This window comes from Haliotis rufescens, unplaced genomic scaffold, assembly GCF_023055435.1.
Source record: "Haliotis rufescens isolate VD_foot unplaced genomic scaffold, xgHalRufe1.0.p SCAF_24, whole genome shotgun sequence".
Taxonomy (NCBI): domain Eukaryota; kingdom Metazoa; phylum Mollusca; class Gastropoda; order Lepetellida; family Haliotidae; genus Haliotis; species Haliotis rufescens.
The window spans coordinates 5,162,747-5,451,104 of NW_025963935.1; the positions used below are offsets into that span (position 1 = coordinate 5,162,747).

The 288,358-nt window shown below is 43.4% G+C and overlaps 8 protein-coding genes and 1 long non-coding RNA gene across 24 annotated transcripts in view; 4 read left to right on the forward strand and 5 right to left on the reverse strand.

The window, feature by feature from the left end:
• Nucleotides 1-3,029: 3,029 nt before the first annotated feature.
• Nucleotides 3,030-7,706, reverse strand: LOC125383543. The gene is made up of 3 exons (XR_007222788.1): nucleotides 7,105-7,706; nucleotides 3,947-4,025; nucleotides 3,030-3,069 (listed from the first exon to the last, which is right to left on the reverse strand). It is a non-coding gene; the product is annotated as an uncharacterized LOC125383543 (long non-coding RNA).
• Nucleotides 7,707-14,329: 6,623 nt separating this feature from the next.
• Nucleotides 14,330-26,468, reverse strand: LOC124126707 (ankyrin repeat domain-containing protein 50-like). The gene is made up of 3 exons (XM_048401895.1): nucleotides 26,127-26,468; nucleotides 21,722-21,806; nucleotides 14,330-15,706 (listed from the first exon to the last, which is right to left on the reverse strand). The coding sequence occupies exons 1-3, from the start codon at nucleotides 26,388-26,390 to the stop codon at nucleotides 14,502-14,504; spliced, it is 1,554 nt and encodes a 517-aa protein (XP_048257852.1). The 5' UTR covers nucleotides 26,391-26,468; the 3' UTR covers nucleotides 14,330-14,501.
• Nucleotides 26,469-38,344: 11,876 nt separating this feature from the next.
• LOC124127557 lies at nucleotides 38,345-61,584 on the forward strand. The gene is made up of 6 exons (XM_048402062.1): nucleotides 38,345-38,424; nucleotides 52,589-52,666; nucleotides 57,015-57,311; nucleotides 58,223-58,522; nucleotides 59,385-59,684; nucleotides 60,892-61,584. The coding sequence occupies exons 1-6, from the start codon at nucleotides 38,406-38,408 to the stop codon at nucleotides 61,113-61,115; spliced, it is 1,218 nt and encodes a 405-aa protein (XP_048258019.1). The 5' UTR covers nucleotides 38,345-38,405; the 3' UTR covers nucleotides 61,116-61,584.
• Nucleotides 61,585-66,620: 5,036 nt separating this feature from the next.
• On the forward strand, nucleotides 66,621-118,811 carry LOC124127560. Of its 6 annotated transcripts, none has more exons than XM_048402058.1 (6): nucleotides 66,626-66,972; nucleotides 109,303-109,380; nucleotides 111,120-111,416; nucleotides 112,789-113,088; nucleotides 114,023-114,322; nucleotides 118,048-118,811. In XM_048402058.1, the coding sequence occupies exons 1-6, from the start codon at nucleotides 66,954-66,956 to the stop codon at nucleotides 118,317-118,319; spliced, it is 1,266 nt and encodes a 421-aa protein (XP_048258015.1). In that variant the 5' UTR covers nucleotides 66,626-66,953; the 3' UTR covers nucleotides 118,320-118,811. The 6 variants fall into 6 exon arrangements, with proteins under 6 accessions (XP_048258017.1, XP_048258015.1, XP_048258016.1 ...); XM_048402059.1 differs by lacking the exons at nucleotides 109,303-109,380; nucleotides 111,120-111,416; nucleotides 112,789-113,088; nucleotides 114,023-114,322; nucleotides 118,048-118,811 and adding exons at nucleotides 70,146-70,223; nucleotides 72,063-72,365; nucleotides 73,752-74,051; nucleotides 74,622-74,921; nucleotides 78,287-80,558 and having other exon boundaries at nucleotides 66,640-66,972; XM_048402056.1 differs by lacking the exons at nucleotides 66,626-66,972; nucleotides 109,303-109,380; nucleotides 111,120-111,416 and adding exons at nucleotides 86,006-86,119; nucleotides 88,208-88,285; nucleotides 92,105-92,401.
• Nucleotides 93,516-98,785, forward strand: LOC125383571. The gene is made up of 3 exons (XM_048402063.1): nucleotides 93,516-93,808; nucleotides 94,369-94,668; nucleotides 98,054-98,785. The coding sequence occupies exons 1-3, from the start codon at nucleotides 93,754-93,756 to the stop codon at nucleotides 98,314-98,316; spliced, it is 618 nt and encodes a 205-aa protein (XP_048258020.1). The 5' UTR covers nucleotides 93,516-93,753; the 3' UTR covers nucleotides 98,317-98,785.
• A 61,403-nt stretch (nucleotides 118,812-180,214) lies between the features above and the next one.
• LOC124122850 (multiple epidermal growth factor-like domains protein 10) lies at nucleotides 180,215-185,879 on the forward strand. 3 transcript variants are annotated; one of them, XM_048402064.1, is made up of 5 exons: nucleotides 180,215-180,418; nucleotides 180,836-180,897; nucleotides 182,161-182,213; nucleotides 182,652-183,590; nucleotides 184,965-185,879. In XM_048402064.1, the coding sequence occupies exons 3-5, from the start codon at nucleotides 182,180-182,182 to the stop codon at nucleotides 185,006-185,008; spliced, it is 1,017 nt and encodes a 338-aa protein (XP_048258021.1). In that variant the 5' UTR covers nucleotides 180,215-180,418; nucleotides 180,836-180,897; nucleotides 182,161-182,179; the 3' UTR covers nucleotides 185,009-185,879. The 3 variants fall into 3 exon arrangements, with proteins under 3 accessions (XP_048258021.1, XP_048258023.1, XP_048258022.1); XM_048402066.1 differs by having other exon boundaries at nucleotides 182,655-183,590; XM_048402065.1 differs by having other exon boundaries at nucleotides 180,215-180,404.
• Nucleotides 185,880-190,337: 4,458 nt separating this feature from the next.
• Nucleotides 190,338-209,995, reverse strand: LOC124122846 (A-agglutinin anchorage subunit-like). 9 transcript variants are annotated; one of them, XM_048402070.1, is made up of 15 exons: nucleotides 209,730-209,995; nucleotides 203,344-203,501; nucleotides 197,719-197,748; nucleotides 197,238-197,308; nucleotides 196,484-196,786; nucleotides 195,755-195,793; nucleotides 195,452-195,490; nucleotides 195,107-195,145; nucleotides 194,210-194,512; nucleotides 192,933-193,235; nucleotides 192,440-192,739; nucleotides 192,115-192,150; nucleotides 191,645-191,680; nucleotides 191,131-191,166; nucleotides 190,339-190,868 (listed from the first exon to the last, which is right to left on the reverse strand). In XM_048402070.1, the coding sequence occupies exons 4-15, from the start codon at nucleotides 197,296-197,298 to the stop codon at nucleotides 190,570-190,572; spliced, it is 1,794 nt and encodes a 597-aa protein (XP_048258027.1). In that variant the 5' UTR covers nucleotides 197,299-197,308; nucleotides 197,719-197,748; nucleotides 203,344-203,501; nucleotides 209,730-209,995; the 3' UTR covers nucleotides 190,339-190,569. The 9 variants fall into 9 exon arrangements, with proteins under 9 accessions (XP_046341945.2, XP_046341949.2, XP_046341950.2 ...); XM_046485989.2 differs by lacking the exons at nucleotides 203,344-203,501; nucleotides 209,730-209,995 and adding an exon at nucleotides 198,075-198,238 and having other exon boundaries at nucleotides 190,338-190,868; XM_048402069.1 differs by lacking the exon at nucleotides 203,344-203,501.
• LOC125383528 (fibroin heavy chain-like) lies at nucleotides 207,030-208,454 on the reverse strand. The gene has a single exon (XM_048401861.1). The coding sequence runs from the start codon at nucleotides 208,452-208,454 to the stop codon at nucleotides 207,030-207,032; it is 1,425 nt and encodes a 474-aa protein (XP_048257818.1).
• Nucleotides 209,996-252,866: 42,871 nt separating the features above from the next.
• The window catches only part of LOC124122841 (histone H4 transcription factor-like), a 108,229-nt gene continuing 72,737 nt past the window's right edge, over nucleotides 252,867-288,358 (reverse strand). Inside the window, exons 6-10 of the mRNA XM_046485984.2 lie at nucleotides 270,590-270,667; nucleotides 267,807-267,927; nucleotides 265,344-265,482; nucleotides 257,488-257,612; nucleotides 252,867-256,548 (exon numbers count right to left, since the gene is read on the reverse strand). Coding sequence (XP_046341940.2) covers nucleotides 255,396-256,548; nucleotides 257,488-257,612; nucleotides 265,344-265,482; nucleotides 267,807-267,927; nucleotides 270,590-270,667 — 1,616 coding nt within the window. The 3' untranslated portion in view covers nucleotides 252,867-255,395. The remainder of the gene's footprint in view (nucleotides 256,549-257,487; nucleotides 257,613-265,343; nucleotides 265,483-267,806; nucleotides 267,928-270,589; nucleotides 270,668-288,358) is intronic.

The window sequence follows — 288,358 nt, forward strand, 5'->3', positions numbered from 1 at the left end:
TTGCACCCACTGCTTCACCTTGCACCCATTGCCTCACCTTGCACGCTCTGCCTCACCTTGCACCCACTGACCCACCTTGCACCCATTGCCTCACCTTGCATCCTCTGACCCACCTTACACCCACTGCCTCACCTTTCACCCTCTGCCTCACCTTCCACCCTCTGCCTCACCTTGCACCCACTGCCTCACCTTGCACCCACTGACTCACCTTGCACCCTCTGCCCTACCTTGCACCCTCTGCCTCACTTTGCACTCTCTACCTCACCTTGCACCCACTGACTCACCTTGCACCCTCTGCTCCACCTTGCACCCGCTACCTCACCTTGCACCCACTGACTAACCTTGCACCCTCTGCCCCACCTTGCACCCACTACCTAACGTTGCACCTACTGACTCACCTTGCACCCTCTGCCTCACCTTGCACCCACTGCCTCACCTTGCACCCACTGACTCACCTTGCACCCTCTGCCCTACCTTGCACCCTCTGCCTCACTTTCCACCCACTGCCTCACCTTGCACCCTCTGCCCTACCTTGCACCCTCTGCCTCACTTTCCACCCACTGCCCCATCTTGGACCCTCTACCTCACGTTGCACCCACTGACTCACGTTGCACCCACTGACTCACCTTGCACCCTCTGCCTCACTTTCCACCCACTGACTCACCTTGCACCCTCTGCCTCACCTTGCACCCACTGCCTCACATTGCACCGACTGCCTCACATTGCACCCACTGCCTCACCTTGCACCCACTGACTCACCTTCCACCCACTGACTCACCTTGCACCCTCTGCCCCACCTTGCACCCACTACCTCACGTTGCACCCACTACCTCACGTTGCACCCACTGACTCACCTTGCACCCTCTGCCTCACCTAGCAGCCACTGACTCACCTTGCACCCAGTGCCTCACATTGCACCCACTGACTCACCTTGCACCCACTGCCTCACCTTGCACCCACTGCCTCACCTTGCACCCACTGCCTCAACTTGCACACACTGACTCACCTTGCACCCTCTGCCCCACCTTGCACCCACTACCTCACGTTGCAACCTCTTCCTCACCTTGCACCCTCTACCTCACCTTGCACCCACTGCCCCACCTTGCACCCACTGCCCCACCTTGCACCCACTGTCCCACCTTGCACCCACTGCCTCACCTTGCACCCACTGTCCCACCTTGCACCCACTGCCTCGCCCTGCACCCACTGCTTCACCTTGCACCCACTGCTTCACCTTGCACCCACTGCCCCACCTTGCACCCACTGACTCACCTTGCACCCACTGCCCCACCTTGCACCCACTGCCTCGCCCTGCACCCACTGCCTCGCCCTGCACCCACTGCCCCACCTTGCACCCTCTGATTCACCTTCCACCCACTGCCTCACCTTGCACCCACTGCCTCACCTTGCACCCACTGCCTCGCCTTGCACCCACTGCCTCACCTTGCACCCACTGTCCCACCTTGCATCCACTGCCCCACCTTGCACCCACTGCCCCACCTTGCACCCACTGCTTCACCTTGCACCCACTGCCACACCTTGCACCCACTGCCTCACCTTGCACCCATTGCCCCACCTTACAACCACTGCCCCACCTTCCACCCACTGCCTCACCTTGCACCCACTGCCTCACCTTGCACCCGCTGCCCCACCTTGCACCCACTGCCCCACCTTGCACCCTCTGCCCCACCTTGCACCCGCTGCCTCACCTTGCACCCGCTGCCTCACCTTGCACCCTTTGCCTCACCTTCCACACTCTGCCACACCTTGCACCCACTGCCTCACCTTGCACCCATTGCCCCACCTTACAACCACTGCCCCACCTTCCACCCACTGCCTCACCTTGCACTTACTGCCCCAGCTTGCACCCACTGTCCCACCTTGCACCCGCTGCCTCACCTTGCACCCACTGCCTCACCTTGCACCAACTGCCTCACCTTGCACCCACTGCCCCACCTTGCACCCACTGCCCCACCTTGCACAGTGGATATATATGTTCTATTTCCTGCTAACCTCACACCAAGGTGCATTTCTGATCTTTGTGTTCTACTTCCTGCTAACCTCACACCCAGGTACAACCCTGATCTATATGTTCTACTTCCTGCCAACCCCTCACCCAGGTGCAACCTTGATCTATGTGTTCTACTTCCTGCTAACCCCTCACCCAGGTGCAGCCCTGATCTGTGTGTTCTACTTCCTGCTGACCTCACACCTAGGTGCAACCCTGATCTGTGTGTTCTACTTCCTGCTAGCCTCTCACCCAGATGCAACCCTGATCTGTGTGTTCTACTTCCTGCTAACCTATCACCAAGGTGCAACCCAGATCTATATGTTCTACTTCCTGCTAACCTATCACCAAGGTGCAACCCAGATCTATATGTTCTACTTCCTGCTAACCTCTCACCCAGGTGCAACCCAGATCTATATGTTCTACTTCCTGCTAACCTCTCACCCAGGTGCAACCCTGATCTGTGTGTTCTACTTCCTGCTTAACGGACATCCGATTGCAACCCTGATCCATAAGCTGTTCCCCCTGCTTTGCTAACACCCAGGGGAAATCTGATCTATGTGTTTTGCTATGTTGATGTTGCATGTTAAAAAAGACACACCAAAACTCTGAGGCAGAAGCTACATCAAGCTGTATCGACTACACCATCAGCAAACACACTCCAAATCAACATTCATTCAAATCGATCAGGAGTTCCTGCCCTTCCTTTAGTTCGACAACCTCGCGTGAAGCGGTTACATTTGCCGTTGATTTACACTTTCTCCACCATACACAGCCCAGGCGTGAAATGTATCGGAAACGTTATGTGCAAAGACGCTACTCTTTTGAGAAAATAGTAGTTTACACCGTTAGACTTAAGCCCGAATTAAACTAGTATCACTAGATGTATGGTTGAGCATGTCTTCCGCTGACGTTTAAGGTACATCTACATGACTGTTCTGGTATAAGGACTATATTTGCAGCCATGGCTGGGTGCCTTCATGGTTCTTCCTGTCACAATACTTGTTATGTACCGCATGTCAACATACCTGTCGTAGTCCCAGGTGTCGAAGAGGCTGTCACTAGTAACAGAAATGTTGATGATTAGACATACCACATAGTCTATTAATTCACCATGCGAGATATCCACACGTCATCTTTGTTTTCTATTAAACTGTCGTGCAAACGAAAGTAAACTTGAAAATTGAATAAGACCCCAAAATAATAAAGGTTTTCAAAATGTTAATAGGCTTAAACCTGCCGAAAGACGGCAAACTTAAGGTCCAAAACAAAACTATGATAGACATACATAATTCGACGTCGCCATCAAATAAACGTTTCTTGTTTGTTTCATTTTCGACACCATCAAACATAGGTGTACACTATATTTTAGCCGTCAGATAAGTTATCAAAAAATATTACGTGTGGATATTATGAATGTGTTAATATCAATTGTTTAGCAAACAGTTCACAAAAGATTCCCTTTTTCTTAAATGACAAGGCCCATCGTTCCTAAAATATAAATCGTCAACGCCAGAGAATAAGCATATCGATTATCTGCCCAAACCCAATTCCATTGGGGGTAAAAGACAAACTAATGATGGGGAAATTATACGAATTGACCACTGACCTCATGGATGACGCAGTGTTCGCGAAATGCCGCAATATCTCAGAATACGAAGTGAACGTATGTTCTGCTCTACCACAAAAAAGCTCTTACATTAAGAATCGGAACAATTGTGTTCATTATACAAACAGTTATACACATGCAATATAGATGAAAAAATCATTATAAATTTATTAAAAATATTTTATCGGACTTCATTATCTACGTCAGCAGCGTTACTACTTTGCTTATTCTCATATTATAAATCTGACAGAGTAACTGAGCTAAGCATAGTATGGCTTTGGAGGTTCTTGCAAACAACATGCAACATTAACATAATGCACTCTGCTCACCACAGAAGGACGTCACAGCCAGGATCAGAAGCACCAGAAACTGACTACCACTCTGCGTCATCTTCTGTCGAAGTAGCTACTGTGAAAATATTGCTGATACTTGAAAAAAAGCTCCTCTCAAAAGCTAGTACACATGAATGATAGCATTGAAGTGTATTTTAAGAAAGCAGTTCAGGAAGATTGTTTACATTCAGGCATTTAATGCATGGTAATTCGTTGAATAATGCATGTTGGACGGATATGTTGATTCAGTTTCACAGTACACTATGGTGTATATGTCACTATGACAGGGTCTTATGGTAGAGCGTCGCGAAAGCTCCGGGGTTCGAATCCGACCACGTCATACCAAACGACGTTAAAAGATGGAACTTGTTGTTACTCTGCCTTGCGTTGGGCATTAAAGGTCTAAATCAAAGGCAGGTCGGCCGGGAGTCAGTATACTGTGTTTGAGTGGGGTATTCATGTTAAACTGTGGTATGGTATCTCAATGGACTAGCACTATAAAATCATTAGCCCCGCTAGTAGAAGCAGCCACACACACACACGTGCATGCACATCGCTACATAAGAGAGATTATCTTGGACGCCTCACCTCACCTCACCTCACCTCACCTCACCTCCACCTCACCTCACCTCACCTCACCTCACCTCACCTCCACCTCACCTCACCTCACCTCCACCTCACCTCACCTCACCTCACCTCACCTCACCTCACCTCACCATGACAAGGAGGCAGGGGCACCTGGTAAAGCCATGTAAAGAAGCACTATGGTGCTTGCCAGCTCCCGACACTGTGTATCGCTTGTAATCCATAAACATTAAGCCATGACACAAAACATTTGAACTGATACTGAGCGGATTACAAACGATTATAGAGGGGACAGCGTAGGTGCGCCTCCATACTCATAAACATTGCGACACCTGTTACAAAATCTACAGATGACGCAAATAGTTCAATGAAACGTCTATAAGAATATATGTACACATAAACCCGCCCGCCGCCACACACGCCCCCCTAGCAATCACCTTGACTCCCCCCTCCCCCCTCCCCTCCGGCTCACTATCCCGTCTCCTATCTGACCCTCACTTTCCACAAACCATTTCACTCTTTCTATCCCCAATCCCATCCTTCATCCATCCATCACATAACATTAACATCCATGACACCTTTTTTACAAGCCCTCACACTCGTAAAACCATCCATTTCACCCCTCTGTACCTTCCATCTCACCCTCTCTACCATCAATCTCACCCTCTCTACCATGAAACTCACCCCTCTCTACCATCAATCTCATCCCTCTCTACCATCAGTCTCATCCCTCTCTACCATCAATCTCTTCCTCCCTACCATCAATCTCATCCCTCTCTACCATCAATCTCACACTCCCTACCATCAATCTCATCCCTCTCTACCATCAATCACACACTCCCTACCATCAATCTCACCCTTCTCTACCATCAATCTCATCCCTCTCTACCATCAATCTCACCCCTCTCTACCATCAATCTCACCCCTCTCTACCATCAATCTCACCCCTCTCTACCATCAATCTCACCCCTCTCTACCATCAATCTCATCCCTCTCTACCATCAATCTCACCCCTCTCTACCATCAATCTCACCCCTCTCTACCATCAATCTCATCCCTCTCTACCATCAATCTCATCCCTCTCTAGCATCAATCTCACCCTTCCTACCATCAATCTCATCCCTCTCTACCATCAATCTCACCCTTCCTACCATCAATCTCATCCCTCTCTAGCATCAATCTCACCCTCCCTACCATCAATCTCACCCTTCTCTAGCATCAATCTCACCCTCCCTTCCATCAATCTCACCTCTCTCTACCATCCATCTCATCCCTCTCTTCCATCCATCACACCCGTCATACCATCCATCTCACCTATCTGCCATCCATCTCATCCCTTCTATCAACCATCTCACCATTTCTACGATCCATCTCGTCCTTCCTTATACCGCAATCCACACACTTCAATCACGTCTCATACCCACCTCTCATTTCCTCCTTATAAAATGCATAACAAATCTCTTTTTAATCTTACATCAACCCCTGAAACTAAACGTTGGTCTCATGAACGACACGAGTGTGTTAGTTATACTGCAGTTGCACGGTCGTTATAAAAGAGTTAATTCATTTCATTAAAATAAAAAAGGACAATCGTCATGTATGAAAACATATAATGTAACCACATAAATGTAAAGTTACCTCATATGCTACTATATTGATGTGTATGCATGGCAACGACTAATACAACCTCTACTACCGAGGTCACATCCGGGTTAGAATAGGTCTTTAGCAACCAATGGGAGGTTACCTATGGAATGGGGTGGTTGTTGCATGTCGTCGTATCCCGTCTGTGTAGATCATGAGGATTGTCTCATCCTGACTCAATTGTCTGCAGATCGCTGTCATACAGCTGGACTTTAGCTGAGTACGGCGTTCAATAACAAGCAAGCAAACAAACAAACAACAAAATAATGCGTGCTCGTCTGCCATATCTGTTGCTATTATTTCCACAATGTTGCTTGTATGCTCACTGTAAACAGATGAGCCTTGAACGACAAACCAGTGGTTGATATAATGAACGTCCCATGCCGTCGGGGTCGCATACCGAAAGACGTTAACTTATTGTACTTGGCGTTCGGCATTATGGGAATAAAACAAAGGCTGTTCGGCTCGGGGTCAGTACTGTGTCTGAGTAACTATCCATGTTAAACTGTCGTCGGGGTCGCATATCGAAAGACGTTAACATAGGGTACATGGCGTTCAGCATTATGGGAATAAAACAAAGGCTGAGCCTGAGTACCTATCCATGTTAAACTGCAGCATGGTATTTCAGTCCGGACTGGTCCATGCAACCACACGTTCAAGCAGGTCGCTATAGAGTGAGTGAATATGGTTTTACGTCGCTTTTAGCAATATTCCAGCAATATTACCGCGGGGAACAACAGACATTGGCCTCACATATTGTACCCAAGTGAGAATCGAACCCGGGGGTTCAGCGCAGCAAGAGAACACGTAAACCACTGAGCTACCCCACCGCCCCATGTCTCTATTGAAACGCAGGTGCGACGTTAAACCTCATTTCACTTCACCTCACACTTCAAATACCATCATGGAAGGGTACGGGAACTCACCAGCTATGTCGACGTAACGGTACAATACTCTACTTGGAGCTGTTGAGGTAACGTCCACGCGAGGGTACTGTCCACCATGCACGAGACTTGCTACCTTCCAGAAGGCTGAGTCACGTGGAATAACCCTGTGAATGTATCATATAACTATCAGCGGAACACTTGCTCGATTGCGTCATATTAACTGAATACACATCAAGGTATATTTGCTGTATGGCAGAACGGACATCGCCCCTCGTCGTGTTACCAGCACGTGGTGACGGGGCATATTCTGCACTGGGCTCCCTTCAGGGAACAAACAGAGGGCACGTGGTGACGGGGCATATTCTGCACTGGGCTCCCTTCAGGGAACAAACAGAGGGCACGTGGTGACGGGGCATATTCTGCACTGGGCTCCCTTCAGGGAACAAACAGAGGGCACGTGGTGACGGGGCATATTCTGCACTGGGCTCCCTTCAGGGAACAAACAGAGGGCACGTGGTGACGGGGCATATTCTGCACTGGGCTCCCTTCAGGGAACAAACAGAGGGCACGTGGTGACGGGGCATATTCTGCACTGGGCTCCCTTCAGGGAACAAACAGAGGGCACGTGGTGACGGGGCATATTCTGCTCTGGGCTCCCTTCAGGGAACAAACAGAGGGCACGTGGTGACGGGGCATATTCTGCTCTGGGCTCCTTTCAGGGAACAAACAGAGGGCACGTGGTGACGGGGCATATTCTGCACTGGGCTCCCTTCAGGGAACAAACAGAGGGCACGTGGTGACGGGGCATATTCTGCTCTGGGCTCCCTTCAGGGAACAAACAGAGGGCACGTGGTGACGGGGCATATTCTGCTCTGGGCTCCCTTCAGGGAACAAACAGAGGGCACCAGAGTCGACTTTATTCAGGTCGTCATAAACATTTCCGTGTTTATGAACACAAATGTAATAACAAACCATGTTTCGTTTAATTATAGTCTAATCGTATGTCCATGTTGTTTTATGCCACATTCTTAAATAGTCACTGAGTGGGACTACTGGTATCCGATTTGTCATCTCTTACAACAAGCATGAGATATTCTATCGAAAACAATACATTGTCCCGGGCCATGCTTGAAAATAAATGTGCTTCAGACTGTTCAAATATGATAGAGCTGTCAGCCAACACACATTGACTTGTTGGAAGATGTCTAATATTAACACGCATAGATTTAATAAGAATAATATCTGGTTATGGAGATATAGCTGCAGATGTACACAGCCGAAATCATGGACGGGATTAGGCCAAGGCCATCTTCATACTGATATCGACATCCCCTGTTGTTCTGAGCCCCAACAGAAGTGACCACTTATATATCTAGCTGCCCGCTACGTAATAACATTGTGTGGGGGATATCTAGCTGCCCGCTACGTAATAACATTGTGTGGGGGACATGTTTCCTTCTGCAATAGAGATTGACGAGATCAGTGCCGAGTGTTTCCTAATCTTGAATCTCGACCAATATTCCAGCAGCTCCAGCCTTTGGTGTTTACACTTCACAATTCTTGAGATATAATCGAGCAACTCTTGCTCAGAAGTTGTTTGATCGAGGTTACAACATTCAAGGCCTCAGTTAACCTTTCAAAAAGTTTTATGGTAGACATGTGGAGGACATTTCCAAATTTGATGCATCAGTGACAAAAAATGTCTGATGCAATTCCTTATTTTGACTTGTACCATACGTTCCCGTGTTTTTTAAGGTGAACAATTCACTTGCCTTTGCATGTGTTTGTGAAGGGCCTCACTCGTGGGGCAGGATACGATCACCTTTTCGCAAACACTTGGTATCATTACTATTTGATGGTGATTCATGAACACATGTTCATCATAAAGTCGACTCTCCTTTATGCAGAGAATATGTTTATAAAAATGTTTTTTGTTGCTTTGTATTTCCATTCCAAGTCCTCCTCGATGTCTATTTTGAATTAAGATGTCATAGACAACATTGATGTAATCCTGCTTAGCCTTCTGTATGTTCTAATGATGTCTAATGAAAGAAACTACATATTATATTAGTGGAAATAACAAGTCTAAACACGCCCTTTTATGAGATCAGCAACGCATTTGGCAGCTATCGTTAAATAGTCTATTTAGTATATTATTAAGATTTTCATGAGGGAATTTGCTTCTCAACCTAAGTATTCGATCCGTGATCCGATCAAGATTACATCTCTACATCTGACCCATGAAGATCCGGGTTAGAATAGATATTCCGCAACACATGCTTGCTGTAAAAGGCGACTATGCTTGTCGTAAGAGGCGACTAACGGGTGGTGAGGCTCGCTGACTTGGTTGATGAATGTCATCGTGTACGAATTGCGTGGATCGATGCTCATGATATCAATCACTTGATTATCTGGTCAAGACTCGATTATTTATAGACCGCCGTCATATAGCTGGAATAATGTTGAGTGCGGCGTTAAACAACAAACAAACACACCACTTCAAACATGCTTCACATAAGTATTCCACACTTTCTTAGTAGTTTACAATTTTCTTAAAACGTATTTTGTACACAAAACTTCAGAACATACCCCTGACATCCTTGAATGCCACTTAATGTACATACAATAGAGCAGGTAATAGATTGTATCAGTTGAAAGGGTGTACAGACATACAGAATTGAAATATCACCACCTGCCATGTTCACCAAAGCGCAACGTCATCACAACGTCATCACAACGTAAAGGGGTCTTTCAGTCTCGAGAAGTGGCCCGGAACATCACCAGCAGTGATGCGATAAAAACAATAAACTCGAGAATGGCAATATTGGCGTCTCGTCATTCGGCAGAGCCTGGGGATGTAACTCACCGATGGTTGAGGCAATTTGAAGGCAGGTTATATAGCATACATACGCGTCCCATGAGCTCAAAGCCCAGTTCGTTGATATGTCAATGACCGCAACGCTGCACATTGAATTAGGGCAACGTAACATGTCCATCCGGACCATCTTGTTTTCAATATGTGTTTATTCAAAAGATCAAGTGTCTGCCTGGCGTTGACGTTGTATTCTGTTGACATTGTACATGTGACATTGTACCAAGCATTGGACATGGAGCCAGACTAAAGGCAGAGCAGGTCAAGTACCCCAGTATACCATGGGTGTCGTGAGACCCAGCTTAGAGTGAGATCGGGTGGTTTTAATGTGTGACCTGACTGCGAGTGCGTGCTGTGTTTCACGTTGCCTTGAACAGTATTTGAACAGTTATATCACGGCGTGTCAGCTTAATGTGGGAGGAAAGCCCGATGTGATGCAGGTCTCGGACGTTTACCGCTTCGGTGAAACCCACAAGCACGGGTATGGTACTAAGCCTAGAAACATAATCGGGGCGAACCGGGATTCGAACCCAAAATCATAGGTTTATGGCGTGCCCAACTCTGCACAGCGACTCCCGGCGCCTTAGACGACTGTGCCGCCTGTGCCCCCGTGCAATGGATGGAAATGAAAATATAAGTTATCGACCGATCTCGAGGGGCATATATTGTGATGTACTCCGTGACGTGAGTAATTCAATAAATCATAAACCTCTTGTTCAAACCAGTTACAGTTATTTACAACACAAAATCGGCTTTATGATAACAAACACACTTTTATGAGAAACAAACTTAATAGAATGTTAGAGGTAAAGGCCCTCAGGCTGCTTTTGGCGTAACCTCAGTAATCCAGAAACGACCTTGTTGACGTAATTCAACATGAGTTGAGAGGTTTTACCCCGCGTTTAGCCATGTTCCAGCAATTTCACAGCAGAGGAGCACAGAAACTGGGAAAAGGTGAGAATACAACCTGGGCTTCCAAGCGAAGGCTTAGTCCTTCACAACATCTGGCGTTCATCGTCAGAGAGGCCTATGTGGCAGTGAATTTTTGGCTTCACCTCAAGTTTCACTTTGGGATTTCATCTCCTGACAGAAATTTGGGATTCACCCGGGATATAAAGTAAACACAAACACAAACCAAGGTGTATCGTGACTCGAGTCTAAAGACACTTACAAAGGTTACGGCAAACCATGGTGTATCGTGACTCGACTCTACGGACACTTACGAAGGTTACGGCAAACGATGGTGTATTGTGACTCGACACTACAGACACCTAATAAGGCTATGGCAAACCAAGGTGTGTCGTGACTCGGCTCAACGGGACACTTAAGAAGGTTACGGCAAACCATGGTGTATCGTGACTCGACTCTACGGACACTTACGAAGGTTACGGCAAACCTAGGTGTATCGTGACTCGACTCTACAGACACTTACGAAGGTTACGGCAAACCTAGGTGTATCGTGACTCGACTCTACAGACACTTACGAAGGTTACGGCAAACCATGGTGTATCGTGACTCGACTCTACAGACACTTACGAAGGTTATGGCAAACCATGGTGTATCGTGACTCGACTCTACAGACACTTACGAAGGTTACGGCAAACCATGGTGTATCGTGACTCGACTCTACGGACACTTATGAAGGTTATGGCAAACATGGTGTATCGTGACTCGACTCTACAGACACTTACGAAGGTTATGGCAAACCTAGGTGTATCGTGACTCGACTCTACGGACACTTACGAAGGTTACGGCAAACCATGGTGTATCGTGACTCGACTCTACAGACACTTACGAAGGTTATGGCAAACCATGGTGTATCGTGACTCGACTCTACAGACACTTACGAAGGTTACGGCAAACCATGGTGTATCGTGACTCGACTCTACGGACACTTACGAAGGTTATGGCAAACATGGTGTATCGTGACTCGACTCTACAGACACTTACGAAGGTTACGGCAAACCATGGTGTATCGTGACTCAACTCTACGGACACTTACGAAGGTTACGGCAAACCATGGTGTATCGTGACTCGACTCTACGGACACTTACGAAGGTTACGGCAAACGATGGTGTATTGTGACTCGACACTACAGACACCTAATAAGGCTATGGGAAACCAAGGTGTGTCGTGACTCGGCTCAACGGGACACTTAAGAAGGTTACGGCAAACCATGGTGTATCTTGACTCGACTCTACGGACACTTACGAAGGTTACGGCAAACCATGGTGTATCGTGACTCGACTCTAGGGACACTTACGAAGGTTACGGCAAACCATGGTGTATCGTGACTCTACTCTACGGACACTTACGAAGGTGTTAGAGATTTTCGTGAAACCATGGAACGACGTAAATTCAGTCTATTATGGTTGGTTGTAAGTTCGCAGGCCCAGGAATTCTAAGCATCACTGCGCCCCGAATTGTAAAACAGCAAAGACGTAAAATTTATGACGGCAGGATCTCTTGATAAATCGTTTGAGGATTTTGTGACAGAAAAGAAAGTGTGGCGAACGGGAGCCAGTGCAGAGGGCGTGAGTCAAGGGAGAAAGGATCGGAGGACCTAGAATATGGACAAGGAACTTCCACGGAAGGCTGAAGGCAGTTTTTTTGGACCATTCCTATGTTGTACTGCCGCTCCTTGGGTAAGTTCATATTGGAAAGATTTGGGGAGGGCTTCCAGTGTCATAACTTTGGATAGGTTGCTACTTCACGTAATTGTAACGATTTGTGCTACTTTGGTTTGATGCAAGAATCGTGGGCTACTCACTAACCATGTTAATTGTGATGTTGCTAGAGGTCGATGTGTCTTGCTAATGAAACTGGAAATCATGGGAGTAGTGGCGGCATTCCCTGGACTTGTCATAGAACGATTGATGGAGTTAGGAATCAATGTCATAAATAAATTCGAACTAAAAACTGGTTCACTGAGTCTCGCATTAACATGGCAGAATGTGTGAAATTGATTTTTCATTGATGGCAGAACCTATTTTCACCTAGATCGTCAACCTGATTATGGTCTTCATGAAAGGCTACTGACTGGTTCAACTTTTGTCATGATCATGAGGTACGTGATGAATCGGTCTATGGGAGAACGGACATGATAAGTTGCCCTGGTAGCATTGTTAAACTTTTTGAAGTTTGGCAAACGAAAATATTATAAAGTTCAATATGTTGAGGGCCATTGGGTATTTGGAGATGATGAGACATTGGCCTGAATCAATATTTGTATGGTACGCTGAGATATTGACATTTTGATATCATTAATCAAACGGTTGATTTTACCTATTTCCGTTATCATTTCTGATTGCCGAAAAGTTAACAATCCTCTTGATTCTGATCCGGAGTATATGCATCTCACTGTCAACCACTCCAAGAATTACAGAGACCTCATCACATGTCTGCAAACAAATACAGTCAAGAAGCGTACCAGCGCCTACAGAGGACAGATATGCGTGTGGATTAAACATCCGTTGGTGTATGTCATGTCTAGGCATGCTCACATCCCTCCAGGATCTATCCAACAGAGGCAGGCTGCGGTTTGTCCCATATACAACTGGGGAAACAGTTCCAGAGAGCATCACCTCTACACGGACACAACAAACGAGAGATGGGGTGCTCACATGGACAACACAACCATATAATGGCTATGGTCGACTCAAAATAGAGAATTGAATATCAACTGTCTGGATATGAGAACAATATATCAAACTATTCAAGCAGTCATCAGTAGCGATTGCAACAGACAACATGGGTAGTATACGATACCTGCCTTAAGTTAAAGCATGCATTATCTGGGCAAGCTAACATGTCCTATCAGAGCTTTGAGAATACTACATCACAGATACTCAAGACCAAAGAAAACAGAGAAGATGCCTATTTATCTCAGAAAAGGACATCATGAAGGCTTCAGTGGCAGAATGGCTCAAGACGACCATAACGGACTGCTAGCGCCATGCTGAAATATACAGTCTAACATGGGAAGCTGCGGAGCTCACTCTATTAAGGCCCTGACAAGAATTCTTGCATCAAGGAACGCAGTACCCATCAAGCAAGTGGTAGTGAGCTGTCAATGGAAAACAAAAAGGTCGGGGCTAGGTGACCAGTGTGGTCCTGAAGGTTCCAGACATACCTCAGACCTCAAGGTAAGTTGGGCATATAAAACCTAGTCTGCTGAGTACATTCATGGTGGTACAGATAGTGACTTGTTGTTCACAAAATAATTACACGACACGGTTTGTTCTACATGTTTCGGGGAGAAGTGAAGAAGCCATTCAACACTCCAATGTCGGTACCATGTGCTTTCATTCAACACATTAACGTCTGTAGCAGCCTGAATATATTCAACACATCGATGTCTGCAACAAAATCAATGTATTCAACGAGCTAATGTCTGTAACAACATGAATATATTAAACATGTCAATGTTGTAACACGTACATGCATTCAACACGCCAATGTCTATACATTCCACACATTAATGGTCTGTAGCATGATGGTATGTCTGATTGTATACAATTTGTCAATGTCGGTAAGAATATGAATGTCTGTACAAACGTTTCACCTAGGACGTGTGAGCACCATGTGACACAAGAAGATCCATCAAGTCTCCTCGTCCCTGTGATGATGCTATGTTGGCTGCTGTTTTACGTTTCTTGTTCTTGGCGTTGACGTCCACAATAACTTTGGAGACGATATACTTCACCACCTCCATCTGTCCCATCAGACAGGCTAAGTGAAGGATGTTGTTACCTCTATTATCCACGAGTGACGCATCAGCTCCTTTATTTACGAGTAACTCTACTACTTCTTTATGTCCCTTTTCTGCTGCCAGCATCACCGGTGTTCGCTTCTTCAATCCTCTGCTGTTGATGTCCACTATGTCCTGTGAGAGCAAATACTTTACCACATCCACATGGCCTTTAAAACAGGCCAAGTGAAGGACGTTGCTACCAGCAGTATTATATGCTAGTGACAAATCAGCTCCTTGTTTTACGAGTAACTCTACTACTTCTTTCTGTCCGTTTCCTGCTGCCCTCATCACCGGTGTTCGCTTCCTCCATCCTCTGCTGTTGATGTTTACTGTGCCCTGTGAGAGCAAATACTTCACCACATCCACATGGCCATTAAAACAGGCCAAGTGAAGGACGTTGCTGCCAGCAGCATTATATGCTAGTGACAAATCAGCTCCTTTTTTTACGAGTATCTCTACCACCTCTTTGTGTCCGTTTCTTGCTGCCAGCATAACAGGTGTCTTCGTCTTCCGTCCTCTGCAGTTGATGTCAACTATGTCCTGTGAGAGGACATACTTCACAACCTCTATCTGTCCACATAAACAGGCCAAGTGAAGGATGTTCTCATGTCCTTTATCCACGAGTGACATGTCACCACCTTTATCCACAAGTAGCTTAACAATTTCTATATGTCCTTTCTCTGCAGCCAGCATCACCGGTGTTCTCCTGCAACTTCCTCTACCATTGATATCTACCATGTCATGTGAAAGGACATACTGCACAACCTCTACATCTCCTCCCCGACCGGCGGAGTGAAGGATGTTGTTACCGAATCTATCGACAATTGACACCTTAGCTCCTTTACTCACAAGTAACTCAACCACCTCTTTATGTCCATTGCCAGCTGCCCACATCACCGGTGTCCTACCAATCTTGTCTTTACAATTAATGTCCGTCCCTCCCTGGGACAAGATGACTTCCACCCTTGACAGGTCTCCCTCCTCGGAGGCACTATGGAGGTCGCAGGACGAAGGTACTGTAACACAAAGTTTTCCTCGATATACATCTTGGACATCATTTTGAGAGGAGGTTGCAAGACATCATATGATGGCGAGAAGGCAATGGTATTTATAATGACGTAAAAACGTCCTTATTTTCGTCATTATACGAAATAACCATGAAAATAAATATTGATTAATTGGTGTCCGCTTATAAACCCAGTGAAAAATATGATTGGACATTATTCCCATGGCAGCTTTGCTTAAATGCAGGGGATACTGATGTTGTGCGGTGTGGTGCAGCAAAACTATGTACAACTCTGGGGATCAGCTTTTTGATAACAGCACACGGGTTCATGTTTCATGTGGCGTGCGTAATGTTTACTGTTGAACCCAACTGAGGAAATCTTATTTGGCAGTTGAAGTAAGCAAGCAGATCGAGGAGTTGCAACGGTGACATGGGCTAATCAGCGATTGGGCTATATCAAAACATTTAGATCTCTCACTGGTGACGTGCCAACCAAACGGTGTAATGAAGGGGCCATTTCTTTATTCAGGGTGGTTAATACAGACAATTACGAATTACCAGACACAAATTGTCTTTAGTTTAAAGATATATATATTTTTTTGATAAAAAGCATATACAGACCGCTTCCGTGGTCTAGTGGTAGAACGTCTGCCCAGTGAGTGGAAGGGCCAGGGTTTGATCTCCGGTCGTGTCATACCAAAATACGTTAAATGATTGTACTTGTTGTTACCCTGTCTGGCGCTCGGCATTGAGGGGCTAAAACAAGGACTGTTCGGCATGGAGTCAGTACACTGTGTCTGAGTGGGGTATTTATTTTAAACTGAAGCATGGTATTTCAGTGAGCTGGCACTATAAATCGGCATCAGTATGGACTAGTACAAGCAGCCACATACACACACTTGTATGCACGTCACTATATAAGTGCAAAAATCTTGGACGCGATGTTAAACCCCATTTCACCTCACCACCTCATTATAGATATAATATGGTATTGTAATGTATCCGATTATCTGATTTATCCATAGCATAGAGGTGAGGTGAGGTGAAATGGAATTTAACGTCGCGTCCAAGATTATTGCACTTATAAAGCGACGTGCATGCACGTGTATGTGTGTGTGTGTGGCTGCTTGTACTAGTCCAGGCTGATGCCGATTTATAGTGCTAGCACACTGAGATACCATGCCGCACTTTAACATGAATACCCCACTCAGACACAGTATACTGACTCCGAGCCGAACAGTCCTTGTTTTAGCCCCTTAATGCCGAGTGCCAGACAGGGTAACAACAAGTACCATCTTTTAACGTTTTTTGGTATGACGCGGCTGGGGATCGAACCCCGGACCTTCTGCTCTCCAGGCGGAGGCTCTACCATTAGACCACAGAGACGTTCCATAGCATAGAGTGACGACCTGGTATAACCATTGTTTTATGATAAACAAATAACTCTCCCGGGAGTATCCATACTGCTTCTTCTTACAAATCCACATAGACGTACACCGAGGCCTAGTGGGTAGAGCGTCTCGCCAGGGAGTGGAAGGTCAGTTGTTGCATACCTGACTGCCTCATGCCATAAAAAGTGATGGCACTAGTTCACGGCATTAAGGGGATAAAACAAGGATTGGTTGGCGCGGAGTCTGTATAATTTGTTTGAGTGAGGTATCTAAGTGGGCTAGCATTATAAAAAAAAATAGTGTGGACTAGTACAGTCAGCCATAAACACAGGTGCATGCACGTCTGTATGCAAGTGCAACAATCTGGAACTGGTCTTTCAATTTCACTTCACCACCTTACCTTCCACCCATATAGAGGCCTTGCATTATTGTTTAGATTATGAACTTGTAACGTATTTCCAGTAGATAGTCGTCATGGGGTATTTGCTCTTACATTTGTACATATTAACTACAAATACAAGTGTCGCAAACTAAGGTCTGCCTTCTTCGGCTTTCTTACAACAAGGAAGAGGATGACAGTGGATGAACTGACAGTATCTGATCAGCGCAAACAATTGTCCTGTCACGTTCACAGACGTCACCATTTGCTCCCCCAAAGAGTCTGACAACTACCAGAACCTGACATGCAAATAGTCCGAAAAAGCAAGTAAGTCTATTATGGGTCAGAAAATCTAGGTATCTTCAGCCAAATAATGAACAAACGTTAGGTGTTCCTTTTGATTATACAATTTGTACATGTATACTTACAGAAAAAAAGTACTGTGCTTCATATAGAGTGATGTACATGTAATGTTGTTCAACACAAGAGCATAACATTTTGGCATTCGTCTGATCAATGGTTTATTATAACACATTTGTTGACAAAACCCAAACCTGGTTAGAGGAGACAGAATAAGACGCCCTAAAAGAGGGGTGGTGTAACATCTCAAATAACAGTGTCAATATCGGGTATGTCCACCATTTGTATTGATACAGGTAAGGCTGAGCCATAGCGTTGAAGACAATAGCTGATTGAAAACGGCGAGGGGATGTTTAGCCCAACGGAAGTAGTGTTACCGGCTGGTTCTGGTGCTGTCTTAGGTATCCTTCAATCTCATTCGAGACATGTTCTGTGAGGAAGAGGTCAGAATAAACAGCCTGCCATGGCAGTAAAGCAATGTTATGCTTTCTCTAAAAGTCTGTAACAACACGTTCAACGTTTTGGACGGGCATTATCTTGCTGCGACGTGACATTATGTCCCTCCATTCGCACAAAGGGGAGAACATGATCTGGAACCATATCGTCCTGGTAGCGATTAAATTGCCATTAACAATGATGAGTTCTCCCATTGCGGTTGATGCCTCACAATACCATCACACTTTTACCCTCAAACTGACTTTCTCCTGGACGCCTGTAGACCCTAGCACGACAATTAGAGCTGTCTAAATGAAACCTGCTTTCAACTGTGGACAGCATACTTCGCCATTCTTGTCTTCTGAACCTCAGATGCTGTATACATCGAACTAGACATGGAAGCAAAACTGGGCGAATTGCTTGACATCGGGCTGATGTTTTGCTCCCTCAACAGGTTGCCTACATTTCTCCTACTGATCGGTCTCAACCCAAGCATTTTCCGAGCTGTTGATGTGGCAGTTTGGTATTATGAGTATTGATGTTTACTTGTTTATCAGTTGTTTAGAGATAATATTGTGTTTTGAATTGTCCGGCAACTTAGTTTTTCGCCATTCCTGTTTGCAGCATTCCACAGTGCGCAGACGTTGGTTTCAGCAAGCCTAGGCATTGTACCGTTACAATCAGTATTTTAGTGAGCACCTGGTAGCTAAACAATTTATGTATGCTGATCACATTAAAAAACGGACTTGTTAGTGATGAAGAGACGAGGAAGTGATGAAGACATGAGGGTGTGATGAAGAGACGAGAGAGTGATGAAGAGACGGAGTGATGAAGAGACGAGGAAGTGATTAAGAGACGAGGGAGTGATGAAGAGAGGAGGGAGTGATGAAGAGACGAGGGAGTGATGAAGAGAGGAGGGAGTGATGAAGAGAAGAGAGAGTGATGAAGAGACGGAGTGATGAAGAGACGAGGAAGTGATTAAGAGACGAGGGAGTGATGAAGAGAGGAGGGATTGACGAAGAGACGAGGGAGTTATGTCAAATTGAAAGAAGCCATTATAAAATCTCTTTTTGAAGACTGCCATATATGATAGGATGCAACCAATGTATTGAGACTGCCAAATAAATCCATATGAAAATAAAATGTTCTTAATATGAACATCCGTCCGTGTGCTGTATCTATGTTATATATATCCCACGTCGCTATATAAGTGCAATAATCTTGGACGCGACGTTAAACCCAATTTCACCTCACTTATATATATCCTCATAACGATCTTCAGTTAAAACGACCTAAAATCAGTGGTCCCTTTAAGTTCATTATAACTGTAGTTTACTGTATGTTCGTTCTAATGGTGACTAGGAGTTTACTAATTGTGCAATAACTGTTATCTTACGATATCACTGTACAGTATTCGCAATTCATATGTTTGCTCTCGTAAGCCTTCTAATGTCGTTTTCCAGAAGTTAATACGTTTTTCTTGGTATAAATGATTTATATCTGATCCGAAAGGTGGTGAGGTGAGGTGAGGTGAAATTGGGTTTAACATCGCCTCCAAGATTATTCCACTTATATAGCGACGTGCATGCACGTGTGTGTGTGGCTGCTTGTACTATTCCGGACTGATGCCCATGTATAGTGCTCACTGAGATGCCGCAGTTTAACATGAATACACCACTCAGACACAGTATTCTGACTCCGAGCCATGCGGACACTCTACCTCTAGACCGCGGAGGCGAATGATAATAATTTACATTTTATTTGAAAGATAACATAAGGGTTGACTATAGACCATAGAACAAGCGTTATTATATATCAAAGATGACACAAATAGAATGTTGTTATGGACATCCATAAACAGAAATGTAAGAGAAACTTGTAACATTAACATTCGATAGCTTCCTGTATCAGGGTCATGTTGAGACTCTTGCCTCTCTATGACTACGTCTATGTCTCTGGTAGGTAGTTTTCCAAGCAATATAAGGATATTGTAACACAGACTGTACACAATACAGTTACTAATAGTGATGAAATGAATTATTTATTTAGGTGTGTGTTTTGTGGCGTATGAACAATACACATGGACGTTTTAAGAATAATTTGATGTTGGTATGATAAATCAATGTTTCGTCTGCCTGTCTGTTTAACGTCAAATGTGTAGTTTAATAGATTGTAAATTGTTCATTCTCTACTGATTAAAATACTTGATGTAAATAGTCATTATTGTGAGAGAAAATTTGGAATAAATACGTGATGATTAATTATAGTTAAAGCATCAAGAGGTGACTGTCCTACAATTGTCATAGCGATTTATTTACGACAACGATTCTGAATGAACATTTAATTCCAAAGGTCAATTAATTACCCTACAGCCATGACATCTATATACACTGAATCACTTAATTGCCGTTATTTATAAGATGCTAATCCCTATTGTATTGTACATCGATTATCTGCCATCCTGAACGAGATGCGCAAGTATGTCACTGATAAATAATACAATAATTAAGGTCAGAACAACTCGTTGTCAGAACACGCAGACAGTAAATCAGCTGGACACAAAGCTTGACATAAATCAGCTAAACATCAATCAGCAGGAAATTAATCAGCTTGACATAATTCAGTTGAACATTAATCAGCTGGACATAAATCAGCTGGACATAAATCAGCCAGACAAAAATAAGCCGGACATAAATCAGCTGGACATAAATACGCTGGACATAAATCAGCTGCACATAAACAGCGGAACATCAATCATCAGGACATAAATCAGCCGGACATAAATCAGCCGGACATAAACCAGCCGGACATAAATCAGCAGGACATAAATCAGCTGGACATAAATCAGCTGGACATAAATCAGCTGGACATAAATCAGCTGCACATAAATCAGCCGGACATAAACCAGCCGGACATAAATCAGCCGGACATAAATCAGCTGGACATAAATCAGCTGGACATAAATCAGCTGGACATAAATAAGCTGGACATAAATAAGCTGGACATAAATCAGCTGAACATAAATTAGCTGGACATACCTCAGCCGGACATAAATCAGCCGGACATAAATCAGCCGGACATAAATCAGCCGGACATAAATCAGCTGGACATAAATCAGCTGGACATAAATCAGCTGGACATAAATCAGCTGGACATAAATCAGCTGGACATAAATCAGCTGAACATAAATCAGCCGGACATCAATCAGCTGGACATAAATCAGCTGGACATAAATCAGCTGAACATAAATCAGCCGGACATCAATCAGCCGGACATAAATCAGCCGGACATAAATCAGCTGCACATAAATCAGCTGGACATAAATCAGCTGGACATAAATCAGCTGGACATCGATCAGTACATATATCATAATTACTGTTTATTGTAAATAGGGTTTTGGATGGTCAAGGGTTGTAACCCCAACTCTTGCTCTAGTGAATAAATTGACAGAGACACAAACCTTCCAGACAGACGTTTTCACATCCAACCATCACAGATCGGGAAGTCAGATTGCAGACCTCGTATCCACAGGGATTAGTCTGGACCTTGAGAAAGCAATGAAAAGTATAAAGTGTCGATCTCTGACTTCTTTCACTATGAATTTAAGGCGTCGATATATAACTGTTTATGGAAGGTGTAACATGGCCGTTATATCGTGATGTATAACTGTTTATGGAAGGTGTAACATGGCCCTTGTATCGTGATATATAACTGTTTATTGAAGGTGTAACATGGACGTTATATCGTGATATATATTACTGTTTATGGAAGGTGTAACGTGGACCTTATATCGTGATATATAACTGTTTACTGAAGGTGTAACATGGCCCTTATATCGTGATGTATCATACGGACTCTGTGGTCAAGAAGATAGATTGAATACAAGGTCGTTCGTTTGATCCCCGACCGCATCATACCAAAAGACGATAAAAGGTGGTAAAACAAGAACTAGACACGCACGCACGCATGCACACTTTATGCGATATAGAAGGTCATTGATGAATGACGACACGCGACTTCTTGTGTCATAACTGCTGTGTACCAAAAGTTGCTGTTCCATTGTATTGAGTTGAGGGATATTATCTCACAAAGGGACAAACTCTGTCCAGCCCAGCAAAAATTATGGTAACACAACATTTGCAGAAGACCTCCGCTGTTCTGTTCAACTGCCGTCATCGAAAGATCTCGGACTTTTCAAATTATAATTACCAATAGCACTGAGGTTAAGTGAAATGGGGTTTAACTTTGCGTTCAAGATTATTGCACATAAATAGACATGTGCATGCACGCGTTTGAGTGTGGCTGCTTGTACTTGTCCTGACTAATGCTGATTTGATAGTGCTTTCCCACTGAGATACCATACCCAGGTTAACGTGAATACCCCACTGAGATACCATACCAAGGTTAACGTGAATACCCCACTGAGATACCATACCAAGGTTAACGTGAATACCCCACTGAGATACCATACCCAGGTTAACGTGAATACCCCACTCAGATACCATACCCAGAATAACGTGAATACCCCACTGAGATACCATACCAAGGTTAACGTGAATACCCCACTCAGATACCATACCAAGGTTAACGTGAATACCCCACTCAGATACCATACCAAGGTTAACGTGAATACCCCACTCAGATACCATACCCAGGTTAACGTGAATACCCCACTGAGATACCATACCAAGGTTAACGTGAATACCCCACTGAGATACCATACCCAGGTTAACGTGAATACCCCACTGAGATACCATACCAAGGTTAACGTGAATACCCCACTCAGATACCATACCCAGGTTAACGTGAATACCCCACTGAGATACCATACCCAGGTTAACGTGAATACCCCACTGAGATACCATACCAAGGTTAACGTGAATACCCCACTCAGATACCATACCAAGGTTAACGTGAATACCCCACTCAGATACCATACCAAGGTTAACGTGAATACCCCACGGAGATACCATACCAAGGTTAACGTGAATACCCCACTCAGATACCATACCAAGGTTAACGTGAATACCCCACTCAGATACCATACCAAGGTTAACGTGAATACCCCACTGAGATACCATACCAAGGTTAACGTGAATACCCCACTGAGATACCATACCCAGGTTAACGTGAATACCCCACTCAGATACCATACCCAGGTTAACGTGAATACCCCACTGAGATACCATACCAAGGTTAACGTGAATACCCCACTGAGATACCATACCAAGGTTAACGTGAATACCCCACTGAGATACCATACCAAGGTTAACGTGAATACCCCACTGAGATACCATAACAAGGTTAACGTGAATACCCCACTGAGATACCATACCCAGGTTAACGTGAATACCCCACTGAGATACCATACCAAGGTTAACGTGAATACCCCACTGAGATACCATACCAAGGTTAACGTGAATACCCCACTGAGTTACCATACCACGGTAAACGTGAATACCCCACTCAGATACCATACCAAGGTTAACGTGAATACCCCACTCAGATACCATACCAAGGTTAACGTGAATACCCCACTGAGATACCATACCAAGGTTAACGTGAATACCCCACTCAGATACCATACCCAGGTTAACGTGAATACCCCACTGAGATACCATAGCCAGGTTAACGTGAATACCCCACTGAGATACCATACCAAGGTTAACGCGAATACCCCACTGAGATACCATACCAAGGTTAACGTGAATACCCCACTGAGATACCATACCCAGGTTAACGTGAATACCCCACTGAGATACCATACCCAGGTTAACGTGAATACCCCACTGAGATACCATACCAAGGTTAACGTGAATACCCCACTGAGATACCATACCACGGTTAACGTGAATACCCCACTCAGACACAGTATTAATGATTCCGAGCCAAGTAGTCCTTGTGTGAGAGTAGGGTGGTGAGGGAAGGGTTGTGAGGGACGGGCTGTGAAGGAAGGGCTGTGAGGGAAGGGTTGTGAGGGAAGGGTTGTGAAGGAAGTGTTGTTAGGGAAGGGTTGTGAGGGATGTGTTGTGAGGGACTGGGTGAGAGAAGGGGTGTGAAGGACAGGGTGAGGGAAGGGGTGTGAGGGAAGGGTGTGAAGGACTGGGTGAGAGACGGGGTGTGAAGGACGGGGTGAGGGAAGGGATGTGAAGGAAGGGTTGTGAAGGACGGGGTGAGGGAAGGGATGTGAAGGACGGGGTGAGGGAAGGGGTGTGAATGACTGGGTGAGAGACGGGGTGTGAAGGACGGGGTGAGGGAAGGGTTGTGTAGGACGGGTTGTGAGGGAAGGGTTGTGAAGGACTGGGTGAGAGACGGGGTGTGAAGGACGGGGTGAGGGAAGGGTTGTGAAGGACGGGTTGTGAGGGAAGGGTTGTGAAGGACGGGTTGTGAGGGAAGGGTTGTGAGGGAAGGGGTGTGAATGACGGGGTGAGGGAAGGGTTGTGAAGGAAGGGTTGTGAAGGACTGGGTGAGAGACGGGGTGTGAAGGACGGGGTGAGGGAAGGGTTGTGAAGGACGGGGTGAGGGAAGGGTTGTGAAGGACGGGGTGACGGAAGGGTTGTGAAGGACGGGGTGAGGGAAGGGGTGTGAAGGACGGGGTAAGGGAAGGGATGTGAAGGACGGGTTGTGAGGGAAGAGTTGTGAAGGACGGGTTGTGGGGGAAGGGGTGTGAATGACGGGGTGAGGGAAGGGGTGTGAATGACGGGGTGAGGGAAGGGGTGTGAATGACGGGTTGTGGGGGAAGGGGTGTGAATGACGGGGTGAGGGAAGGGGTGTGAATGACGGGTTGTGGGGGAAGGGTTGTGAAGGACGGGGTGAGGGAAGGGTTGTGAAGGACGGGGTGAGGGAAGGGTTGTGAAGGACGGGTTGTGGGGGAAGGGGTGTGAATGACGGGGTGAGGGAAGAGTTGTGAAGGACGGGTTGTGGGGGAAGGGGTGTGAATGACGGGGTGAGGGAAGGGGTGTGAATGACGGGGTGAGGGAAGGGGTGTGAATGACGGGTTGTGGGGGAAGGGGTGTGAATGACGGGGTGAGGGAAGGGGTGTGAATGACGGGTTGTGGGGGAAGGGTTGTGAAGGACAGGGTGAGGGAAGGGTTGTGAAGGACGGGGTGAGGGAAGGGGTGTGAAGGACGGGGTAAGGGAAGGGATGTGAAGGACTGGGTGAGGGAAGGGTTGTGAAGGACGGGTTGTGAGGGAAGGGGTGTGAATCACGGGTTGTGAGGGAAGGGTTGTAAAGGACGGGTTGTGAAGAACGGGTTGTGAAGGACGGGTTGTGAAGGACGGGTTGGGAAGGACAGTGTGAGGTACGGGGTGTGAATCACGGGTTTGCGAGGGAAGAGTTGTGAAGGACGGGGTGAGGGAAGGGACGTGAATGACGGGTTTTGAGGGAAGGGTTGTGAAGGACGGGTTGTGAAGGACGGGGTGAGAGAAGGGGTGTGAAGGACGGGGTGAGGGAAGGGGTGTGAAGGACGGGTTGTGAGGGAAGGGGTGTGAAGGACGGGTTGTGAGGGAAGGGGTGTGAAGGACGGGGTGAGTGAAGGGTGTGAAGGACGGGTTCTGAGGGAAGGGATGTGAGGGACGGGTTGTGAGGGAAGGGTGTGAAGGACTGGTTGTGAGGGAAGGGTTGTGAGGGGCGGGTTGTGAGGGACGGGGTGAGGGAAGGGTTGTGAAGGACGGAGTGAGGGAAGGGTTTTAAGAAATCATTATTCTACTAAATAATCAATTTTTTGTATGTTTTGATTTCTTCCAAAAGTACTTTATTCAATACAATTGAAATCAGTGACATGACATGAGGTTCCTTTGATGCTTGGTACGATCAGCACGCGACCCACATACACACACATCCATTTGACATAAATACAACTTACATGGGGATGACTCTTTGGACGGCCACTGGGTACGCCCGTCTTCTCCTTGGATTCATCAATTGATTGACGACAGGACGCGAAAACGAAGGAATCTTGGATGCATTCAAGTTGGCACAACTTGAAGTCAATATTTCTAAAAGTGACAGATCTGATCTTCAATTTCCCTGTCATCTGAAGTTCACATTGACCATTTGTTCTGTATGTTGAAAGTACCAACATGAAGTAAATAGCCAGCTGCAGACTGCTGCTTAAACACCGTGGCATCGTCTTGACGTGTTCACAGAGCACAGTTTCAACAAACTGGTTAGACGAGTACCAGAGACTGTAACACAACCAGGTTGAATGACTCCTGCCTTTAAGCAGGACTGTTGCACATGACGACGATGACTCAAAATATAGCCTGCGTGTCGATTTGCTGATATGGGTCATTTATAAATACATGTTGTTGTACTACATACAGGTCCACAGCTAGGTAAGTGAGGGATTTCCTTTCAATCATCTACACCATCAACCTACAATTCCATCCCCTGCGCCACCATCAACCCAACAGCCCTATCACCTACACCACCATCAACCCAACAGTCTCATCACCTTCACCACAATCAACACAACAGTCTCATCACCTCACAACAATCAACACAACAGTCCCATCACCTACACCACCATCAACGCAACAGTCTCATCACCTCACAACAATCAACACAACAGTCCCATCACCTAAACCACCATCAACCCAACAGTCTCATCACCTCACAACAATCAACACAACAGTCCCCACCACCTACACCTCCATCTGCCCAACAGTCACATCATCTCATAACAATCAACACAACATTCCCATCACCTACACCACCATCAACACAACAGTCCCATCACCTACACCTCCATCAACCCAACAGTCACATCACCTCACAACAATCAACACAACAGTCCCATCACCGACATCTCCATCTGCCCAACAGTCACATCACCTCACAACAATCAACACAACAGTCACATCACCTATACCACAATTAACCAAAAGGTCCCATCACATACACGACCATCAACCCAACAGTCCCATCACCTTCACCACAATCAGCCAAACAGTCACATCACCTACACCACAATTAACCAAAAGGTCCCATCACATACACCACCATCAACCCAACAGTCCCATCACCTACACCACCTTCAACCAAACACTCACATCAACTCACAACAATCAACACAACAGTCCCATCACCTACACCACCATCAACCAAACAGTCACATCACCTCACAACAATCAACACAACAGTCCCATCACCTACACCTCCATCTGCCCAACAGTCTCATCACCTACACCACCATCAGCCCAACAGTCCCATCACCTTCACCACAATCAGCCAAACAGTCACATCACCTACACCACAATTAACCAAAAGGTCCCATCACATACACCACCATCAACCCAACAGTCCCATCACCTTCACGACAATATGCAAAACAGTCACATCACCTACACCACAATTAACCAAAAGGTCCCATCACATACACCACCATCAACCCAACAGTCCCATCACCTACACCACAATCAACCAAACACTCATATCACCTCACAACAATCAACACAACAGTCCCATCACCTTCACCACAATCAGCCAAACAGTCCCATCACCTACACCACAATTAACCAAAAGGTCCCATCACATACACCACCATCAACCCAACAGTCCCATCACCTTCACCACAATCAGCCAAACAGTCCCATCACCTTCACCACAATCAGCCAAACAGTCACATCACCTACACCACAATTAACCAAAAGGTCCCATCACATACACCACCATCAACCCAACAGTCCCATCACCTACACCACCATTACCCAAACACTCACATCACCTCACAACAATCAACACAACAGTCCCATCACCTTCACCACAATCAGCCAAACAGTCCCATCAACTTCACCAGAATCAGCCAAACACTCACATCACCTACACCACAATTAACCAAAAGGTCCCATCACATACACCACCATCAACCCAACAGTAACATCACCTACACCACCATCAACCAAACACTCACATCACCTCACAACTATGAGCCAAAAGGTCCCAACACATACACCACCATCAACACAACAGTCCCATCACCTACACCACCATCAACCAAACACTCACATCACCTCACAAAAATCAACACAACAGTCCCATCACCTACACCACCATCAACCAAAAAGTCACATCATCTGCACCACCATCAACCCAACAGTCCCATCACCTACACCACCATCAACACAACAGTCCAATCACCTACACCACCATCAACTAAAAGGTCCCATCACATACATCACCATCAACACAACAGTCCCATCACCTACACCCCCATCAACCCAACAGTCCCATCACCTATACCACCATCAGCCAAAAGGTCCCATCACATACACCACATCGACCCAACAGTCCCATCACCTACACCACTATCAACCCAACAGTCCAATCACCTACACCACTATCAACACAACAGTCCCATCACCTACACCACCATCAACACAACAGTCCCATCACCTACACCACCATCAACACAACAGTCCCATCACCTACACCACCATCAACCAAAAGGTCCCATCACATAAACAAACCATCAACCCAACAGTCCCATCACCTACACCACCATCAACCAAACAGTCACATCACCTACACCACCATCAACACAACAGTCACATCACCTACACCACAATCAACCAAAAGGTCCCATCACATACACAAACCATCAACCCAACAGTCACATCACCTACACCACCATCAAACAAACAGTCACATCACCTACACCACCATCAACACAACAGTCCCAATGACCTACACCACCATCAACCAAAAGGTCCCATCACATACACCACCATCAACCCAACAGTCCCATCACCTACAACACTATCAACACAACAGTCCCATCACATACACCACCATCAACAAAACAGTCCCATGACCTACACCACCATCAACCAAACAGTCACATCACGTACACCACCAACAACACAACAGTCCCATCACCTACACCACCATCAACCCAACAGTCCCATCACCCATACCACCATCAACCGAAAGGTCCTATCACATACACAAACCATCAACCCAACAGTCCCATCACCTACACCACCATCAAACAAACAGTCACATCACCTACACCACCATCAACCAAACAGTCCCATCACCTACACCACCATCAACACAACAGTCCCATCACCTACACCACCATCAACACAACAGTCCCATCACCTTCACCACCATCAACCAAACAGTCCCATCACCTACACCACCATCAACACAACAGTCCCATCACCTACACCACCATCAACACAACAGTCCCATCACCTCCACCACCATCAACACAACAGTCCCATCACCTTCACCACCATCAACACAACAGTCCCATCACCTACACCACCTTCAACCAAAAGGTCCCATCACACACACCACCATCAACACAACAGTCCCATCACCTACACCACCATCAACCCAACAGTCCCATCACCTACACCACTATCAACACAACAGTCCCATCACCTACACCACCATCAACACAACAGTCACATCACCCACACCACCATCAACAGAACAGTCCCATCACCTACACCACCATCAACAAAACAGTCACATCACCTGCACCACCATCAACCAAAAGGTCCCATCACATAACCACCATCAAACCAACAGTCCAATCACCTACACCACCATCAACCAAAAGGTCCCATCACATACACCACCATCAACCAAACAGTCACATCACCTGCACCACCATCAACCAAAAGGTCCCATCACATAAACCACAATCAACACGACAGTCTCATCACCTCACAACAATCAACACAACAGTCCCATCACCTACACCACCATCAACCCAACAGTCTCATCACCTCCACCTCACAACAATCAACACAACAGTCCCATCACCTACACCACCATCAACACAACAGTCCCATCACCTACACCACCATCAACACAACAGTCCCATGACCTACACCACCATCAACGAAACAGTCCCATCACCTACACCACCATCAACACAACAGTCCCATCACCTACACCACAAACAACCAAAAGGTCCCATCACATACACCACCATCAACCCAACAGTCCCATCACCTACACCACTATCAACACAACAGTCCCATCACATACACCACCATCAACAAAACAGTCCCATGACCTACACCACCATCAACCAAACAGTCACATCACGTACACCACCAACAACACAACAGTCCCATCACCTACACCACCATCAACCCAACAGTCCCATCACCTATACCACCATCAACCGAAAGGTCCTATCACATACACAAACCATCAACCCAACAGTCCCATCACCTACACCACCATCAAACAAACAGTCACATCACCTACACCACCATCAACCAAACAGTCCCATCACCTTCACCACCATCAATACAACAGTCCCATCACCTACACCACCATTAACACAACAGTCCCATCACCTTCACCACCATCAACCAAACAGTCCCATCACCTACACCACCATCAACACAACAGTCCCATCACCTACACCACCATCAACACAACAGTCCCATCACCTCCACCACCATCAACACAACAGTCCCATCACCTTCACCACCATCAACACAACAGTCCCATCACCTACACCACCTTCAACCAAAAGGTCCCATCACACACACCACCATCAACACAACAGTCCCATCACCTACACCACAATCAACCCAACAGTCCCATCACCTACACCACTATCAACACAACAGTCCCATCACCTACACCACCATCAACACAACAGTCACATCACCCACACCACCATCAACAGAACAGTCCCATCACCTACACCACCATCAACAAAACAGTCACATCACCTGCACCACCATCAACCAAAAGGTCCCATCACATAACCACCATCAAACCAACAGTCCAATCACCTACACCACCATCAACCAAAAGGTCCCATCACATACACCACCATCAACCAAACAGTCACATCACCTGCACCACCATCAACCAAAAGGTCCCATCACATAAACCACAATCAACACGACAGTCTCATCACCTCACAACAATCAACACAACAGTCCCATCACCTACACCACCATCAACCCAACAGTCTCATCACCTCCACCTCACAACAATCAACACAACAGTCCCACCACCTACACCACCATCAACACAACAGTCCCATCACCTACACCACCATCAACACAACAGTCCCATGACCTACACCACCATCAACCAAACAGTCCCATCACCTACACCACCATCAACACAACAGTCCCATCACCTACACCACAAACAACCAAAAGGTCCCATCACATACACCACCATCAACCAAACAGTCACATCACCTGCACCACCATCAACCAAAAGGTCCCATCACATAAACCACAATCAACACGACAGTCTCATCACCTCACAACAATCAACACAACAGTCCCATCACCTACACCACCATCAACCCAACAGTCTCATCACCTCTACCTCACAACAATCAACACAACAGTCCCATCACCTACACCACCATTAACACAACAGTCCCATGACCTACACCACCATCAACCAAACAGTCCCATCACCTACACCACCATCAACACAACAGTCCCATCACCTACACCACCAACAACCAAAAGGTCCCATCACATACACCACCATCAACCAAACAGTCACATCACCTGCACCACCATCAACCAAAAGGTCCCATCACATACACCACAATCAACACAACAGTCTCATCACCTGACAACAATCAACACAACAGTCCCATCATCTACACCACCATCAACCCAACAGTCTCATCACCTCCACCTCACAACAATCATCACAACAGTCCCATCACCTACACCTCCATCTGCCCAACCTTACCATCACCTACACCACCATCAGCCAAACAGTCCCCTCACCTACACCTCCATCTGCCCAACAGTCTCATCACCTACACCACCATCAGCCCAACAGTCCCATCACCTTCACCACAATCAGCCAAACAGTCACATCACCTACACCACAATTAACCAAAAGGTCCCATCACATACACCACCATCAACCCAACAGTCCCATCACCTTCACCACAATCAGCCAAACAGTCACATCACCTACACCACAATTAACCAAAAGGTCCCATCACATACACCACCATCAACACAACAGTCCCATCACCTACACCACCATCAACCAAACACTCACATCACCTCACAACAATCAACACAACAGTCCCATCACCTTCACCACAATCAGCCAAACAGTCCCATCACCTACACCACAATTAACCAAAAGGTCCCATCACATACACCACCATCAACCCAACAGTCCCATCACCTACACCACAATCAGCCGAACAATCCCATCACCTTCACCACAATCAGCCAAACAGTCACATCACCTACACCACAATGAACTCAAAAGTGCCATCACATACACCACCATCAACCCAACAGTCCCATCACATACACCACCATCAACCAAACAGTCACATCACCTGCACCACCATTAACCAAAAGGTCCCATCACATACACCACCATCAACCCAACAGTCCCATAACCTACACCACAATCAGCCCAACAGTCCCATCACCTTCACCACAATCAGCCAAACAGTCACATCACCTACACCACAATCAACTCAAAAGTGCCATCACATACACCACCATGAACACAACAGTCACATAACCTACACCACAATCAGCCCAAAGGTCCCATCACTTTCACCACAATCAACCCATCAGTCACATCACCTACACCACAATCAACCCAAAAGTCCCATCACATACACCACCATCAACCCAACAGTCCCATCTCCTACACCGCCATCAGCCCAACAGTACCATCACCTGCACCACCATCAGCCCAACAGTCCCATCTCCTACACCACCATCAGCTCAACAGTCCCATCACCTACACCACCATCAGCCCAACAGTCCCATCACCTACACCACCATCAGCCCAACAGTACCATCACCTACACCACCATCAGCCCAACAGTCCCATCACCTACACCGCCATCAGCCCAACAGTACCATTACATACACCACCATCAGCCCAACAGTACCATCACCTACACCACCATCAGCCCAACAGTCCCATCTCCTACACCACCATCAGCCCAACAGTCCCATCACCTACATCACAATCAACCCAACAGACCCACCACCTACATCACCATCAACCCAACAGTCCCATCACATACACCACCATCAACCCAACAGTCCCATCTCCTACACCGCCATCAGTCCAACAGTACCATCACCTACACCACCATCAGCCCAACAGTCCCATCACCTACACCACCATAAACCCAACAGTCTCATCACCTACATCACCATCAGCCCAACAGTCCCATCACCTACACCACGATCAGCCCAACAGTTCCATCTCCTACACCACCATCAGCCCAACAGTCCCATCACCTACACACACATCAACCTAACAGTACCATCACCTACGTCACCATCAGCCAAACAGTCCTATCTCCTACACCACCATCAACCTAACAGTCTCATCACCTACACCACCATCAACCCAACAGTCCCATCACCTACACCATCATCAGCCCAACAGTCCCATTACCTACACCATCATCAGCCCAACAGTTCCATCTCCTACACCACCATCAGCCCAACAGTCCCATCACCTACACCATCATCAGCCCAACAGCCACATTACCTACACCACCATCAGCCCAACAGTCCCATCACCTACACCACCATCAGCCCAACAGTCCCATCACCTACACCACCATCAGCCCAACAGTCCCATCACATACACCACCATCAACCCAACAGTCCCATCTCCTACACCGCCATCAGCCCAACAGTACCATCACCTACACCACCATCAGCCCAACAGTCCCATCACCTACACCACCATCAACCCAACAGTCCCATCACCTACACCACCATCAGCCCAACAGTCCCATCACCTACACCACCATCAGCCCAACAGTTCCATCTCCTACACCACCATCAGCCCAACAGTCCCATCACCTACACCACCATCAGCCCAACAGTCCCATCTCCTACACCACCATCAGCCCAACAGTCCCATCACCTACACCACCATCAGCCCAACAGTCCCATCACCTACACCACCATCAGCCCAACAGTCCCATCAAATACACCACCATCAACCCAACAGTCCCTTCTCCTACACCGGCATCAGCCCAACAGTCACATCACCTACACCACCATCAACACAACAGTCACATCACCTACACCACCATCAACCAAAAGGGCCCATCACATACACCACCATCAACCCAACAGTCCCATTACCTATACCACCATCAACCAAAAGGTCCCATCACATACACCACCATCAACACAACAGTCCCATGACCTACACCACCATCAACCAAACAGTCACATCACCTACACCACCAACAACACAACAGTCACATAACCTACACCACCATCAACCAAAAGGTCCCATCACCTACACCACCATCAACCCAACAGTCCCATCACCTACACCACCATAAACCCAACAGTCTCATCACCTACACAAACATCAACATAACAGTACCATCACCTACGTCACCATCAGCCCAACAGTCCCATCTCCTACACCACCATCAACCTAACAGTACCATCACCTACGTCACCATCAGCCCAACAGTCCCATCACCTTCACCACCATCAGCCCCAACAGTCCCATCACCTGCACCACCATCAACCAAACAATCATCCCATCACCTGCACCACCATCAACCAAACAATCATCCCATCACCTGCACCACCATCAACCAAACAATCCCATCACCTGCACCACCATCAACCAAACAATCATCCCATCACCTGCACCACCATCAACCCAACAATCCCATCACCTGCACCACCATCAACCCAACAATCATCCCATCACCTGCACCACCATCAACCCAACAATCCCATCACCTGCACCACCATCAACCCAACAATCATCCCATCAACTGCACCACCATCAACCCAAAAATCCCATCACCTGCACCACCATCAACCCAACAATCCCATCACCTGCACCACCATCAACCTAACAATCCCATCACCTGCACCACCATCAACCAAACAATCATCCCATCACCTGCACCACCATCAACCCAACAATCCCATCACCTGCACCACCATCAACCCAACAATCCCATCACCTGCACCACCATCAACCCAACAATCCCATCACCTGCACCACCATCAACCTAACAATCCCATCACCTGCACCACCATCAACCAAACAATCATCCCATCACCTGCACCACCATCAACCCAACAATCCCATCACCTGCACCACCATCAACCCAACAATCCCATCACCTGCACCACCATCAACCCAACAATCCCATCACATGCACCACCATCAACCAAACAATCCCATCACCTGCACCACCATCAACCCAACAATCCCATCACATGCACCACCATCAACCAAACAATCATCCCATCACCTGCACCACCATCAACCCAACAATCCCATCACCTGCACCACCATCAGCCCGACAGTCGCATTGGATAGACCACGATCATCAAAGTCACCCTTCTCGACCAACTCTTTTCCCAATTTTTTCAATTGTTTTCATCCCATAGTTCTTCAAGTTACAAACTGAAATATCTTCGACTTCTCTACATATTTGCCGAACAGCTTTCTTTTATCTGAAAGTATACTATTTTAACTGAAAATCACACTTGTCATGTACTTCACGAAGTATTTTCTGCTACGCTCAAAAACAAGTTCATTAGACATATTATCAAAAGTTGAGGTGCTCTTTACACAAGTTCCAGTTCATTTTTGACCTTTGTCAGCATGGAAATAATATCAACCAAGGTGGAGATATAATATCATACACTTCCAAAGTTATAGGGATGTTATGTGTGTAATGTGTTATTTGATATGTCATGTGTGTTATAGCATGTGATATGTGACACGTGTTGACAAGTGTATGACATGAAGATATATATTGTGTGTTTCCAAGTCTGTTCACATTAATTTATAATGCACTGTAATGTATATTCTATTTCTTGTAAAATCTAGGCAGTGAAAGTCATCGACATCCACAAAGTATCAATCGATCAATTGTAAACACGCCCTATAAATAAAAATATTTTCCAAACAATCAATGTCTGTATTTGTCACCACTATTGAATTGAGCTGGATTATCTTAACACATATAATAGTATCATTTCAATAATTCAAAAATAATTATCAACCATTAAAAATCTTCTTGTCCCGTTTGACTTGGATTTTTAACCCCTCTCAATGTGTGAACCTATTGTTTACTCGCCAAAGTGTCATAGTGACAACGTTAACACTAAAAGTTTCTTTTCCAGGGGAACAATCCCTTCATCATCGTCGACAAAAGTGAGGTGAGGTGAAATGGGGTTTAACGTCGCGTCCAAGATTTATTGCACTTGTATAGCGACGTGCATGCACGTGCGTGTGTCTGTGTGTGTGGCTGCTTGTACCAGACCGGTCTTTCCATGTGAGGCTCAGAATTTGTAAATTCATACTTATACATACTCCTCATCTACATGCATACAATGGTAATTTCGTTGCTCTGGTGTCAGTGAAATAGTACAAAAATAAGAAATAGAACTAAGCTAGGGATATGTGTATACTTTTAATGAATATAATCCACTTTATCATTCATGTACCTCCATATCAGAATGATGAGATCTGATTTGTCCTCGTGATCCTGGAGGGTAGTAAGTTTCGCAGCGGAGGAATAAATGTCTTATACCCCACCGCGAGCAAAGCATGCTGCACGCGGACTTCTGACAGGCAGAATAAATCCCTTATACCTCGCCTCAAAGCAAAACGCGGAGTCAATTAAAGTCACTTGACATACATGTAGCACAAGTTGATCGCAGCTCACTTGAACTACTGTTTTCTGTCAATTTTGAATTTGTGTTAATCCTTTTACAATGTCACATAGGTACAGATAAATTCGTTGCAGCAGGATCACTCGGGCGACAAAACACCATATACCCCGAGTGACCCTACTACAACTTATATTTGTTGACAACAAATAGGAGGAAACTTGACAAATGTTGCTGCCAGAATTGATATTTAATATAAATCATCCCCAGAAGAAGCATACATGCAACAATCAAGCTTCATCTGCCTGGCAATTTCAGAGAAGATGTTTTCAGTACGAAAAAATTCAGTTTGAAAAGAAGATCATCATAGTCGATGTGGGGGCAATAGGTGTATTTTCATCAATGATTTATTTAATCTTGAACTAATGGGTGAAAATGGAAATATAACTACCGTTTGGTAATTATGTCTTATGATTGAAGCATTAATGGAAATGTGGCCCAGGTGGCCCAGTCGTCTAAGACGCCTTGATCTGCTGTGAAGAGTTGCGGCCCTTGGGCACGCCAGAAACCTATGATTGTTGATTCGAAACCCGGTTCGCCCCGATTAGGTTTCTAGGTTTGTCAGCACCATACCCGTGCTCGTTGGTTTCACCGAAGTGGTAAACGTCTTAGACCTGCATCACTTCAGGCAGGAAGTATATAACTCGAATACTGTTAAAAGCGGCGTTAAACTCACTCACTCACTCACTGATAGCTACACAAACGTCTGAGACCTGCATGACGTCGGGCTTTCCTCCCACATCAGATATGCCATGCATAATTCGCAAGAAGGGCAATAATACCATGGCGAGATGTAAACGAAGGAAAGTGAAATTAAACTTGTGTGAAACTGTGCACTCCATGTTAGTGCAGCCTGCACTCCGGTTCGTTGTTACTGCCTTAAGAAAGCACCCAGTATGCCTTATACGGTATACAAAAATATACAAAAACACTTTGCATTAATACTGAGGACTAAAAATTTACACTAAAATATACTGAACCAAATTAAAAACTTCACAATCCTAAATTTTTAACATTTTGACCAGTTATCATTGTGGGCCCTTATTGTGTATTTATACAGTAATGGCCACGCATTGTCTTCAGATAACACCCGTTTTTGTGTCATCACAATCACAAAGTGGCAAAACATTTTTTTTACGTGCAACTGGTCACGTGGCCATAATACCGCACGTGTTTTCAGCCATACTTGTTAGCAGTCATTAACAAAAAAAGACAAACACAAGAAAACAAGTATTTAATGCCATTTGTCATGCCACGCCTTTTGTCCACCATAATCATCTGCCCAATCTGCAGCAGAAACATGGTCCAGGGGACTGAAGGGCAACTTCTGTTTGGTCAGTAGTGTATCTCACATGATTGGTCACTTTATGATAGGACGCGACTGCAGGAGTACACTTACTCGTGAAAACTACGACAGATAACTCGGGTTCTTTTGCAGTGAAGGAGGTATTGGGTGGTGTATGTTGGAGTACAAACTAGGTGAGTTATTTCTCTTTACTTAATATATAAACATGTTGGATTAACATAATATGAATATTAACACCCTCGGAGGAAATCAGTTTACAAGTACACGAATTTGTGAAAATCGCCCAAGTCTATTATTTGCAAGTTATTGTTGAATCGGCACTTTATGACCTCTACAACTCAGAAACTTTCCCGACGGACAAAAAGCTTGGAATAACGACACAGACAATGGACATTTATGAAACTCAGGAGATGAACATACACATATAAGATCGATTACAACAAATACTGGGGAGAAAATCTTAGTCACCCATTACAACAAACACTGATGAGAAAGTCTTTGTCATCCATTACAACAAATACTGATGAGAAAGTCTTTGTCATCCATTACAACAAATACTGATGGGAAAGTTTTTGTCACCCATTACAACAAATACTGATGCGAAAGTCTTTGTCACCCATTACAACAAATACTGATGGGAAAGTTTTTGTCATCCATTACAACAAACACTGATGAGAAAGTCTTTGTCATCCATTACAACAAATACTGATGAGAAAGTCTTTGTCATCCATTACAACAAATACTGATGAGAAAGTCTTTGTCATCCATTACAACAAATACTGATGAGAAAGTCTTTGTCATCCATTACAACAAATACTGATGGGAAAGTCTCAGACATCCATTACAACAAATACTGATGAGAAAGTCTTTGTCATCCATTACAACAAACACTGATGAGAAAGTCTTTGTCATCCATTACAACAAATACTGATGAGAAAGTCTTTGTCATCCATTACAACAAATACTGATGAGAAAGTCTTTGTCATCCATTACAACAAATACTGATGAGAAAGTCTTTGTCATCCATTACAACAAATACTGATGGGAAAGTCTTTGTCACCCATTACAACAAATACTGATGGGAAAGTTTTGTCATCCATTACAACAAATACTGATGAGAAAGTCTCAGACATCCATAACAACAAATACTGATGAGAAAGTCTTTGTCATCCATTACAACAAAAACTGATGAGAAAGTCTCAGACATCCATTACAACAAATACTGATGAGAATGTCTTTGTCACCCATTACAACAAATACTGATGAGAAAGTCTCAGACATCCATTACAACAAATACTGATGAGAAAGTCTCAGACATCCATCACAACAAACACTGATGAGAAAGTCTCAGACATCCATTACAACAAATACTGATGAGAAAGTCTTTGTCACCCATTACAACAAATACTGATGAGAAAGTCTCAGTCATCCATAACAACAAATACTGATGAGCAAGTCTTAGTAACCCATTACAACAAACACTGATGAGAAAGTCTTTGTCATCCATTACAACAAATACTGATGAGAAAGTCTCAGACATCCATTACAACAAAATACCGATGAGAAAGTCTCAGACATCCATTACAACAAATACTGATGAGAAAGTCTCAGACATCCATTACAACAAATACTGATGAGAAAGTCTCAGACATCCATTACAACAAATACTGATGAGAAAGTCTCAGACATCCATAACAACAAACACTGATGAGAAAGTCTTTGTCACCCATTACAACAAATACTGATGAGAAAGTCTCAGACATCCATTACAACAAGTACTGATGAGAAAGTCTTTGTCATCCATTACAACAAATACTGATGAGAAAGTCTCAGACATCCATTACAACAAATACTGATGAGAAAGTCTCAGACATCCATCACAACAAACACTGATGAGAAAGTCTCAGACATCCATAACAACAAAAACTGATGAGAAAGTCTTTGTCACCTAGTACAACAAATACTGATGAGAAAGTCTCAGACATCCATCACAACAAACACTGATGAGAAAGTCTTTGTCACCTTGTACAACAAATACTGATGAGAAAGTCTCAGACATCCATTACAACAAGTACTGATGAGAAAGTCTCAGACATCCATCACAACAAATACTGATGAGAAAGTCTTTGTCATCCATCACAACAAATACTGATGAGAAAGTCTTTGTCATCCATTACAACAAATACCGATGAGAAAGTCTCAGACATCCATTACAACAAATACTGATGAGAAAGTCTCAGACATCCATAACAACAAATACTGATGAGAAAGTCTCAGACATCCATTACAACAAATACTTATGAGAAAGTCTTTGTCATCCATTACAACAAATACTGATGAGAAAGTCTTTGTGATCCATCACAACAAATACTGATGAGAAAGTCTTTGTCACCTAGTACAACAAATACTGATGAGAAAGTCTCAGACATCCATTACAACAAATACTGATGAGAAAGTCTTTGTCATCCATTACAACAAATACTGATGAGTAAGTCTTTGTCATCCATTACAACAAATACTGATGAGAAAGTCTCAGACATCCATTACAACAAGTACTGATGAGAAAGTCTTTGTCACCCATTACAACAAATACCGATGAGAAAGTCTCAGACATCCATTACAACAAATACTGATGAGAAAGTCTCGGACATCCATCACAACAAATACTGATGAGAAAGTCTCAGACATCCATAACAACAAATACTGATGAGAAAGTCTTTGTCACCCATTACAACAAACACTGATGAGAAAGTCTTTGTCATCCATTACAACAAACACTGATGAGAAAGTCTTTGTCATCCATTACAACAAATACTGATGAGAAAGTCTCAGACATCCATAACAACAAATACTGATGAGAAAGTCTTTGTCACCCATTACAACAAACACTGATGAGAAAGTCTTTGTCACCCATTACAACAAACACTGATGAGAAAGTCTTTGTCATCCATTACAACAAATACTGATGAGAAAGTCTCAGACATCCATAACAACAAATACTGATGAGAAAGTCTTTGTCACCCATTACAACAAATACTGATGAGAAAGTCTCAGTCATCCATAACAACAAATACTGATGAGAAAGTCTTTGTCATCCATTACAACAAATACTGATGAGAAAGTCTTTGTCATCCATTACAACAAATACTGATGAGAAAGTCTTTGTCACCCATTACAACAAAAAACTGATGAGAAAGTCTTTGTCATCCATTACAATAAATACTGATGAGAAAGTCTCAGTCACCCATTACAACAAATACTGATGAGAAAGTCTTTGTCATCCATTACAACAAATACTGATGAGAAAGTCTTTGTCACCCATTACAACAAAAACTGATGAGAAAGTCTTTGTGATCCATTACAACAAATACTGATGAAAAAGTCTTTGTCATCCATTACAACAAATACTGATGAGAAAGTCTCAGACATCCATTACAACAAATACTGATGAGAAAGTCTCAGACATCCATTACAACAAATACTGATGAGAAAGTCTCAGACATCCATAACAACAAATACTGATGAGAAAGTCGCAGACATCCATTACAACAAACACTGATGAGAAAGTCTTTGTCATCCATTACAACAAAAACTGATGAGAAAGTCTTTGTCACCCATTACAACAAATACCGATGAGAAAGTCTCAGACATCCATTACAACAAATACTGATGAGAAAGTCTTTGTCACCCATTACAACAAAAACTGATGAGAAAGTCTTTGTCACCCATTACAACAAATACCGATGAGAAAGTCTCAGACATCCATTACAACAAATACTGATGAGAAAGTCTTTGTCATCCATTACAACAAACACTGATGAGAAAGTCTCAGACATCCATTACAACAAATACTGATGAGAAAGTCTTTGTCACCTAGTACAACAAAAACTGATGAGAAAGTCTTTGTCACCCATTACAACAAAAACTGATGAGAAAGTCTTTGTCACCCATTACAACAAATACCGATGAGAAAGTCTCAGACATCCATTACAACAAATACTGATGAGAAAGTCTCAGACATCCATCACAACAAACACTGATGAGAAAGTCTTTGTCACCCATTACAACAAATACTGATGAGAAAGTCTCAGACATCCATTACAACAAGTACTGATGAGAAAGTCTCAGACATCCATCACAACAAACACTGATGAGAAAGTCTCAGACATCCATAACAACAAATACTGATGAGAAAGTCTTTGTCACCTAGTACAACAAATACTGATGAGAAAGTCTCAGACATCCATCACAACAAACACTGATGAGAAAGTCTTTGTCACCTTGTACAACAAATACTGATGAGAAAGTCTCAGACATCCATTACAACAAGTACTGATGAGAAAGTCTTTGTCACCCATTACAACAAATACCGATGAGAAAGTCTCAGACATCCATTACAACAAATACTGATGAGAAAGTCTCAGACATCCATTACAACAAATACTGATGAGAAAGTCTTTGTCATCCATTACAACAAAAACTGATGAGAAAGTCTTTGTCACCCATTACAACAAATACCGATGAGAAAGTCTCAGACATCCATTACAACAAATACTGATGAGAAAGTCTCAGACATCCATTACAACAAGTACTGATGAGAAAGTCTTTGTCACCCATTACAACAAATACCGATGAGAAAGTCTCAGACATCCATTACAACAAATACTGATGAGAAAGTCTCAGACATCCATCACAACAAATACTGATGAGAAAGTCTCAGACATCCATAACAACAAATACTGATGAGAAAGTCTTTGTCACCCATTACAACAAACACTGATGAGAAAGTCTTTGTCATCCATTACAACAAACACTGATGAGAAAGTCTTTGTCATCCATTACAACAAATACTGATGAGAAAGTCTCAGACATCCATAACAACAAATACTGATGAGAAAGTCTTTGTCACCCATTACAACAAACACTGATGAGAAAGTCTTTGTCACCCATTACAACAAACACTGATGAGAAAGTCTTTGTCATCCATTACAACAAATACTGATGAGAAAGTCTCAGACATCCATAACAACAAATACTGATGAGAAAGTCTTTGTCACCCATTACAACAAATACTGATGAGAAAGTCTCAGTCATCCATAACAACAAATACTGATGAGAAAGTCTTTGTCATCCATTACAACAAATACTGATGAGAAAGTCTTTGTCATCCATTACAACAAACACTGATGAGAAAGTCTTTGTCATCCATTACAACAAATACTGATGAGAAAGTCTCAGACATCCATCACAACAAATACTGATGAGAAAGTCTTTGTCATCCATTACAACAAATACTGATGAGAAAGTCTTTGTCATCCATTACAACAAAAACTGATGAGAAAGTCTTTGTCATCCATTACAACAAATACTGATGAGAAAGTCTCAGACATCCATAACAACAAATACTGATGAGAAAGTCTCAGACATCCATTACAACAAATACTGATGAGAAAGTCTCAGACATCCATTACAACAAATACTGATGAGAAAGTCTCAGACATCCATAACAACAAATACTGATGAGAAAGTCTTTGTCACCCATTACAACAAAAACTGATGAGAAAGTCTTTGTCATCCATTACAACAAATACTGATGAGAAAGTCTCAGACATCCATAACAACAAATACTGATGAGAAAGTCTTTGTCACCCATTACAACAAAAACTGATGAGAAAGTCTCAGTCATCCATAACAACAAATACTGATGAGAAAGTCTTAGTAACCCATTACAACAAATACTGATGAGAAAGTCTCAGACATCCATTACAACAAATACTGATGAGAAAGTCTTTGTCATCCATTACAACAAATACTGATGAGAAAGTCTCAGACATCCATTACAACAAATACTGATGAGAAAGTCTCAGACATCCATCACAACAAATACTGATGAGAAAGTCTCAGACATCCATAACAACAAATACTGATGAGAAAGTCTTTGTCACCCATTACAACAAATACTGATGAGAAAGTCTCAGACATCCATAACAACAAATACTGATGAGAAAGTCTTTGTCACCCATTACAACAAATACCGATGAGAAAGTCTCAGACATCCATAACAACAAATACTGATGAGAAAGTCTTTGTCACCCATTACAACAAATACTGATGAGAAAGTCTCAGTCATCCATAACAACAAATACTGATGAGAAAGTCTTAGTAACCCATTACAACAAACACTGATGAGAAAGTCTTTGTCATCCATTCCAACAAATACTGATGAGAAAGTCTCAGACATCCATTACAACAAATACTGATGAGAAAGTCTTTGTCATCCATAACAACAAATACTGATGAGAAAGTCTTTGTCACCCATTACAACAAACACTGATGAGAAAGTCTCAGTCATCCATAACAACAAATACTGATGAGAAAGTCTCAGTCATCCATTACAACAAATACTGATTTGAACGTTTTCCTCACCCATTACAACAAATACTGATGAGAGAGTCTTTGTCATCCATAACAACAAATACTGATGAGAAAGTCTCAGTCATCCATTACAACAAATACTGATTTGAACGTTTTCCTCACCCATTACAACAAATACTGATGAGAGAGTCTTAGTCATATATTACAACAAATACTGATGAGAAAGTCTCAGTCAGACAGACGTCAGAGAGAGGGAGAGGGCGAAACCTGCTTCTTGGGCATTCCGTCAGGTTGATGACTTCGAACTGACCTCATGCATGGACATGTGTCAGCGTAACAAATACTTTTGTTGACGTAATGCAGACTCACTGCCCCAGATTGTTCAGGTCATTTCAACCGTTTTCAGGTCCAATGTGACCTTCCTTATACAAGACGTCACATATTCACTACAGCTGCATGAAGCGCTTGCGATAAAGATGCATATGTCTCATTCTAATTGTGCTTAAATATGTCATTGCGTGAGGTTCAATACACAAAAATAGAAAGTTTGATGTTTTATTATTTAAATAATGACAACACGCTCCACCTTGAATAGGAGAGCCGGGGTAGCCTAGTAGTTAAAGTGTTGGCTCGTCACGCCGAATTCCTGGGTTCGATTCCCCACATGGGTACAATGTGTGAAGCCCATTTTCCAGTGCCCCCGCCGTGATATTGCTAGAATATTGCTAAAAAGCGGCATAAAATCATACTAACTCCACCTTGAATAATAAAGTCATATTTCAGTCTATAGTCAGCAATTGAAACGTTCAAGTAAAGGCAAGTTGTTTGATCCCACCACTCTCATTTGTCAGGATAAGCGGCTTCAGCTAGTTTATGTGAGGTAAATTCAAAGTCAAGTGGGGTGTGGCGACTGAAATAGTTTAGGGTTTGTTGTGGGATATTTGTAGTAGTTACGGTATAGTTGCTTCCTGCCTGGACCCCTGCAGGATTTACACCATCCCTTTAGTCACTTATGATGTTTGACAGGGTTAAGCCGGAGATGAAAAAAAACACATATTATACGATTAAAACAAGCACATATTCTACGATTAAAACACTGGTAGATAAAATATTTTGAATGACGTTGGCTTACATACCCTGCCAGGGAGACACTAATTTTACACTACTTTAACCCCAATCAAGGACACAGCCACCATACACCATGCCTTTCGTCATCTGTGATGTTTGACAGGGTTAAGCCGGAGGTGTGGCGACTGAAATAGTTCAGGGATTTGTGGGGTATTTGAGTAGTTATGGTATAGCTGCTTCTCGCAATAGATAAATGCAATCGACCATAACTGAAAATGCAACATACCTTCAAAAGGATTGCAGCTGGGTAAATTATTTTATCCTCTCTAATCTTATACTAGAACTTCAAACAGTAACATTTCATTAACAAATATCACTGTCAACTTACAAACGAAACTAACGTCTTACTTCACGATAATGGCCTTCATGTTATCATGGAATAACTTAAACAATGGTGAGGGAGTGTGTGAGTTAAGATTCATTGTCACCTCTGCAATATTTCAGCCATATAGTGACTAAATCAAGTTACATATTGATATTACATTATTTAGATAATAAAACCTGTCGGCAAAGGACGGTAAAAGAACAAGATTATCACAGATATATTTATATTAACTGGCATGTAGCCTATATTACTTTCCACATCAAAATCTATTAATTATATGAATTTCTTTTAAAATACCAGAATTAAACGAGACCTTATGTTAAAAAGGTCCGTTATTGATGAAACTTAGAAATGTTGATCCCTTGTTATAAAAATCAATACTGTCAAGCAGGACATGGGATACACAATGGAGGATCCTCGCTATTCAATGTATATTCATGTCTATAACCAGACTGACCAATAAGACATCGTCGCATAATGACCTCTTCAAATCTGGACTGACAACCCAAGTAGGTGTAAACGATGGTGTTTTCTATTGTATGTACATGTAATTTATATATGTCTACTTGGGTGTCCCACTTCTTTTGCATAATCTCGCTGATGTAACATTTAATGACAAGTTTAATATCACTGTATGGGATTAGAGTGAGTGAGTGAGTTGGGGTTAACGCCGCTTTTACCAGTATTCCAGTAATATATCACAGCGCGTCAGACCTGGAGTCATTACGGTCCATTTCGATGAAGCCCATGAGCATGGATATGGTACTGACAAACCTAGAAACATAATCAGGGCGCAAACTGGCTCTCGAGTCAGTCTTTATTTAATACTAAACTGAATAGTATGTCAAAGGTTTTAAGTGATTTAGTAGAAAGATCACGTTTCGTTTATAATTTTAATATTTCTTGTCGTAGTAAAAAAATACCTACAATTGAGAGGCAGTAACAGATGTGTCGCAAGAAAATTCATAAATGGTCCCTTGAAAACAGGTAAAAATGTTCTGAAACAAAATCTAATTGTATAAATTTCTGCAGAAAACATAGGCTGCACAAGGACCCTGAAATATATTTGAATAGCACCTCTATCAAAGTTATAAAGGAGGGTTAAAGTAGGATGGGTCAGAAAACACTCTTGCCTTTGTAGAGCTCCCTGATCCGTTCCAATCTTGAATACGGCCCTCCGTCAGTGGTAAATATGGTGACCGAGAGGGGACATCGCTTTCTCGCTTTCTCGCTCTATCCCTTTCTTGCTTTATCACTTTCTCACGGTTAAGTAATATCCTCTCTTGACCACTATACTATAGAGGCCGCATGCGATATCTGCTCCAATGGGGAGGGAATGTTGAACTTTTCTCACTACTGACTTAAAACATAATTTAACGGTACTGACGTAGGTGATTTTAAAACAATCCACAGGGTTTTGCGTAAAATGTAATTGATTGATTTACGGCCCTATTATGTTGTATGTGACCATCACGCCGAAAGCGCGTGGCAGATCATGGCAATACGCTCTTAATAAATCAGGTTACAATCTAAATATATACTTTTCAAAAGAAGTTGAGAAGACTATGGTTAATTAGTCATAGCTGATTGTTTTGCAAAAATACAATCTTATAATTGTTGGTGTTCTATAACTTGTTTTCGGTAGTGTATGATGTTACAGTGTGTCATACTGATGTCTGTAAATGTTCTTTTTGACATTTGATGTGTGTTTAACTTGAATTGTGTCTCTCGTCTTGCAAATCTACAAGTATATGTATTTGTATATAGTAATTTGATCAACATCGCTGTGAGTGAGCGAGAATGGCTTCACGTACCGCGTCGCTTTTAACAATAATCCAGTAATATCACGGCCCAGAAATGGGCTTCACACATTGAACCCATGTGTGGAATCGAACTGGGTCTTCGGCTTGATGAACGAACGCTTTAACCACTAGGCTACCCCACTGCGTCCATCGCTCTGGCCTTACCACAGTTGATATGTGTACTTGTGTAAATTACACATATGGAGAAACATAATAATAGTGTGGCCACATAGTTAAAGTTTATAACAATATGAAATGCATTACTATGATTATCAATAGCATATGGTAAATCAGCTATCATTGTAAGATTTTATGTATATCTTAAGTATAGTTTTGTCAAAATTATGCATGTGCGTGTGTTTGTGTGTGTCTGAATCATTGCCTGTGTAAAAATGTAGTCCAACACTACATAATTCACATCAGAACGCACAGTTGTTAACCATGCAGTTTACATGGATAGAGAATTGTTACATAAATATGTATAAATATGTATATGTATATTCCTGCCTGAGCCTATACTATATTTGGATATCTAGTCTCCCCTGGCGGGAAAGTTAAACTTTATATTACAAGCACTTTAGCATTAAATTTATTTCCCGAAGACAGTTTGATCGAAAGTTATTATAAGAAACGAGTTATTTTTTAAATAATATTTACAACGCATTTCATTTCTATTGTCCAAGGAATGGAGTTACGGGTTAATGACGCTTCGAAAGTCGTATATGTGACTTAAGGTAGAGACATATATCAAAGCCATCTGTATTTTGTAAGGGAAACATAACTGTATACATGTATAACTTTTGTCTTCATAATGTACATGCATCTTAATCAATATAATTGTGATCCCGAAATCGGACGAGCACATATTCGGCTTCAACTCTAAATCAAATGACCGAAAAAAAATGATTTCTTTGGACGTTACATACAATACAAATAGTAGCTGATAAAACTGACAATTATTTGTCAATATACGAACTCTTTTTTTATCAGTTTTGAGATTGATGGAGGAATATAGGGGTGGGTGGGGGTGTATTATGACCAAAATGACTGTTGTAGTCTGTGAATCTTGCTTATATACTACTCTACAGGAAAATAAACACGTGTGTATATATACAAACTCACAAACTAAAAGAGAAAAAAATATGTATGTATTTGTAACATGTTTATCCACTTCAGGATGCTAAAAAAATATATTTTATAAGAGGCAAAATAGCGGTGAGAATAACAGGAATGGATCACAAAATATCATCAAAAACCGTTTTATCGCTTTCTCGCTCTATCGCTTACTCCAATGACAAACCACAATCAAATGAAGGAATCGGCTGTTCTTTAACTTCTTTTGAATAGTATGTACTGTAAATCTTGAAATGAACGTTTGAGTTAATCATAAATGCAAAAACTGAGAGTGAATTCAATTATTAAACTTTGCATTTATGTCTCAGAAATGACTGTTGATAAGAGGGCCTCACTGCACACTTTGAATGGCCGAAATACCAACTTGAATATAAAACCAATCAACTATCTATTTCCACATTACGGTTACTGGGAACAATATGTCATCCAAAAACTAGAAATGACATAATGGACATCCGGTAGTATTACCATTGCTTGGGTTAGGACTTTGATGGCATCTACTCTGCAAACAGAATAAACATTGATATAACCTGAGTGTTGTTTTTAAGAAAACACTAATCTTTTTTAGGAAGTACGTATTACTCAGCGCTAATGAGCGGTGTAATTTGCTGTTTGTTTTGATAACTTGGCCTGGGGGGAGCAGGGGATCCAATAAAACTCCTAATTAGGGCCATAAATCCATCCAATTCTTTTTTACGCAGAAATCCGTGGATTGTTATAAAAGCGCCTACGTCTGTACTGTTAAATTATGTTTAAGTATATAGTGAGAAAATTCAACATTCCATCCATATATATAATTTGAAATGTGACTGGAAAAATCTCAGCTCTCTTTTATGATTAAAACCCACCTCAGCCTCAGCCCACTGAGGTCAGGTTTAACAATTCATTAATATTGTTTTAAGCATATACCTTTTATCCTATAGAAACACATAACACATGCGACCCATACAGTGGCCAAGAGGGAATATTGCTATACCGCGAGAAAGCGATAGAGTGAGAAAGCGATAAAGCGATAAAGCGAGAAAGCAATAGAGTGAGAAAGCGATAAAGCGATAAAGCGATAGAGTGAGAAAGCGATAAAGCGATAAAGCGAGAAAGGAATAGAGCGAGAAAGCAATAGAGTGAGAAAGCGATAAAGCGATAAAGCGAGAAAGGAATAGAGAAAGAAAGCAATAGAGTGAGAAAGCGAGAAAGTTATGTCCCCTCTCGGCCACCATAGGTAAAGCATGTAAAAGTAATTTACAAAAACTAAATACGTATCCATCATCAAGGCCTGAGGTTTTGTCTTGAAACTTTCAGAACATCTCCTATTCATAGTCAGCTTTCATCCACTTTGTGATTAATAAAAAAAGATTATCTCCGATGCCATCTCTTGGAATGAGAATACAATCTCATATTTCTTCTGCTACAATAAATTTTGATGATATACCCCATACAGATGTATGCAAGGACGGTGACGCTTTTGCCAGTGCCACTGTCATTGGATCCAGAACTATATCACAACGACTAGCAACTAACGGTTCCATTTTTACGCTCGAAGGATAGACCTAATCACCAGAATATATAAATAAACAACCAAAACAGATTCCATACAGCAATTATAAACCTGTAATCACGTTTTACATCAGACATATTATACAAAAGCTTTTGAAAATTGCCATTTTGAAATGGAACTATCTACAAAGGGACAGATGGCTTTAAGCATGGTAGGAAGGTGATCGCTGCCGCACAAATAACCATGAAAACGAACCAACAAAATTCATTAAAGAGTGATGTGTCAGAAATAAACAATCCAAAGCAGAGTATTTTACTTGTTGCTGGGTGGAGGAAGAGGTTACTTTATTAAGAAGGCATAGACATTGCTTATCAAGCTATCTTCTAGCACTTGCCCCTTATCATTGTGATCAGATGAACCACATAAAGGTTTGTGACCATTAAGTCTCCAGTAATCAAGAATCGTTTGGGAAGCTGGTCAGTGAGATTATCCAAATCCCTGATTAGAAGACCAGATGATCGAGGTATATATAATGAGCACAGATTATTGTCTGCATAACCAGAAATGTTAAAGTATCATGTTTAGTGATATCTTAAAGCACCTGTCTAGTTTTCACGGACCAAGTTCATTCAACTGAAGCTATACAATGTAGTTTCTGATTGCACAATGCTTAAAAAAAAAAGAACAATGTATTTAAATGCCAACTATAAAGAAAATATGGTAGTCATACATTGCATATCAGGATTGAATATTGTTGATCAAATACATGATGTAAACAGTTCAAACCATGCGGAATCTGGACGTTTTAGGATGAATTAAAAAAAAACGATTTTGTTTTTATGTGTACGAAAGTGTTAACAAAGATGACGCACATCGGCGATTCAATATGAAATCACGACAATGTACGTTTGTGTTTTAACATTGTCAATGTTTGTATCACCCACAAATAATTTTAAAGTTGAATGTCGGTGTTTTTTTGAAACCAGTCTTCAGAACATTTGTTCATTTTGTTTAAGCGGCTACTTATAGTCGTTCTATCTATTCAATGTTACCATTTGATATACCCACAGAAGTGTCGCCGTCAATAGTTAAACCACATTGCAAACGTATGTTCCTTCCATTAAAGGAACCCGTGAAGACCCGGGGTAGACTAGGTCTTCAGCAACCCCATGCTTGCTGTAAAAGGCGACTATGCTTGTCGTAAGAGGCGACTATGCTTGTCATAAGAGGCGACTAATGGGATCGGGTGGTCAGGCTCGCTGACCTCGTTGATGCATGTCATCGATCCCAATTGCGTGGATCGATGCTCATGATATTAATCAGTGGATGGTCTGGTCCAGACTCGATTATTTACAGACCGCCGTCATATAGTTGGAATATTGCCGAGTGCGGCGTTAAACAACAAACCAACCGACCATTAAAGGAATATTTGTATTATCGTATCTCACCAGGGAACATTCAATCATCTTTGTTCTTTCCATTGTCATATCCACTGCACTTATGACTGGTGCAACAATATTCATGATATAGTCGGGATCGTCATGGGCTATGAACATGTGTTTTTGTCACCTTTATTGGCAGCGGAATGCCCTCGTTCGTGGGTTTTAAACGTAGATAACGTTTGGGATTTGAGTGAGTGAGTGAGTTAATATTTAACGTCACATCGGCAGTTTTTCACTCATATCGTGACGAGAAGTTATACATCAATGAAACATACATTTAGACTAAATAAAAACCTGTCAACTATGGACAGTGCAATAACTAGAATATCACAGTTTTGGTTTCAAACTAGTTGGGGAACATTCAAAAGCAGTAAGTACTAATGAAACAATATAAAAATGGGAAGAGATCGTCGGTCACTGAAGGGAGATCACCACACTAGGGACTATCGGAACTTACATTGCCTTTGCTTCCTGCATGGAGTTTGGGAATCGCATGTCCCGCACTTTCCTTGCTGTTGAATCCACTCAGTCCCTCCCTCACTCACTGTTCTTCACAACTGTTTGCTCCGTTACCACACATTGTGTAATAGTGGAAGCACAGCCTTTCATGACAAGTTGTTCATATTATGTTTCCAGTGGATGTCTCTAAGAAAATGGTGGTCAGAAAAGATCTAATTATGGTCCTGTTCAACTTTGCAGTTTCATTTAAATATGGTAAGCACGTTTAATGCATGACCTTCACAATTATAGCATAGTCAGTAGTGGTTTGTACCATATGTCCTCGTGTTTTTTTCAGGGGAACATATACATTGATTTTTCATGATGTTGTGAGGCACGATACGCTCTCCTACCGTGAACACCTGCTTTACAACGGCTTTGTGGCTTTTATTTAAGACCGCATGAGATGTATGTGTGTAATCCCACGATATTCCTTCGCGTGGGATGAAAGCCCACAGTTTCATAGGTCCTACCAATTTAATCAATTTGATTTGGCCCAGGAGCTGACGACAAACCTCCTCCTGATATGTGGTTGTTGCTATTGAGAACATATGAAAGTTTAACACAATGACATATACATGTTTAACACAATGACAGATAGATGATTAACACAATGACATATATATGTTTAACACAATGACATATACATGTTTAACACAATGACATACATTTTAACACAATGACATATTCATGTTTAACATAATGACATAAACATGTTTAACACAATGATATACACATGTTTAACACAATGGCATATTCATGTTTAACATAATGACGTATACATGTTTAACACAATGACATATACATGTTTAACACAATGACATACACATGTTTAACACAATGACACACTCATGTTTAACACAATGACATACACATGTTTAACACAATGACATATACATGTTTAACACAATGACATACACATGTTTAACACAATGACATATTCATGTTTAACATAATGACATATACAAGTTTAACACAATGACATATACATGTTTAACACAATGACATACACATGTTTAACACAAAGACACATACATGTTTAACACAATGACAGATAGATGATTAACACAATGACATATACATGTTTAACACAATGACATATACATGTTTAACACAATGACACATACATGTTTAACACAATGACATATACATGTTTAACACAATGACACACACATGTTTAACACAATGACATATACATGTTTAACACAATGACATATACATGTTTAACACAATGACATATACATGTTTAACAAAAAGGCATGTACATGTTTAACACAATGACATATAAAGGTTTAACACAATGACACATACATGTTCAACACAATGACATATAGATGTTTAACACAATGACATATTCATGTTTAACACAATGACACATACATGTTTAACACAATGACAAATAGAAGTTTAACAAAATGACAAAAACATGTTTAACCAAATGACATATAAATGTTTAACACAATGACATATACATGTTTAACACAAACACATATGCATGTTTAACACAATGACATATATATATATTTAACACAATGACATACACATGTTTAACACAATGACAAATATGTTTAACACAATGACATATGCATGTTTAACACAATGACATATACATGTTTAACAAAAAGGCATGTACATGTTTAACACAATGACATATAAATGTTTAACACAATGACACATACATGTTCAACACAATGACATATAGATGTTTAACACAATGACATATTCATGTTTAACACAATGACACATACATGTTTAACACAATGACAAATAGAAGTTTAACAAAATGACAAAAACATGTTTAACCAAATGACATATAGATGTTTAACACAATGACATATACATGTTTAACACAATGACATATAGATGTTAAACACAATGACATATTCATGTTTAACACAATGACACATACATGTTAAACACAAGGACAAATGGAAGTTTAACAAAATGACAAAAACATGTTTAACCAAATGACATATAGATGTTTAACACAATGACATATACATGTTTAACACAAACACATACACATGTTTAACACAATGACATATTCATGTTTAACATAATGACATATACATGTTTAACACAATGACATATACATGTTTAACACAATGACATACACATGTTTAACACAAAGACACATACATGTTTAACACAATGACAGATAGATGATTAACACAAAGACATATACATGTTTAACACAATGACACATACATGTTTAACACAATGACATATACATGTTTAACACAATGACACACACATGTTTAACACAATGACATATTCATGTTTAACATAATGACATATACATGTTTAACAAAAAGGCATGTACATGTTTAACACAATGACATATAAAGGTTTAACACAATGACACATACATGTTCAACACAATGACATATAGATGTTTAACACAATGACATATTCATGTTTAACACAATGACACATACATGTTTAACACAATGACAAATAGAAGTTTAACAAAATGACAAAAACATGTTTAACCAAATGACATATAGATGTTTAACACAATGACATATACATGTTTAACACAAACACATATGCATGTTTAACACAATGACATATATATATTTAACACAATGACATACACATGTTTAACACAATGACAAATATGTTTAACACAATGACATATGCATGTTTCACACAATGACATATACATGTTTAACAAAAAGGCATGTACATGTTTAACACAATGACATATACATGTTTAACACAATGACATATACATGTTTAACACAATGACACATACATGTTTAACACAATGACATATACATGTTTAACACAATGACACACACATGTTTAACAAAAAGGCATGTACATGTTTAACACAATGACATATAAAGGTTTAACACAATGACACATACATGTTCAACACAATGACATATAGATGTTTAACACAATGACATATTCATGTTTAACACAATGACACATACATGTTTAACACAATGACAAATAGAAGTTTAACAAAATGACAAAAACATGTTTAACCAAATGACATATAGATGTTTAACACAATGACATATACATGTTTAACACAAACACATATGCATGTTTAACACAATGACAAATATGTTTAACACAATGACATATGCATGTTTAACACAATGACATATACATGTTTAACAAAAAGGCATGTACATGTTTAACACAATGACATATAAATGTTTAACACAATGACACATACATGTTCAACACAATGACATATAGATGTTTAACACAATGACATATTCATGTTTAACACAATGACACATACATGTTTAACACAATGACAAATAGAAGTTTAACAAAATGACAAAAACATGTTTAACCAAATGACATATAGATGTTTAACACAATGACATATACATGTTTAACACAACCACATATGCATGTTTAACACAATGACATATATATATTTAACACAATGACATACACATGTTTAACACAATGACATATATGTTTAACACAATGACATATACATGTTTAACACAATGACATATATGTTTAACGCAATGACATATTCATGTTTAACATAATGACCCATACATGTTTTACACAATGATAAATAAAAGTTTAACACAATGACAAATACATGTTTAACACAATGATATATACATGTTTAACACAATGACATATAGATGTTTAACACAATGACATATTCATGTTTAACATAACGACATATAGATGTTTAACACTATGACATATACATGTTTAACACAATGACATATATGTTTAACGCAATGACATATTCATGTTTAACATAATGACACATACATGTTTAACACAATGATAAATAAAAGTTTAACACAATGACAAATACATGTTTAACACAATGACATATACATGTTTAACACAATGACATATAGATGTTTAACACAATGACATATTCATGTTTAACATAATGACATATTCATGTTTAACACAATGACATATACATGTTTAACACAATGACATATACATGTTCAACACATTGACATAAACATGTTTAACACAATGACATAAACATGTTTAAGACAATGACACATACATGTTTAACACAATGACATGTTCATGTTTCGTACTATTTTAAACACAGCATATATATTTCCATGACGACTATTATTCTTTTCAATATGGATAAGATTACTGCACGAACAATGCATTTCCCATGTACACGACGATGTCCTCATGGTCTTCTGTTGTTATTTCAAGGAAAGAATGACCCATTGTTCGCTTTGTAAATAATTGAAATTATATGCTAGGTTTGTATGTTTTTTCATTGCCATACCTAGAAATATTTGATTGCTAATTGACGTCGGTCTTAATAAACAAGCCTGAGATCTGGGGATCGATATTGGAAACGACGACCCACGCCGTCAGGGCAGGATGGCGCGCTATCAGCAAGATCATTGAGCCAGACTACGGATCCATTTCGTCATCTCTCTCAAACCAACATAGGTACCCGGGGATCTGTTTTAATCTGGAATTACAGGGGGTATAAACAAAGTACACATAGTGAGCTCGTACTGTAGCCCCAACAACGACAGTAACGCTACTGATAGTAGTATTTACAGTACAACTCTCTTCTACGTTACAGCACTGACGGCCACAGACTGCCCTGGAGGACTGGTTCTTCTTGGATCAGAATACTCGATAGTAGGTGACAGAAGAAACCACACAGGTTTTATATGGGTACGGCCCAATGATGACCGGAATGTTGTCATATGCAGTGAGGACTGCGGTGGTATTGGAGGCTATAGTGCAACACTCAATTCAACACACACTACACTTACTATAGACAGTGTCGGGTTGTCAGACGCTGGTACTTGGAGGATACAGGATGCAGATGTCGCTGATGTCGTCTCTGTGGACGTGTGTCAATTGACGGCAGCCGGTGAGCATAAAGACATGAAAATCTAGGTACTCGTCGCCGAGGTGATTTATATAGAGATTTAGGTGAGGCAGCATTAGCTCCTGATGGAGAGATAGTGGAAACGCTTTATAACGTTTCACCGGCAGGGACAAAAAGCCATATTATCATCTAATCGGAAGTATTAATTCTTGCCGGAAATAACTGCTGATTCGTGTGTCGGTTGAACTGATGCCTTTAACTCCCAGTTTCACTAAGCCATTAATCCCTTGGCCTGCCGCAAGTGGTGCATTGCTATGTCAAAATTATGATTGTCCAAAGGGGAAGAAAAACATTCACTATGTCTAACTTGAGACCTGGGTAAAAAATATATTTAAAACGTACAGCATTATGCTTATGATATTATGTTGTTCTAGGTGATCACTGGTTCAAATATTGTTTTCAAATGTGTGAGCATTCACGACATTTAATAAATGTATCTAAAATAGTGACAGCACAGGTGAGTATTTCAACAAAGGCTAAAATATTTATAACGGATCCACGAGCAAACGTTACAAAACATGCTTTCTTGTAATGTGTCCAAGTTTAAGGCTACCATGGCAATACTTCTGAGCGTGAAATGTCATAAAAACTGCCAAATGTTGTGAAGCATTGACACTGCAAACTGGAACTGATTGTTTGGAACTATATATCCATATGAAACTTGGTATACAAACATCAATTATCTTTGCCACCGAATCATTCTGCACACATTGCAGAATGATATTTAATGTTTGAAATGTAGAAAGTAAATATTCCCTATAAGTGTAACAAACAAAACAAAAATGCAAATGCATTTATAATCAATCTAATAATTAATCGATGGTGTTATAGTGGAAGACTATAAGTCAGTTTTGTGTTGTTAAATCACTTTCTTCACATAATTCTGCCACCAGATGTTCCACACTGTGGCATCAGCAGTGACGAGGACACTGACTCCCTGGAACCTGGAGCACAGCTGACTTTAACAGTGGACATCACAGGCTACTACTGTTCTCGGGAGGCGGGCTTTGATCTGACTACTGGTGCTGTGACTGAAGCGTTGACCACGAAACACAACGTCAGTGCTGTATCAAACTTGACCCTCAACACAACCTTCAGCGTAGATATTACCCGATTAGGCGATGTGTCGATGGACTTCATATGTGACAGAAGTTGGACTCTTAGTTGTGACGATGTTCAGAAGCTACTGAAAAGTGGGTGGAAAAGTCCTTTTAATGTACAGCATGAAAGATTTGAGTCAGCGAGTTTGGTTAAACGCCTCTTTTAACAATATGTCAGTAATATCACTGCGTAACAGCCTGGTATGGAAGGAAATCATTAAGTGACACAAGTCATTTTCACCGTACAACACGAAACACATCTTAGTTGGTTTAACGTCTTATTTAACAATATTTTAGTCATATCAGTGTTAACAGAATGATGTGGGAGGAAATCCTGAAGTGAGACATGTCTTGGCCGTTTACCACTTTGGTGCAACCAGCGTGCACGGGTAGGGTACCGACGAACAACTGATCATAAGGCTGATCACTGAGGGGAATAAGGGATTCAAGCCAATAATCATCGAATCCTGTCAATGCTACGGGACGCAATCTGGGTATGCACAGTACGCACGACCAGGCTATCAGCACAATGTCCTTTTTAAATGTGAACTACTGAGTATAAGTTTCTTCCTTATTTCCATTTTCCATCTAACAACATATTTTATGTCATGCTATTTTCATCACAACATGCTTTTGTTTGTTGTTTAACGCTGCACTCAAAAATATTCCAGATATATGACGGCGGCCTGTAAATGATCGAATCTGGACAAGATAATCCAGTGATTGACATCATGAGCATAGATCTCCGCATTTGGGATACGATCGATGACGTGCATCAACCAAGTCGGCGAGCCTGACCACCTGATCCCGTTAGTCGCCTCTTACGACAAGCATAGTCGCCTTTTACTTCATGATTTGAGTGTGGATTGTCATGGTTTTTTGCTGTTTCTTCTTTTATATATGATGTCTGATTCTCAGGAAAACTTTTATATCTGCTTTAATTTACTTCAACCAGGTCCACCACAGTGCAACATCAGCAGCGACATGGACACCAACGCCCTGGAACCTGGCACTAATCTCACTCTGACAGCTGACATCCGGAACTACTACTGTTCTCAACAAGCTGGATTTACACTGACTACTGGTGCCGTTACAAATATACTCCTGGAGAACCAGACAATGGACAATATCACTGACGTTGTCCTAGCCCAGCCCTTGACGGTCACGGCTGATCACTTCGGAGACGTCACCGTCACATTTATGTGTGACAGCATCACCAGACCTCTTATCTGTGCTGGAGTTGAGAGGTTGAGTGGTCAGTGTTTATATGTATCTATAAACTGAGTTAAGAAAGATAGCACCAATTCTCTCAATTTTCATGTAACCCCAGCATGCTCGTCTCTATTTTTTGCATACGCCAGATCTATGGTAGACAAGATATTAGTGAAAAGAAAAGCAGAAGGTCTGTGTTTCAGATGAGGCAGCGTCATAATATATGACGTTAACAGATGGCATCCTGTCTGCATGACGCTCGGCATAAAAAAGGCTGAAACACGAACTGGTTGTTTGTTTGTTGTTTTACGCCGCACTCATCAATAATCCATCTATATGACGGCGGTCTGTTAATAATCGAGGCTGGACCAGACAATCCAGTGATTGACATCATGAACATAGATTCACGCAATCGGGATCGATGACATGCTTCAGCCAACTCAGCGAGTCTGATCACCCGATCCGTTAGTCGCCTCTTACCACAAGCATAGTCGCCTTTTGCAGCAAGCATGGGTTGCTGAAAGCCTATTCTTACCCGGATCTTCACGGGTCGAAACACGAACTGTTTGGCTCTGGTTATTATACTTTGTGTGAGTGGAGTATCCACGTTAACCTGTGGAATATTATCTCAGTGAGCTAGCTATATATAACCGGCGTTAGTCAGGACCAGTACAAGCAGCCATGCACACACACGTGCATGCACATTGTTATCCAAATGCCGAAATCTTATTGGACGTTAAATCCCACTTTACATCACTTCACATAACAAAGCCTTTCGGCAACATGAATACATATTTCTTAATTACCATCGTCGGTATATTTGTTTATGTTTTCGTGACCAATTTAGTTGACATTGCGTGCATTTGTGAACTATTTTTTTCTCAAGTATTCCAGCACTATGATGGCGGCTTCAAGCATTGTATCCATTTGGGGAATCGAACCTTGAAATGGGCGTTACCAGTGAATTCATTAACCAGTAACTTGTTTGCCTGGTCCAAGCTCAATCTATCGTTAGTACCTCACAATACTCCAAGGAGCTAATGTACCGGGAATGCATACGGTGCTTGAGGTTGTATGTCAATACACCACGGCGTGGATACACTCTACATTCCTCCATCACTTGTGAATACATCAGTAAATCAGCCTAAAGAATAGCTAATAGGCTACATTAGAAAACTACTCCACCCAATCTCTTTATCGCTATTAATTATGTTGTTCATTCATTCATGACTGACAATTTCATTTTTTAGATGGTACAACGTCTACCTCCAACAGGCCGACGTCCACCTCCAACAGACCCACTGCTACTGAAGACACAGACACTCCAACTGATGCTACTCTAGGCCTTGCTATCGGACTGTCTCTGCTTGCCGTCTTACTTATAATTGCTGTCGTCCTCATTGTCCGCTATCGGCATAGAATAGGAGGAAGGACCACTCAATTACATATTTCAAAAGTGACTGAAGACGGTTGAAATGTTAAAACTATTACGCATTTTGAAATGTTCCATGTCAAATAACTGATTAAGAGAACTTACTCGTGATTCAGTTTAAAACAAATAGTTTCCACGTGTTTAATATAAGGACGGCTGGGAAGATAAGGAATAGTTCAACATAAGGAATGTGTGAGTGATTGAATATGTTTTTACGACACTTTTAGCAATATTCCAGCCATATGTCATTGCATCCATTGTGGGAATCGAAATGCACGAACGAGGCATTGTAATTGAGACCAGGATGTGTTTTTTCATAAACTATCCCCGACTACACAGATGAGCATGTCAAGTATGTGTCAATCATGTTTGTTTGATATTTCCTTTCTTATTGTAGACATATATGGCATAATAGGAGTCAATGTTTACAACGTCTGAAGCTAATTGACTGTATTTTCCTCATGTGCTTTGTTTATAACATAACCATTAATAACATTCAATTTCAAATCAATTTTGTGTGTTCCCTATGTTTTGTTTATACTCAGATACAGACATATAGTTTGTATATTCATTGTAATTATTACAATCTGATCGGAAAATAGGTCAATTCCTTCTCCACACTTCCCAAAACTCTCAATTATAAGCCATATTCAGCGAATCAAAATGTAAGCTATGTTGTTTGAGAAGGGAGTTGTTTCTCGTAAAGTAATCGACGAGTGTCAATGTACACTACATTTAGACATCAATGTGAGGAGCGTTGCTACTGTACATGATTTAGGGCGTACTAAAACTACATGAATTGTGTCTGGGATGAAGTGGTCACGTGGAAAAATATGTCATAAATGACAGTAAGATAGTGCAACATGATGTGTTACATTATCTCGACGGTGTTCGTCAACCATCACTTGGTATTTACTTGGAAGGCTATTTGGTACGAAAGCCTCGTCGTGCGAAATCCCAATCAAGTTGTTGATTTTTAAATAGAAATTTCGCGTTCTTGAGATAAAACTGAAATAACGAAAAACTAATTGCAGTTACGAGAAACCAATCGAAGTACCGAGAGAAAATATTTGAAATAACAAGAAATTTTGATTATAACCAAAAAAAGAACTGGCACCAAAGTGGCACCATTAGGCTTTCGTATTTTGGGGCTCATAAGGAAGCTGTAGTACCGAATGTGGCCGTGTCTTTAATTATAACTGAAAGGGGGCATATTACACTGGATAATCGAGGGTGATGTGAACTAGATATGTTTTGTTTGATCAAGCATCACAAAGGGACAAGGTGCAGTTGTGTCTGTTTGTTAACACAGCTGTCAGTAATATTCCACCTCTATCAAGGAGGGGATAGCCTGGCTGTATTCGTTTGTTCACACTGCATTCGGCAATATTCCAGGTGTATTAAACAGGGGGCATGGTGCGGCTACATGTATGTTCGTTTGTTAACACCGGATTCCAACTATATCAAATCTTTAAATAATCAGAGAGTGAAAACATAATCTGCATGCAGCTACCAAGTCAGCGAGCCTGACCACCTGATCCCGTTAGTCGTCTCTTACAAGCACCCACCCCTAACTACCAGCATTAAGCTGCTGGTAGCCTGTTCTGACAGGTTTGAAGTACATGTGAGCTCTACAGTTATCAAGGAGTTTCAATGAGCAGGTTTTTGGGGAGCGCACCTGCTGTAAATGAGTAAGGGCATCACAAATATGTATTGATATGCCGCATGTCTAGGGTGAAATTGATATGAGGAAAAACTATTGCAAAATATTATTTCTATCTAGGAAGCTAACGGGCTTTGAAATGTACTTAAACTTTATGAATGCATTCACCTTCATGTGGAAGTTCTTTCCTGAAACCAATGATCATAATTGTGGCTGGGAGGGGACATTGCGTTATTGAATTCCATTTCGGATGCTAAAAAGCAATAACACGAAACGAGAACGCGAGAGCATGGGGCAAACGAAACAAAACCACAAAGCTCATTATTTTGTGTAAAAACATACACCAACAATCATCTGCTTGAAAAAGTATATTCAACCTCAATAAAAAATCTCGACCTTAATATAGCGATGTTATCTCTCGGTCAACATAGATCACACATATGACGCTGACCAATGAAAAACCATAATCTGAGAGGATCTGGAATCCATTGCCATCTTTGGATCATGGTAAGGGACACAAAGCAGCACAGCCAATCGCGGCGCCTTTCATGACTGTAGGACCCATTGCCCCTTACAGGGCATTGTTTGTATGTTTATTGTTTACCGCCATGCTTAAAATTGTCATAACTATGTGACGAAGGCCTGTCAAACTAGGGATTGACAGTATGAGGAACGTCCGACGCCTGTCGGGATATGATCACACACAATCAACCAAATCAGTGAGTCTGACCACCCGGTCCATTCAGAAGCCTATTTGAACAAGTATATGGTCTTGTCACCACAGTATTTTACAAGCTAATCTTTGTAAGTAGGGTCATCACTTCGACTATTCTCCTTGAAAAAAACAATTATTTCTTCGCCGATTCCGCTGTATTGATCCAATGCCACGAACGGGGCACCAGGAAAGGGTTTGACTCGATATGTGGAAATCAAAAGCTGGTGATCCACGGGACCAACTACCTCACGCTCTTCTTGATCTAATTCTGTGAGTTTGCACCTCATCCCTGCACATGCCCAACATGACTTTCGTAAGCCCACAGGAGTTACTTCCCCTGCTTTAGAATACGACTGAGCTCATCGGCCCATGCTTCAATGTCTTGAGTCGAGGCTTGACAAAGAAGTGTCTTAAATTAACTCAAAAGAATAAAGCTGATGTTTTCTTCTTGAAGACGAGACACTCCTTCTCATTGCTTCTTCAAGCCTTTGTCCAACAGACAGGGCATATTTCCTGTATAGTACAAAAATAAAGCAACTCATGATTTAAATGTAGCTATGGTTAAGGTGTACATTTTCACAACCGTGGCGTTGCATCTAAACACAACATCTAAGCACAATGAAATTTCGAATTATTGGTACAAGAGAGTTGAGGTGAGGTGAGGTGAGGTGAGGTGAGGTGAGCTGATTTGAGGTGAGGTGAGGCCGCCTGAAAGCATACCATAGGCGGCATGGATTGGGGTGGACTAGGCAAAAGCAGGGACGGGCTGCGCGCAAGTGGTTCCGACTCAGATAGAAGAACACGCTTTTTTGGAAGTAGTAGTATGATCAGTACGGGGTGGTTGTGTCATGGTTTGGGGCGGTGTCACATATGATAAACGAACAGATTTGTGTTTTTTGGGAACTGGACATTTGACTGGCCACCAGCATGTTGACGACATTTTGCAAGGTAGACAAATTTTTATGGATAACAATCCTGTAAAAAGCGACGTTTTGGTATAGATCCTTATACCGTTGTCAAGCAAGACTGAATGAGGGACTAAGTACAGAATATATATAGTAGGTGGAGGATTAACAGTAACAACAATTACATTTATGAGTGGGATAACATGGATACGGTGTTGACAACAAGGCGATAATACTGTTTAAAATACAATATAAGACATTTTGCAACGTAACCTGTCATTGTCCTTTTCTCAAGAATTTTCGTCAGAACTCCAAGATCGTGCACAGTTCGTCACCGATTATCTACGACTAGAAGGCATTCGGTCATTGGACTTGCCAGCTTAGTCCCCTGGGATAGAGCATCTGTGGAATGTTCTCAAGTCGGGACTAAAGTACAGAGACCAAGCACCTATCAACGTGGCCCAGCTTTGGGTAGCTCTTCAGGCGGAATGGAGGACAATACCAAGGACGACCGTACGCAAGTTCATCAACAGTATGCCATCAAGGTGTCGTGCAAGTACCGCCCAACATGGTGGACACGCCAGATATTGATCTACACGCCCGAATTTCTTTTTTGACATTTAGCCTCATTACACCTTCACTATCATTTCATCAGGTCCCCTGTTTTTTGTAGACAGTCATCTATATACACATTTTTTTGGGGGGGACGTACATTGGTTTTTTTGTGCTATTCATGTCAAAATTCATCTTCAGAGAGTCGGACGAAACATAACATGAAAGCAAAACAAAATTAAGAATGCAGCTGATAAAGCCAGCGAATAAAAGCGATATCCATTGGCTTCATGTGCGGATAGTAATGAAAATATCAAAGGGCAAGTAGGAACTTTCGCCGATCGAATCACAATTAACCATCAGGAATCCGGATAAACTACTGGAATAATTTTCTGTCATTATCAAAGAAAGAGTCTAATATCCTGAATATCAGTGTATTACTGTGACGTATCTGTGGTATGTTACACGTTTTGGGAACTTTGGAGATATAAATTGTGAAACAATTGGGCGAGGACACTAGCCTAGCACCAGCAGCAGGATCCATTTCAATACCTCTGCTTGCAGACCCCTGTGGATTGGAACATTTCTCCCACACTAACACAGTAGGATTTCGCCGAAATATGTAGGAATTGTTACCTTGTTTCGTTTAGTTGATGTGTGTTCATCTGACTGCACTTCGTAACGTTATGACAGGACAGGCAGACTCTAAACAAACGTGGAATTTCATAGACTAGGGTTGGATCAACTTCCCTTTGATGAAGGCCAGTTATTCTGACCAGTGGACTGTCACGAAAGGAAAAGAGAAACAATTTGTGAAGGCAATTGTTGATTTGCCTTTTTGTTGTTACGCTACTGTAAAAGAAAGAGGTTCCAAATGGAACTACATTGATTGTCGTCGCTGTCTGACGGACACGTGGCTAACCTTCTCACGTAATATATAGTATTGCGCACATTCCAGGAACACTTTCGACCTTGGGCGCGCCAGAAACCTATGATCGTGGGTACGAATCCAGGTTCACCCCGAATATGTTTCTAGGTTTGTCATCACCATACCCGTGCTCATGGGTTTCACCGAAGTGGTGAACGTCTTGAGACATGGATCATTTCGGGCTTTCCTTCCACATTAAGCTGACGTGATATAACTTGAATACTGTTAAAAGCGGCGTTAAACCCAACTCACTCACTCACCGGGAACACTTTCAATGTTTGGGTAATGTTTGTGAGAGATGGGAAGAGAGATTTCGAGGACAGAATTGAAGAATGACATAATATGAGAAAGAGGTTATCAAAGCTTGTGTGTTAGGCGATGGTAAATGTCCTGTATATTAGGAATAAACACTGTGTATTTAGCTCGGCAAGGATAAAAGATACAATGTTTATTCCAAATGCAGAATATTATAACCTCTATTTATAACTCACCCGTGAAGAGAAAACCTGTTGACTAATAATACAAGTTTAGTAAAGAGCGTTTTATCACGTCACGTACCACGGGACCATGTTTTGCATCAGGTGGTCGTCAGAAGCACTGTGCAACTGCAATCCGCAAGGCCTGCTCTACTCCAAATCGGGCAATCTACTCCCGATCGACACAACTATTTTTCACTTGACACCAGAAATGCGTACTGAGTAGTTGGCTCTTGTCCCTTCTGGTGACATGAGTGTAGCCACACAACTATTCTTGAAGAGGCCTTGTTTATTGTCCTCATTAGCTTGCTATACACATTTCTGTCCATGACCCTCAGCGTCAATCTGTCAAATAGTGACGCCAAAATCAGATGACATCTCGCCACATTATTATCCAGCATTGTATTGTCACAGAACCAAACTATTCTCTTTCACTTAACTCACTCACTCACTTACTCACTCACTCACTCACTCACTCACTCTGATAACATGAGCATCACACCACGTTTGTACAGGACCGAAGGGTCACTTATTTACAGATAACAGTGAAAGTCACACAAGGAGTTATTTTATGCTAGCTTGTCCCTGTAGACTGCACTTCCTCATGAGGTGGACCACAGTGTAGAGATGTCGGATGGTTGATGTTGGAGTACACAATTTGTGAGTTATTTATTTTTATCTAATATACAAATATGTTTGATCAATATAATATGTTCATAAACACCTTCGACGGGCATCAGTCACACAAGTTTCTGAATTTGAGAAGGTAAGGTTATCAGCACTTAGCTAACTCTACAAGTAAGAAAGCAGTCACTAAGAGCAAAATGCTCACTGTATAGGCTGTATATCTGGCTAAAATCTGCTGTGGAAGGAACCATTGATTTAAACAGAGAAAATGTTTTGTTTGGATTTCAAGGCAAACACAACCCATTGAAAATTGTACTTTTAATAATATGCAGACAATTCAGGAAAGGATTAAGGCCACATTTTGAGCACATACAGCATGAGATTAAAAGTTATTACAATGCTACAAAGGTAATGTCATTCACAAATTGAAACTATGCAAACTTTTTTAGATTTTGGTCTTCCTTCCACACTTTGTTAAAAATTGCATAGTGATACACTTTTAATTGTATGGAAAAAATGACATTTTTTAAAAACAATGTACCACAATTGTATAGACATGACATGTATATATATATATGTCGACCTGCTGAGATGAATAAAGAGGGAAAATTTAAAAAGAATATGCTCACTAGTGAAGATCCGGGGTAGAGTAGGTCTTCAGCAACCCATGCTTAAAAGGGAACTATGATATTCGTAAAAGGCGAATAACGGGATCGGGTGGTCAGGCTCGCTGATTGGTTGAGGCATTTCATCGTATCCCAGTTGCGTGGATCGATAGTAATATCAATCACTGGATGGTCCAGACTCAATTATTTACAGACCGTCCTCAAATAGCTGAAATATTGCTATGTGCGGAGTTAAACAACAAACAAATAAACCATAAGTGTAGTTATGAAACTCACGAAATGAACATACACAAATTCTAATTAATTAGCTAATAATTCATTTCCAAAAGAACCTACATGGCGCTAGGGTAAATTGAAAAGTCCGTTGGCTTTCAGATATTTCTTTTTGTAGTGTAAGTTTTCAGCAATTGGATGTCAAAACACAAGGTTTCACTGATCACCACACCTGGTTTCAACAAGTCAGCTGGAGAAGTTGACAGTGAGAGAAAGTTCGGAAACAGAAAAATCTGAGAAATGAGCTGTGATTGTGTACCTGCCCAAATAGGGCATTTCACCAAAGAAGATATGGAGATATAAGAGCGAGTGAGTATGGTTTTACGCCGCTTTTGGTAATATTCCAGCAATATCACGGCGGGGGACACCAGAAATCAGCTTCACACATAGTACCAACGTTGGGAATCGAACCCGGGTCTTCGGCGTGACGAGCGAACGCTTTAACCACTTGGCTACCCGACCGCGCCAGAGATATACGAAAGCATGCATGGGGATGACTGTCCAACATACTGAAAAGTTGAATGGGCTACAGCTGAAGAAAAGCAGAACAGCAAAGAAGATGACTTCGTTCTGGGGATCCGCCAAATTGACGTCATGCCAAATCTCACTCCACCACATGTTATGGCTAAATCGACATGTTACTATTCAACGTATCAATGACACTGCTGGGATCTGATACATTCCACTGTAGGGAACGGTTTGCAAGGTGTCCGACATGTTGACACTAGATTAGAAGGTGACCCAACGAAACAAATCCAGGGACTTTATGACCTTTTTCATGCGAATTGTGATCAAGAATAAGACATGTGTATATCACGAGCAAGAAGTGGAGATATGTGGCCCCAATCCCACCAAAAATGTGTATAAGCTGGTGATGTCATTTGACAACTGACGAGCAAAAACTAGCAACATGGAATACTACGTCAGATAATAAAGTCAAAGAAAAACGCCAAGGAGAGCTCCGTTCATAATATGCTCTACTGGTAAAGAACAATGTGCATGTGCATATACGTGGCAATGGTTTCAGTAGCAAATTGTGTCTTTGCGTTTCCACCACATTCACCACCGCTGACTTTTGTCACTTCTCTAAACTCAAATCACACCTGTATAGTAGAGTTTTTACCTCTAACGTCGAGGAGAGTGTAGCCATCAGACCTTCAACAGGGCAGCGATAACAAAGCTGGGGCATTGCGGGCACTAGGGATTGAAGTCAAGTTGAATTGAAATTGAAAAACAACGTGGATAAGGCTGTTTATGTGAGGGCACGAAATGCTTTGTTTATCGTGGTGTACTTGACAAGAGCTGGCTCAACTAAACTGGAAATTGTTCCTGAATAGCACAAGAGCAGAATACATGTCCATATCTCCACCTGGCATTATTGCATTTGCAAGAAGACACTCTGAAATTCAGTCTTTTCTAAACTGATGAAGTTGACATGAGTGAATGATTTGGGTTTTATGCCACTTTTAACACTAAGCGTGTCAGCTTAATGTGGGAGGAAAGCCCGAAGTGATGCAGGTCTTAGACGTTTACCACTTCGGTGAAACCAACGAGCATTGGTATGGTGCTAACAAACCTACCTAGAAACATAATCGGAGGGGGGGGGGGGGGGGTAGGTGGACCGGGATTCGAACCCACGATCATAGGTTTCTGTTGTGACCAAGGGACGCAACTCTGCACAGTCATTCGCGAATGTCACAGCATGTCATTGTCAACGTATTTGTAATGCAATATCACAGCCTGTCATTGTCAATGTATTTGTAATGCAATATCACAGTCTGTCGTTGTCAGCGCATTTGTCACCCGAGTGTCATAAAAAGTCAAATATATCAAGAGGAGTTGATTTATGTACAATATTCGAGGCTTGTCGAAGGTAGTTTAATGTTTGAGTTTGGAGCAAACGAGGATGCACGTGAGATTATACACATCTGATGTGCAAAAAACAATTCATGGTTATTTTCGAACGATCAAACAATAGATAAGCCATTTATTTTTTAAATGTCTATTTCGTTAATTTGCATGGAGACGAAAAAGGTGGTTATTTGTTAAATAACATCTTGGCTTTAAATCCAGTGTAACCATGTTGTTTACCAGTCGGCCACTTGTCCACAGACTCAAGTTGCTTTCACAGACAAACATTCATAGGTTGGAATCCCGGTTCACCCTGATTAAGCTCTCAGATTTGTCAGCGTCATACTTGTGGTCGTGAGTTTCTCCAAAAGTGGTAAATGCATAATACCTACATCTCACGCCGTCATATAGTTGAAACACGTTCAACCGAACTCACTCACTCATTTTATTTTTCAGTGGATGTTTCAATGACAATGATGCATAGAAGAAATCTAATTCTGGTTCTGCTTAACCTTGCGGTGTGTTTTACCCATGGTAAGCACAGTTTATACGTATTCCTTCACAATGATCATATGGTGGGTAAGTTGAATACCGCATGAGCAGTAGTTTTGTAAAAGCACGGTAGCAAACTCGGTGCAAGTCTCTGATTCGAAAATATGAATGATTGAAAGAAGATTAACATGAAACAACATTCACTCACTCACTCTGGAGTTTTCCATTCCATTCCATTAGAAGCCCTTGTAGATACCACATGTGGCTGTTATTGCTCAGTTCTCGATAAAATAATTGGTATTAATAATATTCATAATTAGCTGATAATTTACTTTTTGTTAAGAAAAACATGATAAATGAAATGCCAAAGTATTTAAGGAAAATTTGCACACCCTTACTAATCTACTATGATATGCCTTGGATATTGACTTTTCTCTCACAAGGGAAACTATTATCATTCAATGTCTATTTTTAAAAAATGGCTATCTTTTTTTTTTACTTTGCAATATGGCTGAAATATTGCCGATGCGATGTAATATTTGAACACACTCACGCAATTTGAAAAAAGCCGACTGTGACATTAAAGAACCCGCACGTGTTTTGTATTTAACCTGTATGTCTGTGTAATGAAGAATGCTGTTGTGAAACTTGCATGTTTTCCAGCAGAGGGAATCCTTGTGCGGAGAAGTTACTGCGTTTGAAGTGATTGTACGTCTGTATTGTAAATATGATGCTAGCATCTCGTTATAAACTTTGACACATGAATCTCATTTACGTATATGTTCTATACATAGTTCGTCTCTTAGCCGTTGATGCAGCGCCGTGCATGCACGCATGTGTGTGGCCTTATTGTACTAGTCCCGACTGATGCCGATTTATAGTGCTCGATACCATGCCGCAGTTTAAAATGATTACCCCATTCAGACACAGTATACAGACTCCGAGCCAACCAGTCCCTGTTTTAGGGTAACAACAATGGTAACAACAAGTACATCTTTTTAACGTATTTTGGTATGACGCGGCCTGGGATCGAACCCCGGACCTTCCTCTCTCCTGGCAGACGCTCTACCACTAGACCACGGAGGCGGTCAGTTGGCGAATGAGGTAGATGGAACAGTAAAACATACCACTGCAATGCCAACAGAAACCTCCATCACAGATCGCTGCTTTAAACGCCGAGGATGGACAACAGTATATGTCCAAATCCACGTTCAAATACATACAAAATGCATCATCTACCCAACAACATTGAGGCTAAAGTTGACGATTTCATATGTGTTCTCACAAGTTTGTTATATTTTACAAGCGTATTGCTTGCACATTATTGCTATTTTATATTCAACCACTGTATTTAAGATGACTACAGGTATTTTGTCATTTCAAAGTTCATAATATTTATTACGATGTGTTTTTGTGTTGACATTCATTGTTTTCTTGAACTGATTATTATTATTGTCCACGAAAGGGTAGCTACTCTTTCACTCTCCTTTGTCTACAGGTATTTAACTATAACTAACTTGTTCTCATCGCGATATGGCTGTAATATTGCCGATTCGATGTCAAATTTTTACTCACTCACTCGCTCGTTTTGATAAGTAGCTGTTTTATGTGTGAGGTCTGTTTGTTTCCTTCTTTCTTTCTTTAACGCCACACTCCAATAGATAAATTTACCAGACAATCCAGTGACCGTTATTGTGTACAACGATCCATGTTATCGGGAAACGATGACACGCTATCAACCAAGTCACTGTGCGCCTGACAACCTTTTTTATTCCTGAACCCCATGGTATATGCGATGTATATATTGTGAGATTAACAGTAGCCCCGGCAACATCAGTAACAGTACTAATAGTAGTAATAACAGTAAAACTCTCTTCTAAGTTACAGCTCTGATGGACACAGACTGCCCTGGAGGAGTGGCTCTTCTTGGATCAGAATACACAATAGTAGGTGACAGAAGCAACTACACAGCCTTTATATGGGCACGACCATCTGATAACCGATATGTCGTCACCTGCAACCCCAGCTGTAGCCCTGTGGCTGGATACAGGGCAACTATAAACGACACACACTCTACACTCACTATACACAGTGTTGGGGCGGCAGATGCTGGTACCTGGAAGATCGTGGATGCGAATGTAGTGGGTGCCATCGGTGTCGATGTGTGTCCGCTGATAGTAGCTGGTGAGTATAACGTCATGGAAGTCTAGAAAATATTTGTGAATTAATGGATATCATGAGCCCTAATCACTGAGATGAGTCAAGCAATATAAAAGATAATGCAAAAGGACAAATGTGGCCATGTTATAATCTCTAAAGTATTAATTCAGACTACAATGACCTGTTAATTCAGGTCTTGATGGGACTGGTGTCTTTATTACCCAAGATGAAGTAATTAACAACCACGGAACTATATGTACCTTAAGACTTAGGAAACATACAGGCTTACCCTTGTTGCTTAAGGTCATCAATTACTTACAATCATAAATATAGGGAAGGAATGACTGGAATGTAGGTATCATTGATGTGCATATTCACATTACCGTGGGCGATGCATCTGAACGCATCATCTAATCACAAGTAAATTTCACATCATGCATGAAGAGGGTGTGATGCACGTGCACACAGAAGCCAAAGCGTGTGAGCTAAAAGGGGAACACACAATCACTAATGCAATTGAGCTACCAGGCTCTTAAAATATTCAAAGTATATGTCATTATTATCAAAAATATTTGGCAAATCAAAAAGTGTTTTGCTCGCATGAAGGACATGTACTATCAAACGGCCGTCAATGCGACACCTAGAAACATCGTCTTGTCACATTAATAACACTACGCAATAGATTCAAATCTGCTCTTGTTATAAATATATAATTCCGTACAATGACAGGAAGGCGAATATCATCATCTTCCGTCAACATTCCCGTCTCTCTGTGGTAGTGTCATGATGTAGGGCGGTATCACACATTACAGGCAAACTGATTTGGTTACAAAATTGTTAATGGACATTTGACTGGCCAACAAAATTTTGCGTCCTGTCGTTGATACATTCGTGGGAATTATCGGCAGAAAATTTGAATTATCAGACCACATTGTGCCCAGGTCGTCTCCGATTGACCCCAAGAGACAGCATACGGATATTTGGATGACATGTCCCCAAAAGAGCATTTTCAGGATGTTCTTTGGCAGAGAGACGCAGCACCTGCGTTTGTAGAAAATCTGCGGCGCGCAGTACCAAGGACAGCCATATCCAAATTAACCAACAGCATCGCTCAACATTGTGAAGACACAAGACACTGATGTTCACGCCCGAAATTAATTTTTACACACATTTATCGTCATTACACCTTGACTATTATTTCATCATATTGTTTTTCGGAAGTATGGATATTAGTGTGTTTTCGTTTCTCATATGTCTTACATGTATGTTGGGAATAATAATTGTGTTACACCAGCCTTTAGTGATTGCATAAGTGATCAATGGATGCTGTTATTATACGACCCACTCCCTTTCACAAACATGTCAGTGTTGTGTTGTTAAATCATTTTCTTCACATAATTCTGCCACCAGGGATCCCACAGTGTGGCATCAGCAGTGACGAGGACACTGACTCCCTACAACCTGGAGCACAGCTGACTTTAACAGTGGACATCACACGCGACTACTGTTCTCGGGAGGCGGGCTTTGATCTGACTACTGGTGCTGTGACTGAAGCATTGATCATGAAACACAACGTCAGTGCTGTATCAGACGTAACCCTTAACACAACCTTCAACATAGATATCACCCGATTAGGTGATGTGACGTTGGACTTCATATGTGACAGAAGTTGGACTCTAACTTGTAATGGTGTTCAGAAGCTTCTAAAAAGTGGGTAGAAAAGTCATTTTACTGTAAAGATCTGAGTTAGCGAGTTTGGTTTAACACCTCTTTTAACAATATGCCAGTAATATCATTGCGTAACAGCCTGGTATGGAAGGAAATCATGAAGGGACACAAGTCAGTTTTACCGTACAACATGAGTTATGTCCGAGTCAGCGAGTTTGCCTTTACACTTTTCTGAAGTGACACAAGTTTTGGCCGCTTACCAGTTGGGTGAAACCTGCGAGCACGGATGTGGTACCGACAAACCACTGATCACAAGAGACTTATCTGGGATTCAAACCAATGATCTTCGAATCCTACCAAAGCTAGGGGAAGAAATCTTGTTCTGCAAGTTAAACATGACCAGTCTATCTGCACAATACATAGCATCTCTAATAACGAACTACTAAGGATAATTATGTTTCATATTTGTATATTGATTACATTACATCTCATTTCATGTTATTTGAACCAATATATGTATGTGCATTGTCAAAGTATTTCGTTCTTTCTATTTTTATGCATGATCCTCAGGAAGCTAATATCTGATTTTATCTGTCTATTTATTGCAACCAGCACTGCCACAGTGCAACATCAGCAGCGACAGGGACACCAACGCCCTGGAACCTGGCACTAATCTCACTCTGACAGCTGACATCCAGAACTACTACTGTTCTCAACAAGCTGGATTTACTCTGACGACTGGACGCATTACCAACACACTCCTAGAGAAACAGACAATGGGCAATGTCACTGACGCTGTCCTAGCCCAGCCCTTGAATGTCACAGCCGATCACTTTGGAGCCGTCGCTGTTACATTCCTGTGTGACAACATCACCAGGCCACTTATCTGTGCCGGAGTTGACAAGTTGAGTGGTAAGGTTTTTTATGCATGTATATCTTTGTACGACCTTTGAAGATCCGGCGTAGAATAAGTCCTTAGCAACTCAAACTTGCCATAAAAGGCAACTATGCTTGTCGTAAGAGGTTATTAACGAAATCGGATTCGTCCAGTCGTCTTTGGCGCCGCGATTCGTTATGCAGAGTTGCGTCCCTGGGGTTCGCCAGACACTGATGGTTTCTATGTTTGTCAGCACCATGCAACTGGAAGACTGTTAAAAGCGGCGTTAAACCCAACTCACTCACTCCCCTATAATTATCAGTATGTCATGTGTTCATTTATTGCTTCCTTGCCATCAGATCATAAATTACAAATGTTTTCTTCAAAGACCCTTTTCAGAAACCTTGATTGAAGAATAAATATTTATATTTCGCTCTAAAAAAACTAGTTGATGTTGTTTTACGCAGCTGACATAGAGATTGGGTCTTTGCTCTTTGTTACGGAAATACACGAGGGTAGTAACATCTTTAATATGTCCTGTAATGTCATTCTTAGCTTTAGAATAATCAATGTTTGAGAGGTAATGTCGTTGAATGACATAAAATTATGGTGTTGCAGTGACCTGTCCATATATCATATATTACAACAGACCTACACAATCACCAACACATTAAGAATACCCTACTCAAACGTTTTGGGAAAGTAAGCCAATTGAACAAGCAGACATTGCATCGATGTATTCACCATGGAAATAGTTAAGTTACATCATTTGCATGTTTATGGATCATGATACCATGTTTATCCGATTGGCTTTTCGCATGGATAACACAATCCATTAAATGATAAAGCTGCAATAACCCACCTATACCACACCTGCCAGTACATAGTGAAGTCTGCCCAGACAGCGCAGTGCTTGAACAACATCCCCGCCAACAAGATCCACAGTGGGTTCAGGGTGGTCGAAGTGATGCAACTGGCCGGGTTTTGCCAAGTGGGTTCCACATGGGTCACAACACATTATTGCTCATACAGAGTTGATCACTCACCTGTAGATGTTAGTTTAGAAACTGCCGGGCCATTGCCGGCTACGAAATGCAGTCATATGTCCCACATACCAACAAAATGAGTTGAGTTGAAACGGTTTCAATTTTTGCAGATGCCAATTTGTCCAAATTGCAAAAGAAATTAACAAATGAACCATTACTATTTCGGACACGTTTATGCCAAATGTTTTAAAGATCTAGCGCAAATACCAAAACTGATACCCCAGTGTCCTCGCCAAGCTGCTTGAACTCGACGACAATTGACAAGGGCAACGCAATGTTTGTTTGTAAACACTGTATTGGCATATTTATCTCAAATGACCCAAATGGAAAATCGCTTTCATCCGCTGGCGTTATCCAGCCTAAAAACTATCCGTTACATGACGAAGAAACTTATATCAGTATACATGTGTAATATCTAAATAAAACACTCCTTGTGTAAGCATACATATCTTCAAAAACTAATTAAGTACAGTAAACATCGTTTAAAACGAACTCGCTTACACTGAACTGACGAATATAACAAACTATTTCTTGGTCCCGCCCATTTCCTGTATATTTGCTGTACACTACACTTATAAAGAATTACAAATAAGTGTTTCCTTTGAGTTCGTTATAACCGTAGTTTACTGTAGTTACAATCTTAGATGGGCGTCGAAGTCACTGGTCTTTATCTTTGTATTTATCGAGTGGATGTCTGTCTGTGATTATTGGTTATGCAATATCAGACAAGTGTGACATGGGGAGTGCCGCAAGGATCGCTACTTCCGCTCGTCCTTTTTGCAGTTTACACACAAAGTGTAACCAAAACTTTCTCTCAACACTAGATTGATCATCACTTATATACCCCTTAACTCATAGCTTTCTGATATTTATTGTATGGAAGACTGCACACAAGCCGTGAAACCATAAATGACTGATAATCGGCTGAAACTTAATTATATCAGTTTTGAGACTTGTCTCTTGGGGCTTATCTCGAGCCACGACCTTCTTGAACATCTATTTTGATTGATCCATGCATATACTTTTCACATCTGATATCCGCAATTCGACTCAGTTTAATCTGTTTGGGCGTATAATCTAGAATGGTTATTGTCATGCAATGACAACTGATAGATACTTGAACTGGATCGATGTTTCTGCCTGTGGACTGAAGTCCCCGTGTTTCATCATAAGCTCAGTAGCAACTGTCTTTGCTAAATCAACTACAAAATAAATCTTTTTGCCGAGACAGCTTACCCTCACAGTGTTGCAAAACAAATTCACACACCCCTATTTCTGAACCATGACAAATAGCAATAATCATTGAATGGGATGACTGACCACAAGAGTTGGGCGATACCAATGTCACCAGATAGAACAAACATTTGAAAACAAACAAAGAAGATATTGGTGAGCTGTGATTGAAATTTACGAAGTGTATCTATCCATCCCAAGTTGTGATCTTGATCAGTTATTGCTAGGCTACCACAATATCCTTCCTGGTAATAAAATCTGGGTGCTTTAAGCGGTCACATCATAACGATTATCGGAAGTCTATGTCTCATCATTAATATTGCTTCAAAGTAACTCCCTTATTTACTCACTGAACTGATATTGAAAAAAAAAAGTTTTAAAAAACCCATTTACCTGCCTTACTGAGAAACAATACAGTGTATCGCGGTATGAAAGGAATTCTCGTAAAGCGTGCGAGAGAAAAAACATTTGCAGCTGCAGTCATGACTGAACAACTTCTATTCACCTGCTCCAGAAGCTCAGTAGGTAAACAGTGGCTTACAAAACTTAACACGACATGAGAGTTTGCAGGTTCTATTCACGTCATGAATTTTAACCAGTCTTCAAACACAACGGTGTTACATAAGGCAAGTTTTTAAAACGTCAATTGTAAAACTGAGGTGTTGCACTTGAAATGTATTCATCAGATCCCAGGCATTCCACCAGAACACTCAGGGAATTGTTGATATTGCCTCTCTCCGTTTTGGTGTGACATCATCAAAAGAATATAATTTCAATTCAAAGCAACATTGTGCATACACAAGAAGATACGGCCGACATGCGGTCTACGTCACTAGTGAATATATACAGTTAATGAGCCTTAAGAATAGCAAAAATCAAAAAGTTGTTTTTATCTTTCTACGGCTATGAGCTATATTGTTAACTCACTCATGGCTAGAGGCGGTGCAGTAGCCTAATGGTTGAAGTATTCGCTTGTCGTGCCAAAGACCCGGGTTCGATTTCCCACATGGGAACAATGTGTGAAGCCCATTTCTGGTGTCCCCCGCGGTGATATTGCTGGAATATTGCTAAAAGCAGCGTAAAAAAATCACAAACTCATGATTCAATTTTTTTTGTTTAAGATGTAACGACCACCAGTGTCGACACCTCCACTGTACCAACCGAGCAACCGTACACCTCTAACAGACCGACGTCCACGCCCAGCAGACCCACTGCTACTGAAGACACAGACACTCCAACTGATGCTACTCTAGGCCTTGCTATCGGACTGTCTCTGCTTGCCGTCTTACTTATAATTGCTGTCATCCTCATTGTCCGCAATCGGCATAGAAAAGGCGGAAGGACCACACAATTACATACGTTTTAAAAGTGACTGAAGACGGTTGAAATGTTTAAACTATTACACATTTTGAAATGTTCCATGTCAAATAATTGATTAAGAGATCTAGCTCATGGGTCAGTTTAAAACAAACAGTTTCCACTTGTTTAACATAAGAACCACTGGCAAGATAAGAAGAGTTCATAATAAGGAATGTTTGAGGGATTGAATATGTTTTCCGCCACTTTTAGCAATATCCCAGCCATACCTCACTGCATCCATGTTTGGAATCGCAATGCACGAATGAGGCATTGTAATTGAGACCAGGATGTGTTTTGTCATAAACTATCCCCGACTACACAGATGAGCATGTCAAGTATGTGTCAGTCATGTTTGTTTGATATTTCCTTTCTTATTGTAGACATATATGGCATAATAGGAGTCAATGTTTACAACGGCTGAAGCTAATTGACTGTATTTTCCTCATGTGCTTTTTTTATAACATAACCATTAATAACGTTCAACTCAAATCAATTTTGTGTGTTCCCTATGTTTTGTTTATATTCAGATACAGACATATAGTTTGTATATTCATTGTAATTATTACAATATGATCGGATGAATAGGTCAATTTGTTCTCCACACTTATTATAAATTATAAGCCATATTCAGCGAATCAAAATGTAAGCTATGTTGTTTGAGAAGGGAGTTGTTCAATGTACGAGTGTCAATGAACACTACATTCAGACATAAATGTGAGAAGCGTTGCTACTGTACATGATTTAGGGCGTACTAAAACTCCATGAATTGTGTCTGGGATGAAGCTGTCACTGGAAAAATATGTCATAAATGACAGTAAGATGTGCAACATGATGTGTTACATTATCTCGACGGTGTTCGTTAACTGTCACTTGGTATTTGCTTGGAAGGCTATTTGGTACGAAAGCCTCGTCGTGTGAAATCCCAATCAAGTTGCTGATTTTTAAATAGAAATTTCGCGTTCTTGAAATAAAACTGAAATAACGAAAAGCTAATCGATATTACGAGAAACCAATCGAAGTATCGAGAGAAAATAATTGAAATAACAAGAAATTTTGATTATAACCCAAAAAAGAACTGGCACCAAAGTGGCACCAAAGTGGCACCAAAGTGGCACCATGAGGCTTTCGTAATTTGGGGCTCAAAAGGAAGCTGTAGTGCCGAATGTGGCCGTGTCTCAAATTGTAACAGAAAGGGGGCATATTACACTGGATAATCGAGGGTGATGTGAACTAGATATGTTTTGTTTGATCAAGCATCACACAGGGACAAGGTGCAGTTGTGTCTCTTTGTTAACACAGCTGTCAGTATTATTCCACCTCTATCAAGAAGGGGATAGCCTGGCTGTATTCGTTTGTTCACACTGCATTCGGCAATATTCAAGTTGTATTAAACAGGGGGCATGGTGTGGCTACAAGTATGTTCGTTTGTTAACACCGAATTCCAGCTCTATCATATCTTTTAATAATCAGAGAGTGAAAACATAATCTACGAGCCATGCCATCGGGGTGCGATGAAACGCAATCAGCCAAGTCCACCCCCATATATAGTCACCTCCAACATTTTTTGTTAAAGCTGCACTCAGCAATATTCAAACTATATGGCGGCGGTCTGTTAATATTCGAGTCTGGACCAGACAATCCAGTGATTGATATCATGAGCATCGATCCACGCGATTTGGATCGAAGGTATGCATCTACCAAGTCAGCGAGCCTGACCACCCGATCCCGTTAGTCGCCTCTTACAAGCACCCACCCCTCACTACCATGATTAAGCTGCTGGTAGCCTGTTCTAACAGGTTTGAAGTACATGTAAGCTCTACGGTTATCAAGGAGTTTCAATGAGCAGGTTTTTGGGGAGCGCACCTGCTGTAAATGAGTTAGGGCATGATAAATATGTATTGATATGGCGCATGTCTATGGTGAAGTTGACATGAGGAAAAACTTTTACAACATGTGATTTATATCTGGAAGCTAACGGGATTTCACCGCTTTGAAATGTACTTAAACTTTATGAATGAATTCCCTTTCATGAAGCGAATCAGTTCTTTCCTGAAACCAATGATCATAATTGTGCCTGGGAGGGGAATTGAATTCCATTTTGGACGCTACAAAGCGATAACACAAAACGAGAACGCGAGAGCATGGGGCAAACGAAACAAAACCACACAGTTCATTATTTTTCTGTCGGTCAACATAGATCACACATATGACGCTAACTAATCAAAAACCATAATCTGAGAGGATCTGGAATTCATTTCCATAATCTTTGGATCATGGTAAGGGACACAACGCAGCACAGCCAATCGCAGCGCCTTTCATGACTGTAGGACACATTGCCCCTTACAGGGCATTGTTTGTATGTTTATTGTTTACCGCCACACTTAAAAAAATTCATAACTATATGACGAAAACCTGTCAAACTAGGGCTTGACAGAATGAGGAACGTCCGACGCCTGTTGTGTTACGATCACACACAATCAACCAAGTCAGTGAGTCTGACCACCCGCTCCATTCAGTAGCCTATCCCGACAAATATGTAGCCTTGTCACCACAGTATTTTACAATCTACTTGTTCTAAATATGGTTATCACTTCGACTTTTCTCCTTGAATGTTTTTTTTATTTCTTCGCCGATTCCGCAGTATTGATGCAATGCCGCGTATTGGGCACCAAGTCAAAAGCTGGTGATCCACGGGACTGACTACCTTACATTCTTCTTGATCCAATTCTGTGAGTTTCCACCTCATCCCTGCACATGCCAAACATGACTTTCTTAAGCCCACAGGAGTTACTTCCCCTGCTTTAGAATACGACTGAGCTCATCGGCCCGTGCTTCAACGGCTTGAGTCGAGGCTTGCCAAAGAAGCGTCTAAATTAACTCAAACGAATAAAGGCGATGGTTTTTTTCTTGAAGACGAGACACTTGCCAACATTCCTTTCTTCCTCTTCTTTCTCATTGCTTTTTCCACATGGACAGGGCATGTTTCCTGTATAGCATATACTACCGACAAAAATAAAGCAACTCATGATTTGAATGTAGCTATGGTTAAGGTGGACATTTGAAAAAACCCTGGCGTTGCATCTAAACAGAACATCTAAGCACAATGAAATTTCGAATTATTGGTACAAGAGAGTTGAGGTGAGACGAGGCCACCTGAAAGTATACCATAGGCGGCAAAGATTGGGTTGAACTAAGCAAAACCAGGGACGGGCTGCACGCCAGATAGCAGAACACGCTGTTTGGGAAGTAGCAGTATGACAGGGCAACAGTTCTTGACCAAGATCGGTACGGGAGGGGTAGTGTCATGGTGTGGTGGGGTGTCACACATGATAAACGAACATTTGTTTGTTTGGGAACTTGAGATTTGAGCGGCCAGCGACATGTTGACAACATTTTGCAACGCCACCTGTTGTTGTCCTTTTCGCAAGAATTTTCATCAGAACTGCAAGATCGGGCACAGTTTGTCACCGATTATCTACGACTAGAAGGCATTCGGTCATTGGACTTGCCAGCTAAGTCCCTGGGATAGAGCATCTGAGGGATGTTCTCGGGTCGAGGCTGAAGGACAGAGACCGAGCACCTGTCAACGTGGCCCAGCTTTAGGTAGCTCTTCAGGCGAAATGGAAGGCAATACCAATGGCGACCGTACGCAAATTAATCAACAGTATTCCATCAAGGTGTCGTGCATGTACCGCCCAACATGGTGGACACACCAGGTATTGATCTACACGCCTGTAATTAATTTTAGACGTTAATTATCATTACACCTTCACTATCATTTCATCAGTTCCCCCTTTTTTGTAGGCTGTCATCTATATACACATTTTCTTTTTGGCCGTACGTTTCTTTTGTTGTGGTTTTCATGTCAAAACTTTCTTCAAAGGGTCGGACAAACATATCATGAAAGCAAAATAAACTTGAAAATGCAACTGATAAAGCCAGCGAATAAAAGCGATATCAATTGGCTTCATGTGCGGATAGTAATGAAAATATCAAAGGTCAAGTAGGAACTTTCGGCGATCGAATCACAATTAACCATCGGAATCCGGATAAACTACTGGGATAATTTGCTGTCATTATCAAAGAAAGAGTCTGATATCCTGAATATCAGTGTCCTACTGTGACGTATCTGTGGCATGTTACACGTTTTGGGAACTTTGGAGATATAAATTGTGAAACAATTGGGCAAGGACACTAGCCTAGCGCCACCAGCAGGATCCATTTCCTCTGTGGATTGGGACATTTCTCCCACACTAATGCAGTAGGATTTGGCCGAAATATGTATGAACTGTTACCTTGTTTCGTTTAGTTGATGTGTGTTCATTTGACTGCACTTCGTAACGTTATGACAGGACAGGCAGACTCTAAACAAACGTGGCATTTCATAGACTACGGTTGGATCAACTTCCCTTTGATGAAGGCCAGTTATTCTGGCTGACAGACCAGTGGATTGTCACGAAAGGAAAAGAGAAATAATTTGTGAAGGCAATTGTTGATTTGCCTATATGAAGTTACGCTACTGTAATAGAAAGAGGTTCCAGGTGGAACTACATTGATTGTCGTCGCTGTCCGACGGACACGTGGCTAACCTTCTGACGTAATATATAGTATTGCACACATTCCAGGAACACTTTCGCCCTTGGGCATGCCAGAAACCTATGATTGTGGGTTCGAATCCCAGTTCAACACCAATTATGTTTCTAGGTTTGTCATCACCATACCCGTGCTCATGGGTTTCACCGAAGTGGTAAAAGTCTTGAGACCTGGACCATTCCGGGCTTTCCTTCCACATTAAGCTGACACGCCGTGATATAACTGGAATACTGTTAAAAGCGGAGTTAAACCCAACTCACTCACTCACTCACCAGGAACACTTTCAATGTTTCGTTAATGTTTGTGAGAGATTGGAAGAGAGATTTCGAGGACAGAATTGAAGAATGACATTATATGAGAAAGAGGTTATCAAAGCGTGTGTTAGGCGATGGTAAATGTCCTGTATTAGGAATAAACGCTGTGTATTTAGCTCGGAAAGGATAAAAGATACAATGTTTATTCCAAATACAGAATATTATAACCTCTATTTATAACTCACCCGTGAAGAGAAAACCTGTTGACTAATAATACAGGTTTAGTAAAGAGCGTTTTATTAAGTCACGTACCACGGGACCATGTTTTGCATCAGGTGGTCGTCGGAAGCACTGTGCAACTGCAATCCGCAAGGCCTGCTCTACTCCGATCGACACAACTATTTTTCACTAAACACCAGAAATGCGTACTGAGCAGTTGACTCTGGTCCCTTCTAGTGACACGAGTGTGGTCACACAACTTTTCTTGAAGAGGCCTTGTTTATTGTCCTCATCAGCTTGCTATACACATTTCTGTCCATGACCCTCAGCGTCAATCTGACAAATAGTGATGCCAAAGTCAGATGTGATCTGGACATTGCAGCAATGCCATGAACAGCGAGAATTCCATAGAGCTGACTTTTTCCTTTGGGCCTCTTAAAGTACTGATTTTTTTCTCGCCTGAAATATACAAAAACATACGGTCGGTTAATAAGCAAACGTTTGATAAATTATGATGTGAATAGACCGTGATGGATACAATAATGGTATATCTGAGGAATCTAAATGTGCCTGTGACTGGCCATAAGGGCAAAAACTTTGTTTATTGGCTTTATTAAAACAGTGAGTGAGTTAAAATTTTAAGTTTGATGAATTCCCCGACAATTTATATGTCTTGTCAGGCAATTCAACTCAAACGAAAGACATTGGAGATATAATGTCAAAGATTAAATACCCTTGTGTTTTGCATAAACTTCAATCCGATAATAAATTTCTTATTTGATGTATGCAGTAGACATGAAAAGTCGGGAAATGGAACAGCTGAACATATAATTTACCTGGCATGTCCACAAGTTGCTGTTGCAGCTTACTGGCGTTGTTGAAATTGGGATCGAGAGTTTCAGCTTTTGGGAATCTAATGTTTTCTGGATACTGTTAAGTCGCAAAATGGGGCGATGATGGTGCAGAAGAAGGCGTCTCCATGCTGGCAACGATTGAAGAAGAGGCGATTGATAACAATGAGGCTGACGATTGAAATTGAATAAACTGTCTTGACGACAGCTGCCTCCATTTTATTTGCACCCATGCTTCAAAATGGCGTCGTCGACCAAAGGATATAATGTGATCCATATTTCAATTTATGTTTAACATTGTACACGCGATAATCTGTATATGTGTTCATTTATTTCGACATATTTGTTTTTCATTTCTATATAGTTCCTTGCTACTGGGTGCCTTATACAAATCTGATCTAAATACATAGTGTACCAACGAATCAGATTATCCCTTGATAACTTAAAGAAGATCAACAGGTGATGCAATCTGCTTCTTCTAGACATTTGACATCACTGATGTTTGTCCACCTCGGGTTGTATAGGATGTCACAATGATGGACCAGACATTACTGTGACTGACATCATGAGCATCAATCCACGCAATTGGGACCAATGACATGCATCAACCAAGTACTGACCATCAGCCTGACCGGCCAATCCCGTTAGTCGCCTCTTACGACAAGCAAAGTCGCCTTTTACAACAAGTATGGGTTGCTGAAGACATATTCTACTCCGGTTCTTCATAGGTCGAATGTCCATTTGGAGATGTGAGATACATATTATATACAATTTCCGCTCGCTCGCTCGATCAATAGATGAATTTAAACGCTAAAGTCAGTTTGTAAACGTTCAAGTTATGAAACGTTCAAGCAAATATCATTTAATAGGTGTATTTTTATCAAATATTCATTTATTCTTGAACTAATAAGTTAAAATGAAAATATGTCTGCTGTTTGGAAATCATGTCGATTGTTTGGAGCATTAAACGAAATTATCGTAAGCATGCAGTAAATCAGGGACTTATAGAAAGTAAGGCAGAAAAAGAATTTCATGTATTTCTTACAGCGTGTCTGGTAAAATCATGAGATATACATGATACCATTTACATAGCAAGAACGTAGCCCAGATCCCATGGTCTAAAACTCTCATTGTCTTACGACTTGTGTCTGTAGCTCACTATAGGAACAACATAAGAATTCTTGACAATAGCATTGAGCCATTAAGTAGTCTTCCGCTAGTTTTGTTCTACTAGTGTGGGAAAATTCAACACCAAAACGTTATGCTGCGACCGCCAAATCTGTCGACCTACACATGCAGCTGTCGGCAATACATACATGTCAACATTGGTACACCCTGGTTCTCTGTTTATCTCGCCCCTTTATTATCCAGCATTGTATTGTCACAGAACCAAACTGTTATCTTTCACTTTATACACTCACTCACTCACTCACTCACTCACGCACTCACTCACTCACTCACTCACTCACTCACTCACTCACTCTGATAACCTGAGCTCGGCCTAATGAATAGTAGCACACCACGTTCGTACAGGACCGAAGGGTCAATTATTTACAGATAACAGTGAACGTCACACAAGGAGTTATTTTATGCTAGCTAGTCCCTGCAGACTGCACTTCCTCATGAGGTGCACCACAGTGTAGAGATGTCGGATGGTTTATGTTGGAGTACACAATTTGTGAGTTATTTATTTTTATCTAATATACGAATATGTTTGATTAATATAATATGTTCATAAACACCTTCGACGGGCATCAGTCACAAAAGTATATGAATTTGAGAAGGTAACGTTATCAGCACTTAGCTTACTCTACAAGTAAGAAGTTAAAAGGCGTTCCCTAAGAATAACATCCTCACTGCATAAACTGTATATCTGGCTAAAATCTGTTGTGGAAGGAACCATTGATTTAAACTGAGAAAATGTTTTGTTTGGATTTCACCCGACCGCCCCGGAGATATAAGAAAAGCACGCATGGGGATGACTGTCCAACATATTGAAAAGATGAATGGGTTACAGCTGAAGAAAAACAGAACAGCAAAGAAGATGACTTTGTTCTGGGGATCTGCCAAATTAACGTCACGCCAAATATCACTCCACCACATGGTAATGACTAAATCGACATGTTACTATTCAACGTATCAATGACACAGCTGGCATCTGACACATTCCACTGGAGGGAACGGTTTGCAAGGTGTCCATCATGTTGACACTAGATTAGAAGGTGACCCAACGAAACAAATCCAGGGACTTTGTGACCTTTTTCATGCGAATTGTGATCCAGAATAAGACATGTGTAAATGACGAGCAAGCAGTGGAGATATGTGGCCCCAATCCCACCAAAAATGTGTATCAGCTGGTGATGTCAGTTGACAACTGTCGAGCAAAAACTAGCAACACGGGATACCACGTCAGAGAATAAATCAAAGAAAAACGCCAAGGAGAGCTCCTTTCATAATATGCTCTACTGGTAAAGAACAATGTGCAAGTGCATACACGTGGCAATGGTTTCAGTTGCAAATTGTGTCTTTGCGTTTCCACCACATGCACCACCGCTGACTTTTGTCACTTCTCTAAACTCAGATCACACCTGCATGGTAGAGTTTTTACCTGAGGAGAGTGTAGCCATCAGACCTTGTTTGGAACCATGATGACGTCTTCAACAGGGCAGCGATAACAAAGCTTGGGCATCGCGGGATGAAACTGTAAAATAACGTGGATAAGGCAGTTTATGTGAGGGCACAAAATGCTCTGTAAATCCTGGTGTACTTGACAAGAGCTGACTCAACTAAACTGGAAATTGTTCCTGAATAGCACAAGAGCAGAATACATGTCCATATCTCCACCTGGCACTATTGCATTTGCAAGAAGCTACTCTGAAATTCAGTCTTTTCTAAACTGATGAAGTTGACATGAGTGAGTGATTTGGGTTTAATGCCGCTTTTAACAGTATTACAGTTATATCACGGCGTGTCAGCTTAATGTGGGAGGAAAGCCCGAAGTGATGCAGGTCTCAGACGTTTACCACTTCGGTGAAACCCACGAGCATGGGTATGGTGCTGACAAACCTACCTACGGGGGGGGGGGGGGGGGGGGGGGGGGTAGGTGGACCGGGATTCGAACCCACAATCATAGGTTTCTGGTGTGACCAAGGGACGCAACTCTGCACAGTGATTCGCGAATATCACAGCATGTCATTGTCAACGTATTTGTAATGCAATATCACAGTCTGTCGTTGTCAACGCATTTGTCACCCGAGTGTCTTACAAGGTCAAATATATCAAGAGGAGTTGATTTATGTACAATATTCGAGGCTTGTCGAAGGTAGTTGAGTTTGGAGCAAACGAGGATGCACGTGAGATTATACACATCTGATGTGCAAAAAAACAATTTATGGTTATTTTCGAACGATCAAACAATGGATAAGCCATTTATTTTTTAAATGTCTATTTCGTTAATATGCATGGAGACGAAAAAAGTGGATTTTTGTTAAATAACATCTTGGCTTTAAATCCAGTGTAACCATGTTGTTTACGAGTCAGCAAATTGTCCACAGACGAAAGTTGCTTTCACAGACACACAGTCATAGGTTGGAATCCCGGTTCATCCTGATTAAGATCTCAGATTTGTCAGCGTCATACTTGTGGTCGTGAGTTTCTCCAAAAGTGGTAAATGCATAATACCTACATCTCACGCCGTCTTATAGTTGTGACACTCTTCACAGCAGCGTTCAACCGAACTCACTCACTCACACATTTTATTTTTCAGTGGATGTTTCAATGACAATGATGCATAGAAGAAATCTAATCCTGGTTCTGCTTAACCTTGCGGTGTGCTTTACTCAAGGTAAGCACAGTTTATACGTATTCCTTCACAATGATCAGATGGTGGGTAAGTTAAATACCGCATGAGCAGTAGTTTTGTAAGGGAACGGTAGCAAACTCGATGCAAGTCTCTGATTCGAAAATATGAATGTTTCAAAGAAGATTTACATGAAACAACATTCACTCACTCACTCTGGAGTTTTCCATTCCATTCCATTAGAAGCCCTTGTAGATACCACATGTGGCTGTTATTGCTCAGTTCTCGATAAAATATTGGTATTAATAATATTCATAATTAGCTGATAATTTACTTTTTGTTAAGAAAAACATGATAAATGAAATGCCAAAGTATTTAAGGAAAATTTGCAAACCCTTACTAATCTACTATGATACGCTTTGGATATTGACTTTTCTCTCACAAGGGAAACTATTATCATTCAATGTCTATTTTAAAAATAATGGCTATGTTTTTCACTTTGCAATATGGCTGAAATATTGCCGATGCGATGTAATATTTGAAATCACCCACGCAATTTAAAAAAGCCGACTGTGACATTAAACAACCCGCACGTGTTTTGTATTTAACCTGTATGTCTGTGTAATGAAGAATGCTGTTGTGAAACTTACCTGTTGAGCCGAGGGAATCCTAGTGCGGAGACGGTACTGCGTTTGAACTGATTTTACGTCTGTTTTGTAAATGTGATGTTAGCATCATGTTAGCAATTATGAGACATGAATCTCATTTACGTTTATGTTCTATACATAGTTCGTCTGTTAGCAGTTGATGCCTCTACAACAGGTATCTCTATGATTGATGCAAACTCCAATGTTACAAAGTACGCATGTTTCCTTAGCCTGGCGTTAGTGACATCTAAATGGATCTTAAGACAAAAAAAACACTGGATAGAACACCTGTTTGAGAAGAATATATGAAGCATGTCTTTCCCAGTTCCCAGTCAATGTTGTTAAATACCAATGTTAAGAAAGCATCCATGCCAGTCGTGTGTATATTAATATTAAAACGCATACACCGAGGTATTATTGATGTCACACCGATGCGTGTTTGCTTGTGTGCTTGCACCGCGGTCTGTAAATAATCGAGTCTGGACCTGACTGTCCAGTGATTGACAGCACGACATAGGTTGCTGAAGACCTATTCTATCCCGGATCTTCACGGGTTTCGTGTTAATGTATCATATGGGTTTGGGATGCAGCAATGATCCCTAAATATATTACCTAATGTCTTCAGGTAAAACTATTTCAATAGATCATTTTAGATGTCCTTTGGGTAATACGGAGAATGAGTTGAAATTGGGTTTAACGTCGCGTCCAAAATTATTGCACTTATATAGCGACGTCATGCACGTGTGTGTGTCTGTGTGGCTGACTGTACTCGTCCGGACTGATGCCGATATATAGTGCTAAATATCATGCCGCAGTTTAACATAAATACCCGACTCGGACACAGTATACTGACTCCGAGCCGACCGGTCCTTGTTTTAACCCTTAATAGCGAGCGCCAGACAGGGTAACAACAAGTACCACTTTTAATGTATCTTGGTATGACGCGGCCTGGTCAGTTGGCGAATAAGGAAGATGGAACAATAAAACATACCACTGCAATACCAACATATACCTCCATCACAGCTCGCTGCTTTAAACGCCGAGGGTGGAGAACAATATACGTCCTAATCCACGTTCAAATACATCAGAATGCATCATCTGCTCCACAACATTGAGGCTAAAGTTGTTCTCACAAGTTGTTATATTTTACAAGCGTATTGCTTGCACTTTATTGCTATTTCATACTCAACCACTGTATTTAAAATGGCTACAGGTATTTTGTCATTTCAAAGTTCATGGTATCTATTACAATGTGTTTTTGTGTTGACATTCCTTGTTTTCATGAACTGATACTATTGTTGTCCACGAAAGGGTAACTTGCTGTTCGATGTGGTAACCTTACTGTTTCTCTGTCCTCTGTCCAAATTAAAAACTTCACAATCCTAAAATGTTAACATTTTGACCAGTTATCATTGTGGGCCCTTATTGTGTATTTAAACAGTAATGGCCACGTATTGTTTTATGATAACACCCGTTTTTGTGCAGGTGAATCGATAAAAATCATGTGCACAGCACTATAGTGGCAAAAGTGTTTTTTCACGTGCAACTGGTCACGTGGCCATACTACCGCACGTGTTTTCAGCCATACATGTTAGCAGTAATTAACAAAAAACGAAAAACACAAGAAAACAAAAGTCTTTACGGCCATGTGTCATGCCACGCCTTTCATAGGTGCAACGTGAACGTGCCATCGGCATGTTTCAGACGGGAACGTCCGTAGCTGAAGTCGCAAGGACGATGGGTTGTAGTCGGACTGTTAATGATTTACAGACGCGTCTAAAGCAAAAGGGTACCACCGCTGAGCGCCCTCGCCCAGGTCGACCACGTGTGACGTCACATGCAGAGGATCGTCACCTCCGAAACCGATTTTTGACGGCTACATCAACCAGAAATTAACTGTTTAGGGGTAGACTGAGTGCGCAAACTGTTCGAAACCATCTGAGAACTGCTCATCTGAGACGGCCATACTACGGGTCGATTCTGACTCAATTACACAGACGTCAATGTCAATTGTGGGCACAGCGACACTTACGATGGACTCAGACGAATTGGAATCAAGTCGTCTTCAGTGATGAATCCCGATTTAATCTTCAATTTGCTGATGGTAGGTCGAGGGTGTGGAAGCGCCGTCATGAGCGTTACGCCCAGTATTGTGTACAGGAAGTTGACAGATTTCGAGGCGGAAGTGTCATGATGTGGGGTGCTTTCTGTGGCAATGCCTGTTCCAGGCTTCTTGTCATCCGTGGCAATCTCAACGATGCTGCTTACTGCGACCAGTTACTGGCACCAGAACTTCTGCCTTTTATGGCAGCACATGGGCCCGGTTTGATCTTCCAACACGACAATGCCAGACCCCACACAGCAATTTTGACAAGGAATTTCCTTCAGAATGCGGGGGTCAACGTCATGGACTGGCCGTCAAGGTCTCCCGACCTCAATCCTATCGAACACGTCTGGGATGCTCTTGACAGAAGTCTGCGCACTCTCCAGAACCAACCACAGAATTTGCAAGATCTTGGCACCATTTTGCAGCAACAATGGCATCGTCTTCCCGATCAAGTATCACAAGGTCCATGCGGAGGCGTTGTGTGGCAGTTGTTAACGGACATGGTGGCCATACACGCTACTGAACTTGTGTGGCATCAGATTCTGTACTTGGGACTTATGATTTAAACTGTTGATGTCATTACCAAATACCGTAGGTGCTTGGAAGAAATTATGGTTACCACCGTTAATTAAAATCCTTCTTTGGACATTAATGATTAAAAATTCCCTTCTCTGATACATTTGTCCGTTGTATATCATAAATGTGAAGTTTTTAATTTGACTCAGTATATAACTATATAACTTGTTCTCATCGCGATATGGCTGTAATAATGCCAATTCGATGTCAAATTTGAACTCACTCACTCGCTCGTTTTGAAAAGTGGTTGTTTTATGTGTAGGGTCTGTTTGTTTCCTTCTTTCTTTCTTTAACGCCACACTCCAATAAATAAATCGACCAGACAATCCAGTGACCGCCATTGCGTACAACGATCCACGACATCGGGAAACGATGACACGCTATCAACCAAGTCCCCGTGCCTGACAACCTTTTTTTATTCCTGAACCCCATGGTATATGCGATGTATATATTGTGAGATTAACAGAAGCCCCGACAACAGCAGTAACGGTACTGATAGTAGTGATAACAGAACAACTCTCTTCCACGTTACAGCACTGACGGACACAGACTGCCCTGGGGGAGTGGCTCTTCTTGGAACAGAATACACAATAGTAGGTGACAAAAGCAACTATACAGGCTTTATATGGGTACGACCAACTGACGGTGTGTATGTCGTCACCTGCAACCCAAGCTGCAGCCCTGTGGCTGGATACAGGGCAACTATAAACGACACACACTCTACACTCACTATACACAGTGTTGGGGTGGCAGATGCTGGAACATGGACGATCGTTGATGCGAATGTAGTGGGTGCCATCCCTGTCGGCGTGTGTCAGCTGACGACAGCTGGTGAGTATAAAATCATGGAAGTCTGGAAAGAATATGTTGAGTTAATGGATATCTTGAACCCTATTCACTGAGATGAGTTAAGCAATTTTAACTCACAAATAAAAAAGATAATGCAAACGTTTTAGTACTTTTCCCCGCCAAGGACAAATATGGATATGATATAATCTCTAAAGTATTAAGTCTTACCACGACCTGTTGATTCAGGTCTTGATAGGACTGGTGTCTTTATTACCCAAGATGTAATGAAGTTAAAGACAATCACTGAACCGTGTGTAGCTTAAGGCTTGCGAAACATGCAGCCTTACCCTTGTTGCTGAAGGTCATCAGTTGGATGCAATCATAAATATAGCACAAAATAAGGGAACGAATGATTAGAATTACATTAGCTTTCATTGAATGCATCATGTAATCACAACTAAATTACACATCATGCATGAAGAGCGTGTGGTGCACGTGCACACAGAAGCCAAAGCCAATAGGGGAACGCACAATCACTAATGCAGTTGAGGTAACATGCTCTTAAAATATTCAAAGTACACGTATATATTATTATCATCGAAAATATTTGGCAAATCAAAAAGTGTATTTGCTCGACTGAAGGACAAGTACATTCAAACGGCCTTCAATGCGATTAAAATTGTCTTTTCACATTAATACCACTGCACAATAGATTCGCAATAGATTCGACGTGTCCCCAAAAGAGCATTTTCAGGATGTTCTTTGGCAGAGAGATGCAGCACCTGCGTTTGTAGAGTATCTGCGACTTGCAAGACCAAGGTCAGCCATATCCAAATTAACCAATAGCATCGCCTAACATGGTGAAGACAAGAGATACTGATCTCCACGCCCGAAATTCATTTTTACACACATTTATCGTCATTACACCTTGACTATTATTTCATCATATTGTTTTTCGGAAGTATGGATATTAGTGTGTTTTCGTTTCTCATATGTCTTACATGTATGTTGGGAATAATAATTGTGTTACACCAGCCTTTAGTGATTGCATAATTGATCAATGGAGGCTGTTATTATACGACCCACTCACTTCACAAACATGTCAGTGTTGTGTTGTTAAATCACTTTCTTCACATAATTCTGCCACCAGGGGTCCCACAGTGTGGCATCAGCAGTGGCGAGGACACCGACTCCCTGGAACCTGGAGCACAGCTGACTTTAACAGTAAACATCACAGGTTACTACTGTTCTCGGGAGGCGGGCTTTGATTTGATCTGACCACTGGTGCTGTGACTGAAGCGTTGATCACGAAACACAGTTTTGTATCAGACTTGACCCTTAACACAACTTTCAACGTCGATATCACCCGATTAGGCGATGTGACGTTGGTCCTTATGTGTGACAGAAGTTGGACTCTTACTTGTAACGGTGTTCAGAAGCTTCTAAAAAGTGGGTAGAAAATTCCTTTTCCTTACAATAGGATCTGAGTTAGCGAGTTCGGATTAACGCCTCTTATAACAATATGCCAGTAATATCATTGCGTAACAGCCTGGTATGGAATGGAAGTCAGTTTTACCGTACAAAAACATGAGTTATGTCCGAGTCAGCGAGTTTGCGTTTACACTTTTCTGAAGTGACATAAGTTTTAGCCGCTTACCAATTGGGTGAAACCTGCGAGCACGGATGTGGTACCGACAAACCACTGATCACAAGAGACTTATCTGGGATTCAAACCAATGATGTTCGAATCCTACCAAAGCTAGGGGAAGAAATCTTGTTCTGCAAGTTAAACATGACCAGTCTATCTGCACAATACATAGCATCTCTAATAACGAACTACTAAGGATAATTATGTTTCATATTTATATATTGATTACATTACATCTCATTTCATGTTATTTGAACCAATATATGTATGTGCATTGTCAAAGTATTTTGTTATTTCTACTTTTATGCATGATCCTCAGGAAGCTAATATCTGATTTTATCTGTCTATTTATTGCAACCAGCACTGCCACAGTGCAACATCAGCACCGACAGGGATACCAACGTACTGGAACCTGGCACTAATCTCACTCTGACAGCTGACATCCAGAACTACTACTGTTCTCAACATGCTGGATTTACTCTGACGACTGGACGCATTACCAACACACTCCTAGAGAAACAGACAATGAACAATATCACTGACGCTGTCCTAGCCCAGCCCTTGAATGTCACAGCCGATCACTTTGGAGCCGTCGCTGTTACATTCCTGTGTGACAACATCACCAGGCCACTTATCTGTGCCGGAGTTGACAAGTTGATTGGTAAGGTTTTTTATGCATGTATATCTTTGTACGACCTTTGAAGATCCGGCGTAGAATAAGTCCTTAGCAACTCAAACTTGCCATAAAAGGCAACTATGCTTGTCGTAAGAGGTTATTTACGAAATCGGATTCGTCCAGGCGTCTTTGTCGCCGCGATTCGTTATGCAGAGTTGCGTCCCTGGGGCTCGCCAGAAACTGATGGTTTCTATGTTTGTCAGTACCATGCAACTGGAAGACTGTTTAAAGCGGCGTTAAACCCAACTCACTCACTCCCTTATAATTATCAGCATGTCATGTGTTCATTTATTGCTTCCTTGCCATCAGATCATAAATTACAAATGTTTTCTTCAAAGACCCTTTTCAGAAACCTTGATTGAAGAATAAATATTTATATTTCGCTCTAAAAAAACTAGTTGATGATGTTTTACGCAGCTGACATAGAGATTGGGTCTTTGCTCTTTGTTACGGAAATACACGAGGGTAGTAACATCTTTAATATGTCCTGTAATGTCATTCTTAGCTTTAGAATAATCAATGTTTGAGAGGTAATGTCGTTGAATGACATAAAAATATGGTGTTGCAGTGACCTGTCCATATATCATATATTACAACAGACCTACACAATCACCAACACATTAAGAATACCCTACTCAAACGTTTTGGGAAAGTAAGCCAATTGAACAAGCAGACATTGCATCGATGTATTCACCATGGAAATAGTTAAGTTACATCATTTGCATGTTTATGGATCATGATACCATGTATATCCGATTGGCTTTTCGCATGGATAACACAATCCATTAAATGATAAAGCTGCAATAACCCACCTATACCACACCTGCCAGTACATAGCCCAGACAGCGCAGTGCTTGAACAACATTCCCGCCAACAAGATCCACAGTGGGTTCAGGGTGGTCGAAGTGATGCAACTGGCAGGGTTTTGCCAAGTGGGTTCCACATGGGTCACAACACATTATTGCTCATACAGAGTTGATCACTCACCTGTAGATGTTAGTTTAGAAACTGCCGGGCCATTGCCGGCTACGAAATGCAGTCATATGTCCCACATACCAACAAAATGAGTTCCGTCTTTTGAAACGGTTTCAATTTTTGCAGATGCCAATTTGTCCAAATTGCAAAAGAAATTAACAAATGAAGCATTACTATTTCGGACACGTTTATGCCAAATGTTTTAAAGGTGACAGAAAGGCCCCAAGCAGTAGAGATCTAGCGCAAATACCGAAACTGATACCCCAGTGTCCTCGCCAAGCTGCTTGAACTCGACGACAATTGACAAGGGCAACGCAATGTTTGTTTGTAAACACTGTATTGGCATATTTATCTCAAATGACCCAAATGGAAAATCGCTTTCATCCGCTGGCGTTATCCACCCTAAAAACTATCCGTTACATGACGAAGAAACTTATATCAGTATACATGTGTAATATATAAATAAAACACTCCTTGTGTAAGCATACAGATCTTCAAAAACTAATTAAGTACAGTAAACATCGTTTAAAACGAACTCGCTTACACTGAACTGACGGATATAACAAACTATTTCTTGGTCCCGCCCATTTCCTGTATATTTGCTGTACACTACACTTATAAAGAATTACAAATAAGTGTTTCCTTTGAGTTCGTTATAACCGTAGTTTACTGTAGTTACAATCTTAGATGGGCGTCGAAGTCACTGGTCTTTATCTTTGTATTTATCGAGTGGATGTCTGTCTGTGATTATTGGTTATGCAATATCAGACAAGTGTGACATGGGGAGTGCCGCAAGGATCGCTACTTCCGCTCGTCCTTTTTGCAGTTTACACACAAAGTGTAACCAAAACTTTCTCTCAACACTAGATTGATCATCACTTATATACCCCTTAACTCATAGCTTTCTGATATTTATTGTATGGAAGACTGCACACAAGCCGTGAAACCATAAATGACTGATAATCGGCTGAAATTTAATTATTTCAGTTTTGAGACTTGACTCTTGGGGCTTATCTCGAGCCACGACCTTCTTGAACTTCTATTTTGATTGATCCATGCATATACTTTTCACATCTGATATCCTCAATTCGACTCAGTTTAATCTGTTTGGGCGTATAATCTAGAATGGTTATTGTCATGCAATGACAACTGATAGATACTTGAACTGGATCGATGTTTCTGCCGGTGGACTGAAGTCCCCGTGTTTCATCATAACCTCAGTAGCAACTGTCTTTGCTAAATCAACTACAAAATAAATCTTTTCGCAGCGACAGCTTACCCTCACAGTGTTGCAAAACAAATATACACACCCCTATTTCTGAACCATGACAAATGGCAATAATCATTGAATGGGATGACTGACCACAAGAGTTGGGCGATACCAATGTCACCAGATAGAACAAACATTTGACAACAAACAAAGAAGATATTGGTGAGTTGTGATTGAAATTTACGAAGTGCATCTATCCATCCCAAGTTGTAATCTTGATGAGTTATTGCTAGGCTACCACAATATCCTTCCTGGTAATAAAATATGGATGCTTTAAGTGGTCACATCATAACGATTATCGGAAGTCTATGGCTCATCGTTAATATTGCTTCAAAGTAACTCCCTTATTTACTCACTGAACTGATATTGAAAAAAAAGGTTTAAAAAACCCATTTACATGCCTTACTGTGAAACAATACAGTGTATCGCAGTATGAAAGGAATTCTCTTACAGCGTGCGAGAGAAAAAACATTTGCAGCTGCAGTCATGACTGAACAACTTCTATTCACCTGCTCCAGGAGCTCAGTAGGTAAACATTGGCTTACTAAACTTAACACGACATGTGAGTTTGCAGGTTCTATTCACGTCATGAATTTTAACCAGTCTTCAAACACAACGGTGTTACAGGAGGCAAGTTTTTAAAACGTCAATTGTAAAACTGAGGTGTTGCACTTGAAATGTATTCATCAGATCCTAGGCATTCCACCAGAACACTCAGGGAATTGTTGATATTGCCTCTCTCCGTTATGGTGTGACATCGTCAAAAGAATATAATTTCAATTCAAAGCAACATTGTGCATACACAAGAAGATACGGCCGACATGCGGTCTACATCACTAGTGAATATATACAGTTAATGAGCCTTAAGAATAGCAAAAATCAAAAAGTTATTTTTATCTTTCTACGGCTATGAGCTATATTGTTAACTCACTCATGACTAGAGGCGGTGCAGTAGCCTAATGGTTGAAGTGTTCGCTTGTCGTGCCAAAGACCCGGGTTCGATTTCCCACATGGGTACAATGTGTGAAGCCCATTTCTGGTGTCCCCCGCGGTGATATTGCTGGAATATTGCTTAAAGCAGCGTAAAAAAATCACAAACTCATGATTCAATTTTTTTTGTTTAAGATGTAACGACCACCAGTGTCGACACCTCCACTGTACCAACCGAGCAACCGTCCACCTCCAAGAGACCGACGCCCACGCCCAGCAGACCCACTGCTACTGAAGACACAGACACTCCAACTGATGCTACTCTAGGCCTTGCTATCGGACTGTCTCTGCTTGCCGTCTTACTTATAATTGCTGTCATCCTCATTGTCCGCTATCGGCATAGAAAAGGCGGAAGGACCACACAATTACATATTTCAAAAGTGACTGAAGACGGTTGAAATGTTAAAACTATTACGCATTTTGAAATGTTCCATGTCAGATAACTGATTAAGAGAACTTACTCGTGATTCAGTTTAAAACAAATAGTTTCCACGTGTTTTATATAAGGACGGCTGGGAAGATAAGGAATAGTTCAACATAAGGAATGTGTGAGTGATTGAATATGTTTTTACGCCACTTTTAGCAATATTCCAGCCATATCTCACTGCATCCATTGTGGGAATCGAAATGCACGAATGAGGCATTGTAATTGAGACCAGGATGTGTTTTGTCATCAACTATCCCCGACTACACAGATGAGCATGTCAAGTATGTGTCAGTCATGTTTGTTTGATATTTCCTTTCTTATTGTAGACATATATGGCATAATAGGAGTCAATGTTTACAACGTCTGAAGCTAATTGACTGTATTTTCCTCATGTGCTTTTTTTATAACATAACCATTAATAACGTTCAATTTCAAATCAATTTTGTGTGTTCCCTATGTTTTGTTTATACTCAGATACAGACATAAAGTTTGTATATTCATTGTAATTATTACAATATGATCGGATGAATAGGTCAATTTGTTCTCCACACTTATTATAAATTATAAGCCATATTCAGCGAATCAAAATGTAAGCTATGTTGTTTGAGAAGGGAGTTGTTCAATGTACGAGTGTCACTACATTTAGACATAAATGTGAGAAGCGTTGCTACTGTACATGACTTAGGGCGTACTAAAACTACATGAATTGTGTCTGGGATGAAGTGGTCACGTGGAAAAATATGTCATAATTGACAGTAAGATAGTGCAACATGATGTGTTACATTATCTCGACAGTGTTCGTTAACCGTCACTTGGTATTTGCTTGGAAGGCTATTTGGTACGAAAGCCTCGTCGTGCGAAATCCCAATCAAGTTGTTGATTTTTAAATAGAAATTTCGCGTTCTTGAAATAAAACTGAAATAACGAAAAACTAATCGATATTACGAGAAACCAATCGAAGTACCGAGAGAAAATAATTGAAATAACAAGAAATTTTGATTATAACCAAAAAAAGAACTGGCGCCAAAGTGGCACCATTAGGCTTTCGTATTTTGGGGCTCATAAGGAAGCTGTATAACCGAATGTGGCCGTGTCTTAAATTGTAACAGAAAGGGGGCATATTACACTGGATAATCGAGGGTGATGTGAACTAGATATGTTTTGTTTGATCAAGCATCACACAGGGACAAGGTGCAGTTGTGTCTGTTTGTTAACACAGCTCTCAGTATTATTCCACCTCTATCAAGGATGGGATAGCCTGGCTGTATTCGTTTGTTCACACTGCATTCGGCAATATTCCAGCTGTATTAAACAGGGAGCATGGTGTGGCTACATGTATGTTCGTTTGTTAACACTGGATTCCAACTCTTTCAAGCCTTTAAATAATCAGAGAGTGAAAACATATGCTATGCCATCTGGGTGCGATGAAACGCAATCAGCCAAGTCAATCCACACCCATATATAGTCACCTCCAACCTTTTTTGTTTAACGCCGCACTCAGCAATATTCAAACCAAATGGCAGCGGTCTGTAAATATTCGAGTCTGGACCAGACCATCCAGTGATTGATATCGTGACCATCGATCCACGCAATTGGGATCGATGATATGCATCTACCAAGTCAGCGAGCCTGACCACCCGATCCCGTTAGTCGCCTCTTACAAGCATCCACCCCTAACCACCATGATTAAGCTGCTGGTAGCCTGTTCTAACAAGTTTGAAGTACATGTGAGCTCTACGGTTATCACCTGCTGTAAATGAGTGGGGGCATGATAAATATGTTTTGATGTAGTTGAAGTTGGGTGAAGTTGACATGAGCAAAAACTTTTACAACATATAATTCATATCTAGGAAGCTAGCGATATCGCCGCTTTGAAATGTATTTAAACTTTATGAATGAATTCCCTTCCATGTGGGAGGGAAGCCCGACGCGAGTCTGTTCTTTCCTGAAACCAATGATCATAATTGTGGCTTGGACGCTAAAAGCCGATAACACGAAACGAAAACGAGAGAGCATGTGGCAAACGAAACAAAACCATACAGTTCATTATTTTTCTCTCGGTCAACATAGATCACACATATGACGCTGACTTATCAAAAACCAAAATCTGAGAGGATCTGGAATTCATTTCCATAATCTTTGGATCATGGTAAGGGACACAACGCAGAACAGCCAATCGCATCGCCTTTCGTGACTGTAGGACCCATTGCCCCTTACAGGGCATTGTTTGTATGTTTATTGTTTACCGCCACACTTAAACATTTCATAACTATATGACGAAAACCTGTCAAACTAGGGATTGACAGTATGAGGAACGTCCGACGCGTGTCGGGATACCATCACACAAAATCAACCAAGTCAGTGAGTCTGACCACCCGGTCCATTCAGTAGCCTATTTCGACAAATATGTAACCTTGTCACCATAGTATTTTACTAGCTACTCATTTTAAATATGGTCATCACTTAGACTATTCTTCTTGAAAAAAACCATTATTTCTTCGCCGATTCCGCAGTATTGATCCAATGCCACGAACGTGGCACCAGGAAAGGGTTAGACTCGATGTGTGGAATTCAAAAGCTGGTGATCCACGGGACCGACTACCTCACGTTCTTCCTGTTCTAATTCTGTGAGTTTCCATCTCATCTCTGCATATGCCAAACATGACTGTCTTAAGCCCACAGGAGTTACTTCCCCTGCTTTAGAATATAACTGAGCTCATCAGCCCATGCTTCAATGTCTTGAGTCGAGGCTTGCCAAAGAAGTGTCTTAAATTAAATCAAACGAATGAAGGGGATGTTTTCTTCTTGAAGACGAGACACTCCTTCTCATTGCTTCTTCAAGCCTTTGTCCAACGGACAGGGCATGTTTCCTGTATAGTATATACTACCGACAAAAATATAGCAACTCATGATTTAAATGTAGCTATGGTTAAGGTGTGCATTTTCAAAACCATGGCGTTGCATCTAAACAGAACATCTAAGCACAATGAAATTTCGAATTATTGGTACAAGAGAGTTGAGGTGAGGTGAGGTGAGGTGAGGTGAGGTGAGGTGAGGTGAGGTGAGGCCGCCTGAAAGCATACCATAGGCGGCAAAGATTGGGTGGAACTAAGCAGAACCAGGGACGGGATGCGCGCCAGTGGTTCCGACTCAGATAGAAGAACACGGTGTTTGGCAAGTAGCAGTATGACAGGGCAACAGTTCTTGACCAAGATCGGTACGGGAGGGGTAGTGTCATGGTGTGGTGGGGTGTCACACATGATAAACGAACATTTGTTTTTTTTGGAACTTGAGATTTGAGCGGCCAGCGACCTGTTGACAACATTTTGCAACGCCACCTGTTGTTGTCCTTTTTGCAAGAATTTTCGTCAAAACTGCAAGATCGTGCACAGTTCGTCATCGATTATCTACGACTAGAAGGCATTCGGTCATTGGACTGGCCAGCTAAGTCCCCTGGGATAGAGCATCTGTGGAATGTTCTCAAGTCGGGACTGAAAGACAGAGACCAAGCACCTATCAACGTGGCCAAGCTTTGGGTAGCTCTTCAGGCGGAATGGAGGGCAATATCTAGGACGACCGTACGCAAGTTTATCAACAGTATTCCATCAAGGTGTCGTGCAAGTACCGCCCAATATGGTGGATACACCAGGTATTGATCTACACGCCCGAATTTCTTTTTAGACATTTATCGTCATTACACCTTCACTATCATTTCATCAGTTCCCCTATATTTTGTAGGCAGTCATCTATATACACATTTTTTGGGGGGACGTACGTTGTTTTTTTGTGCTATTCATGTCAAAATTCATCTTCAGAGGGTCGGACGAAACATAACATGAAAGCAAAACAAAATTAAGAATGCAACTGATAAAGCCAGCGAATAAAAGCAATATCCATTGGCTTCATGTGCGGATAGTAATGAAAATATCAAAGTAGGAACTTTCGCCGATCGAATCACAATTAACCATCGGAATCCGGATAAACTACTGGGATAATTTGCTGTCATTATCAAAGAAAGAGTCTGATATCCTGAAACTGTGACGTATCTGTGGTATGGTACACGTTTTGGGAACTTTGGAGATATAAATTGCGAAACAATTTGGCGAGGACACTAGCCTAGCGCCAGCAGCAGGATCCATTTCAATACCTCTGCTTGCAGACCTCTGTGGATTGGAACATTTCTCCCATACTAACACAGTAGGATTTGGCCGAAATATGTATGAACTGTTACCTTGTTTCGTTTAGTTGATGTGTGTTCATTTGACTGCACTTCGTAACGTTATGACAGGACAGGCAGACTCTAAACAAACGTGGCATTTCATAGACTACGGTTGGATCAACTTCCCTTTGATGAAGGCCAGTTATTCTGGCTGACAGACCAGTGGATTGTCACGAAAGGAAAAGAGAAATAATTTGTGAAGGCAATTGTTGATTTGCCTATATGAAGTTACGCTACTGTAATAGAAAGAGGTTCCAGGTGGAACTACATTGATTGTCGTCGCTGTCCGACGGACACGTGGCTAACCTTCTGACGTAATATATAGTATTGCACACATTCCAGGAACACTTTCGCCCTTGGGCATGCCAGAAACCTATGATTGTGGGTTCGAATCCCAGTTCAACACCAATTATGTTTCTAGGTTTGTCATCACCATACCCGTGCTCATGGGTTTCACCGAAGTGGTAAAAGTCTTGAGACCTGGACCATTCCGGGCTTTCCTTCCACATTAAGCTGACACGCCGTGATATAACTGGAATACTGTTAAAAGCGGAGTTAAACCCAACTCACTCACTCACTCACCAGGAACACTTTCAATGTTTCGTTAATGTTTGTGAGAGATTGGAAGAGAGATTTCGAGGACAGAATTGAAGAATGACATTATATGAGAAAGAGGTTATCAAAGCGTGTGTTAGGCGATGGTAAATGTCCTGTATTAGGAATAAACGCTGTGTATTTAGCTCGGAAAGGATAAAAGATACAATGTTTATTCCAAATACAGAATATTATAACCTCTATTTATAACTCACCCGTGAAGAGAAAACCTGTTGACTAATAATACAGGTTTAGTAAAGAGCGTTTTATTAAGTCACGTACCACGGGACCATGTTTTGCATCAGGTGGTCGTCGGAAGCACTGTGCAACTGCAATCCGCAAGGCCTGCTCTACTCCGATCGACACAACTATTTTTCACTAAACACCAGAAATGCGTACTGAGCAGTTGACTCTGGTCCCTTCTAGTGACACGAGTGTGGTCACACAACTTTTCTTGAAGAGGCCTTGTTTATTGTCCTCATCAGCTTGCTATACACATTTCTGTCCATGACCCTCAGCGTCAATCTGACAAATAGTGATGCCAAAGTCAGATGTGATCTGGACATTGCAGCAATGCCATGAACAGCGAGAATTCCATAGAGCTGACTTTTTCCTTTGGGCCTCTTAAAGTACTGATTTTTTTCTCGCCTGAAATATACAAAAACATACGGTCGGTTAATAAGCAAACGTTTGATAAATTATGATGTGAATAGACCGTGATGGATACAATAATGGTATATCTGAGGAATCTAAATGTGCCTGTGACTGGCCATAAGGGCAAAAACTTTGTTTATTGGCTTTATTAAAACAGTGAGTGAGTTAAAATTTTAAGTTTGATGAATTCCCTGACAATTTATATGTCTTGTCAGGCAATTCAACTCAAACGGAAGACATTGGAGATATAATGTTAAAGATTAAATACCCTTGTGTTTTCAAACTTTTGCATAAACTTCAATCCGATAATAAATTTCGTATTTGATGTATGCAGTAGACATGAAAGGTCGGGAAATGGAACAGCTGAACACATAATTTACCAGGCATGTCCGCAAGTTGCTCTTGCAGCCTACTGGCGTTGTTGAAATGGGGATCGTGTGTTTCAGCTTTTGGGAACCTAATGTTTTCTGGATACTGTTAAGTCACAAAATGACATCTGCTGATGATGACTGGGGCGATGGTGGTGCAGAAGAAGGCGTCTCCATGCTGGCAAGGATTGAAGAAGAGGCGATTGATAACAATGAGGCTGACGATTGAAATTGAATAAAAATTCTTGCTGACAGCTGCCTCCATTTTATTTGCACCCATGCTTCAAAATAGCGTGTTCGACAGAAGGATATAATGTGATCCATATTTCAAATTATGTTTAACATTGTACATGCGCTAATCTGTATATGTGTTAACTTTATTAAGACATATTTGTTTTTCATTTCTATATCCAGTTCCTTGTTACTGGGTGCCTTATACAAATCTCATCTAAATACATAGTCTACCCCCAGTGAAGATTCTGGTGTAGAATAGGTCTTCAGCAGCCCATGCTTGCCATAAAAGGTGACTATGCTTGTGGTAAAAGGCGACTAACGGGATCGGGTGGTCAGGCTCGCTGACTTGGTTGATACATGTCATCGATCCAAATTGCGTGGATCGATTGCCATGATATCAATCACTGGATTTTCTGGTCCAGACTCGATTATTTACATACTGCCGTCATATAGCTGGAATATTGCTATGTGCGGAGTTAAACAAGAAACCAACCAACCAACATAGTCTACCATAGAATCAGAATATAGCAGGACATTTTGATATCACTTGACAACTGAAAGAAGATCAACAGGTGATCTGCTTCATCTAGACATTTGACATCCCTGATGTTTGTCCACCTGGGGTTGTATAGGATGTCACAATGATGGACCAGACAATCCTGTGATTGACATCATAAGCATCAATCCATACAATTGGGACCGAGACCACCCGATCACGAAAGTCGCCTTTTACGACAAGCAAAGTCGCCTTTTACGACAAGCATGGGTTGCTGAAGACCTATTCTATCCCGGATCTTCATGGGTTGCTATCCATTTGGAGAGGTGAGATACATATAATCCACAATTTCCGCTCGCTTGCTCGATCAATAGATGAAATTAAGTGCTAAAGTTAGTTCGTAAACGTTCAAGTTATGAAATGCAAATATCATTCAATAGGTGTATTTTTATCAAATATTCATTTATTCTTGAAATAATAGGTGGAAATGCAAATATGTCTGCTGTTTGGGCATTAATGGAAATGATCATAAGCAGTAAATCAGGGACTTATAGAAAGTAAGGCAGAAAAAGTATTTCATATATTTCTTACAGCGTATCTGGTAAAATCATGAGATGTACATGATACCATTTACATAGCAAGAACGTAGCCCAGATCCCATGGTCTAAAACTCTCATTGTCTATACGACTTGTGTCTGTAGCTCACTATAGGAACAACATAAGAATTCTTGACAATAGCATTGAGCCATTAAGTAGTCTTGCGCTAGTGTGGGAAAATTCAACACCAAAACGTTATGCTGCGACCGCCAAATCTGTCGACCTACATATGCAGCTGTCGGCAATACATACATGTCAACATTGGTACACCCTGGTTCTCTGTTTATCTCGCCACATTATTATCCAGCATTGTATTGTCACAGAACCAAACTGTTATCTTTCACTTTATACACTCACTCACTCACGCACTCACGCACTCACGCACTCACTCACTCACTCACGCACTCACGCACTCACTCACTCACTCACTCACTCACTCTGATAACCTGAGCTCGGCCTAATGAATAGTAGCACACCACGTTTGTACAGGACCGAAGGGTCAATTATTTACAGATAACAGTGAACGTCACACAAGGAGTTATTTTATGCTAGCTAGTCCCTGCAGACTGCACTTCCTCATGAGGTGCACCACAGTGTAGAGATGTCGGATGGTTTATGTTGGAGTACACAATTTGTGAGTTATTTATTTTTATCTAATATACGAATATGTTTGATTAGTATAATATGTTCATAAACACCTTCGACGGGCATCAGTCACACAAGTATATGAATTTGAGAGGGTAACGTTATCAGCACTTAGCTAACTCTACAAGTAAGAAGTTAAAAGGCATTCCCTAAGAATAACATGCTCACTGTATAAACTGTATATCTGGCTAAAATCTGTTGTGGAAGGAACCATTGATTTAAACAGAGAAAATGTTATGTTTGGATTTCAAGGCAAACACAACAACCCATTGAATATTGTACTTTTGATAATATACAGACAATTCAGGAAAGGATTAAGGCCACATTTTGAGCACATACAGCATGAGATTAAAAGTTATTACAATGCTACAAAGGTAATGTCATTCACAAATTGAAACTATGCAAACTTTTTTAGTTTTTGGTCTTCCTTCCACACTTTGTTAAAAATTGAATAGTGATACACTTTTTATTGTATGGAAAAATTTACATTTTTTAAAAACAATGTACCACAATTGTATTGACATGACATGTATATATATATATGCTGTACCTGCTGAGATGAATAAAGAGGGAAAATTTAAAAAAAATATGCTCACCAGTGAAGATCCATGCTTAAAAGGGAACTAAGCTTTTCGTAAGAGGTGACTAACGGGATCGGGTGGTCAGGCTTGCTGATTGGTTGAGGCATTTCATCGTATCCCAGTTGCGTGGATCGATAGTCATATCAATCACTGCATGGTCCAGACTCGATTATTTACAGACCGTCGTCATATAGCTGGAATATTGTTGTGTGCGGCGTTAAACAACAAACAAATAAACCATAAGTGTAGTTATGAAACTCACGAAATGAACATACACAAATTATAATTAATTAGCTAATAATTCATTTCCAAAAGAACCTACATGGCGCAAGGGTAAATTGAAAAGTCTGTTGGCTGTCAGATATTTTTTTTGTGGTGTAAGTTTTCATCAATTGGATGTCATAACACAAGGTTACACTGATCACCATATATGGTGTCAACAAGTCAGCTAGACAGGGGTGAGAGAAACTTCGACAACAGAAAAACTGAGAAATGAGCTGTGATTATGTACCTTCCCAAATAGGGCATTTCATCTCATGGAGATATAAAAGTGAGTGAGTGAGTATGATTTAACGCCGCGTTTAGCAATATTCCAGCAATATCACGGCGGGAGACACCAGAAATGGGCTTCACACATTGTACCCATATTGGGAATCGAACCCGCGTCTGCGGCGTGACGAGCGATCGCTTTAACCACTAGGCCACCCGACCGCCCCGGAGATATAAGAAAGCACGCATGGGGATGACTGTCCAACATATTGAAAAGAAGAATGGGTTACAGCTGAAGAAAAACAGAACAGCAAAGAAGATGACTTCGTTCTGGGGATCCGCCAAATTGACGTCACACCAAATATCACTCCACCACATGGTAATGACTAAATCGACATGTTTCTATTCAACGTATCAATGACACAGCTGGCATCTGACACATTCCACTGGAGGGAACGGTTTGCAAGGTGTCCATCATGTTGACACTAGATTAGAAGGTGACCCAACGAAACAAATCCAGGGACTTTGTGACCTTTTTCATGCGAATTGTGATCAAGAATAAGACATGTGTATATCACGAGCAAGCAGTGGAGATATGTGGCCCCAATCCCACCAAAAATGTGTATAAGCTGGTGATGTCAGTTGACAACTGACGAGCAAAAACTAGCAACATGGAATACTACATCAGAATAAAGTAAAAGAAAAACGCCAAGGAGAGCTCAATTCATAATATGCTCTACTGGTAAAGAACAATGTGTATGTGCACATACGTGGCAATGGTTTCAGTAGCAAATTGTGTCTTTGTGTTTTCACCACATGCAATGCCGCTGACTTTTATCACTTCCCTAAACTCAAATCACACCTGCATGGTAGAGTTTTTACCTGTAACGTCGAGGAGAGTGCAGCCATCAGGCCTTGTTTGGAACCAAGATGACGTCTTCAACAGGGCAGCGATAACAAAGCTGGGGCATCGCGGGTTGAAATTGAAAAATAACATGGATAAGGTAGTTGATGTGAGGGCACGAAATACTTTGTTTATCCTGGTGCACTTGACAAGAGCTGGCTCAACTAAACTGGAAATTGTTCCTGAATAGCACAAGAGCAGAATACATGTCAATATCTCCACCTGGCAGTATTGCATTTGCAAGAGGACACTCTGAAACTCAGTCTTTTCTAAACTGACGAAGTTGACATGAGTGAGTGATTTTATGCCACTTTTAACACTTTTCCAGTTATATCACGGCGTGTCAGCTTAATGTGGGAGGAAAGCCCGAAGTGATGCAGGTCTTAGACGTTTACCACTTCGGTGAAACCAACGAGCATGGGTATGGTGCTAACAAACCTACCTAGAAACATAATCGGGGGGGGGGGGGGGGGGGGGGAGGTGGACCGGGATTCGAACCTACGATCATAGGTTTCTGGTGTGACCAAGGGACGCAACTCTGCACAGTAATTCGCGAATGTCACAGCATGTCATTGTCAACGTATTTGTAATGCGATGTCACAGCCTGTCATTGTCAATGTATTTGTAATGCAATATCACAGTCTGTCGTTGTCAACGCATTTGTCACCCGAGTGTCTTACAAGGTCAAATATATCAAGAGGAGTTGATTTATGTACAATATTCGAGGCTTGTCGAAGGTAGTTTAATGTTTGAGTTTGGAGCAAACGAGGATGCACGTGAGATTATACACATCTGATGTGCAAAAAACAATTTATGGTTATTTTCGAACAATCAAACAATGGATAAGCCATTTATTTATTTAAATGTCTATTTCGTTAATTTGCTTGGAGACGAAAAAAGTGGTTATTTGTTAAATAACATCTTGGCTTTAAATCCAGTGTAACCATGTTGTTTACCAGTCAGCCACTTGTCCACAGACTCAAGTTGCTTTCACAGACAAACATTCATAGCTTGGAATCCCGGTTCACCCTGATTAAGCTCCCAGATTTGTCAGCGTCATACTTGTGATCGTGAGTTTCTCCAAAAGTGGTAAATGCATAATACCTACATCTCACGCCGTCATATAGTTGAAACACGTTCAACCGAACTCACTCACTCACTCATTTTATTTTTCAGTGGATGTTTCAATGACAATGATGCTTAGAAGAAATCTAATTCTGGTTCTGCTTAACCTTGCGGTGTGTTTTACTCATGGTAAGCACAGTTTATACGTATTCCTTCACAATGATCAGATGGTGAGTAAGTTGAATACCGCATGAGCAGTAGTTTTGTGAGAGCACGGTAGCAAACTCGGTGCAAGTCTCCGGTTCGAAAATATGAATGATTGAAAGAAGATTAACATGAAACAACATTCACTCACTCACTCTGGAGTTTTCCATTCCATTCCATTAGAAGCCCTTGTAGATACCACATGTGGCTGTTATTGCTCAGTTCTCGATAAAATATTGGTATTAATAATATTCATAATTAGCTGATAATTTACTTTTTGTTAATAAAAAACATGATAAATGAAATGCCAAAGTATTTAAGGAAAATTTGCACACCCTTACTAATCTACTATCATACGCTTTGGATATTGACTTTTCTCTCACAAGGGAAACTATTATCATTCAATGTCTATTTTAAAAATAATGGCTATGTTTTTCACTTTGCAATATGGCTCAAATATTTGCCGCTGCGATGCAAAATTTGAACTCACCAAATCAATTTGAATATTGCCGACTGTGACATTAAACTACCCGCACGTGTTTTGTATTTCACCTGTATGTCTTTGTAATGAATGTTGTGAAACTTGTTTTCGAGGGAATCCTTGTGCTGAGAAGGTACTGCGTTTGAAGTGATCGTACGTCTGTATTGTAAATATGATGTTAGCATCACTTTATAAATTTTGACACATGAATCTCATTTACGTATATGTTCTATATATAGTTCGTCTCTTAGGCGTTGATACAGCGACGTTCATGCACGCGTGTGTGTGGCTGATTGTAACAAGAATGGTAACAACAAGTACCATCTTTTTAACGTCTTGGTATGACGCGGCCTGGTATTAAACCCTGGACCTTCGTCTCTCCTGGCAGACGCTCTACCACTAGACCACAGAGGTGGTCAGTTGGCGAATGAGGTAGATGGAACAGTAAAACATACCACTGTAATACCAACAGAAACCTCTATCACAGCTCGTTGCTTTAAACGCCGAGGGTGGACAACAATATATGTCCTAATCCACGTTCAAATACATACAAAATGCTTCATCTACCCCACACCATTGAGGCTAAAGTTAACAATTTCATATGTGTTCTCACAAGTTGTTATATTTTACAAGCGTATTGCTTGCACATTATTGCTATTTTACATTCAACCACTGTATTAAGGATGACTACAGGTATTTTGTCATTTCAAAGTTCATGGTATCTATTACAATGTGTTTTTGTGTTGACATTCACTGTTTTCATAAACTGATGCTATTATTGTCCACGAAAGGGTAACTAGCTGTTCGTTGTGGTAACCTTACTCTTTCACTCTCCTTTGTCGACAGGTATTTAATAACTAACTTGCTCTCATCGCAGTATGGCTGTAATATTGCCGATTCGATGTCAAATTTTACTCACTCGCACGTTTTGATAAGTAGTTGTTTTATGTGTGAGGTCTGTTTGTTTCCTTCTTTCTTTCGTTAACGCCACACACCAATAGATAAATCTACCAGACAGTCGTGTGACCGTTATTGCGTACAACGATCCATGCTATCGGGAAACGATGACACGCTATCAACCAAGTCACCGTGCCTGACAACCTTTTCTATCCCGGAACCCCGTGGTATATGAGAATCCTGTGGTCTATGTGATGTATATATTGTGAGATTAACAGAAGCCCCGACAACAGCAGTAACGGTACTGATAGTAGTGATAACAGAACAACTCTCTTCCACGTTACAGCACTGACGGACACAGACTGCCCTGGGGGAGTGGCTCTTCTTGGAACAGAATACACAATAGAAGGTGACAGAAGCAACTACACAGCCTTTATATGGGCACGACCATCTGATAACCGATATGTCGTCACCTGCAACCCCAGCTGTAGCCCTGTGGCTGGATACAGGGCAACTATAAACGACACACACTCTACACTCACTATACACAGTGTTGGGGTGGCAGATGCTGGCACTTGGAAGATCGTTGATGCGAATGTAGTGGGTGCCATCGGCGTCGATGTGTGTCCGCTGATAGTAGCTGGTGAGTATAAAGTCATGGAAGTCGAGAAAATATTTGTGAATTAATGGATATCATGAGCCCTAATCACTGAGATGAGTCAAGCAATATAAAAGATAATGCAAAAGGACAAATGTGGCCATGTTATAATCTCTAAAGTATTAATTCTGACTACAATGACCTGTTAATTCAGGTCTTGATGGGACTGGTGTCTTTATTACCCAAGATGAAGTTATTAATAACCACGGAACCGTGTGTACCTTAAGACTTAGGAAACATACAGGCTTACCCTTGTTGCTTAAGGTCATCAATTACTTGCCATCATAAATATAGGGAAGGAATGACTGGAATGTAGCTATCATTGATGTGCATATTTACATTACCGTGGGCGATGCATCTGAACGCATCATCAAATCACAAGTAAATGTCACATCATGCATGAAGAGTGTGTGATGCACGTGCACACAGAAGCCAAAGCGTGTGCGCTGAAAGGGGAACTCACAATCACTAATGCAATTGAGCTACCAGGCTCTTAAAATATTCAAAGTATATATTATTATTACCGAAAATATTTGGGAAGTCAAAAAGTGTATTTGTTTGCCTGAAGGACAAGTACCATCAAACGGCCTTCAATGCGACACCACGAAAATCGTCTTTTCACATTAATAACACTACGCAACAGATTCAAATCTGCTCTTGTTATAAATAGATAATTCCGTACAATGGCAGGAAGGCGAATTTCAGCATCTTCCGTCAACATTCCCGGCTCTCTTTAGTAGTGTCATGATGTGGGGCGGTATCACACATGACAGGCAAACTGATTTGGTTACAAAATTGTTAATGGACATTTGACTGGCCAACGGAATTTTGCGTCCTGTCGCTGCTACATTCGTAAGAATTATCGGTAGAAATATTGAATTGCCACACCACTTTGTGCCCAGGTCGTCTCCGATTGACCCCAAGAGACAGCATACGGATATTGGGCTGACATGTCCCCCAAAGAGCATATTCAGGATGTTATTTGGCAGAGAGACGCAACACCTGCGTTTGTAGAAAATCTGCGGCGTGCAATACCAAGGACAGCCATATCCAAGTTAATCAACAACATTGCGCAACATGGTGAAGACACGAGACACTGATCTACACGCCCGAAATTATTTTTACACACGTTTATCGTCATTACACCTTGACTATTATTTCAGAAATATTGTTTTTCGGAAGTATGGATATTAGTGTGTTTTCGTTTCTCATATGTCTTACATGAATGTTTGGAATACTAATTTTATTACACCAGCCTTTATTGATCAATGGATGATGTTATAACGACCCACTCCCTTTCACAAACATGTCAGTTTTGTGTTGTTAAATCACTTTCGTCACATAATTCTGCCACCAGGGGTCCCACAGTGTGGCATCAGCAGTGACGAGGACACTGACTCCCTGGAACCTGGAGCACAGCTGACTTTAACAGTGGACATCACACGCGACTACTGTTCTCGGGAGGCGGGCTTTGATCTGACTACTGGTGCTGTGACTGAAGCGTTGACCACGAAACACAACGTCAGTGGTGTATCAAACTCAACCCTTAACACAACCTTCAACGTAGATTTCACCCGATTAGGCGATGTGTCGATAAACTTCATGTGTGACAGAAGTTGGACTCTTACTTGTAATGGTGTTCAGAACCTTCTAAAAAGTGGGTAGAATAGTCTTTTTTTCTGTACAACAGGAAAGATCTGAGTTAGCGAGTTTGGTTTAACGCCTCTTTTAAAAATCTGTCAGTTATATCGTTTCGTAACAGCTTGGTATGGAAGGAAGTCGTGAAGTGATTTTTACTGTACAACAAGAAACATTTCTAAATTGGTTTTAGGTCTTTTTTAACAATATATCAGTCATATCACTGTTAACAGATTGATGTGGGGGGAAATCCTGAAGTGAGACATGTCTTGGCCGTTAACCACTTTGGTGCAACCAGCGTGCACGGGTACGGTACAGACGAACAACTGATCATAAGGCTGATCACTGAGGCGAATAAGGGATTCAAGCCAATGATCATGGAATCCTGTCAAAGCTAGGGGACGCAATCGGGGTCTGCACAGTACGCACGACCAGGCTATCAACACAATGTAATTTTTAAATGTGATCTACTGAGTATAATTATCTTTCTTATTCCCAGGTTCCATCTAACAGTCATTTTTACCGTACAACACGAGTTATGTCCGAGTCAGCGGTTTTGCCTTTACACCTTTTTTAAGTGACACAGGTTTTACCCGCTTACCAATTAGGTGAAACCTGCGAGCACGGGGGTGGTACCGACAAACCACTGATCAAAAGAGACTTGTCTGGGATTCAAACCAATAATCATCGAATCCAACCAAAGCTAGGGGAAGAAATCTTGTTCTACAAGTTACACATGACCTGGCTGTCAGCACAACATATATCATATCTAATAACGAACTACTAAGGATAATTATGTTTCATATTTATATATTGATTACATTAAATCTCATTTCATGTTATTTGTACGAATTATATGTATGTGCATTGTCAAAGTATTTTGTTCTTTCTATTTTATGCATGATCCTCAGGAAGCAGATATGTAATTTTATCTGTCTATTTATTGCAACCAGCACTGCCACAGTGCAACATCAGCAACGACAGGGACACCAACGTCCTGGAACCTGGCACTAATCTCACTCTGACAGTAGACATCCACAACTACTACTGTTCTCGACAAGCTGGATTTTATCTGACGACTGGACTCATTACCAACACACTCCTAGAGAAACAGACAATGGGCAATATCACTGACGCTGTCCTAGCCCAGCCCTTGAATGTCACAGCCGATCACTTTGGAGACGTCGATGTCACATTTCTGTGTGACAACATCACCAGGCCACTTCTCTGTGGCGGAGTTGACAAGTTGAGGGGTAAGTTTTTGTTTTTTTATGCATGTATGTTATTGTATACTGAACCGCAAAAGAAACCTCACCATGGACAGATATATGAGAAACCTTATTTGTCCAAACACTGTAAACATACTTTGAGACATATTAAAAAGATAAAACTTGGCAAAACTGATCATCAAGGTTGAAATTAAAGTGTTAAATGTTCTTAAAGTGAAACACAACACTAGTCTCTGAGCATATGTTTGTGTGTCCGCCATGTTCGTTGATGACTGCCGTGCAACGTCGATACATGGAATGAATGTGGCGGTTGATGAAGGCCCTAGGCACTTGAGCCCAAACTCTGAAGAACGCCTGACGCAGTTCAGCTGCAATCATTCAGCCGTCTTTGAATCTCGTCCCACAAGTACTCAATGGGATTTAAATCGGGACTAAGGGCAGGCAAGTAAATGGTTCTTATGCCATTCTGCTCTCTTGCTGATCTCGCAGTGTGGGCATGGGCGTTATCATGCTGAAACTCGAGTTGTGGCGATGTGCCAAATGAAATATGGCGTGTAGTCTCAAGACTTGTTCAATGTACCGAGCTGCTGTGACACCATTGCCTCTCCCTGGACCGATGTTGTTGAGGACCACAGGACCGACCCTCTGTGCAAGACCAATATCACCCCACACCATGATGCTCGGACCACACCACCAGTCTTTCTCAACAACACAAACATCCGAATAACGTTCCCCACTGTTGAGATGCAGTAACGGTTGTCATATGAGAAGAGACTCTTCTCCACTTCTAGTGGCACCAATGCTGGTGCTATGTTGCCCACTGAAGACGGTCCCGGCGATGGCGTGATGTCAGAATGGGTCCTCGGTGTGGCCTTTGACAGTGGAGCTGTTTGCTCGTCAATCGTCGACGTACGATGTCCGCACTAATGTGTCGCTGGTGTGTCCCCACAGTACGTCGAGCAGTTTCCGCAGCAGTAACAAAGCAATCTTGAAGATGCTGGCGAACAATCTGACGATCCTGACGTCGGATGGTGACCCTTGGTCTTCCACTACGTGGTCGTTCATCTGTAGTGTTGGTGGTCTGGTACCGTTGCGGGAGCCTGTATATGGTCCTTACGTTGACTTGCTATGCATTGGGTACTTGACGGGCGGTTTGTCCAGCTTGGAATCGCCCAAAGGCTTCTTGTCGCTGATTTCTTGTTCATTTGGCAGGTGTTAGCAATTCAATAAGGAATGAATGTTATCCGATCTGGGTGGATTCTTATAGGATAAGAAATGGGAGAAAACTCATTTGCGCGGAACTCACGTGCATCGGGTTACCATAGCCGTTGCCTTTATGCGTTTGGGCGATCGGTTTTATTGTCATTTGCCTTCTTTTTTTATCATCAAATTTCATTTCATACTCTAGGGTATACCATGCATGGCACGTGAGCTTTCGTCATGCGTGACTGATTACGTCATCTCGAGAAAACATAATTCCTCCCGCAATTATGTCCTATTTACTGTTACAAACATTGGAACCAAACAATGATGAAATATATTAGGTGAGGTGAGGTGAAATTGGGTTTAACGTCGCGTCCAAGATTATTGCACTTATATAGCGACGTGCATGCACGTGTATATGTGTGTGTGGCTGCTTGTACTAGTCCGGACTGATGCCGATTTATAGTGCTAGCTCACTGAGATACCATGCCGCAGTTTAACATGAATACCCCACTCAGACACAGTAAACTGACTCCGAGCCGACCAGTCCTTGTTTTAGCCCCTTAATGCCGAGCGCCAGACAGGGTAACAACAAGTACAATCTTTTAACGTCTTTTTGTATGACGCGGCCCGGGATCGAACCCTGGACCTTCCGCTCTCCGGGCGGACGCTCTACCACAAGACCACGGAGGCGGTCTGAAATATATTAGGATGTGCTTAACTCTTTTCGTTGTGTATAAATTTCTTAAACGTTTTGTTTTACTTACAAGTTGCCAAATCTCTGCACCGGAATGCTGGAACTCTAGAACGCTGCCATATCACGCTGTGTGAACATTTTTGTAACGTTTATGTCAGTCAGATACATGAAATATGAAACATATACCTCAAAGTGATATACACGTTAACATCTGACGTGTTGATTCCACACAAGTGGAACAAATGACTGATCACCATGCAGAAAACACATTCCCTACACAGTTTATCGATGTTTCATATGGCGTTTCTAGACAAGTGGCAATGGGTTCATCGTGGCTTCCTATATCTCATCCATTTAACCCTAGGTGGACCCAAAATATTTTGTTGGTTTAGACCCAACGTTGCCTCGACGCGAGGTCACTAAGCACGACCATCCAATCTTCATTTTCTAGTTACTTGATGAACAACATTTTTCCCCAACGTTGAGGTTACTAACACCTTCAAATGCGTTATCCATTTCGGGAAGATATGCTAGCCGTGAATAACATGTACCAACCTTAAATAACGCAGTGGTTAACTACACATTAGGGATATGTTTGTTGTTACTCTGTCTGGCGTGATATGCTTGGTGTGACCTTCTGTGACCCCCTGTCAGCCTTATGTGTCGGGCAAGATTTACCTGGCACGAGGTGTGACAACAACCTTGACCTTATCGTATTGCCTGGCACGAGGTGTGACAACAACCTTGACCTTATCGTATTGCCTGGCACGAGGTGTGACAACAAACTTGGCCTTATCGTATTGCCTGGCACGAGGTGTGACAACAAACTTGGCCTTATCGTATTGCCTGGCACGAGGTGTGACAACAAACTTGGCCTTATCGTATTGCCTGGCACGAGGTGTGACAACAACCTTGACCTTATCGTATTACCTGGCATGGTTACGCGTTTTGAATTAACTTCACAGACCGTTGTGTGTGTGTGTGTTGTAGTCGTCTTGTCTAATGCCTATTTTATAGTGCTAGCCCACTGAGATACCATGTCGCAGTTCAACATGCACAGCCCACTCAGACACAGTATACTTAAGCGTGCAAGAGTAAAAACACGTGCAGCATGGACTAGCGACAGTCCTGACATGCTGTACTGAACAACTTCTATTCACCTGCTCCAGCTCAGTTGGAAGACAGTGGGTTACAAAACGTAACACGATATGTGAGGTTGCAAGTTCGATTCACGTCATGAATTTTAACCAATCATCAAACACAATTGTGTTACATGAGGCAAGTTTTTAAAACGTTAATTGTAAAACTGAAGTCTTGCAGGGCAGGTCCCGGGCACCCCCGGGCCACCCAGGGAATTGTTGATATTGCCTCCCTTAGGAGTTTACCAACATTTAAAAGAACCTTCTGTTATTGTGGTGTGACATCGTCAAAAGTTCATAATTTCAATTCAAAGCATCATCGTGAATACACAAAACGATACGGCCGCTATGCCGTCGACGTCACTGCTTCCCAGGCTTGTATACACTGGACATGCACGTGCCTCCATCACCCCTGAATACATACAGTTAATGAGCCTTAAGAATAGCAAAAAAGCAATATACATAAAGTTCTTACACTTGATCTTGCTACGGCTATGAGCTATATTGTTAACTCACTCATGATTGGAGGCGGTGCGGTAGACTGATAGTTGAAGGATTCGCTCGCCACGCCGAAGACCCGGGTTCGATTTCCCACATGGGTACAATGTGTGAAACCCATTTCTGGTGTCCCCCGCCGTGATATTGCTGGAATATTGCTCAAAGCAGCGTAAAAAAATCACTCACTCATGATTCACAATTTTTTGTTTAAGATGTAACGACCACCAGTGTCGACACCTCCACGGTACCAACCGAGAAACCGTCCACCTCCAAGAGACCGACGCCCACGCCCAGCAGACCCACTGCCACTGAAGACACAGACACTCCAACTGATGCTACTCTAGGCCTTGCTATCGGACTGTCTCTGCTTGCCGTCTTACTTATACTCGCTGTCGTCCTCATTGTCCGCTATCGTCATGTAATCGGATCATACATCGTCACAACACGTGATAGTGACTATCAACTAACTGATAAAGAAAAGTGATTCGCGAATTATTTTTAGTACAGACATGTCCGTTTGCTGGCTGTGCGAAGTGCTTTCAAGGTAAAGTTCAAAATAGTTCAGCATCATCAGTGGATGAATGAGTCAATATGATTTTAAGCAGCTTTTACCAATAGTCCAGCCACATCACGGCGGTGAAAACAGAAGTAGGATTACCACAAAAATACGAATCAGGCTTTATTATTTTACCAGGACAGTGTGTTTTCTTTTAAGCAACTTTCATAAACTTCACCCCATTTACGAAGACGCATATGTGAAAAATGTGCCAGTCATGTGTGTTTTAAATTGCCTGAAACACAAATATTGTTATTGCAGACATTTATGGCACTAAAGGAGTTCATGTCAATAACATGTTTAGGTAACTCACTGTATTTTCATAATGTATATTTTCTGATGTAAAGCCACTTCGAACATGTTACATATATATTCTGTGTATACTCAGAAACAGATATGCAATTAAACTTGTTGTGTGTTCATTGTAGTTACTGCAATCTGGTTGACTTGATGGGTCAATTTCTTCAGCATTCAGTTCCAATTGAATGGAAAATGATTATCCACGTATATCGATATGGACTACTTTCATCGGACTGGGGGGAGTGAGTGAATATGGTTTTACGCCGTGTTTAGCAATATTCCAGCAATATCATAGCGGGGGACACCAGAAATCGGCTTCACTCATCGTATCCATGTCGACATGTCAACACCTACCAATGTTAATCCTCTTCTGTTAATCCTCCACCTACTATATATATATATATATATTCTGTACCATGTCCCTCATTCAGACTTGCTTGACAACGGTATAAGGATCTATACTGAAACGTCGCTTTTCACAGTATTAAAGAGGTTGTTATCCATAAAATTGTGTCTATCTTGTCATCCGTCAACTTCTAAGTAATCCCTATCAAACAATTTAGCTGTATTGTGACAGCCACAACAACACACATACATTATTGACACCACGAACCCAATGGAAATGAGTACTCCTGTCCAGTCCTGTCATGGTCCGGCACCGGGTGCGGTGTAATTTAGCGTCTCATGTTGTCAGGTGTGGTGTCACCAGAAAGTTACCACCGGCATCCTCTCAATTTCCCACTGGTGATCACAATGTTAAGTATGACAGTGTGTTGTATCCTGAGAGTTATTCCTACTCCCTGTATGACCTGACATTGTGTTGTGTCCTGAGAGCTACTCCTACTCCCTGTATGACCTGACAGTGTGTTGTGTCCTGAGAGCTACTCCTACTCCCTGTATGACCTGACAGTGTGTTGTGTCCTGAGAGCTACTCATACTCCCTGTATGACCTGACAGTGTGTTGTGTCCTGAGAGCTACTCCTACTCCCTGTATGACCTGACAGTGTGTTGTGTCCTGAGAGCTACACCTACTCCCTGTATGACCTGACAGTGTGATGTGTCCTGAGAGCTACTCCTACTCCCTGTATGACCTGACAGTGTGTTGTGTCCTGCGAGCAACTCCTACTCCCTGTATGACCTGACATTGTGTTGTGTCCTGAGAGTTACTCCTACTCCCTGTATGACCTGACAGTGTGTTGTGTCCTGAGAGCTACTCCTACTCCCTGTATGACCTGACAGTGTGTTGTGTCCTGCGAGCAACTCCTACTCCCTGTATGACATGACATTGTGTTGTGTCCTGAGAGTTACTCCTACTCCCTGTATGACCTGACATTGTGTTGTGTCCTGAGAGTTACTCCTACTCCCTGTATGACCTGACATTGTGTTGTGTCCTGAGAGTTACACCTACTCCCTGTATGACCTGACAGTGTGATGTGTCCTGAGAGCTACTCCTACTCCCTGTATGAGCTGACAGTGTGTTGTGTCCTGCGAGCAACTCCTACTCCCTGTATGACCTGACATTGTGTTGTGTCCTGAGAGCTACTCCTACTCCCTGTATGACCTGACAGTGTGTTGTGTCCTGAGAGCTACTCCTACTCCCTGTATGACCTGACATTGTGTTGTGTCCTGAGAGCTACTCCTACTCCCTGTATGAGCTGAAAGTGTGTTGTGTCCTGAGAGCTACTCCTACTCCCTGTATGACCTGACAGTGTGTTCTGTCTTGAGAGTTACTCCTACTCCCTGTATGAGCTGAAAGTGTGTTGTGTCCTGAGGGCTACTCCTAATCCCTGTATGGCCTGACAGTGTGTTGTGCCCTGAGAGCTACTCCTACTCCCTGTATGACCTCACAGTGTGTTGTGTCTTGAGAGTTACTCCTACTCCCTGTATGACCTGACATTGTGTTGTGTCCTGAGAGTTACTCCTACTCCCTGTATGACCTGACAGTGTGTTGTGTCCTGAGAGTTACTCCTACACCCTGTATGGCCTGACAGTGTGTTGTGTCCTGAGAGCTACTCCTACTCCCTCTATGACCTGACATTGTGTTGTGTCCTGAGAGCTACTCCTACACCCTGTATGAGCTGAACGTGTGTTGTGTCCTGAGAGCTACTCCTACTCCCTGTATGACCTGACATTGTGTTGTGTCCTGAGAGCTACTGCTACACCCTGTATGAGCTGAAAGTGTGTTGTGTCCTGAGAGCTACTCCTACTCCCTGTATGACCTGACATTGTGTTGTGTCCTGAGAGCTACTCCTACTCCCTGTATGACCTGACATTGTGTTGTGTCCTGAGAGCTACTCCTACACCCTGTATGAGCTGAAAGTGTGTTGTGTCCTGAGAGCTAATCCTACTCCCTGTATGACCTGACAGTGTGTTGTGTCTTGAGAGTTACTCCTACTCCCTGTATGAGCTGACAGTGTGTTGTGTCCTGACGGCTACTCCTAATCCCTGTATGGCCTGACAGTGTGTTGTGCCCTGAGAGCTACTCCTACACCCTGTATGAGCTGAAAGTGTGTTGTGTCCTGAGAGCTACTCCTACTCCCTCTATGACCTGACATTGTGTTGTGTCCTGAGAGCTACTCCTACTCCCTGTATGACCTGACAGTGTGTTGTGTCCTGAGAGCTACTCCTACTCCCTGTATGACCTGACATTGTGTTGTGTCCTGAGAGCTACTCCTACACCCTGTATGAGCTGAAAGTGTGTTGTGTCCTGAGAGCTACTCCTACTCCCTGTATGACCTGACATTGTGTTGTGTCCTGAGAGCTACTCCTACTCCCTGTATGACCTGACATTGTGTTGTGTCCTGAGAGCTACTCCTACTCCCTGTATGAGCGGACAGTGTGTTGTGTCCTGAGGGCTACTCCTAATCCCTGTATGGCCTGACAGTGTGTTGTGCCCTGAGAGCTAACTCTACTCCCTGTATGAGCTGACAGTGTGATGTGTCCTGAGAGCTACTCCTATTCCCTCTATGACCTGACAGTGTGTTGTGCCCTGAGAGCTACCTCTACTTCCTGTATGACCTGACAGTGTGTTGTGTCCTGAGAGCTACTCCTACTCCCTGTATGACCTGACAGTGTGTTGTGTCCTGAGAGCTACTCCTACTCCCTGTATGACCTGACAGTGTGTTGTGTCCTGAGAGTTACTCCTACTCCCTGTATGACCTGACATTGTGTTGTGTCCTGAGAGCTACTCCTACTCCCTGTATGACCTGACAGTGTGTTGTGTCCTGAAAGTTACTCCTACTCCCTGTATGACCTGACAGTGTGTTGTGTCCTGAGAGCTACTCCTACTCCCTGTATGACCTGCCATTGTGTTGTGTCCTGAGAGCTACTCCTACTCCCTGTATGGCCTGACAGTGTGTTGTGTCCTGAGAGCTACACCTACTCCCTGTATGACCTGACAGTGTGATGTGTCCTGAGAGCTACTCCTACTCCCTGTATGACCTGACAGTGTGTTGTGTCCTGCGAGCAACTCCTACTCCCTGTATGACCTGACATTGTGTTGTGTCCTGAGAGTTACTCCTACTCCCTGTATGACCTGACATTGTGTTGTGTCCTGAGAGTTACTCCTACTCCCTGTATGACCTGACATTGTGTTGTGTCCTGAGAGTTACTCCTACTCCCTGTATGACCTGACAGTGTGTTGTGTCCTGAGAGCTACACCTACTCCCTGTATGACCTGACAGTGTGATTTGTCCTGAGAGCTACTCCTACTCCCTGTATGACCTGACAGTGTGTTGTGTCCTGCGAGCAACTCCTACTCCCGGTATGACCTGACATTGTGTTGTGTCCTGAGAGTTACTCCTACTCCCTGTATGACCTGACATTGTGTTGTGTCCTGAGAGTTACTGCTACTCCCTGTATGACCTGACATTGTGTTGTGTCCTGAGAGTTACTCCTACTCCCTGTATGACCTGACAGTGTGTTGTGTCCTGCGAGCAACTCCTACTCCCTGTATGACCTGACATTGTGTTGTGTCCTGAGAGTTACTCCTACTCCCTGTATGACCTGACATTGTGTTGTGTCCTGAGAGTTACTCCTACTCCCTGTATGACCTGACATTGTGTTGTGTCTTGAGAGTTACACCTATTCCCTGTATGACCTGTCAGTGTGATGTGTCCTGAGAGCTACTCCTACTCCCTGTATGACCTGACAGTGTGTTGTGTCCTGCGAGCAACTCCTACTCCCTGTATGACCTGACATTGTGTTGTGTCCTGAGAGCTACTCCTACTCCCTGTATGACCTGACAGTGTGTTGTGTCCTGAGAGCTACTCCTACTCCCTGTATGACCTGACATTGTGTTGTGTCCTGAGAGCTACTCCTACACCCTGTATGAGCTGAAAGTGTGTTGTGTCCTGAGAGCTACTCCTACTCCCTGTATGACCTGACAGTGTGTTGTGTCTTGAGAGTTACTCCTACTCCCTGTATGAGCTGAAAGTGTGTTGTGTCCTGAGGGCTACTCCTAATCCCTGTATGGCCTGACAGTGTGTTGTGCCCTGAGAGCTACTCCTACTCCCTGTATGACCTGACAGTGTGTTGTGTCTTGAGAGTTACTCCTACTCCCTGTATGACCTGACATTGTGTTGTGTCCTGAGAGTTACTCCTACTCCCTGTATGACCTGACAGTGTGTTGTGTCCTGAGAGTTACTCCTACACCCTGTATGACCTGACAGTGTGTTGTGTCCTGAGAGCTACTCCTACTCCCTCTATGACCTGACATTGTGTTGTGTCCTGAGAGCTACTCATACACCCTGTATGAGCTGAAAGTGTGTTGTGTCCTGAGAGCTACTCCTACTCCCTGTATGACCTGACATTGTGTTGTGTCCTGAGAGCTACTCCTACACCCTGTATGAGCTGAAAGTGTGTTGTGTCCTGAGAGCTACTCCTACTCCCCGTATGACCTGACATTGTGTTGTGTCCTGAGAGCTACTCCTACTCCCTGTATGACCTGACATTGTGTTGTGTCCTGAGAGCTACTCCTACACCCTGTATGAGCTGAAAGTGTGTTGTGTCCTGAGAGCTACTCCTACTCCCTGTATGACCTGACAGTGTGTTGTGTCTTGAGAGTTACTCCTACTCCCTGTATGAGCGGACAGTGTGTTGTGTCCTGAGGGCTACTCCTAATCCCTGTATGGCCTGACAGTGTGTTGTGCCCTGAGAGCTAACTCTACTCCCTGTATGAGCTGACAGTGTGATGTGTCCTGAGAGCTACTCCTATTCCCTCTATGACCTGACAGTGTGTTGTGCCCTGAGAGCTACCTCTACTTCCTGTATGACCTGACAGTGTGTTGTGTCCTGAGAGCTACTCCTACTCCCTGTATGACCTGACAGTGAGTTGTGTCCTGAGAGCTACTCCTACTCCCTGTATGACCTGACAGTGTGTTGTGTCCTGAGAGTTACTCCTACTCCCTGTATGACCTGACATTGTGTTGTGTCCTGAGAGCTACTCCTACTCCCTGTATGACCTGACAGTGTGTTGTGTCCTGAAAGTTACTCCTACTCCCTGTATGACCTGACAGTGTGTTGTGTCCTGAGAGCTACTCCTACTCCCTGTATGACCTGACATTGTGTTCTGTCCTGAGAGCTACTCCTACTCCCTGTATGGCCTGACAGTGTGTTGTGTCCTGAGAGCTACACCTACTCCCTGTATGACCTGACAGTGTGATGTGTCCTGAGAGCTACTCCTACTCCCTGTATGACCTGACAGTGTGTTGTGTCCTGCGAGCAACTCCTACTCCCTGTATGACCTGACATTGTGTTGTGTCCTGAGAGTTACTCCTACTCCCTGTATGACCTGACATTGTGTTGTGTCCTGAGAGTTACTCCTACTCCCTGTATGACCTGACATTGTGTTGTGTCCTGAGAGTTACTCCTACTCCCTGTATGACCTGACAGTGTGTTGTGTCCTGAGCGCTACACCTACTCCCTGTATGACCTGACAGTGTGATGTGTCCTGAGAGCTACTCCTACTCCCTGTATGACCTGAAAGTGTGTTGTGTCCTGAGGGCTACTCCTAATCCCTGTATGGCCTGACAGTGTGTTGTGCCCTGAGAGCTACTCCTACTCCCTGTATGAGCTGACAGTGTGTTGTGTCTTGAGAGTTACTCCTACTCCCTGTATGACCTGACATTGTGTTGTGTCCTGAGAGTTACTCCTACTCCCTGTATGACCTGACAGTGTGTTGTGTCCTGAGAGCTACACCTACTCCCTGTATGACCTGAAAGTGTGTTGTGTCCTGAGGGCTACTCCTAATCCCTGTATGGCCTGACAGTGTGTTGTGCCCTGAGAGCTACTCCTACTCCCTGTATGAGCTGACAGTGTGTTGTGTCTTGAGAGTTACTCCTACTCCCTGTATGACCTGACATTGTGTTGTGTCCTGAGAGTTACTCCTACTCCCTGTATGACCTGACAGTGTGTTGTGTCCTGAGAGCTACACCTACTCCCTGTATGACCTGAAAGTGTGTTGTGTCCTGAGGGCTACTCCTAATCCCTGTATGGCCTGACAGTGTGTTGTGCCCTGAGAGCTACTCCTACTCCCTGTATGAGCTGACAGTGTGTTGTGTCTTGAGAGTTACTCCTACTCCCTGTATGACCTGACATTGTGTTGTGTCCTGAGAGTTACTCCTACTCCCTGTATGACCTGACAGTGTGTTGTGTCCTGAGAGCTACTCCTACTCCCTGTATGACCTGACAGTGTGTTGTGTCCTGCGAGCAACTCCTACTCCCTGTATGACCTGACATTGTGTTGTGTCCTGAGAGTTACTCCTACTCCCTGTATGACCTGACATTGTGTTGTGTCCTGAGAGCTACTCATACACCCTGTATGAGCTGAAAGTGTGTTGTGTCCTGAGAGCTACTCCTACTCCCTGTATGACCTGACATTGTGTTGTGTCCTGAGAGCTACTCCTACACCCTGTATGAGCTGAAAGTGTGTTGTGTCCTGAGAGCTACTCCTACTCCCTGTATGACCTGACATTGTGTTGTGTCCTGAGAGCTACTCCTACTCCCTGTATGACCTGACATTGTGTTGTGTCCTGAGAGCTACTCCTACTCCCTGTATGAGCGGACAGTGTGTTGTGTCCTGAGGGCTACTCCTAATCCCTGTATGGCCTGACAGTGTGTTGTGCCCTGAGAGCTAACTCTACTCCCTGTATGAGCTGACAGTGTGATGTGTCCTGAGAGCTACTCCTATTCCCTCTATGACCTGACAGTGTGTTGTGCCCTGAGAGCTACCTCTACTTCCTGTATGACCTGACAGTGTGTTGTGTCCTGAGAGCTACTCCTACTCCCTGTATGACCTGACAGTGTGTTGTGTCCTGAGAGCTACTCCTACTCCCTGTATGACCTGACAGTGTGTTGTGTCCTGAGAGTTACTCCTACTCCCTGTATGACCTGACATTGTGTTGTGTCCTGAGAGCTACTCCTACTCCCTGTATGACCTGACAGTGTGTTGTGTCCTGAAAGTTACTCCTACTCCCTGTATGACCTGACAGTGTGTTGTGTCCTGAGAGCTACTCCTACTCCCTGTATGACCTGCCATTGTGTTGTGTCCTGAGAGCTACTCCTACTCCCTGTATGGCCTGACAGTGTGTTGTGTCCTGAGAGCTACACCTACTCCCTGTATGACCTGACAGTGTGATGTGTCCTGAGAGCTACTCCTACTCCCTGTATGACCTGACAGTGTGTTGTGTCCTGCGAGCAACTCCTACTCCCTGTATGACCTGACATTGTGTTGTGTCCTGAGAGTTACTCCTACTCCCTGTATGACCTGACATTGTGTTGTGTCCTGAGAGTTACTCCTACTCCCTGTATGACCTGACATTGTGTTGTGTCCTGAGAGTTACTCCTACTCCCTGTATGACCTGACAGTGTGTTGTGTCCTGAGAGCTACACCTACTCCCTGTATGACCTGACAGTGTGATTTGTCCTGAGAGCTACTCCTACTCCCTGTATGACCTGACAGTGTGTTGTGTCCTGCGAGCAACTCCTACTCCCTGTATGACCTGACATTGTGTTGTGTCCTGAGAGTTACTCCTACTCCCTGTATGACCTGACATTGTGTTGTGTCCTGAGAGTTACTCCTACTCCCTGTATGACCTCACATTGTGTTGTGTCCTGAGAGTTACTCCTACTCCCTGTATGACCTGACAGTGTGTTGTGTCCTGCGAGCAACTCCTACTCCCTGTATGACCTGACATTGTGTTGTGTCCTGAGAGTTACTCCTACTCCCTGTATGACCTGACATTGTGTTGTGTCCTGAGAGTTACTCCTACTCCCTGTATGACCTGACATTGTGTTGTGTCTTGAGAGTTACACCTATTCCCTGTATGACCTGACAGTGTGATGTGTCCTGAGAGCTACTCCTACTCCCTGTATGACCTGACAGTGTGTTGTGTCCTGCGAGCAACTCCTACTCCCTGTATGACCTGACATTGTGTTGTGTCCTGAGAGCTACTCCTACTCCCTGTATGACCTGACAGTGTGTTGTGTCCTGAGAGCTACTCCTACTCCCTGTATGACCTGACATTGTGTTGTGTCCTGAGAGCTACTCCTACACCCTGTATGAGCTGAAAGTGTGTTGTGTCCTGAGAGCTACTCCTACTCCCTGTATGACCTGACAGTGTGTTGTGTCTTGAGAGTTACTCCTACTCCCTGTATGAGCTGAAAGTGTGTTGTGTCCTGAGAGCTACTCCTAATCCCTGTATGGCCTGACAGTGTGTTGTGCCCTGAGAGCTACTCCTACTCCCTGTATGACCTGACAGTGTGTTGTGTCTTGAGAGTTACTACTACTCCCTGTATGACCTGACAGTGTGTTGTGTCCTGAGAGTTACTCCTACACCCTGTATAACCTGACAGTGTGTTGTGTCCTGAGAGCTACTCCTACTCCCTGTATGACCTGACATTGTGTTGTGTCCTGAGAGCTACTCCTACACCCTGTATGAGCTGAAAGTGTGTTATGTCCTGAGAGCTACTCCTACTCCCTGTATGACCTGACATTGTGTTGTGTCCTGAGAGCTACTCCTACTCCCTGTATGAGCTGAAAGTGTGTTGTGTCCTGAGAGCTACTCCTACTCCCTGTATGACCTGACATTGTGTTGTGTCCTGAGAGCTACTCCTACACCCTGTATGAGCTGAAAGTGTGTTGTGTCCTGAGAGCTACTCCTACTCCCTGTATGACCTGACAGTGTGTTGTGTCTTGAGAGTTACTCCTACTCCCTGTATGAGCTGACAGTGTGTTGTGTCCTGAGGGTTACTCCTAATCCCTGTATGGCCTGACAGTGTGTTGTGCCCTGAGAGCTAACTCTACTCCATGTATGAGCTGACAGTGTGATGTGTCCCGAGAGCTACTCCTATTCCCTCTATGACCTGACAGTGTGTTGTGCCCTGAGAGCTACCTCTACTTCCTGTATGACCTGACAGTGTGTTGTGTCCTGAGAGCTACTCCTACTCCCTGTATGACCTGACAGTGTGTTGTGTCCTGATAGCTACTCCTACTCCCTGTATGACCTGACAGTGTGTTGTGTCCTGAGAGTTACTCCTACTCCCTGTATGACCTGACATTGTGTTGTGTCCTGAGAGCTACTCCTACTCCCTGTATGACCTGACAGTGTGTTGTGTCCTGAGAGTTACTCCTACTCCCTGTATGACCTGACAGTGTGTTGTGTCCTGAGAGCTACTCCTACTCCCTGTATGACCTGACATTGTGTTGTGTCCTGAGAGCTACTCCTACACCCTGTATGAGCTGAAAGTGTGTTGTGTCCTGAGAGCTACTCCTACTCCCGGTATGGCCTGACAGTGTGTTGTGTCCTGAGAGTTACTCCTACTCCCTGTATGAGCTGACAGTGTGTTGTGTCCTGAGAGTTACTCCTGCTCCCTGTATGAGCTGACAGTGTGTTGTGTCCTGAGAGCTACTCCTACTCCCTGTATGACCTGATAGTGTGTTGTGTCCTGAGAGTTACTCCTATTCCCTGTATGAGCTGACAGTGTGTTGTGTCCGGAGAGCTACTCCTAATCCCTGTATGACCTGACAGTCTATTGTGTCCTGAGAGCTACTCCTACTCCCTGTATGAGCTGACAGTGTGTTGTGTCCTGAGAGTTACTCCTACTCCCTGTATGACCTGACAGTGTGTTGTGTCCTGATAGCTACTCCTACTCCCTGTATGAGCTGACAGTGTGTTGTGTCCTGAGAGCTACTCCTACTCCCTGTATGAGCTGACAGTGTGTTGTGTCCTGAGAGCTACTCCTACTCCCTGTATGACCTGACAGTGTTTTGTGTCCTGAGAAATATTCCTACTCCCTGTATGAGCTGACAGTGTGTTGTGTCCTGAGGGCTACTCCTAATCCCTGTATGGCCTGACAATGTATTGTGCCCTGAGAGCTAACTCTACTCCCTGTATGAGCTGACAGTGTGATGTGTCCTGAGAGCTACTCCTATTCCCTCTATGACCTGACAGTGTGTTGTGCCCTGAGAGCTACCTCTACTTCCTGTCTGACCTGACAGTGTGTTGTGTCCTGAGAGCTACTCCTACTCCCTGTATGACCTGACAGTGTGTTGTGTCCTGAGAGCTACTCCTACTCCCTGTATGACCTGACAGTGTGTTGTGCCCTGAGAGCTACTCCTACTCCCTGTATGAGCTGACAGTGTGTTGTCTCCTGAGAGCTACTCCTACTCCCTGTATGACCTGACAGTGTGTTGTGCCCTGAGAGCTACTCCTACTCCCTGTATGACCTGACAGTGTGTTCTGTCCTGAGAGCTACTCCTACTCCTTGTATGACCTGACAGTGTGTTGTGCCCTGAGAGCTACTCCTACCCCCTGTATGACCTGACAGTGTGTTGTGTCCTGAGACCTACTCCTACTCCCTGTATGACCTGACAGTGTGTTGTGTCCTGAGAGCTACTCCTACTCCCTGTATGACCTGACAGTGTGTTGTGCCCTGAGAGCTACTCCTACTCCCTGTATGACCTGACAGTGTGTTGTGTCCTGACAGCTACTCCTACTCCCTGTATGAGCTGACAGTGTGTTGTGTCCTGAGAGCTACTCCTACTCCCTGTATAACCTGACATTGTGTTGTGTCCTGAGAGATACTCCTACTCCCTGTATGACCTGATAGTGTGTTGTGTCCTGAGAGATACTCCTACTCCCTGTATGACCTGACAGTGTATTGTGTCCTGAGAGCTACTCCTACTCCCTGTATGACCTGATAGTGTGTTGTGTCCTGAGGGCTACTCCTAATCCCTGTATGACCTGACAGTGTGTTGTGTCCTGAGAGCTACTCCTACTCCCTGTATGACCTGACAGTGTGTTGTGTCCTGAGAGTTACTCCTACTCCCTGTATGACCTGACAGTGTGTTGTGTCCTGAGAGCTACTCCTACTCCCTGTATGAGCTGACAGTGTGTTGTGTCCTGAGAGCTACTCCTACTCCCTGTATGAGCTGACAGTGTGTTGTGTCCTGAGAGCTATTCCTACTCCCTGTATGACCTGACAGTGTGTTGTGTCCTGAGAAATATTCCTACTCCCTGTATGAGCTAACAGTGTGTTGTGTCCTGAGGGCTACTCCTAATCCCTGTATGGCCTGACAATGTGTTGTGCCCTGAGAGCTAACTCTACTCCCTGTATGAGCTGACAGTGTGTTGTGTCCTGAGAGCTACTCCTACACCCTGTATGACTTGACAGTGTGTTGTGTCCTGAGAGCTACCCCTATTCTCTGTATGACCCTGACAGTGTTTTATGTCCTGAGAGATACCCCTACTCCCTGTATGAGCTGACAGTGTGTTGTGTCCTGAGAGCTACTCCTATTCCCTCTATGACCTGACAGTGTGTTGTGTCCTGAGAGCTACTCCTACTCCCTATATGGCCTGACAGTGTATTGAGTCCTGAGAGCTACTCCTACTCCCTGTATGAGCTGACAGTGTGTTGTGTCCTGAGAGCTACTCATACTCCCTGTATGAGCTGACAGTGTGTTGTGTCCTGAGAGCTACTCCTACTCCCTGTATGACCTGACAGTGTGTTGTGTCCAGAGAGCTACACCTACTCCCTGTATGAGCTGACAGTGTGTTGTGTCCTGAGAGCTTCTCCTACTCCCTGTATGACCTGACTGTGCGTTGTGTCCTGAGAGCTACACCTACTCCCTGTGTGACCTGACAGTGTGTTGTGTCCTCAGAGTTACTCCTACTCCCTGTATGACCTGACTGTGTGTTGTGTCCTGAGAGCTACTCCTTCTCCCTGTATGACCTGACAGTGTGTTGTGTGAATCTGAGAGCTACTCCTACTCCCTGTATGACCTGACAGTGTGTTGTGTCCTGAGAGGTACTCCTACTCCCTGTATGACCTGACTGTGCGTTGTGTCCTCAGAGGTACTCCTTCTCTCTGTATGACCTGACAGTGTGTTGTGTCCTCAGAGTTACTCGTACTCCCTGTATGACCTGACTGTGCGTTGTGTCCTGAGAGGTACTCCTTCTCTCTGTATGACCTGACAGTGTGTTGTGTCCTCAGAGTTACTCGTACTCCCTGTATGACCTGACAGTGTGTTGTGTCCTGAGAGCTACTCCTACTCCCTGTATGACCTGACAGTGTGTTGTGTCCTGAGAGCTACTCCTACTCCCTGTATGACCTGACAGTGTGTTGTGTCCTGAGAGCTACTTCTATTCCGTGTATGACCTGACAGTGTGTTGTGTCCTGAGAGTTACTCCTACTTCCTGTATGACCTGACAGTGTGTTGTGTCCTGAGAGCTACTCCTACTCCCTGTATGACCTGACAGTGTGTTGTGTCCTGAGAGTTACTCCTACTTCCTGTATGACCTGACAGTGTGTTGTGTCCTGAGAGTTACTCCTGCTCCCTGTATGACCTGACAGTGTGTTGTGTCCTGAGAGCTACTTCTATTCCCTGTATGACCTGACAGTGTGTTGTGTCCTGAGAGTTACTCCTACTTCCTGTATGACCTGACAGTGTGTTGTGTTCTGACAGCTACTTCTATTCCCTGTATGACCTGACAGTGTGTTGTGTCCTGAGAGTTACTCCTACTTCCTGTATGACCTGACAGTGTGTTGTGTCCTGAGAGCTACTCCTACTCCCTGTATGAGCTGACAGTGTGTTGTGTCCTGAGAGCGACTCATACTCTCTGTATGAGCTGACAGTGTGTTGTGTCCTGAGAGCTACTCCTACTCCCTGTATGACCTGACAGTGTGTTGTGTCCAGAGAGCTACACCTACTCCCTGCATGAGCTGACAGTGTGTTGTGTCCTGAGAGCTTCTCCTACTCCCTGTATGACCTGACTGTGCGTTGTGTCCTGAGAGCTACACCTACTCCCTGTGTGACCTGACAGTGTGTTGTGTCCTCAGAGTTACTCCTACTTCCTGTATGACCTGACAGTGTGTTGTGTCCTGAGAGCTACTCCTTCTCCCTGTATGACCTGACAGTGTGTTGTGTGAACCTGAGAGCTACTCCTACTCCCTGTATGACCTGACAGTGTGTTGTGTCCTGAGAGGTACTCCTACTCCCTGTATGACCTGACTGTGCGTTGTGTCCTGAGAGGTACTCCTTCTCTCTGTATGACCTGACAGTGTGTTGTGTCCTCACAGTTACTCGTACTCCCTGTATGACCTGACAGTGTGTTGTGTCCTGAGAGGTACTCCTTCTCCCTGTATGAGCTGACAGTGTGTTGTGTCCTGAGAGGTACTCCTACTACCTGTATGAGCTGACAGTGTGTTGTGTCCTGAGAGCTACTCCTTCTCCCTGTATGAGCTGACAGTGTGTTTTGTCCTGAGAGGTACTCCTACTCCCTGTATGAGCTGACAGTGTGTTGCGTCCTGAGAGCTACTCCTTCTCCCTGTATGACCTGACAGTGTGTTGTGTCCTGAGAGGTACTCCTACTCCCTGTATGACCTGACTGTGCGTTGTGTCCTGAGAGGTACTCCTTCTCTCTGTATGACCTGACAGTGTGTTGTGTCCTCAGAGTTACTCCCTGTATGACCTGACAGTGTGTTGTGTCCTGAGAGCTACTCCTACTCCCTGTATGACCTGACAGTGTGTTGTGTGCTGAGAGCTACTCCTACTCCCTGTATGACCTGACAGTGTGTTGTGTCCTGAGAGCTACTTCTATTCCGTGTATAACCTGACAGTGTGTTGTGTCCTGAGAGTTACTCCTACTTCCTGTATGACCTGACAGTGTGTTGTGTCCTGAGAGCTACTCCTACTCCCTGTATGACCTGACAGTGTGTTGTGTCCTGAGAGTTACTCCTCCTTCCTGTATGACCTGACAGTGTGTTGTGTCCTGAGAGTTACTCCTGCTCCCTGTATGACCTGACAGTGTGTTGTGTCCTGAGAGCTACTTCTATTCCCTGTATGACCTGACAGTGTGTTGTGTCCTGAGAGCTACTCCTACTCCCTGTATGACCTGACAGTGTGTTGTGTCCTGAGAGTTACTCCTACTTCCTGTATGACCTGACAGTGTGTTGTGTTCTGACAGCTACTTCTATTCCCTGTATGACCTGACAGTGTGTTGTGTCCTGAGAGTTACTCCTACTTCCTGTATGACCTGACAGTGTGTTGTGTCCTGAGAGCTACTCCTACTCCCTGTATGACCTGACAGTGTGTTGTGTCCTGAGAGCTACTTCTATTTCCTGTATGACCTGACAGTGTGTTGTGTCCTGAGAGCTACCTCTACTCCCTGTATGACCTGACATTGTGTTGTGTCCTGAGAGCTACTCCTACACCCTGTATGACCTGACAGTGTGTTGTGTCCTGAGAGCTACTCCTACTCCCTGTATGACCTGACAGTGTGTGGTGTCCTGAGAGCTACTCCTACTCCCTGTATGACCTGAAAGTGTGTTGTGTCCTGAGAGCTACACCCTACTCCCTGTATGACCGGACAGTGTGTTGTGTCCTGAGAGTTAATCCTACTCCCTGTATGACCTGACTGTGTGTTGTGTCCTGAGAGCTACTCCTACTCTCTGTATGACCTGACAGTGCGTTGTGTCCTGAGAGCTACACCTACTCCCTGTATGACCTGACAGTGTGTTGTGTCCTCAGAGTTACTCCTACTCCCTGTATGACCTGACAGTGTGTTGTGTCCTGAGAGCTACTCCTTCTCTCTGTATGACCTGACAGTGTGTTCTGTCCTCAGACTTACTCCTACTCCCTGTATGACCTGACTGTGCGTTTTTTCCTGAGAGCTACACCTACTCCCTGTATGACCTGACAGTGTGTTGTGTCCTCAGAGTTACTCCTACTCCATGTATGACCTGACAGTGTGTTGTGTCCTGAGAGTTACTCCTACTCCCTGTATGACCTGACAGTGTGTTGTGTCCTGAGAGTTACTCCTTTTCTCTGCATGACCTGACAGTGTGTTGTGTCCTGAGAGCTACTCCTACTCCCTGTATGAGCTGACAGTGTGTTGTGTCCTTAGAGCTACATCTACTCCCTGTATGAGCTGACAGTGTGTTGTGTCCTGAGAGCTACTCCTACTCCCTGTATGAGCTGACAGTGTGTTGTGTCCTGAGAGCTACCTCTACTCCCTGTATGACCTGACATTGTGTTGTGTCCTGAGAGCTACTCCTACACCCTGTATGACCTGACAGTGTGTTGTGTCCTGAGAGCTACTCCTACTCCCTGTATGACCTGACAGTGTGTGGTGTCCTGAGAGCTACTCCTACTCCCTGTATGACCTGACTGTGTGTTGTGTCCTGAGAGCTACTCCTACTCTCTGTATGAGCTGACTGTGCGTTGTGTCCTGAGAGCTACACCTACTCCCTGTATGACCTGACAGTGTGTTGTGTCCTCAGAGTTACTCCTACTCCCTGTATGACCTGACAGTGTGTTGTGTCCTGAGAGCTACTCCTTCTCTCTGTATGACCTGACATTGTGTTGTGTCCTGAGAGCTACTCCTACACCCTGTATGAGCTGAAAGTGTGTTGTGTCCTGAGAGTTACTCCTACTCCCTGTATGCCATGACAGTGTGTTGTGTCTTGAGAGTTACTCCTACTCCCTGTATGAGCTGACAGTGTGTTGTGTCCTGAGGGCTACTCCTAATCCCTGTATGGCCTGACAGTGTGTTGTGCCCTGAGAGCTAACTCTACTCCCTGTATGAGCTGACAGTGTGATGTGTCCTGAGAGCTATTCCTATTCCCTCTATGACCTGACAGTGTGTTGTGCCCTGAGAGCTACCTCTACTTCCTGTATGACCTGACAGTGTGTTGTGTCCTGAGAGCTACTCCTACTCCCTGTATGACCTGACAGTGTGTTGTGTCCTGAGAGCTACTCCTACTCCCTGTATGACCTGACAGTGTGTTGTGTCCTGAGAGTTACTCCTACTCCCTGTATGACCTGACATTGTGTTGTGTCCTGAGAGCTACTCCTACTCCCTGTATGACCTGACAGTGTGTTGTGTCCTGAGAGTTACTCCTACTCCCTGTATGACCTGACAGTGTGTTGTGTCCTGAGAGCTACTCCTACTCCCTGTATGACCTGACATTGTGTTGTGTCCTGAGAGCTACTCCTACTCCCTGTATGACCTGACAGTGTGTTGTGTCCTGAGAGTTACTCCTGCTCCCTGTATGAGCTGACAGTGTGTTGTGTCCTGAGAGCTACTCCTACTCCCTGTATGACCTGACAGTGTGTTGTGTCCTGCGAGTTACTCCTACTCCCTGTATGACCTGACATTGTGTTGTGTCCTGAGAGCTACTCCTACTCCCTGTATGACCTGACAGTGTGTTGTGTCCTGAGAGCGACTCCTACTCCCTGTATGACCTGACAGTGTGTTGTGTCCTCAGAGTTACTCCTACTCCCTGTATGACCTGATAGTGTGTTGTGTCCTGAGAGCTACTCCTACTCCCTGTATGAGCTGACAGTGTGTTGAATCCTGAGAGTTACTCCTACTCCCTGTATGACCTGACAGTGTGTTGTGTCCTGAGAGTTACTCCTATTCCCTGTATGAGCTGACAGTGTGTTGTGTCCGGAGAGCTACTCCTACTCCCTGTATGACCTGACAGTGTGTTGTGTCCTGAGAGCTACTCCTACTCCCTGTATGACCTGACAGTGTGTTGTGTCCCTAGAGCTACTCCTACTCCCTGTATGACCTGACATTGTGTTGTGTCCTGAGAGCTACTCCTACTCCCTGTATGAGCTGACAGTGTGTTGTGTCCTCAGAGCTACTCCTACTCCCTGTATAACCTGACATTGTGTTGTGTCCTGAGAGCTACTCCTACTCCCTGTATGACCTGGTATTGTGTTGTGTCCTGAGAGATACTCCTACTCCCTGTATGACCTGACAGTGTATTGTGTCCTGAGAGCTACTCCTACTCCCTGTATGACCTGAGAGTGTGTTGTGTCCTGAGGGCTACTCCTAATCCCTGTATGACCTGACAGTGTGTTGTGTCCTGGGAGCTACTACTACTCCCTGTATGACCTGACAGTGTGTTGTGTCCTGAGAGTTACTCCTACTCCCTGTATGACCTGACAGTGTGTTGTGTCCTGAGAGCTACTCCTACTCCCTGTATGAGCTGACAGTGTGTGGTGTCCTGAGAGCTACTCCTACTCCCTGTATGAGCTGACAGTGTGTTGTGTCCTGAGAGCTACTCCTACTCCCTGTATCACCTGAGAGTGTGTTGTGTCCTGAGAAATATTCCTACTCCCTGTATGAGCTGACAGTGTGTTGTGTCCTGAGGGCTACTCCTAATCCCTGTATTGCCTGACAGTGTGTTGTGCCCTGAGAGCTACCTCTACTTCCTGTCTGACCTGACAGTGTGTTGTGTCCTGAGAGCTACTCCTACTCCCTGTATGACCTGACAGTGTGTTGTGTCCTGAGAGTTACTCCTACTCCCTGTATGACCTGACAGTGTGTTGTGTCCTGAGAGCTACTCCTACTCCCTGTATGACCTGACATTGTGTTGTGTCCTGAGAGCTACTCCTACTCCCTGTATGACCTGACAGTGTGTTGTGTCCTGAGAGTTACTCCTGCTCCCTGTATGAGCTGACAGTGTGTTGTGTCCTGAGAGCTAGTCCTACTCCCTGTATGACCTGACAGTGTGTTGTGTCCTGCGAGTTACTCCTACTCCCTGTATAACCTGACATTGTGTTGTGTCCTGAGAGCTACTCCTACTCCCTGTATGACCTGACAGTGTGTTGTGTCCTGAGAGCGACTCCTACTCCCTGTATGACCTGACAGTGTGTTGTGTCCTCAGAGTTACTCCTACTCCCTGTATGACCTGATAGTGTGTTGTGTCCTGAGAGCTACTCCTACTCCCTGTATGAGCTGACAGTGTGTTGAATCCTGAGAGTTACTCCTACTCCCTGTATGACCTGACAGTGTGTTGTGTCCTGAGAGTTACTCCTATTCCCTGTATGAGCTGACAGTGTGTTGTGTCCGGAGAGCTACTCCTACTCCCTGTATGACCTGACAGTGTGTTGTGTCCTGAGAGCTACTCCTACTCCCTGTATGACCTGACAGTGTGTTGTGTCCTGAGAGCTACTCCTACTCCCTGTATGACCTGACATTGTGTTGTGTCCTGAGAGCTACTCCTACTCCCTGTATGAGCTGACAGTGTGTTGTGTCCTCAGAGCTACTCCTACTCCCTGTATAACCTGACAGTGTGTTGTGTCCTGAGAGCTACTCCTACTCCCTGTATGACCTGGTAGTGTGTTGTGTCCTGAGAGATACTCCTACTCCCTGTATGACCTGACAGTGTATTGTGTCCTGAGAGCTACTCCTACTCCCTGTATGACCTGACAGTGTGTTGTGTCCTGAGGGCTACTCCTAATCCCTGTATGACCTGACAGTGTGTTGTGTCCTGGGAGCTACTACTACTCCCTGTATGACCTGACAGTGTGTTGTGTCCTGAGAGTTACTCCTACTCCCTGTATGACCTGACAGTGTGTTGTGTCCTGAGAGCTACTCCTACTCCCTGTATGAGCTGACAGTGTGTGGTGTCCTGAGAGCTACTCCTACTCCCTGTATGACCTGACAGTGTGTTGTGTCCTGAGAGCTACTCCTACTCCCTGTATGACCTGAGAGTGTGTTGTGTCCTGAGAAATATTCCTACTCCCTGTATGAGCTGACAGTGTGTTGTGTCCTGAGGGCTACTCCTAATCCCTGTATGGCCTGACAGTGTGTTGTGCCCTGAGAGCTACCTCTACTTCCTCTCTGACCTGACAGTGTGTTGTGTCCTGAGAGCTACTCCTACTCCCTGTATGACCTGACAGTGTGTTGTGACCTGAGAGCTACTCCTACTCCCTGTATGACCTGACAGTGTTTTGTGTCCTTAGAGCTACATCTACTCCCTGTATGAGCTGACAGTGTGTTGTGTCCTGAGAGCTACTCCTACTCCCTGTATGAGCTGACAGTGCGTTGTGTCCTGAGAGCTACCTCTACTCCCTGTATGACCTGACAGTGTGTAGTGTCCTGAGAGCTACTCCTACTCCCTGTATGACCTGACAGTGTGTTGTGTCCTGAGAGCTACTCCTACTCCCTGTATGACCTGACAGTGTGCTGTGTCCTGAGAGCTACTCCTACTCCCTGTATGACCTGACAGTGTGATGTGTCCTGCGAGCAACTCCTTCTCCCTGTATGAGCTGACAGTGTGTTGTGTCCTCAGAGCTACTCGTATTCCCTCCTTGACCTGACAGTGTGTTGTGTCCTGAGAGCTACTCCTACTCCCTGTATGAGCTGACAGTGCGTTGTGTACTAGCAGCTACTCCTACTCCTAGTATGACCTGACAGTGTGTTGTGTCCAGAGGGATACTCCTACTCCCTGTATGACCTGACAGTGTGTTGTGTCCTGAGAGCTACTTCTATTCCCTGTATGACCTGACAGTGTGTTGTGTCCTGAGAGTTACTCCTACTTCCTGCATGACCTGACAGTGTGTTGTGTCCTGAGAGTTACTCCTACTTCCTGTATGACCTGACAGTGTGTTGTGTCCTGAGAGCTACTTCTATTCCCTGTATGACCTGACAGTGTGTTGTGTCCTGAGAGTTACTCCTACTTCCTGTATGACCTGACAGTGTGTTGTGTCCTGAGAGCTACTCCTACTCCCTGTATGACCTGACAGTGTGTTGTGTCCTGAGAGTTACTCCTACTTCCTGTATGAGCTGAAAGTGTGTTGTGTCTTGAGAGTAACTCCTACTCCCTGTATGAGCTGAAAGTGTGTTGTGTCCTGAGGGCTACTCCTAATCCCTGTATGGCCTGACAGTGTGTTGTGACCTGAGAGCTACTCCTACTCCCTGTATGACCTGACAGTGTGTTGTGTCTTGAGAGTTACTCCTACTCCCTGTATGACCTGACATTGTGTTGTGTCCTGAGAGTTACTCCTACTCCCTGTATGACCTGACAGTGTGTTGTGTCCTGAGAGCTACTCCTACTCCCTGTATGACCTGACATTGTGTTGTGTCCTGAGAGCTACTCCTACACCCTGTATGAGCTGAAAGTGTGTTGTGTCCTGAGAGCTACTCCTACTCCCTGTATGACCTGACATTGTGTTGTGTCCTGAGAGCTACTCCTACACCCTGTATGAGCTGAAAGTGTGTTGTGTCCTGAGAGCTACTCCTACTCCCTGTATGACCTGACAGTGTGTTGTGTCTTGAGAGTTACTCCTACTCCCTGTATGAGCTGACAGTGTGTTGTGTCCTGAGGGCTACTCCTAATCCCTGTATGGCCTGACAGTGTGTTGTGCCCTGAGAGCTAACTCTACTCCCTGTATGAGCTGACAGTGTGATGTGTCCTGAGAGCTACTCCTATTCCCTCTATGACCTGACAGTGTGTTGTGCCCTGAGAGCTACCTCTACTTCCTGTATGACCTGACAGTGTGTTGTGTCCTGAGAGCTACTCCTACTCCCTGTATGACCTGACAGTGTGTTGTGTCCTGAGAGCTACTCCTACTCCCTGTATGACCTGACAGTGTGTTGTGTCCTGAGAGTTACTCCTACTCCCTGTATGACCTGACATTGTGTTGTGTCCTGAGAGCTACTCCTACTCCCTGTATGACCTGACAGTGTGTTGTGTCCTGAGAGTTACTCCTACTCCCTGTATGACCTGACAGTGTGTTGTGTCCTGAGAGCTACTCCTACTCCCTGTATGACCTGACATTGTGTTGTGTCCTGAGAGCTACTCCTACTCCCTGTATGACCTGACAGTGTGTTGTGTCCTGAGAGTTACTCCTACTCCCTGTATGAGCTGAAAGTGTGTTGTGTCCTGAGAGTTACTCCTACTCCCTGTATGAGCTGACAGTGTGTTGTGTCCTGAGAGTTACTCCTGCTCCCTGTATGAGCTGACAGTGTGTTGTATCCTGAGAGCTATTCCTAGTCCCTGTATGACCTGACAGTGTGTTGTGTCCTGCGAGTTACTCCTACTCCCTGTATGACCTGACAGTGTGTTGTGTCCTGAGAGCTACTCCTACTCCCTGTATGACTTGACAGTGTGTTGTGTCCTGAGAGCGACTCCTACTCCCTGTATGACCTGACAGTGTGTTGTGTCCTCAGAGTTACTCCTACTCCCTGTATGACCTGATAGTGTGGTGTGTCCTGAGAGCTACTCCTACTCCCTGTATGAGCTGACAGTGTTTTGAATCCTGAGAGTTACTCCTACTCCCTGTATGACCTGACAGTGTGTTGTGTCCTGAGAGTTACTCCTATTCCCTGTATGAGCTGACAGTGTGTTGTGTCCGGAGAGCTACTCCTACTCCCTGTATGACCTGACAGTGTGTTGTGTCCTGAGAGCTACTCCTACTCCCTGTATGACCTGACAGTGTGTTGTGTCCTGAGAGCTACTCCTACTCCCTGTATGACCTGACATTGTGTTGTGTCCTGAGAGCTACTCCTACTCCCTGTATGAGCTGACAGTGTGTTGTGTCCTGAGAGCTACTCCTACTCCCTGTATAACCTGACATTGTGTTGTGTCCTGAGAGCTACTCCTACTCCCTGTATGACCTGATAGTGTGTTGTGTCCGGAGAGATACTCCTACTCCCTGTATGACCTGACAGTGTATTGTGTCCTGAGAGCTACTCCTACTCCCTGTATGACCTGACAGTGTGTTGTGTCCTGAGAGTTACTCCTAATCCCTGTATGACCTGACAGTGTGTTGTGTCCTGAGAGCTACTCCTACTCCCTGTATGAGCTGACAGTGTGTTGTGTCCTGAGAGCTACTCCTACTCCCTGTATGACCTGACAGTGTGTTGTGTCCTGAGAGCTACTCCTACTCCATGTATGACCTGAGAGTGTGTTGTGTCCTGAGAAATATTCCTACTCCCTGTATGAGCTGACAGTGTGTTGTGTCCTGAGGGCTACTCCTAATCCCTGTATGGCCTGACAGTGTGTTGTGCCCTGAGAGCTACCTCTACTTCCTGTCTGACCTGACAGTGTGTTGTGTCCTGAGAGCTACTCCTACTCCCTGTATGACCTGACAGTGTGTTGTGTCCTGAGAGTTACTCCTACTCCCTGTATGAGCTGACAGTGTGTTGTGTCCTGAGAGTTACTCCTACTCCCTGTATGAGCTGACAGTGTGTTGTGTCCTGAGAGTTACTCCTGCTCCCTGTATGAGCTGACAGTGTGTTGTATCCTGAGAGCTATTCCTACTCCCTGTATGACCTGACAGTGTGTTGTGTCCTGAGAGTTACTCCTACTCCCCGTATGACCTGACAGTGTGTTGTGTCCTGAGAGCTACTCCTACTCCCTGTATGACTTGACAGTGTGTTGTGTCCTGAGAGCGACTCCTACTCCCTGTATGACCTGACAGTGTGTTGTGTCCTCAGAGTTACTCCTACTCCCTGTATGACCTGATAGTGTGTTGTGTCCTGAGAGCTACTCCTACTCCCTGTATGAGCTGACAGTGTGTTGAATCCTGAGAGTTACTCCTACTCCCTGTATGAGCTGACAGTGTGTTGTGTCCTGAGAGTTACTCCTATTCCCTGCATGAGCTGACAGTGTGTTGTGTCCGGAGAGCTACTCCTACTCCCTGTATGACCTGACAGTGTGTTGTGTCCTGAGAGCTACTCCTACTCCCTGTATGACCTGACAGTGTGTTGTGTCCTGAGAGCTACTCCTACTCCCTGTATGACCTGACATTGTGTTGTGTCCTGAGAGCTACTCCTACTCCCTGTATGAGCTGACAGTGTGTTGTGTCCTGAGAGCTACTCCTACTCCCTGTATAACCTGACATTGTGTTGTGTCCTGAGAGCTACTCCTACTCCCTGTATGACCTGATAGTGTGTTGTGTCCTGAGAGATACTCCTACTCCCTGTATGACCTGACAGTGTATTGTGTCCTGAGAGCTACTCCTACTCCCTGTATGACCTGACAGTGTGTTGTGTCCTGAGAGTTACTCCTAATCCCTGTATGACCTGACAGTGTGTTGTGTCCTGAGAGATACTCCTACTCCCTGTATGACCTGACAGTGTGTTGTGTCCTTAGAGTTACTCCTACTCCCTGTATGACCTGACAGTGTGTTGTGTCCTGAGAGCTACTCCTACTCCCTGTATGAGCTGACAGTGTGTTGTGTCCTGAGAGCTACTCCTACTCCCTGTATGACCTGACAGTGTGTTGTGTCCTGAGAATTACTCCTACTCCCTGTATGACCTGAGAGTGTGTTGTGTCCTGAGAAATATTCCTACTCCCTGTATGAGCTGACAGTGTGTTGTGTCCTGAGGGCTACTCCTAATCCCTGTATGGCCTGACAGTGTGTTGTGCCCTGAGAGCTACCTCTACTTCCTGTCTGACCTGACAGTGTGTTGTGTCCTGAGAGCTACTCCTACTCCCTGTATGACCTGACAGTGTGTTGTGTCCTGAGAGCTACTCCTACTCCCTGTATGACCTGACAGTGTGTTGTCCCCTGAGAGCTACTCCTACTCCCTGTATGAGCTGACAGTGTGTTGTGTCCTGAGAGCTACTCCTACTCCCTGTATGACCTGACAGTGTGTTGTGTCCTGAGAGTTACTCCTACTCCCTGTATGACCTGACAGTGTGTTGTGTCCTGAGAGCTACTCCTACTCCCTGTATGACCTGACATTGTGTTGTGTCCTGAGAGCTACTCCTACTCCCTGTATGACCTGACAGTGTGTTGTGTCCTGAGAGTTACTCCTACTCCCTGTATGAGCTGAAAGTGTGTTGTGTCCTGAGAGTTACTCCTACTCCCTGTATGAGCTGACAGTGTGTTGTGTCCTGAGAGTTACTCCTGCTCCCTGTATGAGCTGACAGTGTGTTGTATCCTGAGAGCTATTCCTACTCCCTGTATGACCTGACAGTGTGTTGTGTCCTGCGAGTTACTCCTTCTCCCTGTATGACCTGACAGTGTGTTGTGTCCTGAGAGCTACTCCTACTCCCTGTATGACTTGACAGTGTGTTGTGTCCTGAGAGCGACTCCTACTCCCTGTATGACCTGACAGTGTGTTGTGTCCTCAGAGTTACTCCTACTCCCTGTATGACCTGATAGTGTGTTGTGTCCTGAGAGCTACTCCTACTCCCTGTATGAGCTGACAGTGTGTTGAATCCTGAGAGTTACTCCTACTCCCTGTATGACCTGACAGTGTGTTGTGTCCTGAGAGTTACTCCTATTCCCTGTATGATCTGACAGTGTGTTGTGTCCGGAGAGCTACTCCTACTCCCTGTATGACCTGACAGTGTGTTGTGTCCTGAGAGCTACTCCTACTCCCTGTATGACCTGACAGTGTGTTGTGTCCTGAGAGCTACTCCTACTCCCTGTATGACCTGACATTGTGTTGTGTCCTGAGAGCTACTCCTACTCCCTGTATGAGCTGACAGTGTGTTGTGTCCTGAGAGCTACTCCTACTCCCTGTATGACCTGACAGTGTGTTGTGTCCTGAGAGCTACTCCTACTCCCTGTATGACCTGACAGTGTGTTGTGTCCTGAGAAATATTCCTACTCCCTGTATGAGCTGACAGTGTGTTGTGTCCTGAGGGCTACTCCTAATCCCTGTATGGCCTGACAGTGTGTTGTGCCCTGAGAGCTACCTCTACTTCCTGTCTGACCTGACAGTGTGTTGTGTCCTGAGAGCTACTCCTACTCCCTGTATGACCTGACAGTGTGTTGTGTCCTGAGAGTTACTCCTACTCCCTGTATGAGCTGACAGTGTGTTGTGTCCTGAGAGTTACTCCTACTCCCTGTATGAGCTGACAGTGTGTTGTGTCCTGAGAGTTACTCCTGCTCCCTGTATGAGCTGACAGTGTGTTGTATCCTGAGAGCTATTCCTACTCCCTGTATGACCTGACAGTGTGTTGTGTCCTGCGAGTTACTCCTACTCCCCGTATGACCTGACAGTGTGTTGTGTCCTGAGAGCTACTCCTACTCCCTGTATGACTTGACAGTGTGTTGTGTCCTGAGAGCGACTCCTACTCCCTGTATGACCTGACAGTGTGTTGTGTCCTCAGAGTTACTCCTACTCCCTGTATGACCTGATGGTGTGTTGTGTCCTGAGAGCTACTCCTACTCCCTGTATGAGCTGACAGTGTGTTGAATCCTGAGAGTTACTCCTACTCCCTGTATGAGCTGACAGTGTGTTGTGTCCTGAGAGTTACTCCTATTCCCTGCATGAGCTGACAGTGTGTTGTGTCCGGAGAGCTACTCCTACTCCCTGTATGACCTGACAGTGTGTTGTGTCCTGAGAGCTACTCCTACTCCCTGTATGACCTGACAGTGTGTTGTGTCCTGAGAGCTACTCCTACTCCCTGTATGACCTGACATTGTGTTGTGTCCTGAGAGCTACTCCTACTCCCTGTATGAGCTGACAGTGTGTTGTGTCCTGAGAGCTACTCCTACTCCCTGTATAACCTGACATTGTGTTGTGTCCTGAGAGCTACTCCTACTCCCTGTATGACCTGATAGTGTGTTGTGTCCTGAGAGATACTCCTACTCCCTGTATGACCTGACAGTGTATTGTGTCCTGAGAGCTACTCCTACTCCCTGTATGACCTGACAGTGTGTTGTGTCCTGAGAGTTACTCCTAATCCCTGTATGACCTGACAGTGTGTTGTGTCCTGAGAGCTACTCCTACTCCCTGTATGACCTGACAGTGTGTTGTGTCCTGAGAGCTACTCCTACTCCCTGTATGAGCTGACAGTGTGTTGTGTCCTGAGAGCTACTCCTACTCCCTGTATGACCTGACAGTGTGTTGTGTCCTGAGAATTACTCCTACTCCCTGTATGACCTGAGAGTGTGTTGTGTCCTGAGAAATATTCCTACTCCCTGTATGAGCTGACAGTGTGTTGTGTCCTGAGGGCTACTCCTAATCCCTGTATGGCCTGACAGTGTGTTGTGCCCTGAGAGCTACCTCTACTTCCTGTCTGACCTGACAGTGTGTTGTGTCCTGAGAGCTACTCCTACTCCCTGTATGACCTGACAGTGTGTTGTGTCCTGAGAGCTACTCCTACTCCCTGTATGACCTGACAGTGTGTTGTCCCCTGAGAGCTACTCCTACTCCCTGTATGAGCTGACAGTGTGTTGTGTCCTGAGAGCTACTCCTACTCCCTGTATGAGCTGACAGTGTGTTGTGTCCTGAGAGCTACTCCTACTCCCTGTATGACCTGACAGTGTGTTGTGTCCTGAGAGCTACTCCTACTCCCTGTATGACCTGAGAGTGTGTTGTGTCCTGAGAAATATTCCTACTCCCTGTATGAGCTGACAGTGTGTTGTGTCCTGAGGGCTACTCCTAATCCCTGTATGGCCTGACAGTGTGTTGTGCCCTGAGAGCTACCTCTACTTCCTGTCTGACCTGACAGTGTGTTGTGTCCTGAGAGCTACTCCTACTCCCTGTATGACCTGACAGTGTGTTGTGTCCTGAGAGTTACTCCTACTCCCTGTATGAGCTGACAGTGTGTTGTGTCCTGAGAGTTACTCCTACTCCCTGTATGAGCTGACAGTGTGTTGTGTCCTGAGAGTTACTCCTGCTCCCTGTATGAGCTGACAGTGTGTTGTATCCTGAGAGCTATTCCTACTCCCTGTATGACCTGACAGTGTGTTGTGTCCTCCGAGTTACTCCTACTCCCCGTATGACCTGACAGTGTGTTGTGTCCTGAGAGCTACTCCTACTCCCTGTATGACTTGACAGTGTGTTGTGTCCTGAGAGCGACTCCTACTCCCTGTATGACCTGACAGTGTGTTGTGTCCTCAGAGTTACTCCTACTCCCTGTATGACCTGATAGTGTGTTGTGTCCTGAGAGCTACTCTTACTCCCTGTATGAGCTGACAGTGTGTTGAATCCTGAGAGTTACTCCTACTCCCTGTATGAGCTGACAGTGTGTTGTGTCCTGAGAGTTACTCCTATTCCCTGCATGAGCTGACAGTGTGTTGTGTCCGGAGAGCTACTCCTACTCCCTGTATGACCTGACAGTGTGTTGTGTCCTGAGAGCTACTCCTACTCCCTGTATGACCTGACAGTGTGTTGTGCCCTGAGAGCTACTCCTACTCCCTGTATGACCTTAGAGTGTGTTGTGTCCTGAGAAATATTCCTACTCCCTGTATGAGCTGACAGTGTGTTGTGTCCTGAGGGCTACTCCTAATCCCTGTATGGCCTGACAGTGTGTTGTGCCCTGAGAGCTACCTCTACTTCCTGTCTGACCTGACAGTGTGTTGTGTCCTGAGAGCTACTCCTACTCCCTGTATGACCTGACAGTGTGTTGTGTCCTGAGAGTTACTCCTACTCCCTGTATGAGCTGACAGTGTGTTGTGTCCTGAGAGTTACTCCTACTCCCTGTATGAGCTGACAGTGTGTTGTGTCCTGAGAGTTACTCCTGCTCCCTGTATGAGCTGACAGTGTGTTGTATCCTGAGAGCTATTCCTACTCCCTGTATGACCTGACAGTGTGTTGTGTCCTGCGAGTTACTCCTACTCCCCGTATGACCTGACAGTGTGTTGTGTCCTGAGAGCTACTCCTACTCCCTGTATGACCTGAGAGTGTGTTGTGTCCTGAGAAATATTCCTACTCCCTGTATGAGCTGACAGTGTGTTGTGTCCTGAGGGCTACTCCTAATCCCTGTATGGCCTGACAGTGTGTTGTGCCCTGAGAGCTACCTCTACTTCCTGTCTGACCTGACAGTGTGTTGTGTCCTGAGAGCTACTCCTACTCCCCGTATGACCTGACAGTGTGTTGTGTCCTGAGAGTTACTCCTACTCCCTGTATGAGCTGACAGTGTGTTGTGTCCTGAGAGTTACTCCTACTCCCTGTATGAGCTGACAGTGTGTTGTGTCCTGAGAGTTACTCCTGCTCCCTGTATGAGCTGACAGTGTGTTGTATCCTGAGAGCTATTCCTACTCCCTGTATGACCTGACAGTGTGTTGTGTCCTCCGAGTTACTCCTACTTCCTGTCTGACCTGACAGTGTGTTGTGTCCTGAGAGCTACTCCTACTCCCTGTATGACCTGACAGTGTGTTGTGTCCTGAGAGTTACTCCTACTCCCTGTATGAGCTGACAGTGTGTTGTGTCCTGAGAGTTACTCCTACTCCCTGTATGAGCTGACAGTGTGTTGTGTCCTGAGAGTTACTCCTGCTCCCTGTATGAGCTGACAGTGTGTTGTATCCTGAGAGCTATTCCTACTCCCTGTATGACCTGACAGTGTGTTGTGTCCTGCGAGTTACTCCTACTCCCCGTATGACCTGACAGTGTGTTGTGTCCTGAGAGCTACTCCTACTCCCTGTATGACCTGAGAGTGTGTTGTGTCCTGAGAAATATTCCTACTCCCTGTATGAGCTGACAGTGTGTTGTGTCCTGAGGGCTACTCCTAATCCCTGTATGGCCTGACAGTGTGTTGTGCCCTGAGAGCTACCTCTACTTCCTGTCTGACCTGACAGTGTGTTGTGTCCTGAGAGCTACTCCTACTCCCCGTATGACCTGACAGTGTGTTGTGTCCTGAGAGTTACTCCTACTCCCTGTATGAGCTGACAGTGTGTTGTGTCCTGAGAGTTACTCCTACTCCCTGTATGAGCTGACAGTGTGTTGTGTCCTGAGAGTTACTGCTGCTCCCTGTATGAGCTGACAGTGTGTTGTATCCTGAGAGCTATTCCTACTCCCTGTATGACCTGACAGTGTGTTGTGTCCTCCGAGTTACTCCTACTCCCCGTATGACCTGACAGTGTGTTGTGTCCTGAGAGCTACTCCTACTCCCTGTATGACTTGACAGTGTGTTGTGTCCTGAGAGCGACTCCTACTCCCTGTATGACCTGACAGTGTGTTGTGTCCTCAGAGTTACTCCTACTCCCTGTATGACCTGATAGTGTGTTGTGTCCTGAGAGCTACTCCTACTCCCTGTATGAGCTGACAGTGTGTTGAATCCTGAGAGTTACTCCTACTCCCTGTATGAGCTGACAGTGTGTTGTGTCCTGAGAGTTACTCCTATTCCCTGCATGAGCTGACAGTGTGTTGTGTCCGGAGAGCTACTCCTACTCCCTGTATGACCTGACAGTGTGTTGTGTCCTGAGAGCTACTCCTACTCCCTGTATGACCTGACAGTGTGTTGTGCCCTGAGAGCTACTCCTACTCCCTGTATGACCTGAGAGTGTGTTGTGTCCTGAGAAATATTCCTACTCCCTGTATGAGCTGACAGTGTGTTGTGTCCTGATGGCTACTCCTAATCCCTGTATGGCCTGACAGTGTGTTGTGCCCTGAGAGCTACCTCTACTTCCTGTCTGACCTGACAGTGTGTTGTGTCCTGAGAGCTACTCCTACTCCCTGTATGACCTGACAGTGTGTTGTGTCCTGAGAGTTACTCCTACTCCCTGTATGAGCTGACAGTGTGTTGTGTCCTGAGAGTTACTCCTACTCCCTGTATCAGCTGACAGTGTGTTGTGTCCTGAGAGTTACTCCTGCTCCCTGTATGAGCTGACAGTGTGTTGTATCCTGAGAGCTATTCCTACTCCCTGTATGACCTGACAGTGTGTTGTGTCCTGCGAGTTACTCCTTCTCCCCGTATGACCTGACAGTGTGTTGTGTCCTGAGAGCTACTCCTACTCCCTGTATGACTTGACAGTGTGTTGTGTCCTGAGAGCGACTCCTACTCCCTGTATGACCTGACAGTGTGTTGTGTCCTCAGAGTTACTCCTACTCCCTGTATGACCTGATAGTGTGTTGTGTCCTGAGAGCTACTCCTACTCCCTGTATGAGCTGACAGTGTGTTGAATCCTGAGAGTTACTCCTACTCCCTGTATGAGCTGACAGTGTGTTGTGTCCTGAGAGTTACTCCTATTCCCTGCATGAGCTGACAGTGTGTTGTGTCCGGAGAGCTACTCCTACTCCCTGTATGACCTGACAGTGTGTTGTGTCCTGAGAGCTACTCCTACTCCCTGTATGACCTGACAGTGTGTTGTGTCCTGAGAGCTACTCCTACTCCCTGTATGAGCTGACAGTGTGTTGTGTCCTGAGAGCTACTCCTACTCCCTGTATAACCTGACATTGTGTTGTGTCCTGAGAGCTACTCCTACTCCCTGTATGACCTCATAGTGTGTTGTGTCCTGAGAGATACTCCTACTCCCTGTATGAGCTGACAGTGTGTTGTGTCCTGAGAGTTACTCCTGCTCCCTGTATGAGCTGACAGTGTGTTGTGTCCTGAGAGCTACTCCTACTCCCTGTATGACCTGACAGTGTGTTGTGTCCTGCGAGTTACTCCTACTCCCTGTATGACCTGACAGTGTGTTGTGGCCTGAGAGCTACTCCTACTCCCTGTATGACCTGACAGTGTGTTGTGTCCTGAGAGCGACTCCTACTCCCTGTATGACCTGACAGTGTGTTGTGTCCTCAGAGTTACTCCTACTCCTTGTATGACCTGATAGTGTGTTGTGTCCTGAGAGCTACTCCTACTCCCTGTATGAGCTGACAGTGTGTTGAATCCTGAGAGTTACTCCTACTCCCTGTATGACCGGACAGTGTGTTGTGTCCTGAGAGTTACTCCTATTCCCTGTATGAGCTGACAGTGTGTTGTGTCCTGAGAGCTACTCCTACTCCCTGTATGACCTGACAGTGTGTTGTGTCCTGAGAGCTACTCCTACACCCTGTATGACCTGACAGTGTGTTGTGTCCTGAGAGCTACTCCTACTCCCTGTATGACCTGACATTTTGTTGTGTCCTGAGAGCTACTCCTACTCCCTGTATGAGCTGACAGTGTGTTGTGTCCTGAGAGCTACTCCTACTCCCTGTATAACCTGACATTGTGTTGTGTCCTGAGAGCTACTCCTACTCCCTGTATGACCTGATAGTGTGTTGTGTCCTGAGAGCTACCTCTACTCCCTGTATGACCTGACAGTGTATTGTGTCCTGAGAGCTACTCCTACTCCCTGTATGACCTGACAGTGTGTTGTGTCCTGAGGGCTACTCCTAATCCCTGTATGACCTGACAGTGTGTTGTGTCCTGAGAGCTACTCCTACTCCCTGTATGACCAGACAGTGTGTTGTGTCCTGAGAGTTACTCCTACTCCCTGTATGACCTGACATTGTGTTGTGTCCTGAGAGCTACTCCTACTCCCTGTATGAGCTGACAGTGTGTTGTGTCCTGAGAGCTACTCCTACTCCCTGTATGAGCTGACAGTGTGTTGTGTCCTGAGAGCTACTCCTACTCCCTGTATGACCTGACAGTGTGTTGTGTCCTGAGAAATATTCCTACCCCCTGTATGAGCTGACAGTGTGTTGTGTCCTGAGGGCTACTCCTAATCCCTGTATGGCCTGACAGTGTGTTGTGCCCTGAGAGCTAACTCTACTCCCTGTATGAGCTGACAGTGTGATGTGTCCTGAGAGCTACTCCTATTCCCTCTATGACCTGACAGTGTGTTGTGCCCTGAGAGCTACCTCTACTTCCTGTCTGACCTGACAGTGTGTTGTGTCCTGAGAGCTACTCCTACTCCCTGTATGACCTGACAGTGTGTTGTGTCCTGAGAGCTACTCCTACTCCCTGTATGACCTGACAGTGTGTTGTGCCCTGAGAGCTATTCCTACTTCCTGTATGAGCTGACAGTGTGTTGTGTCCTGAGAGCTACTCCTACTCCCTGTATGACCTGACAGTGTGTTGTGTCCTGAGAGCTACACCTACTCCCTGTATGAGCTGACAGTGTGTTGTGTCCTGAGAGCTACTCCTACTCCCTGTATGAGCTGACAGTGTGTTGTGTCCTGAGAGCTACTCCTACTCCCTGTATGACCTGACAGTGTGTTGTGTCCTGAGAGCTACTCCTACTCCCTGTATGACCTGACAGAGTGTTGTGTCCTCAGAGTTACTCCTACTCCCTGTATGACCTGACAGTGTGCTGTGTCCTGAGAGCTACTCCTACTCCCTGTATGTCCTGACAGTGTGTTGTGTCCTGAGAGCTACCTCTACTTCCTGTAAGACCTGACAGTGTGTTGTGTCCTGAGAGCTACTCCTACTCCCTGTATGACCTGACAGTGTGTTGTGTCCTGAGAGCTACTCCTACTCCCTGTATGACCTGACAGTGTGTTGTGCCCTGAGAGCTACTCCTACTCCCTGTATGACCTGACAGTGTGTTGTGTCCTGAGAGCTACTCCTACTCCTTCTATGACCTGACAGTGTGTTGTGCCCTGAGAGCTACTCCTACTCCCTGTATGACCTGACAGTGTGTTGTGTCCTGAGACCTACTCCTACTCCCTGTATGACCTGACAGTGTGTTGTGTCCTGAGAGCTACTCCTACTCCCTGTATGACCTGACAGTGTGTTGTGCCCTGAGAGCTACTCCTACTCCCTGTATGACCTGACAGTGTGTTGTGTCCTGAGAGCTACTCCTACTCCCTGTATGAGCTGACAGTGTGTTGTGCCCTGAGAGCTACTCCTACTCCCTGTATGACCTGACAGTGTGTTGTGTCCTGAGAGCTACTCCTAATCCCTGTATGACCTGACAGTGTGTTGTGTCCTGAGAGCTACTCCTACTCCCTGTATGACTTGACAGTGTGTTGTGTCCTGAGAGCTACCCCTATTCCCTGTATGACCTGACAGTGTGTTGTGTCCTGAGAGCTACTCCTACACCCTGTATGACTTGACAGTGTCTTGTGTCCTGAGAGCTACCCCTATTCTCTGTATGACCCTGACAGTGTTTTGTGTCCTGAGAGATACCCCTACTCCCTGTATGACCTGACAGTGTGTTGTGTCCTGAGAGCTACTCCTATTCTCTGTATGACCCTGACAGTGTTTTGTGTCCTGAGAGATACCCCTACTCCCTGTATGAGCTGACAGTGTGTTGTGTCCTGAGAGCTACTCCTACTCCCTGTATGAGCTGACAGTGTGTTGTGTCCTGAGAGCTACTCCTACTCCCTGTATGACCTGACAGTGTGTTGCGTCCAGAGAGCTACACCTACTCCCTGTATGAGCTGACAGTGTGTTGTGTCCTGAGAGCTTCTCCTACTCCCTGTATGACCTCACTGTGCGTTGTGTCCTGAGAGCTACACCTATTCCCTGTATGACCTGACAGTGTGTTGTGTCCTCAGAGTAACTCCTACTCCCTGTATGACCTGACAGTGTGTTGTGTCCTGAGAGCTACTCCTTCTCCCTGTATGACCTGACAGTGTGTTGTGTCCTGAGAGGTACTCCTACTCCCTGTATGACCTGACTGTGCGTTGTGTCCTGAGAGGTACTCCTTCTCTCTGTATGACCTGACAGTGTGTTGTGTCCTCAGAGTTACTCGTACTCCCTGTATCACCTGACAGTGTGTTGAGTCCTGAGAGGTACTCCTACTCCCTGTATGAGCTGACAGTGTGTTGTGTCCTGAGAGGTACTCCTACTCCCTGTATGAGCTGACAGTGTGTTGTGTCCTGAGAGCTACTCCTTCTCCCTGTATGACCTGACAGTGTGTTGTGTCCTGAGAGGTACTCCTACTCCCTGTATGACCTGACTGTGCGTTGTGTCCTGAGAGGTACTCCTTCTCTCTGTATGACCTGACAGTGTGTTGTGTCCTCAGAGTTACTCGTACTCCCTGTATGACCTGACAGTGTGTTGTGTGCTGAGAGGTACTCCTACTCCCTGTATGACCTGACTGTGTGTTGTTTCCTGAGAGGTACTCCTACTCCCTGTATGACCTAAATTGGGCGTTGTGTCCTGAGAGCTACACCTACTCCCTGTATCACCTGACAGTGTGTTGTGTCCTCAGAGTTACTCCTACTCCCTGTATGACCTGACAGTGTGTTGTGTCCTGAGAGCTACTCCTACTCCCTGTATGACCTGACAGTGTGTTGTGTCCTGAGAGCTACTTCTATTCCCTGTATGACCTGACAGTGTGTTGTGTCCTGAGAGTTACTCCTACTTCCTGTATGACCTGACAGTGTGTTGTGTCCTGAGAGCTACTCCTACTCCCTGTATGACCTGACAGTGTGTTGTGTCCTGAGAGTTACTCCTACTTCCTCTATGACCTGACAGTGTGTTGTGTCCTGAGAGTTACTCCTGCTCCCTGTATGACCTGACAGTGTGTTGTGTCCTGAGAGCTACTTCTATTCCCTGTATGACCTGACAGTGTGTTGTCTCCTGAGAGCTACTCCTACTCCCTGTATGACCTGACAGTGTGTTGTGTCCTGAGAGTTACTCCTACTTCCTGTATGACCTGACAGTGTGTTGTTTCCTGACAGCTACTTCTATTCCCTGTATGAGCTGACAGTGTGTTGTGTCCTGAGAGTTACTCCTACTTCCTGTATGACCTGACAGTGTGTTGTGTCCTGAGAGCTACTCCTACTCCCTGTATGACCTGACAGTGTGTTGTGTCCTGAGAGCTACTTCTATTTCCTGTATGACCTGACAGTGTGTTGTGTCCTGAGAGCTACCTCTACTCCCTGTATGACCTGACATTGTGTTGTGTCCTGAGAGCTACTCCTACACCCTGTATGACCTGACAGTGTGTTGTGTACTGAGAGCTACTCCTACTCCCTGTATGACCTGACAGTGTGTGGTGTCCTGAGAGCTACTCCTACTCCCTGTATGACCTGAAAGTGTGTTGTGTCCTGAGAGCTACACCCTACTCCCTGTATGACCGGACAGTGTGTTGTGTCCTGAGAGTTACTCCTACTCCTTGTATGACCTGACTGTGTGTTGTGTCCTGAGAGCTACTCCTACTCTCTGTATGACCTGACTGTGCGTTGTGTCCTGAGAGCTACACCTACTCCCTGTATGACCTGACAGTGTGTGGTGTCCTGAGAGCTACTCCTACTCCCTGTATGACCTGAAAGTGTGTTGTGTCCTGAGAGCTACACCCTACTCCCTGTATGACCGGACAGTGTGTTGTGTCCTCAGAGTTACTCCTACTCCCTGTATCACCTGACAGTGTGTTGTGTCCTGAGAGCTACTCCTTCTCCCTGTATGACCTGACAGTGTGTTGTGTCCTCAGAGTTACTCCTACTCCCTGTATGACCTGACAGTGTGTTGTGTCCTCAGAGTTACTCCTACTCCCTGTATGACATGACAGTGTGTTTTGTCCTGAGAGCTACTCCTACTCCCTGTATGAGCTGACAGTGTGTTGTGTCCTGAGAGCTACTCCTACTCCCTGTATTAGCTGACAGAGTGTTGTGTCCTCAGAGTTACTCCTACTCCCTGTATGACCTGACAGTGTGCTGTGTCCTGAGAGCTACTCCTACTCCCTGTATGTCCTGACAGTGTGTTGTGTCCTGAGAGCTACCTCTACTTCCTGTAAGACCTGACAGTGTGTTGTGTCCTGAGAGCTACTCCTACTCCCTGTATGACCTGACAGTGTGTTGTGTCCTGAGAGCTACTTCTATTCCCTGTATGACCTGACAGTGTGTTGTCTCCTGAGAGCTACTCCTACTCCCTGTATGACCTGACAGTGTGTTGTGTCCTGAGAGTTACTCCTACTTCCTGTATGACCTGACAGTGTGTTGTGTCCTGACAGCTACTTCTATTCCCTGTATGAGCTGACAGTGTGTTGTGTCCTGAGAGTTACTCCTACTTCCTGTATGACCTGACAGTGTGTTGTGTCCTGAGAGCTACTCCTACTCCCTGTATGACCTGACAGTGTGTTGTGTCCTGAGAGCTACTTCTATTTCCTGTCTGACCTGACAGTGTGTTGTGTCCTGAGAGCTACCTCTACTCCCTGTATGACCTGACATTGTCTTGTGTCCTGAGAGCTACTCCTACACCCTGTATGACCTGACAGTGTGTTGTGTACTGAGAGCTACTCCTACTCCCTGTATGACCTGACAGTGTGTGGTGTCCTGAGAGCTACTCCTACTCCCTGTATGACCTGAAAGTGTGTTGTGTCCTGAGAGCTACACCCTACTCCCTGTATGACCGGACAGTGTGTTGTGTCCTGAGAGTTACTCCTACTCCCTGTATGACCTGACTGTGTGTTGTGTCCTGAGAGCTACTCCTACTCTCTGTATGACCTGACTGTGCGTTGTTTCCTGAGAGCTACACCTACTCCCTGTATGACCTGACAGTGTGGTGTGTCCTCAGAGTTACTCCTACTCCCTGTATCACCTGACAGTGTGTTGTGTCCTGAGAGCTACTCCTTCTCCCTGTATGACCTGACAGTGTGTTGTGTCCTCAGAGTTACTCCTACTCCCTGTATGACCTGACAGTGTGTTGTGTCCTCAGAGTTACTCCTACTCCCTGTATGAGCTGACAGTGTGTTGTGTCCTGAGAGCTACTCCTACTCCCTGTATGAGCTGACAGTGTGTTGTGTCCTGAGAGCTACACCTACTCCCTGTATGAGCTGACAGTGTGTTGTGTCCTGAGAGCTACTCCTACTCCCTGTATGAGCTGACAGTGCGTTGTGTCCTGAGAGCTACCTCTACTCCCTGTATGACCTGACAGTTAGTTGTGTCATGAGAGCTACTTCTATTCCCTGTATGACCTGACAGTGTGTTGTGTCCTGAGAGCTACTTCTATTCCCTGTATGACCTGACAGTGTGTTGTGTCCTGAGACCTACTCCTACTCCCTGTATGACCTGACAGTGTGTTGTGTCCTGAGAGCTACTCCTACTCCCTGTATGACCTGACAGTGTGTTGTGCCCTGAGAGCTACTCCTACTCCCTGTATGACCTGACAGTGTGTTGTGTCCTGACAGCTACTTCTATTCCCTGTATGAGCTGACAGTGTGTTGTGTACTGAGAGTTACTCCTATTTCCTGTATGACCTGACAGTGTGTTGTGTCCTGAGAGCTACTCCTACTCCCTGTATGACCTGACAGTATGTTGTGTCCTGAGAGCTACTTCTATTTCCTGTATGACCTGACAGTGTGTTGTGTCCTGAGAGCTACCTCTACTCCCTGTATGACCTGACATTGTGTTGTGTCCTGAGAGCTACTCCTTCACCCTGTATGACCTGACAGTGTGTTGTGTCCTGAGAGCTACTCCTACTCCCTGTATGACCTGATAGTGTGTGGTGTCCTGAGAGCTACTCCTACTCCCCGTATGACCTGAAAGTGTGTTGTGTCCTGAGAGCTACACCCTACTCCCTGTATGACCGGACAGTGTGTTGTGTCCTGAGAGTTACTCCTACTCCCTGTATGACCTGACTGTGCGTTGTGTCCTGAGAGCAACACCTACTCCCTGTATGACCTGACAGTGTGTTGTGTCCTCAGAGTTACTCCTACTCCCTGTATGACCTGACAGTGTGTTGTGTCCTCAGAGTTACTCCTACTCCCTGTATGACCTGACAGTGTGTTGTGTCCTGAGAGCTACTCCTTCTCTCTGTATGACCTGACAGTGTGTTCTGTCCTCAGAGTTACTCCTACTCCCTGTATGACCTGACTGTGCGTTTTGTCCTGAGAGCTACACCTACTCCCTGTATGACCTGACAGTGTGTTGTGTCCTCAGAGTTACTCCTACTCCCTGTATGACCTGACAGTGTGTTGTGTCCTGAGAGCTACTCCTTCTCCCTGTATGACCTGACAGTGTGTTGTGTCCTCAGAGTTACTCCTACTCCCTGTATGACCTGACAGTGTGTTGTGTCCTCAGAGTTACTCCTACTCCCTGTATGACATGACAGTGTGTTGTGTCCTGAGAGCTACTCCTACTCCCTGTATGAGCTGACAGTGTGTTGTGTCCTGAGAGCTACACCTACTCCCTGTATGAGCTGACAGTGTGTTGTGTCCTGAGAGCTACTCCTACTCCCTGTATGAGCTGACAGTGCGTTGTGTCCTGAGAGCTGCCTCTACTCCCTGTATGACCTGACAGTGTGTAGTGTCCTGAGAGCTACTCCTACTCCCTGTATGACCTGACAGTGTGTTGTGTCCTGAGAGCTACTCCTACTCCCTGTATGACCTGACAGTGTGCTGTGTCCTGAGAGCTACTCCTACTCCCAGTATGACCTGACAGTGTGTTGTGTGCTGAGAGCTACTTCTATTCCCTGTATGACCTGACAGTGTGTTGTGTCCTGAGAGTTACTCCTACTTCCTGTATGACCTGACAGTGTGTTGTGTCCTGAGAGCTACTCCTACTCCCTGTATGACCTGACAGTGTGTTGTGTCCTGAGAGTAACTCCTACTTCCTGTATGACCTGACAGTGTGTTGTGTCCTGAGAGTTACTCCTACTTCCTGTATGACCTGACAGTGTGTTGTGTCCTGAGAGTTACTCCTACTTCCTGTATGACCTGACAGTGTGTTGTGTCCTGAGAGCTACTTCTATTCCCTGTATAACCTGACAGTGTGTTGTGTCCTGAGAGCTACTCCTACTCCCTGTATGACCTGACAGTGTGTTGTGTCCTGAGAGCTACTTCTATTCCCTGTATGACCTGACAGTGTGTTGTGTCCTGAGAGTTACTCCTACTTCCTGTATGACCTGACAGTGTGTTGTGTCCTGAGAGCTACTCCTACTCCCTGTATGACCTGACAGTGTGTTGTGTCCTGAGAGTTACTCCTACTTCCTGTATGAGCTGACAGTGTGTTGTGTCCTGACAGCTACTTCTATTCCCTGTATGAGCTGACAGTGTGTTGTGTACTGAGAGTTAATCCTACTTCCTGTATGACCTGACAGTGTGTTGTGTCCTGAGAGCTACTCCTACTCCCTGTATGACCTGACAGTATGTTGTGTCCTGAGAGCTACTTCTATTTCCTGTATGACCTGACAGTGTGTTGTGTCCTGAGAGCTACCTCTACTCCCTGTATGACCTGACATTGTGTTGTGTCCTGAGAGCTACTCCTACACCCTGTATGACCTGACAGTGTGTTGTGTCCTGAGAGCTACTCCTACTCCCTGTATGACCTGATAGTGTGTGGTGTCCTGAGAGCTACTCCTACTCCCTGTATGACCTGACAGTGTGTTGTGTCCTGAAAGCTACACCCTACTCCCTGTATGACCGGACAGTGTGTTGTGTCCTGAGAGTTACTCCTACTCCCTGTATGACCTGACTGTGCGTTGTGTCCTGAGAGCTACACCTACTCCCTGTATGACCTGACAGTGTGTTGTGTCCTCAAAGTTACTCCTACTCCCTGTATGACCTGACAGTGTGTTGTGTCCTCAGAGTTACTCCTACTCCCTGTATGACCTGACAGTGTGTTGTGTCCTGAGAGCTACTCCTTCTCTCTGTATGACCTGACAGTGTGTTCTGTCCTCAGAGTTACTCCTACTCCCTCTATGACCTGACTGTGCGTTTTGTCCTGAGAGCTACACCTACTCCCTGTATGACCTGACAGTGTGTTGTGTCCTCAGAGTTACTCCTACTCCCTGTATGACCTGACAGTGTGTTGTGTCCTGAGAGCTACTCCTTCTCCCTGTATGACCTGACAGTGTGTTGTGTCCTCAGAGTTACTCCTACTCCCTGTATGACCTGACAGTGTGTTGTGTCCTCAGACTTACTCCTACTCCCTGTATGACATGACAGTGTGTTGTGTCCTGAGAGCTACTCCTACTCCCTGTATGAGCTGACAGTGTGTTGTGTCCTGAGAGCTACACCTACTCCCTGTATGAGCTGACAGTGTGTTGTGTCCTGAGAGCTACTCCTACTCCCTGTTTGAGCTGACAGTGCGTTGTGTCCTGAGAGCTACCTCTACTCCCTGTATGACCTGACAGTGTGTAGTGTCCTGAGAGCTACTCCTACTCCCTGTATGACCTGACAGTGTGTTGTGTCCTGAGAGCTACTCCTACTCCCTGTTTGACCTGACAGTGTGCTGTGTCCTGTGAGCTACTCCTACTCCCTGTATGACCTGACAGTGTGTTGTGTGCTGAGAGCTACTCCTACTTCCTGTATGACCTGACAGTGTGTTGTGTCCTGCGAGCAACTCCTTCTCCCTGTATCAGCTGATAGTGTGTTCTGTCCTGAGAGCTACTCCTACTCCCTGTATGAGCTGACAGTGTGTTGTGTCCTGAGAGCTACACCTACTCCCTGTTTGACCTGATAGTGTGTTGTGCCCTGAGAGCTACTCCTACTCCCTGTATGACCTGACAGTGTGATGTGTCCTGCGAGCAACTCCTTCTCCCTGTATGAGCTGACAGTGTGTTGTGTCCTCAGAGCTACTCCTATTCCCTCTATGACCTGACAGTGTGTTGTGTCCTGAGAGCTACTCCTACTCCCTGTATGAGCTGACAGTGTGTTGTGTCCTGAGAGCTACTCCTACTCCCTGTATGAGCTGACAGTGCGTTGTGTACTAGGAGTTACTCCTACTCCTTGTATGACCTGACAGTGTGTTGTGTCCAGAGGGATACTGCTACTCCCTGTATGACCTGACAGTGTGTTGTGTCCTGAGAGCTACTCCTACTCCCTGTATGAGCTGACAGTGCGTTGTGTACTAGGAGTTACTCCTACTCCTTGTATGACCTCACAGTGTGTTGTGTCCAGAGGGATACTCCTACTCCCAGTATGACCTGACAGTGTGTTGTGTCCTGAGAGTTACTCCTACTTCCTGTATGACCTGACAGTGTGTTGTGTCCTGAGAGCTACTTCTATTCCCTGTATGACCTGACAGTGTGTTGTGTCCTCAGAGTTACTCCTACTCCCTGTATGACCTGACAGTGTGTTGTGTCGTGAGAGCTACTCCTACTCCTTGTATGAGCTGACAGTGTGTTGTGTCCTGAGAGTTACTCCTACTCCCTGTATAACCTGACAGTGTGTTGTGTCCTGAGAGTTACTCCTACTTCCTGTATGACCTGACAGTGTGTTGTGTCCTCAGAGTTACTCCTGCTCCCTGTATGACCTAACTGTGCGTTGTGTCCTGAGAGCTACACCTACTCCTTGTATGACCTGACAGTGTGTTGTGTCCTCAGAGTTACTCCTACTCCCTGTATGACCTGACAGTGTGTTGTGTCCTGAGAGCTACTCCTTCTCTCTGTATGACCTGACAGTGTGTTGTGTCCTCAGAGTTACTCCTACTCCCTGTATGACTTCACTGTGCGTTTTGTCCTGAGAGCTACACCTACTCCCTGTATGACCTGACAGTGTGTTGTGTCCTGAGAGTTACTCCTACTCCCTGTATGACCTGACAGTGTGTTGTGTCGTGAGAGCTACTCCTACTCCCTGTATGAGCTGACAGTGTGTTGTGTCCTGAGAGTTACTCCTACTCCCTGTATAACCTGACAGTGTGTTGTGTCCTCAGAGTTACTCCTACTCCCTGTATGACCTGACTGTGTGTTGTGTCCTGAGAGCTACTCCTACTCCCTGTATGAGCTGACAGTGTGTTGTGTCCTGAGAGTTACTCCTACTCCCTGTATAACCTGACAGTGTGTTGTGTCCTGAGAGCTACTCCTACTCCCTGTATGACCTGACAGTGTGTTGTGTCCTGAGAGCTACTCCTACTCCCTGTATGACCTTACAGTGTGTTGTGTCCTGAGAGCTACTCCTACTCCCTGTATGAGCTGACATGGTGTTGTGTCCTGAGAGTTACTCCTACTTCCTGTATGACCTGACAGTGTGTTGTGTCCTGAGAGCTACACCTACTCCCTGTATGACCTGACAGTGTGTTGTGTCCTGAGAGTTACTCCTACTTCCTGTATGACCTGACAGTGTGTTGTGTCCTGAGAGCTACTCCTACTCCCTGTATGAGCTGACAGTGCGTTGTGTACTAGTAGTTACTCCTACTCCTTGTATGACCTCACAGTGTGTTGTGTCCAGAGGGATACTCCTACTCCCTGTATGACCTGACAGTGTGTTGTGTCCTGAGAGTTACTCCTACTTCCTGTATGACCTGACAGTGTGTTGTGTCCTGAGAGCTACTTCTATTCCCTGTATGACATGACAGTGTGTTGTGTCCTGAGAGTTACTCCTACTTCCTGTATGAGCTGACAGTGTGTTGTGTCCTCAGAGTTACTCCTGCTCCCTATATGACCTGACTGTGCGTTGTGTCCTGAGAGCTACACCTACTCCCTGTATGACCTGACAGTGTGTTGTGTCCTCAGAGTTACTCCTACTCCCTGTATGACCTGACAGTGTGTTGTGTCCTGAGAGCTACTCCTACTCCCTGTATGAGCTGACAGTGTGTTGTGTCCTGAGAGTTACTCCTACTTCCTGTATGAGCTGACAGTGTGTTGTGTCCTGAGAGCTACTCCTACTCCCTGTATGAGCTGACAGTGTGTCGTGTCCTGAGAGTTACTCCTACTTCCTGTATGACCTGACAGTGTGTTGTGTCCTGAGAGCTACTTCTATTCCCTGTATGACCTGACAGTGTGTTGTGTCCTGAGAGTAACTCCTACTTCCTGTATGAGCTGACAGTGTGTTGTGTCCTCAGAGTTACTCCTGCTCCCTATATGACCTGACTGTGCGTTGTGTCCTGAGAGCTACACCTACTCCCTGTATGACCTGACAGTGTGTTGTGTCCTCAGAGTTACTCCTACTTCTATTCCCTGTATGACCTGACAGTGTGTTGTGTCCTGAGAGCTACTCCTACTCCCTGTATGAGCTGACAGTGTGTTGTGTCCTGAAAGCTACTCCTACTCCCTGTATGTCCTGACAGTGAGTTGTGTCCTGAGAGTTACTCCTACTTCCTGTATGACCTGACAGTGTGTTGTGTCCTCAGAGTTACTCCTGCTCCCTATATGACCTGACTGTGCGTTGTGTCCTCAGAGCTACACCTACTCCCTGTATGACCTGACAGTGTGTTGTGTCCTCAGAGTTACTCCTACTCCCTGTATGACCTGACAGTGTGTTGTGTCCTGAGAGCTACTCCTACTCCCTGTATGAGCTGACAGTGTGTTGTGTCCTGAGAGTTACTCCTACTCCCTGTATAACCTGACAGTGTGTTGTGTCCTCAGAGTTACTCCTACTCCCTGTATGACCTGACTATGTGTTGTGTCCTGAGAGCTACTCCTACTCCCTGTATGAGCTGACAGTGTGTTGTGTCCTGAGAGTTACTCCTACTCCCTGTATAACCTGACAGTGTGTTGTGTCCTGAGAGCTACTCCTACTCCCTGTATGACCTGACAGTGTGTTGTGTCCTGAGAGCTACTCCTACTCCCTGTATGAGCTGACAGTGTGTTGTGTCCTGAGAGCTACTCCTACTCCCTGTATGAGCTGACAGTGTGTTGTGTCCTGAGAGTTACTCCTACTTCCTGTATGACCTGACAGTGTGTTGTGTCCTGAGAGCTACACCTACTCCCTGTATGACCTGACTGTGTGTTGTGTCCTGAGAGTTACTCCTACTCCGTGTATGACCTGACAGTGTGTTGTGTCCTGAAAGCTACTCCTTCTCTCTGTATGACCTGACAGTGTGTTGTGTCCTGAGAGCTACTCCTACTCCCTGTATGAGCTGACAGTGTGTTGTGTCCTTAGAGCTACACCTACTCCCTGTATGAGCTGACAGTGTGTTGTGTCCTGAGAGCTACTCCTACTCCCTGTATGAGCTGACAGTGCGTTGTGTCCTGAGAGCTACCTCTGCTCCCTGTATGACCTGACAGTGTGTAGTGTCCTGAGAGCTACTCCTACTCCCTGTATGACCTGACAGTGTGTTGTGTCCTGAGAGCTACTCCTACTCCCTGTATGACCTGACAGTGTGCTGTGTCCTGAGAGCTACTCCTACTCCCTGTATGACCTGACAGTGTGTTGTGTCCTGAGAGCTACTCCTACTCCCTGTATGAGCTGACAGTGTGTTGTGTCCTGAGAGTTACTCCTACTTCCTGTATGACCTGACAGTGTGTTGTGTCCTGAGAGCTACACCTACTCCCTGTATGACCTGACTGTGTGTTGTGTCCTGAGAGTTACTCCTACTCCGTGTATGACCTGACAGTGTGTTGTGTCCTGAGAGCTACTCCTTCTCTCTGTATGACCTGACAGTGTGTTGTGTCCTGAGGGCTACTCCTACTCCCTGTATGAGCTGACAGTGTGTTGTGTCCTTAGAGCTACTCCTACTCCCTGTATGAGCTGACAGTGTGTTGTGTCCTGAGAGCTACTCCTACTCCCTGTATGAGCTGACAGTGCGTTGTGTCCTGAGAGCTACCTCTGCTCCCTGTATGACCTGACAGTGTGTAGTGTCCTGAGAGCTACTCCTACTCCCTGTATGACCTGACAGTGTGTTGTGTCCTGAGAGCTACTCCTACTCCCTGTATGACCTGACAGTGTGCTGTGTCCTGAGAGCTACTCCTACTCCCTGTATCACCTGACAGTGTGATGTGTCCTGCGAGCAACTCCTTCTCCCTGTATGAGCTGACAGTGTGTTGTTTCCTCAGAGCTACTCGTATTCCCTCCTTGACCTGACAGTGTGTTGTGTCCTGAGAGCTACTCCTACTCCCTGTATGAGCTGACAGTGCGTTGTGTCCTGAGAGCTACTCCTACTCCTTGTATGACCTGACAGTGTGTTCTGTCCAGAGGGATACTCCTACTCCCTGTATGACCTGACATTGTGTTGTGTCCTGAGAGCTACTTCTATTCCCTGTATGACCTGACAGTGTGTTGTGTCCTGAGAGTTACTCCTACTTCCTGTATGACCTGACAGTGTGTTGTGTCCTGAGAGTTACTCCTACTTCCTGTATGACCTGACAGTGTGTTGTGTCCTGAGAGCTACTTCTATTCCCTGTATGACCTGACAGTGTGTTGTGTCCTGAGAGTTACTCCTACTTCCTGTATGACCTGACAGTGTGTTGTGTCCTGAGAGCTACTCCTACTCCCTGTATGACCTGACAGTGTGTTGTGTCCTGAGAGTTACTCCTACTTCCTGTATGACCTGACAGTGTGTTGTGTCCTGAGAGTTACTCCTACTTCCTGTATGACCTGACAGTGTGTTGTGTCCTGAGAGTTACTCCTGCTCCCTGTATGACCTGACAGTGTGTTGTGTCATGAGAGCTACATACATTCCCTGTATGACCTGACAGTGTGTTGTGTCCTGAGAGCTTCTCCTACTCCCTGTATGACCTGACAGTGTGTTGTGTCCTGAGAGCTACTTCTATTCCCTGTATGACCTGACAGTGTGTTGTGTCCTGAGAGTTACTCCTACTTCCTGTATGACCTGACAGTGTGTTGTGTCCTGAGAGCTACTCCTACTCCCTGTATGACCTGACAGTGTGTTGTGTCCTGAGAGTTACTCCTACTTCCTGTATGACCTGACAGTGTGTTGTGTCCTGAGAGCTACTCCTACTCCCTGTATGACCTGACAGTGTGCTGTGTCCTGAGAGCTTCTCCTACTCCCTGTATGACCTGACATTGTGATGTGTCCTGCGAGCAACTCCTACTCCCTGTATGAGCTGACAGTGTGTTGTGTCCTGAGAGCTACTCCTTCTCCCTGTATGAGCTGACAGTGTGTTGTTTCCTCAGAGCTACTCGTATTCCCTCCTTGACCTGACAGTGTGTTGTGTCCTGAGAGCTACTCCTACTCCCTGTATGAGCTGACAGTGCGTTGTGTACTAGGAGCTACTCCTACTCCTTGTATGACCTGACAGTGTGTTCTGTCCAGAGGGATACTCCTACTCCCTGTATGACCTGACAGTGTGTTGTGTCCTGAGAGCTACTTCTATTCCCTGTATGACCTGACAGTGTGTTGTGTCCTGAGAGTTACTCCTACTTCCTGTATGACCTGACAGTGTGTTGTGTCCTGAGAGTTACTCCTACTTCCTGTATGACCTGACAGTGTGTTGTGTCCTGAGAGCTACTTCTATTCCCTGTATGACCTGACAGTATGTTGTGTCCTGAGAGTTACTCCTACTTCCTGTATGACCTGACAGTGTGTTGTGTCCTGAGAGCTACTCCTACTCCCTGTATGACCTGACAGTGTGTTGTGTCCTGAGAGTTACTCCTACTTCCTGTATGACCTGACAGTGTGTTGTGTCCTGAGAGTTACTCCTGCTCCCTGTATGACCTGACAGTGTGTTGTGTCATGAGAGCTACATACATTCCCTGTATGACCTGACAGTGTGTTGTGTCCTGAGAGCTTCTCCTACTCCCTGTATGACCTGACAGTGTGTTGTGTCCTGAGAGCTACTTCTATTCATTGTATGACCTGACAGTGTGTTGTGTCCTGAGAGTTACTCCTACTTCCTGTATGACCTGACAGTGTGTTGTGTCCTGAGAGCTACTCCTACTCCCTGTATGACCTGACAGTGTGTTGTGTCCTGAGAGTTACTCCTACTTCCTGTATGACCTGACAGTGTGTTGTGTCCTGAGAGCTACTCCTACTCCCTGTATGACCTGACAGTGTGCTGTGTCCTGAGAGCTACTCCTACTCCCTGTATGACCTGACAGTGTGATGTGTCCTGCGAGCAACTCCTACTCCCTGTATGAGCTGACAGTGTGTTGTGTCCTGAGAGCTACTCCTACTCCCTGTATGAGCTGACAGTGCGTTGTGTACTAGGAGTTACTCCTACTCCTTGTATGACCTGACAGTGTGTTGTGTCCAGAGGGATACTCCTACTCCCTGTATGACCTGACAGTGTGTTGTGTCCTGAGAGCTACTCCTACTCCCTGTATGAGCTGACAGTGCGTTGTGTACTAGGAGTTACTCCTACTCCTTGTATGACCTCACAGTGTGTTGTGTCCAGAGGGATACTCCTACTCCCTGTATGACCTGACAGTGTGTTGTGTCCTGAGAGTTACTCCTACTTCCTGTATGACCTGACAGTGTGTTGTGTCCTGAGAGCTACTTCTATTCCCTGTATGACCTGACAGTGTGATGTGTCCTGAGAGCTACTCCTACTTCCTGTATGACCTGACAGTGTGTTGTGTCCTGAGAGTTACTCCTACTTCCTGTATGACCTGACAGTGTGTTGTGTCCTCAGAGTTACTCCTGCTCCCTGTATGACCTGACTGTGCGTTGTGTCCTGAGAGCTACACCTACTCCCTGTATGACCTGACAGTGTGTTGTGTCCTCAGAGTTACTCCTACTCCCTGTATGACCTGACAGTGTGTTGTGTGCTGAGAGCTACTCCTTCTCTCTGTATGACCTGACAGTGTGTTGTGTCCTCAGAGTTACTCCTACTCCCTGTATGACCTCACTGTGTGTTTTGTCCTGTGAGCTACACCTACTCCCTGTATGACCTGACAGTGTGTTGTGTCCTCAGAGTTACTCCTACTCCCTGTATGACCTGACAGTGTGTTGTGTCCTGAGAGCTACTCCTTCTCCCTGTATGACCTGACAGTGTGTTGTGTCCTCAGAGTTACATCTACTCCCTGTATGACCTCACAGTGTGTTGTGTCCTCAGAGTTACTCCTACTCCCTGTATGACCTGACTGTGTGTTGTGTCCTGAGAGCTACTCCTACTCCCTGTATGACCTGACAGTGTGTTGTGTCCTGAGAGTTACTCCTACTCCCTGTATAACCTGACAGTGTGTTGTGTCCTGAGAGCTACTCCTACTCCCTGTATGACCTGACAGTGTGTTGTGTCCTGAGAGCTACTCCTACTCCCTGTATGACCTGACAGTGTGTTGTGTCCTGAGAGCTACTCCTACTCCCTGTATGAGCTGACAGTGTGTTGTGTCCTGAAAGTTACTCCTACTTCCTGTATGACCTGACAGTGTGTTGTGTCCTGAGAGCTACACCTACTCCCTGTATGACCTGACAGTGTGTTGTGTCCTGAGAGTTACTCCTACTCCCTGTATGACCTGACAGTGTGTTGTGTCCTGAGAGCTACTCCTTCTCTCTGTATGACCTGACAGTGTGTTGTGTCCTGAGAGCTACTCCTACTCCCTGTATGAGCTGACAGTGTGTTATGTCCTTAGAGCTACACCTACTCCCTGTATGAGCTGACAGTGTGTTGTGTCCTGAGAGCTACTCCTACTCCCTGTATGAGCTGACAGTGCGTTGTGTCCTGAGAGCTACCTCTACTCCCTGTATGACCTGACAGTGTGTAGTGTCCTGAGAGCTACTCCTACTCCCTGTATGACCTGACAGTGTGTTGTGTCCTGAGAGCTACTCCTACTCCCTGTATGACCTGACAGTGTGCTGTGTCCTGAGAGCTACTCCTACTCCTTGTATGACCTGACAGTGTGTTGTGTCCAGAGGGATACTATTACTCCCTGTATGACCTGACAGTGTGTTGTGTCCTGAGAGCTACTTCTATTCCCTGTATGACCTGACAGTGTGTTGTGTCCTGAGAGTTACTCCTACTTCCTGTATGACCTGACAGTGTGTTGTGTCCTGAGAGTTACTCCTACTTCCTGTATGACCTGACAGTGTGTTGTGTCCTGAGAGCTACTTCTATTCCCTGTATGACCTGACAGTGTGTTGTGTCCTGAGAGTTACTCCTACTTCCTGTATGACCTGACAGTGTGTTGTGTCCTGAGAGCTACTCCTACTCCCTGTATGACCTGACAGTGTGTTGTGTCCTGAGAGTTACTCCTACTTCCTGTATGACCTGACAGTGTGTTGTGTCCTGAGAGTTACTCCTACTTCCTGTATGACCTGACAGTGTGTTGTGTCCTGAGAGTTACTCCTACTTCCTGTATGACCTGACAGTGTGTTGTGTCCTGAGAGCTACTTCTATTCCCTGTATGACCTGACAGTGTGTTGTGTCCTGAGAGCTACTCCTACTCCCTGTATGACCTGACAGTGTGTTGTGTCCTGAGAGCTACTTCTATTCCCTGTATGACCTGACAGTGTGTTGTGTCCTGAGAGTTACTCCTACTTCCTGTATGACCTGACAGTGTGTTGTGTCCTGAGAGCTACTCCTACTCCCTGTATGACCTGACAGTGTGTTGTGTCCTGAGAGTTACTCCTACTTCCTGTATGACCTGACAGTGTGTTGTGTCCTGAGAGCTACTCCTACTCCCTCTATGACCTGACAGTGTGCTGTGTCCTGAGAGCTACTCCTACTCCCTGTATGACCTGACAGTGTGATGTGTCCTGCGAGCAACTCCTTCTCCCTGTATGAGCTGACAGTGTGTTGTGTCCTCAGAGCTACTCGTATTCCCTCCTTGACCTGACAGTGTGTTGTGTCCTGAGAGCTACTCCTACTCCCTGTATGAGCTGACAGTGCGTTGTGTACTAGGAGCTACTCCTACTCCTTGTATGACCTGACAGTGTGTTGTGTCCAGAGGGATACTCCTACTCCCTGTATAGCCTGACAGTGTGTTGTGTCCTGAGAGCTACTTCTATTCCCTGTATGACCTGACAGTGTGTTGTGTCCTGAGAGTTACTCCTACTTCCTGTATGACCTGACAGTGTGTTGTGTCCTGAGAGCTACTCCTACTCCCTGTATGACCTGACATTGTGTTGTGTCCTGAGAGTTACTCCTACTTCCTGTATGACCTGACAGTGTGTTGTGTCCTGAGAGTTACTCCTACTTCCTGTATGACCTGACAGTGGGTTGTGTCCTGAGAGTTACTCCTGCTCCCTGTATGACCTGACAGTGTGTTGTGTCCTGAGAGCTACTTCTATTCCCTGTATGACCTGACAGTGTGTTGTGTCCTGAGAGCTACTCCTACTCCCTGTATGACCTGACAGTGTGTTGTGTCCTGAGAGCTACTTCTATTCCCTGTATGACCTGACAGTGTGTTGTGTCCTGAGAGTTACTCCTACTTCCTTTATGACCTGACAGTGTGTTGTGTCCTGAGAGCTACTCCTACTCCCTGTATGACCTGACAGTGTGTTGTGTCCTGAGAGTTACTCCTACTCCTTGTATGACCTAACAGTGTGTTGTGCCCTGAGAGGTACTCCTACTCCCTGTATGACCTGACAGTGTGTTGTGTCTTGAGAGCTACTTCTATTCCCTGTATGACCTGACAGTGTGTTTGTGTCCTTAGAGCTACACCCTACTCCCTGTATGACCGGACAGTGTGTTGTGTCCTGAGAGTTACTCCTACTCCCTGTATGACCTGACTGTGTGTTGTGTCCTGAGAGCTACTCCTACTCTCTGTATGACCTGACGGGGCGGTCGGGTAGCCTAGTGGTTAAAGCGTTCGCTCGTCACGCCGAAGACCCGGGTTCGATTCCCGACATGGGTACAATGTGTGAAGCCCGTTTCTGGTGTCCCCCGCCTTGATATTGCTGGAATATTGCTAAAAGCGGCGTAAAACCATACTCACTCACTCACTCACTGTATGACCTGACAGTGTGTTGTGTCCTGAGAGCTACTCCTACTCCCTGTATGACCTGACAGTATGTTGTGTCCTGAGAGCTACTCCTACTCTCTGTATGACCTGACAGTGTGTTGTGTCCTGAGAACTATTCCTACTCCCTGTATGACCTGACAGTATGTTGTGTCCTGAGAGCTACTCCTACTCTCTGTATGACCTGACAGTATGTTGTGTCCTGAGAGTTACTCCTACTCCCTGTATGACCTGACAGTGTGTTGTGTCCTGAGAGCTACTCCTACTCCCTGTATGAGCTGACAGTGTGTTGTGTCACGAGGGATACTCGCACTCCCTGTATGGCCTGACAGTGTGTTGTGCCCTGAGAGCTAACTCTACTCCCTGTATGAGCTGACAGTGTGTTGTGTCCTGAGAGCTAACTCTACTCCCTGTGTGACCTGACAGTGTGTTGTGTCCTGAGAAATACTCCTACTCCCTGTATGAGCTGACAGTGTGTTTTGCCCTGAGAGCTGACTCTACTCCCCGTATGACCTGACAGTGTGTTGTGTCCTGAGAGCTAACTCTACACCATGAAACGAAACAGAAAAAAAAACACATCAAAGCTGGCCTGAGCAGCGATGGCATTTGATAAGAAACGCCCCGTCAATGCATTTTGGACCCAGATATCATAAAAAAAAATTTAAATTGCAACAAGATCCACTCAGTTCCGCTGACACATACCCAACTAGGTAAACCACTTTATTATAGAAATACGAGGCCAATACAACAAAGGGGCGGTCGGGTAGCTTAGAGGTTAAAGCGTTCGCTCGTCACGCCGAAGACCCGGGTTCGATTCCCGACATGCGTACAATGTGTGAAACCCGTTTCTAGTGTCTCCCGTTCTCATATTGCTGGAATGTTGCTAAAAGCGGCGTCACACCATGATCACTCACTCACTCACGCAACACACCGAAGAATCCATATGTGAATCCCATTTCTGGTGTCCCCCGCCGTGATATTGCTTGAATATTGCTAAAAGCGGAGTAAAACCATACTCACTCACTCACTCACTCAACACACCGAAGAATCCTGTAAAGTGTGTTGTATATCGTGTCAGCTTGTTTTTTTAGCAACACAACAGTGGGAATGTCTAGATATAGGAACACTACAAGCTGAGGCGGCGAATGGATGCCTTATCTTGATGATAATAGAAAGTAGGTATACTACCCTGGATCATCGAGGATGAGGTTAAACAGATATTTTTCGTTTGATCAAACATTTGTTCACAGACGGGGGGCGGGGGGCGGGGGGCGGTCGGGGAGCCTAGCGGTTAAAGCGTTCGCTCCTCACGCCGAAAACCCGGGTTCGATTCCCGACATGGGTACAATGTGTGAAGCCCATTCCTGGTGTCCCCCGCCGTGATATTGCTGGAATATTGCTAAAAGCGGCGTAAAACCATACTCACTCACTCACTCACTCAAACAGTGGACATAGGGTAGCTGTGTACGTTTGTCCACAAAGCGGTTACCAGTAATCCAGGTAAATCAAACAGTTGACAGTTTGTACTTATAACACAACAGTCAACATTATTGCAGTTTTGTCTAAAAGAAGTTTCAATGAGCAAATTTAGACATGAGTGAGTGAGTGAGTTGGGTTTAACGCCACTTTTAACAGTATTCCAGTTATATCGCGGCGTGTCAGCTTAATGTGGGAGGAAAGCCCGAAGTGACGCAGGTCTTAGACGTTTACCAGTTCGGTGAAACCCACGAGCACGGGTATGGTGCTGACAAACCTAGAAACATAATCGGGGCGAACCGGGATTCGAACCCACAATCATAGGTTTCTGGCGTGCCCAAGGGACGCAACTCTGCACAGCGAATCGCGGCTCCTTAGACGACTGGACCACCCGTGCCCCTAATTTAGACATGAAGGTTAGGAGCGTTGCTATCATTAATCTTTTAAAGTATCATAAAACTTCGATCAGGGCTAAGCTAACATTAGGAAACATGTTGCAATAAATAATGTAAGGGTAGATTACGACAGGGGCGAACGTCACTTTGAATGCATATCAGCTGCATGATGGTCACCTTAAGTACCGGGTGTGGTGCAGTTTAGCTTCCTGTGTTGTCAGCCGTGGTGTCAGAAAAATGTTACCACCGACGTCCTTTCAATTTGCCCTTGTTGATCACATCTTTGAGTTGGTAGCTTCCCGTGAAATAAAATAATATCCAAGCTGAGGTTGAGACAAGTGTAGACAAATGTCCACTCAATGCATTTTGTCAGCTCCTTGAGTTCGTTTGTCAACAAAGCAGTTGGCAATAATCCAGGTGTATTAAACAGCGGACAAGGTATAATTGCACGCGTTTGTTAAAACAACAGTCGAAATTGTGTAGGTGTATTCCTTTGTTAAAACAACAATCGGGAATAGTCCAGGTGCATCAAACAACCGACATTGTGTAGGTGTATTCCTTTGTTGAAACAACAATCAGGAATATTCCAGGTGTATCAAACAACCGACATTGTGTAGGTCTATTCCTTTGTTGAAACAACAATCAGGAATATTCCAGGTGTATCAAACAGTCGACATTGTGTAGGTCTATTCCTTTGTTGAAACAACAATCAGGAATATTCCAGGTGTATCAAACAGTCGACATTGTGTAGGTGTATTCCTTTGTTGAAACAACAATCAGGAATATTCCAGGTGTATCAAACAACCGACATTGTGTAGGTATATTCCTTTGTTGAAACAACAATCAGGAATATTCCAGGTGTATCAAACAGTCGACATTGTGTAGGTAATATTCCAGGTGTATCAAACAGTCGACATTGTGTAGGTGTATTCCTTTGTTGTTACAACGATCAGGAATATTCCAGGTGTATCAAACAGTCGACATTGTGTAGGTGTATTCCTTTGTTGTTACAACGATCAGGAATATTCCAGGTGTATCAAACAGTCGACATTGTGTAGGTGTATTCCTTTGTTGTAACAACGATCAGGAATATTCCAGGTGTATCAAACAGTCGATATTGTGTAGGTGCATTCCTTTGTTGTAACAACAATTAGTAACATTCAAGGTGTATCAAACAGTCGACATTGTGTAGGTGTATTCCTTTGTTATAACAACAATTAGTAACATTCCAGGTGTATCAAACAGTCGACATTGTGTAGGTGTATTCCTTTGTTATAACAACAATTAGTAACATTCCTGGTGTATCAAACAGTCGACATTGTGTAGGTGTATTCCTTTGTTAAAACACCAATCAGGAATATTCCAGGTGTATCAAACAGTCGACATTGTGTAGGTGTATTCCTTTGTTGTAACAACAATCAGGAACATTCCTGGTGTATCAAACAGTCGACATTGTGTAGGTGTATTCCTTTGTTAAAACAACAATCAGGAATATTCCAGGTGTATCAAACAGTCGACATTGTGTAGGTCTATTCCTTTGTTAAAACACCAATCAGGAATATTCCAGATGCATCCAACAATCGGCATTGTGTAGTTGTATCCGTTTGTTAACGAACCTTTCAGTAATATTCCAGCTATATCGGAAAGTTAGTCGAGGAGTTGCATGTATCAGGCTGTGTATATCAGCTGAATGAAGGAGGGACGACAGAAGTGATGCAAGACTTTGCTGACGCCAATCATCACAGATACGGTGCTGACGTCAAAACCCATAATCGGAGAGGACCTGGAACTCATACTCACAATCATAGGATCCGGACACAACGCAGCACAGGTTCGAATCCCGGTTCGCCCTGATTATGTTTCTAGGTTTGTCAGCACCATACCCGTGCTCGTGGGTTTCACCGAAGTGGTAAACGTCTGAGACCTGCATCACTTCGGGCTTTCCTACATCATCAAGCTGACACGCCGTGATATAACTGGAATACTGTTAAAAGCGGCATTAAACCCAACTCACTCACTCACTCACTTACTTAACGCAGCACAGCCAGTGGCGGCGCCTCTCATGACTCAGCGACTCGTTATCCCTGCACTGAGTGGAGTTTGTTTGTTTCTTAGCGCCACATTCAGCAATATTCCAGCTGTCCAAAACCAATGAGTGGTGTCATGAGCACGTCCTACTTCCGTCTGGGTACGATGACACGCAGATCAACCGGACCACCCGATCCGTTCAGTAGCCTGTTGCGATAAATCTACTTGACTACTAGGGATCCTTTCCTTTGTTTGTTTGTTTGTTTGTTGTTAATTGCCACCGCACTCACCAATATTCCAGCTATATGACGGCGATCTGTAAATACTCGGACCAGACAATGCAATCAGTGACATCATGAGCATCGCTCGACGCAACAAATACGATGAGAAACATCAATCAAGTCAGCGAGCCTGACCACCCGATCCCGTTAGTAGCCTGTTACGACAAGAATAGTCGCCTATTACGGCAACAATGCTTTGCTGAAGACCTGTTCTACCCGGGTGAGGATCTATCGACATCCTGGGGATTGATATCAACCTTTGCGAGGGCGAAGTTTGCACAATCAAACGTCAAATTTATGTTTTGTTAATCAACACAATATTTTACAATCTACACTCAGAAAGGGGCGGTCGGCTAGCTTTGTGGTTAAAGCGTTCGCTCGTCAAGCCGAAGACCCGGGTTCGATTCCCGACATGGGTACAATGTGTGAAGCCCATTTCTGGTGTCCCCCTCCGTGATATTGTTGGAAAATTGCTGAAAAGCGGCATAAAACCACACTCACTCACTACTCTCAGACAAATTGACAATCACAGGTCACATTTTTCTTGAACGCTGTATCCGCTGTATCCACCCGCCCAATTACTCAAGACATAATCCTGCGAGTTTTGACCTTCCTACGCAAATACCAAAGGGAACCTCCATAAGCTCACAAGGGGCATTCGGGTAGCCTAGTGGTCAAAGCGTTCGCTCGTCGCTCAAAGACCCGGGTTCGATTCCCGACATGGGTTCACTATGTGAAGCCCATTTCTGGTGTCCCCCTCCGTGATATTGCTGGAATATTGCTTAAATCTCACTTAAGCTCACAATAGTTACTCCCCTTGCTTCAGTGTTCTACTCGTGCTCCCCCACAAACAGATCCTGACTAAGGGTTGAAGACGCAGTGAGATAAGTTAGAGGAAGCATGGCCAACACGACCTAAACAGTTTTAGGTTCTTCAACCCGTGGAAGGGGCGGTCGGGTAGCCCAGTGGTTAAAGCGTTCGCTCGTCACGCCAAAGACCCGGGTTCGATTTCCGACATGGGTACATTATGTGAAGCCCATTTCTGCTGTCCCCCGCCGTGATATTGCTGGAATATTGCTAAAAGCGGCGTAAAACCATACTCACTCACTCACACAACCCGATGATGCAAGTGTTGATGTACGTTGTCTTCTAAATACCAAAATACCTGTGAAGATCCGTACTGTGTTTAGTGGTGTTTCACCTCAATGCTCAACTTCTGCGGGTCGGACGACATGGAAACTTCCCTTGCTTGGAACTGATTACGCGTCTGGTACATATTGAGGAAGTTCCAACAATGTCAAACAGTTTGAACCTTGACCCCAAGTTTTATGTGAACATGTTTCAACACATAGCACTGCGCACGGATTATTGACCGTGAGTGCGTTAAGGGTGGGTCCCACCTTCAACATTATTTCGGCAAGTGACGGCGACTGAGCTTACTGTGTAAGGACCGCCTCCGTGGTCTAGTGGTAGAGCGTCTGCCGGGAGCTTAAGGTCGGGGTTCGATCTCACGTCTCGTCATACCAAAAGACTTAAAAAGCTGGTAATTGATGTTACTTTGTCTGACCATCGGCATTAAGGGGCTAAAACAAGGACAGGTCGGCTCGGAGTCAGTATACTGTGTCTGAGTGGGGTATTCATGTTAAACTGCGGCATGGTATCTCAGTGGGCTAGCACTATACCATTTGCATAAGTCCGGACTAGTACAAGCAGCCACACATACAAACGTGCATGCACGTCGGTATATAGGTGCAATAATCTTGAACGCGGCGTTAAACAGTAGTTAGTACACACCACAAAATAATTATTATCAGCAGAAGAAATACGTTTCTTCTGCTGACGTCACTTCCTGTTGGTGCAACGTCGCCAGCGAGTCGACCTACGCTGTTGCAACGAAAATATAGTAGGTTTTACTAGTTTGGTATGTCTTTTGAGGAACACTGTCCTGAGAAAAGCTATCAAGATGATATCAGGAAAGATATAAAAGATACTCTCGAATGTTTATTGCGGAGTCAACAGCATACCAAACGCAGTCTCTGGAATTTAATGCCCAAGATGGCGGACATGCTCCTCAAGGTGCGTCGAGTTCACCGAGTCCCGGTTTTTGCAACGCTGAAGTCGCCACCGGCACAACACGACAACATGCGACGAATTCAGTTGATGTGCAGTCTGAATTTCAAGTTATCAAGGACAGTTATCAACGTGTCAAGCTAGCTGCCGATCACAAACTGCAGGCTTCTCGCGGAGGAATAAAACGCCAGGACCAAACAACCTATTCTATTATAGCAAAGTGTGCGCGGTATATTGAAACAGGTTTGAAAATATTACAAAGCATTGAGTCAAGTGACAGTGAGAATATTCAGGACCTTTATGTTGTACTGTTAGCTAATATTCGTTATCTACAAGATGATTATGCTGCTCTTTTAGTTAGTGGTGCTGTTAACCCAGAAACAGCACGATTGTTCAGAACATTTAGAAGAAATACCTCTGGTTTTACTCCAGACGCAATAAACGACCTGAGAAACGCTGCAGCCGTACCTTCAGTATCAGTACAGCAAGATCGGGCATCCTACCGTGGACGCTATCCGTTCCGACCAAGAGGCCGAGGATTCAGATCACGTGGATTTGGACGCGGTGACTTTTACTGTCGACAAGCACATTCTTCACAAGACGTGTTCACGGGTCAAAACATCCCTACCACTCGCGATAATGAAGGGGGACAATAAATATTGAAAGACATTGCAACAAATTCCAGTTATAAAATGTCAGCGGTCAAGGAAGAAACTTTGATTTTACTGGAGTCAGACATTAAATATATTCTTTATAACATTGTATAACATTGTTAAACGTTTGAACATTGCCAAGAGAGCGTTTAAGGTGACAAAAGTAGTCTCCCTTGTTTTGTGTGTACTAGATTTCCATTTGTGTTAGTTAGAGGTTGGATTTACTCCCTTAGTCTGATATGTTTTAATTTCTTTCTCTATTTTATGTTAATTTTTTATTTTTTGTTTATGCAAGTGTCTTAGTTTATGTTCAATTAGAAATATTTGTATGTTTCGGCTTTAAAACATTTCGATGGGGTATTTTACATTTGATGTTTTAAATGTGTTTTCCAAAAACTACCCTACATTTCAAGGCAGGTAATACTCAACGACACAAAGATGCCTGGCGTGGGATAGGAGCTCCAGATAATGTTTGTAAATGGGTTTATGATGGCGTAAAAATACCATTTACTAAAGAACCACAAACTTTTCATATGTCTAACCACAAATTCAGTTATAACAATATCAATTTGTGACAAGTGAAATTCGGGCATTGTTGTGTTCGGGAGCAATTGAAATGTACAGTCGAAAACCAAAATGTGTATCGCCTGTTGGAATTGTACCTAAAAAGGGGGGAAAATTACGATTGATACATGATTTACGGGAGCTGAACAGTGCATGTTTAAAACAGGGATACCAATGTGAGGACATTAGAACGGTTAGACAGTGTGTTAAAGCAGGTGATAGTTTAGATACACTTGACATTAAAAAACGGATTTCATCATATACCCATACACCAAGATGACAGAGATTATATTGGGTTTCAGTTGCAAAATACATTTTATCGATGGAAGGTTCTCCCATTTGGCTTATCCATAGCTCCGTACTATTTTTGTAAAATACTCAAACCAGTTGTTACGTATCTGCGATCTCTTTGACTGACAGTTGTGTGTGCACAGACGGAGAATTCGCCCAGTTGAGAATCCCATCATCACGGGTAAGGAAACTGAAAAAAAGGCATAAGGCGTTGTCTTGCTTTACCTAGGATTGAGGCCAGAGTGTTGGCTCGCATCTCTGGTCAGTGTGTATCAATGTTCCGGGCTGTTGCCCCAGGGAAACTAATGCTCAGAAATACATACAGACTTCCTAGTAGAAGAAACGACGATAAATTGACACTATATTCGCCAGCTAAGGAGGATATGTTGTGGTGGTTTACTGCTCTTGATAACTGGAATGGACAAAGTATAATTATTCGACAACCTGAAGTCCAAATAGTTACAGATGCAAGTTCGACAGGTTACGGCGCGGTATGCAACGGGAAACAGGCAGCAGGATTTTGGCCTCAACAGGTAAGCAGACTTCACTCAAACAACAGAGAGATGTTAGCCATTCTCATGGCGTTGCACACCTTTGGTCCAAGTTTCAAAGGAAAAGTTGTGAAGATTCTGTCCGACAACATATCTGCAGTATGCTACATAAATCAACTGGGAGGTCCAAGTCTGCCCCTGACAAATATCAAGAAATCAATATGGACGGTGGCTCACAAGTACGACCTTCATATTCAAGCAGGCTTCCTGGCTGGATGCAAGAATGTAGAAGCAGATGCTCTCAGTCGTCTCCCAGACCTATCCGAGTGGCAACTGAATCCAGCCCTATTTCAATACGTAGACAAACTGTGGGGACCCCACTAAGTAGACCGGTTCAGCTGGGAACATACAACAGTCGATTTTGGGACCCGTGCAGTTCAGGGGTGGACGCTTTGTCTCAAGCAAACTGGGGAATTCACAACAACTTTGTGAATCCGCCCCTCCGTCTATTACCAGAGGTCATAGACAAGGTCATCCAGGAAAAAGCAATCGCGACTATCATAGCACCTGCATGGAGAAACAGACCGTGGTTTCACAAAGTCAGAACGATATTGACCTGTTCCCCAATTCGAATTCCAAAGACCTCCTGGACAATTCTAAGTTCAACGTGCAAGGTGGAACCTTTGAGAAATCACAAATGGCGCCTTTACGCCTAGAGAGTGTGTGGAGACGGAATCTAGAACAAAAAGGTTGGTCAGACAGGGCCATAAGTCAACTACCACTTTGTCTGGCACCTAGCACTCTCAAAGTGTACAACGGAGCTATTCAGAAACTACAACAATTTTGTCATGATAATGAACGGTCATTTCCGAGATGTGATGAAATAACTATATTTGACTTTTTGTGCTCAATAGCTGATAGTTCGTCTAGACCATTTTCTCAAATAAAGACAACAGTCGCTGCCCTCACTCACTTGTTCAAATGTGCGAACGAGTAGTCAGTTTTGGACAATTACGAAGTCAATATGATGATCAAAGCATTGATTAAATCTAATACTCTACAACCCCGTAAATGGTCAAAGATCATGCCCGTGGAACCGTTTATCAATTTATTTCGTCAATGGCTAAACAATCTGCATCTACAGCTTACATTGTTAAGGTTAAAGGTTATTGTATTGTTGTCTTTAACATTAATGTTGAGACCCTCGGACATAGCCCCTAAAGGCGTTGTGTTTGATCCCAATGACAATGTGAAAAAAGCAGTGGTATTTTCAACTGATGATGTACTTTTCCATGATATACACACTACAACGGACATGCAATACATTTACGCACCTAGCCATAAAAATGTGAGTGCAATAATCTTGAACGCGAGATTAAACCCCACTTTAACCCTGCTTTGACCTCCCCCCTCCTCCCCCGTATACATGACATTGTATACAGCTATAGTTCCTCCAACAATCTCGTAACGGAATAAAATGGTTATTTCGGGACAATACACAACCAAATATTCCCGAGAAACTGTGGTTCCCGATGACATCATTCAACAAGCTACTATATTATATGAATACAGGATCAGTTCTCCCGAGAGAGCTGTGTCGTGCAGTTACCCGGGCTTTAGAGGACACGTTTCTAGGGGGTCCTCCCGTGGTTTACTCCGCTATGCCTGCATAACACGGCTGGGAAACCATGCCTCTACTGTTTCAAGCTTTGGGGTCGTGTTCGGCAATTTGACGGTATGGCCCCGAAGCCATCTTTCACATAACAATTTAAAATGGATAGACGTCTTTTTCATTTACACAAACTACAGCAAGCAAAGTGGATATTGTTTGTGTGCATATTCTTGACATTATACTGGCATCCTTCAGAGACTAATTGAGGGCGTGGTGGCCCAGTCGTCTAAGGCGCCGCGATTCGCTACATACAGTAGGGGATCAAAACAGGTTATTTTAGTATGACGAAACAGGTTATTTTAGTATGATGAAACGGGGTTTTCAGTATGATGAAACGGGTTGTTAAGTATGATGAAACGGCGTGTTTGGTATGACGAAAAAGGGTTTTTAGTATGATGAAATGGGTTAACGTACATGGGTAATGTGATATTGTTAACAAGTTTCATATGAAAATGATATTCTCCACTTTGTGAGGTGACGGTGAGATGAAAGGGTGTATTATAATAACAGAATATTGCAGTTAGGTTTGGACTAGGATGTACATATGCTTGTGTCTGTTTGTGTGTGTGTGTGTGCGTGCGGGCAGTGTGTGTGTTCGATTACGTATATTGTATGTGTGAGTGTGCACTTTCACTGATATCTTCTAAATGGAAATGAATCCACTATATATGATAATAGAGAGTGAGTATTCCCTTTTATCAATATTTCATAAATAATACTGGCAGAAAAAAAGAAAGTAATGGGTTTCACTCATAGTACATATGTTGGAACCGAACCCGGGTCAACCCATCGTCCTCTATATGAAAATACCCCCATTAGCCCGTTTTTATTGTGTAAGATTTAGAACTGAAAGTCGTTTTTATATAATTACTGCTCCCTTTGACAATTAATTCCCCTTCTTATACAACAGTGTGACGTGAAGGGGTAATCCCCCTATATCCCAGGCAAGACACACACAGTGCTACGATAGACGTATAGAAAATTATCTCCTACACAAAAGAACATGCGTCAGCTCTACACTTGACTAAACAATTTCTCGGAGAGCAGTGGTTGCTTGTAATGGACATTCGTGACACCTATAAACTGTTTGTAGTCTGCACTCAGCTCAGATCCAACTCTACAGCCTTCTTAAGAAGCGTGTCAGTATTTCCCGGGATGTATCCTGTCACTGAACAGCAGAACAAAGACAACAAGTGTTTGCGTCACCTGTGAATCTTGTCAGCAAATAAGCAATCAGGCCAGTGAGCCATAAATCCCACGTATTTGATTCCCCGAGAATTCAACTTTCGTTTAGGCATGTCATTATTATGATCAAATAAATGTCAATGTAAAATAACTTATACTGTATATTTGTTGCAGGTTTTCAGGTATAACGTTCGGTGTATGGACAGGTGGGATCCAGGTTTGCCCAGATCTTTGGACGGTCAATTCCTTCTTTGACGACCGAATGAAGAAACAAAGCTAAACAGCAGCGGGTTCGTCATTCAGAGTGAGTGAGTGAGTGAGTGAGTGAGTGGGTGAGTGAGTGAGTGAGTGGGTGGGTGGGTGGGTGGGTTGGTGAGTGAGTGAGTGAGTGAGTATGGTTTTACGCCGCTTTTAGCATATTCCAGCAATATCACGGCGGGGGACACCAGAAATGGGCTTCACACATTGTACCCATGTCGGGAATCGAACACGGGTCTTCGGCGTGATGAGCGAACGCTTTAACCACTAGGCTACCCGACAATTCTAACAAAACTATAAGATCTTTAGACTATCTCCCAACAACACTTTCGGCTTCATTTTTATTAAATGAGATAGTGTGTATTTGGCCACATTATTGTAATTATTAATATACATCATTATGAACCACGAATCGTTGTGATTAAATAAATTTCAATATATGTTATACAGTTTTTTGGTGCAGGGTTTCAGGTGTAAGGTTCAAGGTACGGCAAGGGCACAGACAGGAAGACACCTCTGATGCAGGTAAGTTCTGAAAGTTCCTTTGTGAGTTGATATGAAATCGGGTTTAACGTCGGGTTGAAGAATATTGTACTTAAAGAGATGTGCCTCAACGCGCGCGCGTGTGTGTGCATCTGTGCGTGGGCTAATACTAGTTTGGACATTAAGCTTAAGTAATATCGACGCTCTGATCTCTTTCAAATATGGTCAGTTAGAAATAGACGAGACCAGTGAAACCGCCTCATATTTTTCATATTTAGATGTATATATCGAGATTAAGACAGACAATAATACATGCACAAATTGTCTTCAGTTGTACCCCATTCAACTTTTCAAAATGTTGGACAGTCATCCCCATGCGTGCTTTCTTATATCTCCGGGGCGGTCGGGTAACCTAGTGGTTAAAGCGTTCGCTCGTCACGCCGAAGACCCGGGTTCGATTCCCGACATGGGTACAATGTGTGAAGCCCATTTCTGCTGTCCCCCGCCGTGATATTGCTGGAATATTGCTAAAAGCGGCGTAAAACCATACTCACTGACTCACTCACTCACTCATGTCAATAAATAGTCCAGAAGCCCTAGGCTTTGGTCTCCTCATTTCACAAGTTTTGAGAACGAAGTTTTTCTTCAAAGATGTCAAGGATGAGGGCTGACAAAAGTGTATCCACAAGACTGTGTGACAAGAGGGATTAGTATTAGTTAAACGTTCCTGCAGCATGCCCTGTCTACGAAGATTTAAAACAGGGTCATACGACTCTTTCTTTTTATCAGGATTTCAGCTCCCACAGCCTCGGTAAATGTTCAAACTGCTGTATAATGGAAATGTAGAGCACGGTTCCAAATTTGTAACATCACTGACACAAGTGTTGATCCTTAGTTTAATTTGTGCAATAAATGCATGTTCCCGTGTTTGTTCATGTGCACACTTGACTTGTACAAGAACACGCACGCACGCACGCACGCACGCACGCACGCACGCACGCACGCGCGCACGCACGCACGGGAAACTCCATTTCACCTCCCCTGTTCACGAACACCAGGTATCATCACTATTTCATAGGGATCCATCAACACATACTTATGATATAATCGCAACACTGAACTGTTAGTTTCTAATGTTTATCTACACATTTGTTTTGAATAGGATCGCCAAAAAGTGGGTGAGTTAAAATTTAAATGTAAAGTCGCATCGGCATACATTCAGTCACAGTAGCTACTCTCCCAAAAGGGAAAGTTAAGATCCAAATAATGAAATGTGTAACACCTTACTACTTGTATGCACCACAGCCTTCTTCAAATGTGAACGATGAAAACGATGACAACGAATCTGTTCCTACTGTGTGAGTATGGTTTCATTCCTTGCTTTAAGATTTCTAGATGATGCCCCACATAGCCCGCTGTCAGATAAGTTACAGATCTAGAACTTCTAATAATTGCGAATAAATTGACATGTTTATGTCATATCGACACGGGACATCTATCAAGTAGCGAATAGTACCGGGCATATCCGATACGAATGCAAGGACTAAAGCTCTAGATGTCCGTGAAACAGTTCACAAGTCTTACTTCCGACCATACGGGCCCAAATTATGTCGGTTATACCGGTTCAACAACCTGAGAATATTGTTAAATTTTTAAATGCATCTTTCAATGTTTTGTTCTTAGATGAATCCTGATTGAAGTGGTTAAACCTAACCTGAATAATAAATAATAAACTTAAAAATAAAATGTAAACTCATTTATTCGAATGGTAATGATTGCATGATTTTATGTTCCAGTAGTTTTCATATGCCCTTCGTCTGCTTATTCCAACTGTCTGTGGTCCACGGAAGAAACACCGTGCCCTGAATGTGTGCTGGGATGGTATGAAAGCAGCTGTGACAACAGGTGTATTGGTTTCTGTGACAACGGTGGCTGTCACAGGGACTCAGGACAATGCCTGCAGTGCCAGGGTGGCTACTATACCTCCACCTGTACAACAAAGTGTCCCCCACACTGCAGGGAGAACGATGACGGGCATGCATACTGTGACCGAACGACGGGACATTGTTCACAATATTGTAAAGATGGTTGGTGGGGAGACAGGTGTGAGCGAGCCTGCAGTGAAGGATGTGTGGACAACTCCTGCTTCTCCTGGGAAAGGTATTGTAACAAGGGCTGCCTCCAGGGTTGGACTGGTGACGATTGTGGCACAAGATGTCCAAGCGGCTGCCATCAAAACGCATGCGAGCCAGATAAAAGAGGTAGATGTACCCAAGGTTGTCGCCTTGGCTTCCACGGCCATCACTGTGATCAGCCCTGTGATAGTCGCTGTAGGGAGCAGGACTGTGTTTACGACCACCAAATAAAGTCTGCAGTCTGTAGACAGGGCTGTGTGGACGGATGGATGTCTCCTGACTGTCGAAGGAAGTGCTCTCGCAACTGTGAAGCATGTCTGCAAGAGTCTCGAAATTGTTCTCGATGTTCGCAAGGCTACTGGGGAGTTGACTGCGCCAGTGTGTGTAGTTCCACGTGTTCTCACGGGACATGTGATATGGATGGAAAGTGCTTTGCATGTCAACCTGGTTACTTTGGCAACACTTGTGAACGCAGTTGTGGGACTGATTGTGGCAGGTGCGACATGACGAATAAAGATGGGCGATGTGATGACGTTTGTGTCACACTTTGTTCAAACAATACAAATGGACTTCCCGGCTCTAGTTATGCTGTACATACAGGTGAGTTTCTATGTCATTGAGAAATTGTAGCGATCAAGGCTAAAGTTATCATTTAAACTCAAATGCTGTTGACCTTTTGTACAGCTACATACATGTAGTACATATCACGTGACCATCCACTTCAATACAATTAACACATCTCCATTCTATTAATTATTGATATTCTATTGAAGCTAGTCACATCCCCAGCCACAGTCAGTTGCACTTTGATGTGATTGTTATTCGTTTTCTCAAATGAGTGTTCACCAGTGGCCCCCCTCGCATGTTTAAGACAAAAAAGGCTCTCCTTGTGTAAGGTGTGCTAGACTTCTATGACAAAGGTTTTGAATCCTGATTCTCCCTGATTCTCTTTCAAGATCTGGCTTTACTTGGTTTAATAATTAAAGGAGCGATCGAATAGGAAAGATGCTTCGACAGTTAGAACAGTAAAATTACTATTTTCAAAGAGTTTCTGAAAAATGATGTTCATTAGTGTTTCAAGAAAACATGGTTCATAATTTGATTTATTACTAATTAGGGAAGACTGATTGTCTGTAACAAATCTCCGATACTTGCTCATTGATCTGATTGGTCAGTTGAAGCATAATGCTTAATTGTTGAGAAAAATACATGACGTCATCTGAACAATAGGTTGCCTTCATTGAGTGAGTGAGTGATTGAGTGAGTGAGTATGGTTTTACGCCGCTTTTAGCAATATTCTAGCATTATCACGGCGGGGAACACATGAAAGAGGCAATGTGCCCATGTGGGGAATCAACCCGGGTTTTCAGCATGTTGCTTTAACCACTAGGCAAGCCCACCGCCCCTGTCTTCGTTGAAGTTAATCAGTAGGGTTGACATTTCATAAGGTTTTCTCACTTAACATATCTGTGTTGTTTGTGTCTGTTTGTTGTTGAAAGCCGCACACAGCAATAGTCCAGATGCATGACGGCGATCTGAAAATAAGTCTGGACAAGACAATCTGGTGATTGATATCATGAGCATCAATCCACGCATCTGAGAAACGATGCCATGCATCAACTAAGTCAGTGAACCTGACCACCCGATCTTTTTAGTCGCCTCTTACGACGAGCTAGGTTGTTGAAGACCTAACATGGATCTTCACGTGTTATTTTTGGCTAGTAATATATAGAATAACCTTCCTGAAACTGATCATGTGTACCTCGTGAATGAATACTCTTGCGAACTGACACAGTCATAATTAAACTATAAGCATTTGCCAAAGATGTGTAGCTGTCCCATGGCAATATGTATTTCCCCTCCAACAACTTCTTATTCTACCTCGAATCCAATGAAATGAAAACGGTTTTCGCCATTTATCAAACTGAGATCCAACTCGACTATGATACTTAAACAGTGCATTTTTTGTTTCAGATGAGAGGAATACATCAGGCCGTTGTGGAGATGGATTCCTGTAGCTTCCTGTCCCACTTCTCCTCATGAACCTGTCATTCCATGTATTATGTAGATGAAATTGTGATGCATCAGAGATGCCCCGTTGAGATGGCATTGACCATCAGTAAAATATGTGTGTCGTCTGTTTCATCTTTATAGTCGAACGATATTCTAACTGCATGTACATGACGGACAAGAATAAGCCCCAATCATTCCATGATGACAATACGACATCATCCTTTGTTGGGGATCAGATTACGACATATAACAGCAGCTCATATTGCCCTTGATATTATTGCGCCCTACCGATAACTGTTTACGCCTCCTTTGCAATTAGTCAAACCAGAAGTAGACATTACACTTACTCATTTAAAAAATCCAATATTAACCAGTTAATCCTTCAGCAGGAATCTGTCCAGTTACGCTCTAAACATAATTCTCACCACTACATCTTCACAAATGGATCCAAGGATGGCGCCAAAGTTGCCAGTGCCGCCATAATTGGTTCAAAAACTATTTCTTCAAGATTACCAGGTACAGCTACATATTTACTGCTGAAGCTATTCAAACAACCTTGACATATATTCAGAAACAAACTGCATGTTAACTCTTCATCATTTTCTTTGATTCTTTGTCATGCCTTCAGGCACTTAAAAACGTCAACCCGAATCATCCGTTAAGATCCCTTTTCACCCTGGATTCCCCTCCTCTGCTATCTCGAAAGCTTGACCGCTGTCGGTGCTGGGTGAATCTGATAATATTATCACTTTTAGCTGTTGGGACTGTTATTGTGTTTGATACTGACCACTGCTATTATATTATGATTATTGTACTTCCCGTCTGTGTACAGACATTGTAATTAATGTGCAGTAATTTGTATTGATTTGTAAACCTTGAGAATTTTGTAATACATTTGTTGATTGCACACCATTAGTTGTTTATTTGTTGCTTTCACACTTAAGTCTTTTCTGTACATTGTTTAAATTTGGGAATCGACACGTAACAAAGCATAGTGTTCATCTTCTGCTTAACTCACATGTTGACTGTGGCCTGATGTGATATAATGTGATAGAGTCTGGACGTTCAGGTAGATACATATGACATATTACCAAAAGGCAATGCAGTTGAATACTGTTGTGTTGAAATTGAACCAACCCACGTCAATATTACGCAATATCCAAAGCTTCGACAAAAATGAAAATTATGAATAAAGAATGATTACGCAGGGACCACGTTTATTTCCCGACGAGACAACCACACGTTAGACACAACAAACGACGTTTGACTGTATATGAATTGACTTGGAGTCAAGATTAGCAGATCTGTTGGCCGCCGATGTCTGGCTCGCCCCCTTTACACGTGGTTGTTGGCCCGTGAACATTTGCAACAAGTCCTCCACTGTGAATCATTCCATTCAAGTTTACCTTGGTAACTTACCAGACACAAGTGATTAAGTTTGTCATGCAGTCAAACTTATTTATTCTGAACTATTTGAAAGAAAACGTGTGATAGAGGAATATGTTGACAATGGTATCATCCACCTTGAATCAACTTCCTCACGGTCTTCATACATTGTAACACACGTTCATTGATATAAGACACAAATAGTAACTGGAGGATTACAATCTTTATTTCAGGTTTAGATTTCATGATATGTCAACAAATAACAAATTTCTTTATGCAAGACCAAAGGAAAGTATCGACGTCAAATATTATTCCACCTGAAAAGGTTTCTTCTTGGCGATAATTCACAGTATGAAGCGTGTTCCCATCTCTATGTGGCAGAGATAGTGCAACTAACTTAAACAGTCACTGAAAGGTACAATGAATGAACCCGCACTACAGGTGTGAGTTGATGGTGTTGATGTTGATGATCATAGGAAATATCTGCTACAAGCAGGTTCATTACATAGGATTAATTATAACTACTCATAGTTTTCGCAGCACGTTCACATACATTGTGTGTATGTGTGTGTGTGTGTGTGTGTGTATGTGTGTGTGTGTGTGTGTGTGTGTGTGTGTGTGTGTGTGTGTATGTGTGTGTGTACGTGTGTGTGTGTGTGTGTGTGTGTGTGTGTGTGTGTGTGTGTGTGTGTGTGTGTGTGTGTACGTGTGTGTGTGTGTGGTGTGTGTGTGTGTGTGTGTGTGTGTGTGTGTGTGTGTGTGTGTGTGTGTGTGTGTGTACGTGTGTGTGTGTGGTGTGGTGTGTGTGTGTACGTGTGTGTGTGTGTGTGTGTGTGTGTGTATGTGTGTGTGTGTGTGTGTGTGTGTGTGTGTGTGTGTGTGTGTGTGTGTGTGTGTGTATGTGTGTGTGTACGTGTGTGTGTGTGGTGTGGTGTGTGTGTGTGTGTGTGTGTGTGTGTGTACATGACATTGTATACAGCTATAGTTCTTCCAACAGTCTCCTAACCGAATGTAATATTTTTTTCAGGACAATAGACAACCAAATATTCCCGAGAGACTCTTGCGCAGCCTGTTTATCTGTGGTTCCCGATGACATCTAGACTTTCTAGACAGACGGTATACGTGAATGTGTTTCATCAGCTGCAAAAACACGCTGACATATGATGGTACTAGTCAAAATAAGTAGCTGCACTGGATATCGTTTTTGTCACTGTACTGATGGGTCAAATTTGTAAATATCCTCAACACGCTTTAAATCCTTTTCTGAGGCCTTGAATGCTACTTAAGGGAAACTGACATTAGGAAAGTTGGACGTCATCCTCCCTCTTGTCATACAGTCATGAGGAGAGACTTTGTCACTCAGAATCTTTATGCATAGGTCTAAAAATATAACCGTAGAGGCGGTACACGACACAAGAAGTTTTATTTGACGTCGGTTATTACAGGTAACGGTATAACTTTGAATCTTTAAAGCTATTAATGCCATGAAACAATGGAGAGGAAATGCATAATAAACTGAAATATCAACATGTGTATTGGAAGCTAAGACATGTTTATAGTAAAATATTTAAAGGAAATACAAGGAAATCACAAGGATATTCACAAAATATTTACACGTAGAACGTTTTCACATTCGGAAGAAGCCTGCAGAAATCTCAGATTTTTTTAAATTGTTTGGCAGATGAAGATCCTGGTGGCCTCATAAGCATAATGTTGATCCCCGGGGAGTCTCCGCCATCAGATGGAATAGGTCAGCGTCTTCGGGGTCATCAAATGTTGGTCACTGGTCTCTTTTTAATTACTCCAAATTGGTCATCTTCGGGAGGGAACTGGCTTTATCATCATACCATCATTCAATATATCTTTTTGCGAATAACAAGGAAACAGAACAACTACTACATGCAAACAAAGATTTAAAGTTACACATCAAGAAAAAATCAAGGACGATTATTATTTTATTTATGTATATGTTCTTATTGTGTGTAGGCTGTTTATGCTGTTTGTTAGTTCAATGTTTAATGCAGCAGGAATAAAATTCCAATTTATGCCGGCGGCTTGTAAATGATTGAATCTGGACTGGATCAGGTAAGTCAGTAATTGTTATTATTGGTAAACTTGTCTGACTACCTGATGAACTGCGGTGCCTCTTATAGTCGCTAGTTGTATGGGACCTGTGCCAATCCAGAATCTCCATGGGGATCACATTCAATTATTCACTTTGCCTAGATTTAAGTATGAGAGTATAAACAAACGGGATATCATCGAGTATGAGAGGGTACGGAAACTATGCATGCAGTATTGTTGTAAAATAAATAACCACAACCAAAATAAAATATAGTCAATATGTTCCCCTGTGATATCGAAAATGTTGTGATTTCAAATAATGTAAGCAACATTCATGTGAGGTAAAATATCATTAGTATCCACAAATATTCATTTCACATTTTCATAATTGTCATCCAAAAATGTAATTTATCTTTAGATAGTTTTAGTCAGCGGACATACGTTTGACCTCAGGTAGATATTCTGTGTTACATTACGCACGTACATGACGTATTTATCAATGCCTTGCTCTGTTGTTCATCTAACTGAGTCTTGCATATAGCAAAGCACTTTTGTGTGTACGCAACAACGCGCATTGTTCGTTTTAATGACGACGTTGAATATGATTATTTGCCTATTCATAAATCCCCATCAACCCGCATTTTTCAGATACCTTTGTTAAGCTCTGCAGCCATTGAAATGTGCGTTGGCGATGTAGTTGGCTTTGGATACGTTTGTCAAAAGATCTAGTGAGTGACAATGGGTTCTGTGTCACATGTAAATCATTTCAGTCAAATTAGAAGTGACAATTGTGGAGATTTGTGAGCCACTCATCTTAGGCCGTGAACCAAGCAATGAACAAGTCCGTGGGTAGGATAAATCAGTGCCACCTGGTGAACCAACTATATATGCACCGAAGGTATATAAATGATTATCGATCCAGTTTGATTTTGTGGCCATATGAGGTGAGGTGAAATGGGGTTCGACGTCGCGTCCAAGATTATAGCACTTAAATAGCAACGTACATGCACGTATGTGTGGCTGTTTGTGCTAGTCCGGACTTATGCCGACTTTGTTGTGTAAAGATTCTGGTACTGTCCACTGTACAGATGTAACAATTATTTCTCAGAAAGAAGTCATGAATCTGGTTTGCCATCACAACACAATTTTAGTTGAGGGTTATTCACATCTAACTGCAGATGTATTAATTATATCATAGTCTCGGGTGTGTAAGTGTGACGTCTCATACAACCATCTAGCACTAATACATTGTGAATTTGTATTCAAAGATATATTCAGTACACCAATAGTGTGCATATTAGTAACTTGAAATAAATGACACATGTAAGAGCCTTGCTGTGACTTGCTACCCATACAGCTACGGACTGTCTGGGCCCCACCGGTATCTACATGTCCGTCTTCGACTGGAGACATTTGAAATAATCTCAACATAAATAATTTTTAAAGGCTTGACCAAATACGTAATTTGGGGTATAGTGTGCATATAAAAATACCGAATGTCGGAAAGACACATTGAGGTAATACCATACTGGCTATGATGAAATATACATGACTCAGTTACATATATAAACACACATGATATACACTGGACGGAGTCCATTAAAGTACACACCATATACTAAGTCCCGAGTGTCGAGCTTGTTGGTGCCAGTATGGTGGTTTCTGTATAAGTGCAAGGCCAGCAGCATGGTGGCTGTGGTTGGATCTCTATGTGACTGACGAGTGCACTGCTTGGCCCTGTGATTTGGTTTTAAAGTGAGTTGGGTTTAACGCTGGTTTTAACAGTATTCCAGTTATATCACGGCGTATCAGCTAAATGTTGGAGGAAAGGCCGAAGTGATGCAGATCTCAGACGTTTACCACTTCGGAGAAACCAACGAGCACGGGTATGGTGCTGACAAACCTAGAATCATAATCGGGACGAACCAGGATTCGAACCACTATCATAGGTTTCTGGTGTTTCAAAGTTACGCAAATCTGCTCAGCGAATCGCGGCGCCTTAGATGACAGGGCCCCCTGTGCCCCCCTTGGGCACAATGCAATGGTGATGATCATTTATATTGAGATCAGCATTTTTATGTAATGGCAATTGAGTGATTTGCAGGCTACATGGTAATTAGCCTTTGGATGAAAGGTTGTCCTGAATCGGCATTTCCAGACACTGATTTTGACACTTACCAGAATAACCTTTCTCTCGACCAGGCTTTCCTGTTACAATGTACTTCCCATTTTTTTTAAGCCTTTCCTGGTGGAAACGTAATGCAATAGCAAGTGCAATTACACAAAAGAGCAGCGTTAGTCCAATAGCAAGACCTAAGGTAAGGTCGGATGGTGATGACTCTGTAGTAGATGGACTTGTGGGTGTTGACGACCTCTCAGATGCTGTTGGTGAGCTTGGTGACGTGTTGCTCGTTCCTTAAATAGAAAAAAGGCAAATTTAAATTGGGAGAAAAAATTCGCAGATATTTCGTTCTCGTCCTCCACTCAAATGAAGCACTCAAATGACACAACTGAAATTTGTCAATGTCAATTTTTGGATTACCCTTAATAAATGTTAACCAAAAAAAACACTTCAACCATAACAGTATATTTTTGAACTGAAGGAATGGAATGAAGTTTTGTTTGTTTTTCTAGCCTGGAATCGACACGGGAACGGTTGAGGATGGTAATTACGTACCTGTCGATGTGGGGGATGTTGTTGGTGAAGGAGCAGCTGGAAGAGAAGAACAGACATGTAATATTTCTACAAGACGTCATATGATTTTATGGATACAATTTTGTTTCAAAAGGGAATTTTACACTTTTTAATAGGTCGTTTAAAACGTGTTTATTGCTGTAAAGCTACCTCAATGCAAAATTTCAATTTTCGGGTTACCCTCAACAAACCTTTCAAAAAATAAACACCAACCTTAACAGCATATGTTTGGACTGATGGAATGATCTGAAGACAGTTTTGTTTGTTTGTATGTTGTTCGCCCTACATGCTGGTCTGTAAATAATCCAATTAGGGCCAGAAAGTCCAGTGATTAACATTATGAGCACCGATCTATGCAATTGAAAACAATAGCATGAAATCCACCATGACACCGACTCTAATCCACAAAGTCGCCTCTCACAACACGCATGGGTTTTTGATTACGTAATCTAGCCTGGAATCGACACAGGAATGGACGAGGGTGGTAGTTATTTACCTGTCGACGTAGGGGATGTTGTTGGTGAAGGAGCAGCTGGAAAGAGAACAACAGACACGTAATATTTGTACAAGACGTTATGTGATTTTGTGAATACAAATTTGTTTCAAAAGGCGAGTTGGCTCCTTTTAATAGGTCGTTTAGTGCTCTAAAGCTGCTTCACTGCAAAATGTCAATTTTCGGGCTACCCTCAACAAATCTTAACAAAACAAACAACAACACCAACCTTAACAGTATATGTTTGAACTAAAGGAATGGTCTGAAGACAGTTTTGTTTGTTCGTCCAGCTCCATGCTGGTGTGTAAATAATTCAATCAGGGCAAGAAGATCCAGTGATTAACATTATGACCATTGATCTACGCAATTGGAAACAGAACATGGAATCCACAAAGTCACCGACTCGTTGGTTGTTGAGGACCTATTCTAGCCTGGAATCGACAAGGGAACGGTTGAGGGTGGTAGTTACGTACCTGTCGATGTGGGGGATGTTGTTGGTGAAGGAGCAGCTAGAAAGAGAACAACAGACACATGATATTTGTACAAGACGTCATGTGATTTTGTGGATACAATTTTGTTTCAAAAGGAATTCGCCCTTTCTAATAGGTCGTTTAAATGTGTGTATTGCTGTAAAGTCACCTACTACAAAATGTCATTATTCGGTTTCCCTCGACATATATTGTTGTTTAGTTATCAGCCAACGGAAAACAAATGCTAGATGTCCATCGTAAACCTTAACAGTATATCTTTGAACTGGAGGAATGCTGTGAGGATAACTGTATTAAGATAAATACCTACCGCTTAACTTGGAAACTCCATCGCACGTAAGTGATCTATTGCTGTTGTCACATCTAAACATAACACTGACATTTCCCAAACGATCAGATGAGACGTTGAAGAAGTGGTGCTGGACAGTGTCGGTGATGTTGTGCGTGGTCTGGTTCTGCAACAAGACGTCTGTGACGCTGCCAGTAGTGAGATCAAACCCAGCTTGTTGAGAACAGAAGTAGCCTCTGATGTCCACTGTCAGAGTGAGAGTTGTACCTGGCTCCAGTACATCGGTGTCTGTATCACTGCTGATGTTGCACTGTGGGGGACCTGGTCAGTAAATCATGTACATGTTAATGTCACTTTAATTTCTGATGTTTAAAAGTGAAAAGTTTCATCCAGCAAAAGCATTAATGCATTTACAAGCAAAATTGAAAATATTTAAAGTAATATATTTATTTTCAATTTTCTCAGTGAATAGATACTGATTTGTACTTATAACAACTCTAAAGTTTAGTCTCACTTTTTAACAAACTCTTTACTCCACTACAGCTCAGATCACTGCTCATGACGTCACATGCAAACGACACCGTGACGTCACCAAAACGTGAAAGGACAATATTGATAGTTTTGTTAATGACGTCAGTCGTGACATCACTGACGTTGTGTTTCGTCAACAACGTCTCCATGAGAACACCAGTGGTAAGGTTAAAGACAGTTTCCTGGGAACAGTAGTAGCCGTTGATGTACACTGTGACTGTCAGGTTTGTGCCGAGCTCAAGGGCGTCTGTGTCCACATCACTGCTGATGTTACATTGCGGAATTTCTGTTGACAGAAAATACTCAAAGTATTTATGATTCCAAAAATGACATTATCAACTTGGCTCCACTAAAATTACGTTAGAAACATAACCAGTTCAGGCGATGGCTGGTTGGTTGGTTTGTTGATTTTAACGCCGCACTCAGCTATATTCCAGCTATATGACAGCGGTCTGCAAATAATCGAGTCTGGACCAGACAGTCCATTGATTGAAGTCATGAGCATCGATCCATGCAAATGGGTTTTTGGTAGACAGTTACATGTTTAGATATATTTAGTTACAATTTATATATTTAACTGGCTGATAACAAACATATTGGCTGATCAGTTTTACATATTAAAGCAATATCCATTAATGTAACTTGTCTGATGTCCGAATTTCGACGCTAAGTATTCTTTTTCGCCTGTCCACTCAGAACATTTTGATACAGATACCAGCACGGATTGTGACGTTGTTCTCATTGTGTGATCGTATAATATTATGTTTTATCCTGAGCCGTCGCTATATACAACATGCACAACAAAACGAAAATAGCAGTATCAGAACAATTTGGTATTGACGACAAAAGGTAGTAACATGTAAATTAATAGTGAACGAGACAGAGGATAAAAGTTTACTTGAAAAGTAATTGTTGGTTAACCTTTTAAATTCGCATTTGTTGACTTATCAATATAATCACCAAGGAACCAATGTTTATGGAATTTAACCATTCTTTTGACTTCACGGGCGGGGATCACGGGGAATAATATAGGTCCCCAGCAACCTATGCTTGTCGTTAGAGGTGACTAAAAGGATCGCTTGGTCAGTGACTTGGTTGATGTATGTCGTCATCGAGCCTGGCCTCCCGATCAATTTAGTTGCCCCTTCCGACAGTGACACTTACGGAACTGGGGAACTGTATTGTTACCAGGAATCTACACGGTTTATGGCTAGATCCGATGATCTATAATATGTCGAAATGTTTTGTGTAAATACTCACTAGCTGCGGTCAGATGACACACGTCTACAGGGATGGGATCCACTACAGTCGCATCCACGATCTTCCATGTACCAGCATCTTCCATCTTAACACTGTGTATAGTGAGTGTAGAGTGTGTGTCGTTCATAGTTGCCCTGTATCCAGCCACGGGGCTGCAGCTGGGGTTGCAGGTGACGACATACCGGCCATCACTTGGTCGTACCCATATAAAGCCTGTATAGCTGCTTCTGTCACCAGTTATGGTGTAATCTGCTTCAAGAAGACCGACACCCGCTGGACACATGGAAGCTATTAGGGAAGCACCTTGAACACAAGTTGTATAAAAGATTGCTACGACATGGAATACAATCACTATAATTCATGTTAAATTATTGAAAATGCCCGGTTGTGGTTGTTACTGATACAAAAGACCCATTTATTAGAGATCGTTGTCAAAATTGCATGTTTGAAAATGCTGGTGAAGAAATATTGTTGATTTTAGACTTTTGACTGTAGACGGTTGAAATCAATCATAAACACACTGCCCAATTAAAAGACGTTTAATGCTATTTGCAATCACGCTTTGATAAGGTAGTGGATCCTCTTGTACCTTCGTAAAACATCATAAGCCTCAAACTGTTCAATATATTACAAGGTGACATGTAAGATAATCACTTAAATTACAGTGAAAGAAAACAAGCTACAGGAAATGTTACCCATTATTTTGTGTATTATATCGACTTATTGATAAAAGAATATAGTTTCTTACATGCTTTTTTTTCCGAGTGTATTTTTAAGGCCCTGCTGGACACATAATTTGTAAATCAATAAAATATCAATATAGGCCATGGCCTAGCTAGATGATAACAGCATGGATAGATTGAAGTAATTACATTGCTCTCCTTACTGTATACGCACCTGTTGACGTAGGAGTCACAGCCGTTGTAGATATGGAATCTGTTTTGGAATATAATCATATAATAAAGAATTGAGATTTTCGTTTTCTTGTTCATGTTTGCTATTCACTCACTTATTGTTAGCCAGATATAAATATGACGCACTTCCAATATGTTCTGCTAGACTTTCGTTAAAGGTTAGTACATACCTGAGTAGTTATAGAACTAGTGGGTTTCTTGTGATTGTTGGTGCTGTAATACTCACGCACCCACTCACTCACTCATTGTTTGCGGGAAAAGATATGACGCACTTTCAATATGTTTGGTATCAACAATTCAGTTAAAATAGACAAATGTGACAACGTACCAGAAGACGTCGGCGTGTCACCTGATGTCGAAGAAATATATACATTGACTTGATCCTATTGATCTTTACACATCTTCCTCCAACCAATTCTTTGTAAAACTTATTTTCACAGATTTATCACCTGTCAGACTGTCGTTAAAGGTTAATAAATACATGAGTAATTATAAAGCTCGTGGGTATCTTGTGATTGTTGGTGCTGTAATACTCATTCACACAATGCTTGTTTGCCAGTGAAAATATGAGGCTCTTTCAATACGTTTGGTATGGAACATTGAATGAACACAGATAAATTTGACAACGTACCGACAGACGTTGGCGTGTCACGTGTTGTCGAAGAAATGTCTGAAACGAATGATCGAAACATATTACAGAGGCACATTATATTCGAAATATATACATTGAATTGTACGCATCGATTATGACACACCCTTCTCCATCCAATTCTTTGTAACAAATTATTTTCACAAATTTATCAGCGGCTTGACTGTCGTTAAAGGTTAATAAACACGTGAGTAATTACAGAAGATGTGTGTTTCTGGTGAGTGTTGGTGCTGTAGGTTCTTGCCATAAGTGCCTGATATATATGCTATTACGTAACGACTCAAATACTAGTATTACAAACATGTAGATAAATATACAGCAATAAATCTACAGCAAATGCATTGAAATCAGACTCAAGCCATCAGCTCTAGAACTACAAGCACTTTTAATTAAGCAGCCTGAATAGAAACTATAGGAATACACCTTTCAATCAGGGTCATACTTGGAACAGTAAGGTCGTTTGACACATTAGCTGTCAGACAAAATATACAAGTACAAACACTGAATTATAAACACAAATTTTGAAATTTTGAACATTGTTATTAAGTGTCATTTATTATGCTGATATACATCCAAATCAACTTTTTTGTTTTGAAATATGTGCAGGTACAATATGTTGGGTAGTGCCAGTTGTTTCTAATGCCCTTAAAATGGGATAGTAATACGTAGAAAACAATTACAATATTTGACTTGAATCCCCCTTGTACTCACTGGAGACCATCACTTCACACACGCCTTGCGGCGCACTTGTATCATTTATTGCATCTTGTATCCTCCATGTTCCAGCATCATTCACTCCGACACTGTGTATAGTGAGTGTAGAGTGTGTGGCGTTCATAGTTGCACTGTATCCAGCCACGGGGCTGCAGCTTGGGTTGCAGGTGACGACATACCGGTCATCAGTTGGTCGTACCCATATAAAGCCGGTATAGTTGCTTCTGTCACAAGTTATGTTGTATTCTGTCTCCAGTGTTGCCACTCCACCTGGACACGGTGCTTGTGTAGGGGATACACCTACAGTAGCAATGAAACACCAACCACTACAAGGCTGATCTACTTCAGACATTACCACAGTAACTGTTTTTAGTTTATGGAGGTATTTAAGTAAAACCGGTGCTCATATTGTGTAGTTACCTCCTTAAATGCACAATTCTTTTTTAATAATTTGTTATAAATAAATAAGTCAACAATAATAAATTCACATCAACTGTAGACACCTCTTCGAAATCAGTAACATCCTTCATTCTATTTTTAGCCAATCAGGAAACAGCATGGTGGGCTTTACACAGTTGCTTGGTGAAAAATATTTCATAAATAAATCGGAAGTAAAAAGCAAATCTAAATCATATGATTATGAAGGTTGAGGACACATACTTAATCATTACATTAAGTGAAAAAACTTAAATGATATATATCTAACCTGGCTACTTTTCAGAAAATAACATGGACATTTAAACTTACTTACCATGGATGAAAGTCACAGTCAGAACCAGTAATACATGTACTTGGTTTTGTTTAACCATCATTTTCAACAAACTGGAAAGAAATACACAGCGAGATTGCTACATTTTTATCCACTCAGTCTAGTTGAGGTCATTATTTGTCATATTTAACTTTTGGCGCCTTCAAACATTAACTATCATCATATCGTTTTTTGAAAGTTTGTGCTTTTATGAGAAGGGACGGTGGCATAGTGGGTAATGCGTTCGCTCGTCACACCGAAGGAGCGGGTTCAATTCCTTCATGAGTAAAGTGTGTGAAGCCCTTTTCTTGTGTCCCCGCAGTGGTTTTTTTGTGTCATTGCCAACATCAGCGTAAAACAATCATCATTCACTTCATTATGCAAATAGGTTACGAACAAAAATATCTTTGTTTGACAGAAAGTATAAATATTCACTTTCAGTATATATATTTGGTAAAATATATGAAAACAATTGATAACTTACCGATTGTACCACTTGCTGTCGTAGAAATATCTGAAAGTAAATTACGAAAAACATGAGAAGCAAATCATTTAAGAAATATGTACATTGACCTGTGAAATATTTCCCAAACCTTTTCAATGTAACAATAATTGAATTAAAAAGGAGACTACGTTTATAACGAACATGCTTACAACGAACTGACGGATATAACGAATTTATTTTTGGTCCCGGATATTTGCTGTATATATGCTTAAAATATGTTTGTAACGAACTACGGTTATAACGAACTAAAACTAGTGGTCCCTTTAAATTCGTTATAACCATAGTTTACTGTACATGAACAATCATGACCAACCAGTAGAGAGAGTGCAGCTTACATGGTACAAGAAGGGACATTTAACATTTGCCAGCCAGAGTTTTGAACCCTCGTGTTATAATGTCCACTATCTGGAATCCTTGTGCACAGAACAAGTATGAAATACATCGTTTCTTTTGTGATTAGACCCATGTTGGGTTGATTTTAGCATTGCGTCAGCTTTGGAACCCATAAATAAATTTATGGTGTTTAATCCCAGTTTATTGATTCACCCGGCATGTGGATACGTGACTCCACTGAACTATTCCTCAAGAATCCGTCTGAGTGCATAACCTGTTTCGCTCGCCTGGTCATTGATATAAATAGCTCTGGCGGATTAATGTAATCGATGAAATCTCGGACTCTTGCCAGGGACATTCGGACGTCTTCGGATTCGTGTATTAACATACAACACAGGGTCACGTTATCGCCACTTCTTTATTCGATTCTAATGTTCGGAAAAACTTTTTACAGATTGATATATATTTTATATTTCGGGAAGGTTTCTTGGCTGGATACTGTACTCGTTGGGCTAACGTAAGGAGAAATATGCAAATATGAAAGGTCAGGTTGGCACTTCTTTCAGTGTTTTCAAACAAACATGGCGTCGCCTTGTCCCATCGTACATCGAGTCACAATTAACCATCATGTAATTTATTGGAATAATAACTATTGCTGTTAATGTTGATAGTGATTGATATTGATATTGATTATGGAGGGACATTCTACAAGTGCAGGGAACTTTGGAAACATAGAATGCCAAGCAATGTTAGCGATGACGCTTGTGGCAGAAGGATTGGTGAGGCACAAATTAGCTGCTATAACACATAGATCATTTTACCATGAGTGAGTGAGTGAGTATGGTTTTACGCCGCTTTTAGCAATATTCCAGCAATATCACGGCGGGGGACACCAGAAATGGGCTTCACACATTGTACCCATGTCGGGAATCGAACCCGGGTCTTCGGCGTGACGAGCCAACGCTTTAACCACTAGGCTACCCGACCGCCCCCATTTTACCATCAAACTCGTTGAGATACTGATGACGGGAGGCTGACAGGTGCCCCCGATTTGACGTATTTTGACCCGTGGAGTTTTTCTTATTATCCAACAAACAAAATCGGTTATATACTGAACCGCAAAGAAACCCCACGGTAACATTGCATGAAAAGTTATCGTTGAAATATCTGTCTATTTTTTTTCAAATTTTCTAAAACTTAACATTACCGTGTCTGGAAAATAAAATTTGATGATAAAAAACCAAAGCAGATGACAATAAAACTGATCGCCCAAACGCATCACGGCAACGTACATGGTAACCCGATGCACTTCAGTTCCATGCAAATTGAACTGCACATGCATTCCTCCACCCAAATCCACCCAAATCGGAAAACTTTCATTCGTTATTGAATTGCTACCAAGTGACAAGATTGACACGAAATCAGCGACACCAAGCCCTTGGACGATTGCAAACTGGACAAGCCGCCCGGCAAGTAGCCAATGCAATTCAAGTCCACGTTAGGACCATATACAGGCTTCAGCAACGGTACCAGACCACCAACACTACAGATTACCGACCACGTAGTGGAAGACCAAGGGTGACCACCCGACGTCCTGATCAGGATCGTCAGATTGTGCCACAGTATCTTCAAGATCGCTTTGTTACTGCTGCGGAAAATACTTGACAGACCACGGGGACACACCAGCGAAACATTAGTGCCGACACGGTGCGTCGACGATTGACGAGCAGACACCTCCACTGTCACAGGCCACAGAAAGGGACCATTCTGACACCACGTCATCGCCGGGACCATCTTCAGTGGTCCACACAGCACCAGCATTGGCGCCACCAGCAGTGGAGAAGAGTCTTCTTCTCGGACGAGAGCCGTCACTGTATCTCAACAGCAGATGAGAGAGAGAGGGAGTCTGGTGACGCCGTGGGGAACGTGTGAGGTGGAATTGGTCTTGCACAGAGGGTCGGCTCTGTGGTCTTCCACAACATCATTCCAGGGAGACAGCAGCTCGGTACATTGATCAAGTCTTGAGAACACACGCCACCTTTCATTTGGTACGTCGCCGCAACCATGAGTTTCAGCATGCTCAGGAGACTTCCGCAGGCAGAATGACATCAGAACCATGCAATCCCGATTTAAATCCCATTGAGCACATGTGGGACGAGATTTAAAGATGGCTGAATGTCGGCCTTGGTAGTAGCTTCCTCCCTACGGCTTCGATTATTTCACCTTTGTCCAATATTGTAAATCAATAAAATGGCATGAGATGAGGGTTTTAAAGCTAAAATTGTTTAATACGACCTTGAACGTATTTGATGTGTTTACCTCGTTACAGCACTTTCCTTTTATACACACTATAACACTCTAACACTCTAACACTCTAACACTCTAACACTATAACACTCTGACACTATAACACTATAACACTCTAACACTTTAACACTATAACACTATAACACTATGACACTCTGACACTATAACACAATAACACTATAACACTATAACACTATAACACTCGTTGTTCTCCATACGTGTACTTCATAAGTGCTCTCCATACCCGTTCTCCAGCCATTTCTCAATACCCATTCTCATTACCTCTTCTTCATGCCCGTTCTTCACAACTCTTCATTGTACTCGATCTTCATGCTTCTCTATAGAGATTACTACACGAGTGCCTGTCAGATACCATTTATCTTTCAACGAGTTGTTTCAAAACGCATCTAACGAGCGAAAGCTTTGAAACAACGAGTTGTAAGATAAATGGTATCTGACAGGCACGAGTGCAATAATGTGTTTCTTACACACCCTAAAATCATCGCTCCTTTTTCGCCTCGAATCGATGCATTTTGTCTGTTCTCACGATGGCAGTGGCGCATTAATTCATAAATAATGTGACCCTACATCTAAACCAAAAAAACGGGTCCACTATATGTGGATTACAAAGGCGATGATGATAGTGCAAACCAGATAGGATCAAAGAACACGCCTGATGCCGAGTTAAAAAGATTCACATCGTAGAATTTACCAAATAGGTACAACATTATTTATTACCGTATGACATCCTTACCGGTGACCGACTTCTACAAAATGGCGAGTTCACTGACAACCGTATGCGGGATTTTCAGAAGCGTATTTTCGTTGATTGAGGGATGGTATATACATAAATGTGTCATGTAAGAAATCAGAAACAATCAGAAAATCTGCGTTCTGTTATTTGTTTTTATGTTTCCCAGTGTATCCAAGAGTGAGTGAGTGAGTATGGTTTTACGCCACTTTTAGCAATATTCCAGCAATATCACTGCGGGGGACACCAGAAAACGGGCTTCACACATTGTATCCATGTCGGGAATCGAAAACGGGTCTTTGGTGTGACTTTGCGTCTGTCGTGGCGTCACACAGGACGGAAACTTTTACGATTTCTGTTAAATTTCCCTGATCATTATAATGTATATAATTTTAATTCCATAACTCTTCCCTCCAAACGAGGCAGCCAATGTATGCAATAATTAGACGTATTGATCTCTCAAAATGGGAGTGTAAAATCTGAATTTTGCTTTGTTTACATTTCATCAAGTACAGATTTCCGAGCACAGTGTTCATTTGCACATCTATTTTTTTGGCTTGATGTCATCTGATTATTTGATTTGGTGACAAAGACCATTTGTCACTTGATTCTAGAATGTAGGTGGAATTCAGGGATGCTTGTATCTCAGCTAATTTTGAAATGCACGTGATCTAATAGGCGTTTCATAACCCGCATACATGAAATGTGATTTTGTAAAAACTATCCAAAATAGCGAAAAGTGCTCTTTGGCGTTCGTGTTTGGGTAATTTCCAAAACATTCTAAACGATTCCAGGTTCCTCGGCGACGTTTCAGAATTATCATTGCTGTTTCGGTGAAAAAGAGAAAACAGAAAACGCATAACACGGGGATATATCTATTAACACCATTACGTTCAACACAGACGTAGGTGGATCAACGTAACAGGTATCTCTATACCCATTCTTCATACCTTTTCTTCATGCCTCCACTCAATACCCGTTCTTCATACCCGTTTTCTTCACCCATTATCCACACCCATTCTCCATACCTGTTCTCCATACCTGTTCTCTATACCTGCTCTCCATACCTGTTCTCCATACCTGTTCTCCATACCTGTTCTCTATATGCGTTATCTATACCCGTTCTCCATACCCATTCTCCATACCAGTTCTCTATACCTGTTCTCCATGTGTTCTCCATACCCGTTCTCCATACCCATTCTCCATACCCGTTCTCCATACCTGTTCTCTATACCCGTTCTCTATACCTGTTCTCCATACCCGTTCTCTATACCCGTTCCCCATACCTGTTCTCCATACCCGTTCTCTATACCCGTTCCCCATACCTGTTCTCCATACCTGTTTTCCATACCCGTTCTCCATACCTGTTCTCCATACCCGTTTTCCATACCTGTTTTCCATACCCGTTCTTCATACCTGTTCTCCATACCCGTTCTCCATACCTGTTTTCCATACCCGTTCTTCATACCTGTTCTCTATACCCGTTCTCCATGCCTGTTTTCAATACCCGTTCTCCATACCTGTTCTCTATACAAGTTCTCCATACCTGTTTTCAATACCCATTCTCCATACCCGATCTCCATACCTGTTTTCCATACCTGTTCTCTATACCCGTTCTCCATACCTGTTGTCTACACCCGTTCTCCATATATATTCTCCATACCTCTTCTATGTACCCGTTCTCCATACATGTTCTCCAGACCTGTTCTCTTTACTCGTTCTCCATACCCGTTCTCCACACCCGTTCTTCATACCTCTTCTCTATACCTGTTCCTCATACCAGTTCTTCATGCCTCTACTCCATACCCGTTCTCCATACCCGTTCTCCATACCCGTTCTCCATACCAACAGTATATTGACTTCAAGCTCGACTTGTCCTTGTTTTATTTCCAAAGTGACGAAATGACAGTGGCATCTAAAGAGGTCAAATACCAATGCATGCGGTATCAATTTAATCTTGCGTGTTCAACAAAGCGCTGTTCGCTATGGCCGTCATACATACCAGATCGCATGACAAGACTACAACTCTTGAACATAACGAACTCTCGTAAAAAGACTTGAACTGTTTTATGTCAACATCTAGGCAACAGTGTAATGAAACGTTTTTCACTTCCACACTGCTGAATTGCTATCTGGGATTTTGCCCAAGACACGTGACAGCTACGATCATATGCGGATACGGTGGGGTGTGAGGTGAGAAGTGGTATCCGTACCCACATGTGTTCACACGTCACAACGTAGAGTGGGAGAATATGGACGTGACAGCTTGCAGTAGCATTCCAGGAATGTCACAGTGGTGGCCACTTGAAACTGTAGCCTTGCGGGCAATAGGACTTCAGGTTGAGATCAAGGGAGATGACACACAGAGAGCCTGAGAGAAATATAGACGTGGATGAACGAGAGAGATTTAGAAATTGAGGCGAGACAGGGAGTGATTGACACAGGGAATAGATTGAGTGAGTGGCTATGGCCTAGCAAAAGGCATAGTATGGTATTCCCGCAATATCGTGGCGGGGGCATTAGAAAAGCGTCGCACACATAGCACCATTGTGAGAATCGAACCCGGGTCTTCGGCGTGAGTTGCAAATGCTTTAACCATTAGGCTACACAACCTACCCAAGGTATGTAGAAGATACAGCCTCGTCAATACAGCCTCTAATGGGTATCGCGAACAATACGGCTCATTGAATGCGGGACATGTAATAAACCCCGCGCTCATTACCGCAAATTCACAACGCTGCATAATTAGTGACGGGTGCGGCATAACATGTATTTTATACCGTGGCTTTTAATTCACATTGTGCTTTATTTGTGTGCCACTGCTCTGATGTTTAACATGCAGTTTTAGATTATTAAAAACTCATAACGATTCTTCCTTCCCCGACTTAAACAAAATATACGGCTCCCATCACTTTTACCACATCCGCCACAAGTAGTCCCCACCTCCCTAACAGGCCCCTAATCCCGACCGCGTGAACTAAGAAAACATTACGCTCTAACCATGGACCTTAGCCAAGCCGTAAATCCTGATTGTAGTCAGTTGTGTGTGTAACAGATAACCGTTAGTCATAGGGCAATCATCATTGATTTGATATGTACTGTGGGACCCTATTCCTGAGGAATTGCGATGTAAAAGCGTCTGCACTGCGGAGATTTACAGGGAAATTCAGGTCAAGGATAGCGTATGGGTTACCTGTGCATTGAGGGTAGACGTCGGGAGTAGGGTAATGATAAGGTTAGGGGATAGAGTTAGGAGTAGGTGTAGGGGTATGGGTGGTTATTAGGTTAGCGGTTATAGGGGAAGCTAGAGTAGGGTAATGATAAGGTTAGGGGATAGAGTTAGGAGTAGGTGTAGGGGTATGGGTGGTTATTAGGTTAGCGGTTATAGGGGAAGCTAGAGTAGGGTAATGATAAGGTTAGGGGATAGAGTTAGGAGTAGGTGTAGGGGCATGGATGGTTATTAGGTTAGCGGTTATAGGGGAAGCTAGAGTAGGGTAATGATAAGGTTAGGGGATAGAGTTAGGAGTAGGTGTAGGGGTATGGGTGGTTATTAGGTTAGCGGTTATAGGGGAAGCTAGAGTAGGGTAATGATAAGGTTAGGGGATAGAGTTAGGAGTAGGTGTAGGGGTATGGGTGGTTATTAGGTTAGCGGTTATAGGGGAAGCTAGAGTAGGGTAATGATAAGGTTAGGGGATAGAGTTAGGAGTAGGTGTAGGGGCATGGATGGTTATTAGGTTAGCGGTTATAGGGGAAGCTAGAGTAGGGTAATGATAAGGTTAGGGGATAGAGTTAGGAGTAGGTGTAGGGGTATGGGTGGTTATTAGGTTAGCGGTTATAGGGGAAGCTAGAGTAGGGTAATGATAAGGTTAGGGGATAGAGTTAGGAGTAGGTGTAGGGGCATGGATGGTTATTAGGTTAGCGGTTATAGTAGAAGCTAGAGTAGGGTAATGATAAGGTTAGGGGATTAAGTTAGGAGTAGGTGTAGGGGTATGGATGGTTGTTAGGTTAGCGGTTATAGGGGAAGCTAGAGTAGGGTAATGATAAGGTTAGGGGATTAAGTTAGGAGTAGGTGTAGGGGTATGGATGGTTGTTAGGTTAGCGGTTATAGGGGAAGCTAGAGTAGGGTAATGATAAGGTTAGGGGATAGAGTTAGGAGTAGGTGTAGGGGCATGGATGGTTATTAGGTTAGCGGTTATAGTAGAAGCTAGAGTAGGGTAATGATAAGGTTAGGGGATAGAGTTAGGAGTAGGTGTAGGGGTATGGGTGGTTATTAGGTTAGCGGTTATAGGGGAAGCTAGAGTAGGGCATGGGTATGTGTAGGGTGGAGGTAGAGGTAGGTGTAAGGTAAGAGTAGGGTTAAGGATAGGATAGGGTAGAGGTAACGTAAGGGGTAGGGGTAGGATTAGGGTTACAGTAGGATAATGATAGGGGTAGGTAGAGTTAAGGGTAAGGGTAATGTTAGATAGGGGTTGAGAATGGGGAGTAGGGGTAAGGGTAAGGATAGGGATAGGGTAGGGTGGGGATAAGGAGTAGGTATAATCGTAGGGGTGGTGAAATGAATACGGTAAGCATAGATTAGGGTAGGAGTAACGGTTAGGGTAGAGGTCGGGGGTAGGGATGAGGGTAGGGATAGAGGAAGGGCAGGGGTGGGGATATGGAGTAGGTATAATCGTCGGGGTGGTGAAATGAAAACGGTACGCGTAGAGTAGGGTAGGGGTACCTGTAACAGTAGAGGTCAGGGGTAGGGGTGAAGGTAGGGGTAACGGCAAGAGGAGAGGTCAGGGTAGGGGTGAGGGTAGGGGTAGGGATAAGGAGCTGGTAGTATGGCTAAGGGTAGGGGTAGGGAAGAGGTAAAGGTAGGGGTAGGGTAGCAGTAAGGGTTGGGTCATTGTAGAGCAGGGTTAAGGTTTGGGTTTGAGTATGGGTAGTGGTTAGTGTAGAGATTAGGGTATGTACATGGGTAGGGGGTAGGGTAAGTGTTAGGGTAAGGATGAAGGTTTGGGTAAGGGTATGGGTGGGGTTAGCTTTGAGGCTTGGGTGTCGGTACAGGCAGGGTAGAGTAGTCAAGGGTTATGGTAAAGTTGGGGAGGGTTCAGGTTGGGGATGGCGGTAGGGCTGGGGAGGGTTAAGGGTGGTTGAAGTGGAAGGCTTTCTGGAAAGTTTTGTGTAAGGGTTAAGGCAGAGGCTTGGGTTGGGGGCTCAATACCGTACTATTGTGTGATACCTCAGTTTGCTGGATAACACCTGTTGACTCATCACTCAATTTTCGGGGCGGTCGGGTAGCCTAGTGGTCAAAGCGTTCGCCTGTCACCCCGAAGACCTGGGTTCGATTCCTGACATGGGTACAATGTGTGAAGCCTATTTCTGGTGCTATTGCTGTGATATTGCTGGAATATTGCTAAAAGCGACGTAAAACCATACTCACTCTCTCGCTCATTCAATTTTCTACTTTCTGTCGATCTACCCCCTGATCGTGCCCATGTTTGTGTACCACAACACAGTTTCACATTAGGCGAACTGTTGTGACGTGTGCAAAGTGTCCTGATCAAATGTTAACGTCACATCGAATACATCAATGAATAAATGAAGTCATATCAGAGACGCCATCTAAATACGCTTTTGGGAAATGATGGTACACAGTCAACAATGAGAACACCCGATTCTTAGTTCGGTTGTATTTTACCTGAGCAATGAGGTGATGAGGTTTTACAATGACAAACATTGACGAATGGAAAAAGAACAGATGTTCATTAGGCTTTCGCAATACAACTCGGTGCGCAAAATGTTCAAGGAGAGCCCATTTGGCATGTTTCACATGCATACGTATTGACCGCAACCATAATTTTAACATAAAAATAGCCCCTCACCAAATAACACCAGATGGAAGCGTGGGCCCAATTCACACCCACACCAACTTGTCCATCCAACACCCCAGTCCCATACCCGCTCCCACGCCAACTTGTCCATCCAACACCCCAGTCCCATACCCGCTCCCACGCCAACTTGTCCATCCAACACCCCAGTCCCATACCCGCTCCCACGCCAACTTGTCCATCCAACACCCCAGTCCTATACCCGCTCCCACGACAACTTGTCCATCCAACACCCCAGTCCCATACCCGCTCCCACGCCAACTTGTCCATCCACCTCCCCAGTCCCATACCCGCTCCCACGCCAACTTGTCCATCCACCTCCCCAATCCCATACCCGCTCCCACACCAACTTGTCCATCCACCTCCCCAATCCCATACCCGCTCCCACGCCAACTTGTCCATCCACCTCCCAAGTCCCATACCCGCTCCCACGCCAACTTGTCCATCCAACACACCAGTCCCATACCCGCTCCCACGCCAACTTGTCCATCCAACACCCAAGTCCCATACCTGCTCCCACGCCAACTTGTCCATCCACCTCCCCAATCCCATACCCGCTCCCACGCCAACTTGTCCATCCACCTCCCCAATCCCATACCCGCTCCCACACCAACTTGTCCATCCACCTCCCCAATCCCATACCCGCTCCCACGCCAACTTGTCCATCCACCTCCCCAATCCCATACCCGCTCCCACGCCAACTTGTCCATCCACCTCCCAAGTCCCATACCCGCTCCCACGCCAACTTGTCCATCCAACACACCAGTCCCATACCCGCTCCCACGCCAACTTGTCCATCCAACACCCCAGTCCCATACCCGCTCCCACGCCAATTTGACATCTAACACCCCAGTCCAATACCCGCTCCCACTCCAACTTGACATCCAACACCCCAGTCCCATACCCGCTCCCACGCCAACTTGTCCATCCAACACACCAGTCCCATACCCGCTCCCACTCCAACTTGTCCATCCAACACCCCAGTCCCATACCCGCTCCCACTCCAACTTGTCCATCCAACACCCCAGTCCCATACCCGCTCCCACTCCAACTTGTCCATCCAACACCCCAGTCCCATACCCGCTCCCACTCCAACTTGTCCATCCATCTCCCAAGTCCCATACCCGCTCCCACTCCAACTTGTCCATCCAACACCCCAGTCCCATACCCGCTCCCACGCCAATTTGACATCTAACACCCCAGTCCCATACCCGCTCCCACGCCAACTTGTCCATCCAACACCCCAGTCCAATACCCGCTCCCACGCCAATTTGACATCTAACACCCCAGTCCCATACCGGCTCCCACGCCAACTTGTCCATCCAACACCCCAGTCCTATACCCGCTCCCACTCCAACTTGACATCCAACACCCCAGTCCCATACCCGCTCCCACGCCAACTTGTCATCCAGCACCCCAGTCCAATACCCGCTCCCACGCCAACTTGACATCTAACACCCCAGTCCCATACCCGCTCCCACGCCAACTTGACATCCAACACCCCAGTCCTTTACCCGCTCCCACGCCAACTTGTCCATCCAACACCCCAGTCCCATACCCGCTCCCACCCCAACTTGTCCATCCAATACCCCAGTCCTATACCCGCTCCCACTCCAACTTGTCCATCCAACACCCCAGTCCCATACCCGCTCCCACGGCAACTTGACATCCAGCACCCCAGTCCAATACCCGCTCCCACGCCAACTTGACATCCAGCACCCCAGTCCCATACCCGCTCCCATTCCAACATCCACATCTGACTCAACATACCTACATACATGTACACACACCCTACACCTTCCTCACCAAAACAGTAAACATATAGCATCAATCATCCTCACCCACACATCCTACACCTTCCTCGCCAAAACAGTAAACATATAGCATCAATCATCCTCACCCACACACCCTACACCTTCCTCGCCAAAACAGTAAACATATAGCATCAATCATCCTCACCCACACACCTTACACCTTCCACACCAAAACAGTAAACAGTAAACATATAGCATCAGTCATCCTCACCCACACACCCTACACCTTCCTCACCAAAACAGTAAACATATAGCATCAATCATCCTCACCCACACACCCTACACCTTCCACACCAAAACAGTAAACATATAGCATCAATCATCCTCACCCACACACCCTACACCTTCTTCACAATTCAGTAAACATATAGCATCAATCATGCTCACCCACACACCCTACACCTTCCTCACCAAAACAGTAAACAGTAAACATATAGCATCAATCATCCTTACCCACACATCCTCACCCTTCCTCACCAACCATTGTCAAGATCAGGGTATCAATAAATATATATATATAATTATTTCAGCCCCCAGCAATGCATCACATAAATCACGCTTCAAAGCTGCATGTAATCCACAATGCCACACTAGATTATGTCATAACCCTTCAAGACAACTGAATGCACGAACACCCACTATGGCGTATGATGTTATAGAATGTACAACATCACTGACCCTTTCATATAAATACAAGTCATTACATAGTGATATTCATATACTTACAAATATCAGATAGAAAATCGTTGAAGTGATAGTAATGGCGGTAAATGCGCCCCGTGGACCGTCATGCATTGTGCAAGTTACCTCATAAAACACCCAACTTACACAATACAGCCTTCGTATATATTTGTATTCAGTATGATAGACAGGTACACAATTGATCATGTAAATAAATTGCAAGCGTCTTACCTTTTTGGCTGATGTAACGAACCAAACTATACTTTTCAAAGTGTAGTCACAAACACTGCCAAGTAATCCCGTCCAGATCAATCCACCATGTTGGTTTTTTTTCTTGTCATGTGCGTGACATCGATATGTGTATTGGCATGTTGACAATGACAACTGCTACAGGGTCGTAAGAGGCGTCGCTATTCGCTCTGCAGCACTGTGTCCGTTAGGCGTACCAGAGATCTATAACTCTGGCTTCGAATCTGCCATAGTCACACTGACCATGTTTCTAGGTTTGTCAGCACTGTGCTCGTGTTTATATGGTACAGAACATTTATAACAAAATAACAAAATATGAAACTTTCATTACAAGGGAAGAATATAGGAGGGGTGTAACAGTTTATAGCAGATGGCCATGATTAAACCGAGTGGCATACGTTTGACTCCATCACGATACTGGAGTGTTTTCCTTTTTGTTAGATGAAAAGTCGACTTCAATGTTCCTGAACTGTTCAGCACTGTTTATGTATATCTCTGACATCGAACACACTGCTTTGCGTGTGAAGGTTGTTGGAAGAAGGTTTACGGGTTGCGTGTGGGTGTGGGTGTGAGTGTGGTCGTGGGTGTGGGTGTGGGTGTGGGTGTGGGTGTGGGTGTGGGTGTGGATGTGAGTGTGGTCGTGGGTGTGGGTGTGGGTGTGGGTGTGGGTGTGGGTGTGGTCGTGGGTGTGGATTGATGCGGGTGTGTATGGATGTGGGTGTGTGGGTGGGTGTGGATGGGTGTGAGGGTGTGGTTTGGGCTGTGGATGTGGGTGTAGGTGGGTGTTGGTCTTAGTGTGGGTGGTGGTTGGTGTGTGGCGGTTGTGGGTATGGGTGTTGTTGTGGGTATGGGTGTGGATGTTTGGATGTGTGGATGTGGGTGTGGTTGCGGTTGTGGGTGTGGTTGTAGGTGTGGGTGGGTGTGGGTGTTGGTGTGGGTGGGTGTTGGTGTGGATGTGGGTGGTGGGTGTGGGTGTGCGTGCGGGTGTGGGTGTGGGTGTGGGTGTGGGTGTGGGTATTGGTGTGGATGGGGATATGAATGTGGATGTGGATGTGGATTGGTGTTGGTGTTGGTGTTGGTGTGGGTGGTGGGTGGTGGGTGTGGGTGTGGGTGTGGGTGTGAGTGTGGGTGTGGATGTGGGTGTGGATGAGTGTTGGTGTTGGTGGTGGGTGGTGGGTGGTGGGTGGTGGTTGTGGGTGTGGGTGTGGATGGAAGTTGGTGTTGGTGTAGGTGTGCGTGCGGGTGTGGGTGTTGATGTTGATGTAGATGTGGATGTGGATTGATGTGGGTGGTGGGTGGTGGGTGGTGGGTGGTGGGTGGTGGTTGTGGGTGTGGATGTGGGTGTGGGTGTGGGTGTGGATGTGGGTGTGGGTATGGGTATGGGTGTGGATGTGGCTGTGGATGTGGATGTGGGTGTGGATGGAAGTTGGTGTTGGTGTTGGTGTGGGTGGTGGGTGATGGGTGGTGGGTGGTGGTTGTGGGTATGGATGTGGGTGTGGATGTGGGTGTGGATGTGGATGTGGGTGTGGATGGCAGTTGGTGTTGGTGTTGGTGTTTGTGTGGGTGGTGGGTGTTGGGTGGTGGGTGGTGGTTGTGGGTATGGATGTGGGTGTGGGTATGGGTGTGGATGTGGATGTGGGTGTGGATGGCAGTTGGTGTTGGTGTTGGTGTTTGTGTGGGTGGTGGGTGGTTGGTGGTGGGTGGAGTACCGCACACAGCCCACCATTCCAATTTGGTACACCTTTACTGAAAATAGGCCATTTTGGCTTTCAATGTACTTTGGCACTATGCGCTTCATATTTTGATAACCAATATCCTAGTAAATATTATTGAAGCAAATCCATTTCAAACAAAAATCAAGTTCCTGTTGCAACAGAAGTTACCATTTATTGCTGTGATTTGTGGAGAACCGCACTCAGCCCACCATTCTAATTTGGCACATCGGGGCTGAAAATAGGCCATTTGGTTTGCAACGAGGTTTTGCAGTGTCCACATCATATCTTGAAAACCAAAACTTTACAGTATATTTTTCAGGACATTATCATTTTAAATGCATGTAAAATTAATTTACCAACAGATGTTACCATTTATTGCTGTGCTTTATGGAAAACCGCACACATCCCACCATTCTAATTCGGCACACCTTGACCGAAAATAGGCCATTTTGGCTTGCAACGTTGGCAGTATCCATGCACTTCAAATGTTGTTAAATAAAACCTTAAAAAATATTTTTAAAGCAAATCCATTTCAAACAAAAGTCAAGTTCCTGTTTCAACAGAAGTTATCATTTATTGCTGTTCTTTGTGGAGAACCGCACACAGCCCACCATTCTAATTTGGCACATCGGGGCTGAAAATAGGCCATTTGGTTTGCAAAGAGGTTTCGCAGTATCCACTTCATATCTTGAAAACCAAATCTTTACAGAATAATTTTCAAGACGTTATCATTCGAAATGCATGTAAAATTCATTTACTAACAGATGTTACCATTTATAGCTGGGCTCTGTGGAGAACCGCACACAGCCCACCATTCTAATTCGGCACACCTTTACTGAAAATAGGCCATTTTGGCTTTCAATGTAGTTTGGCACTATCCACTACATATCTTGATAACCAATATCCTAATAAATATTATTGAAGCAAATCCATTTCAAACAAAAGTCAAGTTCCTGTTTCAAAAGAAGTTACCATTTATGGCTGTGATTTGTGGAGAACCGCACTCAGCCCACCATTCTAATTTGGCACATCGGGGCTGAAAATAGGCCATTTGGTTTGCAACGAGGTTTTGCAGTGTCCACATCATATCTTGAAAACCAAAACTTTACAGTATATTTTTCAGGACATTATCATTTTAAATGCATGTAAAATTAATTTACCAACAGATGTTACCATTTATTGCTGTGCTTTATGGAAAACCGCACACATCCCACCATTCTAATTCGGCACACCTTGACCGAAAATAGGCCATTTTGGCTTGCAACGTTGGCAGTATCCATGCACTTCAAATGTTGTTAAATAAAACCTTAAAAAATATTTTTAAAGCAAATCCATTTCAAACAAAAGTCAAGTTCCTGTTTCAACAGAAGTTATCATTTATTGCTGTTCTTTGTGGAGAACCGCACACAGCCCACCATTCTAATTTGGCACATCGGGGCTGAAAATAGGCCATTTGGTTTGCAAAGAGGTTTCGCAGTATCCACTTCATATCTTGAAAACCAAATCTTTACAGAATAATTTTCAAGACGTTATCATTCGAAATGCATGTAAAATTCATTTACTAACAGATGTTACCATTTATAGCTGGGCTCTGTGGAGAACCGCACACAGCCCACCATTCTAATTCGGCACACCTTTACTGAAAATAGGCCATTTTGGCTTTCAATGTAGTTTGGCACTATCCACTACATATCTTGATAACCAATATCCTAATAAATATTATTGAAGCAAATCCATTTCAAACAAAAGTCAAGTTCCTGTTTCAAAAGAAGTTACCATTTATGGCTGTGATTTGTGGAGAACCGCACTCAGCCCACCATTCTAATTTGGCACATCGGGGCTGAAAATAGGCCATTTGGTTTGCAACGAGGTTTTGCAGTGTCCACATCATATCTTGAAAACCAAAACTTTACAGTATATTTTTCAGGACATTATCATTTTAAATGCATGTAAAATTAATTTACCAACAGATGTTACCATTTATTGCTGGGCTTTATGGAAAACCGCACACATCCCACCATTCTAATTCGGCACACCTTGACCGAAAATAGGCCATTTTGGCTTGCAACGTTGGCAGTATCCATGCACTTCAAATGTTGTTAAATAAAACCTTAAAAAATATTTTTAAAGCAAATCCATTTCAAACAAAAGTCAAGTTCCTGTTTCAACAGAAGTTATCATTTATTGCTGTTCTTTGTGGAGAACCGCACACAGCCCACCATTCTAATTTGGCACATCGGGGCTGAAAATAGGCCATTTGGTTTGCAAAGAGGTTTCGCAGTATCCACTTCATATCTTGAAAACCAAATCTTTACAGAATAATTTTCAAGACGTTATCATTCGAAATGCATGTAAAATTCATTTACTAACAGATGTTACCATTTATAGCTGGGCTCTGTGGAGAACCGCACACAGCCCACCATTCTAATTCGGCACACCTTTACTGAAAATAGGCCATTTTGGCTTTCAATGTAGTTTGGCACTATCCACTTCATATCTTGATAACCAATATCCTAATAAATATTATTGAAGCAAATCCATTTCAAACAAAAGTCAAGTTCCTGTTTCAAAAGAAGTTACCATTTATGGCTGTGATTTGTGGAGAACCGCACTCAGCCCACCATTCTAATTTGGCACATCGGGGCTGAAAATAAGCAATTTGGTTTGCAACGAGGTTTTGCAGTGTCCACATCATATCTTGAAAACCAAAACTTTACAGTATATTTTTCAGGACATTATCATTTTAAATGCATGTAAAATTAATTTACCAACAGATGTTACCATTTATTGCTGGGCTCTGTGGAGAACCGCACACAGCCAACCATTCTAATTCGGCACACCTTGACTTAAAATAGGTCATTTTGGCTTGCAACGTTGTTTGGCACTAGCCATGCACTTCATCTGTGATAAATAATATCCTAAAAAATATTTTTGGAGCAAATCCATTTCAAACAAATGCCAAGTTCCTGTTTCAACAGAACTTACCATTTATTGCTGTGCTTTGTGGAGAACCGCACACAGCCCACTATTCTAATTCGGAAAACCTTAACTGAAAGAAGACAATTTTGGCATATCTTGAAAACCAAAACTTTACACTATAAATTTCAGGACATTATCACTTTAAATACATGTAAAATTCATTTACCAACAGATGTTACCATTTATAGCTGGTCTCTGTGGAGAACCACACACAGCCCACTTTTCTAATTCAGCACACCTTGACTGAAAATAGACCATTTTGGCATATCTTGAAAACTACAGTATATTATTCAGGACATTATCATTGTAAACGCATGTACAACCAAAACTTTACAGTATATTTTTTAGGACATTTTCATTTTAAATGCATGTTAATATCATTTACCAACAGATGTTACCATTTGTAGCTGTGTCTTATGGAAAACCGCGCACAGCCAACAATTTTAATTCGGCACACCTTAAATGAAAATAGGCCATTTTGGCTTGCATCGTTGTTTGGCACTATCCACTTCGGAGAAAATCCATTTCAAACAAAAGCCAAGTTCCTGTTTCAACAGAAGTTACCATTTACTGCTGTGCTTTGTGGAGAACTGCACACAGCCCACCGAATGTAACATCCCTTTCTTAACGACTAACCAGAAATTGAAACATTCGATAGTTGAATCTTTTGTTGATAAATATGTACTCTACCAAATACGTGTTCAGTTGATGTCTATTTCAGTGGCGTAACGTCCAACTGGTACAACGTGGTCGAAAATAAAGTGATTGTTTTAATCACGTTTGTGTCAATAGATAATTAATTGATACTTGATGTATGGTCAAACTTGAAAACAAATCGTGGGAAAAAGATGGTATCATACTTTAAGAATTTAAAGTCAATAGACTTGTAAATATTTCACCGCTTTATCATAAATAATAGAAAAATGTCAACGCCACGGATAGCCAGCCAGAATACTGCGTTGGGCGTAAAAGGCAAACTAACAGTGAAAAACATATGACTGGATCTCTGACAATCAGTCATGGCACCAGGTGTTCGCGAGAACGGTCAGCATATGCTGCAGCTCACAATTTGTATACAAAAAACACGCGCCCGTTGACCTACATCACACATCAGAACTCCCTCCGCGCGGAGGTGTCATCCAAACAAGGGGCGGTGGGGTAGCCTAGTGGTTAAATTGTTAGCTCGTCACGTCGAAGACCCGGGTTCGATTCCCCACATGGGTACAATGTGTGAAGCCCATTTTCCGGTGTCCCCCGCCATGCTTTTGATGGAATACTGCTAAAAGCGGCCTCAAACCATACTCACTCACTCATCCAAACAAACCAGACAACCAAGTGATGGACCAGAAAGCCAGTCACACCATCGCTCACTTTCTGATTTGTTAGATATAAAAATGATACATTAACTTTGAACTATGTCTGCTGTGCACAAGCACAAAGACCCTGCTGCTTATTGGAAAGAAAACGTTTTAGAATGTTTACTGAAGCCAAGTGCTATGTTTCAACATCTTTACTTCCCAGCATCCGTCACATGTATATGAGACCCGTGAAGATCCGGGGTAAATATGTCTTCAGCAACCCATTCTTGTCGCTACAGGCGATTATGCTTGTCGTAAGAGGCGACTAACGGGATCGGGTGGTCAGGCTCGCAGATTTGATTCATGCATGTCATCGTATCCCAATTGCGTGGATCGATGATCATGATATCAATCACTGGATTGCCTGGTCAAGACTCGATTATTTACAGACCGCCGTCATATGGCTGGAATATTGCTGAGAGCTGCGTTAAACAACAAACAAACAAACATGTACATGATCATGTTTGTGTATCTATATACCGAAATAGTAATCATTCCATCATTATATAAAGAGAATCAATGAGCTTCACACATTTATATATATTCCTCGGCCACACAGCTTTACTCTCTGTAGCGATGCGTGCCTCCGTTCCCACTTTCTCGACATCGATACTTCTCACTGATAATCCCACTGATAAGACTGGCGTTCATGTTTGACGTTGATGCATCCACTTATTCTCGGGACATGGTCAAAAGGTAAACACATTTCTTTTAGTTTTGCGTTAGGAATTGCCACTCACATATTTATTTTTCAGTCTGCATTTTTGTAAAATATACGTTTATGACAAAGCACATTTATACCAGCATCAGAATTGAAAATTTGTTGTGAAGGATTCTGAATGTAGTCAGGCATGCCGGTTTGATTAAGGATTCACAATAACCGTGTGTTTAGGTATAAAGCGCATTTTTTATATGCGTGAGTGAGTGAGTATGGTTTAACGCCGCTTTTAGCAATATTCCAGCAATATCACACATTGTACCTAGGTCGGGAATCGAACCCGGGTCTTCGGCGTGACGAGCGAACGCTTTAACCACTAGGCTACCCGACTGCCCTATTTTAGATATGAACGTACTTATAGTGTAAACACGTGAAACAGGCTAATCACACTGAAACCCCCAATAATCTAAACATGTTTAGATTTCAAGCTTGGTCATCACGAATTGATTCGGTATTGGGTACAGAGAGTATTGGGGCAATGAATTCATGTTGTTTTAGAAATGTATTCAACGGTTATCGTTGTGGTGATGAACAAGGTATGTTGTTTACTGTAATATGATTTGGATGAAGAAATGGTCGAGGTGGGAGAGGAAATGATGTGTAGTGTCGATGATGTGAATAAACACGTGACCCAATCACGAGCTGAGCAGGCCAGACTGAACGTGCTGGCTAATTAAGACATTCAGCAGTGTCGCATGCAACAAATCTGAATATTGTGATTAGAAACATGTCAGAATCAACGAATGAAAATGTGTTAAACAAGGCAAACAGCTTGATTCGCGAGGGACTGGGAGATAGCAATCTTCCATCAACAGATCATCTTCCCGAGGCAAGGGAGTTAACTGACTATAAAAGTCCATGAGAGATATTAACATTGAGACGGCCGAGAGAAAGCAATCTTCCAACAACAGATACACTGGACTTATCATCGCTAAATGCCACAGTAATGACGACAAAGTAAATAATCCAGGACAGAAGAAAGTACTTAGAAATAGCAGACACTATAAGGATGTCCACGTCAATACTGACGCGTCGTTACACTAGAGAAGACAAGAATCCAACATGAAGTTGCTGGTGGACGTGGCAATCTGATCGTCAATGGAAGCAGAATACAACGAGTAGGCTCATCCATCGATAGGCGACGCGATTCAGCTGAGAATGGAAGCAGACGATACAACGATGCGAGTTCACACATACGCGACCGCAGCCCAAGACACGAGCGACGACACAGAGATGGTCGCTCGTAACTGGAATTCCCGTGTTCATGCTAAGCAAACCAACCTCTATTAGAACACTTCTTTCCATTGGGCAACATTTTAAATTCACCTATGGAGTTGAGAGGTACGTGCAGAGTTTCCTCCCCCGGTCGCAAAGAAGTTCACAGGCTCATCTACGTTGTGGTGTGGCGCCTTTAAGAGAAGATATAGGAAGATACGAAAACTTGCCATTGGAAGAAAGGGGGTGTTTTAATGTGGAGCATGAATGTCATCTCTTGTTACACTGCCCCTTCTATATTAAAATTAAAGCTTTACCATTATGGGAACTTGCTTAGGTTTCTGTTTCTGATATAAATACATTGTTTGAACCTGTCTGTCTTTTAAGTACACTGGTGCATACGATTCATGTCTTCAAATGAGACATTATGGGAACTTGCTTAGGTTTCTGATATAAATACATTGTTTGAACCTGTCTGTCTTTTAAGTACACTGGTGTATACGATTCATGTCTTCAAATGAGACATTATGGGAACTTGCTTAGGTTTCTGTTTCTGATATAAATACATTGTTTGAACCTGTCTGTCTTTTACGTACACTGGTGTATACGATTCATGTCTTCAAATGAGACATTATGGGAATTTGCTTAGGTTTCTGTTTCTGATATAAATACATTGTTTGAACCTGTCTGTCTTTTACTTACACTGGTGTATACGATTCATGTCTTCAAATGAGACATTATCGGAACTTGCTTAGGTTTCTGTTTCTGATATAAAAACATTCTTTGAACCTGTCTGTCTTTTACATACACTGGTGCATACGGTTCATGTCTTCAAATGAGACATTATCGGAACTTGCTTAGGTTTCTGTTTCTGATATAAATTCATTGTTTGAACCTGTCTGTCTTTTAAGTACACTGGTGCATACGATTCATGTCTTCAAATGAGACATTATGGGAACTTGCTTAGGTTTCTGTTTCTGATATAAATACATTGTTTGAACCTGCCTGTATTTTAAGTACACTGGTGCATACGATTCATGTCTTCAAATGAGACATTATCGGAACTTGCTTAGGTTTCTGTTTCTGATATAAATACATTGTTTGAACCTGTCTGTCTTTAACGTACACTGGTGCATACGATTCATGTCTTCAAATGAGACATTATCGGAACTTGCTTAGGTTTCTGTTTCTGATATGAATACATTGTTTGAACCTGTCTGTCTTTTACGTACACTGGTGCATACGATTCATGTCTTCAAATGAGACATTATCGGAACTTGCTTAGGTTTCTGTTTCTGATATAAATACATTGTTTGAACCTGCCTGTCTTTTAAGTACACTGGTGCATACGATTCATGTCTTCAAATGAGACATTATCGGAAATTGCTTAGGTTTCTGTTTCTGATATAAATACATTGTTTGAACCTGTCTGTCTTTTAAGTACACTGGTGCATACGATTCATGTCTTCAAATGAGACATTATCGGAAATTGCTTAGGTTTCTGTTTCTGATATAAATACATTGTTTGAACCTGTCTGTCTTTTACATACACTGGTGCATACGATTCATGTCTTCAAATGAGACATTATCGGAACTTGCTTAGGTTTCTGTTTCTGATATAAATACATTGTTTGAACCTGCCAGTATTTTAAGTACACTGGTGCATACGATTCATGTCTTCAAATGAGACATTATCGGAAATTGCTTAGGTTTCTGTTTCTGATATAAATACATTGTTTGAACCTGTCTGTCTTTTAAGTACACTGGTGCATACGATTCATGTCTTCAAATGAGACATTATCGGAACTTGCTTAGGTTTCTGTTTCTGATATAAATACATTGTTTGAACCTGCCTGTATTTTAAGTACACTGGTGCATACGATTCATGTCTTCAAATGAGACATTATCGGAACTTGCTTAGGTTTCTGTTTCTGATATAAATACATTGTTTGAACCTGTCTGTCTTTTAAGTACACTGGTGCATACGATTCATGTCTTCAAATGAGACTACTTCTACCTCTATACCTTATTGATTCAGGTCAACAATTGACGTCAGCTGATACAGGACATACCGCCGGAAACATACAATCAGTATGGGACGACCCTCATGCTTCCTCGTGCTGCTCGCAACTGCAGCCTGTGTATTTGAGACACGCTATGTCAAACAGCCATGCGGCCCCAAGATGTGTGAACTATTCTGTCGCCAGGTTGTTGACTGCACTGGTTTCATTGTGACGACTCCCGACCTGTCTTGCCACCTGACAACTCAGACCGTCCCTGCAGAGACCTCCGGTGTAACAGTACATAAGTTTAACGTAAGACAGGGGGGTTATGGCACGTCAAAAAACTTCCTTTTCTTACATGTTTCTTGCACTGTCCGTATAATCAAATGAATATGTGTCTAAAATGTTTCTGCATACTGACACCAGTCTGTAACTCGTGTGTTTCCAGTATTTTAGTTTTTCAGTAGTATATACATGCTAAAATGTGTGGTGTGTATACCGTAAACATAGTCAGTAGCTATATATACCTCCATTTATTCATTCATTCATTCATACAATCCATCCATCATCCATTCATTCATCCGTCTATTCATTCATTCATTCATCCATCTATTCATTCATTATTTCATCCATCCATCCATCCATCCTTCCATTCATTCATCCATCCATTCATTCAATAATCCATCTACTCATCCATCCATCCATTCATTCATTCATCCGTCTATTCATTTATTCATCAATCTATTCATTCATTAATTCATCCATCTATTCATTCATTAATTCATCCATCATTAATTCATCCATCCATCCATCCATCTATTCATGCATCCATTCATTCATTAATTCATTCATACATTTAAATGACTTGAAGCAATAAAACAAATGTAATTGAAGGAACGATCTTCAGTCGTTATAAGTGTTTTAAATAAAAATACATTGGAATTAAGCCTCTGAACTGACAAACAATCAGAACAACCGTTCCAACATTATTACTCTAGTGGGGAGAAGGGGCCACCAGTTTAATAAAAATGGGGACTTCCGTCACCAGGCCCAACGAGGAAAAGCACCTTCGGGTTTTGCACTTCTGGGACAGATTCTTGACTTTAACGCCATCAGCTGCAACCACCCTTTGAACGACAGAAATGGGCTTCACACATTTTGCCTATGTGTGAAATCAAACCCATGTCATCAGCGTCACGGGAGAACGCTTTTATCACTTGGCCACCCCTCCGACCCAGATACATATTCAGACATCAAATTGCTTGGTGTCCTGAAACTAAATTTGTTGTAGACATGAGGGTGTATTTGTCTTTCAGACAGCTACTAGGCTGGACTCCCCATGTCCTGCACACTTCACCATTGTCCATTCAAGAACAAGAGGACTTCAGTGTGTCATGTGTAAGTATTACCTTCAGTTCATTACCCTGGAAGTATGTGGTAACAAAACACGCAAATTCAAAAAAATTACCACGCTTGTATCAGTGAGGCAGCAACACGTGCTGAATGCCAAAGAGGTAGGCCTTAGTGTTTGTGTTTGCTCAGCATTCATGACATGCATTTCATACAGTCACTCCGACACTATCGTGGGACGTTTTCGTTTTCTTCTTGTTTAACACCGCACTCAGCAATGTTCCAGCTATAGAGAGATGGACACCATGGGCATCGATCTGCGCAGTTGGGTTATAATGACATGGATCAACCAAGTCAGCGATGGTTGCTGAAGACCAGTTCTAACCCGGATCTTCAATTGTTCCGTTCAATCCGTTGAAATCGTTCAACAGAGTCTGTTCGCAGGACTCTGTTCTGATTTCCTAGGGACCACGGTGGCCCCGTCATCCAAGGCGTTGCACGCCAGAAACCTAAGACTGTGGGTTCGAATCCCGGTTTGCCCCGAGTATGTTTCTAGGTTTGTCAGCACCATACCCGTGCTCGTGGGTTTCACCGAAGTGGTAAACGTCTGAGGCCTGCATCACTCCGAGCTTTCCTCCCACATTAAGCTGACACGTTGTGATATAACTGGAATACTGTTAAAGGCGGCATTAAACCCAACTCATTCACTCTGAATCTCTAAAGGGTTTTGGAGCTTGTATTTACATTTCATGATGTACTGAATACTGTCAGCATGCATAGCTGATATACTGTTGTCAGTTGTCAATAACAACATGGTCAGGTTTACTTCTAACGGATGTTCCTATGCTTTCATTTTGTTTTCAGCTGGTGGCAGTGGACAAATAGGAAATCCAGAGTTTGTGTCACGGGTCGTATACACATCATTGTCGATGCCTTATCTGTACCAAATGGATCTAAATAACAAATCTTCTATCAAATACGCGAAATATAAGATAGAACATATTATCGATATAGCTTTTGTAAATGCATTGAAGGAGTTGATAGTAGCAACCAAGCAGCCTTCAGTGCTGTCATGTCGCTCTGGTGAAGTAAGACCACGAGCTATTTCAAACGTAAGTGCAACCCGTTTGGTGGTTGACCAGATAAAGTCACTTGTGTTCATGCATGTCAGGCCGAATATAATGATAATGACGACCCAAGGCAAGGTACTAAATACTTTTAAAGTCAGCATACGGTTTTTGACATTTGCTGTACACCAAACACTGGAAACTGTTTACTGTGCTGCTAACCGCCAACTCATTGCATATGATTATAAAGGACGTATGGTTGGGGTTCTTAAAAACTACGTCTTTTCTACTTTTGTCACATTAGATGCCAAAGGAGAAACCTTATATTATGGCAAGAACAACATATATGGATACTCTTTGGTGACCAATACCACGATGTTCCTGATGGGAGTTCATTATACGGTGATACGATTTCATGTTATTGGAAACGGCAAAGCCGTTGTTACCTTTAAGAAACAAAACAGCATTTCTACTGTCGACCTTGAACATGCTACAATTAAGAAGCTTATTACCACTTCACATGGGCGGAGAGCTACTGCTCTAGTTGTGTGTTTAGTACCATGAGGTATGTTTTTGGGTACATTATCATTCTCAGTAAATGATATAAACCCATTGTGAATTGATCGTGCTAATAATTCTCTTCATATAAAAAATGCTGATAGTAATCTAGAGACAAACAACCACACACACTGCAATGGTTGCTTGAACACGTGATGTCATAATTTGTGAATGATTGACAAATGTATGCGGTATGGTATAGTGTACCACAATAAACAGACATTGAATATATTTTTGTTTTTCGTTTTCCTGAATTCGAGAACAGCTGTGAGAGATCAAGTTGGTACATGCAGCGCACACTAATAATCCGTCTATACTGATTGCTTTAACTGAGGAAAGCACGCTGTATTTTATCACCTTATTTATTCAAATACCCTGTTTACACAGGTATTTTTGCCTCACATTTAGATTATATGGAAAACAAATTGTAACTTCTCAATAATATGCTTCTTTTGGGAAACCAAGGATTTACAAGGACTTTAAATAACAAATGAAACTCATTGCCTGGTAAATATAAATTATACAGGATTTGTGCAAAAGTTTGTCAAATCGCGAACCAGACAATCCAGTGATGGACCAGACAATCCAGTGATGGACCAGACAATCCAGTGACACTAAAGTATTAAAACAACACACAAAGTATTAAAGCAACAAAACAACTTTATTTGAACTGATTTTCATTCTTTCCATACTGAGCATACAACACAATCATTTCCACCACAATCTACATGCCACTCACACCAGACCTGAAGTCCACTTCAAAACAGGGGAGTCAACACGGAGCAGTTGTTGATAAGGCGACCCTGTTAAATAGGGTTCTTCATCTTCAATTATTTTCAACAATCATCCATAAGGTTGTTATGGGAGTACTCTTAATGAAACAATTGAAATGCACAAATCGACCGTATGGGTCAAGTTAGTGCACTAGCAGTGAGGCTATCGAGGCCAAGTCATTCATTATGCGATGCATATATATTTCGGAACCCCTAACCAGTAAAAAGGCAAGTAAAAGTCACACTGTGGTGAATGGGGAGCTGATCAGGATGATATAATATTTTTTACTTTCATTGATTAATATGTATTTATTTCGGTTCTGGTTAAGACAGGTTAATGGCAGGTAGAGGTAGCGAATTATGTTTTTGGGGTTGTTTTAGTTTTGTTTTTAATTTTCTTTGATTTTATTTTTGTTTTTAAGAAAAACTACAACTTTACGGATAACAAGGTCTGGTTCATCGTTTTTGTATTTAGCGACGTATCATTATTACTGATATTATTACTTATATATTAAATACATAACTGTTTGTCCTAAATGCCCAGACATAATTGTGAACCAATGTCAACACTGGTACCATGTAATGCAGTGAATATTATTGGAATGCCGTGACACTGGCACTGACGTAGATTCTACAGGGTTGTGTTTTGTTATGCCTGAAATTGTCTGCCCTTTTTGCCCCTACGTTGGGGTGCAAGGTGATGAGCGTAATGGTGCATACTGATTAGTTGGCAACGTGGCGGAAGTCATACCACACGTTACATAACAGCTGGCGTTTTGTAAATAGGCAAAAGAAGCCTAAACCACAAAGACAAATACGACTGAGGGAATCGAAAACATAAAGACCAAAGCTTTCCGTTGATTATGAATAATATTTGTGGAATATGGTAGTTTATATTTATATCAATTCTACCATTTCTCAGGGCACTATTAAAGCTTGGAATTAAAAATTCCGATGGGTGATGTATAACTCACATAGTGCGGTCACATAGGGCGGTGGCACTTTATTAGAGCCTCTTCAAAAGAGAGTAACTTTTGCCCAGGTGGCTCGGTCGTGTAAGGCGCCGCTATTCACAGTGCAGAGTTGCGTCCCTTGGGCACGCCCGAAACGTATGATTGTGGGTTCGAATTCCGGTTCCCCTCAATTACGTTTCCAGGTTTGTTAGCACCGAAGTGGTAAACGTCAAAGCATCACCTCGGGCTTTCCTCCCACATCAAGCTGACACGCCGTGATATTACTGGAATACTGTTAAAAGCGGCCTTAAATCCAACTCACTCACTCACTCACTCCACGAAAACGAATTATGAGCGTCACTTTGCTTTGAAAGGTGCCACTTTAATTTTCTGCTTTAAATAAACACTTCATAAAAATACAATATTCACAACAGATCCAAGTGGGATCGAACTCAAAATTCCACCCTATAGTCCAGGCCCTTAGGGAGCCGTTAGCGGGTATCGTGCAGATGTGTCTACAAGCATCAAATATACTTAATTCATTTTTGGAGGGCGCCAAAGCCGGTAATCATTGGGGCCGCCATATTGGCAAAATCCAAGATGGCCGCCAGTCCCTTTATGTTTGTTTGTTTGTTTGTTTGTTGTTTAACGCCACACTCGGCATTATTCCAGCTATATGACGGCGGTCTGTAAAATAATCAAGTCTGGACCAGACTATCCAGTGATTGACATCATGAGCATCGATCCACGCAATTGGGATCGATGACATGTTTCAACCAAGTCAGCAAGCCTGACCACCCGATCCCGTGAGTCGCCTTTTACGACAAGCATAGTCGCCTTTTACGGCAAGAATGGGTTGCTGAAGACCTATTCTACCCCGGAATCTTCATGGGTCCAGTGCCTTTTTTATTTTATCCTAACTTACTAACCAAAAGTCATACTGTCATGAACGAAGGCGCTTTTTGTATGATTTTGACCTCAAGGATTCCAAATCTGAGCTTTGTTTTGACATACAAAATACCCTTTGTCCAATTTAGTTGTCAGAGTTTTCCCAGGGGCATAATTATGGGCAAAAACGTGCAGGTACAGGTTTAATTTGGATGTGACACAATAATGTTATTTTCTGGTCTGCAAATGAGTATAATGCACTGTTGGTGGTAGATGGTTTATATTACTGAACACGCAAAGGTTACATATATTACCTTAGATGAATTTCTTTCTTCTTCAAGAAACGCTGATATACATGTTGGTGGTCATGACTAATTGTGCATTTATCACACGTAGGTGGCCTACATGGCTACTTGTCCAATGAATTTATTTATATTTTTCCGTCTCTGTAGTTGTTTTTGGCTGATTTGGCGAGAATAGTAGTCATGGTGGTAAAGACTGACACGGTGGTGGTGGTGACATAATTGTAAATTGTACCTGTGATATTGCCTGAGTTTCATCCAATTGCTACAGCGCAAATAGCAAAGTAGCCCTTGTTTAGGATTCAGCCTCTGTATATAAGCTATCTGCGCTTCGACAGATGTACCGAACACTGATGGAAGAACAAGAAGGTCCCTGTCACAATAAGAGGCAGCCACATTCAACATGGTTAAAAGAGCAAGGATCACATGAACAGTCCAATAAGAGTCTACAGGCACACATACATCATTATGAAACAGGAAGTCGTCACATCTCTCTCTAGGGTCCATGAAGTTGGAGAGGACCTTCATGCACAATACATTTCACAGACACTCGACAAGGTGACAGTGCCAGTGCCAAACACTATCCGGCGTAATATAATCTTGACATTCGCCAATTGTCCTGATCTGACCAAAATAAGGAAACAAGACCAGTGGTTTACAGTAGACAATATGACTCTAATCGCAACACTCTACCTTTAACTACAATTACGAGCAGATATGGATATGGAAGAGTTTTTTCGTTTTGAAAATCAATGGCAACCACCAAGTTAGATCGTGGTTCACTTGGATTCGGAAACAAGTCTGATATTCTGGCATGCATCAAATCGCCAATTGGTCGAGCACATCCAGGAAAATAAGCCACAGTTGTTGTGTTGGATATGGCAACTGTTGTTCATATGGTGCGGCCCACACCAGCAAAAAGCTTTGCTGAGTATGTTACACAACACATTGTGTCATTCCTGGAGTCTCAGATAACCGCAACAGTTGCATGTATATATATGCCATATGGGATAACTACCCAGGAAACAACCCACGGACTAGGATGGCCACACACGAATCCCAAAGCATGACTGAAACAGTGGATTTCTCGAAAACGAGGGTAACAAAAAGGAGTTATTCTCTTTCCTCAGTGAGGAGCTTGTCAAGATATTCCTTCACCTGGCACATGCTGTAGCACAGGGCCACCAGACAGCTTATGTTCGTACTGTTGATAGTGACGTGGTGGTCCTTTCCATAAGCTTCTTCTCTACACTTGGTCTCTCAGAGCTGTGGTTGTGTTTCGGTAGCGGGAATACAATTCGCGATATTCCCATTCATGATATCTGTTCCTATCTTGGACCTTCGGGGTCTCTGACATTGTAGCTTTTCGATTCTACTTCAGGGTGCGACACGACATCACAGCTCCTTGGGTTTGGCAAGAAGACTGATTGGGCATCTTGACAACACACACCAGGACCCACTGAAACACTGGTGACTCTAACCAATCAACCAGAACTGTTCAGCCTTGAGTCTCTTCACATGCAGAAGCTGGAACGATTGTAGTTATCATGTTAAGTAAGGGAGTTGGTTTGGTTGAAGTCAATGAAGCCAGACATCGTCGTTTTGCAACCGAGAATACACCACTCACTCAGGCAGCCTTGTTTGAACACATAAAAGGGCACTGCTTCAGGCAAGCTTTTACTGGAATCAAGCAGCCTCAGTTCGCCAGGAAATCCCTTACTTTAGTGAATGGGGGTGGCAAAGGAAGACGGTGGTAACTGGTTACCATTTTGGACAACTCTCGAGGATACCAGTAAGTCATGTTCCTTCCTTTTGCTTTGCTATTGCAAAAGGTATTGCACCGGAAACTGTAAATACAGTAGAGCTGGAGTCTACTGCATGGGGTTATGCAAATATGAAGGTGGATGTGTGGATGCCTCGATCAATTAGATTAAACCTTGACACAGTGATGTTTACCCTACACTAGAGATCTTTAAGTTTGTAATGTTTTTTAAAATATATTTTATGTTGTTCTCAGTTGTGAACTGTTCTGTGTTGAAAATGACCATAAAAAATAAAGTTGATTTGATTAAAATATGTTTTCAAACACTTAATTGGCCAAAACGCACTTCTGTGTAAAACAAGGCTCAGATTTGGAATCATTGAGGTCAAAAATCTATAATCCTATGACTTTTGGTTATGAAGTTTGGACAAAATCCAAGTAGGGACTGGGGGCCATCTTGGAATTTGCCAATATGGCGGCCCCAATGATCACCGGCTTTGGCGCCCTCCAAAAATAAATTAAGTACATTCTGGTCTACAGATGTGCCAAATTTGATGCTTGTAGACACATCTGCACGATATCCCCCAATTGTCTGGACTACTACGCAGGATTTCGAAATTCAACACGTAACCGATTTGCCCACATAGCCATTGATAAATAAACGAAGAATTTTGCAGGTTATGATTGCAGTCTACTCAATGTACATGGGACGAGATACGTTGGAGTGTTTTAACTTTATGTGTGACACAAGCTGAAAGATGTAGGGACTTTCCACTTTGTACACAGTCTTGTCCCAAATGTGTTTGCAAGTATGAATATTCTTACTTGTAAAGCTACAAACGTCCGGTGTCCTCTCTGCTGTGTTGCCACTAAAACAGCTGTCAGCCGAGAAAGTTATAGGATGATGTACGTGTATTTGCCAAAACAACAAGTACGGAATGATCAGTAGGTTATACCACACGCCACACTATAGATACGAAACGAATAAAAGTAACTGAATCGCCCATGACCTTCTGAAAAACCAATTTCTTGATCGAGGTAACGCTGCTGTGCTTACGAATACAAGGTTTCACGTTCGTTTCCCAGGAGTAACAGTTGTTCCTGAACATGAAAATGTTTAAGAATTTAGTTTTTGTGGAGCCAACACAAGAGAAGGAAGTGTGACAATGTATCAGATGAGGTTTTTACCGCCTATCAATGACATTGTTGCAATGATGCTTGGTTTAAATGGCAGTACAATGTTGCACAGTCCTGTATATATTTCTGGAGGAAGACGGTTTTGCTATTGGTGTAAAAAAGGTATTATATCTACCACAGGATGGGACATGGCTCAATTCTCCATTTATGTTTGTTTCCTGCCGTGCCGTGCCGTGCCGTGCCGTGCCGTGCCGTGCCGAGTTCCACTCAATGACTGATGGAGTTTTGTTCACTTGTGCGGCTGGGCTGGGCTGGGCTGGGCTGGGCTGGGCTAGGCTGGGCTGGGCTTGACTGGGCTGGGCTGAGCTGGGCTTGGCTGGGCTTGACTGGGCTGGTCTGGGCTGGGCTGGGCTTGACTGGGCTGGGCTGGGCTGGGCTGGGCTGGGCTGGGCTGGGCTGGGCTGGGCTTGACTGGGCTGGGCTTGACTGGGCTGGGCTGGGCTTGACTGGGCTGGGCTGGGCTGGGCTGGGCTGGGCTGGGCTTGACTGGGCTGGTCTGGGCTGGGCTGAGCTGGGCTGGGCTGAGCTGGGCTGGGCTAGGCTGGGCTGGACTTCAAGTTAGTATCAACGAATTGTACCCTGAAAACCGCTGGCAAGATCAATAGGATAGAACGAACTGAAGCGTCTCAAAAAAATCTGAAGAAACATAAGTTTAATACTGTGGCTTCAAGCCTGATGCAAAATATGTTTAGCAACACCAAAGAATTTTCATTACTGTTAAAAACGTTCTCTAATCCTGTCTAATTCAAGTTTAACGCCATCGTAAAAGATTCATTCAGCAACGCATGTATATATATATTGTAGTCCTAAGTGACGCACAACAGTAGTATTTGTGGCGTCATGATGCCTATGATGTAACAGTGACAATAGAGTGAAAAATAAAATGTAGTCCTAGGCGACAGCCAACGTTATGCTTTTGACGTCATAAGGCCTTGACGTCATAGCTAGTGAATATATTGGGAGGTATGAATACATTATGGTGTGAGTGCACAAATACATGGGGAAGTATTAGCTACATGGGGAAGTTTTGAAAATTATGCTTTTGAATTAAGTTTAGGTTTCAAAAGCCTAAGGAAGATCTGTTCTTTTTCCACTCGTAAATGTTTGTCATTGTTAAACAACTTATATAACGGACAGCCAGTAAAAGGACCACTGCCGCATTCATCAATGCGTTTGCTTACATTTATACAACACACCTTTGGATATCGAATTTGTTGTCTGTGTACAGTGATTAGGTCTTTTAGTTGCATACCAGTTTCTCCAATATAATGCTCACCACATACCACACGTTAAAACATGCATAACATCTTCACTGCGACAGTTCATGTCGTTTTTAACAGTAAATAGTTATATTGGCAAAATTGAAATTGGCACTCTTCAATTATTATTGGGCAAGTTCCACATCGAGGTGTGTTATATTTTGTTACATTGACGGTATTTGTATTTTGTGAGTATTTGGATGGACAAAGAATTTGTTTGAGATTTTTAGGCTGTCTCAGTTTACACTTAGATAAAAATGTTTTCATAGTTTTACTTTGCTGTAAAATGTAGAACTGGCATGATGGTATATGTTCTTCATGTTCCCTCGACCGTTACAATGATATCAAGTCTATTATAGATCCAGAGAAGTATTTAAGTATTTCAGATGATAAATGGCTTCTCAGGGCATTATGTCAATTCAGAGTGTTATTACACACACATTCAATGTAAATATTAGACGTAGATGTGAAAAAGGGGATTTGAAATGGGTATGTATAAACGCTGCCAATTGGAAGAGATTGAGGATGAATTTCATGTATGTGAAAAGTATGAACATCTTAGAGAAAAATGTGTTACGATGTTTACCAATAGGCATAAAGAAAAGAAAAGGTTCCCTAACCCTAAGACACTTTAAGAGGTCGCCTATTCCTGCTCAGGTTCCCCAATACATTTAAATGACTGTGTTACCCTTGCTCGGTTCCCTAGGCAATTTGGTTTGCAACGAGGATTCGCAGTATCCACATCATGTCTTGAAAAACAAAACTTTACAGTTTATTTTTCAGGACATTATCATTTTAAATGCATGTAAAATTAATTTACCAACACATGTTACCATTTATAGCTGTGATTTGTGGAGAACCGCACACAGCCCACCATTCTAATTCGGAACATCTTGACCGAAAATAGGCAATTTTGGCTTTCAATGTAGATTGACACTCTCCACTTTATATCTGGATAAATAATATCCTATATACTATTTTTGAAGCAAATCCATTTCAAACAAAAGCCAAGTTCCTGTTGAAACAGAAGTTACCATTTAAGGCTGTGATTTGTGGAGAACCGCACACAGCCAACCATTCTAATTCGGAACATCTTGACTGAAAATAGGCAATTTGGTTTGCAACGAAGTTTCGCAGTATCCACATCATGTCTTGAAAACTAAAACTTTACAGTATATTTTTCAGGACATTGTCATTTTATATGTATGTAAACTTCATTTACCAACACATCTTACCATTTATTGCTGTGCCTTATGGAAAACCGCACACAGCCCACCATTCTAATTCGGCACACCTTGACTGAAATTAGGCCATTTTGGCTTGCAACGTTGTTTGGCACTAAACATGTACTTCATATGTTGATAAATAATATCCTAAAAAATATGTTTGAAGCAAATCCATTTCAAACAAAAGCCAAGTTCCTGTTTCAACAGAAATTACCATTTATTGCGGTGATGTGTGGAGGACCGCACACAGCCCACCATTCTAATTTGGCACATCGTGACTGAAAATAGGCCATTTGCTTTGCAACAAGGTTTCGCAGTATCCACTTCATATCTTGAAAACCAAAACTTTACACTATATTTTTCAGGACATTATCATTTTAAATACATGTAAAATTCATTTACCAACAGATGTTCTCTGTGGAGAACTGCACACAGCCCACCATTCTGATTCGGCACACTTTGACGGAAAATAGGCCATTTTTGCGTGCAACGAGTTTTCGCAGTATCCACTTCATATCTTAAAAACCAAAACTTTATATTTTTCAGGACATTGTCATTTTAAATGCATGGAAAATCTATTTACCAACAGATGTTATAATTTATTGCTGTGCCTTAAAGAAAACCGCACACAGCCCACCATTCTAATTCGGCACACCTTGACTGAAAATAGGCCACTTTGGCGTGCAACGTTGTTTGGCACTATCCATGCACTTCATATGATGATAAATATTATCCTAAAAAATATTTTTGAATCAAATCCATTTCAAACAAAAGCCAAGTTCCTGTTTCAACAGAAGTTACCATTCATGGCTGTGATTTGTGGAGAACCACACACAGCCCACCATTCTTATTCGGAACATCTTGACAAAAAATAGTTAATTTGGTTTGCAACAAGGTTATGCAGTATCCACATCATGTCTTCAAAACCCAAACTTTACAGTATATTTTTTCAGGACATTATCATTTTAAATGCATGTAAAATTCATTTACCAACACATGTTACCATTTATAGCTGGGCTCTGTGGAGAACCGTATACAGCCCAACATTCTTATTCAGCACACCTTGACTGAAAATAGGACATTTTGGCTTGCAATGTTGTTTGGCAACTATCCACTTTTTATGTTGATAACTAATATCCAAAAAATATTTTTGAAGCAAATCCATTTCAAACAAAAGCCAAGTTCCTGTTTCAACATAAGTTACTATTTATGGCTGTGCTTTGTGGAGAACCGCACACAGCCCACCATTCTAATTCGGCACACCTTGACTGAAAATAGGCCATTTTTGCGTGCAACGAGTTTTCGCAGTATCCACTTCATATCTTTAAAACCCAAATATTACAGTATATTTTTCAGGACATTGTCATTTTAAATGCATGTACAATTCATTTACCAACACATGTTACCATTTATTGCTATGCCTTATGGAAAACCGCACACAGCCCACCATTCTAATTCGGCACACCTTGACTGAAAATGTTGATAGATAATATCATAAAAAATATTTTTGAATCAAATCCATTTCAAACAAAAGCAAAGTTCCTGTTTCAACAGAAGTTACCATTTATTGATGTGCTTTGTGGAGAACCGCACACAGCCCACCATTCTAATTCGGAACATCTTGACTGAAAATAGGCCATTAAGCTTGCAATGTAGTTTGGCACTATCCACTTTATATCTTGATAACCGTGGAGACCCGCACACAGGATATCACATCTTCATGTTCTTCAGACGTACCATGGGCGGTTGAGTAGCCTAGTGGTTAAAGCATTCGCTCGTCACGCTGAAAACCCGGGTTCAATTCCCGACATGGGTACAATGTGTGAAGCCTATTTCTGGTATCCCCCGCCGTGCTATTGCTGCAATGTTCCTAAAAGCAGCGTAAAACCATACTCACTCACTCACTCAGACGCAACATGGGAAGTGGTGCCAGGAAAGAGTGTGTCGGGTTCTATAGGATTGGCAGGACAAAACGTAGTAGGTTAACGTTCATAGTGATGTGTGTTATTTTATTTTTTTGGTCATACTGGGAAAGATGATAACATGAACTGCATTCAAACATGTTTTCCTATGAAAATGTTTCAGAGTTTGTGAAAATGTTAGCTTCAAATCTCTGAACAGTATAGTAAAAACGGAATTATTTGAAAATGCAAAATATTAATGTGAGCCTTCTATGAAATCTTTAAAAAGGGGTCTAAGTACAATCAGATAGAAAATGTATCCCTATTTATGATTCAGTCCGTACTGTTATAGACCGCCTCCGTGGTCTAGTGGTAGAGCGTCCGCCCAGAGGGTGTCCTCCCAAAACTTCTACATGCCAAAACTTCTACAGCTTAAAACAACAAAGTTTATGGTCCACTGCACCACTAATCTCCTGGCTATTACCTGTTGGGCATTGATTGGAACAGTCCAATTAATTAAGTGTACAACATACAACACAACAAAACAATTTGAAGACAATCGACTCATATATAGCACTGGTATAAATAAATAGTACACACACTTTTTGCACTGGACTACTTACTAATTAAATGTAAGCACTGGTATAAATAAATAGTACACACACTAATTTAATGTCACAAGTGGCCTTACTCTGTCACATACAGCACTAAAAATACTTTTTTTCAAGTCTCTTTACCAAGTTTGAGAAGATGACCAACAGCATCAAGGAACTCGATAGGGGTTTTCTGTTCTTGAGTCAACATGTCCTTAAGACGTCTCAGGCGGTTTTCAGTCTCTCTGTAAACTCGCTTCCTGCTTGGTGGGGCAGCACCAAAGTCTAAAAGATTGCAAGATGAACAAACCTTGTCATAGTGCTTTTTGTGACCGAGTCTGAGGCGTGAGATAGCAATTTCAATTTTCCTTTCATTTGAGTATGAGTTGAGTGAGTCTGCTTTTTCATTTCCATGAATATCTATGTGAGAGGGGATCCAACACAGCTCCACCTGTTGCCCTTGGTCCGATAGTTTTGTATATTCGTATAGAATATTGTTGATTGTGTTTGGCCTGGAGTTTGAGTTTCTGCCACTGATGGCCTGAAGTGCACCTAGCGAGTCTGATGGGGCCATTTTCATGCTTTTAGTGCGGATCTAGATGGCTCCATCATCCGCGAATTTTGATGTGTTTACTTTAGGGGATAGGCCCTCGAAAAGATCGTGATTTCCTAAACCAGTTAATTTCATTGTAAGTGACGGGTCTTTTTATTATAATCTTCTTTATCTCCAAATATGTTTTTTTTTATTACGTACATCTGTAACTATTTAATCTTCCCAAAGTACCCTTCCTTGCCTTTCTAAAACAAAATCGTAAAGAAGCTAATGAGTCTTCCTAATTACAGGAGGACTATACCATTATAACAATAGGTAAACTCAATCAGCCATGACAACTCTCTGTAGATGTTTTGGCATGTAGAAGTTTTGGCATGTAGAAGTTTTGGGAGTGAACCGCCCAGAGAGCGGAAGGTCCGGGGTTCGATCCCCGGCCACGTCATACCAAAAGACGTTAAAAGATAGTACTTGTTGTTATCCTGTCTTGCGCTTGGCATTAAGGGGCAAAAACAAGGACTGGTCGGCTCGGATGTTAAACCCCATTTCACCTCACCTCACTGAACTGTTATACCTGTGCCGGGTTCATGCAGAACACGGGGTCCTCAGCAAGATTACAAACTAGATCAGGTGTTCTAGGCTCAGTGTCGATCGAGGCTAATGTTTTTTATATGGATGGGGGTGTCACAAATGAATTATTTAAAGATCACTGTCATATATCTGGAACACGAAATACCCGCACACAATTCCTTTTAACACAGTGTAAACTGGTGAGGTATAGTATCAGTTGCAAAGAAGAAATCTGCCAAAACCATAAATCAGTAAAATCAACCTCTGTACATGTAGACATGTCCATAACACTGTTGTACTTGAATCCAAAGCTCCATAAACATCCATAGGAGAGATACATTCCTTGGTCCATCACATGTACCATCTCTTTCTTAATGACTAACCATAATCCTTAATACAATCAAGGAAGAACTTTCTATACATTCACAGAAATTATTTCAGACAATTGGATTAATACTATATGGATTGCCCAAAATTCAAAGGATCATTTTTTTTTGCTCTTTCAGAATAGATTCAAGTTTCCTTCTGTCAAAACATTTGATTTTTCAACTTTGTATACCACTATCCAGCATTACAAGCTTACAGTCGGATATTTGCTTGCATACATTTCCATGTGTCTTGAAACATTCGATAATTGAATCGTTTGTTGATAAAAAAGTACTCTACCAAATACGTGTACAGCTGATGTCTATTTCACTAGATAGTTTCTGTCAATAGATAATTGACTGATACTTGATGTATGGTCAAACTTGAAAACAACTCGTGGGAAAAAGATGGTATCATACTTTAAGAATTTAAAGTCAATAGACTTGTAAATATTTCACCGCTTTATCATAAATAATAGAAAAATGTCAACGCCATGGAATAGCCAGCCAGAATCCTGCGTTGGGCGTAAAAGGCAAACTTACAGTGAAAAACATATGACTGAATCTCTGACAGTCAGTGATGGCACCAGGTGTTCGCGAGAAAGGTAGGTATATGCTGCAGCTCACACAATTTGTATAAAAAACACAAACAAACAAACAAACATACATGATCATGTTAGTGTATCTATATACCCAAATAGTAATCATTCCATCATCATATGAACAGAACCAATGAGCTTCACACATTGATCGACTAGACTATTCCTCGGCCCAGAGGGTTAGTCTCTGTAGCGATGCGTGCCTCCGTTCCCACTTTCTCGACATCGATACTTCTCACTGATAATCCCACTGATAAGACTGGCGTTCATGTTTGACGTTGATGCATCCACTTATTCTCGGGACATGGTCAAAAGGTAAACACCTTTCTTTTAGTTTTGCATTAGGAAGAGCCACTCACGTATGTTTTTTTTAGTCTGCATTTTTGTAAAATATACGTTTATGACAAAGCACATTTATACCAGCATCAGAATTGAAAATTTGTTGTGAAGGATTCTGAATGTAGTCAGGCATGTCGGTTTGATTAAGGATTCACAATAACAGTGCGTTTAGGTATAAAGCGCATTTTTTAAATGCGTGAATGAGTGAGTATGGTTTAACGCCGCTTTTAGCAATATTCCAGCAATATCACACATTGTACCCAGGTCAGGAATCGAACCCGGGTCTTCGGCGTGACGAGCGAACGCTTTAACCACTAGGCTACCCGACCGCCCTATTTTAGATATGAACGTACTTATAGTGTAAACACGGGAAACAGGCTCATCACACTAAAACCCCAAATAATCTAAACATGTTTAGATTTCAAGCTTGGTCATCACGAATTGATTCGGTATTGGGTACAGAGAGTATTGGGGCAATGAATTCATGTTGTTTTAGAAATGTATTCAACGGTTATCGTTGTGGTGATGAACAAGGTATGTTGTTTACTGTAATATGATTTGGATGGAGAAATTGTCGAGGTGGGAGAGGAAATGATGTGTAGTGTCGATTATGTGAATAAACACGTGACCAAATCACGAGCTGAGCAGGCCAGACTGAACGTGCTGGCTAATTAAGACATTCAGCAGTGTCGCATGCAACAAATCTGAATATTGTGATTAGAAACATGTCAGAATCAACGAATGAAAATGTGTTAAACAAGGCAAACAGCTTGATTCGCGAGGGACTGGGAGAAAGCAATCTTCCAACAACAGATCATCTTCCCGAGGCAAGGGAGTTAACTGACTATAAAAGTCCATGAGAGATATTAACATTGAGACGGCCGAGAGAAAGCAATCTTCCAACAACAGATGCACTGGACTTATCATCGCTAAATGCCACAGTAATGACGACAAAGTAAATAATCCAGGACAGAAGAAAGTACTTAGAAATAGCAGACACTATAAGGATGTCCACGTCAATACTGACGCGTCGTTACAACAGAGAAGACAAGAATCCAACATGAAGTTGCTGGTGGACGTGGCAATCTGATCGTCAATGGAAGCAGAATACAACGAGTAGGCTCATCCATCGATAGGCGACGCGATTCAGCTGAGAATGGAAGCAGACGATACAACGATGCGAGTTCACACATATGCGACCGCAGCCCAAGACACGAGCGACGACACAGAGATGGTCGCTCGTAACTGGAATTCCGGTGTTCATGCTAAGCTAACCAACCTGTATTAGAACACTTCTTTCCATTGGGCAACATTTTAAATTCACCTATGGAGTTGAGAGGTACGTGCAGAGTTTCCTCCCCCGGTCGCAAAGAAGTTCACTGGCTCATCTACGTTGTGGTGTTGCGCCTTTAAGAGAAGATATAGGAAGATACGAAAACTTGCCATTGGAAGAAAGGGGGTGTTTTAATGTGGAGCATGAATGTCATCTCTTGTTACACTGCCACTTCTATATTAAAATAAAAGCTTTACCATTATGGGAACTTGCTTAGGTTTCTGTTTCTGATATAAATACATTGTTTGAACCTGTCTGTCTTTTAAGTACACTGGTGTATACGATTCATGTCTTCAAATGAGACATTATGGGAACTTGCTTAGGTTTCTGTTTCTGATATAAATACATTGTTTGAACCTGTCTGTCTTTTAAGTACACTGGTGTATACGATTCATGTCTTCAAATGAGACATTATCGGAACTTTCTTAGGTTTCTGTTTTTGATATAAATACATTGTTTGAACCTGTCTGTCTTTTACATACACTGGTGTATACGATTCATGTCTTTAAATGAGACATTATGGGAACTTGCTTAGGTTTCTGTTTCTGATATAAATACATTGTTTGAACCTGTCTGTCTTTTACGTACACTGGTGTATACGATTCATGTCTTCAAATGAGACATTATCGGAACTTGCTTAGGTTTCTGTTTCTGATATAAAAACATTCTTTGAACCTGTCTGTCTTTTACATACACTGGTGCATACGATTCATGTCTTCAAATGAGACATTATCGGAACTTGCTTAGGTTTCTGTTTCTGATATAAATTCATTGTTTGAACCTGTCTGTCTTTTAAGTACACTGGTGTATACGATTCATGTCTTCAAATGAGACATTATCGGAACTTGCTTAGGTTTCTGTTTCTAATATAAATACATTGTTTGAACCTGTCTGTCTTTTAAGTACACTGGTGCATACGATTCATGTCTTCAAATGAGACATTATGGGAACTTGCTTAGGTTTCTGTTTCTGATATAAATACATTGTTTGAACCTGTCTGTCTTTTAAGTACACTGGTGCATACGATTCATGTCTTCAAATGAGACATTATCGGAACTTGCTTAGGTTTCTGTTTCTGATATAAATACATTGTTTGAACCTGTCTGTCTTTTACATACACTGGTGCATACGATTCATGTCTTCAAATGAGACATTATGGGAACTTGCTTAGGTTTCTGTTTCTGATATAAATACATTGTTTGAACCTGTCTGTCTTTTAAGTACACTGGTGCATACGATTCATGTCTTCAAATGAGACATTATCGGAACTTGCTTAGGTTTCTGTTTCTGATATAAATACATTGTTTGAACCTGTCTGTCTTTTAAGTACACTGGTGCATACGATTCATGTCTTCAAATGAGACATTATGGGAACTTGCTTAGGTTTCTGTTTCTGATATAAATACATTGTTTGAACCTGTCTGTCTTTTACGTACACTGGTGTATACGATTCATGTCTTCAAATGAGACATTATGGGAACTTGCTTAGGTTTCTGTTTCTGATATAAATACATTGTTTGAACCTGTCTGTCTTTTAAGTACACTGGTGTAAACGATTCATGTCTTCAAATGAGACATTATGGGAACTTGCTTAGGTTTCTGTTTCTGATATAAATACATTGTTTGAACCTGTCTGTCTTTTAAGTACACTGGTGCATACGATTTCATGTCTTCAAATGAGACATTATCGGAACTTGCTTAGGTTTCTGTTTCTGATATAAATACATTGTTTGAACCTGTCCGTCTTTTAAGTACACTGGTGCATACGATTCATGTCTTCAAATGAGACATTATGGGAACTTGCTTAGGTTTCTGTTTCTGATATAAATACATTGTTTGAACCTGTCTGTCTTTTACGTACACTGGTGTATACGATTCATGTCTTCAAATGAGACATTATGGGAACTTGCTTAGGTTTCTGTTTCTGATATAAATACATTGTTTGAACCTGCCTGTCTTTTAAGTACACTGGTGTATACGATTCATGTCTTCAAATGAGACATTATGGGAACTTGCTTAGGTTTCTGTTTCTGATATAAAAACATTCTTTGAACCTGTCTGTCTTTTACGTACACTGGTGCATACGATTCATGTCTTCAAATGAGACATTATCGGAACTTGCTTAGGTTTCTGTTTCTGATATAAATACATTGTTTGAACCTGTCTGTCTTTTACGTACACTGGTGCATACGATTCATGTCTTCAAATGAGACATTATCGGAACTTGCTTAGGTTTCTGTTTCTGATATAAATACATTGTTTGAACCTGTCTGTCTTTTAAGTACACTGGTGCATACGATTCATGTCTTCAAATGAGACATTATCGGAACTTGCTTAGGTTTCTGTTTCTGATATAAATACATTGTTTGAACCTGTCTGTCTTTTACATACACTGGTGCATACGATTCATGTCTTCAAATGAGACATTATGGGAACTTGCTTAGGTTTCTGTTTCTGATATAAATACATTGTTTGAACCTGTCCGTCTTTTAAGTACACTGGTGCATACGATTCATGTCTTCAAATGAGACATCATGGGAACTTGCTTAGGTTTCTGTTTCTGATATAAATACATTGTTTGAACCTGTCTGTCTTTTACGTACACTGGTGTATACGATTCATGTCTTCAAATGAGACATTATGGGAACTTGCTTAGGTTTCTGTTTCTGATATAAATACATTGTTTGAACCTGCCTGTCTTTTAAGTACACTGGTGTATACGATTCATGTCTTCAAATGAGACATTATGGGAACTTGCTTAGGTTTCTGTTTCTGATATCAATACATTGTTTGAACCTGTCTGTCTTTTACGTACACTGGTGTATACGATTCATGTCTTCAAATGAGACATTATCGGAACTTGCTTAGGTTTCTGTTTCTGATATACATACATTGTTTGAACCTGTCTGTCTTTTAAGTACACTGGTGCATACGATTCATGTCTTCAAATGAGACATTATCGGAACTTGCTTAGGTTTCTGTTTCTGATATAAATACATTGTTTGAACCTGTCTGTCTTTTACATACACTGGTGCATACGATTCATGTCTTCAAATGAGACATTATGGGAACTTGCTTAGGTTTCTGTTTCTGATATACAAACATTGTTTGAACCTGTCTGTCTTTTACGTACACTGGTGCATACGATTCATGTCTTCAAATGAGACATTATTGGAACTTGCTTAGGTTTCTGTTTCTGATATACATACATTGTTTGAACCTGTCTGTCTTTTAAGTACACTGGTGCATACGATTCATGTCTTCAAATGAGACATTATCGGAACTTGCTTAGGTTTCTGTTTCTGATATAAAAACATTGTTTGAACCTGTCTGTCTTTTAAGTACACTGGTGCATACGATTCATGTCTTCAAATGAGACATTATCGGAACTTGCTTAGGTTTCTGTTTCTGATATAAATACATTGTTTGAACCTGCCTGTATTTTAAGTACACTGGTGCATACGGTTCATGTCTTCAAATGAGACATTATCGGAACTTGCTTAGGTTTCTGTTTCTGATATAAATACATTGTTTGAACCTGTCTGTCTTTTACGTACACTGGTGCATACGATTCATGTCTTCAAATGAGACATTATGAGAACTTGCTTAGGTTTCTGTTTCTGATATAAATACATTGTTTGAACCTGCCAGTATTTTAAGTACACTGGTGCATACGATTCATGTCTTCAAATGAGACATTATGGGAACTTGCTTAGGTTTCTGTTTCTGATATAAATACATTGTTTGAACCTGTCTGTCTTTTAAGTACACTGGTGCATACGATTCATGTCTTCAAATGAGACATTATGGGAACTTGCTTAGGTTTCTGTTTCTGATATAAATACATTGTTTGAACCTGCCTGTCTTTTAAGTACACTGGTGCATACGATTCATGTCTTCAAATGAGACATTATGGGAACTTGCTTAGGTTTCTGTTTCTGATATAAATACATTGTTTGAACCTGTCTGTCTTTTAAGTACACTGGTGCATACGATTCATGTCTTCAAATGAGACATTATCGGAACTTGCTTAGGTTTCTGTTTCTGATATAAATACATTGTTTGAACCTGTCTGTCTTTTACGTACACTGGTGTATACGATTCATGTCTTCAAATGAGACATTATGGGAACTTGCTTAGGTTTCTGTTTCTGATATAAATACTTTGTTTGAACCTGCCTGTCTTTTAAGTACACTGGTGTATACGATTCATGTCTTCAAATGAGACATTATGGGAACTTGCTTAGGTTTCTGTTTCTGATATAAATACATTGTTTGAACCTGTCTGTCTTTTACGTACACTGGTGTATACGATTCATGTCTTCAAATGAGACATTATCGGAACTTGCTTAGGTTTCTGTTTCTGATATACATACATTGTTTGAACCTGTCTGTCTTTTAAGTACACTGGTGCATACGATTCATGTCTTCAAATGAGACATTATCGGAACTTGCTTAGGTTTCTGTTTCTGATATAAAAACATTGTTTGAACCTGTCTGTCTTTAACGTACACTGGTGCATACGATTCATGTCTTCAAATGAGACATTATGGGAACTTGCTTAGGTTTCTGTTTCTGATATAAATACATTGTTTGAACCTGTCTGTCTTTTAAGTACACTGGTGCATACGATTCATGTCTTCAAATGAGACATTATCGGAACTTGCTTAGGTTTCTGTTTCTGATAAAAAAACATTGTTTGAACCTGTCTGTCTTTTACACACACTGGTGCATACGATTCATGTCTTCAAATGAGACATTATGGGAACTTGCTTAGGTTTCTGTTTCTGATATACATACATTGTTTGAACCTGTCTGTCTTTTAAGTACACTGGTGCATACGATTCATGTCTTCAAATGAGACATTATCGGAACTTGCTTAGGTTTCTGTTTCTGATATAAATACATTGTTTGAACCTGTCTGTCTTTTACGTACACTGGTGCATACGATTCATGTCTTCAAATGAGACATTATGAGAACTTGCTTAGGTTTCTGTTTCTGATATAAATACATTGTTTGAACCTGCCAGTATTTTAAGTACACTGGTGCATACGATTCATGTCTTCAAATGAGACATTATGGGAACTTGCTTAGGTTTCTGTTTCTGATATAAATACATTGTTTGAACCTGTCTGTCTTTTAAGTACACTGGTGCATACGATTCATGTCTTCAAATGAGACATTATGGGAACTTGCTTAGGTTTCTGTTTCTGATATAAATACATTGTTTGAACCTGCCTGTCTTTTAAGTACACTGGTGCATACGATTCATGTCTTCAAATGAGACATTATGGGAACTTGCTTAGGTTTCTGTTTCTGATATAAATACATTGTTTGAACCTGTCTGTCTTTTAAGTACACTGGTGCATACGATTCATGTCTTCAAATGAGACATTATCGGAACTTGCTTAGGTTTCTGTTTCTGATATAAATACATTGTTTGAACCTGTCTGTCTTTTACGTACACTGGTGTATACGATTCATGTCTTCAAATGAGACATTATGGGAACTTGCTTAGGTTTCTGTTTCTGATATAAATACTTTGTTTGAACCTGCCTGTCTTTTAAGTACACTGGTGTATACGATTCATGTCTTCAAATGAGACATTATGGGAACTTGCTTAGGTTTCTGTTTCTGATATAAATACATTGTTTGAACCTGTCTGTCTTTTACGTACACTGGTGTATACGATTCATGTCTTCAAATGAGACATTATCGGAACTTGCTTAGGTTTCTGTTTCTGATATACATACATTGTTTGAACCTGTCTGTCTTTTAAGTACACTGGTGCATACGATTCATGTCTTCAAATGAGACATTATCGGAACTTGCTTAGGTTTCTGTTTCTGATATAAAAACATTGTTTGAACCTGTCTGTCTTTAACGTACACTGGTGCATACGATTCATGTCTTCAAATGAGACATTATGGGAACTTGCTTAGGTTTCTGTTTCTGATATAAATACATTGTTTGAACCTGTCTGTCTTTTAAGTACACTGGTGCATACGATTCATGTCTTCAAATGAGACATTATCGGAACTTGCTTAGGTTTCTGTTTCTGATAAAAAAACATTGTTTGAACCTGTCTGTCTTTTACACACACTGGTGCATACGATTCATGTCTTCAAATGAGACATTATGGGAACTTGCTTAGGTTTCTGTTTCTGATATACATACATTGTTTGAACCTGTCTGTCTTTTAAGTACACTGGTGCATACGATTCATGTCTTCAAATGAGACATTATTGGAACTTGCTTAGGTTTCTGTTTCTGATATAAAAACATTGTTTGAACCTGTCTGTCTTTTACGTACACTGGTGCATACGATTCATGTCTTCAAATGAGACATTATGGGAACTTGCTTAGGTTTCTGTTTCTGATATAAATACATTGTTTGAACCTGTCTGTCTTTTAAGTACACTGGTGCATACGATTCATGTCTTCAAATGAGACATTATCGGAACTTGCTTAGGTTTCTGTTTCTGATATAAAAACATTGTTTGAACCTGTCTGTCTTTTAAGTACACTGGTGCATACGATTCATGTCTTCAAATGAGACATTATGGGAACTTGCTTAGGTTTCTGTTTCTGATATAAATACATTGTTTGAACCTGTCTGTCTTTTAAGTACACTGGTGCATACGATTCATGTCTTCAAATGAGACGTTATCGGAACTTGCTTAGGTTTCTGTTTCTAATATAAATACATTGTTTGAACCTGTCTGTCTTTTAAGTACACTGGTGCATACGATTCATGTCTTCAAATGAGACATTATGGGAACTTGCTTAGGTTTCTGTTTCTGATATAAATACATTGTTTGAACCTGTCTGTCTTTTAAGTACACTGGTGCATACGATTCATGTCTTCAAATGAGACATTATGGGAACTTGCTTAGGTTTCTGTTTCTGATATAAATACATTGTTTGAACCTGTCTGTCTTTTACGTACACTGGTGTATACGATTCATGTCTTCAAATGAGACATTATGGGAACTTGCTTAGGTTTCTGTTTCTGATATAAATACATTGTTTGAACCTGTCTGTCTTTTACGTACACTGGTGTATACGATTCATGTCTTCAAATGAGACATTATCGGAACTTGCTTAGGTTTCTGTTTCTGATATACATACATTGTTTGAACCTGTCTGTCTTTTAAGTACACTGGTGCATACGATTCATGTCTTCAAATGAGACATTATCGGAACTTGCTTAGGTTTCTGTTTCTGATATAAAAACATTGTTTGAACCTGTCTGTCTTTTACGTACACTGGTGCATACGATTCATGTCTTCAAATGAGACATTATCGGAACTTGCTTAGGTTTCTGTTTCTGATATAAATACATTGTTTGAACCTGTCTGTCTTTTAAGTACACTGGTGCATACGATTCATGTCTTCAAATGAGACATTATCGGAACTTGCTTAGGTTTCTGTTTCTGATATAAATACATTGTTTGAACCTGTCTGTCTTTTACATACACTGGTGCATACGATTCATGTCTTCAAATGAGACATTATGGGAACTTGCTTAGGTTTCTGTTTCTGATATAAAAACATTGTTTGAACCTGTCTGTCTTTTACGTACACTGGTGCATACGATTCATGTCTTCAAATGAGACATTATCGGAACTTGCTTAGGTTTCTGTTTCTGATATAAATACATTGTTTGAACCTGCCTGTCTTTTAAGTACACTGTTGTATACGATTCATGTCTTCAAATGAGACATTATCGGAACTTGTTTAGGTTTCTGTTTCTGATATAAATACATTGTTTGAACCTGTCTGTCTTTTACGTACACTGGTGTATACGATTCATGTCTTCAAATGAGACATTATCGGAACTTGCTTAGGTTTCTGTTTCTGATATAAATACATTGTTTGAACCTGTCTGTCTTTTACGTACACTGGTGTATACGATTCATGTCTTCAAATGAGACATTATCGGAACTTGCTTAGGTTTCTGTTTCTGATATAAATACATTGTTTGAACCTGTCTGTCTTTTACGTACACTGGTGTATACGATTCATGTCTTCAAATGAGACATTATCGGAAATTGCTTAGGTTTCTGTTTCTGATATACATACATTGTTTGAACCTGTCTGTCTTTTAAGTACACTGGTGTATACGATTCATGTCTTCAAATGAGACATTATGGGAACTTGCTTAGGTTTCTGTTTCTGATATAAAAACATTCTTTGAACCTGTCTGTCTTTTACATACACTGGTGCATACGATTCATGTCTTCAAATGAGACATTATGAGAACTTGCTTAGGTTTCTGTTTCTGATATAAATACATTGTTTGAACCTGCCTGTATTTTAAGTACACTGGTGCATACGGTTCATGTCTTCAAATGAGACATTATCGGAACTTGCTTAGGTTTCTGTTTCTGATATAAATACATTGTTTGAACCTGTCTGTCTTTTACGTACACTGGTGCATACGATTCATGTCTTCAAATGAGACATTATGGGAACTTGCTTAGGTTTCTGTTTCTGATATAAATACATTGTTTGAACCTGCCAGTATTTTAAGTACACTGGTGCATACGATTCATGTCTTCAAATGAGACATTATGGGAACTTGCTTAGGTTTCTGTTTCTGATATAAATACATTGTTTGAACCTGTCTGTCTTTTAAGTACACTGGTGCATACGATTCATGTCTTCAAATGAGACATTATCGGAACTTGCTTAGGTTTCTGTTTCTGATATAAAAACATTGTTTGAACCTGTCTGTCTTTTACGTACACTGGTGCATACGATTCATGTCTTCAAATGAGACATGATGGGAACTTGCTTAGGTTTCTGTTTCTGATATAAATACATTGTTTGAACCTGTCTGTCTTTTAAGTACACTGGTGCATACGATTCATGTCTTCAAATGAGACATTATCGGAACTTGCTTAGGTTTCTGTTTCTAATATAAATACATTGTTTGAACCTGTCTGTCTTTTACGTACACTGGTGCATACGATTCATGTCTTCAAATAAGACATTATGGGAACTTGCTTAGGTTTCTGTTTCTGATATAAATACATTGTTTGAACCTGTCTGTCTTTTAAGTACACTGGTGCATACGATTCATGTCTTCAAATGAGACATTATCGGAACTTGCTTAGGTTTCTGTTTCTGATATAAATACATTGTTTGAACCTGTCTGTCTTTTACGTACACTGGTGTATACGATTCATGTCTTCAAATGAGACATTATGGGAACTTGCTTAGGTTTCTGTTTCTGATATAAATACATTGTTTGAACCTGCCTGTCTTTTAAGTACACTGGTGCATACGATTCATGTCTTCAAATGAGACATTATGGGAACTTGCTTAGGTTTCTGTTTCTGATATAAAAACATTGTTTGAACCTGTCTGTCTTTTACGTACACTGGTGTATACGATTCATGTCTTCAAATGAGACATTATCGGAACTTGCTTAGGTTTCTGTTTCTGATATAAATACATTGTTTGAACCTGTCTGTCTTTTATGTACACTGGTGCATACGATTCATCTCTTCAAATGAGACATTATCGGAACTTGCTTAGGTTTCTGTTTCTGATATAAATACATTGTTTGAACCTGTCTGTCTTTTACATACACTGGTGCATACGATTCATGTCTTCAAATGAGACATTATCGGAACTTGCTTAGGTTTCTGTTTCTGATATAAATACATTGTTTGAACCTGTCTGTCTTTTAAGTACACTGGTGCATACGATTCATGTCTTCAAATGAGACATTATCGGAACTTGCTTAGGTTTCTGTTTCTGATATAAATACATTGTTTGAACCTGTCTGTCTTTTACGTACACTGGTGTATACGATTCATGTCTTCAAATGAGACATTATGGGAACTTGCTTAGGTTTCTGTTTCTGATATAAATACATTGTTTGAACCTGCCTGTCTTTTAAGTACACTGGTGTATACGATTCATGTCTTCAAATGAGACATTATCGGAACTTGCTTAGGTTTCTGTTTCTGATATAAATACATTGTTTGAACCTGTCTGTCTTTTAAGTACACTGGTGTATACGATTCATGTCTTCAAATGAGACATTATCGGAACTTGCTTAGGTTTCTGTTTCTGATATAAATACATTGTTTGAACCTGTCTGTCTTTTACATACACTGGTGTATACGATTCATGTCTTCAAATGAGACGTTATGGGAACTTGCTTAGGTTTCTGTTTCTGATATAAATACATTGTTTGAACCTGTCTGTCTTTTAAGTACACTGGTGCAAACGATTCATGTCTTCAAATGAGACATTATCGGAACTTGCTTAGGTTTCTGTTTCTGATATAAAAACATTGTTTGAACCTGTCTGTCTTTTACATACACTGGTGCAAACGATTCATGTCTTCAAATGAGACATTATGGGAACTTGCTTAGGTTTCTGTTTCTGATAAAAATACATTGTTTGAACCTGTCTGTCTTTTAAGTACACTGGTGCATACGATTCATGTCTTCAAATGAGACATTATGGGAACTTGCTTAGGTTTCTGTTTCTGATAAAAATACATTGTTTGAACCTGTCTGTCTTTTACATACACTGGTGGATACGATTCATGTCTTCAAATGAGACATTAAGGGAACTTTCTTAGGTTTCTGTTTCTGATATAAATACATTGTTTGAACCTGTCTGTCTTTTACGTACACTGGTGCATACGGTTCATGTCTTCAAATGAGACATTATCGGAACTTGCTTAGGTTTCTGTTTCTGATATAAATACATTGTTTGAACCTGTCTGTCTTTTAAGTACACTGGTGCATACGGTTCATGTCTTCAAATGAGACATTATCGGAACTTGCTTAGGTTTCTGTTTCTGATATAAATACATTGTTTGAACCTGTCTGTATTTTAAGTACACTGGTGCATACGATTCATGTCTTCAAATGAGACTACTACTACCTGTTTATCTTTGTGATTCAGGTCAACAATTGACGTCAGGTGGTACAGGACATACCGCCGGAAACATACAATCATTATGGGACGACCCTCATGCTTCCTGGTGCTGCTCGCAACTGCAGCCTGTGTATTCGGGACACGCTATGTCAAACAGCCATGCGGCCCCAAGATGTGTGAACTATTCTGTCGCCAGGTTGTTGACTGCACTGGTTTCATTGTGACGACTCCCGACCTGTCTTGCCACCTGACAACTCAGACCGTCCCTGCAGAGACCTCCGGTGTAACAGTACATAAGTTTAACGTAAGACAGGGGGGTTATGGCACGTCAAAAAACTTCCTTTTCTTACATGTTTCTTGCACTGTCCGTATAATCAAATGAATATGTGTCTAAAATGTTTCTGCATACTGACACCAGTCTGTAACTCGTGTGTTTCCAGTATTTTAGTTTTTCAGTAGTATATACATGCTAAAATGTGTGGTGTGTATACCGTAAACATAGTCAGTAGCTATATATACCTCCATTTATTCATTCATTCATTCAATTTATCCATCATCCATTCATTCATCCGTATATTCATTCATTCATTCATCATCTATTCATTCATTAATTCATCCATCCATTCATCCATCCTTCCATTCATTCATCATCCATCCATCCATTCAATCATCCATCTGTTCATCCATCCATCCATTCATCCGTCTATTCATTTATTCATCAATCTATTCATTCATTAATTCATCCATCTATTCATTCATTAATTCATCCATCTATTCATTCATCCATCTATTCATTCATCCATCCATCATTAATCCATCCATCCATCCATCCAGCTAGGAGAAAGGGCCACCAGGTTAATACAAATGGGGACTTCTGTCAACAGGCCCAACGAGGAAAAGCACCTTCGGGTTTTGCACTTCTGGGACAGATTCTTGACTTTAACGCCACCACCCTTTGAACGACAGAAATGGGCTTCACACATTTTGCCTATGTGTGAAATCAAACCCATGTCATCAGCGTCACGGGAGAACGCTTTTATCACTTGGCCACCCCTCCGACCCAGATACATATTCAGACATCAAATTGCTTCGTGTCCTGAAACTAAATATGTAGACATGAGGGTGTATTTGTCTTTCAGACAGCTACTAGGCTGGACTCCCCATGTCCTGCACACTTCACCATTGTCCATTCAAGAACAAGAGGACTTCAGTGTGTCATGTGTAAGTATTACCTTCAGTTCATTACCCTGGAAGTATGTAGTAACAAAACACGCAAATTCAAAACAAATACCACGCTTGTATCAGTGAGGCACGCAAAACGTGCTGAATGCCAAAGAGGTAGGCCTTAGTGTTTGTGTTTGCTCAGCATTCATGACATTAATAATGCATTTCATAACGTCACTCCTACACTATCGTGGGACGTTTTCGTTTTCTTGTTGTTTAACACCGCACTCAGCAATGTTCCAGCTATAGAGAGATGGACACCATGGGCATCGATCTGCGCAGTTGGGTTATAATGACATGGATCAACCAAGTCAGCGATGGTTGCTGAAGACCAGTTCTAACCCGGATCTTCAATTGTTCCGTTCAATCCGTTGAAATCGTTCAACAGAGTCTGTTTGCAGGACTCTGTTCTGATTTCCTAGGGGCCACGGTGGCCCCGTCATCCAAGGCGTTGCACGCCAGAAACCTAAGACTGTGGGTTCGAATCCCGGTTTGCCCCGATTATGTTTCTAGGTTTGTCAGCACCATACCCGTGCTCGTTGGTTTCACTGAAGTGGTAAACGTCTGAGACCTGCATCACTCCGAGCTTTCCTCCCACATTAAGCTGCCACGTTGTGATATAAATGGAATAATGTTAAAGGCGGCATTAAACCCAACTCACTCACTCTGATTCTCTAAAGGGTTTTGGAGCTTGTATTTACATTTCATGATGTATTGAATACCGTCAGCAGTCATAGCTGATATACTGTTGTCAGTTGTCAATAACAACATAGTCAGGTTTACTTCTAACGGATGATCCTATGCTTTCATTTTGTTTTCAGCTGGTGGCAGTGGACAAATAAGAAATCCAGAGTTTGTGTCACGGGTCGTATACACATCATTGTCGATGCCTTATCTGTACCAAATGGATCTAAATAACAAATCTTCTATCAAATACGCGAAATATAAGATAGAACATATTGTCGATATAGCTTTTGTAAATGCATTGAAGGAGTTGATAGTAGCAACCAAGCAGCCTTCAGTGCTGTCATGTCGCTCTGGTGAAGTAAGACCACAAGCTATTTCAAACGTAAGTGCAACCCTACTGGTGGTTGACCAGAAAAAGTCACTTGTGTTCATGCGTGTCAGGCCGAATCTAATGATAATGACGACCCAAGGCAAGGTACTAAATACTTTTAAAGTCAGCATACGGTTTATGACATTTGCTGTACACCAAACACTGGAAACTGTTTACTGTGCTGCTAACTTCAAAATCATTGCATATGATTATAAAGGACGTATGGTTGGGGTTCTTAAAAACTACGTCTTTTCTACTTTTGTCACATTAGATGCCAAAGGCGAAACCTTATATTATGGCAAGAACAACATATATGGATACTCTTTGGTGACCAATACCACGATGTTCCTGATGGGAGTTCATTATACGGTGACACGATTTCATGTTTATGGAAACGGCAAAGGCGTTGTTACCTTCAAGAAACAAAACAGCATTTCTGCTGTCGACCTTGAACATGCTACAATTAAGAAGCTTATTACCACTTCACTAGGGCGGAGAGCTACTGCTCTAGTTGTGTGTTTAGTGCCATGAGGTATGTTTTGGGGTACATTATCATTCTCAGTAAATGATATAAACCCATTGTGAATTGATCGTGCTAATAATGCTCTTCATATAAAAAATGCTGATAGTAATCTAGAGACAAACAACCACACACAATGCAATGGTTGCTTGAACACCTGATGTCATTATAGTTTGTGAATGATTGACAAACGTATGCGGTATGGTATAGTGTACCGCAATAAACAGACATTGAATATATTTTTGTTTTTCGTTTTCCTGAATTCGAGTACAGCTGTGAGAGATCAAGTTGGTACATGCAGCGCACACTAATAATCCGTCTATACTGATTGCTTTAACTGAGGAAAGCACGCTGTATTCTATCACCTTATTTATTCCAATACCCTGTTCACACAGGTATTTTTTGCCTCACATTTAGATTATATGGAAAACAAATTGTAACTTCTCAATAATATGCTTCTTTTGGGAAACCAAGGATTTACAAGGACTTTAAATAACAAATGAAACTCATTGCCTGGTAAATATAAATTATACAGGACTTGTGCAAAAGTTTGTCAAATCGCGAACCAGACAATCCAGTGATGGACCAGACAATCCAGTGACACTAAAGTATTAAAACAACACACAAAGTATTAAAGCAACAAAACAACTTTATTTGAACTGATTTTCATTCTTTCCATACTGAGCATACAACACAATCATTTCCACAACAATCTACATGCCACTCACACCAGACCTGAAGTCCACTTCAAAACAGGGGAGTCAACATGGAGCAGTTGTTGATAAGGCGACCCTGTTAAATAGGGTTCTTCATCTTCAATCATTTTCAACAACCATCCATAAGGTTATGGGAATTCTCTTCATGGAACAATTGAAACAAACTCTCTGCATTAAGCAGCAATGACAATGCTCACAGGGAACTGGACAAAAGGATATTGTAAGTTTTGTAAATGACAATTAAAATACAATAGCATTTGTTGTTTAGAATTCTTGTCTTGAACCAAAATAAAACTTACGTAAATCATTGCGTGTTCTTTGCCTGTCCATGGCACTGGTACTGTTTCGGCCACCAGGAACAATTGAAAATGTGAACATCTTTCCAGGACTCTGGGGAATAGGACCATATCCTTCCCAATAATTTTCTCCCTTTGCTAAGCCAGGATGCAACAGCGCATACCAGCCCTATAACCTTTCAAAGTAATATGGCAAATACAATAAATAATCTTCACGTTTGTAAGTTGTAGAACATCCAATCATTTTGCTTTTCTATGTGAAATATGTCCAAAAGTCCTCAGACTTGTTCAAAAAATATGTCCTGTCTCTCATGACCTTCCTGCCCCTTCAATTGCCCCTGACCCTTCTTTAAAGAAATCAAATTCAGGCCTACCAAGGAAAAACTAACGTGTGTTCAAAAACAAAGAAATTTAAACAAATATGACAAAAGTTGAAAAAAGGTTGTATGAAAGACATTATGTGAAGATTTTTTGTAGATAACTGATATTTGAAACTCCTTAAGTGGATGATCATGGGACTAACTTTTTTTATGATATGAATTTTTCCTGAAGGATCAAGCTGGAGTGTAATCCCCAAGTTCTGAAGGCTTTCTACTTCTTGAAGACGAATATTGTACAGATATAATTTCAGCCTATTTCCGGAATTGGCTTTATGAGTGAATGTCATGCATTCAAAAATAATGTTTGATTTTACATATGTCTTGCATCTAAAAATATACCCTAGACACCTTTGAATGCCCCGATGTGCTTTAAATTGTATCTGAAATATATACAATATATGGGGAAATATATGTTAACCATTACACAACCAGTTGACAATTGTTTTAGGCATGTCCGTTTGCGCTAAGACGGAACTCGGTTGCAAAAATGGCCATGGGAGGGTCATGAGTCGCTATTCGGCTTGTCATGGAATAACACGAGTTGCTCACGAATGCTATGATGACATATATTGATGTATCATCAGCAACCTTCCACGGTGAAAGGGTACGACGTCACAAAATCAACCGAGTTGGACAAAAAATCCATACAACAAGCACAGTTGCTGGGAGTCCTGGCAGGGGCGCATGATGTCGGAGGGGAATTCAAAGCTCAACAGTTCAAGGGCATTACTCTGGAATGAACCCAAAATGACCCTACACTCACACAAGTCCAACTCCTTACTTTGGAAATAAAAAAACATCAAACAAATAAAACAAAAGAATGAATGGCAAAAGGCCCCAGCTCTTCACTTGTCTGGTATGAATACAAGGTTTCATGGTATGACCTGGAACTGAACCCTACCATCATTTGAATTCCAACTTGTTGGAAGCACAAAAAGTAAATATTTAAAACAAATCTGACTAGCAAAAGACATACGTTCAATGCATCCCTGAAGTGTATACAAATTTCCTGAAGAAATGTTGAATGGTTTATGAGTTTTTAGACCATGACAATGACAGGCTAACGGATCCGTTTCCATATATAAACGGCTCTGACATCTGATGACACAGTTTTTGTTATTTTAATGCTTGGACTTGTATAGAATTTGTAACGCATGTCAAGTTACTTGTGTGTAGACCGCCTCACCTCACCTCACCTCACCTCACCTACTCATCCTTAACCTAAAGTCCTTCCTACCCTGGCAGGGGTTAGAAAAGTCAGGAGAAACAATTTGTACACGAAAGAAAACAAGATAAAAAAAGGCGCATATTGCTGGGGAGTCCTTCAGCCAGTCTGTCAACATAATCTGCTTCTTTCATAGCTTGAAACATACATAATCTGCTTCTTTCATAGCTTGAAACATACATAATCTGCTTCTTTCATAGCTTGAAACATACATAATCTGCTTCTTTCATAGCTTGAAACATACATAATCTGCTTCTTTCATAGCTTGAAACATATACATAATCTGCTTCTTTCATAGCTTGAAACAAACATAATCTGCTTCTTTCATAGCTTGAAACATACATAATCTGCTTCTTTCATAGCTTGAAACAGACATAATCTGCTTCTTTCATAGCTTGAAACATACATAATCTGCTTCTTTCATAGCTTGAAACATACATAATCTGCTTCCTTCATAGCTTGAAACATACATAATCTGCTTCTTTCATAGCTTGAAACATATACATAATCTGCTTCTTTCATAGCTTGAAACATACATAATCTGCTTCTTTCATAGCTTGAAACATACATAATCTGCTTCTTTCATAGCTTGAAACATACATAATCTGCTTCTTTCATAGCTTGAAACATACATAATCTGCTTCTTTCATAGCTTGAAACATACATAATCTGCTTCTTTCATAGCTTGAAACATACAACTCCACGATGGGTGTGATGCTGTTTAAAACAGTATTACAGTCATATCATGGCATGTCAGCTTAATGTGGAAGGAAAGCCTGAAGTGATGCAGGTCTCAGACGTCTAAAACTTCGGTAAAACCCACGAGCACGGTATGGTGCAGACAAACCTAGAAATATAATCGGGACGAACTGGGATTGGAACCCACAATCATAGGTTCCTGGTGTGCCCAAGGGATGCAACTCTGCACTGGGAATTTGTCCCGTGCCACCTCCATCATAGAAAGAACTGGCATCAGACTGTATTCAAGATAACAATGAACTGATTAACTTATATACAGAATCTAAAAACAGACTGTCGTTCTAAAATAATGTCAAAATCTAACAGGCGAAAACCTTCTATATTCATTCCACCAAAGTCGGGAACAATTTGGATATTACTTTGATGATAAAAATACCATTCTTTTAAGTCCTTCGTTCTTTCATCAATTTTAGCAAGTTAAAAATGCATTTGGAAGTTTGACCACAAGTGCCAATAATGATGCTATAAGTTGATCTTAAAATGGGTACAGTTATCACCATTTTAAACTACAATTTAGTGGTGCTTAAGAAAGAGAAAATATGAAAACCAACTATTCAATACATCACAGTTTCAATTCAAACAGACATTCCATCTTTAACCACTGAAATAAAATAAACAAAGTACACATTTGTGTCTTTTTCAAGTAGTAGCAACAACCTCTGAAGACTTGTGAAAAAAGGTTTATATCAGTCCCCTGGGCTGGAAATGAAATTTTAAGTGTGGGAACAACGACGGTCACAAAGGTAAGAATGCTGTATGGGAGGGGGCCAAGGACTTAGATAGGTTTTACGTTTGACACCACACTCATTCCAACCTGCCAGCTAAGATGGCAGCCTGTAAGTAAGTCAATCTTGGCCAGGCAATCCAGCGATTGACACTATGATCAACCATCCACACTTTCAGTGTACGCTGACACACAATCAGCCATGTCACCCAGCCAGACCACCCGAGCAGTTAAGTTGTCTCTTTCGACAGATCATGTTGGAAGCATCATAAATTTTGAATAACCTTTCCATTGTCACCGAACACTGAACTGGATTGGGCTGTGGAGAGGTTCTGTCCAAGAAGAGCAACATCTCCGAGCATCTGCAGATTATAAGCTGTGTTGTCCTGAGGAACTGCTGGTTGGACGCTGGTCACTTTCTGCTGGGCTTCTGCCAGGCTGACACCATCTTCTGGACTCGTGCTCTGACCCTGTGGCCTGTCCTGCTCGGGCTTCCTGTACACCAGGATTCCATCCTCGTCCATAGCGAGAGCCTGGATCTGGCTCTCCCCAAGGCCAGGGTTGCTGATGAATGTGATGTTGATGGAGGACCCAGACTGGACTGTACAAGCTTTCTCGCTACTGGCTTCGTCCTGATCACCCTGGTGAGTGTTTGTGGTTTCCAAGTGTCTGGCATGAGAACCATCCGAACCTTGAGAAGCACCTGAAACTGATCCTTTAGAACAAGCTGAAGCTTGAAACCCAGCTGAACTTGTTCCTTGGAAACCTCCAGAACTATATCCATGGAAACCCCCTGTAGTTGAGCCTTGGAATGCATCTGAACTAGAGCCTTGGAACCCTCCTGAACTGGAGCCTTGGAACCCTCCTGAACTAGAACCTTGGAACCCTCCTGAACTGGAACCTTGGAACCCTCCTGAACTGGAACCTTGGAACCCTCCTGAACTGGAACCTTGGAACCCTCCTGAACTGGAACCTTGGAAACCTGAAGAACTGGCTTCTTGGAAAGCACCTGAACTTGTAGCTTGTGGACCTTCACTGTGCTGGATCTCGCCAGTGTGGCTGTCCATGCAGAAGCCTGGCATGGATGTGTGTGAAGCCAGGGTACCCTGTCTGTGGCCCTCCAGCTGAGGCGGAAAGTCTGGCATAGAAAGCAGAGTGCTCTGTGGACTGTGTGGAGTCTGTGGGTTGGGGCTGTCCCCACTCGTGTCTGCTGTGTTGTGTGCTGCTACGTTGCGAAACAACAACTTTGGTGTGGGTGGCTCGCTCATTTCCTCACTCTCAGATGCTTCACGCTCGGACATCCCAGCTTCGTGAGAATCATCTTGCATAGCTTCGTTCTCCATTATCTCGTCTGATACCTCAATACTCTCATATCGTATGGTTTGGAGTCGTAGTGTTCCATCCTCGTGAACTTTGTACCTAAAAGTGGTAAAGAAGCATACAGTTAGTGACTGATTTGCCGTGTAATATACATCATTTAATACAGAGAATAGCTAGCAAGCATGGATGAACATAAATTCTGCCATCTGTATGTGTTTCGAGACATTCAGTCTGATTGGGGGAGACAAAACACAGGAACCGTAGCACCATAACTCTAAGACAGACCCTAGCACAATACCTTCACTGAATCTGGAGTGTCATGATTCTATGACAGACCCTAGCACAACGCCTCTTACCTGAATCTGGAGTGTCCTGACTCTATGACAGAGCCTAGCATAATACCTTTACCTGAATCTGGAGTGTCCTGACTCTATGACAGACGCAAGCACAATGATTATTACCTGAATCTGGAGTGTCCTGACTCTATGACAGACCTTGGCACAACGCCTCTTACCTGAATCTGGAGTGTCCTGACTCTATGACAGACCTTGGCACAACGCCTCTTACCTGAATCTGGAGTGTCCTGACTCTATGACAGACCCTAGCATAATACCTTTACCTGAATCTGGAGTGTCCTGACTCTATGACAGACCTTAGAATAATACCTTTACCTGAATCTGGAGTGTCCTGACTCTATGACAGACGCAAGCACAACGCCTCTTGCCTGAATCTGGAGTGTCCTGACTCTATGACACACCCTAGCACAATACCTTTACCTGAATCTGGAGTGTCCTGACTCTATGACACACCCTAACAAAATACCTTTACCTGAATCGGGAGTGTCCTGACTCTATGACAGACCCTAGCACAATACCTTTACCTGAATCTGGAGTGTCCTGACTCTATGACAGACGCAAGCACAACGCCTCTTGCCTGAATCTAGAGAGTCCTGACTCTATGACAGACGCAAGCATAATACCTTTACCTGAATCTACAGCGTCCCGACTCTATGACAGACGCAAGCACAATGATTATTACCTGAATCTGGAGTGTCCGGGGGGCCACTTGAACTTGTGTTGTTTCTTCAGGTGCTTGGTCAGCTGGTTGCCTCGTGTGAACCTCTTCTCACACACGTGACAGAAGTAGCGAGAAGTGTCGAGAATCTGGCAGATATACAGACCAAGTTGGAATCTTTTTGTATCAATTTTCATGTAATGTTTGTGCAACGTGGACTAACCCACAGACAACGAAGCTGACTAAAATCAACAACAACAAAAAATGTGTCATCACGGAAAACCTCCCATTACATCATCCTATTGTTTTCACTAACACACTATAATATTGAGTGAGTGAGTGAGTTGGGTCTAATGCTGTTATGAACACTATTCCAGTGACATCATGGGGTGTCAGCTTGATGTTTGATTTGGTTTGGTTTGTTTAACGCCGCACTGAGCAATATTCCAGCTATATGATGGCGATCTGTAAATAATCGAGTCTGGACCAGACAATCCAGTGCTTTACATCATGAACATCGATCCACGCAATTGGGATACAATGACATGCATCAACCAAGTCAGCGAGCCTGACCACCCGATCCCGTTAGTCGCCTTTTACAACAAGCAAAGTCAGCTTTTACGGCAAGCATGGGTTGCTGAAGACCTATTCTACCCAGGATCTTCACGGGTCGCTTGATGTTGGAAGAAAGGTGTTAGATGTTTAGATGTGGTAAAACCCACAAGCACGGGTATGGTCCTGACAAACCTAGAAACATACTCTTGGCGAAGTAGACACAACTTATGGATAACAACTGTCAAGACAACATTCCAGTATTGATCCTTATACCGTTGTCAAGCAAGACTGAATGAGGAACAAGGTACAGAATATATATAGTCTTGCTTGAAGACAGTATAAGGATCCATACCGAAACGCCGTCTTCACAATTGTTAAAGAAGTTGTTATTCATAAATTGTGTCTACTTTGTCATCCGTCAATTTCTAAGTAATGCCTATCGAAGAAATACTCTTGGAGAACCAGAATTTGAACCCACGATCATAGGTTTCTGTTGTGCCCAAGGGATGCAACTCTACACAGCGAATTGCAGCACCTCAGATGACTTGGCCATCCATGTCCCTACTATGCTACTGAGCATTAAGTACCTTCAGTACAGCCTGACCAAACTAGACATTGTCCAGTGTTCCAGAAGGTAAATAAATTGGGCCTTCCTGTCTAAGCAAGATCTTTCCTGGGCATTCTCAGCCAGAAGGAACTCATACAGGCGAGACGCTCATGTGCCGGGTGTTACATCAAACAGGTGTAAAGAACTGGGAAATGGAGACCTATCTTATCTGGGAATCCATGGGTACTTTCTACGCTCTGGCCAGAGACCCAAACAGGGAGACAAGCACGGGTACTTTCTACGCTCTGGCCAGAGACCGAAACAGGGAGACAAGCATGGGTACTTTCTACGCTCTGGCCAGAGACCCAAACAGGGAGACAAGCACGGGTACTTTCTACACCCTGGCCAGAGACCCAAACAGGGAGACAAGCATGGGTACTTTCTACGCTCTGGCCAGAGACCCAAACAGGGAGACAAGCACGGGTACTTTCTACGCTCTGGCCAGAGACCGAAACAGGGAGACAAGCATGGGTACTTTCTACGCTCTGGCCAGAGACCCAAACAGGGAGACAAGCACGGGTACTTTCTACACCCTGGCCAGAGACCCAAACAGGGAGACAAGCACGGGTACTTTCTACGCTCTGGCCAGAGACCCAAACAGGGAGACAAGCACGGGTACTTTCTACGCTCTGGCCAGAGACCGAAACAGGGAGACAAGCATGGGTACTTTCTACGCTCTGGCCAGAGACCCAAACAGGGAGACAAGCACGGGTACTTTCTACGCCCTGGCTAGAGTCCCAAACAGGGAGACAAGCATTGGTACTTTCTACGCCCTGGCCAGAGACCCAAACAGGGAGACAAGCACGGGTACTTTCTACATTCTGGCCAGAGACCCAAACAGGGAGACAAGCATGGGTACTTTCTACGCTCTGGCCAGAGACTCAAACAGGGAGACAAGCATGGGTACTTTCTACACTCTGGTCAGAGACTCAAACAGGGAGACAAGCATGGGTACTTTCTACATTCTGGCCAGAGACCCAAACAGGAAGACAAGCATGGGAGACAAGCATGGGAGACAAGCATGGGAGACAAGCATGGGTACTTTCTACATTCTGGCAAGAGACCCAAACAGGGAGACAAGCACGGGTACTTTCTACGCTCTGGCCAGAGACCCAAACAGGGAGACAAGCATGGGTACTTTCTACGCTCTGGCCAGAGACCCAAACAGGAAGACAAGCATGGGTACTTTCTACATTCTGGCCAGAGACCCAAACAGGGAGACAAGCATGGGTACTTTCTACACCCTGGCCAGAGACCCAAATAGGGAGACAAGCATGGGTACTTTCTACGCTCTGGCCAGAGACCCAAACAGGGAGACAAGCATGGGTACTTTCTACGCTCTGGCCAGAGACCCAAACAGGAAGACAAGCATGGGTACTTTCTACGCTCTGGCCAGAGACCCAAACAGGGAGACAAGCATGGGTACTTTCTACACCCTGGCCAGAGACCCAAACAGGGAGACAAGCATGGGTACTTTCTACGCCCTGGCCAGAGACCCAAACAGGGAGACAAGCATGGGAGGCAAGCATGGGTACTTTCTACACTCTGGCCAGAGACCCAAACAGGGAGACAAGCACGGGTACTTTCTACATTCTGGCCAGAGACCCAAACAGGGAGACAAGCACGGGTACTTTCTACATTCTGGCCAGAGACCCAAACAGGGAGACAAGCATGGGTACTTTCTACATTCTGGCCAGAGACCCAAACAGGGAGACAAGCACGGGTACTTTCTACATTCTGGCCAGAGACCCAAACAGGGAGACAAGCACGGGTACTTTCTACATTCTGGCCAGAGACCCAAACAGGGAGACAAGCATGGGTACTTTCTACATTCTGGCCAGAGACCCAAACAGGGAGACAAGCATGGGTACTTTCTACGCTCTGGCCAGAGACCCAAACAGGGAGACAAGCATGGGTACTTTCTACATTCTGGCCAGAGACCCAAACTGGGAGACAAGCACGGGTACTTTCTACAGTCTGGCCAGAGACCCAAACTGGGAGACCCAAACAGGGAGACCCAAACAGGGAGACAAGCATGGGTACTTTCTACACTCTGGCCAGGAACTCTCATGAGCAGGCAAGACCTTGTTTGTTGTATGAGGTGACTAACAGGATCGGGTGATTGGTTGAGTTTCTTGATGTTAATCGCTGGATTGTCTCCCCTACTACTACTCCAGTGGAGATCTACCCTGACCCCCCTACTACTCCAGTGGAGATCTACCCTGACTCCCCTACTACTCCAGTGGAGATCTACCCTGACTCCCCTACTACTCCAGTGGAGATCTACCCTGACTCCCCTACTACTACTCCAGTGGAGATCTCCCCAGACTCCCCTACTACTACTCCAGTGGAGATCTACCCTGACTCCCCTACTACTACTCCAGTGGAGATCTACCCTGACTCCCCTACTACTACCACAGTGGAGATCTACCCTGACCCCCCTACTACTACCACAGTGGAGATCTCCCCAGACTCCCCTACTACTGCTCCAGTGGTGGGGATCTACCCTGACTCCCCTACTACTCCAGTGGAGATCTACCCTGACTCCCCTACTACTACTCCAGTGGAGATCTACCCTGACTCCCCTACTACTACTCCAGTGGAGATCTCCCCAGACTCCCCTACTACTACTCCAGTGGAGATCTACCCTGACTCCCCTACTACTACCACAGTGGAGATCTACCCTGACTCCCCTACTAAAACCACAGTGGAGATCTACCCTGACTCCCCTACTACTCCAGTGGAGATCTACCCTGACTCCCCTACTACTACTCCAGTGGAGATCTCCCCAGACTCCCCTACTACTACTCCAGTGGAGATCTACCCTGACTCCCCTACTACTACCACAGTGGAGATCTACCCTGACTCCCCTACTACTACTCCAGTGGAGATCTACCCTGACTCCCCTACTACTACCACAGTGGAGATCTCCCCAGACTCCCCTACTACTGCTCCAGTGGTGGAGATCTACCCTGACTCCCCTACTACTCCAGTGGAGATCTCACCTGACTCCCCTACTACTACTCCAGTGGTGGAGATCTACCCTGACTCCCCTACTACTCCAGTGGAGATCTACCCTGACTCCCCTACTACTACTCCAGTGGTGGAGATCTCCCCTGTCTCCCCTACTACCCCAGTGGAGATCTACCCTGACTCCCCTACTACTACTCCAGTGGTGGAGATCTACCCTGACTCCCCTACTACTCCAGTGGAGATCTCCCCTGACTCCCCTACTACTACTCCAGTGGTGGAGATCTACCCTGACTCCCCTACTACCCCAGTGGAGATCTACCCTGACTCCCCTACTCCAGTGGTGGAGATCTCCCCTGACTCCCCTACTACCCCAGTGGAGATCTACCCTGACTCCCCTACTACCCCAGTGGTGGAGATCTCCCCTGACTCCCCTACTACCCCAGTGGAGATCTACCCTGACTCCCCTACTACTCCAGTGGAGATCTCCCCTGACTCCCCTACTACTACTCCAGTGGTGGAGATCTACCCTGACTCCCCTACTACCCCAGTGGAGATCTACCCTGACTCCCCTACTACTACTCCAGTGGTGGAGATCTCCCCTGACTCCCCTACTACCCCAGTGGTGGAGATCTACCCTGACTTCCCTACTACTACTCCAGTGGTGGAGATCTACCCTGACTCCCCTACTACTACTCCAGTGGTGGAGATCTCCCCTGACTCCCCTACTACCCCAGTGGAGATCTACCCTGACTCCCCTACTACTACTCCAGTGGAGATCTACCCTGACTCCCCTACTACTCCAGTGGAGATCTACCCTGACTCCCCTACTACTACTCCAGTGGAGATCTACCCTGACTCCCCTACTACTCCAGTGGAGATCTACCTTGACTCCCCTACTACTACTCCAGTGGTGGAGATCTACCCTGACTCCCCTACTACTACTCCAGTGGTGGAGATCTACCCTGACTCCCCTACTACCACAGTGGAGATCTCCCCTGACTCCCCTACTACTACCACAGTGGAGATCTACCCTGACTCCCCTACTACTCCAGTGGAGATCTACCCTGACTCCCCTACTACTAATCCAGTGGTGGAGATCTCCCCAGACTCCCCTACTACTCCAGTGGAGATCTACCCTGACTCTCCTACTACTACTACAGTGGAGATCTACCCTGACTCCCCTACTACTTCCACAGTGGAGATCTCCCCAGACTCCCCTACTACTGCTCCAGTGGTGGAGATCTACCCTGACTCCTCTACTACTCCAGTGGAGATCTACCCTGACTCCCCTACTACCCCAGTGGAGATCTACCCTGACTCCCCTACTCCAGTGGTGGAGATCTCCCCTGACTCCCCTACTACTCCAGTGGAGATCTACCCTGACTCCCCTACTACTCCAGTGGTGGAGATCTCCCCAGACTCCCCTACTACTCCAGTGGAGATCTACCCTGACTCCCCTACTCCAGTGGTGGAGATCTCCCCAGACTCCCCTACTACTCCAGTGGAGATCTACCCTGACTCCCCTACTCCAGTGGTGGAGATCTCCCCAGACTCCCCTACTACTCCAGTGGAGATCTACCCTGACTCCCCTACTACTCCAGTGGAGATCTACCCTGACTCCCCTACTACTGCTCCAGTGGTGGAGATCTCCCCAGACTCCCCTACTACTGCTCCAGTGGAGATCTACCCTGACTCCCCTACTACTCCAGTGGAGATCTCCCCAGACTCCCCTACTACTCCAGTGGAGATCTACCCTGACTCTCCCACTACTCCAGTGGAGATCTCCCCAGACTCCCCTACTACTACTCCAGTGGTGGAGATCTCCCCTGACTCCCCTACTACCCCAGTGGTGGAGATCTACCCTGACTTCCCTACTACTACTCCAGTGGTGGAGATCTACCCTGACTCCCCTACTACTACTCCAGTGGTGGAGATCTCCCCTGACTCTCCTACTACCCCAGTGGAGATCTACCCTGACTCCCCTACTACTACTCCAGTGGAGATCTACCCTGACTCCCCTACTACTCCAGTGGAGATCTACCCTGACTCCCCTACTACTGCTCCAGTGGTGGAGATCTCCCCAGACTCCCCTACTACTGCTCCAGTGGAGATCTACCCTGACTCCCCTACTACTCCAGTGGAGATCTCCCCAGACTCCCCTACTACTCCAGTGGAGATCTACCCTGACTCTCCCACTACTCCAGTGGAGATCTCCCCAGACTCCCCTACTACTACTCCAGTGGTGGAGATCTCCCCTGACTCCCCTACTACCCCAGTGGTGGAGATCTACCCTGACTTCCCTACTACTACTCCAGTGGTGGAGATCTACCCTGACTCCCCTACTACTACTCCAGTGGTGGAGATCTCCCCTGACTCCCCTACTACCCCAGTGGAGATCTACCCTGACTCCCCTACTACTACTCCAGTGGAGATCTACCCTGACTCCCCTACTACTACTCCAGTGGTGGAGATCTACCCTGACTCCCCTACTACTACTCCAGTGGTGGAGATCTACCCTGACTCCCCTACTACTACTCCAGTGGTGGAGATCTACCCTGACTCCCCTACTACTCCAGTGGAGATCTACCCTGACTCCCCTACTACTAATCCAGTGGTGGAGATCTCCCCAGACTCCCCTACTACTCCAGTGGAGATCTACCCTGACTCCCCTACTACTACTACAGTGGAGATCTACCCTGACTCCCCTACTACTACCCCAGTGGAGATCTACCCTGACTCCCCTACTACTACCCCAGTGGAGATCTCCCCTGACTCCCCTACTACTACTCCAGTGGAGATCTACCCTGACTCTCCCACTACCCCAGTGGAGATCTACCCTGACTCCCCTACTACTCCAGTGGAGATCTACCCTGACTCCCTACTACTCCCGTGGAGATCTACCCTGACTCCCCTACTACTGCTTCAGTGGTGGAGATCTCCCCAGACTCCCCTACTACCCCAGTGGAGATCTACCCTGACTCCCCTACTACTACTCCAGTGGTGGAGATCTCCCCAGACTCCCCTACTACTCCAGTGGAGATCTACCCTGACTCCCCTACTACTCCAGTGGAGATCTACCCTGACTCCCCTACTACTGCTCCAGTGGTGGAGATCTCCCCAGACTCCCCTACTACTGCTCCAGTGGAGATCTACCCTGACTCCCCTACTACTCCAGTGGAGATCTCCCCAGACTCCCCTACTCCAGTGGAGATCTACCCTGACTCTCCCACTACTCCAGTGGAGATCTCCCCAGACTCCCCTACTACTCCAGTGGAGATCTACCCTGACTCTCCTACTACTCCAGTGGTTGAGATCTCCCCTACTACTGCTCCAGTGGTGGAGATCTCCCCAGACTCCCCTACTTCTACAGTGGAGATCTACCCTGACTCCCCTACTACTCCAGTGGAGATCTACCCTGACTCCCCTACTACCCCAGTGGAGATCTACCCTGACTCCCCTACTCCAGTGGTGGAGATCTCCCCTGACTCCCCTACTACTCCAGTGGAGATCTACCCTGACTCCCCTACTACTCCAGTGGTGGAGATCTCCCCAGACTCCCCTACTACTCCAGTGGAGATCTACCCTGACTCCCCTACTCCAGTGGTGGAGATCTCCCCAGACTCCCCTACTACTCCAGTGGTGGAGATCTACCCTGACTCCCCTACTACTCCAGTGGAGATCTACCCTGACTCCCTACTACTACTCCAGTGGAGATCTCCCCTGACTCCCTACTACAGTTCTGTACCTGGTGCTCCTTCCTGTAGTGGTTGGTGAGGCTGGTGTAGGACCGCGCCTTGTATCGGCACTTGTCAATGTGGCACTGGAAGAGGCTGTCCTTGCTGTGACTCTCCAGGTGGCGCCGCAAGTCAGCGCCACTCTTGGCACTGAAACAATGTCAGTCAGTACACGCTGAAAACGTCAACGCCAGAGACTATTCAGTCTTCATATCTCACAACACAAATTCCACTGGGCGACCATGGAAAATATTAGATGAATGGATCACTAAAAATCAGTGATGTCACCAGGTGTTCGCGAAGAGGGTAAGCATGTTCTGCCTTTTACAAACAGCCTCAGTGCTGGAGTGAGTGAGTGAGTATGGTTTTACGCCCCTTTTAGCAATATTCCAGCAATATCACGGCGGGGGACACCAGAAATGGGCTTCACACATTGTACCCATGTTGGGAATCGAACCCGGGTCTTCGGCGTGACGAGCGAACGCTTTAACCACTAGGCTACCCGACCGCCCCCTCAGTGCTGGAGATCCAGCTAGTCACTCACAATCTTTTTAAAGCAAGTGCTTGTTTATTTCCTAAAGCAAGTGCTTGTTTATTTCCTAAAGCCGTGCCCAGCAGCGTCCTGAACAGCGTTTCAGCTGCATCGCCAGCGTCAACAATAAGCACTCAAGAACTTCCAGTGTGCAATGGCCTATCCTGCCACACCAGGCTCTAAGACATATATTTACCTAACGCCTGCTACCAGATCCTTGTCTTAGACCTAATGTTGAAAATTTAAGTGTGTGTGTGTGTGTGTGTGTGTGTGTGTGTGCGTGTGCGTGTGCGTGTGCGTGTGCGCATGCGTGTGTCCTTGGAGGTCTTGTAACTTTTAACAGGACGCCTGTCCCGAGGACCCCTTGACTTTCAGGATTAATTTCAAACAAACAATTGTGTTTCAACCAAATCACTGGGAGTTTCTGAGAAAACGAGTGTACAGCTAATGGCTGCTTCGGCTTAGTTTACAGGACAATACACATAGTAATCTTAATCTCGTGCATACAAAACAATGCCTAGAAGAACAGGAAATACAATTTAATCGGTAAATCATCATGTCTAGTGATGTTTTACCTCAAATTTCAAATTTGTAATGACCAAGTTGAATTGTTATGATCTGTTCGTTTCCCTGAATTCGATGAAGGCATACGATGTAATTTTGTTCTGTGGAAGACAAACACGTTATAACTGCAAATGTAGGGAATGTGTTTGTGCTTCATTCAGATTCCCTTTATAGACGGGGGGGTCACTGAAAAGACGAGGTATAAAAATTAGCATTGATTTTGAAGGGTTGTACAGGGGGGTTGCTTATAGGTGATGTCACTTCTTAGACGGGGATATACGGTGATGCCACTACATAGACGGGGATATACGGTGATGTCACTTCATAGACGGGGATATACGGTGATGTCACTTCATAGACGGGGATATACGGTGATGTCACTTCATAGACGGGGATATACGGTGATGTCCCTTTATAGACGGGGATATACGGTGATGTCTCTTCATAGACGGGGATATACGGTGATGTCCCTTTATAGACGGGGATATGCGGTGATGTCACTTCATAGACGGGATATACGGTGATGTCACTACATAAACGGGGATATACGGTGATGTCACTTCATAGACGGGGATATACGGTGATGTCACTTCATAAACGGGGATATACGGTGATGTCTCTTCATAGACGGGGATATACGGTGATGTCACTTCATAGACGGGGATATACGGTGATGTCACTTCATAGACGGGATATACGGTGATGTCACTACATAAACGGGGATATACGGTGATGTCACTTTATAGACGAGGATATACGGTGATGTCACTTCATAGACGGGGATATACGGTGATGTCTCTTCATAGACGGGGATATACGGTGATGTCACTTCATAGACGGGGATATACGGTGATGTCACTTCATAGACGGGGATATACGGTGATGTCACTTCATAGACGGGGATATACGGTGATGTCACTTCATAGACGGGGATATACGGTGATGTCACTTCATAGACGGGGATATGCGGTGAGGAAGGAGGAGGAGGCCCTGGGCCCCCTATTTCAATACCAGGGACCCACAAATATATTACTGAAGGTCCTGAAGATTTGAAAATGTACAGACCAAGGTAAATCATTGATGGTATCTATTAGCAGACACACCTGTGAAACGGTATTAAAAGAGTTGTCTCCCTTACTCTTCGCTATTAGATGGTTGGGGGATCAAGTATGAATCCAGTTGTATATTTAGTGATAATCATTTTTTATATTGATTTTTAAATAGTGAGCAGTAAGCCGAAAACAAGTCAATGTGGTCCTAATATAGCAATATGTTCCAAGCCTCAAACTAACAATATGTTCTGAGGGTCCCATGAACAAAATTTTCCGAGGCTCCTGAAATGCTGTCCTTACCAAGCAGCGTCACCATGACAACTCACCAGTGTTCACAGTGGGCACACTTGAATGGCTTCTCCATGGTGTGTCGGTACCGGATGTGGGCGCGGAGTCCGGACGGGGCCGGGCACGTCATGTCACAGAAGGGGCACTTGTAGTGGTTCACTGTGGGCACATACAACAGGTGTGAGTGGCAGGGAGTGGGTGATACAAGTCATAGAAGGGGCACATACAACAGGTGTGAGTGACAGGGAGTGGGTGGTACAAGTCACAGAAGGGGCACATACAACAGGAGTGAGTGACAGGGAGTGGGTGGTACAAGTCACAGAAGGGGCACTTGTAGTGGTTCACTGTGGGCACAATCAACAGGTGTGACAGACAGGGAGTGGGTGATACAAGTCACAGAAGGGACACTTGTAGTGGTTCACTGTGGGCACAATCAACAGGAGTGACAACAGGGAGTGGGTGATACAAGTCACAGAAGGGGCACTTGTAGTGGTTCACTGTGGGCACAATCAACATGAGTGAGTGGCAGGGAGTGGGTGGTACAAGTCACAGAAGGGGCACTTGTAGTGGTTCACTGTTGGCACAATCAACAGGAGTGACAACAGGGAGTGGGTGGTACAAGTCACAGAAGGGACACTTGTAGTGGTTCACTGTGGGCACATACAACCGGAGTGACAACAGGGAGTGGGTGATACAAGTCACAGAAGGGGCACTTGTAGTGGTTCACTGTGAGCACAATCAACATGAGTGAGTGGCAGGGAGTGGGTGGTACAAGTCACAGAAGGGGCACTTGTAGTGGTTCACTGTTGGCACAATCAACAGGAGTGACAACAGGGAGTGGGTGGTACAAGTCACAGAAGGGGCACTTGTAGTGGTTCACTGTTGGCACAATCAACAGGAGTGACAACAGGGAGTGGGTGGTACAAGTCACAGAAGGGACACTTGTAGTGGTTCACTGTGGGCACAATCAACCGGAGTGACAACAGGGAGTGGGTGGTACAAGTCACAGAAGGGGCACTTGTAGTGGTTCACTGTGGGCACATACAACAAGGGTGAGTGGCAGGGAGTGGGTGGTACAAGTCACAGAAGGAGCACTTGTAGTGGTTCACTGTGGGCACATACAACAGGAGTGAGTGACAGGGAGTGGGTGGTACAAGTCACAGAAGGGACACTTGTAGTGGTTCACTGTGGGCACATACAACAGGAGTGAGTGACAGGGAGTGGGTGGTACAAGTCACAGAAGGGACACTTGTAGTGGTTCACTGTGGGCACATACAACAGGTGTGAGTGACAGGGAGTGGGTGGTACAAGTCACAGAAGGGGCACTTGTAGTGGTTCACTGTGGGCACAATCAACAGGAGTGACAACAGGGAGTGGGTGGTACAAGTCACAGAAGGGACACTTGTAGTGGTTCACTGTGGGCACAATCAACAGGAGTGACAACAGGGAATGGGTGGTACAAGTCACAGAAGGGACACTTGTAGTGGTTCACTGTGGGCACATACAACAGGTGTGAGTGACAGGGAGTGGGTGGTACAAGTCACAGAAGGGGCACTTGTAGTGGTTCACTGTGGGCACATACAACAGGTGTGAGTGACAGGGAGTGGGTGGTACAAGTCACAGAAGGGGCACTTGTAGTGGTTCACTGTGGGCACATACAACAGGTGTGAGTGACAGGGAGTGGGTGGTACAAGTCACAGAAGGGACACTTGTAGTGGTTCACTGTGGGCACAATCAACAGGAGTGAGTGACAGGGAGTGGGTGATACAAGTCACAGAAGGGACACTTGTAGTGGTTCACTGTGGGCACAATCAACAAGGGTGAGTGACGGAGTGGGTGATACAAGTCACAGATGTTACCACTCTTGTATCGTGCTGACAGAGGAAGAATCATAATCGGGGCACATCTGCAGCTGGAGGAGGACCAGGGATTCTATGCTGGTTCTGCCTGTGCTCTGATTCCTTGTTATGCATAAAGCTAGGATACAAAGAGTGGGGTTGAACCCTAGGAGTTACCATTAACTGTTAAAAGGCAGATAGTTAGCCCAAATCAGCAGCAAATATCATAAACAATTCCCAAATCAGAATACAATATTTGGCAATTCATGTTAGTGTAGATATAACTCATAGTTTGGTGTTGTGTATGTCACATGAATTCATGGATAACTTGTGTTTGTAAAATCATGATTGATGATTGGCTGGTGTCATTTTGAGAGAGTGAGTGAGTGAGTACGGTTTAATGCCGCTTTTAGCAATATCCCAGCAATATCACGGCGGGGGACACAAGAAATGGGCTTCACACATTGTACCCATGTCCAGTATGGAACCCGGGTCTTCGGCGTGACGAGCGGACAGTGTCATTTTGAAGTTTTCAATCTTCAGTTCATCCTTCCAGTTTTACAAAAAGTCATGTCCAGAACATCCAACAATCACCTTCATAATGTTTTGAAAAAAAAGACAATGGCTTCACTATGTCTAACATTTTTTTTCAGTTACTGAGTAGAGAATAAATTTTCCCAGGAAACAAAACTATAGCTGTGTTGAGAGAGGTGCTGAATAATTTGTGTTCAAAAATGAAAAATTGTGTTTGATTGTTTGGTCAGTTAGACTTTCTGATCAGTCTTTGATTATTTAAATCAATCAGAACACAGGACAATAACAATAATAATCTTACATCATTAAAATACCTCTAAATTGTATGAAATTGTTTATTTAAATAAAATATCAAAAGTTGAACAAAATACATTTTTTCCCCATTTTGCCTGACAAGGCACCAATTAGTTTGGAATCCCAGATGCATTTGTGAATCCTCCGTTACTCACCATGGTGACGCATGTGGTCCCTCAGGATTCGCTCTGTGGCAAACCTCTTGTTGCAGTGGGAACACTGGTAGCACCGCACTGGAAACAGACAGAACATTCTCAGAACTATTGTCAGTCAATCAATCAGCTCAGCAGGGACCAGGACAAAACATCACCAGTTCTACAGAGTGTTGTAATGACGATGCACAATGTTCACTGCGAGATAACAAATGAAATGACACTGTTTGGTATAATCATTAGCCAAATTTCAACCTATGTCCCATAAATTTTTCACACATTCCCTTCGACAATTTCTCCCATGATTCCTGTAGATGTTCTTCCTACACTGGATGTGGCAAGAGAACTTGTCATTGTGTTCTCTACATATGTATAATCATTATGCCTTTAGACACCCTTTTAGAAGTATTTTCATAACAATATGCATATAACACATCAGCTGCTAATAAGAGGTTCTTATTGCGATTTGAAACCTCTAATTGACCAAACAGAATTATGTATAGTCCACAAGCAAGTGTGTCTGTCCAGTCCTCATAATTTAGACACAACACATTCATTCCTGGAGATTGGAACATGTGCTCGCAACTTGATGATGTTGTATAATGGACAATGTTATTTTTGAGAGGAGAGTATCGGAGTTATCATTCTTTAAATACATGTATAGGTAGAATATTTTTAAAGCTTGTACATTTCACCATCACCCTTTAAAAGGTGGAACATAACGTTGATATCAACATGGTTTGTCCTCCCTACAGTGCTATATGGTGAGATAAACAACTCCCACTCGTCCTTTATTTTCCAAGTACATGAACTCTGTTTTCGAAACCAAACTCTCCTGACAGTCCCTCGCTATATGGTCCTGTCTGATGGTAACAGATCTGTCAGACTTCTACAAGTCCTTATGATACCTTAGCTATTGGGCTATTTGGCAAGGACTGTAAGACTAGTGCCAATTTCTACCGTTGTATTCTTTAATAAATGTTACACCAAACACTAATTACTACTGAAAATGACCAGTGAAAACATCATATTTTCATCCATTGCGCCATTCTTGACAATGACAATCGTAAATTGTCAGTGTGCCAGGAATTTGGTTATCCTGTGTATGAAAAAGATGGCTCATGCATCACCGATTAGAGCATGTGCAAGTATCATGATACCTATGGGATCGTGAGCAAGGTATCGTGGTACGTATCGGATCGTGAGCAAGGTATAGTGATACATATCTGATCGTGAGCAAGGTATCGTGATACATATCGGATTGTGAGCAAGGTATCATGATACGTATCGGATCGTGAGCAAGGTATCATGATACGTATCGGATCGTGAGCAAGGTATCATGATACGTATCGGATCGTGAGCAAGGTATAGTGATACATATCTGATCGTGAGCAAGGTATAGTGATACGTATCGGATTGTGAGCAAGGTATCGTGATACATATCTGATCGTGAGCAAGGTATCATGATACGTATCGGATCGTGAGCAAGGTATAGTGATACATATCTGATCGTGAGCAAGGTATAGTGATACATATCGGATTGTGAGCAAGGTATCATGATACGTATCAGATCGTGAGCAAGGTATCGTGATACGTATCGGATCGTGAGCAACGTATCGTGGTACGTATCGGATCGTGAGCAAGGTATAGTGATACATATCGGATTGTGAGCAAGGTATCATGATACGTATCAGATCGTGAGCAAGGTATCGTGATACGTTTCGGATCGTGAGCAACGTATCGTGGTACGTATCGGATCGTGAGCAAGGTATCGTGATACATATCGGATTGTGAGCAAGGTATCATGATACGTATCAGATCGTGAGCAAGGTATCGTGATACGTATCGGATCGTGAGCAAGGTATAGTGATACATATCTGATCGTGAGCAAGGTATCGTGATACATATCGGATTGTGAGCAAGGTATCATGATACGTATCAGATCGTGAGCAAGGTATCGTGATACGTATCGGATCGTGAGCAACGTATCGTGGTACGTATCGGATCGTGAGCAAGGTATAGTGATACATATCGGATTGTGAGCAAGGTATCATGATACGTATCAGATCGTGAGCAAGGTATCGTGATACGTTTCGGATCGTGAGCAACGTATCGTGGTACGTATCGGATCGTGAGCAAGGTATCGTGATACATATCGGATTGTGAGCAAGGTATCATGATACGTATCAGATCGTGAGCAAGGTATCGTGGTACGTATCGGATCGTGAGCAAGGTATAGTGATACATATCTGATCGTGAGCAAGGTATCGTGATACATATCGGATTGTGAGCAAGGTATCATGATACGTATCGGATCGTGAGCAAGGTATCGTGATACGTATCGGATCGTGAGCAACGTATCGGATCGTGAGCAAGGTATTGTGATACATATCGGATTGTGAGCAAGGTATCGTGATACATATCGGATCGTGAGCAAGGTATCGTGATACATATCGGATTGTGAGCAAGGTATAGTGATACGTATCGGATTGTGAGCAAGGTATCGTGATATGTATCGGATTGTGAGCAAGGTATCATGATACGTATCGGATCGTGAGTAAGGTATCGTGATACGTATCGGATCGTGAGCAAGGTATCGTGATACATACTAGATCGTGAGCAAGGTATCGTGATACATATCGGATCGTGAGCAAGGTATAGTGATGCGTATCGGATCGTGAGCAAGGTATCGTGATACGTATCGGATCGTGAGCAAGGTATCGTGATACATACTAGATCGTGAGCAAGGTATCGTGAGTAAGGTATCGTGATACGTATCGGATCACACAGTTGTTGTATCGTCCCACCCCTCAACAGTATGGAGTCTGCAGAAAGAGCAGACCTTACCTGGGCTGTAATCTCAATACCGACACAGAGAGGCCAGGGGTAAACAATGGGACAAAGAGTCAAACACAGAGAGACAAACAAAGAGTCAAACACAGAGAGACAAACAAAGAGTCAAACACAGAGAGACAAACAAAGAGTCAAACACAGAGAGACAAACAAAGAGTCAAACACAGAGAGACAAACAAAGAATCAAACACAGAGAGACAAACACAGAGAGACAAACAAAGAGTCAAACACAGAGAGACAAACACAGAGAGACAAACAAAGAGACAAACACAGAGAGACAAACACAGAGAGACAAACAAAGAGTCAAACACAGAGAGACAAACACAGAGTCAAACACAGAGAGACAAACAAAGAGTTAAACACAGAGAGACAAACACAGAGAGACAAACACAGAGAGACAAACAAAGAGTCAAACACAGAGAGACAAACAAAGAGTCAAACACAGAGAGACAAACAAAGAGTCAAACACAGAGAGACAAACAAAGAGTCAAACACAGAGAGACAAACTCAGAGAGACAAACAAAGGGTCAAACACAGAGAGACAAACACAGAGTCAAACACAGAGAGACAAACAAAGAGTCAAACACAGAGAGACAAACACAGAGAGACAAACAAAGAGTCAAACAGAGAGACAAACACAGAGTCAAACACAGAGAGACAAACAAAGAGTCAAACACAGAGAGACAAACACAGAGAGACAAACACAGAGAGACAAACAAAGAGTCAAACACAGAGAGACAAACAAAGAGTCAAACACAGAGAGACAAACACAGAGAGACAAACAAAGAGTCAAACACAGAGAGACAAACAAAGAGTCAAACACAGAGAGACAAACACAGAGAGACAAACAAAGTGTGTTCAGACTGTTTCCCCCGTCCCGTTGTCAGATCCTAGGGTATTACATCAATGAGTGCACACCAGAAACTAGCAATTTGACCCAACCTAGAGATTCATTTGAATACTTCCAATACAACCCTAATTCCAAAAGAACTTGCTGGAAGCCCAGTCAGTATTGGCATAGTGATAGCACTGTGACATGCCATAGTGGATAGAAATTACTGAAGGAAGCTCCATAAAATCCCCGTGACTGACTATCATGGCTTTGGTTTGTTTGTTGTTTATAATAACCATTCTGGGAAGCTATGGGTAAACATTCAGACATTGTTGGTTGGTGGGTTTGTTGTTTAATGCCGCACTCAGCAATATCCCAGCTATATGACGGCAGTCTGTAAATAATCGAATCTGGACCAGACAATTCAGTGATTTACATCATGTACATCAATCCACGCAATTTGGATACGATGACATGCATCAACCAAGTCAGCGAGCCTGACTACCCGATCCCGTTAGTCGCCTTTTACGACAAGCATGGTCGCCTTTTACGGCAAGCAGGGGTTGCTGAAGACCCATTCTACCCCGGATCTTCACGGGTCAGCGTGGGTTGCTAAAGACCCATTCTACCCCGGATCTTCACGGGTCAATGTGTGTGCTGAAGGCTACATGCTATGAAGTCTTCAGTCTACAGTAAGGAAAGTTTGATATCACGATTATATCCGAATGTTGTTGTAAATAGATGATGATGATGATGATGATGATGATGATGATGATGATGATGATGCCATCCATTGTTCATGAAGCCTTTTACTGTTCATGCAATCCATTGTTCATGATGCCATCCATTGTTCATGCCATCCATTGTTCATGCCGCCATCAATCCATTCTTGTTCAAGACAGAATATATTTTCTCTCGATGCTTCAAGAAAGGCAATGTTTAGGGCAACAGTGAACAATGTACATATTTTAGGACCTGTGAAGATCCGGGTTAGAAGAGGTCTTCAGCAACCCATGCTTGCTGTAGAAGGCAACTATGCTTGTCGTAAGAAGGACTATGCTTGCCGTAACGGTATCGGGCGGTGAGGCTCGCTGACATGGTTGAGCATGTCATCGTATTCCAATGGTGTGGATCGATGCCGATGATGTCAGTCACTAGATTGTCTGGTCCAGACTGGATTATTTACAGACCGCCGTCATATAGCTGGAATACTGCTGAGTGCCTCGTTAATCAACAAGCAACAAGAGTCATCAGAAAGATGACATATCCCCCCGGCAGCTGTCTGTAAAGTAACCACTAGTAAATGTGCAATTCTGTATGTAATGAGTCAAGAGTTGAATGTTCTTGAAGAAGCATACATTGTTTACCCACAAAAGATCCACCATGGTCACATCCATATGAAATGGAAAGTAAAACAAGTGTGTTTCTGTGGGGTTTTTTTATGCAAACAAATGACAAATTACAAGAAACAATAACTAAACAAGCGTATAGTCAACGAAGTCATCTATATCCCCCGCCCATTTAAACACGTTATGGTCCAAAACCATGTAACTGACCCAACATTTCTTTCAGCCAATGTCAAAATAGCTGGAATGGAAATTCTAAAATAAACATTTCTAAAACTCCTTTATATCAAATGGCACCAATTCAGTATGTGCTTTATATATAGACATGCAATGTTTGGCAAGGAAATATTTAACAGTTTATTTGTTATACTCCATAAGTGAACTAACCCTATATTAAAACTTAAATTCAACTTGTTGCCATGGAAACTGAAAATAAAAATTTATAAAATTCCTAAATAGCAAAAGGCACCAGTTCAGTATATGCCTGGTAGACATGCAAAGTTTTGTAAGAAAGTATTCAGCAGCTTTTGAGTTACGCTCCGAAAATGAACACCACCCTTATAGAACCTAAATCCAACTTGTTGCCATGGAAACACAAAAAATAAAAAATTCTCAAATTCCTAAATATCAAAAGGCACCAGTTCAGTATGTAGTTTAAACCTATGAAAAGTGACATGGAGAAATATTCAACAGTTTTTGAGTTCTGCTCCGGAGACAAACATCACTCACACAGTGAGCCTGTGTCCAGCATGTTTACATGAAAATTGGAAAATAAAAAAAATTGGAAAAATTCCAAAATAGCAAAAGGCACAATTTCACCACTTAAGTGATATAAATGCAAAGTTTGATGAAGAACTATCTAACGGTTTTCAAGTTCTGCTCCGGAAACAATTCAGACAGACGGACAGACGGACGGACATGCCCATAGCTATATTCCCCACATTATATGCCGGGGGGACAAAAAATGATGGGCAGGACACTAAACAACAACTCTCAACGTATGAATGAGCCAATCCCGGAATGCATCCCACAAATCTTATTGCCACATCCCACTAAAGCCTCATTGCCAAAGAAACATCATAAAATCTCTTTCATGACAGGCAGCTGTGAAAGTGCGCCAAGGCTACGGAGGCGGGTGAGCCATGTACAGATGAAGCTGAATGTTTGATGCCTCCTAAAACAGCAGCAGCAGTCTCTAAATAGAAGCACCCTGGCCCAGGTGGTGAAAGAGGCAGAGCTAATTACACTGCTAGGGGGCACTCGCTATCACACAGATGAGGGGGGAGGGGTGGAGATGAGGGGGGTGATGTCAGTCAGTGCATTCTGCTTGCACTCAATGCCTCCTCCAGGCAGGACCCTGTGGAAAGGTGTCTTGGGATCTGGATAATTTCAAGATCAATGGTTAGAAAAGATTTAATACGATTTATTATAATCCTAATTTCTAAATACACTGTAGATATCGCTGCAATGAAATTGCATCACAATGCTTTGCAGACCATTGTGACATCATTGGTTACCATGACGTCATAATCAAATGACATCACTTATGGCTCTGCTACTGAAGCTGTTAGCAGTACTTTTTACACTTAAGCCACTGCTTATTACTGTCTACAAACTGAAAAAGTTGGAAGAATGATGTTGGATGATAAATAAAATCTCACCCTCGTGTCTTTTGATATCAAATATATCAACACTCGTTGATAAAAGTGGAAAAATTCCTCGGCAAGCCTCTGAGTTTTCCCACTTTTATCAACTTGTGTTGATATATTTGATATCAAAAGACACGAGGATGAGATTCTCTATTTAATGTCGCATCCAAGACTATTGCACTTAAAAAGCAACATGCATGCATGATTTTATAGAGCTAGCCCACTGAGATACCATGCCACAGTTAAACATGAATACCCCACTCAGACACAGTATACTGACTCCGAGCCGACCAGTCCTTGTTTTAGCCCTTTAATGCCAAGCGCCAGACAGGGTAACACGAAGTACCATCTTTTAACGTCTTGTGGTATGGCGTGGCCGGGAATTGAATCCTGACCTTCTTCTCTACCACTAGACCACGGAGGCAGACGCTCTACCACTAGACCACGGAGAAGAAAACAATGTCAGCGTCACTTTGTTTGTTTATATGATAGTTTGTTTGTTTGTTCTTTTGTTTGTTGTTTAACGCTGCATTCAGCAATATTCCAGCTGTATGACGGCGGTCTGTAAATAATCAATATCAAAATATTCCAGCAGTATCGTGGCTGGGGACAACAAGAATGGGCTTCAGACATGCAGTGAATCCAAACCGGGGTTTAGGTGTGATGATTTAACGCTTCAACCACTGGGCCACGACATAAGCTCACTTCTCTTTCTGTCAGTTGACCTAAATAGTGCCAGCTGTCATCCAACATGTCTGATCATTTTCCATCTTCCCTAGGCAAGGGAATTAACTGACTATAAAAGTCCAGTTTCCACCCTTGCCGAACTAGGCTGGAATTTCTTGGCTCGATCGTAGGGGCACCAGTGCCTATTATGAGTTATGTCCCTTCTATGTTCCTCCTATGGACCAATCAGATTCCACCTCTCATATTACTGCATCTGCTTCAAACAAAATGCTGGAGCCCAGTCAAGACGATCTGATCAATAATCAAACTATTTTTTGCCATAAATCGGGTCTTACTTGGTGAGGTGCATCAGATCACGAGTGCACCTTGATAAAAAACATGAAAAGATTTGAAAAATATCTGTTGATGCTGAGTTGGTGGTACACATGCTATGCAAATCCTGCAGTCGACCAAAGTCTGCATGGCAGTTTACGAAACGGATGTCGATTTCCTTATGCATTTTTTACTGGACTATGCATAGTCTGGGATACCCTGGGACCCGACACCCTGGGACCTTACACTCTTGGACCCGACCTGATACTCTGGGAACCTACACCCTGGGACCTTACACCCAACACCCTGGGACCTGACACCCAACACCCTGGGACCCAACACCCTGGGACCTTACACCCTGGGACCAAACACCTGGGACGCGACACCCTGGGACGCATCACCTAGGACCCGACACCCTGGGACCTGACACCCTGGGACCCGACACCCTTGGATCCGACACCTGGGATCCAACACCTGGGACCCAACACCTGGGACGCGACACCCTGGGACGCGACATCCAACACTCGGGGACCTGTCTAACGAGGGCCTGACATAGGCCCAGGTACACCTGGGACCCAACACCCTGGGACCTTACACTCTTGGACCCGACCTGACACCCTGGGACCTTAAACCGAACACCCTGGGACCTTACACTCAACACCCTGGGACCTTACACTCAACACCCTGGGACCTTACACTCAACACCATGGGACCTGACACCCTGGGACCTTACATCCTGGGACCTGACACCCCAGGACCTTACACCCTGGGACCTGACACCCCGGGACCTTACACCCTGGGACCTGACACCCCGGGACCTTACATCCTGGGACCTGACACCCCGGGACCTTACACCCTGGGACCTGACACCCTGGGACCTGACACCCTGGGACCCAACACCTTGGAACCGACACACTGGGACCCAACACCCTGGGACGCGACACCCTGGGACCCAACACCTGGGATCCGACACCTGGGACCCAACACCTGGGACGCGACAAACTGGGACGCGATATCCAACACTCGGGGACCTGTCTAACGAGGGCCTGACATAGGTATAGTATTATCACTACTAGTACAACCATATCTGCTACAACCGCCACCACTACGACAGCCACCACCACTACTACTACCACCACCACTAAGACAGCCACCACCACTACGACAACCACCACCACTACTACTACTCCCACCGCCATTACTACAACCACCACCACTACGACAGCCACCACCACCACTACTACCACCACCACTAAGACAGCCACCACCACTACTACAACCAACACCACTACGACAACCACCACCATTACTACTACTCCCACCGCCATTACTACAACCACCACCATTACTACAACCACCACCATTACTACAACCACCACCACTACGACAACCACCACCACTACTACTACCACCACCACTACGACAACCACCACCACTACGACAACCACTACCACTACGACAACCACCACCACTACTACTACTACCACCACTACGACAACCACCACCACTACGACAACCACTACCACTACGACAACCACCACCACTACTACTACTACCACCACTACGACAACCACCACCACTACGACAACCACTACCACTACGACAACCACCACCACTACTACTACTACCACCACTACGACAACCACCACCACTACGACAACCACCACCACTACGACAACCACTACCACTACTACAACCACCACCACTACTACTACTACCACCACTACGACAACCACCACCACTACGACAACCACTACCACTACGACAACCACCACCACTACGACAACCACTACCACTACTACAACCACTACCACTACTACTACTACCACCACTACGACACCCACCACAACTACGACAACCACCACCACTACGACAACCACCACCATTACTACTACCACCGCTGTACCTACAAATCACACTGGCAAAGCACCACTACCACAACTCCACAGGAACTGTACCAAATCTGACAAATCAGAAAAGTTTCCCAAAGGACAAAGATAACTGTGGCCTGCACCAACATTAGCCTCTGTGGTCTGCGGATGTCGTGGCGACAAATGATTTCTTTAACTGCTTCCTTCTGAAGCCCAGGGCTACAAGTCGGAGGTACACAGCCTTCAAAGCATGGAGGCAGCCCTGTGATGCTGTGCACCTAAGAAAGGTCATTCATGTAGCCAGTGCACAGCCCCCCTCCACCTAGCCTTGCTTCATACAGGTGGACAGCCAGCGTAACTATTCCTGAGAGAGAGAGAGAGAGAGAGAGAGAGAGAGAAAGAGAAAGACAGAGACACAGAGAGAGAGCGAGAGAGAGAGAGAGACAGAGAGAGAGAGAGACAAAGAGAGAGACAGAAAGAGAGAGAGAGCGAGAGAGAGAGAGAGAGAGACACACAGAGAATGAGATAGACAGAGACAAAGAGAGAGACAGAAAGAGAGAAAAAGAAAGTGAGAGAGAGAGAGACACAGAGAAAGAGAGACAGTGAGAGAAAATGAGAAAGAAGAGAGAGAGAACCCACAGAAAGAGGGAGAGAGACAGAGACACAGAGAGAGAAAGACACAGAGTGAGAGACAAAGAGAGAATGAGATAGACAGAGAGACAAAGAGAGAATGAGATAGACAGAGAGACAAAGAGAGAATGAGATAGACAGAGAGACAAAGAGAGAATGAGATAGAGAGACAAAGAGAGAGAAAGAAATAGAGAGAAAGAGAGAGAATAAGAAAGTGAGAGACAGAAAGAGAGAAAAAGAGACACGAGAGAGAGAGAGAGAGAGAGAGAGTGAGAGAGAGAGAGAGAGAGAGAGAGAGAGAGAGAGAGAGAGAGAGAGAGAGGATGGGGAGTGGAAGGGAAATTATATATCAAACAACAAATTGTTGTACTCAAATTCCCCCAAAACCTTCACAGGATAAGCAGGTGCTCTGAAATATGATGTGTTGTGGGTAAAAAACTGTTTGATTCCTTAATTTCACAGAAATATTTGTATGTTTCAAGTGCTGACTGAAAGTTATCCTGTCTCAAACATAGAGCCAAGTTCCTTCCCCCAGTTTGCTGCTTCCTGCTGATTGGTTAATTCATGCCGCAGCTCAATGCTGATTGGTTAGTTCATGCCGCAGCTCAATGCTGATTGGTTAATTCATGCCGCAGCTCAATGCTGACTGGTTAATTCATGCCGCTCAATGCGTTGTTGAAATTAATTTAACTGATCGCTTCTGATGTCACAGAAGATCTCACTCAAAAGTACAGCCTGTTAGCATAAAAGACCACCCATCACATTGTCAGGATTTGGTGTTATATATATCCAGGATCCAGAATTACAATAAATATTTAAACAACAACAACAAGAACTTGTCTTGCCATTGGGCAACATTGATTGAGGGAGAGATGGCATATATATACAGTATTCCTTTTCTTGTAGCACGGTACAGGGTTCACTCAAGGAATTTTCTGACATGGGCCCTTTATGTAAATACTTAAGAGGTTATAACACTCACACTCGCCCATACAGCACAATGTTAAAATGCCCGATTGTATTTCAAAATGTCGGCCTTTTTTCAAATTTAGGGGCAAAATGCGCAAGGCCCCACCCTAGAATTATCCCTGACTTTCTCCGTGTGCAGCTGGGAATTCTTTGGAGGAGCTGAAGATGAAGATGGACAAGATTTGTATTGAGGCTAATGTGTAAATGTATGTGATAGCGTTTGAGGTTGGATCCGATCATCCATGTTGTCAACAGAAACAATCACTGTATACATCTCTCATGGTTGTATGTCACATTTGCTTGTACAGACTTTCTGCTTGTCCTCTTTACCAAGCGTGTTTAAACCTTGGGTGCAGCCCATGTCTGCTTTACAACAACTGTGATAGAGTTTATGGCCTGTTGTGGCAGTTGTGGCAGTTGTGGCCACAACTGTGGTTCAGCCTACACTGCTGCGCTGGGTGCACAACAGTAAGTGTCAGTCCTGAGACGCGGCGGTGGCCAGGACGTGCACCGTCACATGCTCACTATTCCTAACCCAGCAGATGATGAGGTGAGCGGGGAAAAGGGGTTAAAATACCCACCTGTCTGACAGTCCTGAGACGCGGCGGGCGGGACGTGCACCGTCACATGCTCACTATTCCTAACCCAGCAGATGATGAGGTGAGCGGGGAAAAGGGGTTAAAATACCCACCTGTCTGACAGTCCTGAGACACGGCCGGGACGTGCACCGTCACATGCTCACTATTCCTAACCCAGCAGATGATGAGGTGAGCGGGGAAAAGGGGTTAAAATACCCACCTGTCTGACAGTCCTGAGACGCGGCGGCCGGGACATGCACCGTCACATGCTCACTATTCCTAACCCAGCAGATGATGAGGTGAGCGGGGAAAAGGGGTTAAAATACCCACCTGTCTGACAGTCCTGAGACACGGCCGGGACGTGCACCGTCACATGCTCACTATTCCTAACCCAGCAGATGATGAGGTGAGCGGGGAAAAGGGGTTAAAATACCCACCTGTCTGACAGTCCTGAGACGCGGCGGTGGCCAGGACGTGCACCGTCACATGCTCACTATTCCTAACCCAGCAGATGATGAGGTGAGCGGGGAAAAGGGGTTAAAATACCCACCTGTCTGACAGTCCTGAGACGCGGCGGGCGGGACGTGCACCGTCACATGCTCACTATTCCTAACCCAGCAGATGATGAGGTGAGCGGGGAAAAGGGGTTAAAATACCCACCTGTCTGACAGTCCTGAGACACGGCCGGGACGTGCACCGTCACATGCTCACTATTCCTAACCCAGCAGATGATGAGGTGAGCGGGGAAAAGGGGTTAAAATACCCACCTGTCTGACAGTCCTGAGACGCGGCGGCCGGGACATGCACCGTCACATGCTCACTATTCCTAACCCAGCAGATGATGAGGTGAGCGGGGAAAAGGGGTTAAAATACCCACCTGTCTGACAGTCCTGAGACACGGCCGGGACGTGCACCGTCACATGCTCACTATTCCTAACCCAGCAGATGATGAGGTGAGCGGGGAAAAGGGGTTAAAATACCCACCTGTCTGACAGTCCTGAGACGCGGCGGCCGGGACATGCACCGTCACATGCTCACTATTATTAACCCAGCAGATGATGAGGTGAGCGGGGAAAAGGGGTTAAAATACCCACCTGTCTGACAGTCCTGAGACACGGCCGGGACGTGCACCGTCACATGCTCACTATTCCTAACCCAGCAGATGATGAGGTGAGCGGGGAAAAGGGGTTAAAATACCCACCTGTCTGACAGTCCTGAGACGCGGCGGCCGGGACATGCACCGTCACATGCTCACTATTCCTAACCCAGCAGATGATGAGGTGAGCGGGGAAAAGGGGTTAAAATACCCACCTGTCTGACAGTCCTGAGACGCGGCGGTGGCCAGGACGTGCACCGTCACATGCTCACTATTCCTAACCCAGCAGATGATGAGGTGAGCGGGGAAAAGGGGTTAAAATACCCACCTGTCTGACAGTCCTGAGACGCGGCGGTGGCCAGGACGTGCACCGTCACATGCTCACTATTCCTAACCCAGCAGATGATGAGGTGAGCGGGGAAAAGGGGTTAAAATACCCACCTGTCTGACAGTCCTGAGACGCGGCGGCCGGGACATGCACCGTCACATGCTCACTATTCCTAACCCAGCAGATGATGAGGTGAGCGGGGAAAAGGGGTTAAAATACCCACCTGTCTGACAGTCCTGAGACACGGCCGGGACGTGCACCGTCACATGCTCACTATTCCTAACCCAGCAGATGATGAGGTGAGCGGGGAAAAGGGGTTAAAATACCCACCTGTCTGACAGTCCTGAGACGCGGCGGCCGGGACATGCACCGTCACATGCTCACTATTCCTAACCCAGCAGATGATGAGGTGAGCGGGGAAAAGGGGTTAAAATACCCACCTGTCTGACAGTCCTGAGACACGGCCGGGACGTGCACCGTCACATGCTCACTATTCCTAACCCAGCAGATGATGAGGTGAGCTGGAAAAGGGGTTAAAATACCCACCTGTCTGACAGTCCTGAGACGCGGCGGTGGCCAGGACGTGCACCGTCACATGCTCACTATTCCTAACCCAGCAGATGATGAGGTGAGCTGGAAAAGGGGTTAAAATACCCACCTGTCTGACAGTCCTGAGACGCGGCGGTGGCCAGGACGTGCACCGTCACATGCTCACTATTCCTAACCCAGCAGATGATGAGGTGAGCTGGAAAAGGGGTTAAAATACCCACCTGTCTGACAGTCCTGAGACGCGGCGGGCGGGACGTGCACCATCACATGCTCACTATTCCTAACCCAGCAGATGATGAGGTGAGCTGGAAAAGGGGTTAAAATACCCACCTGTCTGACAGTCCTGAGACGCGGCGGGCGGGACGTGCACCGTCACATGCTCACTATTCCTAACCCAGCAGATGATGAGGTGAGCTGGAAAAGGGGTTAAAATACCCACCTGTCTGACAGTCCTGAGACGCGGCGGGCGGGACGTGCACCGTCACATGCTCACTATTCCTAACCCGGCAGATGATGAGGTGAGCGGGAAAAGGGGTTAAAATACCCACCTGTCTGACAGTCCTGAGACGCGGCGGCCGGGACATGCACCGTCACATGCTCACTATTCCTAACCCAGCAGATGATGAGGTGAGCTGGACAAGGGGTTAAAATACCCACCTGTCTGACAGTCCTGAGACGCGGCGGCCGGGACATGCACCGTCACAGAGCTCACTATTCCTAACCCAGCAGATGATGAGGTGAGCTGGAAAAGGGGTTAAAATACCCACCTGTCTGACAGTCCTGAGACGCGGCCGGGACATGCACCGTCACAGAGCTCACTTGACCTGTATAGCGATATGTATTGCAATATATTGCCATACTTTGACCTGTATTGCGATACGTATTGCAATATATTGCCATACTTCGACCTGTATTGCAATATGTATTGCAACATTTTGCCATACTTTGACCTGTATTGCAATATGTATTGCAACATATTGCCATACTTTGACCTGTATTGCAATATGTATTGCAATATATTGACAATTTACATTTTCAGAGTTAATCAGAGTTATACCCTGTATTAATGTCAGATACCATCAGGCTCCTTCCCAGCGCGTGACACCTTCGTTATACTCTCGGTACAGAGAGCTCCGCGATGGGCTATCGCTGTGAGGAGCTTGATAGTGGTGATGTGTACATGCTAGTTGATAATAAGATCGTCAGAGGCAAGTTGTATCAGGAAGATACTATTTTCCATCTCGATATCAATTAGGAACACATAAATATACTTATTCATATTGCCCCAATATATTGCTACATTTACAAATGTATCGCAATACGTATTGCTGAAGATTTGCACCACAACATACCGGTGTACCGTTGTACCGTTGTACCAGTGTACAGGTAATGAACCGCACACCCTTATGTTACACCCGTAACACCGTTACACCCTTATTCTTATGTTTACCTTTTTGTTATTTTTAGTCTCGAAAATTCTGCACTGGAAACTATTTATCTGTCTGGTACCTTTACAAAGTCTGAGTGATATTTGGGGGAGTGTTATACACCGGTTATTCCACAAGTATATACCGGAAAACAGAAACACTGGCCAAACTCCTCATTATCTTTATCATTATCATTATTATTATTATTATTATTATTATTATCATTATCATTATTATCATTATTATTTACAGATTAAAATAAAAAAACACAGAGAGGGTTTGGGGGATCCTGGCGCAGTCAGGCTGGTTAGACTCATCATCAGCTCAGGGCCCTTGCCCCCTCTACACACAGCCCAGTCAGGCTGGTTAGGCTCATCATCAGCTCAGGGCCCTTGCCCCCTCTACACACAGCCCAGTTAGACTGGTTAGGCTCATCATCAGCTCAGGGCCCTTGCCCCCTCTACACACAGCCCAGTCAGACTGGTTAGGCTCATCATCAGCTCAGGGCCCTTGCCCCCTCTACACACAGCCCAGTCAGACTGGTTAGGCTCATCATCAGCTCAGGGCCCTTGCCCCCTCTACACACAGCCCAGTCAGGCTGGTTAGGCTCATCATCAGCTCAGGGCCCTTGCCCCCTCTACACACAGCCCAGTCAGACTGGTTAGGCTCATCATCAGCTCAGGGCCCTTGCCCCCTCTACACACAGCCCAGTTAGACTGGTTAGGCTCATCATCAGCTCAGGGCCCTTGCCCCCTCTACACACAGCCCAGTCAGACTGGTTAGGCTCATCATCAGCTCAGGGCCCTTGCCCCCTCTACACACAGCCCAGTTAGACTGGTTAGGCTCATCATCAGCTCAGGGCCCTTGCCCCCTCTACACACAGCCCAGTCAGGCTGGTTAGGCTCATCATCAGCTCAGGGCCCTTGCCCCCTCTACACACAGCCCAGTTAGACTGGTTAGGCTCATCATCAGCTCAGGGCCCTTGCCCCCTCTACACACAGCCCAGTCAGACTGGTTAGGCTCATCATCAGCTCAGGGCCCTTGCCCCCTCTACACACAGCCCAGACAGCGAATGGGACTTCGCTGCCTAGTCAAACCCACCAAGAACTTTTCTTTCACTATTATTATTATTATCATTTATTACTATTTATTTATTTAATATTCAAATAATTACTTTTTATGGCTGCAAACTATATTTATTTTCTCGCGCACGCTTGTGCATGCTTGTGCACAAAACACATTTTCAACTTCATTCTGCAGCACATCCGTCGAATCTAGGATTATGCAGCAATCTGATGTTTTTTTTGTGACAATGCACAATTAGCACGTTTAGTCATTCCAACCCTGCTTGTCCAAACCTGCAGAGCCAAGGTAGCTGCATCCATAAAATATATGACACTTTTTGCTCTTTTGAGAAAGCACCTTGTTAATTTAATCTACTGAATGTATCACTTAAACTGACAATTCCTGAATACACCCAACCTATGCATCTGACAGCACAGCACTTTAATAGTGTCAAGGAGTGCAGATTACCTTGCTATCTAGTTCAAGTGCACACTGTGCAAACCACACAATTCTGAAAACCAAAACAAACTCACAAATTGAGTTTAAATAAGATCCTAATTATATGCACTTTTTGCACCGCACACTCTCCTGATAAAGAATAAATTCGTCCGACTGAGCCAGAGAAACTCTGTTAAAAGCAGCACCGTATTTTTTAACCTTGTAATTGAAGAGTAACAGTTTCAAACTTGAGAGTTCACAGAAATTATACATAATCGGCTATAATGGATATTTTATACTCTTAAAACTACACCCCATGGTGGCAGGCTAACTGAAATCTCACTCTTGACATCATCACCAGAACTTTGACGAGATATTTGTACTTAAATTTACCCCCATATCATCTGAGGGAGACCACACAGTCTCATTTGTTTTGGTGGGACAGATTTCAATAACGGTGCCTGGTAGGAATGCTGTATATTCCTGCTATTTCCTGACATTCCCTGCAAGTACCTGCGTCAGTAACGTAACTGAAGTGGTCCTAACAGAAACAGATCATATTCTAGAGAATCTGGGCATCTTGACTGTCTTAGACTGCCTCCTGGGCCCACTTGCACAAAGTGATCTTAGCGCTAAGATGATCGTAACTCCCAAACTTTAACATAGGCTTACAATAGTCTTAGCACTAAGATCGCTTTTTGCAATTGGGCCCTGGTCTGGTGGTAGAGCATCCACGCGGAAAACAGTAGGTCCGGAGTTCGGTCCCCGGCTGCGTCATACCAAAAAACGTTAAAAGATGGTACTTGTTGTTACCCTGTCTGGCGCTCGGCATTAAGGGACTAAAACAAGTACTGGTCAGCTTGGAGTAAGTATATTGTGTCTGAGAGGGTATTCATGTTAAACTGCGGCATGGTATCTCACTCTCTCACTCTCACGCACACACGCACAAACGCACAAACGCACACACGCAGACTTTTGTGTCTATACTAAATAAAACAAGAGAGAGCACACAACCTTGAGGGGCACTCGTCGATGTGAAGGTTACAGATGATTTGATATCATTCAGTCGCAAACTGTTGTCTGTTTACAAGAAAAGGTAATGTCCATTTAATAATTTCAGGATGAGATAATGTTTGCATTAG

Coding starts and splice junctions, on each gene's coding strand:
- LOC124127557 (XM_048402062.1), top strand. Junction 52,667..57,014: donor TGCAGTTTCATTTAAATATG/GTAAGCACGTTT, acceptor TCTACGTTACAG/CACTGACGGCCACAGACTGC. Junction 57,312..58,222: donor GTGTCAATTGACGGCAGCCG/GTGAGCATAAAG, acceptor TTCTGCCACCAG/ATGTTCCACACTGTGGCATC.
- LOC125383528 (XM_048401861.1), bottom strand. CDS start 208,454: ATGTCAAGTTGGCGTGGGAGCGGGTATTGGACTGGGGTGCTGGATGAC.
- LOC124122850 (XM_048402064.1), top strand. CDS start 182,180: ATGAAAACGATGACAACGAATCTGTTCCTACTGT. Junction 182,214..182,651: donor AACGAATCTGTTCCTACTGT/GTGAGTATGGTT, acceptor TTTATGTTCCAG/TAGTTTTCATATGCCCTTCG. Junction 183,591..184,964: donor TAGTTATGCTGTACATACAG/GTGAGTTTCTAT, acceptor TTTTTGTTTCAG/ATGAGAGGAATACATCAGGC.
- LOC124122846 (XM_046485989.2), bottom strand. CDS start 198,205: ATGGGTCTAATCACAAAAGAAACGATGTATTTCATACTTGTTCTGTGC. Junction 192,151..192,439: donor TGGAGTTTCCAAGTTAAGCG/GTAGGTATTTAT, acceptor TTCTCTTTCTAG/CTGCTCCTTCACCAACAACA. Junction 191,167..191,644: donor AACATCCCCTACGTCGACAG/GTAAATAACTAC, acceptor CTTCTCTTCCAG/CTGCTCCTTCACCAACAACA.
- LOC124126707 (XM_048401895.1), bottom strand. CDS start 26,390: ATGCCACGGTGTTTAAGCAGCAGTCTGCAGCTGGCTATTTACTTCATG. Junction 21,807..26,126: donor GTCCAAAGAGTCATCCCCAT/GTAAGTTGTATT, acceptor TGCTTTCTCAAG/GTCCAGACTAATCCCTGTGG. Junction 15,707..21,721: donor TGAAAACGTCTGTCTGGAAG/GTTTGTGTCTCT, acceptor TTTGTGTTACAG/TACCTTCGTCCTGCGACCTC.
- LOC124127560 (XM_048402058.1), top strand. Junction 109,381..111,119: donor TGCGGTGTGTTTTACTCATG/GTAAGCACAGTT, acceptor TCCACGTTACAG/CACTGACGGACACAGACTGC. Junction 111,417..112,788: donor GTGTCCGCTGATAGTAGCTG/GTGAGTATAAAG, acceptor TTCTGCCACCAG/GGGTCCCACAGTGTGGCATC.
- LOC125383571 (XM_048402063.1), top strand. CDS start 93,754: ATGTGTGACAGAAGTTGGACTCTTACTTGTAACGGTGTTCAGAAGCTT. Junction 93,809..94,368: donor TGTTCAGAAGCTTCTAAAAA/GTGGGTAGAAAA, acceptor TATTGCAACCAG/CACTGCCACAGTGCAACATC. Junction 94,669..98,053: donor CGGAGTTGACAAGTTGATTG/GTAAGGTTTTTT, acceptor TTTTTGTTTAAG/ATGTAACGACCACCAGTGTC.